This window comes from Pogoniulus pusillus, chromosome 14, assembly GCF_015220805.1.
Source record: "Pogoniulus pusillus isolate bPogPus1 chromosome 14, bPogPus1.pri, whole genome shotgun sequence".
Lineage (NCBI taxonomy): Eukaryota > Metazoa > Chordata > Aves > Piciformes > Lybiidae > Pogoniulus > Pogoniulus pusillus.
In genome coordinates, this window is record NC_087277.1 from 12,357,379 (window position 1) to 12,645,736 (window position 288,358).

The 288,358-nt window shown below is 40.4% G+C and overlaps 1 protein-coding gene, 1 long non-coding RNA gene and 1 pseudogene across 2 annotated transcripts; 1 reads left to right on the top strand and 2 right to left on the bottom strand.

Moving 5' to 3' along the window:
- Positions 1–17,559: 17,559 nt before the first annotated feature.
- On the bottom strand, positions 17,560–146,237 carry ADCY8 (adenylate cyclase 8). The gene is given in 19 exon segments (XM_064154291.1): positions 17,560–18,145; positions 19,886–20,000; positions 22,227–22,319; positions 29,132–29,278; positions 34,678–34,836; positions 40,188–40,226; positions 40,228–40,270; positions 42,749–42,921; positions 44,369–44,458; positions 47,438–47,639; positions 53,080–53,180; positions 58,002–58,199; positions 63,949–64,219; positions 68,608–68,766; positions 78,491–78,618; positions 89,276–89,387; positions 92,385–92,515; positions 107,169–107,318; positions 144,164–146,237. Coding segments are annotated over 19 exon segments (3,723 nt in total). The 5' UTR covers positions 145,088–146,237; the 3' UTR covers positions 17,560–17,657.
- Positions 146,238–194,836: 48,599 nt separating this feature from the next.
- On the bottom strand, positions 194,837–194,988 carry LOC135181501 (U1 spliceosomal RNA; annotated as a pseudogene).
- A 42,235-nt stretch (positions 194,989–237,223) lies between these two features.
- LOC135181048 (uncharacterized) lies at positions 237,224–283,100 on the top strand. The gene is made up of 3 exons (XR_010304678.1): positions 237,224–237,393; positions 280,282–280,401; positions 283,040–283,100. It is a non-coding gene; the product is annotated as an uncharacterized LOC135181048 (long non-coding RNA).
- The last annotated feature ends 5,258 nt before the right edge of the window (positions 283,101–288,358 follow it).

Genomic DNA, 288,358 nt, shown 5'->3' on the forward strand with positions numbered 1-288,358 from the left:
CTGCTTCTGCACAAACTATGTCTGATATATTTTCAGGACTGCACCCCTTTGCTAACATTTCCTGTGCAACAACAAAAGAATAAATTATAACTAGTCAAGAAAGCGAGAAGACACTTAGTTCACAAGCACTTCCTGAGATGTGAAATGGTCATTTAAATATCCTTTGCTTTAAATTCTGACCTGTAAACATATGTCTCAAGGCAGCGATTTCAATGCTGATTACACTCTCTCCTAATTAAAGCAGGTGGTAGAATTAAGGGTCTGTTACACATATAATTTCCTGGCCTAATACTGGTAAATGTATAATTGTGCTGCTGTTCTTCAAGTGATCTAACTGCAGTTTTGGACTGTTTTCCCCCGCTCTCAGAGATGGGCAGATATCTGTGCAGTCTCCTGTTCCCTGCTACTAGAAAATCTAAATCTCTCACATCTTAAATTTCCTTAAGCACCAAATAAATTTAAAGTATAGAAGAATATCTTCCAAAACTAATTAGCCCTTCTTAAGCCAAGCTTTTAAACTAATTCAGTTTGAAGTTAGTGAATCATCACAAGGCAAAGACATCTGTAGGTCCATGTAGTCATTAACGTATGACTTTCAAGCTCAGGTAATGCAGACATCAGCTAGAATGCAGCAGTCTTGAATCAGAGCTCACATGTTCATACTGAGTTGACACTGAGGTATCCTAGTCTCCTGCAACAGAAGGCAAAGTTCTTGGGAGAAACAAATCCCAGAGGCATCTGAGGCAAGTCCGCAGCTTGAATGCTTCAGCATGTGACTGGTCAGGTCCTCAGCTGTGCTGCAGTTTGAGAGATGTGGATTATCAACCACCCACCTAAAGGTCATGGGGTCTCCTACAGCAACGCAACAGTAGAAAAAGAGCCATAGTTTTATTTTGCTGGATAGTTCCTCTTGGATCCATGACTGCCTTTGGTTTCCACTGCACCATTGGGTGGACAGAAAACACTGACCTTAAACCAGGAAATGTGAACACCAGGCAGGAGAAAGTAATAACGACAAAAGGACACAAAGCTGTTAGCAAATAAAATGATATTTGCTTCAGATAAAAAAGAAGCAAAAGGATCCAGTGAAAATGATTTTTTATTTAGGCAGTAGGTAGAGGAATATTAAAAGTTAGTGGATCTGAATAAAATGTAGAAACAGAAATAAATCTATGGGAATGTTTTAGGTAGGTCTACAAAAAGATCTGGACTAACTGAACTGATGTGTTGAGGCCAATTGGATGAGGTTCTAAAAGGCTGAGTGCTGGCTCCTGTACTTCAATCACAACAACCCGAAGCAGTGCTGTAAGGGTGGGAAGGGGGTGGCTGGAAAGCTGTCAAGCAGAAAAAGGATCTGGGGGTGCTGGTTGATGGCCAGCTGAACATGAGCCAGCAGTGTGCTCAGGTAGCCAAGAAGACCAACAGCATTCTGGCCTGTGTGAAAAATACTGCTGCCAGCAGGACTAGGGAAATGATCAGCCCCTTATACCAGTGGCCCTTGTGAGACCACATCTGGAATACTGTGTTCAGTTTTTGGGCCCCTCAGTACAGAAAAGACATTGAGGTGCTGTAGTGGGCCAGAGAAGGCCAACAAAAGCAGTGAAGAGTCTAGAATGGAAGTCTTATGAGGAGCATCTGAAGGAACTGGCTTTGTTTAGTGTGGAGAAAAGACTCAGGAGAGACCTCTTCACTCTACAACTACCTGAAAGGATGTTTTATCAAGGTGGGTGTCAGTCTGTTCTCCTTAGAAACAAGTGGTAGCACAAGAAGCAATGACCTCAAATGATGCCAGAGGATATTTAGATTGGATGTTATGAAAAAAAGTCCTCACTAAAAGGAGTGTGGAATCCTGGAACAGGCTACACAGGAAAGTAGTTGAATCACTATCCCTGGAGGTATTTAAATGGTGTGTGGATCCAGTGCTCAGGGATGTGGTTTAGTGGTGGAATTATCAGAACTAGGTTAATGGTTTTATCTGATGATCATAAAGGTCATTTCCAACATAAATGACTCCATGATTCTAGGATTATTTTACATACACCCTCCCAGCTTATGATAGTCTTTTCCTTTTAATCTTAGAATTCTGGAACTGAGATTAGCCTGTATTGTTCCCCATGATTAACACATACGAGATACAGACCACAAATGTGTAGAGGTCAAAGGGTCTTGTTCTTTATTGATGCAATCCCAAGCAAATACACAGTCTGGGCAGTGAGTTTATGGAGAACAACCCTGAGGAGAGGGACTTGGGGATGCTGGTGAATGAGAAGCTCAACATGAGCCAGCAGTGTGCACTTGCAGTACAGAAAGACAACCAGACCTTGGGCTGGTGTGGCCAGCAGGTCGAGGGAGGTGATTACTTCCCTCTACTCTGCTCTGCTGAGGCCCCACCTGGAGTACTGCATGCAGCTCTGGAGCCCCTATTACAAGAGGGATATGGAGATGCTGGGGCGTGTCCAGAGAAGAGTAATGAGGATGCTCAGAGGGCTGGAGCACCTCTCCTGTGAGGACAGATGGAAAGAGTTGGGGCTGTTCAGGCTGCAGAAGAGGAGGCTCCCAGGTGACCTTCTTGTGGCCTTCCAGTATCTGAAGGGGGCCTACGAGTGAGCTGGGGAGGGACTTTCTAAGCTCTCAGGTAGTGACAGGACTAGGGGGAATGGAGCAAAGCTGGAGGAGGGGTGACTCAACCTGGACTTGAAGAGGAAGTTCTTCACTGTGAGAGCCTGGAATGGGTTGCCCAGGGAGGTGGTTGAGGCCCCATCCCTGAAGGTGTTTAAGGCCAGGCTGGATGAGGCTCTGGCCAACCTGGTCTAAGGTAGGGTGTCCTTGCCTATGTCAGGGGAGTTGGAACTAGAGGATCCTTGTGGTCCCTTCCAACCCTGACTGATTCTGTGATATGACAATAATGTATCCAACGAAAGAAAAATATTTGCTCCTCTATTTCTTTGAGGTACGCAAATGAGAAGATTTTGAAATCATAGTGACTCTTCCAGCCATAACATGGGATTTTGCAGTTCATCAGATATTGACAGATCCTGCTGTCAAAGGAAAAAAACAACAAGCAAAAAAACCCAGAAGCGAAGTAAAGAACTGAAAGTGAGATACATTATTCTCCCTAGTGAATAAGTGCATTGTTAGTGTTCCCGGACAAAGTAATGTGGTGAATGCACGAAGTATGAATAAGCAGGGCTGTTAGTAAAGCTTGGCAACTGGGACTCTTCCATGTGTCCCTGAATTGCTGCAGAAGTGAATGTGTTGCTCATTACTGAAAAGCAACAGGTCAGATACTAACTGGCATCACTTTGTTCTCTTGTTTCTGCTGTGTTGTGGGTGTTAAACGTTGCCGTGGGGCCAGTGAGTGTAAAGCTGTGATTTGACATCGAGTTCACCTGTTTTCCCAGCTTCTGTATGAGGACAAAAGAAAAATGATTGCAGAAAATTACAACCTGAAAGTGTTGCTGAATAGTTTTTGATGTCAGAGCATAAGGTAGGTTATGTTGTTCCACAAATTAGACATGAGGAAAATGATGATATATGGGCTACGATTTCTGCAGGTGTTAATTGATATCACATCAGTTGATGGAACAGAGCTGTGCCAATTTGCACTGGTCGGTAATGTACAGAAATAAGCATTGTCCTAGAACATCAGCTTCTCCCTGCATATCAATGCAATAGGTACTTTTTCTCCTCATGTTTGGGCTATTTGTTAATGACTTTTGTGACTGTACATGAGTTTATTGAACTGACACATTTAAACAACACAGCAATTGCTGTAGTAATTACTGATGATATTATTTGCCTGGCTCAATCATAAAGTAGTGCTGTCTCTTACTGTGTTATGTGGTCAGGGGAGGGAAAAAGAGCACCAATGAATTGCCAGACTAAATTGCATGCTGGAAAGTATTCACCGTCCTTAGAAAGGCACTCTCAGCTAGTTATGTTAGGCATTAAATGAACAAATAGAGCATTTTCTGGCCTCAGAGAATGAAAACATTGTGTAGTGTGGCCAAGTGGGCAAAGAAAGCACTGGTAAAGAATGGAGTTTTCTTGCCCACTGCATGACCTTGAATAAATTGATTTGCCTCTCTGAGCCTAAGTTTTCTCATCTGTAGAATTGTGGCTGTGTTGCTGATCTCCACTGGAAAATAATTTGAGATAAACTGTTGAAAAGGACATCCTACTGAAGCCTACTTCATTAGTTCTAACAAACCCTAGATAGAACACTTTAAATTTTAGTCCCAAGTGCATAGTAGAATAATCTATTCTGTTGCAATGAGTCACCCTCTTAAACTGAGGACCTGGCTCACAAGACTTAACGCTTGTGACAAGATGTTTTCCATTGTTCCCTGCAAAACTAAGAGGAAAATAGCTGCTCTGCATTGCTCCAGCATCATGAATAATTGCTCAGTGACTAGCTTTCCCACTCCATCTATGTGTCTCCTCTTTGAAACTTGTTTTAATAACTCAATGAATATACACAAAGAATGTTCTTTGATTCTCTCAATGATTAGGAAATCATGAGCACAAAGCATTTGTAGCTGAATTTTGGAGGCCACATATCTTGAAAACAGAAATGCAACGCAGTCCAGCAGGAAAACCTGTAGAGACACTCTCCTCTGGAAAACACAAGGTGTTTATGATCATCTTTGAGAAGATCCCCTCAGATGAACTCGCGATGTTTCAAAATGGCTACATTTTATATAACTGGAGAGGAAAAAAAAGGTAGAACTGATTCCAAGGTAACGTATTGACAGTGTCTCAGCTGATGCTGTTTTCAGAGCCTTCATGAAAGATCATGTTTCATGGTAAGTTTGCACCTACGGAGCTCTGCAGTTCCACAGGCTTTTAGAGCACTGTGTTTCTGGGATGACATAATGACCTTCAGGCCTCACAGGTTTATATTACATGCTCTGTGGATATTTTCCTTGACAGTAGAGTAAGCTGGAGGCAGATGATTGCATTATCTGCTCTGAGCCACCCTGCATTGGATAATAACATCTAGTTATTATCAATAGAGATTGCATGACACCGTTATTCATAAACTAAAGATGTTAATAAACAAAGTACTGTGAAAGGCAGCTTAGTATGGCTAGAAACCATTCAGACCAATTCTGATGATTTACCACCAGACAGTTATAGTGTATGTTCATAGAATCATAGAATCATAGAATCAACCAGGTTGGAAGAGAGATCCAAGATCATCCAGTCCAACCTAGCACCCAGCCCCATCCAGTCAACTAGACCATGGCACTAAGTGCCCCATCCAGTCCTCTCTTGAAGACCTCCAGGGATGGTGCCTCCACCACCTCCCTGGGCAGCCCATTCCAATGCCAATCACTCTCTCTGGCAACAACTTCCTCCTAACATCCAGCCTAGACTTTCCCCGGCATAACTTGAGACTGTGTCCCCTTGTTCTATTGCTGCTTGCCTGGGAGAAGAGAGCAACCCCCACCTGGATACAGCCTCCCTTCAGGTAGTTGTAGACAGCAATGAGGTCACTCCTGAGCCTCCTCTTCTCCAGGCTGCACACCCCCAGCTCCCTCAGTCTCTCCTCATAGGGTTTGTGTTCCATGCCCCTCACCAGCTTTGTCGCCCTTCTCATGATGACAGTGGGAGAAGCCCAGTGACTTGTCTGTGACTTCTGTCATGCCTACCAACTTGAGCAATCCTTATAGGATCTGCCTTACAACTATTTTTAATTAAAAAAAAAACCAAACCAAAACCCAAACCTGTTTTTTTTCCTTTCTATTTTGCGTAAGAAATCTGTCTGCACAGAGAAGCATACACTGCACTTTTTATTGTCATAATTTTATCTATGCAAGTAAAAAAAAAAGTGTTACCCTCATAATAAGCAAGAACTTGCATAATCTTCACCATTTATCAGTGTTCCAGTTATCCCCATGACCCATGAGATAAGAACGTGCCCTGCTCCCCGAGAGAAGTGAAGAGAAGAGAGGCAGGGAAGAGGAGGGGGAGAGATCAGTCAGGCATTATCTTTTAAGCTGTGATACTGGAAGACAGAATAGAGTAACAATATGACAATATCCTGGAATGGGCCTCTGTCCCTATGGTTTGTTAAGGGGGACCTAGGATCTCTCAAACTACCACAACCAGCTGAAGCAGTTCCATAAACAGATGAAGCCCAGAATAATTTTTGTTTCCAGCTCTTTGTTAAAGTTAAAGCTGAATTATGGCAAAGAATAGATCCCTTCTTGGAAAACTGTGCATAGTAATGTACTTGGAGAGGTGAGGTTCATCTGTAATGTGGGATAGATGCACAGCGATGGACTATAAACTTGTTCTGTGACCCAATTCCCAGAAAAACACATGGCTCTCACATCTTCACTGGGAACTTGTGAGCATTTAATGTAGCAATATATCATGGTATATTGGTTTTTCCTGTCAGCAGTTTTTTAAATGGAATGCAAAATTTGGCTGCTACTCTTGTCTGCTCTTTGTCTTCAAAATAGAGCGAGTCTCTCAAGAGCAAGATTGCCTTCATAGCTAATCCAAGAGCATTTTATTGGTCTGGTTTAGAAATCGTGGCACTGAGAATGAGAGTTTTGCTTGAGCTACCTGAAGGGACATTGTAGCCAGGTGAGGGGTGGCCTCTTCTCCCAGGCAACCAGCAATAGAACAAGGGGACACAGTCTCAAGTTGTGCCGGGGAAAGTCTAGGCTGGATGTTAGGAGGAAGTTGTTGCCAGAGAGAGTGATTGGCATTGGAATGGGCTGCCCAGGGAGGTGGTGGAGTCACCGTCCCTGGAGGTGTTCAAGAAAAGACTGGATGAGGCACTTAGTGCCATGGTCTGGTTGACTGGCTAGGGCTGGGTGCTAGGTTGGACTGGGTGATCTTGGAGGTCTCTTCCAACCTGGTTGATTCTATGATTCTATGATTCTAAGTGAACTTCTATGTATATTGTACTTAATATATACATATCTATGTATACATTTTCATGATACCTGTGCATACAATATATATATAAGTATATATTGTATAAGTCCATATATATATATATATGTGTGTGTGTGTGTGTGTGTGTGTATTCACACTCAGCTCATTCATGGAAAAAAAAAATGTTTCCTGCTGCTTTCACTTGGCCCAAACAATAATCTCTTGCAATCTGGGTATTTGCTATTTAATCTGTTTTGCCGTACACAGACTGGCACTAAAAGAAAATCTCCTCTTGTGAAGACACTCGATAAAATAAGCTGTGCTAGTTAGAAGCTAGCTAGAATGTTTTGGTGAGAAGAATTAGATCACAGGCTGTGAAAGGGAAACAAATGGTGATGTCTACTTCACTCATAGGCTTGCTGAGAGGTATAAGAGCAAGAACCCAAACATAGATAAGAGAGTTGCTCTTCGTCCAGGCTGTGGGTTGAATTTCTCTCTAACCTCACCCTACATCTCTCTGATTAATCCACTTGCTTTCTAACCCCCCCTGGCCAACCCTCCATTCTTCCTTGGGGCACAAGACAATGTCTGGGGTAAGACTGAGGGGTGGGAGAAAGTGAAAGGGCGATTGGGAGCCCCTCCTGGGGACTCAGGTTTCTGGGAGGGCTGTTGTGTTTCTGTATTACCTTTTACCTTGTATATTTCTGTATATATCTGTATATGCTGTAAATATCTGCTTGCATATTGTGCTAGCTGTAAATATCAGCTTCATTCAAATTTCCAGAGCCGGCTGAGTCTAGTCTGGGTGATTTCCAAAGCTCTGTGTGTGTGTGTGTGAACACCCAAACCACCACATAAACCCAGCTTCTTTCACAAAGACCTATCTCCACTTTAGGTGAATTTAGGTCAGAATATATTTCAGTGAATGAAGCATTTTATTTTTGCTCTGAGCGGACGATGTGTTTGTTGTCCCACAAGAGGGCAGCAAAGGAAAATGATTGCCAAGAGGAGACGCAAAATCATTCAAGGACATTTAAGCCTTTACGTTTCCTACAGTGTTTAACAAGATACTGAAAATCCCATCGTGTGGGAACTAGGAGAGCATGTAGAAAGCCACCCGCTGGGAGAAAGAGACACTTTTTTTTTTTTCCCCTCCTTTTTAAATGCTCTCCAAGCTTCCCAATCTATTGAGAGCTTAATGAAGTTACTCGCTATTACCTTCCAATATGCTCTCGGTCATGTGGTAACAGCACGGCAGCTAAGCAAGGTCTCCTGGGCTTCAGCGTTCTCATCTCTAGTGCTAATTGCACTGTACTTGCAGGATTTAAGTGCTATCCCCCAATTCCCCCTCCTCCTTTTCTAAACCACTCTTTGCCTGGGGAGACACTAACACAAACGGGAAGGGTGACACTTCAAGAGTAAACTGGTGACAACAAAACTAACTCACTTCTGACTGGCTTAGCCCAAGGTCCCAGCTAAGTAAGAAAAAGATCCTGATTTGTGTGTGGTTCTCCCTATTGCTCAGCAGCCTTACTTAGAGCTATTCATGCAGAAGCCAGAGTGTTCTAGCTGCTTTGAGTTGCCAGGGGAGTGGTTCTGCTGAATGCAAATACTGATTCAAAGAGATGGTTCTGTGCTGCATCCTGCATTTTCACGCATTCTGCTGTCCTGCAGGCAACCAAGTTACTGGTGTGTTAATTACCTTTAAAACACACAAGAGACTTTTCTCCATTTTGAACGTTTCCACGTCTAAATAAGTGACAAAGAGAAGGCAGAGAAAGAAAACTTCACAGGAAAGTGAAGGAAGCTTTCCAAGGGCTGTGTTAGAGCTTGGATGCAGACTCAAATCTCAGTCATTCTGTTGCCTTGGGGTAGTGGTGGTTTCTCCTACCACTATTGTATTGTACCTAAGACAAGGTGTGCTCTGGATAAGACTGACACACAAAAAGGGTCAGACAAGGACAGGTTTGCTTTGTGCAAAGGAGGATCCCACTCCGTGTTGCATACTTCCAAAGAAAGTGGTAGAATGAGATGTGAAATGCGGCATGTCACAAATGTAACTACAGGCAGTCCAGTTTAGATGAGGCTGAGGCCACAGATAAACTATCACTTTGAGTGATGCCCAAGAGCTACTGGGTATGAGCACAAGACCTGGGCATCTCTCTACCATGTGCCTGATTGCCAGAAATGAAACCTGAGCAGTGTCATCTACCACAAACAACAGTGAGGACACTGGTTCCGTGACAGACACACAGAGCCAGTATTTTAATAGGGACTGGGGCAACTTTGGCTGTTTGAAAGGTTATCCTAAAACATTGTTTCCTATGTGTGCCTTTGTCCCTTTCCCTCCCTTTTTTTCTGTTTTCTGCTGCAAACCAGTCCATTTTTGGCATCCAGTTGAAGCCATTCTCCTCAGACTCAAACTAGAAGTGCTAAGCACTGTGCCTGCTGCCACTCAGGACTGACAATCTCCAACATTCTCTGTGGAGCATCACACTTTATGAGCTGCTGTGAGCAGCAGACTAGACCCTGTCAGGGACCTGCTTGCAACTGTGCAAATGTTTTCACATCTGCCTGGCACAAGGACATCACATCTGACACTTGTGTTATGCTTCTACTACAGCTTGCTAGGATGGAGTGCATGGTCCTGTCCATCTAGAGTTGCAGGAATCAACACTAACTATTTTCTGAGGCAGGAAATACCCTGGCCAAGCCCTGGTTAAGACCAAAAGAAAAACAGATAAAGGATACAAGCATGTACTTGGTCTAACACTGTTAAGCAAGGGAAAACAAAATCTTTTCTGTGTTAGACTGAGCATCTGAAATAGTAGAGTACAGCACAGCTCTCTAGAGCTCTAGCAGATGGATGAACTGGGAGTGTTTTTTAAGCCAATGTGCATTTCTCCAGCAAAATGGCACTCTCTGTTATTCTGAGCTGAAAGAATAATGAAAGAATCGATCAAATCCTCTAACAATGACAGAAAACAGGCAAAAATCCATGTGAGTCTCCTTTGAGCCTCTAAGAGGATTAAACTCCTCAGGCAGGACTGCTGTAAGAGTTTGTTTATGGGGAGAAAGAAAACTTTGGCAGATATGTGCAGGCAGGTCAACAAAGCAGCCTGCACGAATCTTCTATTCTGTCTGAAGTGATACAACCTGGTTCTTTAGGTCTAGGTTGGGGTCAAGGACCTGAAATGCGATTTGTACTGATACAAACAAGCCAAGATTCATCAAAAAACCTCCCCCTAGTGCTTAGGGCTTGAAAATATCAGAAATGTTCTGTGACCTTCTTGGAAATGGATGTGATTTTTGAGCTAAGTCAGGTGATTTCCATGCACTGCCCTTTGTGCTCTAAACTTTTTGCTCAGATATAAACACAGTAACCTTAAATTTTCAGACATATCTGTCTTCTGTGTTCTAGGCAGAGGGTGCTGAGTGTAAGAAGAGCATCTGATGCTTGTTTGTCAGAGGCCTGCATGAGTTAAGAGATCCTTTTAAAGAATAATGTCCTGTAGAGAATTGAAAGGAGCTGACCTTTCTGCACATTGGCATTCTGTGCTGGGAAAAAAAGTGAGTGCTATTTAAGGGTGTCACAGGAAAGCAAGAAAGAGGGCATGTTATTTGTTATTCATAGCTAGCTAAACAATGATTACACAGTAGATGGATCTCTTGGAAAATACTGGAAGGTTTTCCAATGCTAGTGTTTTTTTACTCTGAAAGCAAAACTAGAGATTTTCAGATGAATTAGACTGCAGTAGTCAGCAGTTTTTCAGAGCCATTTTAAAGATGATTCTTCTGAAACTGTTCAATTTTCCCCCTAAGCTCTCTGCTTCCAAAAAAGAGCTTGTACTGTCTCTTTTTTCTTCTCCTTCTCCCTCCTCTCCCCATCCCTCCCCATTTTAGGTGTTTTGGCCTTTGTTGATTTAAAAATGAGATATGAGATGAAACTTATATGTGTCTTGCTTTCATGCAGCTTGTTTCACACTTGGAGGTCTAAGCCTATGCATGTTATGTTGTGCATGTGGGTTTACATCCTTTCTATCTCTGCACCTTTGGCTTTTTATAATTCCATAATTTTGAACATGGGATTGGCTCTCTTGCCAAAACCAGTGGAAGAATTTCCATTGAACTGTAAGTCCAGGTAATAGAACTTAAAAATACTGAAAGTTCAGGTAATGTCAAGTGTGGGAAGTTTCATCTGCTAAATTCATTTGATAAGATATGCATATTAGTGTTTCAGCACCAAACTTGGTGTGATGCAGCCAACTGCTACAGCAAAGGTCAGGAAATGTATCTGTTATATTCTTATCACTCTGGGAAAAAAGCTTTTCAACTTTAGCAGTCCCTAATATGCTTGAGTAATCATAGTAATGAACATCAGGCTCTTGAGGGCTCAAACCCAGCAAGAGTACAAGATTCAACACAAAGCGTGCCCACACTAATCCCTAGAGTGGACTTCAGATGCTGGTAGGATCATGATCCTGTTTGGCTTGGAAAGAGGATCTCAGTAAAACTTGGGCTCGTAGATTAAAAGCAGCGGAGGACAGAAATAAATGCTGATTTTGTGTTGGGTCACAAAACTTACCTATTTACATCATAGGATTATAGAATCCTTTCAGTTGAAAAGACCTTAAAGATAACTGAGCCTAACTATTATCTAACTTGGCCAAGTCTGGTGCTAAACCATGTCACCACCTTCTCTGTGTCTTTTAAACATTACCAGGGATTCTACTACCTCCCTGGGGATTCTATTGCAGTGTGTGGGGAATAAAAATTCCTTGTTTTAACTTGAGACAGTTTCTTCTCTTTATGTTGCTTGTTGCTAGGGAGAAGAAACTGACATCCATGCGTCTACAACCTCCTTACAGGTAATTGTGGAGAGCAATGTGGCCTCTCCTCAGCCTCATTTCTTTAGACTAAACAATCCTAGTTTCCTCGGACACTCCTCATAAGACTTGTTCTCCAGACCCTGCCCTAGGATTAGTGCCCTTCACTGGACCTGCTCCAGGACCTCAATGTCTTTCCTGTACTGTACTGAGAGGCCCAAAGCTGAACATGGTATTCACAGAATCACAGAATTAACCAGGTTGGAAAAGACCTTTGAGATCATTGAGTGAAGTGCTTTCAAGACACATACAGTAAGTGTCAGGAAAGTTGCCCTTCTGCTTCAGAAATACCATTCAAACTTGTTTACAGCATTAGGAAAAGACTAAACATGAGAACCGGTGGGGTAAGCTGCATAAAGACAAGCAGCAGAAGGGAATCACTGTGAATGGCCATTCAGACTCAATTATATCCTTACATATATATATATATGTATATATATATAAAAGTTATTTTAAAAGAACCTGAGGGGTTTAGGAACACTTAGCAGTTCTCCCTCCATTTAGATGCTGTTCAAAATTACTTCCCAAAATAACCTTTGACGTATGATGGAAACTATATTGCTTTCTCCTGAGGCACCAGAAAAGAGAGCAGTGTGATTGGTATGTGTGCTGTGGTGATACACTATTAATAATTCAAAGCAGCACAGGCTTTTATTCTGCCTTGTCATTGTTACTTTCCAGTGAAAACCTCTCGCCTCTGTCATTTGGTGGGAACTGCTAATCCAAGTGGGATATTAGGACTTGACTTGTCTTGGTGACAGAATGAGGGTAATAGGTGCAGTTTATGAAGGGAAGGGGGAAAGTGCTTCTTACCACCCTTTGTGAGAAGTTTGAGAAATGCATCCTGAATTGTGGACTGCATATAGGCAATTGGGTTATTTGGAAGACTCTTTGTGAACATTTAGCATGCCTCTTTGTCTTCCCTCCACAACTTCAGAGGAAGTTTTATTTCCATTCTTCTTTTACCGCATCCTGTGTTTTTAGTTCAAAAGAGGCTTTTCTTTTCGTGCACCAAAAGCCTCCAGAAGCCTTGTCAGGCTGGGTATCTTACATCCATAATACCATATATTTATATAAAATGACAGGGGTGCATCATGATAAAAAACACTTTTGTAGTGACCTTTTTATCAACTTAAATTCAGACAACATTTTTAGTTCTAAGCTAAAATACAAACACTCTCATTGTAGGGTCTCAAAACTCAGCTACCACAAACATCTCTCTAAATCCTTTGTGAGTGGAGTCCTGTTATGAAACAAATGCTTTTCCCCAGTTGATCTTACAGCCCTTACTTAAAGCAAATGCAATAGGGAGATATTGCCCTGAGCACCAAAATATGCAAGCAGAAACACCACAGTGAGTTGTGGGGAGGGTGGGGGTGGGAATGGTGGAATGCATTCAGGAAGTAATTAAATTTCTTTCTTGATGCTTGGCTACAGAATTTTTTTGCCAGCATCAATCAAGCAGTTATATCAATGATGGGAAAGCTGAGTAGCTAAGTGGCTATCAGTGAGCTACTGGTTTGCAACGCCTTTCACAAAGGGAAACACAAATTTTGTTTCTCCCAGGCTGTGATTCGATGCCTGAAATGGGAAATATTTGCCTACCTCATCTTCAGTCTGTAGTAGCAAGAGCTGTGAAACATCCCTGAAGATTTTGCACTCTTCTGCTTTGATTATTTCAGTGGTGAAGAGATAATGCCAAGTTCATGGATTTAGAAAGGAAAAGTCTTTAAATAGCCAGTCTGCCTGTCAGGAGTTCACATATTGTAGAAAGCTTCATTTTCCCCTGATTAGGGGACTCAGGCACGTGTATTCAAATAGTGCATAATTTCCACAAAGGTCTCTATAATCTTCCTTTGGCCTCTTTAGGACAGAATAAATGCAGAGTTTTGCACAGTGGTTTATTCAGTGGTTAATCATTTTCTGCCAAAACTATGTGCTTTGTTTCTAATTTGATCTTCTTTAACTTCCCATCATCATGAAAGCATTCCTTAAACACTAACTGAACTGCAGTAAGTTTCAAGTGCCCAGACATATGCATATTGAATTTCCACCCCTTCCCTTCTGTCTGCTGACTGTTACACTGTCATATTTCCCCCAACCCCCCTCCTCCAGCAAAGCACAAAGCTAGGGAAACCACAAATGCTTAATAGAGTCGCTGCCACTGAGCAACAGAAGAAAGATTGATGAGGAGGTTAATAAGTTGACCGTGTAATTATAATGCTTACCATGTACCACTGACGATAGTTAATGTGGTTATTTCCTGCTCCTGTGATCATTTCTCTGCATGTTCACCAAGTCAGCTCTGGAGCAGGCTCTATGCTCACTGCATGGCAGCTTGACAGTGATGGGATGTGTGGCTATTAGGCACCTTTGCTGTTCTGTGTATTTATATACACTCCTTGACTCCCACTGCACTTAGGAAAGGCAGCTGAAGTTCTGCTAATGGCAAAAGGATTAGATGAGATGGTTCTTTTGCTGTGCTTTTCAAAATGACTGTGAAGTAATCAGGAATGAATTAAAGCTGAGGACAGTGATATTTTCCCCCTGTGTGCAGGGGATATTTTATTTAATTGCCTTTTTTTCCCCCTCAACACATCACTAAATTTAGATATCACACCTGTCACACTGTTCTCAGCACAGGCAAACTGTTTTGTCTTGAGTCTCACTGTGAGGTAAGTGTAGATACCTTGACAGGTATCAGTGGAGTTCTGAATAGATATTACTGTAATGGGTGAATGGTATAAATAAATCAATACTAAAACCTTCTCACCATGCTGCAAGCAAGCACTCTTGCCACAGAAATGGTCTTTCCTAGAATATAAAACTGATGGCTGCAGATCTGCAGTTGGAATATTACAGAGTAATGATTTTGGTTCAGAGCTGTCATCCAGCTTGTCGATACTTCATCTGCTTGAATGACTAAGAATGAGCACTTCTTGATGTAGTTGATTTTCAGAAAAGAAAGCTGTGTATATCATTCTGTTTGTTTAGAAAACATTTAAATTAGCAGAGCTTATGGTATGGAGGTTGTTGGAGGGCCCAAGGTTTGTTTCTGTAACATACATTGATGGAAAAAAGAAGAGGTGAAAGGTGAAATCAGAGAGTATGGCCAGTTTCTGCCAAGGCTTTCTTCTCTTATGGGGGAAAGCCTAGAAAAGTTCTCAGTACTGGGTAGCTAGTTTGGCCAGAGTTCCAATATGGAGTCATTTTACCTTTATTAACCCTAGCATGCACGTGTCAAATGACATTAACCAGATGCTTTGGCTCTCTAGGTCCTCCCTATATGAGCAATTCTATTCTGTATGAGCAGGAGACCCTGAAGACAGACTTGTGAGGGAAAGCTGAATACTCTAATGGTGCCATGAGGTCGTGGAGTAAAACTAGAAAACTGAAAGCATAAATAATTGCTGCTCTGCTGAAAACAGGTGCCACCATGAGAGTCATCATTGTCAAACCTTTAAAGTCATCACACTTGGATAAAGAACAAGTGCAATTGCTGGGGTGATGAGTAGCCATATAGTGTAGACTAATAGTCCCAAGCAGGGATTTACAGGTGGCAGTCACAGGTGAGATTCTTCACTAAAGACAATTACTTGGTTTAGCAAACTCTTTATCTGGTCCACACAGACTCACACTTCATTAGCAGAAAATTTTGCTTGCAGTTATGCTAATGGAGAGGGATAACACAGAAAAACATCTGTGTCTGTGATAAGAAGCAGGAGATTTGTGCCTCTGCTATGGGACAATGAAGTTGCCCTCACAGCTCTAGTTGCCAACGCTGTTATCTAGTTAACACCTTCCACTCACTACTAATTGTCATCACAGAGGCTGGCAGCAGTGGTGAGAATTAGAAAACAGTTCAGCTGGGATTCTAGCAGGAATTAAATGTTTGGAGAACCAGAAATGAACCCATCCAGCATAAAAATAAGCTGCAAAGGAGAGGAGAGCTGTCAGTGAGCTATTTAAACCAGCCTTAACTTCCTTCTTCAGTGCCTCAAATACCACTGCAAGTGTAAAATTATTTTAATAACTTAACTGCTTCAGATGCTGGTCCTTCCCTGCCTTCATCCCTACAGCATCAACAGCAGCCTGGGTGAGTTGAAGGGATCAACTTGCCCTCAACAAATTGGTATTTGTGGAGATTCAAAGGAGTAATGCATTTGTAATTTCTTCAGTTAATGGCAACATCATCACTGAGTGTAACATTTCAGGCTCTGTGTTCAGTCCCATCATTCAGGTGATATTATTTTCTATTTCTGAAGATGGCACTCAGCTGATTAAATTTCACCCCACAAAGCCATTCATCAGGTTATTTTGCAATGAAAAGTGTCGTTTTTGCTTTACTACAAAGAAATACTTCCATATCTTGGTACTTCTTTTGTGAATAGACAGCAGTCTTGTAAACTGTAGGAATCAAGGTTTCCTAGCTGTATTAGCCTGGTGTGGCTGATCCAGTGGTGGTGCTCCCAAGAAACCCCAGTTTTCATTAAGGACTACATAGCATCCTGCCAAAAGCAAGGCCTGTATTTACAAAGAGCTCATTCATCACACTGTATTGGTGGTGCGAGATCTTTCATCTGGGGATTGCTGTGTGGTTTACTTTAAAGATAATATTTGCTGAGACAAAACCAGAGCCTTTGAGCATAGAGACTTGACTGTGCACTTTATAGCTCAGTATGAATCATGGCACCAATGCATATAGGAGCCTGTACTGTGTATTTACTCTTTCCAAGACAAAGCTGATTAGTTATTCCCCTAAAGTTATCCTCCTTTTCATGCAGGGATTGTAACACCTCGATGTGCCATTGTAGCATTCTGTCTGGACTGTCTCTGTGCTGGCACACAAGTAATTTTGGATATTCTCATTCCTGGCGTCTCCTCTTCATGGGTCAACTGAGCAGGAGTTTAGTGGTGAGTTGAATTTCAGCATACACTTATTTTACAGCCTCAGACAAACTTTTTTTTTTGGTGAGAAATCACACTGGTGATGAGGTTAAAAGCTAAGCTCTGCAAAGTGACTCCAGTAAATCTGATTAGTTCCTTGACTGGACAATAAACTCATCTGCATATTCCAGACATGTCATTCGAGGTGTAATTCTTCCATCTGTTCGTAAATGTCTTATGCTGCTCAAGATACCATAGTTAATTTGAGCCCTCCAAACAGGACTGACAGGTCTGACAGAGTGCCTGCAGGAGAGCCTCGACTTCCTGGCTTGGGTGCAAGGGGTTAGTCAGGTACCAATATACAATTAATTCATACAGCTACAGTGCAGTCCTCCACTTGTCATTAAGACACCTTAAGCTATTCACTCAATGGAATCAGTGGTTTAGGGCAAGATTTGTCTCTCCTATCTCTCCCAGATCCTCACATCTGGGCAGATAGCACATCTCAAAATGCTTTGGCTGTATTGATGGGCTTTCCCTGGGATGTTATGAAGACCAGACAGGTAGCTTTGATGTATATTACTATACAGGAAGGCAGCTAAAGGTAAGTAAAATCTACTCAATTTCCTTATGTTTTTGCTTTCACCTGTGAAGTGTTGACACTAGTCCCTCCTTTCCCCACCATTAACTCCCTACACGATTTTTGTTCCAAGTCCTTCCAGTCAGAGCTCTACTACTCTTGTCCCTTTCTCCACAGCAGAGCAGTGGCCTACAGCTACTATGTCTGGAGATTCAGAGGCTAATCACAGTTGCAGGGGAAGATGCTGGCACCATTTGTTGAAATGCAGAAATTTGAATCTTGTTGAAATGTCACACCAGAAAATAATCACACTTCTTCTAAAAAAAATTAAACCTTTTTTATTGGTATATTTATTTTTATATATAAAAGAAATAATAATAAAAAAAAAAAGAACACAAACAAAATGCTGATTATGGCAATTCAGTTTTGTCAGCCCCCTCTGCCTGGGCTGCTGCCTCAGATCCACCAGGAGTGAGCAAAGTCCTCCGGTTATAATGTCCTTTTATGATTCCAGAGTTATTGTTCTCATTAAGGATTTGCTTCTGTTTTTGCCTGTTAAGAGACTGTACAAGTCCTAATACAACAGCTGCTAATGAATACTGTCCAGTCAGTTTTCTTGGTTGCAAGATTAAAGGATTTGGTTGGACTCTTCCTAGAAGAAAATAGGTTTTGATTTTTCCTTCCTGTTCACTGATACCTTTGACATAAATCTCTCCTCGGTAGTCGAAGGCAAATCCCCGGTCCTTCAGGATCAGATACGTTTCTTCAGGCACTTGTATTCTGTCACTAACACCTGTGCTGTCCATTCGACTTGCTAAATTAACGGTTTTGCCCCAGATATCATATTGGGGTTTCTTAGCACCGATAACTCCTGCTACGACAGAGCCATGGCTAATCCCTATTAAATACAAAATCAGTTATAAAAAAAAAGAGAAGAGAAATATCCAGTTAGACAAGAATGGCTGAAAGTCGTATTGGCACTTAAGAACCCAAAGTAGGACTTCACAGACACATCACTAAGCTTAAGGTGGAGGTGTATGTACAAAAAAAGTAGGGGGAAAAAAGTCAGAAAAGCCTGTGCCCTATGAAGAGAGGCTGAGGGACATGGGGCTTTTTTGTTTGGTCAAGAGAAGACTTAGATGGAATCTAATCAATATTTATAAATATATGAGGGCTGGGGGTCAATAGAGAGGAGACAAACTCTTCTCAGTTGTGCCCTGTGATAGAATGAGGAGTAATGGGTATGAACTACACAACAGGAAGTTCCACCTCAACATATGGAAGAACGTCTTTACTGTAAGGGTCATGGAGCACTGGGACAGGCTCCCCAGAGAGGTTGTGGAGTCTCCTTCTCTGGAGAGAGAACACACCTGGATGTGTTCCTGTGTGACCTGCACTAGGTTATGGTCCTGCTCTGGCAGGGCAGCTGGACTCAATGATCTCTGAAGGTCCCTTCCAACCCCTAACATCCTATGATCCTTTGTATTGTGCACACTATTGCCAAGGCTCCTGCAAACTGATTCTTATGCAGTAGGAAAGATCTCTCTGGAAGGATCATTCTGAGTTTACACTTGAAGGCAACCGTATTAGTGCAATAAAGTCAAGAAATTATGTTCTTATGTTCCATGAAGTAAAAATAATAAAGTATTCTATGGAGCTATTGAAATACTCTATCTTGCAAGGTTGTTGCATAAATTCAAGACAAGCAGTAATATAGAAGAGACTATTTTTTCTACAGCATTGATTTAAGAACATGTTCAATGATAGTGAAAGGATAAAAAAAGGATCTTAGTTTTTAACTTTATTTTTTTTTTTAAATTGGTGATCAAAATGATTTCCAGATACTGTTGCAGTCAGGTTCTATGAAATTTTTGCAAGCGATCCATAGTTACTGAAAGTGGATATGTGTTCCCTGAGAAACCTTGGGAACTGAAAGTTTTCCGTTCAAAAATGTTAGGCAGTGCAGATCATGTGATGCTGCAGCCTTCCATACTGTGACTGGTGAATATACTTCACCTTTGTTATGGCAGGTCTGTCTGTAAAGGATGTATTTCTTGTAGGTAGTCTTTGGTTTTGGCCAGTGAGTAAGTCAAGGTGAGAAGCCCTCAGGTTTTCTCCTGCTATGTGCCATATAGTTAGGCCATTATTTTATGTTCCATCCTACTACCTATCCAGGGTATTCAATCCAGGATAATAGGTTCCCTACCCCAGGAATTCATGGCACCTGCCACTGGTCAGGTCCAAACTAGAATTCAATTTTTGTGCAAAACCAAAGCACTAGACACAACTACTATTACCTGATTACTGAAGAAGAATCTTAGACAAGAAGATTAATTAGAGATTAATTTGAGACTGTACAAGCCAGTATCAAGCCTGGGGTTAGGTCTCTACTGCCCAGTTTACTTATTCACAACTAATTAGAACTTAGAACTCCTGCAGTGCTCAAATCAAGGCTCATGTTTTGAAAATAGAGTACTTCTTATTTCTAATGTTGTCTTGAATTAAATCAGCTTGAAAACAGAAGATGCAGTATTTGGAGTCTCTTAAACTGCAGTACTCCTGGGACATGTTTATAGAGTTGGATCCTTGCAGACAACCTCCCATTTTAATTCCTTAATTCTGTTTGAATTATGCTTACCAATACGGAGTTCAAAGTTGTTAAAAGAATGCTTGTTGATCTCCTGTATGCTTTCATTCAAAGCTATGGAGAAGTCAGCCAGAGCACACAAATGTCCCCATTTGTCTTCACATTGCTGAGGAGTAAGTTACAAACCAGTACATGAGAATAGTTTTGCACCTTCCCAGCTCCCACCCATCTCTACCAAACGCCAGGTATCCGAATTTGGAATTTGTAAGAACAGGCTCAACACACTAGATTCAAGAGAGTCAGGATATTATCAATGGTAATACTTCCCATTTATATAACAACACTTGTGTACCTAGACACAGAGAAGCAGCATGAACTACCAACAAAAGTAACTCCCCGTCAATTGTCTGACAGGCAATCATAGGAATTAATAAGGCATGTGAAATCAAAGGTTGAGAAAGAAAGTATAGGGAGAATTGAGATAGCTCAGATGCAAGGACGTAGTTCTCCTTCGCTGAAACTGTTACCCAGCAAAAGCAGTATTTCAGTCCCCTGAGGGATAGAACAATGACAGGAGCAACAGGGCAAGACAGAAAACCTGAGACAACTTAAGTGGGAGAGGAAAGGCTGCTCTGTAGCTCATTAATTGCCGCTGCTTACAGCACTTAACTCTCTGCCCCTTTCCTTTCCGTTCCTATGAGCAGTCTACATACAGATGGGGACCAGGAGAGGGTTTTAGTCTTTCCACAACACCAACAGACTAGACAGTGGGGCAGAGGCTTTGAAGGGAGGACAGAGAACTCCTTAACTCATTCTCTGAATGTAGAGTAACGAAGAGCTTGTTGGTTTTGGCCCAATAAAGATATGATGTCATCTCAGCTATTCTGAAGCCAGGTAATTCTTTCATTAAACAAATTTCCAGTCCATAGGAAGAAAGTAATGCCAGCTCCCCTCCCTGGGTCATGCAATCCAGCCCTTTGCAATTTTCATCACACCAAGTATTTAGTATTGAATATAAGTATCTCCCTGCCATCACCCTATTCTCTTCACACCATGCTCAGTCATTGCCTTCAGTGTCATTCAGTTCACAGCACACCAACTTTCCTTAGCAACCCTATCTCTTAGGTACTAAAAAGGTGATCGATGTGTATATATGAAGATAAGTACATTTAAAATATACATAATAATTCCATTAGGCTATTATAGCTCAAGAAGAAGGATGAGTTATTAGTCTTCAAAATGAAGTGCAGATTTTCCTTCTGTGGATTTTTATCCATCTCAAGAGTCAAAAGAAGTGATTAGAAGCTGAATATTTATAACCAGCTACCTCCCTGACGTTCAGTCCTTCTTCGCTCATCTCTGCATAGAAACATCTTGAGTTGGAACAAACACAACTCTCATGCTTGTCTAGTTTTGCAGATCTCTAGCTGTCAGAATCACTTGTTACTCTGTAGGTGGGAGATGCTTGGCTAGTTACACTCCACATATTTTATTCTAAACATACAATGGAAATTTTCTCATTTACAAAGCTCACAATAATCTGATTCCTGCTTTTCTGTCAGTTGCAATCAATGCGGGCAAATCTGAATCTCACGCTGTTGTTGATCTGAGGCGGTGCTCTCCTTTGGGGAGAAGCGCTGGTTGCCACGCAAGACAAACTTCAGCAACAGTCAACTTCTTGCTGGATGTATTTTAGAGCCTTGTCTTATTCCTTTGGAGACCCCATTTCCAGGGACATTCTTAGGTATAATTATGAATTTCTCTCATCTGACTTATTCTGAGTTTTACAGCTGTGACTGCGTGTATCCTCCGTGGTTCATTTTCCCTCAGCTTGGTTTGCACTTTTGCAAGTGAGAGTAGCATGTAGGCTTCTGACTTTGTGATGTTCTTTGGTTGAACTGATGGGGCCTCATGCTATTTTTTGGATGTATAGTTTATTGCACTGTCAGTAGATATATAGCTACACCATAAAATGTAAAAATGCAACCTTACACTTGCATATGCATGCTTTCAGTTAACAGATTTTCTCTTTTCACAGATGTTAGAGGCTTTCAGCTGGATTCCAGTCTGAGTTACAGTGGTAATTTAGACTATGTCCGGTGGATACAGATGGACACAGATGGATCTAGTTTAGATTCACATCAATGTGACTGAAAGGAGATTTTTTTTCTCACTCCTATTAACGTAAATTCGAGGAAAGAATTCATATGGCTCCTGTTCCCAGTACAAGATGACATTTCAATTCATCAAGGAGTGCCAAAAGGCCCAAGTGCCTATTTTCTTTTGGGCGAATGAATTTTTATGAATGACATAAAGGTAACACTAATATTCTCTAACATGAATGGTTGGTCATGCCAAAAGCTTTGCTTCTTAAAGAACACATTTCCCTTACCTGTTTTTCAGGTGATAATCCTGACACGGCCATGTATGTGCTGCCAATTGTTTTAATTTTTTCAATATCTTGAAATCTCTCTTCACCCAGCAACTAATACACATGTAGAAAAATTCAAACAAACAAACAAACAACACACTGTTACTTCTGTAATTCTTAGCACAAAATCATTCTACAGATATCAAAATAAATCCACCCATGGTACCTTCCTGTTGGTCACAATGCACAGTTCCTTCTGGGTTCTGGATCACACTAAGCTGGGACACTGACACATCATCTGCTCACAGAATGCAGTCAAGCTAAATTCTGCTGTGCTCTGTCAAGCTGTCTGGTAAATCACATAATTGATAAAATAAGACATGCCTATTCCAGCCTAACTTAAATGCAGAGGAGTCTTGAATTTCTTGAGGTATAATCACTGAGAATTAGTGAAGACAAACTCTCTGAGTATGTATTTGTGAAGCTAAGAAGACTCGATCAATGAAAAGTGTCAAGTCTTGTTCGGAGGAACTCAGTTTGCAGATTAAGTGCTGCTATGGCAACAGTCCAGGTGATGAGACCAGTGTTAAAAGGAATTCAGTCCACTTAGAATAGCCATTTTAACCACCTTACAGAGTCTGTGAATGGAAAGAAATGCCTCCAAAGAACTCTGTCCATAGGTATGCCATACTGCTTACTGTCAGACCTAATGGTGGCTCAACTGGGTCACTGGATTGGGATTTTTGTTTTGCACTTGTCCCTTTTAGAAAAATACAGGGCACCAATGGGAAGAGGTAAGCACTGGTATCTAATTGGGATAGCTATAGGTACTAAGTAGGCATAAAGAACTTGTCAGATTGAGAATTTGCAAGAGGAAGACTTGAGTACTGAGTAAAGTGCTCAGTTTTGTCTCCACTCCAAGTCCACATTCACAGTTTAATTTAGGACTTTCTGTGGAATAGCAGCTGGAGCCTTGTATTTCTTGAGAGATCGAAGCAGAGTTCTACTAATTAACTCTCTCAATGACAGCAGAGTGTTACGTGGGATATGGGAATGTATCACCTCATCACAGCCTTTGAAAACTTGTATAGCTAATGTTAATACCAAAATGCTCATAAAAAAACTTCACAATAAGCACTATGCTATCTAATAAATGTGAGCACCAATACGGATGGGTTAACTTGGAAGAAAAAAGAAATCCCACAACAAAAACCAGTTCACAGAGAAAAGGAATTTCAAACTTTCTATTCTAAAGAGTCACTTTAGCTGGGATTTAAATGCAAAAAAAAGGAAAATCTCTTGCTGTGGCCAGGTACAATTTAACGAGGCATTTCCCCCCCACCCCCCTTTTTTTTATGTACTGGTGTGCATTCCTTTTCCATCTCGTGGGCTTGAATTTCCTGTCAATTAAAAACTAAAGGGATTATTTCATTCAAAGGGAGAACCATACCAAAGGCGTAACATGAAATAGCCGCTGCCATTGAACTAACCACAGCGTACGTCAGCCGGAGTGCTGGGGTCTTGGAAGCTTTGCTGTTCGCGTACAGATATTGCACCATCTGTCTCTAATGGGAGGCTGCACAGCATTGTGCACGGGGAATACAAAGCCATATGGTTAATGGCTCTCTTCCAAGTGAGGAAAGTCCAAAAACTTGACCTGCTTCTCATTTTTCTTCAAACTGCCAGAAAAGCCCATTATCTACGATTCCCTCCTACAAGGGCAGCTCTTCCAACTGCTCTCTTAAAGAAAAAGATCATTTCTTGGAGCTGTGCTTTTGTGAGCAGTCTGAGAGCACCAGGTGTGTGGGCAAGGGGAGAAAATGGTCTTGGGTAAAAATAGCCTAGAGTTTCATTTCCAGATGGTTGCTGGAAGCACAATAATTTAAAATGCATGATAAATATCTAAAATGACTCTTTAAAAGACAGAATGAACCTACTGGCTGCGAGGCAGTTTAGAATAAATAACATCACATTATGATTTTCCTTCCTATTCATTATCATTTTAAAATCCCTAATTTTTTTCCCTGCTTTATCCTGTCTGTTAGAGATTTTCTTTCCTTCCTCAAGTATTGGTTTATTTACCAATTACTTTCATCGCTGTGTGACAAGATGGTGGATTTTCATATTAGGAAAAGATATTCCAAATCAGTCCCACATCAACTGATATTTGTTATGACATTTTAAAAAGGCTTGCTAATTTACCAGACAGTCAAGGGAACGTTTTCAAACACTAGGATGTGGTTGCAAAGCAACTAATGGCTTAATGCCGCGATTCATGTACAGCCAAGATTATATGGAGGTCAGACTCTGAGACATACACATGCAATAACAGCAGTACAAAAGGGAGTGCTCCAGGACGTGGCACACAATTGCAAAGTAATAGTCAAAGTCTGAAAGCCAAATCCTGCATTCTTCTGCATCCTCTGTTTGCAGCAACTTAATATATCTCTGGAGTGTGTCCAGAGAAGGGCCACAAGGATGATCAGAGGGCCAGTGCACCTCTCCTATGGAGACAGACTGAGAATTGGGACTGTTTAGAAGGCTCTGAGGAGATTGTGTTGTGGCCTTTCAGTAGCTTAAGGAGGCTTACAAGAAAGCTGGTGAAGGACTTTGTAGGATGTCAGGTAGTGAAGGGACTAGAGGTAATGGAGCAAAACTAGAAGTGGGTAGAGCCAGATTGAATGTTAGGAAGAAGTTTTTCACCATGAGGGTGGTGAGACACTGGAACAGGTTGTCCAGGGAGGTGGTGGAAGCCCCATTCCTGGAAGTTTTAAGGCCAGGCTGGATAGGGCTCTGAGCAACCTGATCTAGTATGAAGTGTCCCTGCCCATGGCAGGGGGGGTTGGAGCTAGATGACCCTTGAGGTCTCTTCCAGCCCTGACAATTCTATGACTAAAATCTGTTGTTGTGGACACTGTTTAAATCACTTCAGGATAAAGAAAATAGGGAAAAAAAAGAGCCCATGAACTAAAGGGCTCTTATTAAAGCACAAACCCCAACTATAACATCACTAAGATAAATAAATGATAGATTAAAAAGGCTAGAAAGAATATTACATTATTTTTTTATAAATCCCCCAAGACTCATAATCTTCAGGAGAAATGTTGCAGTATTATTCTTTTGGTGCAACCCTTCTAAGACTATAGTCACATTAAAGAAATAGGTAATTATAAAAGTAGATTTGCAACATTTGTTTTTTGATGTATGAGCTGTTCCTGTCGGCACCTCCTGCTTGGGTACTAAATAGGAAATAATATTTAAATGTATTCTATAATGATGCTGCATGTCAACTGAAAAAAACAATCTTCAACTCTTCCCATTATGCCTCAGTCAACAGGAAGCTTGGAAATTCTGGAGAACATATTTGTGAGCCATCAAGAATCAAAAACCAAACAAACTGAGTAAAGCTGTGCTTTGAGAAGAGACAATCATCTACTCCCCAAGGCTAGCTTTTTAACTGGGTTACCCTGGCTCTGTAAGAAAGACCCAGTCATAGCCTGTCTCCTCTGTGGGCTCCTAGCCCATGCAGTTGCTGTTGGCAGGTTCTGTTTCCACCATTCACTCTTTTGTATTTGCCTGGCTTTGTCTCTCTAATATAGGTCTGCTACCTGCAGAACGAAATAACCAATCTGGATTGTAAACCTTCTATTTTGTAGTAACAAGGAAGCTTCTCTGAAAAGAAGAAAACAGTAACTCAGATATCCTTCCTGTGCACCATTCACATTTTCCACAGTGGCTCAGTTTTTACCATTGCTTTCATTTAGAAACATCTTCTGGGCCCTATGGGCAGAGCATGCCTACTACTGTTATCTATGCATGGAAAGGGGGGAACTTAGACTGTAGCATCTGATTTGAGATTAGGAACTCAAATCAGATATCTGAACATAGATGTATAGTGTCATCTAGAGGATGCTTCCCTGAAAAACCTCCAATGGCTTGCTCCAGAACAGTGTGAGTTTTCTAATGGGGCAGCGTGTGCAGATACCTCAAATGGCATCATGTCTTACACTCCTGTGGTAAAACTTCTACTTCTGGATAGCTCTACAGAGATGTTCAAGTGATGCTAAGAAGCACAGTTTTCCCATATCTAATATACCTGCTCTGCTCTCAAGATGCACATCTGCATTTTGCTTCCAAGGCTTTATTGAGACAGTAGGGCACTCTTGGCAAAAACCATCTTGAAAAACAAGTGACATCATGCAGTGTCAGTCAATAGTTACCTGGAAACATTACTGGCCCTGAAACACTGTACCTGCAAGGACTTCTGGTTCATTTTCCATGGGTAGGATTACTCACTGCAGTTGTCCTGTCTGGCATATCACCTTTCAGATTGCTTAGACAGAGTAAACTAATGGCATGACAAAGCTGGAAGTAGGTTAGCAGTCAGTGGGGAATAACATAATTTCATTTACAACTTGTATGAAGAACATATCTATTACTCAACTAAACACGTCTGAGACTTAATACAGTCCCTAATTAGGTCCTTTATTAATTAAAGAGCGGGTGTTAGGGGCCTGAACACAATATTGTGTTAGGGCTTTTGATGAAAACCCTGTCTTCAGTAGTTGCCACACAGCAGCAATGGAATTTTGTTGTGAAGTTTATATGAACATGCACAATGAAAAAGCTGAAATTAATTCATAGCAATAGGCTTTGCATTAAGTTTGAGCCACAGTCATATTGATCAGATCTGGGAAGAAAAGCAAAACTATTAATGAAGAAACATACTGACAGCTGTTCAAGGTCTCAGAGACAAGAAGAGGGTATTTATACCTATGGAGAAAGCACTGTAGGAACTTAGCAGGTGACTGTTCTTTTCATAGCAGAGTAGTTTTGATTGCTACTGAAATGCACAAGGATGCTTTGTGAATGCTTCTGTTTCCCACTGCTGATTTTAGTATCTGACCAATTACATGGAAAAACTCTACATTTCATTGACTCACGGAGTCTGGTAAGCTTAACCCTGGTCCATTTTTTTACAACAAAGAAATGGATTGAACATCTCCTTAGGATAAGGAGGATAAGGATAAGCAATTAAACAGAACAAGGGTTTATTAGTTAGGATTTTTTACTGTTCATCAATGATTTCTTGCTATCCATGTGCCCTCTCCCCTGCTGTCCAGTTTAGTGCTAACCTTAGCTTGTTCTGCAGAATTTTGTAATTTCTCTTTAAGAAAGTTCTCCAAAACTAGAACCACAGACCAATGGTACTAGCAGCATCTCCCCCTTTCTCCTCCCCTTTTCTATCTGGACCATTCCAGTCTGGCACACAAAGCCAATCTCACTCCTAAACAGAGATGACTTAAATTCCATTTCTACCATTTAGGGAGTTCAGATTAGTGACACACTCCTGTAAACTGCTTGCAGTTTATAGGTTGAATTTCCCCATGCTTGGGAATTTTTCCCTTGCTTTTGCACCCTTTCTAGTTGTAAATTTTTTCAAAGCTCTCTAGCCTTTGTCCCCTTAATTCCTCTTGGGCTAATTGCAGGACATGGTACCACATGTCTAAGCTTCCTTACTAACTAGCTGGCAGAGTATCCAATACCAGCTATGCAAATTGCTCCTGACCTCCACTTCACTTTCCTTGCTTCTACCTGGAAGAAGGCATATTGGAGATTTGACTTTTCTTCTCCTGTTTATCTTAACATCTTCTCAGCTCCCTTTCTGAATTTTTAACTGGACAGGATACTCACTCACATAAATTCTTTTATCTTCTCTCTATCCTTTTCAATTTTGGGGTTTTGTTTTTACTTGTTCGTGTGACATAGAATCAGAGAATGCTTTAGGTTGGAAGGGACCTCAAAGATCACCCAGTTCCAACCCCCCACCATAGGCAAGGACACCTCCTACTACAACAGGTTGCTCAAGGTCTCATCCACCCTGGCCTTGAATGTCTCCAGGGAGGGAGCATCCACAACCTCCCTGGGCAACCTGCACCAGTGTCTCACCACCCTCACTGTAAAGTACCCTTTCCTAACATCTAGATTTAATCTCCCCTCTTCCAGTTTCAACCCATTACTCCTCCAGCCCTCTGAGCTTCTTTGTGGCCCCCTCTGGACCTGCTCCAATAGTTTGATGTTCTTCTTGTGTTGGGGGCTCCAGAACTGCACACAGTACTCTGGGTGTGGTCTGAAGAGAGCAGAGTAGAGGGGAAAAATCCCCTCCCTTGCCCTGCTGGCCATGCTTCTCTTGATGTAGCCCAGGACACAATTGCTGTCTTGGCTGCATGTGCACATTTCTGCCTCATGTTGAGCTTTTCATCAATCCAGACCCCCATGTCCTTTTCTTCAAGGCTGCTCTCCAGCCATTCACCACCCAGCCTGTATTTGTGCTTGGGACATGGTTGATTATGGTTTGTTTGTTTTGCTGCGGGCTTTTTTTTTGTTGGTTGTTTTCGCCTTCCCCTCCCCCCCCCCCCCCAATTCCCCTTTATCTCTGAATTCCTCAGTAAAGCAAGAAAGCAAGTGGTTTTACATCATTTACCTCTGAATACCATATCTGACAAGTTCCCTGCATTAATACTTCACCACCTTTCACTGTCTACCCGATATTTGCTTCTGAACTTTGTGCTTCACGTTTAACTTGGGACTGTTTTATTGTAAGACTCATTGAACCCATTCAATCAATGTCTTCCAAACAACTTCTTTATCTATTTGGTTTTAGACACTACTTTCCAGAACTGTTGCAAATATCTTCATAGTTTATACTGAGTATTGATTTGAATCTCTCATTAGGTAATTCACACTGAAATTTGGTAAGAATAAGTACAGAAAAGCAAAGCAGGCAACTGTAATTGAAGTGAAAAAACCCAGACAATTATTGAAAGCAGAACAGTTACTAAATCTGGAAACTTAGGATGACATATTTGATATGTGGTAACTCATCATTTAAGCACTATCAGATTTTCTCTAGTAGCTAGTCTTACCTCATCAAAGTCTGCAATGATTTCATTCAGCAAGCGCAGACATTCTACTCCTTGGTTATTCATCTCTGTCTGGGAATAGAAGTCAGCAAATCCAGGAATAGAAGCAAACATCACACCAACAGCATCATAGGACTGAGAGTATAATTCCTAAATGAACAGCAAAGAAAAATGAGTGGTAATACAGAGAAGAGACCATAACTAGCTGCAATTAAAACAGGTTTTCTTATTTTCTTCATGCATAATACATTAATACCTGAGGTTAACATTAGTGTAATAAGTGTTGGCCAAGGTCAACAGCAGGAGGCTGACAGCACTCATGTTGTTATCATTGATTATATGCAGGCTTAGCCCTTTCTTTGACAGTCTGCACTTTCTCCTTCTGAGGTTAGGGGGCTACAGCAGTGAAAGTGAAATGGAAATTGTCATTTTGATTTATATGTGGAACCACTTGAAGAAATGAATGATTCATTTGCAAATGTGAATACCAAAGAATTGAGACTGTTAGGCAAGTAAAAGGAAGTTATTTATCATTATTTATTATTAAGTCTGACTCATAAATGTTAGTAGTTGACAGAATATTTCTGAATTTGTTGATTAACAGGGATCAGAAGGGACTATTTCAAAAGTCTAATAAGACATCTGCATTAGAGTCCTTCCAGTTTTCACATTTTCTGGTGCATAATTGATACTTCACTGCATCTCATTCTAAGTTTGCTTATTCACAGTTTTGCAGATAGCCCTTATTCTGTGGTATCTGTGGTTTTGCTGAGGTGACTGTGGAGCTGTCTGGTTCCCTAGATTTGAAAGAGTCTCCTGATATTAGGGTTTGAAAAGAGGGAGAAACAGGAGTGAAGGTGATAATGGAGTTACTAGAAAGAGAAAGCAGCTTACAAGGGAGCAGACAGAGGGGACCATTAGGATGAAGTAGCCCTAGGATAAGCTTCCACTTACGTTATTCATAAGTACCACTCTGGTACTGAATAACAGGTTTATTTCTGGATGGCTCTTTGTCATTATATATGTAAAAACATGTTCAGTTCTCTGAACTCATACAAATTTTTATGAAAAAAAAAATGATTTCAACTTTAAAATTGCCAAGGACAGAGACGCCTTCCCCATAGCCCTGGTGTGCTTTTCTAGTAGCAAGTATAGCACAACTATATGCGTTCCCTTTTGTGCAATTCTTTCCTAGCTTCCTCTCCTGCAGTTTTACCCAATGACAAGTATTTTCACTTCTGTTCTGAGGCAGGCTTGTTTTATGACGTTCTGACCTAGATTAGTTGCTTCGCAATGTTTCTGCGTGTGCTTTAGGAAATCTTAATGGTTTGGTCTCATGATAAAAGGGCTTAGTACTGAACTCCATGTATCTCATGTGAATACTTCAGGTTCCTCTTCTTTCTGCCTAGAAGAGCAACCTGAATCCCTTCCCTGCACTTTACTATAGTGGTAATGTTGCTACATATCTAGACTCTAACAACACATAGAATCATAGAATCAACCAGGTTGGAAGAGACCTCCAAGATCACCCAGTCCAACCTAGCACCCAGCCCTATCCAGTCAACTAGACCAGGGCACTGAGTGCCTCATCCAGGCTTTTCTTGAACACCTCCAGGGACGGTGCCTCCACCACCTCCCTGGGCAGCCCATTCCAATGCCAATCACTCTCTCTGTGAAGAACTTCCTCCTAACATCCAGCCTAGACCTACCCTGGCACAACTTGAGACTGTGTCCCCTTGTTCTATTGCTGGTTGCCTGGGAGAAGAGACCAACCCCCACCTGGCTACAATGCCCCTTCAGGTAGTTGTAGACAGTAATAAGATCACCCCTGAGCCTCTTCTTCTCCAGGCTGCACAAGCCCAGCTCCCTCAGCCTCTCCTCATAGGGTTTGTGTTCCAGGCCCTTCACCAGCTTTGTTGCCCTTCTCTGGACATGTTCCAGCACCTCAACATCTTTCTTGAATTGAGGGGCCCAGAACTGGACACAGTACTCAAGGTGTGGTCTGACCAGTGCTGAGTACAGGGGAAGAATAACCTCCCTTGTCCTACTGGCCACACTGTTCCTGATGCAGGCCAGGATGCCATTGGCTCTCTTAGCCACCTGGGCACACTGCTGGCTCATCTTCAGCTAACTATCTATCAGTACCCCCAGGTCCCTTTTCTCCTGGCTGCTCTCCAGCCACTCAGTCCCCAGCCTATAGCACTGCTTGGGGTTGTTGTGGCCAAAGTGCAGAACCCTGCACTTGGCCTTGTTCAATCTCATCCCATTGGCCTCTGCCCACCCATCCAGCCTGTCCAGGTTCCTCTGCAGGGCTCTCCTACCTTCCAACAGATCAACACCTACTCCCAGCTTGGTGTCATCTGCAAACTTACTGATGCTGGACTCAATCCCCTCATCCAGATCATCAATAAAGATATTGAACAGGACTGGGCCCAGCACTGATCCCTGGGGAACACCACTAGTGACTGGCTGCCAACTGGATGTGGCAGCATCCACCACCATCCTAAAGAAGTGGGGAAATCCTAGTAGTTTACAAAGACATTTTAAAGCAAATGTCAACCAAAAAATTGTCATTGATTCCCACCCTTAAACTTTCATTCCCTGAAGAACATCTGTCAGATCCTGGAAGCCGTAAGACAAGGATGCTCTTATTCCCTGTCTTAGGCACAGAAAATCTTATCCCCTGTCACAGGTACAGAGAGAAGCAATATGCACATTACACACGCATGGATGCTTATAGAAGACTGGACAATGCATGTTAGAAGATGCATATACATGTTCAGGCACACTCTTTCCCTGGACCAGGAAGACAGAAAACTATGGTCTAAACCTTCAGCTGCTTCATTTTTCTGTTTTTGGCAAGAAGCATCATGATAGAAATAACACATCCGTGAGAAAATATTTACAGTACACATCTGGGAATTCATTTTGTGAGAGCAGAAGAATTAACTTAATGGCCAGACATGAACTGCAGGATTGATTGTACTGAAGTCTGGTGGATGTTACAGACAGACAGCTCATGCATAAATCATCCCGAAGTATAGTCACTCTGGGAACTGCCTAACAAAAAGCAGGGGTGGTGGAATTGAATTCAGTAGCAAATTATTGAAGCATCAGCTGTGATCCACAGGGCATCTGTTTGCTTCTGAAGAGCATTATGCATGCGAGTGTATGTGAATGAATCCATAAGAGAGGACATGCATTCCTGAAAAATGCATAAAGCAGATATGCCAGGATACACTCACAGTTGGTGTCAGGGTCTACTCCATTTGTAATGAAGTATTTCAACACAGTTGCTTTCATACATTTTTTTTTTCCATATGCAAAGACATATTTTTATGTCAGTTTAATACCCACAGAGTGCAAAATTCCTCAAGAGGCTGATTTCTAAAGTCTTTTTCTTGTAGCTTCTCACCGTGTTGTCCACATAGAATCCACATAGAATCCTTCCCTTGGTGATGTTTGAAATTGCATCTTCAGAACAAAATGATTCTTCATTGTGCAGCCTAATCCACCTGGCTATATCTATTTCCAAAATGTACAATCAGAAAAGAGTAACCTTGGTTCCTTGTTGCTGTGCAATGAATAGATATGCCAGCTCTGGCAACGTGAATGTTGCAACATTTGTCACCTCTTCATTGTAAGAGAGACAATTCCAACACAGGAAAATTCCACTTTCATCATACAAGAGCTTTTATTCACAGTTAATTCTGCCATGTGCATTTGCCTTTTTTTCCAGATTAGAAGTGACTTCTGCTGCCTTCAGAAACACATTCTGGATTTTCCTTTATTGCTTCAGCAATCTCTCTTCAAACTCTGTCCTAGGAATATCCATTATCATATTTTTCTGTGTGTTGTAAACACTCTTTAAAACAGCCACAAATGATGTTACTCAAATGACATTGTTGTCAGCTGCCCCAAAGGGGAAATTCAGTGACAATTAGAAAGAGGGAAAATGTCTTCTTGGGTCTGAAGATGTGAGAGCCTGAGGTCTACTGCAACCTGTTGCGGATTCTTTTCACAATAATTACCAGGGCTGTAACACTGCAATCTTGGGCTGTCTTAAGGTTGCACTGGAATTCTGTTACATGCCTGTTAAATTTAGGAATACTAGATTTTCATAGACTTATAGGTTTGAAGGGACCTCTGAGGATCATTTAAAGCACTTTCCCTTGAAGCAGGGTTCCTTGTTCAGTTGAGCGTTGAATATCTCCAAGACTGGAGGTTTCACAGCATCTCTGTGCTCCGACACAACAAGCCCTTTATTTTGTTTAATTTTATGTTTCACCTTTGTATCTAACAGAATTTTCATCCTTAAAAATGTGCAATTGCCTCTTGTCCTTCCATGTGCACATTGAATCATAGAATCATAGAATCAACCAGGTTGGAAGAGACATCCAAGATCATCCAGGCCAACCTAGCACCCAGCCCTGTCCAATCAACTAGACCATGGCACTAAGTGCCTCATCCAGGCTTTTCTTCAACACCTCCAGGGACGGTGACTCCACCACCTCCCTGGGCAGCCCATTCCAATGGCAATCACTCTCTCTGGCAAGAACTTCCTCCTAACATCCAGCCTATACTTTCCCCGGCACAGCTTGAGACTGTGTCCCCTCGTTCTGTTGCTATAAACATCTATTGGGCAGGTGAAGACAATGATGAGATCCTCCTTCAGCCATTTCCTCTTGAATTTCAATGAGCATAGCTCTCTCAGCCTCTCCTCATCTGCCATGTGCCCCAATCCCTTCCTCCATTAACTAGACTTGCTCTACTAGGTTCAATGTGTCTCCTGCTGGTGAGCCTGCACCTGGAAATATCTCTCCAAATGTGGTCTTAGAAGTGCAGAATCTTGTACTTTAAAACACGAACTTTTGGTCATGTGGATCAGATACCAAATATTGGCAGTGTTTGTTTAATGAATCCCATCAATAACTGTCCCAGTCTGGGGCCATGAACATACCCAGGACTGGAGGAGAGAAATGACTCTTCCCCCTTTCCAGAAGTAATAATGAGGATATTGCACACTGATTGGAAGTTTGAAGAGCAATTCTATTTACAAGAGCATACATATGAAAGGCAATGGGGTAGAGCAAGTACAATACCCACTAGGCCCAAACTGGCCTTCTAGAATCCTCCATCCCTTCCACCCTCATTGGCCTGAGGGTAGCCTGAAACTGCCCTCCTCGGCTGGAGCCCACAGGGCCTCAGTGGGGCACACGATGCAGCTCAACTCCCTGCCAGCCATCTCCCCCACGACCCATGAGAGAGTGTTCCCAGAGAGAAGCAAAGGGAATACAGGCAGAGAAGAGAAGGGAGAGAGATCAGTCAGGCACTATCTTTTAAACTGTGACATCGGAAGATGGAATAGGATAACAATATGGCAATATCCTGAGACGAGCAGTGGGGTGGGCCTCTGTCCCTGCGGCTTTGTTAAGGGAAACCTAGGATCTCTCAGACTACCACAACAACTAGGTTCTAACAATTTCCTACGTGACCTGCTTTTCTTCTGTTGAGTAGAGAAAAACAGCATGCACGAAGCCAATACCTACCTCATTATCCCGATCCTTCTCCAGAAAATGGCGCGCCACGTGACTGGGTAAAATATTCCGCAGCATGTTCTCGTTGTGCTCTCTCAGCTCCTTCATTTCATTGATTTCTTCTTTTGCTTGAACACGCCACAGAAAATCCAGCCTTGCTGTGTATTCAAGCTGTAGTTTCAAGAGGAAAAAGAAAAAAGAAGACAAAAATAAAGGCCGACAAGATAAGAGGAGATATTGCATTGTCATCTTGGCAGGCTGCTCCTGCCATGTAGCAGACTTCAGTGATGCTGAAGAGCTTCAGCTCTGAAAGAATTTGATTTCATCTTCAGCTCTGAAAGAATTTGATTTCATTGCTAGGAAAAGATTATTACTTTGCTTTGTGTATGATGAATGTCTTAGGAGAATCTTGAGCGAAATAACATTTGTCATACTGCTGCTATGGTCATCAGCTAGATAATGTCACAGAATTATTTTCCTTTTAAACACTTCTTTATGATTTAGATGGTGAAGTCAAATAGGAGATTAAGGTATTGGAAGGCATTTGCATTGGTATGAAATAAGTACGCTCTCCTTTTCATATGTGTTTTCACATGAAACAGGTTACATGAAAAAAAGAGCATGCAAAACACTTTGCCCAGTCAGGTAGTTTACTTCTCAAGGACAAGCAGAGTTCAGCACAACTATATATAAAAGCCCAACACATGCTCAAAGAGGACTTGCAAATCTATGGCACAAAAATGAAGTACTGCTACTTTTGGTACGTGCAGTTATTTGCAACTTAAGTATTTTAAAAGGCACAGAAAGACGTGTTGATTCCCCCTCAAATACTTTGCTCCTGCAATCAAACCTGCAGAGCAGCAGTGCCTAATACCCTCAACTACAGACCAAAGAGAAATGTTTTTTGCAGGGCTGCATGTGGTGTGAACAGTCATATATAGAGAGAAATGGAAGCTATCTGATAGCTGAAGCAGGGAGTGTGCTGAGACATCACATTGCTTGCTTGAGAGCCACGTGTGTCAGTCAGCACATGGTCAAGACCAACACTGCAGAACATTTGGGTGTATTACACTGAAGGCAGTTTGAAGCAAATTTTAAGATATATGATACTGTAGCTTGCACAAGGAGTGAGTTATTGAGCTACACCCTGATTGAAAATGATAGAAATATCTCTGTGTGCAGTACTCTAAAAAGGGAAATATACCTGGGAGGTGATCTAATCAAAGAAAATAATCAAACACCCAGCAGAGAGATGAATTTTACAATTGCAAGAAACCATTGATCTGCCAAGTGGAGCTGGGATTAAGGAAGTGGTTGGGATACAATTTATGCACCAAGGTGAAACAAAGGACAAGCCTGCAGCGTGTGGGAGTGTCTAAGAGGGGATTTAGGCATTGTTTAGTGATTCATCTTGTTCACATTTTTCATTACCAGCAGTCACCAGTGGCAAATTGATCAGAAGAAAATGAAAAGCACTTTGGAAGGGAGCTTATAGGTTGATTGTACTCCAGGGAGCTTTCCTTCCTAAAAAGCTAAAAGTGACCCTGGCTTGATACATACTTCCAAAATTAGTATGCAATTTTATAGTGATTTCCTTGCCTTTTGGATGCTGTTGCCTTTATAAACAATTAAACTCTTTTCTAGTCCCAATATTTTGATCTTCCATTTTGTGATTATTAATTCCCATACCAGATCATAACTGATTTTTATCTGCACCAGCTGACTAAGAAGGCAACATTGACTGCAACTTCACAAGGACTTCTAAAGGAATTTCTAAAGGTTTTTGAACAGGAGCTGCTGGTGGGTTCAGAGTTCTTGAATGCTTCAGATATTTAATGCTACTACAATAAAAGCTTTGCAAAAATGTGTAGTAAAGTTTTTCACTGATGATTCTTTTTATGCTGCTGTACAGGAAAATTTGACATCTCTAAACCTATCTCAGAACAGCAGTAACTAGTCTTTGCATTTCAGATAATGTGATTCTGGTTATTTATCATCACATTGCATCATCAGCAGACATCCAAGATGACACTGTCAGATCAGAGATAAAAAAGCGCACTACATCAGAGGTTTGAAAGTAGAAAACATTAAGATGCTTTGCTTGTTAAAACTAACAAAACTATAGGGTTGAGTTTGGGGTTTATTTTCCCACTGTGTAACTAAATGCTCCTAAGCACAGTGGTGCCAAGAAAAAATAGTGTCTGCAAGAAAGATCTTGAAGTGCCCAAATTTTCTTGCCCTGATGTGCAGCTCTATAAAACACCCCTAATTTCAATGGTGAGTGAAGAATAGAGAAGATGTATAATGCTGAGAACCTTACATTACCTATGTTCTCAGAATGCTGTACAACCCAACCCACCTGCAGACAATTGCCACATACAAGAAAAGCATAGGTAAGGATCAGTGTTTGAGGAAGAGTATGTTCTTCTTTAGAGAATGAGAAAGGAGGATTTACATCCCCAAAGAACACTTTGAACCACTGAAAACAGTGATAAACCAAGCAAATATCCTTTCTTCATTGCATTAAAATCTGAATGCGGAAAGGATAACAAAGACATCTGAAGCATAATATCACGATTATGTGTATGTCTTTCTTATTTTTTCTCTTTCAGTTAGAACAATCTTGTCTTAACTTTTCTTCAGTCCTCTCCTTTTCTGCCAAATATGAATAAGGTTCAGAGGATCATACTTGTTGCAGATAAATTGTTGTGTACAGATGTTAGTCCTTCTTCCCTCACAAGCCTGAATAGAGCTAAGCTAGAGCCCTGATGCACAGAGGTTATTAGCTGTGTTTGCTCTGTCAAAGTGCAAGTCTTCCTTTGTACCAAAGAGCCCAGATACAAAGGTGTAAACCAGACAGTGAACATTTGTCTACATCAGAACATTTATATGGTATGGGCAAGATCTACACTGAGATCTAAAATTTAAAGGAAACCAGAAAGGATATTGTCCTCTCTTTTATAAGGCTTATTTTTTCAGGTCTAATTGAGTTGGAGGGATCAGAGGGACTGAGTTTGCTGTGGATAGTTTTATTTCCTCTCTGCAATCTTCAGAGTCTTCCCTTTTAAAGTCCTAGCAGAAGGTTTCATTCAGGGTTAAAGAGCTGTTTGCACTGTTTGTTTTCACTAGAGATGCATTTCTAGATAAGAACACTGTCTATAGTATCGTATTCTGATAAGTTATGTTCATATAAAATCTTCTACGTAAGACATTAAAAAGGTTAAGCACATTTTACAACAGAGTTAAGTCCAGCTCAGCATCCTCCACAACACTTTTTTTTTTTACTTTCTCTCAAGTTCAGTTTGCAGAAACAGTGCTCTAAAATATGTATTACCTGTGTTAGAAAAAGAGGTTGTTTTTTAGATGAAATTGAGTTTCTAGCAGGGAATTAGTCTGTTTAGCCTGATGTTGTGTAACAGCGGCCCAACTACTTTAAGTTACAGGTTTAGCACCAGAGACCCTTGCAATTTAATGCACGAAGTGCAGGTAAGATTTATTCTTCAACAAACTTCTGCAGTTTGTGAGAAGCAAAGCAGTGCTGCAGGGCAACTTTATTGGACTTATAGTGCTTCCCATCGATTCAGAGTGTTGATGTGAGTTCTTCTTCATGTGCTCTGGATATAACTTTTATATTCTTTTTTTTTTCAGTTGACATCTATGCAGACACCTTTAAGTTACCACTATAATAAGAAATTAAATGATACAACGAGACATTCTTGGGAACTGCTGTTAGGTATTGTTAAATTGACAGAGTGGCTGCATTAATCATTTGGAAGAACATCCAGCAGTTACTACATCTCAGAGGACCATTTCCCAAGGGTAGTTTGAGTGCAGCCACCCTGTTTTATGGAACAAGGAAGATTAAATAAGCCTGAGAAAGACTGTACTGTGCTGTGCTAACAGGTCCCTGGGATGGAAAATGCTCTTAAACACTTCAGACCAGGCTTTTGTGCGAGACAGACATTTACACTCAGAATTGTGATCTTGAAGGGTATTGCCTAGATTATGACTAATCCTTGCTCTACCTAAACTCCTTTGGTGCTTTCTTAGTACTTATTCTCACTTTAGATGATTCTATAACCTTAGATTTGTATCTTTGTATGTTAAGAACCATTGGGAATATGATAAAGCTCATCACAAATTTGTTTAGCTCTTATTTGTTGCATATTTTTCTTAAAAAACCATTGATAAAAGTCTTGATAAAGATATGCCAACGTAGAGTGTTCTCCAACAAACGTAAACCTGGGTACAAACTGTACTGCATCCGTTACTTCCCCTACTTACTCATTCCTCATTTTCACAAAAGGCAGATAGAAAGGAATAAATATTAGCATACTTATGTGTTGCTTTCTATTTGCTCTCCTAAGGAGGGAATGAAGCCTATAAGTATCCACACAACTTTTAAAGTTATTGTAATATAGTAATAAAATTTATAACATATCCTTATTCATCACAGTGACATTCCTCTCTTATTGCATCACTTAAATTAGGACTGAGAAAGTGCTGGTATTAATCAACACTAATGCTCCTTGAATGGAAAACCTTTAAGCAAGTTGAGCATGCAGGACAATATTCAAAGGTGGCGGTGGTCCTGTTTCCTTAATGCAGTGGTCCCACATTTATGTGACCAGAAGCACCTGAAGTGAGCATGCTTCACATTCAGCAGCTTAGAGGATGGCCAACCAGAAACACTGTGAAGAAACATCTATCTTTAGGTGCCTTTTACTCACAGCATTTCTTGTTTTAAATCTTAATTCGTCGTACTTTGCTCTCCCTGTGCACTATGCATGGCTCTTGAAACACCTAGTTTCTCCCTTCCCCTTTGAGGATATCAATCTTGAAGATAGGAGGCCCCTAAATCCTGGTTATGATCACAGAATCACAGAAACATTCAGGCTGGAAAAGACCCTCAGGATCACAAGTCCAACGTTATCCCTACTCTACAAGGATCACCCTAAATCATATCCTCAGGCACCACATCCAGGGTTGATGATTCCATCACCTCCCTGGGCAGGTGATCTAGGTCCATCTGAAAAAAAAATACTTGCCAGTAGCCTGTGCTGCAGAGAAGGTGGTGATGGTGCTTAACTACATTTTTTCCTCATTTCCTCATACCTGTTGTTTTCCCTCTAGGGACATACAAAGATATTTAATCTGAGTTTTGTTATTTACTGCTTGTTATTCTCTTGATTTTTATTTTATGTCTACCCAAATGCACTGAAGTTGCCAGATGCTACTGGAATTGTACCTCTACTTAAGACAAATGAAGTGCATTTGGTCTTTCAATTCTACCAGAAAATTGTATCTATTTTACATAATGTTAATATAATATTGCACATTCTCTAAGAATGCTAGGCAGTGGCACATGTGGGCTTTATTGAGTCAGATTATGAAGATGCTTTATTACCTTGTTAAAGGTCATATGCTGAATAAAAATGCAGTTGGCATTTTGAACGTAATTATTGTTGCATCCTGTAATTGCAAGTGATACAGGGAATGGTTAAAAGCAAATGTTTGCTTACCTGTTGGCCGTGATAAAAACAGCTAAAAGGAAAGATTGCCCATCAGTAGTAAAGATGCTTCCTTTGTACCCAGGAAGTCTGTGCTGAAAACAAAACAAAACAAAACAAAAAAGTCATTGATTTTGTCAGTATTGTAGCTGTTCAGAAGTTGAATTTCATAATACACCTTGCAACATGTTGTTGCTCTTTAAAATATGTCCCATATTCAGATATGTAACTTCTCAGTAATGAGCTGAAGAGAACAGGAGTGCTCACTGTTTGGAGACAAGCATATTAATTAACTAAATTGCAACCTACATAGGTACACAGAGGCTTCTCTTTCAAGTCTCATATGCAAGTTGTCTGTCAGACAGTCTTTTGTTTGGGGAGCTTGGTAAAAAAGACATGAACGCCACAGTCCCTGTAGAGTACAGGATACAGGATCTGTATGGAAAAAAAATGAGGCTGGAGCTGAAGAGGGAAACTTAGAGATTGTGAAAGTAAATGCACAGCAGATGGGCCTAGAGGTAAAAGATTAACCCTAAGGCAGATGCTGAAAGTGAAACATCCCTGTATTGTGAGAAAAGTTCAGAGAATATGATCGATGAGTTAAGGGAGGAGGTGTGGATGAAAGAGGGGGAAATGGCAGTTACTAGGACTGGTTTTACTGAGCCACAAATCAGAGCACAGGGAAGGAATGTCTGCCTATGTCACAGCAAGTAAAGGTAACTCTTGCAAACAGTAGGGAAGCAAAGAAGAGTCAAGAAGGTTCTGCCTACATAAAATCTGTATGGAGTTGCTGAGATGCTGTGCGTGGAGCGTGAAGAAAGTGTGACAAAACGTGGTGAAGGGGGTCTAGAGCAGTCAAAGTGGGTTTCCAGTACAAGGAGAAATTACAGTTATGTGTGAAGATGTCAAACTGAAGACAGTAAGTATATCTCTAATGTCAAGGAGGGTTAAAAAGGAGTTTCTCAGGGGAAAAGACAAATGAAAAAGCTGGGGAACTAGTAGGGCAAATCTTGCAGTAAACCAAAAGGGAGTAACAACTAAATTTGGAGGCAAATTGAATATGGACACTTGGCATTTATTATGTTGAGGGGAGATGAGGAAAGTTGAGGAAATAATTAAAACTACTTAAAGCTTGAAGTCATGAAAAAAAATTAGCAAACAAGTAAACAAGGAGTGGAAGTCGGAAGAAACTTTGGAACCCTCTTCTACTTTGAAACCTAAGAATAAAACAAATTCTAGACCTTGAATCCATTTTAAATTTTCTGAGATAGAACTTCACAAAAAAATTATTCTCAGAGGACTCTCTGTAGACTGGTTAAAGGCAACAGCCTCACAGGTCTTATCTATGAACCTGTCTGTGCACATTGTGATAATGTAGCTGCAGCCACAAATATATGAGTTTCATAGAGATCTGTAAAACCTTTTGTTCAACTGACTGTAAAGCTAAGAAAACAGATATGTTTCTTGGCACACAGCCTTGAACCTCAAGCTTACTGGTGTTAAAGCTGAAGTTCAGAACCCTGTGCCACTCTCAAGCATCTCAACTGAATTCCTTATGTCCTGGGATGCTGGCTATGCTAGAGGGTATTCTTGTCTCTCTTACAGTTCTAAGTCAATAAAGATTTCACTGACACAGGGAGTAGAAACTACTCTTTTTTCTCTCTGTATTTTGCGCTGTGATTGATTAGTGACAAAAATTAGAGACAATGATTATGACTTCTACTTCCTGTTACTTAGACACAGTATTATTTACTGCCACTTCTCCTATTTGCTGGGGACTGCTGTGAATATGCTATATGTCTTATCATTAGTCTGTAGGATGATAACTAGTATTAGGAAAAGGAATTGCATCCTAAAGTTTTAGTATCTTGCTACCATAGGAAACTGTTAAGGAAAGACACATGCAGAGACACACTATTTGTAAAGATGTGGCTGTTGTGAGAACTAATTGTACTGCAAATCCATGCTTTCCTGTTACTATGAGGATCTTTGTTTTGCACACACTTAAAGCAGAAGCAATTGCAATACTAAATTGATCAAGTTTAAAAGACTGAAAAAGGATTTTCCTGAATGAGCTAAATCCCTGATGCTTTGGAGTCAATTATTGCAACACTTAGTGCACCTCTGATCCTGTAAATTATTGTGGCTCTACTGTCCTTCTCTTCAAGTCCTCTTCCTGGGAAGGAAGCCAGGAAGGAGTAGCCTCTTAAAACTCTGCCCCTAAAAAATAAATTGTTCACTCCTGTTCTCTTAAACTGAGGTGAGAGTTTCAGTCAGTATCTCTGAAGTTTTCAAGGATAGAAGCAAAGAATGTAATGAATATTTTTAGCAACTTGGATAGAGTATGGGAGAGGCAGAAGACAAATGCTGCTCAACATTTAAATAGCCTCATGAAATGAACACTTTGATAAAAAAAGGCTGAGAAATAATTACACGATCAAACTTTCTGGATTAAGCACTGCCTTTTATCCATCACTCTGTACTTTACTATGATGCTATCCAATATATGTATACTATGGCAAGACATGACCTTATTAAAAAGCAGTTCCTAAAGAGGGCTGTAAAACACTTACTGTCCATTGTGGTTAAAGCTGTCATACTGCAGAAAAAGGGAAGCATAAATGGTCTCAGTCAGCAGAGAATAGATTGCAATCATGATGAGAAGCACTGCCAGCTTCAGGACAGAGTTGAGACGAAGAAAGACTGCACAAGTCACCATTGCCAGTACACCAGTGAAGACAAAATACTGAACAGAAGACAGCAGTGGTTATTTTTGGTGAGCAGTGACTACATTTTACCTCCATAAATATTTGCAAAAATGATCAAGTGATCAGAAAAAAAAAAAAAGCTCTGGACTTCAGTGCTCAGCTAAGCCTTCTGGAAGTACTAGGCACTTGGAAAATCAGGACTTTGCTAAAATAGAACATGAAATTACAAATTCTCTATATTGCATGGCACCTCTGTCTTAGCGGAAATCCTCCCCTGTGCCTTCACGGCATTTCTATTATACTGGAAGGGAATGTGCATCCCACATCCTACAAAGAGGAAAGAGTGAGATGCTGCACGTAGTCATTTTGTGATGAAAAGTCAATTGATAGAAAATAATAGATAGAGCTTCTTGAATTCTCAACTTTCACAAGACTCACATTAATCAGGTTGAGAGAATCATATTCCTGCTTTAATCATAGGATCACAAAATGGCTTAAGCTGGGAGGACACTAAAGATCACCTAGTTCCAACCCTTTTGCCATGAGCAGTAACATCTTCCACTAGATCAGCTTGCTCAAAGTCCTGTCCAATTTGCCCATGAACATTTAATTTTCCCATGCCAGCTAAAGAGAGGATAAAACAACATGTGGCTGGTTTTAGTTTAAAAAAAAACAGGTCTAGCTAAGTTACTCTCCTAACATATGATGCCTGAAAGTTTTACTCATATCTAATTTTTTGATCTCTTAATTGCCTCATTTTTCTCAATGATTAGTCATCTGCCAAATGCAATCCATGCAGCCGATACTGCATATAGAGAGACAATCATGGCCTTGAGCTGCTCAGATTTAAAATAGCAACATCAACACCCACAGTCCAAATGCAGTTTAAATTAACTCCTATCATAACAGCTTCAGGAGAGACAGCATTCATTTTTCTGAGTACAGCTTTTCTCTCATTTGCTTCCTCTGTAGCAACGTCTACAGCCCTGCGATTCACCACACACTGATGGCAGTATCATGATGCTACCATATGACTTTCTAAGCAGCCTATTTTTAGATACACATGACCAAACCATTGATTTTTTTTTTTGCCTGCTTGCTCATCATAGTGAGGATTTTTTTTTCTTTCAAATGCAAATTTTAAATAACCACAGCAGGTTTTGCTCTGTAAGAAGGATTAGTCTCCATTAACTTCATATGAACTAAGTAATGGTTAATTGCACTAGGTTCCTTGTATTATTGCTGGATGTGTTTCCAGTATAAAGGCTATGTATGAAGTTCAAAGGTTGAGACCATGAGATGAAGTTCTTTTGTAACCCGCCTCTGCTCTTTCTATCAGCATATGGATCAGCAAAGGCTCATCTTCACGGGGTTGGTGAGTCATCTGACTCAACTACCAGTACACAGGTCACAGATTTCAGGTAGTAGTTGCCATGTAACCTTTGTGGATCTATGCCTCGGGTTGAAAGATGCCCTCAGAAATACCTCAGGATAGGAACAGATGTCTGTAAAGGATGCAGATGAATTGAACGTCTGGTTCTTCAGGGCTACTGGTCTGTCAAAGTCACACCATAGCTGTAAAGAAAGAAAACAAAATAAAGGCTATATTATGCATTCATGACTAAGCAGTTATGCAGCTGGCTGGCTGGGTTCAGAGATGGAGCTGGCTGAGCTGCTACTCTCCATGCTAGCTCATTAACTGACACCAAGGACTAAATGGACAGCAACAAGGTAAACTGTGGATGTGAAACAGAAAAGGGGGAGCTATTCATGCTACAATAATTCAGCATCTCACTAGCCTTTCTATACTCTCTTGTTGCCAAAGTGGAAAGATGAGATCTGGGAGTCTCAGAGGGGTGATGTTAGAGTTTTGGGGGTATCTTTCACTATGAACTATACCGAAAATTAATAAACTGGGAGCACAAAATCAGGCTGCATGTGTGCACTTGTTTGCATGCAAGTTTTTTTCTGCTGTGTTGCTATGGACAAGATCTTTCTAGATGCAGGATAAATTTTCCATGGCATCATGAAGAGTTGGCTTGTGCCAAAATATTATGTGGCCCTAGGACTGCACATGTGATTCCTAGAATGGAAGGAAATAAAACAAGTCATTCATGCTGCAATGGTTTTGAGAACATATTACTTCCTTTGTCTGCTATGACTTGCTTTAATTTTAATGGTGTTTAAAGCCAAGTGCATTCAATACAAACAAAATAGCACTGTTGAGTTGCAATATATAATGGCCTTAGAACAGAAATAAAATGGCAATTAATGGTTTCATATTTTGACAGTTAAAGCAGATGGAACCTCCTGTTACACATATTAACTCAATCTGGATATTTATACTAGGTCATTTCATCAGCCTGGTATGTACAAACTAGTTCCCCTGTCCTTTCCAGCAGAGTTGAGAGTTTGTTTAATGAGGCCAAATTTCTTATAATTAAATTGTAATGGATTTTGAATTTGGAATTCTCTTGTTTGCTCTTTCAGCAATTCAGTCATCTCTGCAATGCAGCAACATTATGTAGGCTGTCTGTGCAGTCCTCCGTGACAACAGATAGTTAATGGCATCTTCTGTAAGTTTATGAGGTGTACAGCGAGTCTCTGCAGGACAGACTGCCATGAAAACCACTTTGGGTGCCTTTTTAAAAGGCCTTCAGAGTCAGAAGCTTTATCCTAACTGTCTAGCAGGATGAATGTCCTTGATGTAACGAACCACAAGACTCATTTATTCCCTTGGTGAAATCAAAACCTTATGGCTCTCATCAGAAAGTGTCTGAGTCTAAGTCACTTCCAACTGGGTGCATCTGAATTCAGTGGATGCAAGTCAGAACTGCATTGCCTGTTCTTAAATGCATGCAGGTCTCTCTTAAGCAACCTATTATTGTGGCAGAATTTTGACCTACAAAATGATGAGTTTATATGAAAGTTGTGACTCCCTGTACAGGTCAGGACACAGTGACTCAAGTCATTGCCACTTTATATTGCAATAAACATTTTCCTGCATTCTAGAAACCCACTAATATGACAGCAAAAAAAAAAAAAACCCAACATTTTTTGGAGTGTTTTAGGATTATCCACCTCATAAGATTGCAGTAGACACAATCTTTTAAAATAATCCTCAGGGAATCAGGAGAAAAATCTTGTCCTCATCATATCCACAGCACGGTATGGACAGTCTCTTAGAGATCACCTTGTTTTAAGAACAAGATTAGCTTTACCAAAATATTTCCTAAAAGATATTTCTCAAACACAATTTAAAACTTTAAGTTCTACAACACTCCTTAGTGGTCTGCACCATAAGGTACCTCAGTTCTTATCTGCAGGAAGTTTTCAGCCCTATGGAACTTTCTGTAGTTTACCATATTTATATTTTCTCTGTAAGGATAGCAATCAGTGGCTACATTTTTCTCCCTCTGACTAACTCTCTTATGAGTGATTGCATGTTATTACTGAAACCCAGATAGATGCTGAGCCCTTGCCTATTGGTGACCTGAATTTAATCATGGAAGAACAGCAACAGAACTCAGTACGATCTCATATCTGCTAGCAAAAATCTATCAGTGAAATGTTTCACATTTTTCTTGGTTAAGGCTTCAATACCTGCCAGGTTGTCTGACATGATAATTTGTCTACTTCAGGTAAAGCTGTCTGATATTTCTAGAGACACTGAGATAATCAAGGCTTTATGGTATTTGCATACCAGACCTCACTCTTACCCTGTGACGCTGTATAGAGCCAGGCCCACAGCATTTGATGATCAAAGTTTTCATCTAACCACAACTACTAAGCAAAGCTTGGTAAATATCTTCCCTCACAGATATATTGATAAACTGTCTAGGTTTGTCACAATTTAGAGTCTTAATGGAGAAGTGTAAGTCAGGAGCCAAATCAGACTACACTGCCTGTGTGGGGAGTAGAGAGAGAAAAATCTTGTTGCTACGAGATCAAAGGAAATCCTTGGGGATGCCTCTTTTTGTGCACTGACAAATAAAGCTGAGAGTCATGTCCACAGTTTGGTATTTCAACTGAGGTGAACCCAGCTTGAATGGGTTTGAGCAAGGTAAGGTAAGTTAGAATTTATACTTTCTAACTTTTTTGTGTGTGTGGTTATTGGCTCAGCTTGACCTGCTCACTCCTTTCTTTGAAGGTATTTTATTGATTTCTTGAAACTTCTCTCTTTCTTTCAGTAATCTAACCCATTGAAGATCTGTGAGAGGGGGAATTTAGTATCTATAAGCATTACTTGGATTTATAGTATTCCAGAAAATATATCAACATGTCAGAAAATTACATATGGCCCTCAAAGGGTAGATATATTAAACAGAAATTAGCAAAAGGGTTTTAAAAGTAGATGATACTCATGAGGGAGGAACAATTAGACTTTCTCCAAATACATAGGTTTCATTTACAGCCTGAATTTCCTTAAGATGCAGTACTTTGCTAAATGATAGCTGGCTTGTAAACAAGTTAGTCTGCAAGTCCTGTAGCAAGCTTAACAATTCATAAATCATCCTTTCCTGTATAATATTCCCTGGTTCCCTATGAGCTTACAATATTGATGATGGCTCCAAGAAAATTAATCAGAATGGATGCAAATATAATGACGTTCCTGGCTAGATAGGTCTCATTAATCCAGCAACAAGTTTTCCGGAGCATTAAGGGTAAACATTTGTAATCCTCTGCCGTAGTGATTAGCACGAGAGCGGAGTGCAGCATAATCAGAATAGAAAACTGAATGACCATTGGTATCACCCTGGGGGAAAGAAAGGAAAAAACAAGAGAACCCAGCATTAAACTTCAATGCAATAGAAATGCTAACAAAAATAAACGTGCAGACAGTTAAGACTATGAAAAACCAACTCTCATAAACATGAGACAATCAGCTATGAAAAAACCCAGAGAAAGCAAATAGTTATTCGTGTTCTGTAGGACTGCTAGTGCCTCACATGGATTCTTGTTGAGAATCTGCTGTTGAAGGAACAAGCCTGGAAAACCATTGCCATTGCATCTACCTGTCTATGTAGATTCTGAGCAGCATGAATGCCCCTTCTTTTAGGACTCAATTGTTGCTTAAGCTTCTGTCAGAGAAAATCTATTCAGCTTGCAGTACGCTGATACCACTTATGCATGAGGCGCTCTAGTAGACTGTCTTGGGATAGTTGCACAGGATCACACAATGCTAGGGGTTGGAAGAGACCTCAAAAGACCATCTAGTCCAACCCTAGGGGTTGGAAGTGACCTTAAAAGACCATCTAGTTCAACCCTCCTGCCAGAGCAGGATCACCTAGATTAAGTCACACAGGAATGCATCCAGGCAGGTTTTGAATGTCTCCAGTGAAAGAGACTACAGCTTCTCTGGACAGCCTGTTCCAGTGTTCTGTCACCCTCACAGTGAAAATGTTTTTCCTTATGTTCGCATGGAACCTCCAGTGCTCCAGCTTGCACCTATTTTCCCTTGTTCTGTCATTGGATATCACTGAGAAGAGCCTGGCTGCATCTTCTCAACACTTACCCTTCATGTAAGTTGGAGTATACATGGGGAAATGCTGGTCATGTGGAGGGAAAACACATAAATAGAATATGAGGTATAGGTGTCAAGCTGAAAGAGATTAAAGTACTGGACTCCTGTGTGCTTTACCCTACATAATTTAAGATAGTATCTTTTGCAAGAACGTTCTGATCTCTGATACCTTAATTCAGCTCTGATGATAGAAGTTCGTATATATTACATCTGATGCTGCTTTAAAGGCAACATTTTCATAAATGTTATTCCTTTCTGATCACTCAAAGAGACTTTCTGGGGCAATGACTCTAATTTATCAGGACAGATTAATAATAATGCAATTTACTTCAAACAGACTTGTCTCCAAGAACTAAAATTAATGAAGGTAACATACAAATATGGTTAAGGTTCAAGGTTTTAAAACCAGAATGCAAGCCTCAAGATAATACACAGTAATGCAGCTCTGGCTTATGAGTGATCTTAGACTTGTGTCAGCATTTCATTCCAAGATTTGTCATTTTTCTATGTGGCTTAAATATAGGATGTAGTGGATCTTCCCAAAAGAGTCCCATCCTCTCCAGCAACCTTAGCCAGAAATCAGCACTGCTTTTGAGGGGAGGAACGATGTAGCCAGCAAACAAAACCCCCCAAAGATGACTGACTGGAGCCGGAGACACACATTTCACCCTGTGTGGATAAAACTTCCCCAGAAAGTTTTAGGACTTTCTGAAAGAAAGAGAGACAGTGCAAAAATGCCTGGAGACCAGCTTCTGTTTGTGAACACATACAGAAAGCCAAGGGAGAGAGTCTATAAAGCTAGAGAAATGATGGATATGTTCATGAAGAACCAGTCAAGGTAGTCGAGTGGACTCATCAAGAGATATGGGTAGCTTAGGCTGCAGCTATCTCATTGCACAGCACTCTCTTAGATTTATTCAGATCCCCTGATCGACCTTTTTCCAGTCTCTATCCTATGAACCTGTGGTATAGACACTGACAGCTATGTGAGATGAATGCCATGTATTCTGCAACAGTGTTCTTGCTTTCCAGTAGTATCCAGTGTTCTGCAACAGTCTTGCTTTCCAAAGCTGAATGACTGAGATCCTCTTTGGAACTGATAGTTTCTATCTGTATCTCAGATATATATAGATAGTCTATGTATGGAGATGTAGGCCAATAATTCTGCAGACCTAACTTGCTGCAGCTTTAAGTGAAACTAAATTAAGCTTTTCAGAAAGATTAGGGTCACGCCTCAAGAGGTCAGGCATGAGGACACTAAACATGAGTTCTTATTTTAGACTGCCAAACTCTGCATGTAAGATCCAGTGCTATTGAATTAAGGTACTATAAAGGGAGCATCTAGGAATCTAAATCTGAGAAGTCAATCCAAAAGCGGCATAACCTGCTTAGGCACTTGAGATACTATGGCCTTGTATTTGCTCATCATAAAAATATAGGCAACAAAAAAATTCTTCCACTGCACTTGTTTTGTTGAATATTGATGTGTCTGCCCCTTGTCTAAGACTGCTTGAGGTGTAAAACAAATCTGGGCTAAAATTTTGTTGGCACCATGCTGATAGAATCCAGTACAGCAGAAAACATAGTCTAGGTTAGAGGAACAGGAACAAAAGGCCATAATACTCTTCTGTCCATGAACCTATCTTAGAACTAGGACAGGTGAGCTGTGTTCCTTCTTCATTCAAAAACAGAGATTCAAGACAAAAGGCTTTTCTTTCTAGGGATTCCCTTACTGTTTGAAATTGAGATTTTTGCCTTTCCTCTTCCTCACAATAATAAACTAATGAAAAACTGACAGAAATGAGAGCAGTTCAGCAGTCTACTCCAGTATGATCTATCGTCCATCTGAGCATATAGAAAGTTCATTGCAGGAAATTAATCTAACTCGCAGAGCTCTCCGATGGAAAAAGATGAATCACTCCAAGATTGGCAGTGAAACTTAATGGCTTCATAGAGGATAATTACAGCAGAAATATGGCATTAATTTATGTCACTTAAAGCAATTTCCCCATGTCAATATTTCAAAGAATGAAAACTATTGCAAAGACTTTAAAATTCAGTCATGTACCTGCTCTGTCAGGGGAACATACAAATGGGTCAAATATTTACCCTATGGGAGGCAGAGGTAAACTGAGGAAAAATTCTGAAACTCCTATACAATAATAGAAAGATTACCCTTCTTTAACACACAAACTAAGGTAAACTATGTGGGAAACTCCCTGATATGTTGTACAATGATTTAAATAATATTTTCCTTCACCAAATCCCCAGAATACTCAGCTCAGAAAAATGTTCAAACATGTACTTAAACAAATAGTGCCATGGTCTAGTTGATTGGATAGGGCTGGGTGCTAGGTTGGACTGAATGATCTTGGAGGTCTCTTCCAACCTGGTTGACTCTATGATTCTATGAAAATTCTGTTCTTGTTTGACAGAGCTCTGAAGAACTCACTGAAAGACACTTCAATGTGTTAAGAAAAGTGTTAAGTTACCACAAGGAGTATGAATCACAGCTTGCTATCTGTACCATGGAAATGATGCCCACACCCTTTCACTGTGGTAGTTTACTTCTTAAATATATACTAGAGATAAAACAGATGAGCATGCAGTTACATCCAAGAGTCTCTGAAACCAAATCCTGTCTAACTGTGTGATAGCTTGTTCATGTGCTTATAATCTCAATTGCTTTTGAACTGGAACTTAGAAGTTTGAACTTCCAGGTTATTTCCTCATTCAATATGTTTAAATATATTGACACATTCTCATCCAAACCTTCTCATCCTCTTATTTTAGAGTTGCTCATCTGTTGACCTCTGATCCTTTAAAAGGCACATTCTTTTTTACAGATTGAAATACATTTTTTAAGCAGAACATCAGAACCTGAAAAACAAGAACCTGAAAAAATAAAATTTGCCTTTTAAGCCTTGACAGTGATCTTCAGCTCCTGAAAAATATAAGCTGTCAGAAATCACCAACCTGAGTCCAAATCTTCTCCAACAAAAGTGACAGTGGTAAATATATTTTCCATAAATATAATCCTAAGTTCCAGCAATCAACTTTTATGGGTATTCTTGAGGCCAAGGTTGAATAATTTTGGTTTAAAACCTCTGCTGATCTTATCTTGCAGGAATCGATATAATCTTTACTTGAGCCTATTTATATTTACAGTCTCTTTAACATTCAGTGACAAAAAGATCCACAAAGCATATCTGAAGTGCAGGGAAAACCCAGGAGTTTACAGTGCAAGATGGAAAACATGAAAGCCAGACAGCTAAAGGCAATGTGACTATGTGACTCCTTCTCCACTAATTCCAGTGGCACTAGACACCCTCATGAGAATTAAGAGAGGTTAATTCATGCAGATAGAATTTTTTTTCCTGCTATAGCAGTGATTTATACATCAGTAAAAATCTTTTTGGAAAACAGAGTCCATTAATAAGATCTATAAATCTTCTTGCACATACTAAGGAAAACAGAAAATGACAGCTACCAGAACTGACTGCACATTGTGAGAAGAACTTTAAAAAGCAAACAAACTAGTGTTAGACCAAAACAGCAGATAAGGAAGAGCAGAAGGTCAGGGACTACTCAGGGTACTTTCCCAGCTAGAAACTATGAAATACATGGAACACCTCTGCTGCAAGAGTGCAGTTCTCTGTCTGTGGCTAACCATCATTTTGGTATTCTTAAGACATAAACATGGTGAATAATGTCTTTAAGAGACGACCCAATAAATATTGCTGCCTTGCTGCAACACAATAGTTATCAAATTTCTTATACAAATACTGTATTTTCAAGGTTATTCTTCATGCAGCTATAATGGGGGTTCATATGAGTGTTAGAAACCACCTGAGTATTATGGTTATCTGAACATCTCATTTTAGCATTTGCTCTGCCTAAACAGGCCCAGGGGCATGTTTCAGTGGCACAGCTTTGCTATGTTGCTAGAAAACTGATCTTAGACCTTGTGCACATTCTGGTGTTCTCACTACTAAACACTGAATAGACAAAGATGCCAACTGAATGTTTGACTGCCTGAAATATGTGGACTCAGAGGTTCCAGCAACAACATATTTTTGCCTCCTTGATAGGAAGTCATTCCTTGGTCAGGCCCAGACAAAACCATAGTGAGAAAAGAACCATCAGATCATCTCCTTGCTGCTTCTTAATGGCCCAAGATCACTTTGCCCAGCTGGGTAAGCCACATCATCATCAACAAAGCACAACAGTACAGTTTTCATATGTGGCATGTTAGAAACAAACCCAAAGCAGTTACTGATTCCCGAGGTGATTACCAGTCACTTATCAAAGGGACACTGTTACAAGTCTGGATCACATTTCATTCCACTGCTGGAAGCAGCAGGCCATACTGTGTAAAACTTCCATAATCCAACACTCCTACTTTAACTCAATGGAGATTCTGCTTAGCAGCTACAACATAGTCTCAGTACATGCTACTGCCCCCCATGAAAACATGTAGCTGCAGAAAACAGGAAAAGTATCAACCACAAAAGTAGCTGAAATTGGGGCAAAAAGCGAAAACAACTTTTTCGAACATTTTGGGGGGAGCAAGTAGATTTTATTGGTTCATTCCACATCAGTCTTAGAAACATTATCCTGCTGCTTCCCCAAGAGCCCCTTCAGAAAGAGAGAACTATATTTCTGTATTTACCTGGGAGAAGGAAGCAAGCTCTGGATAGCGGTGATAAATACAAGCACAATAAACGCACACACCAAGTTTGATTTGAATACTTCATCCCGCATTTGAGAGTACTAGAACAAAAACAAAACAAAACCAGATGACAAAAAAAACCCAACAACAGAAGAGTAAATTAGCTGTTAACCCATGCAGTAGTTTCATAAAGACTAAGGTGTACAGGGGACAATGGAAAATTAGCAGGACGAGCTAATAGATCAAGAAACTGGAATTTGCTGTTTAAAACTAAACACAACAAATAAATCATTAATAAGCTGTCAAAATACTTTGTCCAAGGGAGAAAAACTCCTCAGTTTGCAATGCATTTTTTTTTTTACTTTGTTGTTTCTTGGTCAAAATTATTTGCTTTAAAAATCCTCGGGTAGCCATTAGGGGCTTCTGCTGCTGAGAATACTAAATACTTAGGAACCAAAGGAACCATGGGTTTCCTCACCTGAAGACAAACTGAAGTCATCTGTGATGGGGATGTGTGATGTTATGGAGAAGTGACCATCTTGCCAAATGGAGGCCATTCTGTTTTCTTTTTTACTTAAGAAAAGCATGTTGTTTGGGACACCCTGCGACTGCAGCCCATGATTTCTAGATCCTAACTTATCCAGAGGCTTTGCAGAAACTTGACAATATGGACATTATCCAAAGAGAAAATGGAGGTATTATTATGTAAAAGATCACTTGAGGTGTATTATTTTAATGATACAAGTATTTTTCTCCAGCATATGAAGCCAATGACAGTGCTACCAGGTTCCATTTTTATGGGAGTTACCAAGAAAAGGTGCAATGGATACACTGGTGAATTGTGGTGCATTAGTTACAGTGGAAATGTTATCCAAGCCCTCAGCTGGAATTTACCACTTCTAATTCAGTTAAACTCCAATTGTTTACAGCAGACAAAGATTGGTCCATAGACATATTTCTGTAAAGTTCTCTATTCTATAGCAATGTCATCAGATTTTCTTCACCTAATAAAAATCCCAGAGGTGCCTGCTCCAGACATGTTTCTCCTCTGAACACTAACTCCATTTTATTTAACTTCTTTGCAGTTTTGAAGGAGCTAAGAGTTATGTGTTCAGAACAACAGGAAATCAGAGGCAAAAATATATCAGAATCCTTCTGCAGCAATTTGGAAATAAGGCAAACTGCATTTCAAATGTCCACAGAGTACTACAATCAAGAAGTAAAACTGATAAAGAACTGTATCAGGAACACAGCTTGAGAGAGTTTGTCTATGAACTGGATGTCTAACGTGATAGATGTTGGAAAGAAATTCTTCACAGTAGGGCTGGTGAGACATTGAATCCCAGGGATGGAGGTGTTTCAAAGCCAGGTTGGATGAGGCCTTGAGCAATCCAGTCTAGTGGAGGGCATTCCTGGCTATGGCAGGAGGTTGGAACTAGATGATCTTTAAGATCTGTTCCAACTCAAAGCATCCTACAAATCTATGAATCTATTAGGAGTATTAAAAGCACTCTCCTGTGATGAGTCATTTGCTCTACCTGCCTATATCCTATTTGTGAAAATCACCTCTACCAAAATTGAGAATGAATTAGTCTCTAAATGGGTTATCAAGTGCTAGAGTGGCATTACAGGTTAGTAATGAAAAGTCCATTTGGATAAAGAATCTATAAAATATACCAAGTAGGGATCCTGCACATATCCTCTAGAGAAAAAAGTACTATGAAATTTATGTAGAAATAAACATACTGCCTCACAGAGATAATCCATTTGCTGTTGCTGCTTGCTATGGAATCTACCATGAACAAGGACACAGAGCAATGAGATGAGAGGAGTGGGAAGATATGCCAATGGCTTAAACTGCTGTGCTATGCCACTTGTTTGAATAATTGTAAGCCAGGAGATGTGCTAGCTCCCATGGTAGTTTTGGGCATGCTGGTTCTAGAATTAGTTTGTTTTTTACCTTTGGAAACCTTAAAGGAAGCAAAATAGCACGTTGATAGCTAGCTTAAACCAAAACAGTTGCAGATGGTTTAAAGTCCAGCATGACATGTCAAATTGATGCAAGTCACTCTGAAAGTCATGTTATTGATGCAAGACAAAACATGATTTATTGTTCATATGATCAGTCACTTCTCTGTGATTTGAAGTACAGAGCATCAACACAATTCTCACTGAGCATGGTTAACGCAACACTTCTTGACTGGGCTCTCAGCTTTAGTACTGATTGTTCTGCCTACTGAGAACTGTCTGGGTTAAGAAGTGCTTAAAGAGAAAAGAAATGAACACTAGAGAGATGCCAGCGTGGCTTGAATTGTGATGGGTAGATGTGAGGGCACAAAATTTTACACAGAAGAAGATATTTTACTTTGGAGCTACCTTTGACTTGAAGCTGCCACTGGTTTGAATAGAAGATGAATGGCAGTAAATGAAAAAGGCAGTCTGAGATGGGAGGCTTGCAGACATGTACTGTCTATTTGCTCAATGACACTGCAGGAAGCAGCTCAAGATGCTGATTTGGAAGGTCATGTAAGCAGTTGTAAAATGTTACTGACTAGAGGGAAGCACAATTTTAGACTGAAAGGTTAGGGTTGGGCAAAGCAGAGGGAAAAGGCTTCTGAAATAGCTTTATTAGACTCCTATTTAAATCTGAGTCTGGTTTGGTTTATTTCCTAAATGGGCAGGAAGAAGGGAGAAAGTGCTAGTAATATAAGATAATGAGGAGGAAATATCTACTTTCTGTAGCAAAACAGCTTACACTTTTTTTTTATTGTGACTTTCTATAGTCTATGCTTCAACTCTAGAGGACAAGCCTGTAATTACTGAAAGGTAAACAAGATGTGAATGGACATTTCCCACATTGTACCACAAGACACTGGCCCTGCCTATAAAGAAGAGGAAACTGTGATTCAACTTTCTTTAATCCACATCATCTTTTTGCATCTTGATGCTATCCCCAGCCTTCTCTGAGGCACACCTATGGTGCCCCAAACACAAGCAGGGAGATTGCTGACCAGCACCTACCCAGCTGCTGGAGGTGGATGAACACCAGAACAAGTAAAACAGTGCTGACATTTTTTAAACTTTACTCATCTGTAATGCTGACAATCAGCCTGATGTAGAGGACAGAAAGAAGATTCAGTCCACTTTTCAGGGAAGATTTTATGTTTGTTTTATCCTGATTAGGATGAGAACCTAAGGAAATATTCAATGAAAGCATCAATTCTTTAACCACTGAAGCAAAGGTTTGCACTGGAAATGTCATACTGAGAAGAAAATGCATTAAAGAATGCTCAAAACATTGACTTCTAAATATGCTTTTTGTCATTCAGATGCAAATCAGAATATTATTAATATTTGAAATCTGACCTAAGTAGTGTAGTAGATTAAAGCATGGTTTTATTCTTAATTTTTTTGTTTGATTGTTTTTTTTTTCCTCCTCTTAAACTGCATCTAAATTAAAATCCACCTTTTCTGTACAGATTTTCCTTGTGGCTGCTAATGGTGAAGACTAAAATAACAAGAAAGTGTGTATTCTAAATACTAAATCTCATTCTGGGCAATGTCCTTTTACTCTAGCCTATGTTCAGGCTTCATTTTTATCAAGTAGTAATTTAAGACTAGGTGAACCACTGACTAGTTTGCTCTTTTGACAACCTGATTGTGGCCAGGCTGTTTCCTCTTTTGCACTAAAATTTCTAACACACCACCTGCCACCTTTTAGGTTAAATGCTATTTTTCCTAGACCTTTTCACCTTATCTTTTGACTTTGTGCCTTAAAAACCTGAAAATTACTCACGCACGGTGACTGCACAGAAGGAAGTATCTTGATACCTTCTGTTGCAGCAGTAATGGCTAATTCAGCTTGGGGGATTCTACCTTGTTTGTCAGTAGCATAAATATCCTCATGAGAAAATGGAATTGTTATTTTTTTAACGATGTGATTTTTTTTTCCCTTCTGCTGGGTTGCTTGTGAAATAAGGGCTTACATATACTTCAAGCAGAAGTTTTCTTTTCCAGTGGTTTGCATTAAGCTCTTACTACTGATACCACCTGAGGACTGATCTCTTAGAAGTAGAAAAAACTTCTGTTTTTTTTGGTGGAGACTAAAGTGATGATGGAGAATGTTTGCAGTTCCCCATTATTTTTTTCCTTTCATTCTAAGTGCACATCCTATAATGGATCCGCTGTTGCTGCACTGCAATAGCATACAAGCCAACAAAATCATTTGAGAACTGTGCAACCCCACCCCATGTCATTCATTTGCAAGGACAATTCTCCCATTGCAGACCTTTTTTAGCTTTTAACTGAAATTTGGATGCAGACTGAAGAATAAATTAGTGAGATCATACTGCTGTTGAGAAGCAGCAAAGACACGAACGACATTCACCTCTTGAAAAAGCAGATTAAAAAAGCACTAAAGATGTTTAAAACAGAGTTGACAAATTAGTTTTGACTTGAAATAAACATAGTAGCTGCCTAGAGGACATCAGATGGATGCTATGACTAAATGAAAGAAACGTATCTATATAAATATAGATATTTATTTTGAATAGAAGTGTCAGTTTATTAATATACTCAATCATCGTTTGTGCCAAAGCAACCTGTCATCTGATTGAAAACTGCTTGTACTAAACAGCAGACAAAACCTGGCAAATGGCTGCTGTTTTCAGAAGCAGAGTTTGCTCAGTGTAGGCATTTTCCAACAATAAAATGTGATCACTGCAGTATTATAACACCTCCATCATGACACTCTCTATTATGATCTCTAGCTCAGTGGCAACTTCTGAAAACTGAAACAAAATGAAAAAGGAAAACAAACCCAGAAAACAAATAATGTAACCAAGAACCTACAGCTTCTCTACTTCAGTAGACATTTATTACAATTTGAGTTGTGAATAAAGCAGCTACCAAGACCCAGCTACCTTATGCTCCAGGCTGGAGTCTTTAAACATCAGTGAAAAAGGCTTGATATGCTCTCTTCTCAATTTATCGCCACTCCGTAAGTCGATGGTGTGCTCTATTCGCTTGTTAATTTCCTCAGGCCCAGACTGGACATGCAAAGCTTGTGCAAGATGGTTTGGAAGCAGATTTATTGAATTTCTTGTTAGGGCAGCCAGAGTCTAGGGGAAAGCACATGCAAACAGAATAAACCTGCTGGTCCCCTTTGGTTAAAAATGCAATGTTTTAGATCATGTTGCATTGCAAACCATTACAGCATTCCATGCAATCCATTCAATGAAATCTACAGGAGTGTAAAATACTAAGTCTGTTCCACCAAACACATACAGTACACTAAAGGGCGTACTTTAATGCACTCATATACAGACTAAGAGGTTTGCTGCTGTATCGAACTCTAGCACTATGTTTTTCTTCTCCAGAGTCTGCTAATTAATTGTTACAGCACGCGTGAGGAGAGTCCATACCAAAATCACAGCACTCAATGGTGTGTTTTAACAACTTAAAGCAGAACTCACAAAACAGAAATAATGGTATTTCTCCAGATCTTAGAGCGACTGGATGTGTGTAGTTGAGGAACAGATCAGTCAGGCAGGAGTGAAGAAGGTGACATTTCTCATTACTTCAGCATGGTTTTTCAGCTAATTTGTCCTTCTTCACTACTGGTATATTTCAGCCAGTCTAAATTACAGTTAGGCTATGAGATTTAATTTAACTGTAATTATATTATCTCAAATGCATTATTCATCTGGTATTTCACTGACTAATGCAAAGAACAAAAAGAAAGTACTTTTGCATGGCTTTGCAAAAGAAAGGTAGCAGAAATAGTGTGAAGGGTGCTTCACTTTCACAAAGGAGGTTGGGTTTGCTTTCATAAAGAGAGTCAGTCAATCCAGTTTCATGGTATCAATTCATGACACAAACCACAGTGAAGCATCACTTTCCCAGACAAATGGGAAAGTAAACTCTATTACCTGTGATATTCCCATGGTTTAAGAAGTGTTAATGAATGGAGATGATATAAGTCTTCATACATCACAGCATAAGACATTTCTGAATTACAATGGACAAGAAGTACATTTCTGCTTGAGAAAAGTTATCCCATAGATCCTTGCTGGAAAAATCTACTGTAAGTCCTACCAAGCATTACTGGAAACAGGACTTTGAGAAGGTTTCTCTGGAAATGATACAGGCAGATTTCCCATGTTCATATTCAAAGGACAGTCAGGAATTATGTTCTAATGGATCTTGGATAGTACATTAAGACACAGCAAGGGTCTCAGTTACCTACTGTCAAACCTTAATTTACAATTTTCTTTGCAGTGCTAAAGTAATGCCAAGGACTCTTTAGTCACAGATAACACCTCTTTTTTTTTTTTTTCATACTCCATCATTTGATGAGCAACTGAAGACCCCAATATGTAGGCTGAAAGGGGTATGAGAACTGAAGTCTTCTGTCTATTGATGTGAAAAGCAATGTTGGCTTTAGCAGAGAAGGACTTTGGTAGGAAAAGTCTGGCAAACCACTCTACTCAAATCTCCCTACTTTCACTTCAGAAAACTGGTAACAGCAAGATTTAGAGAAAAAAAAATAAACCCCAAGGAAACTTTTCTCAAACTGAAGCTCCTCATCCTGACATTTTACAATGCCTGAATTTATATCTTAGCCTTGGAGTTAAGGTGGAAACTCTAAGGTTAGAGCCAAATAACAGGTAAACAATCCATTGAGTCAAATGGATATTTTACTAACACACACTAAGATACTACTTTAATTTATCTCTTTTGAACTGGGGCATGCACAAAAGTTATTATCAGTTTGTGGTGGCTGAAATCTTACAAGAGGATCTGAAGTCACTGTTAAGAGACAAGATCATGTCAATTGCTGTTGTGTGCATTAATTCCTTAGAATTTCTTCATATTGCTATTTCTCTCTGGAAGTAAGCATGGAGAAGGTCCCTCATGTTCTCTCTGGGCATTGTGTTTTATTTTCATCATTCTAGTAAGTGACTAAATTTTCCTTAAAATGATATTCTAAAATATCTTCTTGCTGAATGTATGAAGTTGTTTATGATTCACAGTAGATGAATGTGACATAATACCACCACCATGGCAATGGTACCAGTACTATCGGTGCAAAAATGGACTTGGAAGTTGCATTTACTTTCAGACAATAACAAGGAAATTAATTCAGTTTAATGGTCACATCTCCTTCACACCCATACACGTACTTAAGACAAAGGCTTTCCTGTAATTAGTAATAATAATGAAAAATATCATGCAGATTATTGTAATATCATGCAAATTATCCTCCTAAGAATATGCTGTAACAACATTTCGTCACTGCATCCCCCACTTCACTCTGCATGTCTTAAGACTGTGTTATGCTGACTTAAATATTGTTTGTCCTTATTATCTTGCCTTCCCTTTTGTGAAGGGCTGTACAGAAGATACAGTCATGAACTATAAGATACAATGGGCTTTTGAACTTTCCTGATGCTGTCAGGAATCATTCATCACACAGGAACACATGTAAGCTTCTGCAAGGGAAAAAGCTCAGCCAAACTTGCATCTGAGACTCAAAGACAGGATGAATTGAGACAAACAAACAATAAAGCTCAAACTTTAGGGATATTTTTACAGAGATTTTAAAAAGCTGGCTGGGATTAGATTTTGATTCTTTCCTGTAAACTTTTCATGTAACTAGTTCAAACATCCTGCCCTCAAGCAGAAGAGATAATTTTAATCAGTGCCATTTAGAAAAATCTAAATAGGCCTTAAACTATGTTTCTTATTCCAAGTACTTGGTCTTGGAGCAAGATAGGGAAATACCCAAACCAACATATTTAAAGAAACAGTATACAGATAGTATTTGGTTCAAGAGGAAGACACCTAAATGAAGGTGTTTAGGTGCTCAGTGTGGCACTATAAACTGGATATTTTCAGTTGGCCAATCATATGGTCAGTTGAGATGCCTTAGCATACCCTGAAGAGCCTGGAGCTAGGAGATACGGCACAAGACCCACAGGAACCCCATGTGCTGCTGCTTGGTGGCTGGAACCAGCTGGAGTGTGATAGGATACCCCAAGCTGCCATAGATGGTCAAGTTACGCCAAATCGAGCTTTCACTCGGCATGCTTTGGCATAGATGTTTAGCAGCATTTGAGACATCAGAGTCTCTTACCTCACTTCTAACTGACAGTCCAGATGATTATAGGTCTTTTATAGGCCCCTTGTCATATGGATGTCTCAGGCACAAGAAATTGCACTAGACCCTTATGTTTAGGAGCTGAGCTGCGTGGGAGATTGACATCTGAGACAGTAGACACACAAATGCAGATGTCTTGCTTTTGAACTGCATTCTGCTCTGTTTATACTTGTCTGCCATCTCAGCAGCCTTTAGGTATAATTTTTGTCACAACTGTTAAGAGTCATTGCAACCGCCACTAAAATCTGCTTATACAAGACAGAGAATTTAATACATATCCTTACAGGCTTGTCTAGTGTCTCCAGCACCACACACAGCAACCACATTATGCTTATGTAAGATCCAGTAAAGGGATTCCACTTCATCAGCTATTGATTTTAGAGGAGGCCTTTACTGTCTTAATTTCTGTACAACATTGGTTGCTTTAGGAGAGAAGCCCAGACACTTGCTTTAGGAACAGAGAACTCCATTCATATTGTGCATGGTCTGAATTTGAGAGCAGGCTCTCTCATCCTCATGTTACCAGTAGAGCTAAGGCACACATAGCTAAACGTGCTGTAGATAAACGTAGCTTCTGTTAATATCTGTGACAGCATATATAAAGAGTGGGTATTCTGTTCCTTACTCATATCAACACATCTTCAATTAGTGACCACAGAAAATGAGTTTGAGGTGTACAATATAGATTCTGATGAATCTTGAGTTTGGCAAGGGAACTCAGCAGAGACTTTGCCATTTCATAGTTTACCTAACAAAGCTACAGCTCTAAGTAAGACACCTGATCACAGTTACTCAAATTTTGTTGGAAGTCAAATTGAGTAAAGAAATCATTCAAATGCTGCAGGAAAATATTCAAACATATGGAGTGATTTATTATTGGCTTGCTGTAATGGATTCTCAACATCTGTTATGACCAGTGACCTTTAGGCTTCATAATTAATGATATTAAATGGTTATTCTGTTCAATATTGGCACATCTCTAGAAAAACCTACTATATTCTAGCATATTTTAATTTATCAGCTGATATTTGAGCTGAAATACATTGTTGATAAACAGTAATGACTATTGTTTGGACTTTAAAACTGAAAATTACATAATAATTGAATGGCACAGCAGATTTTTAAGATCTCATCTCCCCCAAAAAGCTTATTGGAAAGCTGTGTAATATAAAATTAGTTAATTCCATCATAGAAACAAGTTCTTAATGAAAAAAAAAACAGTGAAAAGCTATTCTAAAAATGGATTATTTATTGCCATAAGACAAAAAATTGCTTTGAAGTAACTGCTTGGTTATGTCTATTTCAATGACCTTCATGGGCCTTTTGCTAGGTTATGGTGGTGAGAGTCCAATACATGGATAGACACTAGTCTCTTATTTCATTGTTCATCTTTGTTAATGTCAGAGTTAGGTTTAGCTGAAACAATGATCCATGAAGTGATAGTCTAGTCCACATAGATTATTTGAACTGTAGAATTTGGAATGTCTTGAAGGGCAAGAAGAAGAAACAGACAGTGATCAGATGACGATTGCAGCAGCATGCAGCCATACCTCTATTCCCAGTGAATCGAGAGTATAGAGACAGGTGAACAAAATACAGAAATACTAGCAGGCCAAAAGGTAGTGCACATGCAGAGGTACAGGTGTACAGAACATATATTAAACAGGTGGTTTATATAGTAGCAAACTATGCCATGCTCCAGTTCAGTTTGAGGAGACAAAAACACTGACATGGGCTGATTGATTGTGAAGGTTTGTCACTTCGGAGAATATTTGTAAGTAGAAGAGGGTTGACAAAGCAAGACCTCCACACAACCACATCTGAAGTTCAACAGAGTGAAGACAAGTAGGACTAAGGATGTGCAGCAGAAGAAAGGATTTATCATATCATTACAGATCCCTCAGAAAAAAGGAGGAAAACTCCAGCGTTTCATAAAGACTCATCAATCTTTCAAGCACAGTGGTGTCTGAAGGCATTTTAACCTTTCCATCGTTAATTCCTCTAAGTATGAAGATTGCACAAAGCAGGTTTTTATGACTGTACAAGAATTGCTGCTTCCCAGTTGCTAGCAATTAGCCATGTAGTGTTTCAAAAAGATCTGTTCAGGAGCAGTTATATTTCTACTGAGCTACTAATGACCTTAGAGTCTAACTTGTGAAACTTAATTATATCTTAGACTCTTGGAGTGGATTTTTCTTTTTTAATGAAAAAAAAGTGAAGAATGGACAAACTGTTTTCACAAAGGGCTTTTTAAAGGTAGTTTCTCTTTTCTTTCAGTTGTGTCAATATGCTCTACTACGCTTTTTCCTCTGGCAAAACATCTGTTCCCTCATCCCTTTACTTTGATGTCAGCGCAGTGAAACTATGCAATGAGATACACAGGCTGGCCAGAATGTTTCAGTTAATTTAGTAACATTAGCTTTACTTTTAATTTACTTATTTGTGGACTGGTTCAATCAAAACTAAGCTGGGCAGTATTTAATTTCAGTTGGGGAAAAAAAAATGGAAATCTCTAGTCCACTGACATTTCCACAGTTCAGATATATGATTTACTTCTGCCCCGGAACAATTTGTTTAATCCTCTGCTGTTACAGTACATGTTAGAATAAAGGTTAAAGATGAATCTTTCTCCTCTGAGGCTTCCATTATTGAAATGCACTCAAGCATGTGTTCATGCTTGATGACATTAAAAAAGAAGTTTGACTTACGTTCTGTTTTCCCACTATGTTATCAAATGGAAGTTCAGGGCTCCAGGATCCTTCGGTAAACGTTGCTCCACTGTTTCTTCTGTCAGAGGAGCTGACAGCCTCTTTCACAATATCTTCAGGCAAAGTCAATAGACTCTCTTCAGGTTGTTTAATTAAATAAGTTTCAATGTTATGTTTCCTCAAGAATTCATTGCGTTCTTTACCGTGCCCTTCTTCAACTTTATAATCCCCATTCAGGCAGTCCAGAGTGGCTTTGGAGATGTGAATTCTCCTACGTAAGTGAATAACAGCAAATATTAATTGATCTATAAAATAGATAAGTTTATGAACTTCACCTCATCTTTAACATGATGAATAAATAGAAAGCTTTCTATTGTATATGATGATTTTTACAAAGAAAATTAAATTCAACAGACATGAGCTGCATTTGAGGACAAACACTCTCAAAATGTGTCCACACCAATAAGAACTCATGACAGCACAATGCCCTGTCACAGGAAAACTTTGATATTCACACCTGCCCTCTTTGCTCACAGTGACAGACTAATGGGAGACCTTCCCGAGGAAAATATGATTCAGAATGAATGAAAATTGTCATTTCAGGTAAGTGTGATAAGAAAATATATGGTATGCATTTCAGTAGTTTATGTGAAGCCATTTCCTTGAGTTACTCGAGGTAGCTTAGACAGTGGAAATTAGTGGTATGATTGCATCTGAAGTGAGGTGGTAATTCCTGCTAAGACTAAGTAATGAGTTCAAAAAGCTTTGCAAAAAGTGAAGATGAATTTAGGAGAGAACATACAATAAGCTCAACTTCTGCAAAAGCACAACAGGGCTTTGGGTGTTTTCCAACTTGGAGGTCCTAGGTATTTGGATTTTCTTAACCATAATTATAACTTCTTGAGAAGGACAGAAAGAAGTTCAGGTTTAAAAAAAAAAAATCTTTATCGTTTCTTTTTTTAAGACATTTTCACATCCCTACAGGTTGGGTAAATTAGAGACACTTCCAGAAGGCATTCACATGGTTACCTGTGCTGCACTTCATAATGGAGCATGATAATTGCAGTCAGAGCAGATGTTCATTAGACATTTATCTAACTCAAGAAAATAAACATCACTTCATTAAAACTGGCTTATTTTTCAAACTTTGGTTGCATGTGGTTTTCTGAGAGTCAGACTTACAGACAGATTCCTAAAATTCAGAGTGAGCTAAAGTTCTTAATCACATCTTGATGACACATGCCGAGACAGTTTTCTCAGACACCACAGACTGGCTTATTTCCACTGGAGGAAATGATCCTAGCATGCTGGTTGGGACCTTTCTTCTGGAATTTAAAGGATGCCACTACAAAGTGAAATTGCAAAACCACTGATGCAGTAAAAAGCTGTAAGTACATGTATGATGTGCATATATGGATAGAAAATAAGGTGCTGGTTGAGGCTCAGGGGTGACCTTATTGCTGTCTACAACTACCTGAGGGGTGGTTGTGGCCAGGAGGAGGTTGCTCTCTTCTCTCAGGTGGCCAGCACCAGAACGAGAGGACACAGCCTCAGGCTGCGCCAGGGGAAATTTAGGCTGGAGGTGAGGAGAAAGTTCTTCACTGAGAGAGTCATTGGACACTGGAATGGGCTGCCCGGGGAGGTGGTGGAGTCGCCGTCCCTGGAGCTGTTCAAGGCAGGGTTGGATGTGGCACTTGGTGCCATGGTCTAGCCTTGAGCTGTGTGGTAAAGGGTTGGACTTGATGATCTGTGAGGTCTCTTCTCTTCCAATCCTAATAATACTGTGATACTGTGAAATGCCCAGGTGTATCAGAATGGGGCAAAAAAATTGGTGTATGTGGAGTATTAAATATCAATATAGAATTAAAGTAAGAAAATTAATGCATCTATCTCAGCTATTTTTTAACCTGTCTCAGCTTCTCTCTGAGATCAACTCATAGTTTTTTTTTTTTACAACTTTCACTATCTGAAGTCATGCTATTGTGATGTCTTTAGAGATTACTACCGTTTTGCAGTCAAATGCCAGTAAAAGTGACAATAGAAAACAGTAAAAATGTTTCTTAGATGTCAGCAGCTTCTGGCCTGAATTTTAAAACCAGAGTATGTATTTCCTAGTTCTGAGAAATTCAAACAAGCTGAACTGATTTTAATAAAGTACTAAATTAAAAAAAAAAAAGGAAGGAAAAGAAAGTCATCTATTAGTTGCCAGGGTGACTATCTTTGTGCTGAGCTTCAACTAATATAATTTGGGAATATTGCATTATAAAGCCTTGAAATATGGATTTTATAATGGAAATGATAACAACTTTAGAGCATGGAGCTGGCTATTGATGTAATACTCTGAAATGGGGCAAATACTAATGAATATCTGGTTGACTGAAAATATTTTCCAGTTTCACCTTTTGTACAACTTGCTTAAAGAAAAAAACAAACTTCAAATGTCTAGTAGACATTCTAAATTCCCAGCAATACAGGAAATTGGTAATCTGAGTATTGAAGCAAAAAATTGTGACCAGCTCTACTGCTGAAAATGCATCAGACTCAAAGCTTTTGATAACAGCTGTCACTGACACATCCTGGAAAAATTAACCATTAGCTCAGTTTTATGCCAACTCAACACCATAGAATAGAATCATAGAATCTATGATTATACCTAGAAAGATGAAATAGATTAATATCCAAAAAGACTATTATTAGAACTGATTCTGGCAGAAAGGTGTCTGAAATAACATGGTAGGATCTTACATGATTTCATCACACACGTCATGGACACATTTTGTAACTCTCAGAAAACAAAAAATGATTTCTCTTTCCCAGTGCTCCTGAGTGCCTCCTTCCATGAGAGTTGGGCTGCCCACTTATGCTCCTGTAGTCAGGGGCGATCTGTTACTGCACAACCCATGCTCTCAGAGTGGTATGCAGCCAGCAAGGGGAAGACCTAAGCCCCTTCTCTTCTGCCCCTAGACTGGGTGGACGGAGAGTTGCCTCCTTCCACTGTGTACTCAGAAAAGGGCTATGATTCATCATTGCTCCTGTCTCACACCGGGGGAGCAGGAGCATTCGTAACCATGGGGCAGCCTTTATGATGAAACAGAGGAACGTTGTGCAGCTCTGGGAATGATCTCAGTATTGTGGCAAGCAGGGGGTTTTGAATGCTGTTGGCAGGGAGAAGTAAAGAGAGGCTGAAGTGAACTGCTCGACTAAATCTCCTCCAAGCTCTAGGAAAGCCTGACATAAATCACTGTTTTTAGGGACTTGGTGAACTGCCGTCACAACAGGCTTTATTCTGTTGGCAAACTAATATACAGGAGTGGAAATCACTTTGCTCCAGTAGACTGCAACCTAGCCAGGCATTTTATCAACAGCAAGGTGGTGTACTCACTGGGTTATTCATTAATAACTGTACTACTTGCACATATTAACAGCAATAAACTATACTTTTTACAGGTACGGATGGTGAAGCTTAGATGATTGATTTGTTCCTGTTAAAGCAGCATGTGACCTTTCTTAGTCATCTGGGGCTATCAGGTGGGGTAAGCAGCAGGGTAAGAACTTTCTTCTGCTAACATATGCAGAGTATAGAAGTTGTTCTCAGAGTATGTGGCCTCTCATTTTCTCATGATTCTAAGAATATATATTAGTATAAAGCTCTACTATGGGGAACACTGGAAGGGGCCTGCATTTGCAAATACAATATAAAGCAAATATTTTCTAACTTTCTGGAAGCATGACAGCTCTCACAGATCCTGAGGTGTGCAGGGACTACAGCACAGGACTCAGATTTCTCCATCAAGATGACAGAATCGCTTGCACTTTTGTGCATTGAGATGTCCATGGATATTTCTCCTGTGTTCCAGGGCCGAAAATGGAATTGTCATAGGGAATTTTTGCTAGATCTTTCATCAGTGGAAGGTGAGACCGAAAGTGAACACAGCATTCCTTCAACTACTACTGTTGCCTCAAATTTAGAATGTGTGACTTCCAAACTATTGTGAGATGTAGGCCATGTCAGGCAGAAATAGCATTTTACCCTCCTTGTGAATCAGCCATCTCAGACAAATTAAAACTGTGAAGTTTGATGGAAAATTGCATTTTTTATTCAATTCTAGACAGGCTGACATCAATGCTTCAAAACATCTAATGAAGCATCAAATTATTTAAAATACTTAGTAGAGAGCCTGCTGTCCATGTCTTGTTATTAGCATAATGACCAACGAGCAAATAATTTTTCTCCTGTTTTGTGCATTGTGAAATAAAACAAATCACAGCCTTGTGCCTCACAGCAGCACTTAAATGCAAAGGATGAGAGAATGATGCCCAGAAAAATTCAACAATATTCAATGCCTGTTTGGGAAATTTGGGCTACCTCTGAGTATTACATGGGCTGAATACAACCAATGACAATTTTGAGGGAATCATGGCTAGCAAAGAAAAAGAAATATTGTTGTCATTCCCAATGCCTCTGCTAGTTTATTACTTCTACCTTTTTTGATTGTAATCTCACAAATCCTTGTCAACCACGAAATGGGGGGGGAGGAGGGGAGGAATATAAGAGATCATAGTTGATGAAATCAGGTAAGACAGTTAAACTGTTGGCAAAGTTAGCAGTGCACTGCGCTGGCAATGTTTTCTGACTGTGGGAAATACATATTGCCTTACCCAGGGATTCCACCTGACTCAAGTTTGTTTGCGATATCCACATCCCAGGACCAGACATCAAACTGCCACTTCCGTAGGCCCAGCACTCCGCACAGAACTGATCCTGAATGTATCCCTATTCTCATGTCAATATCATGCTTTGTTCTTGACCTAACATACCTATTAAACAACAGAAAAGGAGAAAAGACCAGACTCATTAAAGTATATGCCATGGGTTTTTGTATCTTAAAAGAGCATGATTAAGGCACAATGTCAAAACCACTTATTCTGTAAAATGAAGAGATAACTTTCTAGGTAGCAGAGTACAGATAGTGATAAAATGACTCTGAAATAGAGATTATCATTAAGTGCTTAATTGCATGCATAGCTCAGTGGCACATGTTATTGTTCCTATCAGACAGAAAGAGAAAGATAGGGAGAGAAAAAGATGTCTGAGTGAGGTGTCTGGACTCAAGTAGTCCTTGAGTTTGGAAGGATAACAAAGCATCCAACAACATTACAAAAACTATTATCATCATCAAACCTACCTATACTTTTACATTCTATTGTATTTTTGGGAATAATTTTCAGTATTTCAAAGCCAGTAATCTATTCAGCAAAATTTTCCAAAGTTAGTCTCTGTCCAAAGGTGAATTATTTTCAGTAGATTTGGCAGAGCATCATTTCCTCTAACAACGATGTAACTCTAAAACCATTCTCCTCTGTTCTGTGAGATAGCAAAGACCATTTCATCTCCCAAAGGTAAACACAAAGAGGCAAGTTTGTTAATAGTCTCAGAAAAGGAAATTTGTCCTAGCACTTCCCCCCCCCAGTTAATATATCTATTTTTTTACTGGATTAAAATAGTATCTTCCTCTTTTGATACAAGACAACATAATATGACACAACATATATAATTAACAGCAACAGGCATCTTAGTAGTGTCTCAGACCTAGGACTGCCTCTTTCAAATGAATATCAAGATACTTCAGTACATCACTGTGAGAAGTTCACAACTGAAATAAAGAGAGCACTTTTCCTGGTCTGCCTGTGTGAAATTATTTGCACCAGAAATCCTATTAGGGCCAGTGTTTATTAATATTTGAATAGCATACTACAGAGAAGGAAAGCACAATGCTACTGCTGGTCTACCAGCAAGGCTGCTGTTTCTCTGTGAAGAGTCTCAGTTCTGTGGTCACTGAAGTTAACAGCAGCACAGCAAGATCACAAGCAGAGCAGGCAAAGAATAAACAGCTCTATTTCATAACTCTGATGCTAACCTGCATTGCCTCAGATGCCTCAGTCGTGACCTTTACAGACCCTCGCTAGAAGAGAAAAAATAAACTGGGTTCTGCATTCAGTTGATGGTCTTTCATTGTTACAACAGGGAATCAGTTCCTCTTTGGGAGATGAAGGGGAAAAGAGTTTTAAACAGAAGAGAAACTATTTGTATTAAAATGTAAGGAAATAAGCAATTAATCTTTATTTCCCTTTCCCTGATGTTCCAAAACCTTCAAGAAAAGCATGCATTTGATATGTTTCAGTGCAGTTGTTTGCCAGCTATGGAAGATCTGTCCATCCTATCAGGAAGCTAATATATTTCACATACCTAAAAAGAAAAGATTAAACAATTTTTTTTAAAGATTTAAGAAGGAATTTATAAGCATTCTGACACTCTTTTGCAATCAAGAGGGCTTGGGATATAAAAAAAAATCACCTGTCTGTAGAAGATGGGACATGGAAACAGCTCCTCTACACAGTAGTGTCTAAATGTTGTGAGAATAGCCAAGAGAAGTGAAAGCACTGTAATTTATAATGTTTTAAAGAATTTGTATAGGTATGCCACTAAAGTATCTAAACCTCCAAGATCATCCAGTCCAACCTATCACCCAGCCCTGTCCAATCAACTAGACCATGACACTAAATGCCTCATCCAGTCTTTTCTTCAACACCTCCAGGGACAGCACCTCCACCACCTCCCTGGACAGCCCATTCCAATGGCAAATCACTCTCTCTGGAAAGAACTTCCTCCTAACATCCAGCCTATACCTCCCCTGGCACAACTTGAGACTGTGTCCCCTTGTTCTGTTGCTGGCTGCCTGGCAGAAGAGACCAACCCCCACCTGGCTACAACCTCCCTTCAGGTAGTTGTAGACAGCAGTGAGGTCAATTTGTACCCTATATAGAAACCAAGCAATGAAGTCAATTTGTAGCCTGTATAGGAACCAAGACACACAAATCTCAGTGGGCAAACCAGGTTACAAATGATGGACAATACGTTCTTCTGTTTTCACAGTGTTCACGAGGGATTGCTGGAATTTAACTTTGGCAGACTTCATATAGCTGTGCTGCCATATTGTGCTCTGCATGATACTACAGACTCTAAACAAGGTCCTGTTGTCCCTTGCTTTATCTATTGTCTTTCGTACTCTCCCAGCTGCTTCTTCCTGTGTGCTGCTCAGGTGATACTTGATCCCAGCTCTTCATCTGCAGTCAGTTAAGGATTTGGCTGCCTGCCTGCATCCTTTGACTGTTCTGTTTTTCTTTCTGCTGCAGTGCTGGTGCACCTGCAGAGCGCTATCGTAACATCCTTCTCTTAGTCACCCTTTACAACACTGTGTTCTTATGCTGATAGGTAGGAAACTAATTACATGAGAGGACCTGACTGAATTGAGCCACAGGCAATATGAGATATATTTAACCAGGTCCTGTCCAGAACATGAATCAAAGCACTATATGATCTAGTCTCGCTCCTATTGCTTTAGAATTTACAACACAAAACTGAGAGAATCACTGTTGAGAATCTGTTTGTGGCAGCACTATTTTTCACTATGCTTTTGTTGTAAGGTTATAAATTGAATAAAGAATAAGTGGTCATATTTTAAAAGTGAGATGTTTGATTAGTGTGTAGAAAGCCATGAAAATATTCTTTTTCTTTAAAATTTCTAGTGAATTATGTAAAGAGAGTTTCATCCTGGTCAAATTCAGCTCCCTAATGGTCAGACTGCAACATAACTTATGAGGTCTTATTTGTGTATGTGCTAGTTTGAAGCTAGCTAGAATGTTTTGATGAGAAGAACTAGATTTCAGGCTGTGAAAAGGAAAACAGAATGATGTCTACTTCACTCATAGGTTTGATGAGAGGTATAAGAACAAGAATCCAAACACAGATAAGGCACTGCTTCTTCTTCTGGGGGAACTGGCTGAGCTGCATTTCTCTCTAGCCTCTCTGCCGTCTCTCTGGTTAATCCACTTTGCTTCCTAACCCACTGGCCAAACCTTCATTCTCCCTTGGGAGAAGGTGAAAGGGCAGTTGGGAGCCCCTCCTGGGGATTCAGGTTTCTGGGAGGATTGTTGTGTTTCTGTATTACCTTTTACCTTGTATGTTTCTGTATATAACTGTAAATATCTGCTTGTATATTGTTCTAGCTGTAAATATCAGCTTCATTCAAATCTCCAGAGCTGGCTGAGTCTAGTCTGGGTGATTTCCAAAGTGTGTGTGTGTGGGTAACAGCCAAACCATCACAGTGTACTACAATAGGAAAAAAATCAATGAAAAACGTTGAAACAGTGACCCTTGAACTACGTTCATCAGTAGGGTAGTTCTCATTTAGATAGAACAGTCTTCTACGGTACTACACACAAAAAACCAAAGAGTGTTCATTTTACATAAGCTCAGGTATTTCACATCTTATAATTCTTCTCTCTAAAATTTTTCAATTTTCAGTGAAACTGCTAATTTCAAAAAATTATTTGCCTCAACTGCTTTACAGGCTTTCTGCAAATACTTTGGCCAAGCACACGCATGAAACTGCACTGCTGATGATCTATAAAGCAGGCCTGTTTACCACACAAATTGTCTGATGGCTTATCTGGGATGAGGCAGATGTGACTGATGCTACTTGTGTCATTCATCTCATTTCATTGATTTTAACCAAATCTTGCCATTTCCTTCTGGACAGTGTTCTTTGATGGGTTATTTAGCTTTTGTGCTGTTTATCTACTTCTGTGTACAAGATGAGACAAAAGCCAGAAATCTTCTTTTCAACCTTTGCCGTAGCTGCCAAAAATCTAAATGCCCAGAACTCACACCTTGCAGGTTCAGACAGCAACACACTGGCTACATCTGTGCTTACCAGTTTAACTGTGAAAGGTTCCATCTATGCTTTGAAATACTTAAAACAGTCCCCAGATGCTTTTTTTTCCTCCTGGCCAGCTAGCTCTCTCACAGTCTGTTCCCAGGTTCAGCAGTTTGCATGCAATGACAACCATTTCCAGGAAGTAATTTGAATGCAACTGCCTGGCTTTGGAAACAGCTGAGAAGAATAGAGTTGGCCACTCTATGTCACATTTTCTTGGTGACAGCTAACAGTTCCCAGGGATGTTTAATTTACTCATCAAGACATAGGCATTATCATCTTCATGCAGACGTAACAGGAAAGCCTATGTGTTCTGCTTGAAGTAAATGAACGTCTTAGCTGAACCTGCTTTGAGCAGAAGGCTGGGCTAGTGACCTTCTGATGTCCCCTCCTAACTCAACTGTTCTGTGCTCCTGTGGTTCAATTACATAGAGAATTACTGGGCTGGGCTCAAAGAACTCGTGGAATTTTCCTAAACGAGCCCAACTGGTATTTGATGCTGACACAAGAGGCTAGTCAGTGAACTGAGGTAAAGTGCTCTTTTCAGCTCAACTCCGAGAACTGCGTCACGCTTGCAGAGGAGATATCCATTATTTTTAAAAGCTAGGTAATGGGATGCATTAAACTATTGAACAGTTTGAAGAACAAAGCTCAGGAATATTACTCACAGGATGCAAGACTTTGCAGATGGACTTTAGACAGCATTGAAATGATAATTTAAGGTAAATATTGTCCCAAGAAGCCAGTTTAAAATAGCTCCAGGGTGAGTTTACCTTGGAATTAGGGCTGGATTCCAATGTCAACAGAAATAATTATCTGGAGATGTTTCACATCATGAGACTTATCATCAATACAACTGACTTGCTCTGAGTTCAGATGGACACCATAGCAACATGGACACATGAAAATTGTTGCTGTATTCCTGCCTCAGATGTATCTGCTCTGTAAGGCAAGAAACTAATATGGAACAAGGGACAGAAAACTTCTCAGCTCTCATGAGACTTTACCTGGAATACCATTTCCAGCTCTGGAGACTACAATACAAGAAGGGCATGAAAGTGTAAGAACAGGCCGAGAGGAGAGCCATGATGATGATCAGAGGACTGGAGCACCTCTCCTATGAAAACAGAGTGAGAGAGTTGGGCTGGTTCAGCCTGGAGAAGAGGAGGCTCCAAAGAGACCTTATTGCAGCTGTCCAGTATTTGAAGGGAGCTTACAGGACAGCTGGAGAGGGACTTTTTACAGAGTGACAGGATCAGGTGTAATGGCTTCAGACTGGAAAAAGTTAGATTTAGATTAGATGCTAGGAGGAAGTTCTTCACCATGAGGGTGATGAGTCTCTGGGACAGGCTGCTCAGAGAAGCTGTGGAGGTTCCAACCCAGTAAGTGCTTACATGTTCTTCCCGATAAAGTGGCTCCTGCCACACACACAGGGCAGGAGGAGGAGGAAAGGAGAGCGAGCTGACCTTGTTGTGAGTCTATAAAGAGATATCAGAATTATGGGGTTGAAAAACAATCTTCTAGTCCCCAGAAAATTTTTTAACCCTATAGCCTCAACCTAGGACGCTTCTCTTGCTAGTCACAGAGATTTTAGAAGCAAGGACAGTGGAGGAAGTGGTAGTGAAAGTAGCAGTCTTTTACCCCTGGAAACAGCTCCTGTCACTTACGCTGCCACAGTATCCCAAACTGAAGAGCAGAAGTGACAGTTACATTATCCACCTCAGTACCCTGTGCTGCACAGGCTGGTGCACCTTACCTACTCATGCTTATTTGTGTCTGGTGCAAGTATTTAGGAAGAAATTCTGTTTTGATTTGAAAACACTGGGGGACATAAGAGCCATCACTTATTTTAGTAACACCACAGCTCATTTTTATGTGCTGCTGCCAGCAGCTAAACATAGCATTTCTGCTTCACAAGTTATTTTTTTGACTTTTCCTTGCACCCTTATAAAAATGTTTAACAAGCTTTTTAAAATGAGGCCACCACACCAAGATTCATTATTCACATCTCAGACTTGACAGTGACAGACTATGCTCTATAATTTATACTTTGGAAGTACTCTTTCATCTTCTTTAAGATTATTTCCTTTACTTCTGTTCACAGACTTTTTGTATTTCCACTTTCTCTCCTGTCTCCTTTATCTCTGAGCCTTCCTTACTATGCTTTATGTAGCTATTCTTCTCCTCACAGCTCAACTCAAAGAGTGGGAAACCAGAGTGAACAAGTGCACTGATCTTTCTGGAGCATAATGTGATACTTAGAAATTATCTCTGCCCAGAAGTACTGAGATACTTTGCTTCTCTAATTTACATCCATTTTAATATGTTTGAGGGAATGATTGTCTCACCAGATCTAACTTTGTTTCATTGTTAGTTCTTAAATTCATGGTCTGCATTTGACTGTCAGTGGAGATATCCATACCCCCATCCTGAATTTCATCTTATAGTCTATCCACAAACTCACCTTTCTGTCTCTCCAGCACAGCTTAGGAATTTCATTAACACACAGTGAAAATGATGATGACTGCTCCCTTCTTACAAAACTTGCCCTCCACACATAGACATAAATATAGAGATGGCTTCTCTTTCTTATAGGTAAAAGCAATTGCAAATTTAGCTTCTCAGTGTTATTTTTGACACCCATTTAGCTTGGGTGCTAATTGCTAAAATTAAACATTGTGATCTGATGATCAAACATTCCACTAATATCTCCTTTCTACCAGCTGCCATACAGATGGGCATTAATATAAAAAATTGAATTTATCCTATGTGAAAGATATGAGAATCAGCTAAACAAATCAATCCCTCTTGAAGAGTCTGATGTTTGTCTTTTAATTTGCATTTCCAACTAAGGCTGAAAAGAGTTCACAGGAGGTTGGGTTTTGCAGCACAGCTGGACTTAGGATTCTTGCTCATGCACAAAATGTGACGAGGCAGAGCTTCCTTGCTTTAAAGTAAGTATCAGATTACATGAAAGCTTCCTGTGGATGAAAGTTGTATTTCAAATTGTACTCAATGGATAAGTGAGCAAAGTACAAGAAGACAGACTGCAATAACAACAATAGCTTTTCTTTCACAAGATTTGTAACTAGACACAGTGACGTAAGCAACCATTGCAGAGAAAATAATGAACTTGGGTTGTTTTGCTGAGTTCTAACCAGTTCCTTATTTCAGCAAAGGCAGAAATGGAGCAGCAAGACTCAAGTCTAGATCCTTGCTACATGAGTTTTAGACCAAGTTGTTAGAGTCTCAATCAACTGTAAATCAACAGTCCTGTATGTCATACAAGATGTATGAAAACACTCAGAAATTCCTTGTATTTTATACAAGATGTATTCCCTGTATGTTATACAAGATGTATGAAAACACTCAGAAATTCCTTGTAAGTCAATCTATCCATGGAGAATTATTGCAGATTTGACATTCTTTGATTCCTGCTGACTATGTAGTCATCAAGAAGATTAAAAGGCAAATTGAATAATGGCACCCTAAGGTGGTAGATTTTTGTGCATGTTCTCACCAGAAGCTACCTGTTTTCAAGAAAGAGGATATGAATCTTAGACAACTTTCAGGAGAAAATCTAGTTTGCCTAATATAAAACTTCTACATTAATTGCATAAAGAATTTAAATGGATACAAGAATCAGGAGTTATAAAAGTACTTGGATTGCTCTCCACTTTTTAAGTGCCTAAATCCTAGAATTTAGGTGAGATGTTGTAGCACAAATTCTGGGGTTTGTTTTAATGTCTAATTCTTCAGTTAGGCTTAGTGCTTGAGCTAAAAATATAGCAAAGATTTAAAAAATAAGACATAATTCCACAAGAGGGAGAAGAAACAACTGTTCAAGTAGGCTTTATGAGAAGTGAAATCCTTGGAAATTTTCTGATTTGCAAGAAGGCCTTGAGTTGGTCTATACAACTTCAATGTAACTGTGAAGTCATCTTCCTCTTCTTTTGGACATAGCAAAATATAGGACATACTAAAATATATTTTGTGAAATCTTCAGATGAAGATAAAATAAACCATAGTCATCAAAATCTCATCTCTAGCAGGATTTATATCTGATCAGCTTCTGCAGTGACCAACACAGTAGAGACTCAGGTTTCTAGAGAAGGATGGGGATTTTTTTTTTCACTGTGTGAGAGATACATGCAAATTTAAGTTGTAACTAACAGTCTGTAGATAGTTTCAAGTTCTCTCAGAAACAAGGACTAATGCATCTGTAATATCCCATGGAAAGATTGCTCCTCCCTATGAACTACACAAGCATACATTAAGATAAATAACATAAGGTCCCTATATTCTGTACAGAAAAGCCTGGGAGAAAAATCATGCTTCCTGAATGGCCAGAAATTCAGATACTGGGATTATCAAACAGAATTGAGGCAATATGAACTGAATTAACTTGGAATGACCCAAATCTTAATGGACTTTGGTCAGTTCCTACTGAATGTATCTGTCCATTGAGATACTAAAAATACAGTATCATTTCTACTGGATTACTGCCTTGGAGATAGAGTTCATAAAAGGGCACCAATGTGTTAGAGACTTCCACATGAAGAAGATTCAGAGAAATTTACTATCTTAGAATAAAAATGACTTACAATGAATGTGCTGCAGGTGCAAGCAAATACAAAGGACTGGATGTGTGCCTCCAAGATTTTTTAACAGTGCTGGTAGATTTTTTCATCTCTGTGTTCTCTAATTCATGTTTCGCTTTCACTGCAGGGATTCCAGAAGCAAAACATTGCTTGCTTTGTGAAACATTTAGCCTGATATAATTGAATATAATCTTCTTAGAGAACATTGTTTCATATTCATTATTTGGTTACATTTTCCATTAATTAATTTTTATCAGATTCTTTCTCTATTAAGATCTCAGTAATGTAGCTGCAGTATGCATTAAGTATCTGATGCACTTAATGAGATACACTCAGATTAAGGTGTGAAGCATTCTGGAGGAAAAACAGAGAAAGAGATTGGACAGCAAAGCATCCATGGAAAGAGGAGAGTGGTCAGGGTAAACAACACTGTTTTAAGGAAGACAGCTACAGAAGAAAGTGTTGGCTGAGAGAAACTCAGTAACTTTGCTGCAGAGGATTAAAAAAAAAGAAAGGAAAAAAACCTTCTTGAGCATTACATGTTGGCCACTGTCATGGTCAATCATTGGACTAACTCTATACATGAATTGCTGAAATACTGTTATTATTAATCCTGATTTCATGAAAACAAACTATCAGCAACACAACTATATTTACATGATAGGAATGTATCCCTTAATTAAATCACTTCTAGCAGTTGTGGTCGTAAATACCAAACTTAATTTAACAAGTAAAATTTGCTAATATGGCAAAATTTTGTTCTTAATGGTTTTGTTTGTGAGCTAGTTCCCAAAGTACTACCACTAGTAGCATTTGTTTATTTCATTAAAGGGATTACAGGAAATATTTTAAGTCTCCTTCTCTTGAAAATGACAATGATACCAAGTCAGGACTGTTAAGAACTGTGAAACCTATTACTTGCAATGCACATAGGGCTATTATGTCACATAATCTGAAGCAGCATAGGTTAATAGAACACATTTTGTCTGCATTCCCATGCATACCATGGATCCAAAAAATCCAGTTCCTTTTGCAGAGATAATCCTGAGGTCTCTGAGCCACCATAGGAATTACTTGTCTAGTAATAGCATTCACAGAAAAAAAGCTCACAACACTGTCAGAAACAACAAAACAAGAAGAAGGGGTGAAAAACAAAAGCATTACCTGATAGTTTTGATCATGCTAAGCCCCATTTCAACGCAGCAATGGGCATGATCCTGCCGAGGTTCTGGAAGCCCTGACACACAGTAGTAGCAGTCTCCCAGGATCTTTATTCTGAGGCAGTGATGCTCCTATAATTAAATGCATTAAAGGGAAAGAAAAGATTAGCAGCTATTTCTTTTTCATAATTTTAAGATGAATGTGGAAGTGGTTGAAAAAAGTACCAAAAAACCCCAACCCAAATCTTGTTAGATGTTTGCCACTTGTGATTGGTGAAATCTTGATTTATTTCACTTTTGAAATAAAGTACCTGTAAATTTTCAGTAAGAGAGGATGAGATTTTTCTGTTATGATAGTCAGAGATGTCCTTGCTGATGGTAAGAAGAGTATCATCAAAGCTAGGCTAGAAAGCAGGCCCAGGATTCAGTAACACCAGCTGAGACAATGAACAACCCATTTCAGACTATATTCCTCCCAAGCATCTTTCATACCCCCTTTCTAGATTTATTTCTCTCACTGATAGTCCTTTCAAACCTACATTTTTCACAGTTACACTCAAGCATTCTCAACAGCTACAGGAGTTAATCAAGTACCTGCATTGCAAGGACATCAGAGATGTCTTGCATTTTGACTTGTACTGTGGACAAACTATGTTTACTTGGCAGCCTGCTAGAGACTTCCTTTACCCTATGAACAAATACTGAATTGAATTTCTTAAATACATATTAACAGTATCCTTATATAGTGAAACAGCACATTATGGTGTGAATAGATCATTATTTAGAGGTCCTTTTCTAGTGAGCAGAAAAACCTGGACTGATGAATCTGTTGCAGTTCCTAGACAAGCAAAATGAGTGAACCTGATGAGCTGTAAACTTGCCCAATGTTTTCTTCTCACTTGACACTCACAGAAGACAATCAGTGCACAGAGGACAGAACTGCAAGCCTCTAGAGACAGACAGTACTACAAGCTGAGTAAGGGAAGGTAAGGGTTTTTTTTTAATGCTGGATAATCACTGAAATAATAAGTGCAGTGTTAGCACTCAATCGGTAAAGGCTCAAATGACATAACATTAAAACACAGAACAGTAATTATTGGGCAGTAGGATAATGATTTATAAAGAAGGCAGCGGAATTTGATGTATTTTATTTCTTGTCTCCTTTTAGTACCTTGGAGCAGAGGCTGCATTAACCTAAGGACTGGAGATACACTAAATTCACTGGGGAAGAAACAACTTTATGTAGGCTATAGGAGCAAATTTGAATGTTGACTGTATCTTAGTGCCATGGTCTAGTTGACTGGCTAGGGCTGGGGGATAGGTTGGACTGGATGATCTTGGAGGTCTCTTCCAACCTGGTTGAGTCTATGATTCTATATGATTCTATCTCAGGAGCGGAGTATTGGCCAAATAAATAGAATTTCTGGTTATTATTTCAGATTTTGCATAGGAAGAATGAAGCCTTACAGTTAGCCTCAGACAACTTTTCACAACTCTTAGAGTGGCACACTTGTATCCACAGACTGCAGAAGTCAGCTGAAGCTTTAAGAATGCCAGCCAGGGTAAAATCTGCTGTATGCAGAGGGCCAAAGTAATCTGCTTCACTCCAAAATCTCCTTAAACCATCAACAGGAGCTGCTGCCCGAGACTTTGACTATGTCTCCAGGTAATACCATGTCTGGCTCTCAGAGGGCAATGCCTACCTACCCAAGATTTGCAAGGAAATTTGAGACTGAAATTTGGCTTCTGAAATGTCAAAGTTCATGTACAACTCTTGTCCTTCCTTAACGTTTTCCCTTCAACTGCTCTTTAGACCCACACAAGTGAACGCTGCATATTTTTCATCTGGTTGCAACTGAAACTGTCTCTTAAAATACACAACAACATCTGGGTTTTCCACATTTTCTCCTCAATGGACAGAATTAGAAATTTGATTTTACTGCACTTTTCACCTTTTTTTTTTTAAATATATATATAGAGTAAAGCTGTGAAATATTGGTCAACAAGAAATATAAATCAGCACAGCCCTTTAGTGGGCTTCCTTAAGCTTCTCTCTGTCTTCCCTGGCCAGAGAAAATGCAGAGATAAAGGGATTATAAAGCAGAGATGGTAAGGTTCTTTGGCTTTTCTAATAGAGTCATTGAATTGATTCATATTCTAATGACATCTGCTGTCACATCTACAAAGTAGAAGGAACATTTGTAACACAATGTTGGTTCAATGGAAGCAGAGCAAAAGGCAACACTTCAACTGCATTTAGACCCACTTCAAACACACTACAATAATAAGCTCACAGTGAAGTAGAGAATAGGGGAAAAAACAGTCAATTTCCAGGAAAGAAAGAAAGGCAAATGTGAAGCAGTATGATATTTTAGAATTATAAATACACTTTTACATGAGTATTTATCCTGCAGTCTTGCATCTACAGTACCTGCCTTTCCCATGGTGTGGGAATCCTCTATTAAGTGAGCATCTGATTCAACATAGTTAGAGAACAGCCTGCAATGTAAAAAGACCTCACCTGTTTGGTTCTTAATGACCACTTAAATTGGCTGAAATGAAGATTTCATTAAAGACAGATAAGAACTCTGTCACCTGGCTTCACGTGCACTCATTTGCTGAAAATCAGAACAAGCCTGGCCATTTATAAAGGATGTAGCTTTTGTAAGAATAGGAGAGAGGAATCTTACTGTGCAATGAGATGTACTAATGAAAGTTCAGTATATGGAAAAGTTTAGTGTACATGTCATGATTCATCACCTCTACTCTCACTGATAAAGCTCATGAAATCATCTGCTGAGTGAGGTATCAGAACAAGAATGACCATATATAGGTGGCCATGTGTCAGCCAGCAGTAAAGGCTGCAATTACAAGGGACAGACAGGTAATGCAGCCAGTGAGGCCTGGGGGTCTGTTCAGGTCACAACTAAAGCAGCTGGCCAGGCTTCAGTTGTCCACACATGAACCTATGGTGCATCATGAAGACCTCTGGGTATGTGAGGCACACACACATGGGACTAACAGGTATGACATAAAATGTATGTCCCTCTGGAGCAGTGCAAGGGTCAGGCAGGGTATCTGTATTGGCACAGGAACCAACAAGGAGCACTTAAATGATTTCTTATCTTCCTTACTTTTCCTATTAGTCAAATCATTCTCATTTAAATGTGAACTGTGTTACAGTCCCACTATATTATCCTTATGCCTTTTATTCTTCCCTTGTTATTTTTCCATACCTATTCCAAAGTCAACTGTGAATTTTTTATTAGTAGAAGTGTTTCAGATACAAGATAATTACCTGCCAGCAAGCACAGAGGGCCAATGGCATCTGCCTTTGGCAAAGGAAGCCTGTATAATTTCCCATGTTTCCCTCTGTTAGCTCTGTAGTTCAATCACATCTTCAGTTTAGACTCGATGCTTTGTGAGGCTGGTGCCATTAGCACTGTGAGATACATGGCTATTGTGTGTAGCCACGCTGTAGGTGTAAATGGGTGACTGAGGTTTGGAAGGGCCTACCTATTTTTGCTGGTATAAAATGATAATAATGCATCCAAGACTTTCCTCACACTCAATACCACTTCCTAAAACTATCTCAGCACAATGGCATCAAAGAGTTGCAGATATTACATCAAAATGAAGGCAAATACATAAACTTGTAAGAAGCAGCTGTAAACTGAGTTAGCTATTTAAATTAAAAAAAGTCAGTCATACAGGACCTTTGATGGAGCAGATACTATGCTACAGTGTTCAATCCTTACACTCCTGTGAGCCTGATATTGCTGTCTCTTTCATTCTCTTCCCCTCCCCTTCCCATCAGCAATTCCAGAAGCTGTCCTTGGCCACGTAAATGACAGCTGATATTATGCCTTCTCACCAGGATCACACCTTCACATCAGCTTCATACCCCTCCTCATGTTGACTTATTAATATCATTCACTGAAGGTAGCAGTTTGTCAGCATGTCACAAGTAGAAGCTTTTGCCCCTTTATTTGCAGCTTCTCATTTGATACAAGTGAAAGTTTAAGGGGCCTGATTCTGCCAAGAAGGGTTGAAATCAATAAATATTTTGCCTGGGGATATTGAGCAAGCTCAGACATTCCACTGCTTATAATTCTAGATTAATTCAGTGGCAGTTGCTAAGAAATCTTTTGCCAAAGCACCTTAATCCAGGACAAAAGAACATATGCAGATTTTTCATAAATAATTACCTCATATATGTGAATGATTTATGTTGAAGCTTATTAAATACACCCTTAGAGAGTGCAAACGAAGCAAAGCAAATTGGCACGAAGAGAAGCTGAAGAAATGAGTTGCTCAAATATCAAGTTACTGAAAGACACAGTCAGAAACTTCATTAATATTTCTGGTTTCCTTTGGCTAAATTTCTGATGAGGGGAAAGAACTTATTGCATTTTAATAATTATGTCTGATTATCAATCCTGCCTGTGGTGAATTAATCACTTTTCCTACTTTTGAAGGGAATTCTGTAGCCTAGCAAGCAGATCACAGAAAAGTCCATGTCTCAATTTCTATATCTTTAAGCTAAAAATTTAGAACACAGTGGATAAAAAATTGCTGAGGCTTTAACTGCAGGACAAAGAGATCATACAAATAAATGTCCTTTTAAAAGGTGCCCAGAGTGGAGGGAGGCAGGGACTTGGTCTCTGCATACGATAACTCCATCCTGAAATATTTTCCAGAGGTATAGAAAACATAGATAAGAGGCCATTCTCAGCATGAATGGGCTCGAAGCCAAAGCTTTTAATCTGCAGGCTGTTCTGAGGTGGGCTGGAAAGAGAGGTCCATCCAAATTCATCCTATTGCAGTTCTGTCACATTGGGAAGCAGAGCTGGGAACTTGACAGCGGCAGAGGGAAGGAAGCTCTTGAGTAGAGTGATGCAGGCAAAAAGGAAGCCCAAGTCTGGTTCACAGCTGAAATAGCTGTTTCTATTTTTTATACACATAAAGAGAAAAATATGACAATCTTTCATCCTCTGCCTGGGCCAGGGAATACTTACATATAGCCTTCTACTAAATTCTTGTAACATAGTTTAATGGATCATGTATTTGGTGTCTATGGTTCCACTGAATAAGAAGCGTGGTTACTCTGGTTTATCATATGAGCACTGATGAGATTGGAGAGATAAAGTGTCCATTTTATTTGTATAGGAAACTCATGGATTTTAATCTGTCAGGGCAAGATTTCTACTTGAGTATCAGTGCTTCATAAGAAGGATGGATCCAAACTCAAATCTCAGACTGCTTGTGTGTTCGTCTTCGTGCATGTGTCTAAACTAAAATGCAGCAGCTTGATTTTATCTTTAGGTCTCGGTGATGCTGGACTACATCTCAGCTGCTGCTGCACCAAAGCTTACAGATGTCTGATCCTTTATTTAGAGTTTTACTCTTCCCTCTTTGTCACATCTAAATCTACACGCAGTGTAGATACAGTTAGAAATATGACAAATTACAGTATCAGCTGACATCTAGCACTACAGAGAAGAGGATAAACATGTCAAAAATAGCAATTATTTCATCAAAGCAGGACTTTTTATTAGGTTTAACTATCTTACTGAATTTCAAATTATTTCCCTTCTCTCCTCAAAACTTCTGCCTAAGAAAACTATTAATTATGCATCTGTTTGGACTATTCAATAGATGAATATTTTCTTTCAGTTCTGTTTTATGCCAGTACATTTTTCTTTGTTTTTAACTGTATAGACATGAACTGTCAATAAATGTAACTATTTTACAGATATCACAGAGTGATGAGAAAGCTGCATGTGCCATAATATTACATTTCTTTCTTATAAGAAGTATTGAGCTGAGTTCTATTTTGTATTTAAAGTGTCCTGTGGTAAAGATACAGGTATTACAGAATTTGTTATTATCAGTAATGTGCATCAGCATGTGCCAGAATACTTGAAAATTAAAACAAAAAATATCTCAAATTTCTCATTGCTTCTTCCTTGCTCAGGAAAATGGAGGCTGAATAAGAGAAACAAAAATGAAGTTAAATTTACAAGAAGAAGTTCCTTGAGCTGTGAAATAGTGTCTTCTTTACTGTTGTATGATTTATGTAAGACAGAGCAGAGCAAAGAATCCTTTATATGGGATTATAAAATACTAGTTTTATTTAGAAATAAACAAGGATTTGTAAGGATTTTCCTTCACATCTAAAGAAAATGCCTCAAGCTTTCTGCAGCTGGCCTCTTTGATGCAAACACTTATCTAAACCCAAGAGTTTGAGTAAGAGTGGTCGTTTTAAAGAGTTATGCTAACTCTAGCTAAGCTGATTAACATTTGAAATCTAGATGCTCATGTGTAATTCTCATTAGTGGAATACCCTTCTAGGGAGGCCTTAAAATGACCACTTTCTAAAAGGCCTCTCAAGGATTTACAGTCATATATGAAACCATTGCTAATAACACTTTTGGTCAGGCCACACCTTAAGTACTGTGTCTAGGTCTGAGCTCCTCAATTCAAGAGAGATGTTGAGATACTGGAACGTGTCCAGAGAAGGGTGACCAAGCTGGTGAGGGGCCTGGAGCACAGCCCTGTGAGGAGAGGCTTAGGGAGCAGGGGTTGTTCAGCCTGCAGGAGGCTCAGGGGTGACCTCATTGCTGTCTACAACTGCCTGAAGGGAGGTTGTAGCCAGGTGGGGTCTCTTCTCTCAGGCAACCAGAACAAGGGGACACAGTTTCACGGTGTGCCAGGGGAGGTATAGGCTGGATGTTTGGAGGAAGTTCTTGCCAGAGAGAATGATTGGCATTGGAATGGGCTGCCCAGGAAGGTGGTGGAGTCACCATCCCTGGAGGTGTTCAAAAGAAGACTGGGTGAGGCACTTAGTGCCATGGTCTAATTGATTGGACAGGGCTAGGTTATAAGTTGGACTGGATGATCTTGGAGATTTCTTCCAACCTGGTTGGTATGAGAACATCTGCAGAAGGACTAAGACTAGCAGAACCATACAGACATGGTGGTCTAACAATACTGCAAGGCTAAAAGATGCCAAAACAATACATTTTAGTGCTGTAGTGTCATCATTGTTGATCAGAATCATGGTCATTGGACAGAACAAGGAAGCAGAGAATGGGAGTAACAGTGAAGATCTGCCTCCATCATACTACTGAAGGTTAGTCCAGAAACTGCTTTCAGTGCTCCTAGCTTTGCCTTCAGTGAGATTCTGAAAAATTGGAAGTTCAGAAAACTAGTCCAAAACATTACTTGTAGGAATAAATCTTACAGAAAGAAAAGAAAGAAACAAACTCTTGCAATGAGCTTGGTCTGTTTGTTTCACCAAAAAGAAACCTGAAAAGTGGCTAGATCAAAGCACACAATGTAGTCCTACGGGAAATGATTGGCTACAACATGGTTATTTTGCCTAGGGAAACCAGGTCACAGCAAGAATGAATGTATGCAGTTCAAAGTCAGGAAAAAATCAAATGAGAAATAACCAACGTTGAAACCACAGTAAGACTGTTACCAAAATGTAACAGACTCCCAAAATACACAAGGATTTCTCCATCTCCTGGGACATTCAGATGAAGATGAAGCATTTTCCCAGAAAATAAACCTTTTCCAGATGTGAAAGCTTTGTATGATATCTGTTGGATAGACTTGATAGGTCCATATAAATAACAAATCCTTAAAACATGGGTCATGGACCAGTCAGTGTGCGCTTCCAAAATTTTCCAAAGACTAAAGTTAAGTTCAATACAAGATTTATGCCCTTATGTTTTAGGCAACTGCTTCTCCATAAGATTGCAGAACACTGAGCAAAGAGTCTTGGTTTTCTACAAAGAGCAAAGGGAGAATTCATCTCTTCGGGTTGGACAGAAAAACCAAAATCCAGGTAGACCTTCTGTTCCTCCCTAGGGATGTAGAGCATCTCTATTGTCAGGACAGCAAGCAGCTACCATGACTTCCAGGTCTCAGAAGTCACAAACAAGGAACACAGTCAACATGTCTTTCTTTTGAATAAATTTTAAGAATTCATAATTAAATGATTCTAATCTTTGTAGTCAAATATGTTCAGTTTTTGCAGTGGCTCTTCCTTGTATCTTCTGCCTTTCAGAAGAATGATCTACACAGCTGTATTATTCTAGCCTAGTAATCTGTACCAGAAAAAAAAGCAAATCTAGAGGCTATAGAAGAAAACACATGGAGAAGCCTAGAGTCTTGAATTTCGTGGAACATTCACTTGAGACATGACTCTGTCAATGATGAAGATTTGCAGACAGAGCTGTTCTTTCACTCCAAGCTGCCTATTTCTGGGTAAGAAATTCTTGTCTGTGTTAGAAAAGCCAGTATATATATTACTGTTTCTTTTAAATAAACTCACCTACTTTTTTTGAGATATCTACTCCTGTGTGAGCACATTCATTGTTCTCCATGAAGATTTGTGAGTTTGGAACTGCAAAAGAATGATTTCTAGCAGATTTAAGTAGAAGAGCTATGACAGGCCACAGAGAAGGGGGAAAGCTCTGTGCACTTAAAGAAGGAAAAATTCCAGTTCAATTAAAATGTTAAAACCAGGCAGACAAATAATTTTAAGGTTAAGTGATTGCACTGTTAGGTGTAAAAGTCTTCCTTGTTCTTAACTCCTTCTTTGGAGCTAATCATTCTATACAAACTATCTAGTGGTTAAACATAGTTTACAGAATGATTAGAAGATATGGTTAACAAATATAAAAAAATAATCTGTTCTACCAAAAATGCTTGGCAAATCTGAAATGTAAAGCAAGGCAATTGTGTACATACTCTCTCTAAAATACTTCTGTGACATACATACGTTTAAATTGGTTTAAAATATGTATCTTCAGTTAGAGTAGCTATTTTTTGTCAAGCTGTACAGAAGGAGACATTACTCCTGTAAGTTTTCTAAAAGACAGACCTGAGGTAACTTCTTTCACCTTGTTTCCTATTTAATGTAGATAAGAGTCCATGAGCTTTTTTGTTTGCAAAATAAATATTGTACATTGTATTTACCAGTTTGCCCAGTGCCTAGGCAATGGGTTATGGCATCACTCTGTACACAAAAAGCACATTGCTGTTGCAGATAAAAATAGCTGACTCACAAGAACTTTGAGTAATTATAGAAGTCTTTCTTCTTTTGACTTCAATTTGCAAGCTAAGAGATAATACAAAGGCCTTACTGATACCTCTGCAATACATGCACAAATACTTCATATGCCTGTACCAGAAGTGTATAAAAATCAGTGAGGAATGCAGATAAGTATATCAGAACAAGCCACTATAGGCTTCATTTATAGCAAATAGCAGAGAGCATGGCCAATGATTTTCAGAAAGTAATTCCTATTTTCCCATCATAGATGCTTAAATATTGTTGGATAAATTTTAATTTAAACTCTATTAAATGTACTTAATTTCCCACACTAGCAGCCTTACTAGCCCGCTCAGATATTGAACCCTAAAATTAGTGAAATGAAACTTTAACCAAAGAAATGTGGAAAAAAACCCAAGTCTAGCATAACTGAGCATGTATTCTGCCTGCATTTTTGTGCTTCTACTTTTATTCTAATCAGTATTAATTAAGAAGCAACTAATTTTCCTAATGTAGTAAATTCTTCTACTTGTGTTAATTTCATGAGCTAGATGAAATCCAACCTGAAGATTGTGAAACCTTCTAGTAACTCACCATTGATATGACCTTTAAATTAATAAGTCTTTTAACTTTCATCAGTACTTGGAAGAAAAGTAAAAATAAAGCTGTGGTCCTTAAAAGAAAATTTATTTCCTAGCAAGGACTAGAACTATAAAGCTTCCTTAGAAACTAAGGTAGGTGATCTGCTTTTGTATCATACTTGGTCTAACACTACAGAAGTATGACATTTTATCTGAGCTTTTTCTTGCCATCATAACACATAACTTTTTGTTAAAGTGTCTTCCAACCTCAGTCATAGAATCACAGAATGGTAAGGGTTGCAAGTGACCTCTGGGGATCATTACCCCTTTGCTAAGCCAGCTTCACTTAGGTCAGGTTGCACAGCAACATGTTCAGGCAGGTTTTGAAAGTCTCCAGAGAAAATCTCTCTGGGCATCTTGTTCCAGTGCTCCACCAGCCTCCAAATGAATAAAATTTCCCATGTAGTTTGGTGGAACTTCCTGTGTTCTAGTTTGTGTCTCTTTCCTCTTGTCCTATCAGCACTTAAAAAATGTCTGGGTTCAATCCCTTGACACCCACCCTTAGGTATTTACAATCATTGATAAGAAGCCCTCTCAGTCTTCACTTCTCTAGGCTAAACAGCCCCAGGTCTCTCACCATCTCCTTGTAAGAGAGGTGCTTCAGTCCCTTGATAATCTTTGTGCAGTAGTTCCCTGTCTCCTTTGAGATGGAGAACTGAGAGCTGGACACAATATTCCAGACGTGGCCTAAACAGGGCAGAGCAGAGGGGGAAGACAACCACCCTTGATGTGCTGGTCACACTCTTCCACATACATCCCCAGATACCATTGGCCTTCCTGGCCACAAGAGCAGGTTGCTGGCTCACAGTTACCTTATCCACCCCGACTCTCAGGTCCTTCTCCAGGGTGCTGCTTTCCAATAGATCAGCCCCTAACTTGTACTGATGTTTGGGTTTTTTTCCTCTCTAAGTGCAGGACTCCACACTTGCCCTTGTGGAGTCCTGCACTACAACAGCCATATAAAATCCCAGTGGGGAAAATCTAGCTTAGTATCATTTGAAGTCATCAGAGAGTACTTCCCAAAATTGCCACATAAAGACATGAACTCAATCATTTTGCAAATGAGCTGTGTATAACTCACATGTGCTAGCCGATCAAATCTGGCAAAGAGTTCATTCAGCATTCGGACCAACTCTTGAGCTGACAGAGTTGTGGAGAGGTTGGTGAATCCTTTAACATCTGCAAAAAGAATACTAAAAGAAGAACATATGTTAATAGTGCAGTCTATATCCTTTGAAGAGGAAGAATCATTTTTAAAGCCATGATACCTTTGCTGTAGACATCTGGAGATTCTATTGTACTTCATATAAATATTGAAGGGGCTAAAGAATATGAGAAAGACTTTGGCCCCAGATGTGTGTTATGCAGTTTAGGATTTTCAAATAATTCAGGAAGAAATACTTAAGCCTTAATATGAACAGTTGTGCCCATTTGCCAGTGAGAATACTAAAGCATTGTGCGCCCATAATACAGAGGGTTGTATAATCAGATAGACCTGGCACCCTGCTGTCAGCATCTGACAGTGTTCTTTGAGGGTGAGTTTATATATAGCTGTTTTTTTTTATGGTGAGTTTGACTTCAGTGATTTAATTTTTTAGTGGTATTTTCTGACTTTAATTATTTATGTGGAATACAAGACTAAAATCCTAAGATAACAGGTTCACAACAGTTATGCAGGCCAGAGTCATGCCAGCTTTATTGCATCTAATTTTAGAGCCTTGACAGAAATATGGGACCCTCTATTTAAGGTATGGATCTTGATTTGGATGAGTCCTTGGGTTTTTTTTGCCACTGACTTCAAATGGAACCCAGAGTAATCATACTTTGAATTTGGCTGCATCAAATTATGTGCTTGAAGTTATGCAGAATTTTAGTCAACAAACTAGTTGAAAACAGAGCTCTAACCTACATTTTGGATTTCAGCAGCCAGTGAATTTTCTAGACATGTCAATTTGGTTATTTACTCTGTATAAACTGAGCATATGTGTCTAGTTCTGGACCCCTCAATTCAAGAGAGATGTTGAGGTGCTGGAACGTGTCCAGAGAAGGGCAACAAAGCTGGGGAGAGGCCTGGAATACAAACCCTGTGAGGAGAGACTGAGGGAGCTGGGGTTGGTTAGCCTGGAGAAGAGGAGGCTCAGGGGTGACCTCATTGCTGTCTACAACTACCTGAAGGGAGGTTGTAGCCAGGTGGGGGTTGGTCTCTTCTCCCAGGCAACCATCAATAGAACAGGGGGACACAGTCTCAAGTTGTGCTAGGGGAAGTATAGGCTGGATGTTAGGAGGAAGTTGTTGCCAGAGAGTGATTGGCATTGGAATGGGCTGCCCAGGGAGGTGGTGGAGTCACTGTCCCTGGAGGTGTTCAAAAACAGCCTGGGTGAGACACTTAGTGCCATGGTCTAGTTGACTGGATAGGGCTGGGTGCTAGGTTGGACTGGATGATCTTGGAGGTCTCTTCCAACCTGGTTGATTCTATGATTCTATGAATATAGATGAATGTGCACACATAAATTCTGTGGTGTGCAAGCTATCATTCAGACCAATGTAATAGGTCAGTATTTAGCAGTTATTTACTTCAAAAGTAGTAATGTTAAAAAAGGAGATAACATGCTGACAAAGACTGCAATTAGCTCAAATGAACCTTGTTACCACTTCAAAATCAACTAATTTGTGTTACAGTCTGCACAACTGAAAATACTTTGTGTTCAATACAATTGCATTTTAACAGTGTCTGAGATTCACTAATGTAGCCAATAAGAAACACATAGCACTGGTCAGGTGGACAATAGAATACAACTAATAATAATTCAACTAATTGAAAATGTACAGTCTGGTAAGAGTATGATTTTAAGAGTATGATTTTTACTGCTGAGAAAAAAAACCCCAAAATTAAAAGGTAAAGTGTCAAACTAACCAAAGAGGAATGAATATCAATAATAGCTTGAATTGATAAAAAAAAGATTTTCAAACAACTAATTTCTATATTTTTCATTATCAAAACAACAAAAAGTATTCTAAATGTATACTAATTTTGGGGATTTGCATAATTTAGGTAGTCTTCAGTGCTCAACAAGTAGGAAAAAAATATGGTGAAATCCAGCTTTGAAGAGATTTAGTCCCTGGTAGCATGCATAGGAACCAACAAGTTACATATTCTAAAGCACACAGAATCTTCATTTTAAATCTCTTTCAAAACTTAATTATGTTTTGACTTTTCACCCCTCACTAAAACTCTCTTCTATTCAAACAGAAGGGCTCTGGTCTCACTACTTTGATTCTTCTTCATCAACACTTATTTAGAGACTAGAAAATAGTGCAATTCAAACCTTTGGGAAGAGTCTTTGATGTATTCCACCAGATCTATTAAAATAATATATATGAGCTACTACAAGGCCACAGAAGAAGCAGATAATACATTTACTCTTTCACAGAAGCTCAAATTATGTTTGCCAGACTAAGTTATACTTGGGTTTCATCAAAAGGCAAAGTACATGTTTTCCTAGAAAATCATCCAAGGATGCTGACTTTTACATTTTCTTCAGTGATGGATACTGTTTCTTTGGCCTAACTAACTATTTTGATGGTCAAGAATCACAATAAAATCAAAGATTCTGTAGCATCATGGAGTGGAAGCTGATAGTTATGTTGTAAGTGTACAACTAGTGCTTATTATGTCTAGTAGTAGCTCACAGGATAGCTATCACCTTCCCACTAACTAATGTCAATAGAGATAAACTTTTGAGAGGGGAATTAAACAGGGGAATGAAATTAAGAAAATTATAATAGATGAAAATGACTCTGAAACAGAGGAGCCACTTAGCATGTCTGCATCTTTGAGACATCTCATTTCTCATCATGTGGGTTCAACCAGAAGGTTGTAGCAGAATAAGTATCCATGTGCAGGTAGGGCTCCCCTATCTGCACAAGCTGACCACTTAATTAACATGAAAACAAACAAACAAGCAAAATAGGTCAAGACCCAGTTCAAATGAGTCTTACAATGGCAAAGGCATCCAGGCATCCCAATGAGCAGAGATAAGGCACTAAAGCACTTCTCTGTCCAGGAATTAAACAAGGGTAGGCTAATTTGCTAATATATGAATGAATAAAGAAACAGAAGGAAAACTCCCAAACGAGACATTCAGCAGCATCTGAAACTTTAAAACTTAAAGAAAAGCTCCTCCACCCACCTAACGTTCTCATAACGATGAATGTAGATCTTATGGAATTGGTGTTGCAGATGTTCATCTTCTACGTTGGTCATATCATTTATCATTTCCAGGACTACAAACCGCGGTAAGACAGACAGCACCAACCTTTCCTACAACAAAGAGGAAACCAAAGTGTCAATATCAGTCTGATGTAGTGTTCCACTCGAAACTGCTTGAGCTGTGCCCCATTTAAAGAGCTGGATAACTGGCAATATAAGATGTGCCCCCCCTCTAAAAATTCCAGCTCAGGCCACTGGTAATAACTCACATTACCTACCTGCGTCCAGAATATGGACATTTCTCTCACCTTCCTTTCCTAGATATCCTTCCTTCTAATGTTCCAAGAGTACTGGCTGATTATATGAAGATCCATTCAAATTATTTCCTCCATTATAAGCTTTTCATTAAGCATCACTTACTAACATATCAAGCACAGCATTCCAGGCAGTGGTATCTTGATTAACAAATACAGGCCAATCCTCAGCAGAAAGCAGAATTAGATTTTTTTTTGTTGCTTGTGTATCAGAACATATTGAGTAGCATTTTATTAAACTATAATTAATAAAAAAGCTGGAGAATAAGGAAAGCAAAAATCATGTAGAGGAACTTGATTTCACTTAGTGAAAATGACAGCCTTTAAACAAAACTTAGATGTATCATTAGAGATTGAAGACAGGGATAATATAAACTAATTCACCACTAAAATGTTTTATGGGAAAGGTTTAGCTATAGAGTAGTTTTCTATGCTAATAGGGTTACAGTAGTGAACAGGAAATAAGTGTTAAAGTGACTTGGGAATCTCAGAGCCTTCTTAACAGTCTGTGACACTGAAGTGTGCTAATCCCATATTGGCAAAGGCAAAGTTGCTTGAATACTTGCTAAGTAGTCTGAGAAATAAACATTTATATATATGTGCCAGTGAATCATGTTTCCAGAATGACTTATTTGCTTGTGGCAAGATCCCAAGACAGATCGTGGCCTGTGATGTTCTGTTGGCCCTGAGCTGACCATCTTTTTTCCCTACTTATCTCCAAATTTCAGGTGACATTTTGGGGAAGGAGATAGGTCTAGAGAAAGCAAGATGTAAATGTGCAAATCAGGCATTTATGAAGACTGTAAAGGCAGCGAAGGCACCAATGAAGAAAACATACCAGGCAATGTCCATGAAGAAAATACAGTGTAGTGTGAAACTCTCACTGTACTTTCAAAACAGTTTAATGACAGTACTGTGGAGAAAGCACTTGTGTAGTACCAAGCCATATGGCGGGTGGAGGTGGTTTCCAGACCAAGTCTTCCCATTCATGCTTAGGAAATGCAGTTATTCCCACAAACTACTTCTGCATCCCACTCTGTTCCACTTTAAGACAAGTCTTTTGCAAGTTTGGGAACTGAGATTGCTGTTGGACCCAGACATGAAGTAGGAGCAAAAAGATATCAAGAAATTAGTTTCAGAAAAGAAAATATCCTAGGCTTTAGAAATGTCTTTACTGAAAATATGAATACGAAATAAAACAAATAACTCAAAATAATGCCATATAAACATTTGACCAAAAAAACCACGAGTTCTGGATATAGCCTTGTAAGTTTGACAATGTTCAGAAATCCTAAAGACTGCAGCTCTAAGAGCTAATCTTTATACCACCTTTTAAACTATAAGGAAACAAAGACTTCATCACCACACTTGTCAAGAAATTCTTAATCAAGAAGGAACTGTAAAGCAGGACATAAGCTCATTTACGGAGGAACCCTGGTACAGGACAGAGCCTGTGTTACAAAATGTAGTTATTGGCATGAAGCTAAGTAACATGGTAAATAGAGGAAGTTTATTTATGACAATTTCCAGGCAGCCTTGATCCAGATCTGAACATCTCTAGGTCAGCTAATCCATTCCAGCCTTGCTTTGTGTCTGTTCTACCCACTCAGGTGAAAATTCATTCTTGCTATCACTACTCGCAATGGCTATTCTCTTTCATTCCTATTCTCTTCATTTGTTTGCACCTTGCCTCTCAGACTTCAGAGGAGTTTTTGTTTCCTAAAGGTCTGTATCGGTCACACTAAAGAGAAATAAGAGGGAAAAAAAGCAATTTTAGTTTGGTTTGGAGGAATATTGCTAATTCTTGTACCAGCTTGTAAAGGGAGTGCCCATCCCTACCGAGTGCCATTGAGTAAATGTGAAGGAAAATGCACTCCACTGGCAATACAACACTTTTTGGCACTGAAACTGTAAGTCTTACAAAAGGAAAGACTTTTGACTCTGAATTTTCAGGTTGTCCTATCACCATAATGGTATCTTGACACTTAATTTGGCACTTTTTAGCTTTCTGGCTGCAGTTGCTTATCATTGTGGCTGTTTTAGCACTCTCCAGTGAGATGATATTTAAAGATGAAGACTGGGCCACTTTTCACAAGTACCAAGATATGTATCACCCAGGAGTCCTGGATTCATTCCATCTCAGTTTTCTTATAAAAGAATAAACATGTTATATAAACTTCCTGTTTTCTGCCAGATTGATGTTGGGGTTGTTGTGAGGCAACTTGATATAAAGAGGCTATTATAAAGACTAACATTATCCAAGCCGTGGGTTACAACCCTTTCTGAGGAACAAAAGTGGTTCAGAGAGAACAAGACAGGGCAAAGAGAGATGATAGGTGGAACGAGACAGAAAGGCAAAGCAATCATGAAAATGCTGGGTTTGATGCCATCAGGATGAGATGCTGTGCATGAAATATAGCTATGGATATAGCCATGGATTAAACATCAGAAAAAAATGAAAGAACTTCTACCCAGCATATTGTTTCTAAATCAAAACTGTTAACAGCTGAAGCTCATGAAGAATTCCCACAGGGAGCAGACTTAGTCAGCAGTTAGTAAACGATCCAGAGCTACAATGAAAACACATTGTGGATAAACACCTTAACCTGTCTAGATGGCAGCCCCAGATGAGGTGAACTGTAAGAAGGCAAAAAGCACTGCTAATAGCTTCTTCTAGAATGAAGGTATATAGTGCTCCACTCTAAATTGGCAGTTTTCTCCTGGGCTCCCACCTTCATAACATGCTAGCAGGAAAGATGAAAGAATCAAGAGAATTCTACTAATCTTTAACCCATCTGTCCTGCAAACATTTTCAAAATCTAGGGCTGCCTTCAAGGGGGAGACAAAAAAAGTATGTATGTCTGGGATAGCTGATATAAAGCAGGTAGTGAGCTAGCAAGCAGTGATCTCATCTTTTATTTTGGTAAAATGCCCAGCTCATACCTTTGATTTCTCCATAAAGGATGGTACTAATTTTAGTACATCTCCATTGTTTAGACTTTGTTTAAGGCTTTTCACCTACATGCCCTTGAAAATTCTGCTGCTTCTCCCTCTTTATAAAGACTGGGTCAGGTGTCTATGACAGTAAGAGGCAAGCCCAGGAGATCCTTTACACTCCTGCAAACTCAGGTTTTCATGAGATTATCTATTGCTAAGGTAGTTCCACTCTGAAGCGAATGTCCCATGGTATCTCTAAGATGGCACATTTGAGAACAGCTGTTAATCAATATCCCAAGAACCAGAAAAGGCATGTCCTTCAGCCTCCTATACACGAAGGTGCTTAGGCTATATATCCTCTTATTCCTTCACTACTAAGATACATTGCTTTACGTGGCCACATAATAAATAGATCCATCCTTCAAATAAATTACATCAGTTTTTCAAGGAGCCATTGGATTATAGTGTTTGATGAAGTGGTGTGAAGATCCTTCCACAACAGCACAAAATATTTTCACTGTGAAAAAGAAATGTGTTATTTCCTACCTCATCCTTTAGGAAGACAAATAAGAATACAAATTCAAAAACAAAACAAAACAAAACAAACAACCCAACAATAAATGAAGGAGAGAAAACAGAAGTCTTGGTTAACATTGAACTGCTTATGATTTCTGCAGTAAGAGAATATAAAGATTGGCCATTTCTTCACAAACATATGGCTAAAATGGAGAATGTACTTTTTCCACAACAGGAAAAGCTTGCACTCCCTGTTTGCATTCACTTAAGGTATCAAGCAATGGCTCTAGAGCATTTATTTAAAATAAAACATGGTTCACTTGGCACATGTTCACTTAGCCAAGAAAATGTGCTCGGCACATTTCGTATCTTAACCTTCATGCTGCTCATTAAAGTAAGGTAAATGTTCTTGGCTGCACGTAACATCTGGCAATGACCCATAAAAACAGGGGTTAATTAGTATGCCTCTCCTGTGGTCTTCCTCTACTAATACTCTGGCATGTGAAGAGTTTTTTTCAGCATCACAACTGAAAGTTCATATATAGCACATGTATTGCATATGCCATGCTATGCTGGAACACTAGAAGAAAAGTAGCATTCAAGTGTGTGTGTGTGTGTTTGAATGTGAATGTGTGTGTGCCTATAAATAGTTTTCAAGGGACTCCAGGCACTAATCAACTCTCTGGTATTGAAACATTCAAAGGACAGAAATTCATTCCCCTGTGGGCATCAGCTGTCCTTTGCTCTTCCAAGCTGCTCTTACACCATGCCAGAATGACAGGGTGGTGAAGTATGATGAACCAGGCTTTTTCCAGAAATCAGGCATTGAGAGATGGACTTTTGTGCTGATCATTTTCATCCTGTCTTTTTCTATAGATGATGCAAATGTTCTACGGTTCAGGATGTACCTGTCTTGACAGGCCTTTCACATCACTTTGCTTTAATCTAGCTATTAAGAAGTTTTTTAGTTACCCAAGACTGTCAGGTCACTGTCCCCTTTGTATCTGATTAAAGAGTTCTCATATTTCTAGTTGTTGTAATGTAGAAGGCATATTCAGAGAGAGTGGGAAAACATGTGAAAAAAAAATCTTTAATAAAGTAGTGCCAGAAACTCTATGGCGAGGGAAACAGCTTTGTTGAAAACTTTCTAGATGAGCAATTGCCTAAGTGGAGACGATTCAAAGGGGAGCAGCAGTAATAGTGGTTTGAAAAGGAACAGGTATATATAGAAGAAAGAAGATAGCATCAAAAGGAAGCATTCTTTTGAACTGGTGATCAATTCTCTGGTTAATAATTCATGATATGAATCAGCCCTAGTCTTTAGGATGGAGCAGAAAGAGTTTGGAGTAAATTAATAAATAAATCACAATCTTTAACCTAAAGAATAACCAAGAAAAAGAATAAAAATAACAAAAAAGAGCAGTAGAAATCACTAAAACTAACAAACAGATGGTAGAATTCAGTGCTGCCTATACTGCCTTGGGATTTTCCTCTTTCCCAACATCTTGATAAGATTTGGCTTTGGTAAGGGATGGAAAATTGCTCTGGAATGGAAGTTCAATTCACATTTTGCTCTTCCTCCTACACACTTCTTTTCAGATGAGAACCCTATGTATGTCTTTTTATGGGGGAACAATTTGCTTATGGCTGTTCCTAAGACACTTCTATAAAACTGGAGGGCCCATGTCGCAGAAATGTTTAACTTAACAGAGATTCTGGAGAATATGTTCCATACTTTTCATCTTTATTTTAAGAATCATTTTACCTGAGCCATTAATCTTGATTTTAAAAACATCTGCAATTAATATCATAGAGGTTTTATTGCCTTAAGGATCCAACTTAATAGCATAAAAAAAGATCTGCTCAGGATGATGTATTTTTGCCTTTCCAGAGCATATTAGCTGTTACTGCATATAAGAGAAGTACATACAAATGATGTTGTTTTCTACTGAAGAACTGATGATGTTCAGAATAAATGTAATTATTGCAGGTGATACTCTACAAAATGGGAATTAGCACCTCTCGTCATAACGAACAACTCTAAAGAGAAATTCCTTCACAATGGACAGTCTATTTGCTTCTGTTCTCTTTTTTTTTGTACACTATAGAGACAATGGCAAGTAATTGAAAAATACAGAAGAAACTGCAATATTTAATATGTTCAGACTCATGGGATTATGAGGTAGCTTGTTAACTTTTATTACTTACTAGTGCAATATGTGGAATGAGCTGTATCAAATTCCTTTTATTCGAATGCAAGCAATTACCATTCCTCCTCCTCCCAACCCTGGCTGCGTGTTCCATTTAGGCATCTGCTGTTCTCAGAAAGAAACAAGGCCAGATCACACAGGAGGTTTTGGAATGCCTCTTTGTTTGGCTGTTGGCTACGAAACATATCTAGTCTGGTCCAAACTGATATCCCAGTGTTTTTGAGAGTCGTGACTTTTTATAATGGTGACTAATTGGTTGTTAACTGAGAAGTGTTACGAAATTTGTGGGAATGCAAGAAAGAAAAAAACTTTTTCCTTTCATTTGTTGTAGGAAGGACATTTAGCCAATTGTTTCCTCAATACCATTGTCCTGAACAGCGTGACATAATATAAGTAGCACACGCTGAAGGGAAGAACCGCAAGATATTGATGGTCTTTTGCTCTGGTTGGAGGAACAAAGTACCCGAGGCCACATTACGAACTCTTGGCAGACCTTAGTGATTGACAGTCTAGTGCCAGGTGTCAAAGGAGGTGCCTTTCTCACCAGCCAGCTGGCCTTGTAAGAATACCACAATCTTAATGCCTACTGCCTTGTGCTCTCTGACTTCTAGAATGCTGATTCCAAGTCTGCCAGTTTGCATTTTCATGACTCCCCAGTATCACTTTGGCTCGTAAACACTTAGCTCATCCTGTTAGCATGGTGGGAAGTGGTGGAACAACCCTTTCAGTTGATTTTTCTGGTGTGGTATCTGTTACTACTACTGAGTGTACCTTTTAAGTGAAAAATGAAATTCCTCCATTAAAAAAATTACAGAAATAGTTTTAAAAATATTTAATTTTAAAGTAACATGATTAATCATGAAGGTAAGAGCAGCCAATAGTTATGCTGTACGGCACAGGCATAATGCATCGGCTCACTGTAAGGCCACATGAGCACCACCAGCTTGCACGGGAGTGGGTAGGAGTACATGATGGGAATAAGCGCTACGGAGAGCAGGGAGCTGTGTTCTCTGGCAGCAGTGGTTTAGCTGTTAGATCTCCTAGGGTACATCATGAAACAATCTCCTGACACTGCCTTGTCATTTGAGATGCCTTTTAGCTTAGGCAATAGGTTAACAAAGACACACAGGGAAAACTAGAAGTTACAAAACAGTTTGTATTACCACTCTATCTTGTTGACATGAACATTTATGCTTACAAGTGATACTCTGCAGACCCACAGTAATCTCTTAGCCAGATCTAATAGATGGAAATGTTTATTCCAAATCTTATGATTTTTAAAAAATATTCTTTACTAAACAATTGCAGAGAAGAAAAAATCCTAAAGAAAAAAAGACAAAGAAACATTTCCCTGTTTTGTAATATATTTGCTTTCAGTTAGTTTGGACAGGAAGGACAGAATCATACCTTAAGAACAGGAAAAAGACAGACACACCTACTGGAGGCTGGTTTCATAATGGCATAAATTTAAAATGTTTCTTATTTGTGTTTCTACTTTTGATTCATTTATATAATTCTTTTCTTCATGTTGTTAACTTTTGCCATTTCAGGAATTACTAGGCAACTTCTGCAAAAAAAAAAACCAACCTTCTGCAAAACAGATTTCTCAACAGTACTAGTTATTGCAGCTAATGACATGGAAAACACCAGAAAGCAAGCTGTGGCTGTTTGAGCTACATTTCCAGCTCAGACATGAAAAAATTCAGAGCAGAGAAACTTAGAAGTGGAAGCCCTGAGTGGAGAGGTGAACATTCTGGGGATGGGCCATACAATGGCAACAATGGGTAAGTTAATATAATTCCATTGGAGCATCAAGAGCTTTCTGTCTGGAAGCACAGCTTGTACCTTCCTCTTGCTGCTTTTTCTGTGCCTGCTGCTATCTTCCCCTGCCACCGTTTTAGCTGCTGTTGCTTTTGCTGCCTCACCACTGCTTGACCCCTTCCTCATCTTCCTTAAGTTTATTATATTTCCATAGTAGTTTATTCTCCTTATACTGCCATGTTTAAACTATAAGAAGTACAATATCATTCTTCCTGACCAAAAAAATCCGTGTTTCAGTGAGTTTACTCTACCCGGGGAGGGATCCACCCTAACCTAAGACACAAGCTCATGTGCCATTTTCAGCTTTCTATGGCTTAATCATTGCAGAACAAGAAGATGGAAAAGAGCTAGGAAGACATGTACTCCAGTCAAAACAAGAAATACATCTTGTCAAAGACTTACAAGACTTCACTACCAAAGACAGCTGTAACTTCTTCCATGAAGTTTCTATAGTTGGGAAAATGGTCAGTTCCTGACAAGAGTTTTGTAGATAGGTAGTTGAATACTGATGGAGTGAAAGACCTTTGGTGTATTCATGAACACCAACCTAAAATTGCTATCTTACTTTGAATTATCTCAGCAATGGCAACAGTGACTTGACTATGCCTATCTTAGAATTGGTACTGCTTGGGGTCAGATAATTTAAAAGCCATTACCTGAACCACAAGGTTCTGTAACGCTGTTAACTGTGAAGCTTGTAAAGAGTCCTCCTACATTTCAAGCTACTAGGGAAAGTTAGTATGAAGTAGTATCCTTAGTACCCTAGAAGTTGTTATCCCCAACAAGAAAAATGACCTTAAAGTGAGTAAGTACATCCAGAGGTCAGGAAAGGTACTAGCTTGATTAATCCAGAGCCTGGAGTTCTTTATGTCAGCAGCAATGACTGTACTGCTGACCAGCTGGCAGAAGTGTCTCATCACTACAGGGAGCTGAAACTATTTAATTCTCCTTACTCATTTCACCTTTGCCCACATCCCTGAGACAATCAGCAAGGGTTGCCAGTCAGTGGTAGTTGTGAAAATGGATTTTTTTTTTTTTATTAGACACATTTCTTGTTAACAAAGATCTGAGAACATGGGAGGTACAGGCCACCAAAATGTGATCAACAAGCTGTCAGTCCCATTCACTATTGACTCACACAGCATTTGAACAGACTAGTTTAGAGATGACAAAAAAAAATCACACATTTTTAGAAAGCAGTTTTATTACTAGTGAATCCAAAAGCCACCTACTAGGGAGGGGAAGGAGAGTTTTCCTTCTCAATGGTTTCTTCTAGGAGAAGATCCCATGACTGAAGTTCTGGTACTCTGGGGATTACTTTTCCCCTGTATAAACTGGACTTCAGGATGTGATTCCCATCTTGCTAGCACTGGCTGGAAACATAATTACTCTGTTTAAACCCATGTGCCTGTTTCAGATTTGCGAGGAATGGGAGAGAAAGCAGAGGATGACTTCGATCTTGATTTTACCTTAGTTGAAAGCAAAATGTGGGTGTTATGCTCTGGAGATCAAACAAACATCAACGGCACAGGTGAAGCAAAAGCATCTAATATCTGACGTGCAAAATGTTACATTTCCTAATGCAAGTGGTTTGATCAGATGGGGTGCTTTGAAACAAGCTGACACAGAAAATGTACAGGCTGATCCTGTGGTGTGTTCCTGGGTACCAACAAAAACATAAATGCATGTAAATATTGCTTCTGTGCACCCTAATAAGGAGGAAAAGTCTGCAAATTGACTTAGGAAATAGGTCACCTTCTGAATCATATTATAGATATAGTTTGGGAAGAATGATATAAAGGTTACAGATTTCTTACCTCATTGGATCAACCAACCTTGAGTTTGACATTCTAAGTACCAAAGGAGCATCAGGGAGACTACATTTCTATTTTTTTTTTTTAGAGAAAGGCATGAAGATGAAAGAAAGTCTGCTTAGCTAACCAACAAACATATCTGAGCATTTCACATTCAACTTTTTCCTGTAGAGAAAAAAAATCTAACTAAAAATCAATATCTAATCAAGGTTACACAGAATTTATAAATGTGGAGTTACTGCTTGCTATTTAGAAATACAACCTCAGTTATTCAAATATTGCAGTCACAACTTGTATTTCTGAAGCATTTAAAACTACTTTTACAATGAAAAAGGAAGGTCATATGGTCTCTAAAATTCAGATTACTCTTTTTTTGGAACCAATTCTGTACTTGATCCTCATACTAATTTAAGGGGGATTTTCAAATTCTTAGCACCAACATAAAAAAAGTAAAGATGACTTTACAGTGTTTAACCCTCTTAAAGCGTGCTTTCCAATCCCAGTGCAATTTGCTCTTGTTTCAGTGGTTGCAAAGTCCTCATGGTTGATTAAAATCTAGGTCTGTAAGAGCTTGATAAAACCTATACAACATGTAAGCTTCTTTAAAAAAAAAAAAAAAAGTCCAATAGAGTTCATCAGTCTGCACAGAGCTTCTTAAAGCTGTAGGAAATAGAGACTGTTGCAGAGGAAAGTGTGAAAATAATCCTCTGGAAGTAGAGACAGAAGGGTAACAAATGGTCAAATACAAGAGTTTTCTAATGGAAAAAAAGATTAAGGCAGGATTACATTTTTGGAGGTTTTGGTTGGTTTTTTTTCTCAACAGGTATCAGGCTGGAGAGACTAAATATGCCAACAGCAGACTGAACACTAAAGGGTGGCATCTTCTTCTTCAGCCCTCATCCCTTCTTCTCACTTGGAGACAAGATTCTTTAGGGTGATTGAGCTCAAATCCTTTTTGAAGGATCAGATTAAATAATATGAAAGCTGTTTTTTTCCTTTAAAGATAAGATTTAATTACATTTGTGCAAAACTCAATAAGAAAAAGGATACTTGGAAAGTGGGTGTCCAGTAAGCCAGCGATAAGATTTGCAGGAAGGAAATATCTGCTAGAGAACGCTTCTCTTTACACACGGAAGAAAAACCATCAAGTGCTCTAAATCTACCTAAAATAATGCAAATAAAATGCTGCAGAGATGCTTTATGTTTGTTTGTTTGTTTGTTTTTTCAATTTTTCTCACCATGAGTCTAATCCACAGGATATTCATGTTGTAAGGACACAGCTTTTCTTACTATGAATGCAGCCTCCCACTCATATTTCCCTATCGATTTCCCCAGGCTTCATTTGTTCACTGGTCAAGCAGATCATAGATGAAGAGTAGGAGTGTGGCCATGACACAGAAAAAAACCTCTTAATTATGACAAAAATTACTTTGGTATGAATAGAAGTCCTGCAAGGTTGCCATCTTATTACTAGGTAAGGTAAGTACTAGACTGATTTTTAAAGCCACTTCTCTGATGTTCCCTTTCTGGTTGTTTTAAACCTCCATTAAGCCAGAAGTTTTTTAAGTCAAACATTAATCCCTTTGCACAATAATTGTCTTAAAATATATATAAGTTGTCATATTCATACATAATGGATGAAAAGGAAGAGTGACAAAGCTTTCTGAAAGATTCCTTTTCATTAATTGGTAGCATTTGAAGTCTTAAAATGTATGAAAAAATTCAAGTAAAAGCAAATTGCTGGAGAAAAGAGCAGGAAAGGACACCAGAGAGATAATAGAAACTCAGTTCTTAATAAAGTCATAATTTCAATATGTGCCTGGACATAATATTATGATTCATTTAAAACTTAGGGATTTTGTATGAGAAACAGAAATGAAAATCAAATTGAATGTAGGTTTCTGCCCTTCACTAGTGCAATTTGAGAGCATTTTCACAATCAAGGTTTTGAAAGAATTGCAGTAGGCAATTAAGAAAGTGAGTTGCACTTTCTGTTTTCTTTCCCCAGATATGATGACAGCAGAATTATTTGCCATGAAAAAGAGTGTTGTGGAAGTTGTTACTAACAAAATGCAGCACTGAGTGTGGACCTCTTTGAAACACATAGATATCAAATCAAAATAATCAGATCAAATAGGTAGTAGAAAGTGATGACATTGTTGGAACAAAACGGACTTGAAATGTTTGAGAACTTCATATTTGCTGCTGATTTGTAATTGGAATGTGTTGAAAAAAAACCCTGGAGGTAACTTTATGGCTATCATTTTTGGTTTATTGCATATATTAAGCACAAGCAGCTAAATACATTTGATTAGAAAATGACAATTTGATTAAAATTACTAAACTGATTTTGCAACACATGATTTTGTCTGTGCTTTCTCTAGATTGCTTCTACGATATTTCTATCTTTCTACAATGTAATTTTTGAGTATTTAGTATGATTGGAATCTCACTTAACTAAGCCAAGCTCTGAAATGTTTCAGTTCTCCACGAAAATTCTAATTTTGCAAAGAAAATTGGGAAAGAATTAGAAAGAGATGTTCCTTCAGTTTTATAGAGTGCTGGGATTTTCATATAATGCCCTGGTAGTTAAGAGCATAAATTTCATTAGCAATGACTAGTGGAGCAATCATCCTTTGCATCCACAGTACTGCTGACTTTATTAACAGAGTTAATAGCAGTTGAAAGTGCTAATATGTACCTGTTAATAACCCCAGAGGCTCAAAAATAAGAATAAAAAAAAATTAAAAGTCAGATACCTCCCTAATGAATTAGTTACTTTGGAAAATACAACTAAAACTCCTGGCCTTGTGGAATACTTTAAAGATGTTTTACTCAAAAGTCTTGCTAGAGTAAGCGGTGATGGGGGAAGAGGGGTGAAGAAAGAGGTAGGAGCTTGACTGTGTAAAGTTTTGAAAACACAGGAACTGGAAATTAAGTCACATAAAAGCTTTGAAAGACTTTGGCCAGGCTTCTTCAAATCTATTCCATCACACAGCTCTCCCTTTCCTCCTTCTCCCTTTCTGCTCAGTAAGGGAAGGATTGCAATTAACATAAAAGTTTGAACTTGCACCCAAGGATATTTTCTGGAGGTAATGAACCAATGGAGCGAATTCAGATTTACAGAAACATGTTGCAAAGACATTTCTACAGAGCAAAATGGCTTGGATTGTCACAGCAATACCAAAACAGAGCAAGGAGACCTTAAACCCTGAAAACAGTGGTATGGGGAAAACAAATCATGGGCTTTGTCCCTTATAGAACTGAAAAGCTGAAAAATATATTACATGTCTTGTAGGTTTACATAATAACATAGGTTCAAAGTTTGAATGAAAGTAACTGGAAATATTTCAAACTGTTTTGCCTCCTTCATTTTTAATTAGTTTATCATTAAATTACATTTTAGAAGGTATTTTTTCATTTGGTGGCCTCATGCCTGTACTTTTCTCTTGTGGGTGTTTTTCTTGGCCCAAATACATTTTCCCTTATGCATTTCCAGTCATATGATGCCTATGACATAATGCTTTGCTTGCTTATAGGTGAGTGTCAGCTGTGATGAGGTAACCCTCCAGAAAGTTCTGCTTTCAGGGGACAGCACAAGCCTGAAGACTTGCAAGGAACTTGGCCAAGACAAAATGAACAGTTCAATACCAATTGACTAAAATCAAATATTTCAGATCCAAAGCCTACATCTCTCCTCACCAAAAATAATTAAAAAAAACAGATTTTTTTCTTTTGAAATCCACTCAAATGGAAATGATCTGCATTTATTTTCACAATAAGAAATAAAATTTTAGCAGATTAGGACATTAGAAAAAAAAAAGGCTTTGCATGCCTCTCATTTTCCTTGAGAAAATAAAATAGTTTTAATGGAAAATCCTCAGAATCATCTGGAATAGGGAACTCTTTTGCCAGTGTTTTATAAAGATTTTAACAATGAATTCCACAAAAAAAGGAAAAGATCCAATTAAAAGTTAAAAAGTGTTAGTTCATAAAGGATTAGACACGATTATAAAATGAAAAAACCCCAAATCCACAAAATCCCAAACCCCATAAAATTGTGGTCCTACAGTTAAAATGAGAATAAGGCATCCCACACATGGTCCCTCAAAGCCTATTCTGTAAACAGTAGCTGGAGAGATGTTCTGGCATATGTAACTTGTACTGCTCAGCACAGTCATGCATTCACACTGAGTCATTAGAAATCTAGAACATGACATCTTCCTGGATCTGTGTATAAAAGCATGGCTTTCAAGAAGGAAGTGAAATAAAAATCAAGAAGCAATAGAGGTATCCACACAACAGAACAAAATGAATGGCTAAGTTCATTCAAGAATAAAACAGCAGTGCAGCATATACATATATATCTCAGGATGCACAGCTTGTATTTTGATTTTAGTGCAAGTTTTTGAACAGCAGGTGAACTGTCTGATATTTCAGTGAGAAGGAAAAAAAGTGTACAGCATTGCTTCTCATTTGTGCTCCTTCAGAACAAAATAAGCAACAAATTTATTTTTATTCAATGCCTCTTATTGTCCACTGGGAAAGATTCTGTATGGAGGAAGTACCATATCTGCTTGAATTCAAAGGTCACCTAGCCCAGCACACTATTGCACACAGTGGCCAAAAGGAGATTTGTAGGCAAGAATATAAGATCAGAAAAAACTTTTGGTGATATTTCCCTACAGTAGCTTCCCAGTCCTAAAAGTTCAGCTCTAAAAGTTCATCCGTCAGACAGAAGTGATGTTTTAGTATTTTGTCTGCCTACATAGAGCTCGATTCCACGAACTTACTTAGTTTTCACTTGACTGATAGAAGTTTTGGCATTTACAACAGTCTGAAACATGAAGTTTCCCAGCTTGACCCCTCTCATGTAAAAAACCATTTTTAAACACCTGCCAGTTACTGATTCATCTGATGGCCTCTTCTGCTTGTGAGAGAAAGGAACATGAACAGCCATGTTGTCTATTCATCCTGATTCCCACTGTAAATCCTTAAGATTTCATATCAGATGAACACATACCAAGAAATGAAATTCACTTGACCTGCACAAATCAGGTGGCATTACATTGAAGTCAGCAAGCCTACAAAACCCAGCCTTGTCCAATTGCCAGTTTCAGTCAACACAAAAATAAGGTAGCTTTGCCAATACCTGTCGTTGATTTTCTGTCTCTAGTCTCAGTCTGGCTTCTACACATCTTCTGGTCTCCAGGAAGGCTTGACGCTGTGCTCGGTCTGATAGGTAGCTAATGAAGATTCCTGCAGTGTTCATACACATAAACAACACTGCCTGGGCTGCTATCTGCAATGAACAACAGATGGAATACGATCAGAAAAGAGAAGCAGCAAAGATCCCAGTCTACAATGGCAGAGGGAGAGAGAATGCCTGCTCTGCAGCCATGTAGACTGTAAAAATAACAGAAAAGTCTGTGTATAAGAATCTCTTTGATCTTAATTAGAGGCATCAAACGTGTAAAATTCTCTTAGCCTTGAGGAAGAACTACACAGTCTTTGGGGGCATTAAACTCTAGCTGAACCACAAATGATGTTTCCAAGAACTGATTCACAGGGCTTTAGTCAGGAATGATTACAAACATAATTAACAAATTGCTTTTGCACTGCCTGCTCTGTAAAATCAACTTCGTGGTTTGCTCCATGGCTTAGTTTGAGGAGAAAGCCGCATTAAGGAAAGCAAAGTCAGTTAGCTAAGAACTAATAGCAGTGATAACAGCTATTCTGTTATTATTGACCAAATGAAATACATTTGTTTCCAGCTGATGTCAAAGTGCAAGCTTGCACAATATGAATCCTGAAGCTGAAAGGATAAGCAGAAGCGTGCAAAGCCTGTGCCTGTGTACACAGGCCTTGCCTTCAGTGAGGCTTACGTGAGAGCTGTGATCTTTCTCCTTATAGAAGGTGCGTCACAGCTTCTTCCTTTGGAATGTGAACTGAAAAGAGCCAAATGGGAGTGGATCCTTGTGCAGTGTAAATTTCAGTGTCTTATTTGTCTTTCTTTGATATCTCTTTGTGCTCTGTACGTTTGGAAGGCAGGGCACATCGACACCATTGAAGTGAAGATTGGGAAATTGAGTAAGAAATTTGTAATGCTTGCACACACTGAAGACAGAACACAGAGCTGCAGTTTGGGCAGCTATATCCAATACCCATCCCAGTCATAGGCTTCAAATTCCTCTGACATCCTCTCAGTTTCCACTTCATCTTGCCTTTCTGTAACTTGTGAGATGGTCACAAGTTAAAAATAAGTCCATAAGTCATTAATATCTGTACAATGCAGCCAAACCACTTTGCTACCTGTCTTGGGTTCAAATGCAAGTTCCCAGAGACTCTTATAAATTTGGTAGACCCAATGACAATTTATAGAGTTTATAGAGTTTATAGAGTGCCCTCCCCTCCTCCCCCTCCTTTCCCCAAAAGACAGGGAGAGAGATAAAGGTAGGGACACCCCAATAAATCAATCTCACTCGATTTGGAAGTTAAAAAGGAAAAGTTTAACAATAACTTAGAAAAAGGGATTGGAGGTAGGGGAGTTTACAAAGGATAAGGAAGGGAAAACAGCAAAATACAAAACAGGGATGGATACAACCCGAGTAGTGTGATGGTGTCTCTGCCTCGTGGCTGGTATGCAGTATCAGTGTGTGTGTGCGATCATGAACGCAGGTAAAGGAGAAAAAGAGCAAGAGCGCGAGGAGCAGGAAGTGCTCCTCTTTTATACCGCAGGAGGTGGGGGGAGTGGGCTAACCATCACCTGGAGTGTGGCCCACCTCTGGGGAGGGGCCAAGACCCCTAGGGTCAGGTTCAGGGTCACTCCCCCAGGAGTGTTAACCCTATACACTACCTTAGCTAGAGAAGGCATTGGGGCACGGTGAACAAGTTTGCAAACTGCATTTCCCTATCTTCTTGTCAATGCCCAGGCCCAGCCACTGCGCTGATGAGGCCCCACTGGATGTACCATGTCTTACGAGATCACAACTCTCTCTCAGCATCAGAGCAGCCATGGGGCAGGAGTAGGCTACATTACTCTGCTGCCACATCACCTGTCTAGCAAAGCCACCCATACTCTGACAACTACGGACTGTAAACCTATGCATGTTACCCATATCATCAGAACAACAATGCCAAGAAAGATCAAGTGTTTATCATTTAGGATCCTGACACTCACAGCAGGCAACAGAGAATGCCCAGGTAGGAGTACAAGGATAAACCAGCAGAAACGAGCACAAGAATGAAGACTCAGTGATATTTTGTCCAAAGTCTTGAAGACTACAGCAACCTGTAGTTGTGAAACACTGGGGGCATTTTTGTAGCATTATCTGATGAACAGTCTCCCTAAAATCAGTGTTTGTTGTCCTAAGAGAAGGAAAAAAACTATTTAGCAAAATTCCCTCATGTCATTGTGATGCAGTGCCTTGGATCTGGAGGTCTTGCTCCTCACATCCATGTGGGTTTGAAAATGAGATTTGATATCAAACCAACTACATCTGGCAGAAACTTCAGCTTTATATATTCCCGTATTTCTCAATCTGGAGTATTGTTCTGTGATAGTACCAGGGAATTAACTTTCAATTTATATGCCATGATTAAATAAGAATTCTGGCTCCAGCTGAAGTTTTGTTTAACCTTTGCCAGTAAGAGACAACTAGGCAAAGCTTGTGGGAAATAGACCATAAGCATTACCCTTGCCTCTTCCTGGCTTCCAGCATCCTGTGGTTTACAGCACTTCTGAGCTGGATGTGGCATACTCCATTCATCTGCTTAACATTTTCTGATACCTTTCTGAAGTTAATTGTGCTTTTGGTCCCCAGGGCATTCAATGACAAAGATTTCTACAATTTAATTAGGCACTTTGTGATAAAAATGTTTCATTTTGTTTGGCTTAATTTGCAGTCTTATAATTTCTTTGAGTTTTGAGTATTATGCTTATAATATCAGAAACAGTGATTAATTATTCCTCATTCATCCTCCTCTCACCATTCCCGATTTTACCAACTTTTAGCATTGCCTCTTACTTTTATTTTTTTTAAAGGTAGGAAATTGAGACTATTTAGTCTCACTGCATGCACTATTACATCTCTACGCTTACTGCTTTTTTCCTTTTATCTACTTTGCCCTGCTTTATTGGATACAGGTCATCCCTGATCAGCCAGCTTTCCCCAGAAACTTTCTGCCTTTGCCCCAAGATAAAACAGAGAATGTGGTGGTTCAGCCCATGAGATAACAAAGAGGTGTATGGTATGATGAGTTGACATGAGTTAAGATCAGTTCAGGATTATGCTGTTCTGCAGGACAATTGAAACCAGCTGCAGGTGACTGGAGGAGCCAATGCTTCATACCTTTTTGACAGACTTGAAGTTAATCGATGCTCACACACTAGGAGAGTGAGTATAGGGTGAAAAAAAGAAAAGCTTTTTGCAACATTTTAAATGTACATTTCAACTGTGAAAGCAGTGGCAGGGTGCTCTCATTTTCTTGCAGATCCAATTGCAAGTTCCTCATGAGCCCAGTTCACTCACTTGCTGATATTCAGGAATAGTGGCACTCACTTCAGCGAATCTCCTTAGAGCAAATGCAGTAGAATTCAGCCTTTAATTAGATTTCATGAGTACATGATTTGATTTGGACAAAAGGAATTATGGAAAATATGTTACAGGTAAAAGAACTTCTTACTCAGAGGCAGAATCTGCTTTTCTTACACATAGTATTCTGATTGAAACCACTGTCAAGAGTAAAGCACCATGCCTGGCAAGGGTATCGCTCGGTGGCTCTTGTTAATAAAAGATTTTAAAAAGGCACATAAAACTTGAGTATCTTATTGCAAATCCTTTTTCTTACAGTTTACTGTGGCCAGTTTCAGAAGTCTTGAAGGATTTTCTGCTGCCTATAACAGCCACAAGCCAGCAGAGGATCTGATTTCATAAGACAAACATAGTTTCATATTTTTTTTACTGACCTGAAGATTATCAGTGCTGAGGTATAACATGAAAAAAATGTATTTTCACATTTATGAGATGTTAACCTGTTTGTACTTTGCACAACACCTAAATAAGGAACTACAGGAGAAACAGTACAGGACTTAAAAAATCCCATGATTTATAAGTTTTGATGTAAAACAAGGATCTGGGAAAGTCTGCCTTTAGAAGATGGGTCCACAAGAAGGTACCCATCATCATGCTGCTAGGCAATATCTGTGTTGCATCAGCACTGTCTCTGCTAAATCTGCAGTTGCACACCATCACATAACAGGATGAACAGATCTACAGAAACTTACTTGACAAGATGATAGAATTGTACAATGGTTTGGGTTGGAAGTGGCATTAAATATCATCTAGTTCCAACCCCACTCCCGCTAGGTCAGGTTGCTCAAAGCCACACCATGCAGGTAGTTAGGAGCAGACGCTAAAATTTTTACTCCAAAACTCTGCTTCCCATATTTCTCTCAGGAGGTGATTAAAAGCTTAGTTAACAGAGAAATGACTTGTCACATTTGTAAAATGTTCTCCACACAGGCATCTCAGAGCCCTTTGCAAATCAATATGAAAATTAGCTAGAAACAAAGACAACAAAGGCAGAGGATGAAGGTTAGACAAGAAAGATAAGTTTAAATTTGTGGATTCACATTGATTCAAATAATTCAAGTTTTATGTATGACTCTTTGCATAAAAACACCTCTACCAAGACAGCTGAAACCAAGATAACACTTTGAGTGGATTTGAGAACCACTAGATCACAAAGAAACCATGAAAACACACTGGACATGGCTGGTCAGGAAGAAGAACCAATGAAAGTAAGTACAGGATAGCAATGCAAGAGGACAGGAAATGGAAAAGTCACTGAAAATATGATAAAACAGCTCACAAATCTGTTGTGAAGTGGTAAGTGGAGCAACCACAGACACTTCTTCAAGAAAGGGTTGAACATAGTTCAGAAAACAGAAAGGTATAGTTGACTTACTGAGAACAGAGTTGGACCAAGCATAAAAACAATTTGTAGGGTTTTCTGCTTTTAAAAGAACCTAATTCAGCTTGGCTTGCTTAGGAGTTTACTCAGAATCTTGTGAGTTTATGAACAGCTGAGTTTACGAATGTGAGAAGATGCAAAACTTCAGAAATCATGTCTTAATTTAGCCACAAGATTCCTTTTTGTAAAGGTGCAGTTTTCCATCAGGAAACATAAAGACATAAGGTCAGCTGTAAAGCCTCCTAATTCAGTGCTTTCTGAATTTAAGTGCATTTATGAAGTGTATAGAGATTGACTGAGTTCAGCACTTCCAAGGAGCCCATAACCTGAGGAGAACGAAGTGCTTAGATTTAACAACCATTCTACAAACTGAAAAGGATGGAAATACATGGATTGATAAGTAGTCCTGAAAGATAGAAATTGCCACAGAAAATCTTTATCACGACTAGTTGAGCCAATGGTAGCACACGTTCACTTGAAACGCACAGTGGTGTTGGAGGAGAAAAAGATGAATGAGTTTAGAAACAGTTCTGAAGTCCAGAAGGATACTGAGCTTGCATGTCATTATCTCAAGTGCAGGAGGGAACCTTAGTGTGTTTTGCAGAAATAAACCTATTATTAACCTCTTCACCATAGAAATAGAGCAGTGCTAGGGCTAATCTTGCCAGAGCACATCTGAAAAGTAAAGAAATGGTTTTCAGTGTAATTTCTAGCTGGACAATCTCAAGGCAGGTCAGTCCTAGAGAGCAGGGAATTATTTTTAAATTCATTAAATGAGCCTGAGGGAAATTATTTTCCTGTTTTGCTTTCTAATTTTGAATTGGCTACAACAATGGATTAGAGTCGTCATTGTTGGTTTTGGGAAAACTGGGAAAGTAAAGCTGTTGTGCTGCTTTGGGAATGTATTCAGCATGTGCCACATAAAGAACTGGTTGCTATGGTAATTATTACTGGTTAATTAGGTTTGGAAAAGCATTTTGATTCATAATTAGTTGTTTAACTAAAAATAGCTCACCACAAGGTTGTTTTCTGTAACTCAAATCTCTCAGAAACCTCTTTGCAATCGCTCCCTTCTCCATCAGCTCCCTGCTTAGGTTATTTTGAGTTAAAAATAACTTCTGCTCTTACAAGAACTGATCACCAGGAATGAACTGAGGGTTGCATGAGAAGTGTGGAATTTGAGACCAAAATGCTCTACTTTGTATAGAACATGAACATCTGGCAGCATAGACTCTACATCTCCCTCACTGCTGGGCTGCAGTGAGATTCTATCTCCAGTTGAGACAATGATTTTATGAATCAAAGCTCCTGGCAGTGAAACTAACAAGTACTAGTATCTCTGTACGACTTCTTGCCCACCTTAATCCCTCAGCACAGCTCCCCTTTTGTTGTGCCAGATCAATTATTTGTGGGACCATGCCGTGAACTGTATCAGGGAACTTGGCCAACTTAAAAAAACAAACATTTGGTGTTGGCAGTGATTTTCCTATCTAGAGCAGTCGTCTGATTGAGTTCACAGCACAGCCTCCACAGGGAGACGAAGCACATGAACATTCATAGCTGGCACTGCTGGCAAACTCATTAAATCGAAATCACTGCTGCCTTATTTTGAAATCACCTTCTAAGGAGTGTTTTGTTTTTTGTTTTTTTTTTTGTTCCCCAGGTTCAGTCCTGAATTTCCTGGGTCTAACTGATAAATGCCAATAGTCACGATAGAGGTCCTTTAATTTTTTTTTTTTGTTTCATTTTAGATTGTAGGTGCTCCTTTACCAGCATTTATTGGAAACAAACCTGTTCCACAAACATACCCCAACTGTGACATGACTTTGCAGAAAGCTCATCTGTCTCTGATTCTCTGTATTGTCCAATGCACAAGTAAAACAGCTGTTTAACTCTGACTCCCTACTGGAATGAGTAGTAGCTCTTGTATTTGACCTACAAAAACATGGTTTTCTGAAAGTAGGAATGTACCATACACCTGAGAAGACAGAGGTAGAGAAAGGTATAGTATTTATGGTAAACCTCATCAAGCACAGACTAGGATAGTTAAAGGCTAATCTTTACTCCACCCACCTCTGATGTGCAAAATGTGAAAAGAGCCATTTATATCAGTGTCAGTTTCTAATTTTCTGTTTAAAACCAAGTTTTTTGTGGTTCAGTTGTGCACAGCTCCCATGGGAACACTGTTTGATTCATCAAAATCTTATTTATGCCTGTATGAGAGCTCTTTTAAGAAGCCTGATCTTGATGCTTCCACAGTAGGCATTAGAAGACTTTTGTATGTATTTAGGGACACACCTTTAATGTGCATGAGATCTGCATCCTGCAAGGCCAGTTGGGCCTATCAAAACACAGGATATACCTCAAGGAATTACTAGATTACCATCAATGAGAGCAGCCAGTCACAGACACGTTTTTTTCCACCCTAATGCAGAATATCCTAACAATCCTACTGCTCTCATTGTAAAGACCATTTTCCCTCTGAACAATGACATGTTTGCATAAAATCAGTTGTTCCATTTCAAGATAGAATCCATGGATATGTATTTTTAAGATTCAAAACAAGAGTTTAATTTGCAGTCAGAAAAATCATCTATTTCATTCTTGATCTTCCTCTCACTGAATCCATTAGAAAGGAAGGAAATCGAATGTCTGATTAAGTTGTTCACAGACAGCTTAAACCAGTAAAATATGTAATTGAGCTATCAACTGTGGAATTACTTTTGCAACATGGTGTAGTACAAGAGATGTTTCAGGAAAATCATGTCCTATCATATCATAGCCAACATGGCTGATACAACTTTCAGAGAGGCAGTCAACCCTGCTAGTGCCATTGAGCAGCCTCAAATGACATCTCCTTTAACTCCCCTTCAGTTTGTCTAAAATTTAGGATTAAGGCATAAACTTTATAACAAATTTATTAAAAAAAAAAAAAAAGCTGGGGCTTTGAATAATCTTTTTTTAGTACTTTTTATAGATGTTAATGTCACTGGGCATGTCTAGGAAAATGTCAGTAACAGGGTCATGGCCTGTGCATACAGAAGAATGGACAGAGATGGGTAAAAGATCTTCAGTTTTTAGTAACTGTTTTCTGTGCTTACAGGGTAGACTGCTGAACTCTGACCTTTATCTAGGAACTGATCCTGAACTATGCAATGAAATCTGGTGATCAGCTTCCTGTGCACTGGGCAGCACAGCATTCTTCTGTTACCATTTTGCACACAGAGTGCTATCACAGATAGCTGAAATGCTCCTACTTAGAAAGAACAGTCTTATCCTCTGACGCAAGCCACCCTCTCTATTCAGTGTTTTTTGTGTGCTGGTTGGGTACCTTCACCCTCTATTCTGAGACTGCTGCATTGCAGAGTAATTACAAGGAGAAATCTAAAGCCAAACCTTCCAGATGTCACCATTTTAGTATCCAAAAATGCCACCTCGTTTGGTGTGTTAAAATAAATGTAAAAGGCTCAAACAGGAATCTGTTTTCTTTTCCAAATATGTGTAAACTTGAAACCATAGTAGATGTACTGCAGAATTGCTTTAAATCACCTGTGCTGCCTAACCAGAAAACCCAGCAAAAAGCAAGGCACAGCACAAATGCCTGCATGACAGAAAACATGCTGGAATCAGCCCTTAGCAGTCAGGATAGGTTGGGTTACTGTTGAAGTGATGGTATTCCCTTCTCACTGCTCAGAAAGGAGTGCAAAGCAGTTGTGGTTTCCCTTTCTTCACTTTCATATCTCAGACTCAAGAAGCTCAGTTTGACATGAAATTTTCCCCTAAACTTTCTCTATGCAGAATCTGCACATTTACTATTCAAAACGAATACCAGAGGAATTGCATGCAATAGAAGCCACATTCCCTTTAAAGCTACTGGAGAGATAAATTGCTCCTAATAAAAGTTACAGCATTTAAGCAAAGTTTATAAAACCTCAATCTTAAATGGGGAAGCACACTCAAACCATCCTGTATATCCAGTATTACAAATAATCCCTGGTATTTTTTCTGAAGCAAACCTTTCAAACACTATTTTTTCCCTTTCATTACATACATGGATATGTGAATTTTAAATAACTTTTTTCCAGTTCAGATCACAGAATCACAGAATTGTAGAATTGTTTTCAGCTAGAAAAGACCTCTAAGATCATTGAGTCCAAATGTCAACCTAGATTTACCACCATGTGCAGACCAGACATTAGGCAGCACAGATAACTTCTTAATGACAAAAAAATTTGCAGATGATGCCCAGTCTGGAAATGTCTGAGAGCATCTTTGACTTTTAGGGTGAAACTGGGCAGCCTAAAACTAGTGACTCAAAAGTAAAAGCCACTTTTGGAAATTTTCTTCATCTTATGTCAGCAGTTCCATCCATCAATGGCAGATAGGCAAGGCAGAAGAACTCCCCAAATAGATCATACAATTGATCAGGAGTAATGATAAGAAAGGAAAAAAAAGGCACTGAAGCTGCTTTGCAGCATTGGAAAGAGATTAGCTACATCTTAAAGAAAACTGAATTAGGTTCTCTGTATTTCTGCTAAGTGAGTTTGGGATGGTGGTCTGCACAGCTGGTTTTGTTGCTCTAGATAATGGCTCTTATCTGAAGCAGGATGTCAAAACCAAGCAAGCAATAATTATGTTTGTAGGGCTGACAGCAGTTCATCTTCTCTGACATACTTCACGGCTGTTTCCATCTGATCAAATATATGCTTGTCCCCCCAATTACCTGCAGTACATTCTCCATGTCTCTTCCCAACAGAACTGGCAATCGTCACCTTTGTGTACAGATGTCCCTGCTTCAGTGCATTCTGCAGTTGTAACAGTGTGTTGCACAAGAAGTGCTTTTCAGGATAATTCTGAGCTATGTTAGGCCAGAGCATGTGGATTTGACTCTGAATTATCAAGCTGTGGCCACAGGGGGAAGAAAGAAGCAAGACAGTGCTAATAATTGTTCCTCTTTGGTATTGCAATGGAAAACAAAAACAATAACTAAACATAATGATCTTAAATTACTCTTGGACTATTTACCAAGAAATAGACAGCCTTATGAAAGCTTCTCCAGTCTCAGTGAGTGTGAGACTAATATCTATTAAAAAGTAGATTGTTTTATCTAATAGTACTGAAAATACTGGCAATGAAAAGTAAATGAGAGTTGAGTGCCCTTTTCCAAAAACACTTTGTCCTTGAAAGCCTGCTTCTTGTCTGATAGGAAACTGCTGATCAGCTGGTTGTAGGAATCAGTTACACCTGCTGACAAAAGGTATACAGCCTCCACACCTGTTCTTTTAAAAAACCATTCATCCTAAAAAAGTGTTGGAAAAATGCCTTTATTACAGGTATTTTTAACTAAAGGCCAATGGCAAGGCTAAATCTTTCCCACAGCTGCAGCTGTAAGTGGCTGTCGTTTTGCACATGTCATCAGAGAGAGACTTTTCCCATTGAATATACCCATGGCTGATGCATGAGATGACAGGAATAGACTTAAAGTTCTCAGACCAGGATGAGGCCCAGAAATTGTAAGGAAAGTGATCTGAAAACCCCAAAAAAGGAGTTCGATATTCCATGTGTTATTTTTTCCCCTCAGTATTCCCTTTTGTTGTTGACTGTAGTGATCCCTTGAAAACAGCAATGTCACTTATTGAGTCCCAGTTATTTGTCAGCTATCCCTGATGATAACATTGGCCTGAAATCATGGCAGACCATGGTGCTTGAGGTATGTCCTCACTATGGAGAAATCTTGGGTAGCATAAAGGTATTGGATTGTAGTCTGACTTCAATATACCTACAATTTCAAGTGTCCATAACCACAGAGAATCACTGCTGACACAACCTTCAGAAACTATGGGAAATGGGGAGCTTATGTAGATAGGGATGAACCTGCATGGAAAACTTGAGGTAAGGATGCATAACACAGCCCAGGAGCTTCGTCCTCCTGAGAGGAGCTGACCACAGATCAGGCACAGCACAAGACATGAATCACTCAAGGGTAAGTGGGAATTTTGCTGATAGCTATCTAGCATTACAGCATATTCTCTTTAAGACTGCTTTAAACCCAACTTTTTAACTCTTAATTTAACTTTTTAACTCTTAATTAGGAACTATTCTGGAGACAAAGTAGGGAAGAGATGTGGGAGCAAATGGAAATGTACCAGACAAAAGCCACAAGAGATCACAGCATTCCAGACCAGCTGGATTAAAGCTTTATCTCAGAGAGTTAGCCGAGGACAAACATTTTCCTTTGTGAAACCTGTGGGTGTTGTTTTGCTGTTAGTCACAGTGAATGCTTCATTGTGGTGTGCTAGAAGAAGTCAGACTCACATCAAAAGTACAGAGAGTGCTGTGGGAAAAGGTTGATTTAGTCCTTTGGCTGGCAGAATATGCCATGGACAAATAATGAAGGATTAGGCTTGTTCTGTCACTTTGCTAGCAGAGATGACATATAGCGCAAGATTCATTCTGCACTGATGCTGGTATGACCCAGGATTAATTCCTTTGAAGGCAGTGGCTTACTCTGGTATAAAACAAGGATGGGATTAACATCAAACCCTGATATTTACCGTGGGCCAAATTCTCCTTGCCTGACAATACAAGCCGTGCCCTTGTTTTCATTCCTTGTGTGAGCATGAGAAATAGAAACTGGACTGTTCATGGAGTATTAAATAAATGATACAAGACAAAACAACTGCTGCCTCAGATGTTGAATAATGAATCCTGCTGGTACCAGTGAAAGCTGTGGGAGACTATTAAATCTTGATGGACACAAACTAACAAAGAAGCCCCTGGATGGTTTACCTCAGAATCAGGTGCATATAAATTCATACAAGGCTTCATCCAATGCACAGCCACGAATGCTTTTCACATTTTTACAGTTTGGGTTATTTAAAGGCAGCCACTGAGAAGCAAGGTCAGTCTTAACCTGCTCACACAGAAGTTCACTGGTTTCAAATCTGCTTGGGCAAAACAGAGCTTAGTCTTGAGCTCATGAGTATTTAGCTCTTGCATCTACTATTCAGATCAACGTAGCAGCAGGCAGGATTACATAAGCATTGCTCTCTTAGGAGTACTCAGTAGCTGAGTGCTTGAAAATAGATTGTGTGTGGCCATGACAATGCTGTGTTTTCTGGCAAACCTCAGATTTTAAGTCAAGAATTAGCTGGCAAAGCTGATTTCTTACTGGAGTATCTTGCAGTGGAGAAAATGTGACTTCTGAGCCTTCAAACCAAAAAGCAAAGGAAATCAGTTTTATACACAGATCTTCCCAAATTCCTGGCTTTTTTGGAAGCCAGACAGTGCTAATTTATGAAAGCCAATTACAAGGTGAGACATTTTCCATGGTTTAACACTTGATCCAAAGCCTGTACTGTTTGATGGAGATACACCTGCTGGCTGCATTTTTCTCCAATAATCTTGTTTTTTTAGCTATCAGAACATAAGGGAAATAAAATATTTCAAGTATCCTAGACAATCACTTGTGTTTTCTTCTTGATAGCAATTTGAGTTTTTCCCCTAGAAGGAGTAAAAAATTTCTTATTGCAGAAGTTCTGTCACTAAACTAATCATCATTGACCAGATTTCTAAGGTATGTACAGAAGTTTCAAAGAGAAAAAAAAACAAAACCAAACAAATTGTTTTTAAAGAAAAATAAGGCCTCAGCCAGGCCTCACACTTCAAGTTCTTTTCTTTTTATTGAGATAGGATGGTGCCATGGTCTAGCCTTGAGCTCTGTGGTAAAGGGTTGGACTTGATGATCTATGAGGTCTCTTCCAACCTTGGTGATACTGTGATACTGTGAAAACAATTAAAGCCATGTCTACAGACAGCACTACCAATATGTTAGCTGTTGATATTAAGCTGATATCCAGAGAAAGGTGACGAAGCTGATGAGAGGCCTGAAACACAGCCCTGTGAGGAGAGGCTGAGAGAGCTGAGGTTGTTTAGCCTGGAGAAGAGGAGGCTCAGGGTGACCTCATTGCTGTCTACAACTACGTGAAGGGAGGCTATAACCAGCTGGGAGTTGGTCTCTTCTCCCAGGCAATCAGCAACAGAACAAGGGGACACAGTCTCAAGTTGTGCAAGGCTGGATGTTAGGAGGAAGTTCTTCCCAGAGAGAGTGATTGGAAAGGGCTGTCCAGGGAGGTGGTGGAGTTGCTGTCCCTGAAGGTGTTTAAGAAAAGCCTGGATGAGGCACTTAGTGCCATGGTCTACTTGATTGGACAGGGCTGGGTGCTAAGTTGGACTGGATGATCTCGGAGATCTCTTCCAACCTGGCTGATTCTATGATTCTATGTCTAATGGCCAACACTGTACAGTAACCAAGTGTGAAACCTATATTAAATTCTGGGTAAAAACAACAAGCTCAAATGACTTCTTAACGTTATGTGCCTCATGAACACCCACATCCATTTGTTAAATTCAAAGCAATTAATCATTATGTAAGCACAAGACTAACATATTCTTGCAATAAACACAAAAGGTAGCTGTATCATACATAACTTTTGCCATGCATTCTGGTCTTTTTTCTTGCCTTCTTCCATGTTCCTGGGTATTACACCAACAAAAAGCTTCTTAAAAAGATACAAACTCTAAGTCGTAAGAACAGTTTGATGTTTCTTCTTTTCTGATTTTATTTTTAAGGGGAAAAATTTTAATAACAAAGTAGAACCAGTCAGAGTAAACATCTCACAAGATGATACTTAAAACTAAATTTAAAAAAATCTGGAACAATGTCTGGAGACAGGCATCATAAATCTAGAGAAACAGAAAAGTTTAATAAGATGCTCTTTTAGAAAATGTCTGTAATGAAACCCAAAAAGTAAGTTTGTGTTTGTGCTTTGACATTTTCAGCTAACTCTCATATGTTTTCCTCTTTCTCTAGTAAGTAACACAGAGGTGCAACTTCTGCATTTCTGGGCAGTTCAGACCTGTAGGTGTGCAAATGCCTTTCTTAGAGTGATAAAACTGTGGTGACACTCAGAAGGGAATATATGGCTACCAAGATATATTTAAGATTCAGAAGACATCTATAGCACATGAACAGCGTATGGTAGCTCTCAGCTTTCAGATTTCACTGAGATCAAGTATAAATTGAAGATGTAAGAGTCATTGCCACTCGGAGTTGTGAAATCCCTCCTCTGGGTGATAGAGGGTTCTGTGGGATCACAAGGGCAAACTGTTGATCTGCAGCATCTGCAATTGTGAGATGTGGTAGCTCAGGAGCCAGTCCAGTCCGGGGCTTACTGGAACACAACAGCACCACTGGATGAGATCATCCAGTCATTCATGGGTAAATGCATTTTAATCCATAAATTGTCAATGTGCATATCTTTAAAAAGATCATAATGATAAAAAACTCTGGGATGACTTGCCTCTACCTACCCCCTTACTTTCAATGAGAACAAGAGTACCCATATTTCATGTGTGTGGTTTTTATGCCATCCTTTACCCTGCACAGAAAACCCAGCATGAATTTGTGAAGTATTCATCTTTCAAATAGATTCTTCAATCTGACATGAGTAGAAAGAGTTATCTAAAAAATTTTCATTAAAAGTTTCCATATGGTTACTCTGAACCACTGATACTGATTTTGTAGTCTAGAAATAAAAGACATTTTGCTGAAAGACTGCATTGCCCTTCACAGCAAGAAAAACGTGATCAAAATATTCTGGCAAGGTCAGAGTTTATTGCCCTTGAAGAGAACATTAGCCACCATGTTCCCTGAATTACAATTGTGTGCTGCTAAGGTCTTTCTCTTTACTGAAGAAGGTAGGAAACATTTCATATCTGTTCAGAAGTAAAAGCCAATTCCCTCTTTTCTAGCAGAGTGGGATGCTGGGCCCTAGGAAAAGAAGGTAACAGAAAATATCCTCAGATATAAAGGGTGAGTGTTACACTTGAAGAAACTTTGCACAAGAGAAACTATCCCACGAGGCTTCCAGTGTGTAGGGTGGAAGTAGATGCGAACAAAGGGGCAGGACTCTTCCTAAGAATGCTCCAGCTAATCATCAAGCATGAACTAATCTCTGCATGTACTCATGGCACTATGTGCCTATCTTGCTGTAATTATTTCCATATGTACCATATATCTAAAGTCAGATATAGTCCCAGAGATTTCAAAGATAATATCCATACCTTTATAGAGTACACAGGTACTTAAATACTTCGCTTAGAGAAACAGCAACCAGGAAAATTCGTATTCTTCGCAATGGAGTGGCATTTGCATCACAGATGTATATAATAAAGAGAATCTATAGTATATATAAAGAATCTACACTAAATATGAAGACTTGGATATATTTTTATATATTTATAGGAATATTTAATAGATGCTCCTATATATGTGGCCATTTGAGCTAGATTTCTAGCTCAGACATAAAAAATTGGGAACAGAGAAACTTAGAAGCCGAAGAGTATTGGAGTCTGAGTGGAGAGGTGAACATTCCAGGGGTAAGCCATAAAATGGCAACAATAGATAAGTTAATATAATTTCATTGGAGCATCAAAAGCTTTATGCCTGGAAGCACAGCTTATATCTTCCCCTTTGATGCTTCTGCTGCTTCTGCTGTGCCTGCTGCTATTTCCTCCCGCCTATGTTTTGGGTACTGCTTTGCTGCTGCTTGACCCATCTTATTTAAAGGTTCATAGAATCATAGAATCAACCAGGTTGGAAGAGACCTCCAAGATCATCCAGTCCAACCTAGCACCCAGCCCTATCCAGTCAACTAGACCATGGCACTAAGTGCCTTATCCAGTCTTTTCCTGAACACCTCCAGGGACGGTGCCTCCACCACCTCCCTGGGCAGCCCATTCCAATGGGAAATCACTCTCTCTGTGAAGAACTTCCTCCTAACATCCAGCCTATATCTACCCCAGCACAACTTGAGACTGTGTTAGTATATTCTGTAGTTTATTCTCTTTGTACTGTTTTATTTAGTTTAAATTGTAAAAAAAAAGAAAGAAAGGAAAAAGATACCATTTTCATTTTTCTGACTTTCCAGATTCAGAGTTGTAGTTAATTTCATCTACTGGGGGAGGGATCCACTCTAACCCACCACGATATATTTATAAACAAATCAGACTAGGTTTACAACCTAAGAAGAGGAAGATTGAAGATTGAAGGCCAAGTGAAATGAGCTGATGATGATGTGAAAATTACTTTTCACTCATTAAAAATGGCCCCTCCTTATTCAGTAGATTCAATTTTTGTTGTTTCTTTGCCCCAACCAGGACTTTATTGGCAAAACATTAATTTCACCAGTTGTCAGCCTTTTTGGAAGAGATTCTGACTTTTTTTGCATAATCATCAATATTACTGGATAACAGTTGATCAAACATGTGCTTAGCAAAACACAGATATGAATCCTTCAAACTCTGGCATTTTAGGTTACATAAACAAAGTTAGTTCAGACTACTCCATCAGCCTTAGTAATAATGAGAAACACAAAATGGCTTACTTCTTTGGAAACAGGGTCTGAAAAGACTTTGCGTCATAGCCAGTATTAGGAGTCCACATCATTTAATTACAGAAAGTAGGGCATAAGAGGACATTCACAGGTCATCAAAAACACTGCTCCAGATCCTGGATATTATCTAAATCACTCCTGATAAAAAAGCCTCCTTAAACTGCTTAATCATACCCCAGGTGAAAGCCTTCCAAGAAAAAAAAAAGAGTTTAAGTTATAATAACTGGGTTATTGTTGCAAAGTTTCTCCTACAATCTAACATAAATATTCCTTATAATCACTTAAGCCCATCATGTCTTGGTAAGTACAGATGAAACAAAGAACAATTGACTTCTTCAGCAATCAACCCTTTCTATACTTGAAGACTGCCAGTTTCCTTTCAGCTTCCTTTACACTAAGCAATTCTGTCCTACAGAAGTAGTGATAATGAGCAGTATCTATTGCAAATAAAGATCATCAATGCTTTGTTGGGAGAAGGTTAAGCTTCTTACTTTTTAAAAGAAGGATGGTATCAGTTGCTCAAAATACTATCCTGGCATTGGTAGACTGCCTAAGGGTAAATCTGCCTTTAGGTTTCTTTGACACCTAAGATATAATAAGACCACAGCTCACACACAGGTATATCGAACATCTCCTAATACTTATACAGCAACGTGATTATCTGAAGCTGAATGGTTGGTACTGATAAAGCAGCTCTTTTTGCTGGTGGAAAGAGAGGGCATGCATTACTGATATCCTTCAAACTCTCTCACCTCTGATATTGCACATATCAGGAGATCTAGCTGGTGGAGACAGAATTGTTCTGAAAAAGATGCACAGAGTATGTGTGTCCCCGATCTTTGCTGTCACTCTGTGCTCCAGTAATGCCTGCTGTCTCTAGGTGATGATGTGGAAAGCAAGGCTGCTGCTTTTGAGTTTTGGGATGCATAATGGTGATAAGCTTAGAGAAAAACTCTCAAAAGGAAGTGATGTGCCTCGTCATGTGGTGAACCTGGCAGTATTGGCTTTACAGTTGGAATCAGTGAAATGAAAGCCCTTTTCCTGCCTAAATGATTCTATGATTCCGTGACACAAACCTACAGGTAAGTCCCACAATAGCTCTAGAGGCTGGAATGGACTGGAGTGTTAAAGGCATAACACACATATTAATCCAGGTCTCATACTGTGATCACTGGAGATTTGCACTGCACTGGCCATGTGCTTGCTTCAGGCTGGATTTAGAGATGTTAGTTCTGTTCTCCAGATCCTCACTGGATCTTCAGACCTATCTACTTGAAACAATACCTGTACTGCTATCACAGAATGACAGAACAAATGAGTTTGGAAGGGACTTCTGGAGGTTGTGTAGTCAAACTTCCTTCCTCTAAGCAAGAATATCTAGAGCAAGGTGTTTGAGGTCTTGTCCAGTTAGATTTGGAATGTTCCCAAGAATAAAGACTCCACAACATCCTTGGGAAACCTGTTACAGTGTTCAATCACTCTTACAGTAAAAGTACTTTTAAGTTTAAGTTCTGTTTCATTTTGTACCCATTGATGCTCATCCTGTCACTGAGCACAGTAGAGAAGGCTTTGGCTTTGGCTTCTTTACTATGCTTAATAGGAGGAGCCCAGAGGGAGGCAGGGAGCGGCAAGCAGGCGCTAAGTGCTCGCAGGAAGGTGAGTCAGAGGGCGGTGCCTGGCGAGCGGCACATTTAAACGAGGAGCGGCAGAGGCGAAGCCACAGCCTGGTTCGGCAAGAGAGCAGGACCCAGGCTAGCTCAGCTGAAACGCGCTTTCTCGCAGCCTTTTTTCTCCTCTTTTCTTGAGGCTCTCTCGCTCTGAGGAGCCCAGAGGGAGGCAGGGAGCGGCAAGCAGGCGCTAAGTGCTCGCAGGAAGGTGAGTCAGAGGGCGGTGCCTGGCGAGCGGCACATTTAAACGAGGAGCGGCAGAGGCGAAGCCACAGCCTGGTTCGGCAAGAGAGCAGGACCCAGGCTAGCTCAGCTGAAACGCGCTTTCTCGCAGCCTTTTTTCTCCTCTTTTCTTGAGGCTCTCTCGCTCTGAGGAGCCCAGAGGGAGGCAGGGAGCGGCAAGCAGGCGCTAAGTGCTCGCAGGAAGGTGAGTCAGAGGGCGGTGCCTGGCGAGCGGCACATTTAAACGAGGAGCGGCAGAGGCGAAGCCACAGCCTGGTTCGGCAAGAGAGCAGGACCCAGGCTAGCTCAGCTGAAACGCGCTTTCTCGCAGCCTTTTTTCTCCTCTTTTCTTGAGGCTCTCTCGCTCTGAGGAGCCCAGAGGGAGGCAGGGAGCGGCAAGCAGGCGCTAAGTGCTCGCAGGAAGGTGAGTCAGAGGGCGGTGCCTGGCGAGCGGCACATTTAAACGAGGAGCGGCAGAGGCGAAGCCACAGCCTGGTTCGGCAAGAGAGCAGGACCCAGGCTAGCTCAGCTGAAACGCGCTTTCTCGCAGCCTTTTTTCTCCTCTTTTCTTGAGGCTCTCTCGCTCTGAGGAGCCCAGAGGGAGGCAGGGAGCGGCAAGCAGGCGCTAAGTGCTCGCAGGAAGGTGAGTCAGAGGGCGGTGCCTGGCGAGCGGCACATTTAAACGAGGAGCGGCAGAGGCGAAGCCACAGCCTGGTTCGGCAAGAGAGCAGGACCCAGGCTAGCTCAGCTGAAACGCGCTTTCTCGCAGCCTTTTTTCTCCTCTTTTCTTGAGGCTCTCTCGCTCTGAGGAGCCCAGAGGGAGGCAGGGAGCGGCAAGCAGGCGCTAAGTGCTCGCAGGAAGGTGAGTCAGAGGGCGGTGCCTGGCGAGCGGCACATTTAAACGAGGAGCGGCAGAGGCGAAGCCACAGCCTGGTTCGGCAAGAGAGCAGGACCCAGGCTAGCTCAGCTGAAACGCGCTTTCTCGCAGCCTTTTTTCTCCTCTTTTCTTGAGGCTCTCTCGCTCTGAGGAGCCCAGAGGGAGGCAGGGAGCGGCAAGCAGGCGCTAAGTGCTCGCAGGAAGGTGAGTCAGAGGGCGGTGCCTGGCGAGCGGCACATTTAAACGAGGAGCGGCAGAGGCGAAGCCACAGCCTGGTTCGGCAAGAGAGCAGGACCCAGGCTAGCTCAGCTGAAACGCGCTTTCTCGCAGCCTTTTTTCTCCTCTTTTCTTGAGGCTCTCTCGCTCTGAGGAGCCCAGAGGGAGGCAGGGAGCGGCAAGCAGGCGCTAAGTGCTCGCAGGAAGGTGAGTCAGAGGGCGGTGCCTGGCGAGCGGCACATTTAAACGAGGAGCGGCAGAGGCGAAGCCACAGCCAGGTTCGGCAAGAGAGCAGGACCCAGGCTAGCTCAGCTGAAACGCGCTTTCTCGCAGCCTTTTTTCTCCTCTTTTCTTGAGGCTCTCTCGCTCTGAGGAGCCCAGAGGGAGGCAGGGAGCGGCAAGCAGGCGCTAAGTGCTCGCAGGAAGGTGAGTCAGAGGGCGGTGCCTGGCGAGCGGCACATTTAAACGAGGAGCGGCAGAGGCGAAGCCACAGCCTGGTTCGGCAAGAGAGCAGGACCCAGGCTAGCTCAGCTGAAACGCGCTTTCTCGCAGCCTTTTTTCTCCTCTTTTCTTGAGGCTCTCTCGCTCTGAGGAGCCCAGAGGGAGGCAGGGAGCGGCAAGCAGGCGCTAAGTGCTCGCAGGAAGGTGAGTCAGAGGGCGGTGCCTGGCGAGCGGCACATTTAAACGAGGAGCGGCAGAGGCGAAGCTAGTTGTCTCTGCTGAGCCCAGCGCGCGCCGCTGGTAAAAAAAAAAAAAAAAAAAAAAAAAAAAAAAAAAAAAAAAAAAAAAACCCCACCACAGCTAACAACTCGCAGCGGACCTTCAGGATAGCAGACATGGTTCGAACTAGGTCCAAGCTGTATAATACTTGTAAAACTGTGGGCACCCAAACAGAGCCCACCTGTAGGAGTGCAGGCGTCCAGACGTCTGGATGTGAGGAGTGCTGGAGCCTGGCACTCGACACAGGCAATGGCTGCATTAGGTGTGAGCAGATTGATTGTCTGCTTACCCTGGTGGCTGAACTCAAGGGAGAGGTGGAACGACTGAAGGCTGAAAGGGAAGGTACAAAAGAGCAACATGCTCTGCAGTCCCCCTTGCCAGAGGGAGACGAACAGAGCAACCAAGAAGAATGGATGCAGGTGCCTGCCAGAAGGGGCAAGGGAAAACCCTTCCAGCCATCTTCACATCCCCAGCTGCCCTTACATAACAGATATAGGGCACTAGAGGTTGAGGATGAGGTGATCCTGGAGCAGGCAGAAGCATCACCAGCTGGGAGGGCAACTCAGTTGCCCCCTCGCATCAGAACAAGTACCCAGAAGAAAAAGAGGAGGGTAATTGTTATTGGTGATTCCCTTCTGCAGGGAACAGAGGGCCCCATATGCCGACCAGACCCCTTCCACAGGGAGGTCTGCTGCCTCCCTGGAGCCCAGGTCAGGGATGTTACCAGGAGGCTGCCTACTGTAGTGCAGCCCTCTGATTACTATCCCTTATTAGTTATACAGGCAGGGAATGATGAGATTAATAACAGAGGGCTAAAAGCTATCAAAAGGGACTTTAAGACACTGGGGAAAGCAGTTGAGGGAGCAGGGGCACAGGTAATCTTTTCATCTATACCCTTAGTCACAGGCTGGAATACAGAGAAGAATAAGAAAGCATATTTGATGAACAAGTGGCTCAGAGGTTGGTGCATCCAACATAACTTTGGATTCTTTGATATTGGGGAACTTCATCTTGCCACAGGTCTGCAATCAGCAGATGGGACACAACTATCACAGAAGGGGAGAAGGACCCTGGCACATGAGCTGGCTGGGCTTGTTGAGAGGGCTTTAAACTAGAATGGAAGGGGGAGGGGGTTAAACATGACAGCACCAGAGATAAATCAAAGGGAATTGAGGAAGGTAGGCTAGAGCTAGGAGTAAAAGCAGCAGCCCAGCTGAAGTGCATGTACACTAATGCACGCAGTATGGGTAACAAACAAGAGGAGCTGGAAGCTCTGGTGCTGGAGGGAAACTATGATATTGTCGCCATCACTGAAACATGGTGGGATGGCTCACATGATTGGTGTGCTGTAATCAATGGCTACAGACTCTTCAGGAGAGACAGGCAAGGGAGAAAGGGCGGGGGAGTGGCTCTGTATATTAGGGATGCTCTGGATGTCATGGAGGTAGAAATCAGGGATGATCAAGTTGAGTCATTATGGGTGAGACTTAAGGCGAAGGCCAACAAGGCTGATATCCTGGTTGGAGTCTGTTACAGACCACCCAACCAGGAAGAAGAGGTTGATTTATTACTCTTTAAGCAACTGGAGGCTGCCTCAAGATCACCTGCCCTTGTTCTGGTGGGCGACTTTAACCTACCAGACATCTGCTGGGACTTAAACACTGCAGAGAAGAAGCAGTCTAGAAGGTTTCTGCAATGTGTGGAAGACAACTTCCTATCCCAGCTGTTACGTGAGCCTACCAGGGGGGCAGCCCTGCTTGACCTGCTGCTCACAAATAGAGAGGGGCTGGTAGGGGATGTGGTGGTTGGAGGCTGCCTGGGGTCCAGTGACCATGAAATTATAGAGTTTTCAATACGTGAAGAAACCAGGAGGGGCATCAACAGAACCTCCACACTGGACTTCCGAAGGGCAGACTTCAGCCTATTTAAGGAACTAATTCAGAAAGTTCCTTGGGAAATAGCCCTTAGAAACAAAGGGGTCCAGGAAGGTTGGACCTGCTTCAAGAAAGAACTCCTGAAGGCACAGGAGCAGGCAGTGCCACTGAGCCGGAAGATGAGCCGACGAGGGAGGCAGCCAGGCTGGATGGGCAGGGAGCTGCTGAAGGAATTAAAGATTAAAAAGAGAGTGTATCACCTTTGGAAAAGAGGGGAGGTGTCCCAGGAGAAGTTCAAGGAGGTTGCTAGGTCTTGTAGAGGAAAAATTAGAGAGGCAAAAGCCCACTTGGAGCTCAGGCTGGCCACAGCTGCCAAGGAAAATAAAAAGTGTTTCTTTAAATATATGAATAGCAAGAGAAGGGCCAAGGACAACCTCCAGTCCTTGTTAGATAGAGAGGGGAATAGAGTGACAAAGGATGAGGAAAAGGCAGAGGTGCTTAACACCTTCTTTGCCTCAATCTTCACTAGTGGGACAGGTTGTCTCCAGGACAGCTGGACTCCTGAAGTGGTGGATGGAGTCAGGGACCAGTACAGTCCCTCTCTAATCCATGAGGAAGCAGTAAGGGATCTGCTAAGTCACTTGGATCCTCACAAGTCCATGGGACCGGATGGGATCCACCCTAGGGTGCTGAGAGAGCTGGCAGCTGAGCTGGCCAAGCCACTCTCCATCATTTATCAGCAGTCCTGGCTCACTGGAGAGGTCCCTGAAGACTGGAAGCTGGCCAATGTGATTCCCATACACAAGAAGGGTCATAAGGAGGAGCCAGAAAACTACAGACCTGTGAGCCTGACCTCAGTGCCAGGCAAGGTCATGGAACAGGTCATCTTGGGTGCCATCACAAAGCACCTACAGGATAGCCAAGGGATCAGGCCCAGCCAGCATGGGTTTAGGAAGGGCAGGTCCTGCCTCACCAACCTGATCTCCTTTTATGATCAGGTTACCCGCCTGGTGAATGTGGGGAAGGCTGTGGATGTAGTCTACTTGGACTTCAGCAAAGCCTTTGACACTGTCTGCCACAAGAAGCTCCTAGCCAAGCTGGCAGCTCATGGTTTGGACAGATTCACTCTGTGCTGGATCAAGAACTGGCTGGATGGCAGAGCTCAGAGAGTGGTGGTGAATGGTGCCACGTCCAGTTGGCAGCCAGTCACAAGTGGTGTTCCCCAAGGATCAGTGCTGGGCCCAGTCCTGTTCAATATCTTTATTGATGATCTGGACGAGGGCATTGAGTCCAGCATCAGTAAGTTTGCAGATGACACCAAGCTAGGAGCAGGTGTTGATCTGTTGGAAGGTAGGAGAGCCCTGCAGAGGGACCTGGACAGGCTGGATGGGTGGGCAGAGGCCAATGAGATGAGATTTAACAAGGCCAAGTGCAGGGTTCTGCACTTTGGCCACAATAACCCCAAGCAGCGCTATAGGCTGGGGACTGAGTGGCTGGAGAGCAGCCAGGAGGAAAGGGACCTGGGGGTACTGATAGATAGTAAGCTGAAGATGAGCCAGCAGTGTGCCCAGGTGGCCAAGAGAGCCAATGGCATCCTGGCCTGCATCAGGAACAGTGTGGCCAGCAGGACAAGGGAGGTTATTCTTCCCCTGTACTCAGCACTGGTCAGGCCACACCTTGAGTACTGTGTCCAGTTCTGGGCCCCTCAATTCAAGAAAGATGTTGAGGTACTGGAACATGTCCAGAGAAGGGCAACAAAGCTGGTGAGGGGCCTGGAACACAAATCCTATGAGGAGAGGTTGAGAGAACTGGGCCTGTTTAGCCTGGAGAAGAGGAGGCTCAGGGGTGATCTTATTACTGTCTACAACTACCTGAAGGGACATTGTAGCCAGGTGGGGGTTGGCCTCTTCTCCCAGTTAACCAGCAATAGAACAAGGGGACACAGTCTCAAGTTGTGCCAGGGTAGGTATAGGCTGGATGTTAGGAAGAAGTTTTTCACAGAGAGAGTGATTTCCCATTGGAATGGGCTGCCCAGGGAGGTGGTGGAGGCACCGTCCCTGGGGGTCTTCAAGAAAAGACTGGATGAGGCACTCAGTGCCATGGTCTAGTTGACTGGCTAGGGCTGGGTGATAGGTTGGACTGGATGATCTTTGAGGTCTCTTCCAACCTGGTTGATTCTATGATTCTATGATTTATACATACTAAACAGATTATCTCCACACAGACGCTTCACAAACCTTCTCACTTTCAAGTTGAACAGTCCTAGCTCTCCTAGCCTTTGCTCATCTGTTAGATGACCTTTCATAGCCATTCTCTGGACACATTTCAGTATGCCTGTGTCTCTCCTGTACTGGGAGACCCAACACTGGACACAACACTCCCGATGCGTTTCACTAGGGTTGTGCATAGGGGTAACATTACCTTCATCAATCTGATGAGAACGTTCTGCCCAATGTAGCCAAGGAGGACATTGACCTTCAGGTTGCTGGTTCATGGTCAATTTAGTGTCCATCAGGAGCCCTAAGGCCTTCTCAGCAGAGCTGATTTCCAAGTGGTCAGCTGCTAGCCTGTAGAGGTGCATGGGGAGTGCAAGTTTGCAGTTTCTTTCTGCAAAACTTCCCGATATTCCTGTCAGCCTACTTCTCCAGTTGACTGAGGTGTCTCTGAATGACACTGAAATCATTCAGTGTATCAGCCACTCCTCCCAGGTTTGCATTATCTGCATTGTTTAAGACTGCTTAAATTTATTGAGTTTAGCGAGAGTTAGTGGGAGTTAAGAAGTCCCATGAGATGCTTTCATAACCACTTAAGTGATTTCAGGAGTCCCTTAACTTGTGGAGTGCTGCAAATTTCACTTGCTGTCTCCCTGTACTTTCAGTTCCCCAGATCATATTGGAAAATGAGCTCTAGGCCAGATAACTATCTTGAGAATAATTGTCATGACCACCTGTCTTTCAAAGTTTTGTACACCACAATGTCCACACAAAGTCTGTAAAACATTTTGTCTGTGTGTCTATTTATGATTTGAAGCTGTGCTAGTTTGAAGCTAGCTAGAATGTTTTGATGAGAAGAACTAGATCACATGCTGTGAAAAACAAGGGTAATGTATACTTCACTCATAGGCTTGCTGAGATGTATAAGAACAAGAATTCAAAGATAGATAAGGCACTTCTTCTTCTTGAGGGCATTGCCTGAGCTGCACTTCTCTCTAGCTGTCTCTCTGATTAATCCACTTTGCTTCCTAACCCCCTGGCCGAACCTCCATTCTTCCTTGGGACTGGGGTAAGGTTGAGAGGGGTGAGAGAAGGTGGAAGGGTGGTTGGGAGCCCCTCCTGGGGACTCAGGTTTCTGGGAGGGCTGTTGTGTTTCTGTATTACCTTTTACCTTGTATATTTCTGTCAATAACTGTATATACTGTAAATAGCTGCTTGTATATTGGTGCTAGCTGTAAATACAAGCTTCATTCAACTTTCCAGAGCTGGCTGAGTCTAGTCTGGGTGATTTCCAAAGTGTGGGGGGGTGGGGAACACCCAAACCACCACAGAATTATTAATCCTTTCCTTATTTGTAGAATGCTGTGGATTTTATTTATTTAATCTGAAATTCCTTAAATTGCCATTCCAGAGTAAAGGGCACTAAACTCCAACTAAGCACCTTGCAAGTTCTCTACAGATCTGCAGCTGCTGAATCCATGCTGCTGTTAGCCAGAAGATGACAGTTATAGTTTGAGTCTTTAATGACAGTAATCAGAAAAAATGTTTCTTAATTAACGGTGTGCATATTTTCCATTTTTAAATTGCACCTATAAACTCCCTTTAGATATACACAAACTTTAGGAGCATAGTAAATATTATTTTGACTTGCAAATGTAATTACTGAACCTAAAAACAAGTTGCAAAAAAAGAGAGATTAAAACGCAAAATTCCACAGCTTTTACTATCGGTACCTATATAATACAAATATACATAAATCAATGAGGTGGTTTAAACCTTTAAAAGGTTAAATAGGGGTTACTAATCAGTTTTATTAGATAAATTGCTTGCTTAGGGAATTTAAAAACTCAACCAGTCAAGTTTAGTGACAGAAGTCCTGTGTTGCAGGGGGAAGACAGAAGTCATCTCAAATATTCCTCCTTCTTACACATCATCGAAAGAGCTCTTTAATAAATGACAATTGGATGGGCCATTTGTAAATTTGATAAGGAAGTTAGTATGTTCTGGTACCATGAAAAGCAATTTGGTCAGCAAAGGTTTTGTTAGATGCTTGAAAGGGAAGAAGAGCTACCTTAATATTTGTACTAAGTTTCAAGGCCTCATAAATGCACTTAAACTTATACCCATCTTTATTCAGGAGTGTTCTTCTTTACTGGAAAATAATTGTCATCATTAAGATGCGTCTCTTACACTCCTTTTCCCAAGTCAAATCACCTCAGAGAGTCCTTTCTTTAAAGCTTTTAAATTTTATTGTTTTGATCATTGATGGGATTTTGAGTATCTGAATGCTTCCATTAGATAGTCTGCTATGGAGGAACACCAAAGAAGGGTAGCTGCCACCAGATAATGTGCACTACTATCCTTTAAGAATAAGCAGAAATAAATACATTTTTAAAGGAAAAAAGGGATGTAATTGGAAAAATTGCTTCTGAGCAAGAAGAGCTATTAAAATCATACAAAGTTTATTGGAGGCCTTATCATTCTATACCATTATATAGAGAACATGAATACTTCATATGTTCTTCTATCATTTCTCGTAATCTCTTGGGTGGTTAATGAAACACAGCAGACAGAAGACATTACCTAAGCACATAAGAATTCTTCTTGTATTCCCATTATAGTCAACCAGCTGCTATTACTCCAGGGATCAAGGAGAACACAGAAACTATCATAACATCACTCAGAGTGGCATTTAGCTGCATTAGGGAAATATAAAAAAGAGAAAAAAACACAGTGATGTCCTTGGCCAAGATTTGTATGATTTAAGCTCTGCCCAAGCCTCAAAGAACACACTTCAACAGTTAATCTCAAGGACCTTAAAGTTTTGGACAAATACACTATTAACTTCCACATCCATTTTGGACACCTTTCACTAGAACAGATTGCCTAAAGCTCCATCCTAACTGGCCTTGAATGCTTCCAGGGAGAGAACATCCATGACTTCTCTGGGTAACTTGTTCTAGTACCTCATCTCCTTTACAGTAACTTCTTCCTCATATCTCATCGAAAACTACCCTGTTTCATTTTGGAACCACTATCATTGTCCCATCACTACACTCCCTGATAAGAGTCCCTCCACATCTTTCCTGTAAGTCTCCTTTAAGTACTAGAAGGCCAGAAGTTTCCCAGGCTTAGCAACCTTAACTCTCTCAGTCAGCCCTCACAAGGGAGGTGCTCCAGCATTCTGGTCATCTTTGTGGTTCCCTCCTGGACCCACTTGAGCAGGTCTTTCTTATACTCCGAGTGCGCCAAAACTGAACACAGCACTCCAGATGAGGTCTAATCAGAGTGGGGCAGAGGTTCAAGATCACTTTCCTCGACCTACTGACTAAGCTTTGTTTGATGAAACTTAGGGTGTGGCTGGCTCTCTAGGCTGCAAGTGCACATTACCAGCCCATATTCACTTTTTATTCTACCAATACCCTCAAAGCCTTCTCCATAATGCTGAACTTGATCCACTGATTGCCCAAACTGTATTTGTGCTTGAAATTGCTTTGATGCATCTGCAGGACCTTGCACTTGACAAATCTGTATGGCATCTACTTTAAAATCCTCTTAGCACAGACAGACTAATGTAAAGGGATCTTGGAGTCACTGATGACTGGGCTGAAGTAGAATAGAGAACAGAATAGAGCATTTCAGTTGGAAGGGACCTACAATAACCATCTACTTCAACTGTCTGACCAGTTCAGAGCTAACCAAATGCTAAAGCATTTTGCTAAAAACATTGTCCAAATGCCTCTTAAATTCTGACAAGATTGGGGCAGCAACTGCCTCTCTAGGAAGCCCATTCCAGTGTTTGACCACCCTCTTGGTAAAGAAATGCTGTTTAATATCCAGTTTAAACCTTCCCCAGCACAGTTTTACACCATTCCTACACATCCAATCACCAGATACCAGGGAGAAGAGATCAGCACCATCCTCTCCACTTTTCCTCCTCAGGAAGGTGTACAGAACAATGAGGTAGCAACTCAGCCTCCTTGTCACCAAACTAGACAAACTCAGAGTCCTTAGTCATTTCTCAGAGGACATGCCTTCCATCCCTTAAAGAGAATTCTGTGTAATCAACTCTTTTACAAAAGTTATCTGCAAACTTCCTTACTACACACAATGCATTCACTGTTCAACAGGAACTGTATGGTTCTGACAGCAGTCCCAATAGTATTCATCTTTAGATGCATCAAGGGGAATGATGGACATGTTTGCACAAAAAAAATCAAAACAACTGAATGTATCAATCATAAATTACAGCAACTGAGAAAAGTAAGTTTTCAAATCAAATGAAGCACAGAAATATAAAGTGATGTATGGGGATAAGCACGGGTCAATGATAAATCTAGTGATGAAATGGGAATGATTCTCATTCCCCATTCCTAGCTGAAATCTGTGGTGAATAACACTCCTTCCTCTAAAAGAATAACCATGTCTGGCACATTAAATTAAATCCATTTTGAGCACATGTAGGATTATTTCTATGCCAATTATAATACTATTTTGCATATGAAGATAATTAATAATAATAAGGATCAAAGATACTTTCATATGTGACAGAGAATCATAGGATGAAAGAATGTGTATATCTAGATCTTGCACAGTTAAGTAACTTCCATAAGATGTAAGTAATTTCTGTACCTAAGATCATTACTTCAGTTATAAAACACCTGGTACACAGTATAATATCATGTAGCTCTTCTGTGATCATTGATTTTCCTGGTTATTATTATTTCTTATTTGCATTGTGATGACACCTCTGGATGAAGCCCCTACTGTGGTAGAACTAAACCAAGCAGCACAGACTAAGTAACTCCACCCCTGAGTGGCTCTCAGGTAAACAAAGCAGCAGAGTTTGAACAAAGGAGAAATAAGAAAATGCCTGTAGATCAGATCCCTGCAAAGAAACAAACTGATTTTCCTAATTAGAATTCTGCCACTGTTGAATGCTTCCACTGATTTCAGAACGGAAAGGCTTCTGCAGTTTGTTTTTAAGTGATTGTGCTGTTAAAAAAAAAAAAAAAAAGAGACAATGCTGTAAAGTAATGATTAAATCAAATCTGAAAAAGAAGATTGAAGGAAAATAATTAAATCATTAATTTCATTACAATAGCATTCCATTTATACCAAGGGGCTACTCTTCTCTACATTAAAGCTAAGAACATCATGTAAAATTATAACACTGACATCAGACTGTTTAGAAGTAGAGTTATTTGTTGGGATTGTGAAAAAAAAAAAGATCAGCTTGGGTTAGTTTTGCTTTATTCTTAAAGACTTATAATGCTTCAGCTGTTTTTAAGACTGCAGCAATAATTAATTAATGAACTCGGCAGCTTTCCTTGCTCCTCCAGGGCTAACTGCTTGAAACCCTGCAGCAGAAGAAGCTGGCAAAGTAAACAGCAGCACTTCCTAAAATAGTTGCTAATAAACAAAACTCACATGATGAAATGTTACTCTGTTAGTCAATGGATGTCTGGCTTTGCAGTTTGTCCTGTGGATATTTCCTGATATTTTTTGTTCTAGATTAGACAGCATCATGGTGGTATCTGTCTGCAGAGCTGGGTGTTTGGGGAGATAAGAGTGACAGAGATCACTCCAAAAGCTTCCTGGAGGAGATGGATTTCCATGTTTGTGCTCTTTCAGAAGAAATTGTGGATCCAGAACAGTACTTTCCCTAAAGGTGGTCCTGAGAAGTGATCTTCTTGGTTCACCTAAAAATCCTAAAGCTCATGTGATTCTTTATATTGCATTCTGCAAGTTTTAAGTCAGGTCCCTAATTCAAACTGCTGGGAGTCTCTGAGTCAGTGAGACTTTAATAAGACCCTTAGTAACAGGACCTTTAGTAACAGGACCCTTAGTACAAGAAATGCTAAGTACAGAGCACTCTTTTTGCTTGATCCTTTCTGACCAGCCAGATCTTTTTTATTGATTTGATGAGTGAGACTGGTACCAAAATGCTCAAGATTCACTGCACCAGTACCTCAGATGATTTACATTCATCTCCTTCCTCAGACCAGGTTGGAACTCTACAGTCCCTTCTGCATCGGGGCTGGGTACAAGCTGCACTGCACCAAATAGAACAGAGTTTGTGTCTGAAGGAAGAGATAGATGAAAAAAAAGTTTTAGAAGCCACAAAGCAAGATCCTTGTGCACCTCATCTGCAGACACTTTACAAGAGTTCAAGCCAGAAATCCATGCTGAACGTCACCATGCTCTTACAATTCCTTACACAACATGCAAAAAGAATCTAATATCTTGGAGTGAATATAAAACAGCAGTGTGATGAAGAAGGACAGCTACTTAGGAGGGAACTATTAAAAGCTTGTAATAGGTCTTAAACTATGAGAGAGTTGCAGTGAAGTTTCCCCCCTATATTTGAACTTCTCAGCCACAAACCTCTTTCTCCTTCACCCTGAGAGCACGAACTCTAACCTTTTGTTCAAACATTGAACAGGAGCTACCACTGCCTTTTAAAATAGCTATATATCTCCTGTACAGCAACTCAATAACTGAAGGCTCACTCTTATTCAATGCCTCCTTAGGAAATGCCCTCCCTGTAGGCTGTATTTTCTTTTGAGGAGCTGAAGGGGAAGCAGATAAGGAGGGAAATAAATTCTCCGGGGAAGCTGCACCACACAGAAAAAGAGATTCAAGATTCACCAGGTCAGAGGGAAGGAAGCAGATCATATATTCTGCTGGTAGGGACACATGCCTGAGGGAATGATTTAATAGCATTATCTAAAACACTAAAATGTTCAGCAAGGACACCACCAGATATCAACTCCTTAACCATTTTTTAACAGTCAGAATTATTCTTTCTTTCCTGTTGTGGCTGACTATATCTTAACCTTTTATGTTTTCTGAAAAACAGCTGTGCTAGGAATGGGGGAAGGTTAGTCTTGGAAACACTCTGGTGAGGTAAGAGAGGTAGATTTCAATCCTATCTTGGAAAAAGGGGATTTAGACCTGGTCTGTAACATCCCAGTAACATTTTCATCACCACATTTGTTGCACAGTGAAAGAGCACAATCCCCTTCTCATCGTGCTTTGACATCAGGCAGACAGTGTGTGTGCAGTGCAACTGCAAAATGTGTTCCCACTAGAACATTGTTTTGATCCTGGCTAGGCTGCATGGTAACTTTGAGTCACTGAGGCACTTCACAGGATGCTTAGAAACAGAAATGCAGTTCGGTGCAAGAAGACTGCACTCAAAGAAATATGATGTTAGCAAAGTGCCTGCAAGGCTGCGATGCTAGGCAGGAGCTGAGTAAGGGGTTTCAGATTTGAAGTGTCCATTCACCTAAGCATAATTTTAAAAGCTTAATTCTTTTCTGTTTACTCCATTTCACCATTTACATGAAATGTTTGGTTTTTTGTTTGTTTGTTTTTTTTCTCTTTTGCTTAGCCAGACATCCTGGAAATAAGAAAAATAGAGGAAGGAATCCTTCCACCTCTCGTCCACTAAACTGTCCTAGTATTGCACTCTTCTCTCTTCTATTCAGATCATTTAGTTGACAGGGTTGAGAAGTGCAGTAAGAGGATGGAATGGAGGTGTTTATCCCCTTCAGTCTTATGTACAGGCTAATAAGGATCATTCCAGCATGATCTGCTGTTAACTGTCATTTCTAAGGGTGCTACTCTGGTGTGTGGTTATTTCACGTGAGATGCTGCTTTTTAGAGTGCATACCTCTTTCTAGGCCATAAGAAACAGTGAGCAAGCAATAAACACAACTTTAAAACAACACCGAGGTATCCTGACAGCAAGAAAAAAGTCTAATCAAATCTAGCAAAGGAATTTTCACTGAAAACAAGTGCACTAACTTTTGTAGTCTGAAACTCACTGATAAAAGCAGATTTCATTCAGATTTCTTCCTGAATTCCTCCATTTTGGAGGAACTCTCTGAAGGCAATTAATCATCAAATTGTAAATATAACTAATGCATCTGTCCTACTTAGCACAACAACATTGCAACTGCTTCAGAGAAAAGTGTATTCAATTCTAATTTAATTATACTGTGACCCACAGATGCTGGTCAGGATATTACAGGATATAAAAGAACACCAGATCATAATCCAGTCTAAAATCACACAATCAGGTTATAAGTCACCCACAATGGACTACTCTAGATAAAAGAATAGTAACTAATGCCATTAAAACAACCACAGGGATAGAGGTGGAGTGTTTTGATTCTGAGTCTCAAATGGAAGCCAAGTTTGAAATATCCTTATGCCTTATGGATTTAACAGATGCTCCACAAGCATTTGGCAGAAGTTTTGAAGAGATGAGTATGTTCTGTACATACACACATACTACATCTGTGTCATGGAGAGTAGAACTGCGTTCCACGACAATCTGCGATTAGGGTTTGGGAAATGTATAGCTGAAGTATGCACGTAAAAGCTGTCAGTTGCTGTTGTATAATTGTACAGATTTCTCTCTACAGGACTCCTTGTGGCTTTGCGAATTCTGCCTTTTCCTCTATTAATAACCCTAACAGAGAGCTTAGGAAAAAAAAAAATCAAGCAAATAAAAATTGTTGTATTGTTTCACAGAACTGATTTGACTTGGAAAGACAGATGCTAATAGACAAAAAGAATGTCATTATTGATATTACTCACTACACAGTATTGGCATTATACCCTTCAAGATTATTTCTAAATTTGTTTTTAAAGTCTTATTTTATAAGCATAAGTTAGGACTTGATCCTTCAAGGTATCCTTTATGCAAGTGACTTACAAGAGTAGGCTGACTGACTGGTGAAATTTACTCACATGAGAGGTCTAAAATCTAGAGTATGTTTGCAGCTTACATAATTCCAAGCCTGTCAAAATTAATATCTAAATTATCATTGGTCTATGTTACATAACACTAAGGAGCTCTGACTTGTTTGTTCATCCTCACATGCCAGAAACACATATGCAATCTTAGACATTTTGATTTGTATACTACATTATCACCAAGGAAAAAGCAAGCATGAATGCAATACAAATTAAAAATTCATTTTGGGGAATGTCAGGGGTAAACAATACCCTCAGCATGGCACTTCACCATGGAAAAAAATCAGTACAATTTATTTGTTTACCAGTACAGTGTGTTTCTCATTTGTTTCCTGACAGAATCTTTAGTCAAGTCATTACCAGTGTTGCCTTTACCTCAATTATGGTATCAGACTCTTTTTTTTTTTTTTCTGGCTTCCGTCTGGTTGAAGAGCAGCACATTGCTTAGCATTTCAGGTAGAGGTTAGTTTAGTTTAAGAGTGGTTATATCTCCCCAGAACCACTGAGACTTAAAACCTAGTGAGTCAATGGCTTGTTTGTTTTGTGGTGGTGGCGTGTTTTTATTGTTGGGTTTTCATTGTTTGTTTTTAAAGTCCTAATTTGAAGGCTGCCTTTCTTCTTCACCTTTGCCTAGCACACTGTTTCAAATTCATTTTGAGATGCAAGGGAAGAGAAAGCTGGTGACCTGCAAGAAAAAACGGGTGAATAGGGGCATTGTTTGTATTCCTGAGGATGCATAATTTATTAACTTCAACAGAAAGATGAATCAGTAGTGCTGTGTGCTTGTGTACAGCACTACTAGTGATTTAAACTGCTTGTGAACATATTATCAATGAAAACTAAAATCAATTACACAGCTAAGGGAGAACAGATCATGGCACTTGAATTTCCTCTTGAGTAAACTGTTGCAACTTTGTGCGTTTAGATAGGCTTATAACTGATTTATACTATGTGACTGAGAAGAGGACGAGAACCATGGTCCCCAGGGATACTACTGGATGTAGAAATAAACTGACTCCAGGGCAGACAATTCTCGCTGTTCGGAATTGAATTCAGTATTTTCCCTACATGATCTCTTGGCCTCATCAAAATTGGTGAAAAATCCATTATCTGTACCATGATCAGACTTCAATTCTCAGTTTTTGCCCAGTGTAAACAGCTGTCTGCATCCTGAGGCAAAGCAAGATGGTCACAGGTATGGCTACATAATCAAAGAGTTCATTTAGTCTTGCAATGCTTCTCTGAAGGGAAGATGCAGTATTTTACATAGGAAAATAAGAAAATAAACCCTGTGGAAAGAAGGAAAGAAAGAAAGAAAGAAAGAAAGAAAGAAAGAAAGAAAGAAAGAAAGAAAGAAAGAAAGAAAGAAAGAAAGAAAGAAAGAAAGAAAGAAAGAAAGAAAGAAAGAAAGAAAGAAAGAAAGAAAGAAAGAAGGAAAGAAAGAAGGAAAGAAGGAAAGAAAGAAAGAAAGAAGGAAAGAAGGAAAGAAAGAAAGAAAGAAGGAAAGAAAGAAAGAAAGAAAGAAAGAAAGAAAGAAAGAAAGAAAGAAAGAAAGAAAGAAAGAAAGAAAGAAAGAAAGAAAGAAAGAAAGAAAGAAAGAAAGAAAAAGAAAGGAAGGAAGGAAGGAAGGAAGGAAGGAAGGAAGGAGAGAGAAGGTGCTTTGTGTGCCAGATCAAGAAATCTGTTTTGTCTCAAAGATTCTCTGTATAACCTCGACGACACAGTCATTTAAATGCTCTATATTCACCTCTAAAGCAACAGTTCATGTGCCAGAAGATATTCATCCTCTGACACTGGAAAGTGCTCTGCAGTTCCCTAAAAAAAAAAAAATAAAGCCTGGCGCAATACCACGAAGTAACACAATAGGGCTGCACCCCATCCCTGGAGACAGGTCTGACTGCCCCAGAGCTCCCGTGCGGAAGGTTGAGGAGACACCGGGAGGCGCAGCGGCTGCGCAGCGCTGTGCGCGGGAGCGCAGGTAGGCGCTAAGGTGCAGGTAGCTCCCTCCGGAGCCGCTGGAGGGAGCCCCAAGGCCGCGCAGCGCCGAGCCGAGCCGAGCCGCGCGCCTCGGCGGCTTCAGCACCGCGATAGGGACAGCGCCCGGGTGGCCGCGCTCTGCGCTCCGCGCCTCTGCCGCAGCCAGGCCAGCGTAGAGGTGCGAGAAAGAGCGGCCCTGGCCCCCGTTGAGCATCGGGGTGGGCAGTCCCTGTTATCGGGGTGAACATCAGACCCTGCGGCGGGGAATGGCCCGACCTCTCCCAGAGCGGGTTGAAGGTACAGGTCCGAAGAGACGCATATAATCAGGAGACATTACGCGGGCTTTGAGAAGGCGGGAGCCGGTGTAACTCAGGACTGGCGTGTGGCAAGCTGTGAGGAGACCGTAAAGGAGATTTATAGATGCAGTTCATGAAGGTAATCGTCTGGCTGGTAATCTCTCATTGTGCACCACTCAGAGGCAGTTCATTCACACAACTGGCAAGGTAGCAGGCTGCAAATGAAGATATTAGCATCTCTCCTGAGAAATGCCTTTGGTGGGAAACGCGTGTGTGTGTGCGGACTGGCTAAACAGCCCTGACAACTGTGCATAATGAGAGAGCAGCGCCTTACTCATCACTCCCAGATAGGACACCGAAGTAAATGAAGAAATCAGCGTAACTCCCATAGCTTTAGACCCCTCACTAACAACACTAGCAGCACATGGGAGCGGGACATGACATGCAGCTGCAGTTCATTCATCAGCACATTATCAGAGCTGGGAAACAACTCCACACAGTCTAGCTGTCTCACATCCACAGGTTTTAGCCAAGCACTGGGGCAGATTTTATGAAACAGAGTAAACCTGGCCATTGGGAAGTGAGGTCAGCCAGCTCACAGATAACAAGCGTGTGGAGAAAGGAAATGGACAGCGGTAAGTAGGGGTATCAGGAGGGCCAGCGTCTGAGGGAAATAGATGTGTCTTAAGGATCATCTACATCATAAAAACTTACAGGTGCAAGATTGCCCACATCCCAGCTATGCATTCTGGCATTCATGTAAACAACGTGCCACCAGCAATACATTCCTCCGTATCCTCCCTTCTTTAGAGATAATCTGCTAGTACCTCCATCTCATTCTCGCCGACTCCCTGGAGCTAGCCAAATGGAGATAGTAATCTGCTGTGAAATATTGGTAGCACAGTGCTGTGGCAATCTGGAAAGGGGAGGGGGAAGAAAGAGAGCAGTAAGAATGTCCAGGATTAAGTTGCCCTAGGAAAGCAGCGTTTTCTTGCCTTGCAGCGATGTTGGGAGTTTGGCGCATTCTCCTCTTTTCTCTTTAGAAGAAGATAGGGGAGTGTGAAGTGAAGTTAGTCCTCGTTTTAACTCCTTAGACCTGTATTTGCCTGGTGCCCTCAATGGTTTGCATTGCACCAGTGAGTATCCTGTCCTAGACATCACATGTAAGGATGCAACACAACCTTAGCCCCAAGACCACCAGCAGAAAGATCTTCTTGGTGCCCTCCAAAGGCAGCTTAGGATCTCACACCACACCTTCAAAGGGAGCTTTTCTCTGATTTCACTGGGCCATTGCTTTGCTCTCCTTGTGAGAGAGTGGCATGCTTTTCTCCTGTTTTCCCACAGCCTAAATCAAATTGTGCTGCATACATGAAAGTTTCTATCCTACCAGCAGATCCAGAATTAAAAGGCACAGTCACAGAAACATTGAATCATTTAGGTTGGAAAGGACCCTTAAGATCATTGAGTTCAACCATGAAATAGAACCAAGTAAAATGAGAGATGAGCAGTGGGGCAGTTTGGCCAAGACAGTCATCTCATACCATGGACCACTATGGCAAGTAAAGGAAGGGCATGATAAATGAGCCATCATTCCCACATGTCCCGTGAGCTCTCTTCCTTGAAGTTACTTCAAGGGAAAACAGCAAAGTGAATGTACAAGGAGAGGGGATTGGTTGGTCATGAATTGCCCTCATCCCCAGATTGAGGTGAAACACTGGGATAGGTAGTGAGGGACTGAGGAGGGGGACAGGAGAAATTTGCATTTTGCCTATGGTCTCTGCTCCAGGTAATGAGTCTCTGAGGACTTCTTGAAACACCCTGCACCACCTCTCACTCAGAATAATGGAGAAAGAGGAGGGTTCCCACCCTTTCCTCACCACGGTACCTGGTTGAGGGAAGTCACAGCCAGCCTGGGGATAACCAACTGCATGACGAGCTGCAGGACAGAGGTGACCAGCCCAGCCAGGATGGCCCAGGTGAGTGGCAGTGGGAGCATGCTGTAAGTTGCAAAAAGCGTGAAGAGCACATAGCCAATGCTGTCCCCAAGGAGGCCAAAGCCCAAGCCAGCTGCCAGGATCTGTGTGGCCATGGCCACCCAAGTGACCACACCGCTGTACTGCAGGTAGGTGTACGAGGTTGTGTCCTTCCTGACCACCACTAAGGCACAGATCACCACCTCAATGCCGGTGAAGAAGCCCAGCAGGATGCCCTTAATGGGGTCCATGGGAGCAGAAGCCAGGGTCAGGTGGAGGAACAACAGGGTCAGCTTAGTCAGGACATCCAAGATGTTCACAACCACTTCAGATTTGCGCCGCTGGCCCAAAAAGTAGCGCTGGTAAAGGCGCTCCAAGTCCCGAGACTTGAAGGAGTTGCGGAGAGTGGGGAAGATCACCCCGCGGTAAGTATAGCCCCAGTTGAGGAAGAAGTCGGAGTTGCTGGGGGCACAGTCCAGAGGCAGAAAGCCCAGGTCCCCGCTGCTGCTCGTGCCCTCCGGGAAGACTTTAGTGCCTCCGTTGTTGTGGCGTTCGCCGCCTAAACTGCGGCCGGCCGACTGCCGCCGGAGGTGGTGGTGCGGCGGGTGGGGGAGGTGGTTGGGGTAGCAGGCCTCCTCGGAGCTGAAGCCCTTGCCCCCACCGCTGCTGCTCCCGCCGCTGCTGCTGCTGTGCTCCTGGATAAAGCGCTGCTCGGTGATGTGGCGCACGGCTGTCTGCCACAGCAGGCGCTGGGGTCTGCCACTGCCGGGAGGGGTCCTGTTGATGGTGTAAAGTTCATCGCTGTCGCTCAGGCACCGCACCTCTGAGAGCTCCATGACGGTGACTGGCGGGGGGCAGAGCACGGGCGGGAGGGGGGACGGGGGAGATACTGCCTGTGCGGAGGGGAGCAGGGGGAGGGATGGATCCGAGGGAGAGGAGGGAGGGGATGGAGAAGGGCGGGTGACGGCGGCGGGGTGGCGGTCTGGGGGATCACATTTATAGGCAGGTCGCTACGTCCGATAGTTTGGCTGGTGGCGGGTGGGTTTGCCGCTGGGGTGCGCGGGGCGGCCGCACTGGTTCAGTGCAAGCGGCCTGAGCCCCGCGCCCGCGGAGCCCCAGAGAGCCGCATCCCGCCGAGCCCGGCTGCAGAGCAGCCCCGGAGACCCGGCGGGCTGGGTGCGCGTCCTTTCGGGGCGGTGAACAGGGAGGGAGCCGAGTCGCGGGTCCAGAGAGGAGTAGGGAGGAGCGGAGCATCTACGGGAGCAGTCCAGCTGCCCGGCAGGCGAGCCGTGTCCCCATCGGGAGGCTGGTGGCGCGGGCGATTGGGGGCCGGCGCCTTGCGGAAAGCCGTTCACAACGAGCAACTCCTCTCTCCGCGGATCCTAGGGTCCCCGTGAGCTGCTGTAATCCCCGTGTCTGCGGCCGGCGGGAACCCAGCGAGCTCGAGCGGGAGGAAAGAGGCGGCCGGGTCACGGGCACCCTCGGTCACGGCGCCGCAGCCGCCGGGCGGGGGCTGCCCGCCCGCATTCCCCCGGCGGCGGGACATGCCCCGGTGGGCGCGCCGCCCGGACTCACAGGGCGCCTCTGCCCAGGGAGGGCTCGGGGCTGCCATCCATCGTGCTTGCTTGATATGGAGGAAAAAAGGAGGGAAAGAAGGAGAGGAAAAGAAATCCACCAAAAATCAAGCTGCAAAAAAAAAAAAAAAGGGGGGGGGCAAAAAAGCGCGGGGAACGAAATTCCCGCCCTAAACTCAGAGCTCTGGGAAGACGGCCGGGATCATCCTTAACTTCTCCGCGGGGCAGGGCAAGGAGGGCTCAGGGGCTTCGCCCGGCAGCAAGGAGGAGGAGGAAAGGGTGAAGGGCAGACGCGCGGGGAGCGTGGCGGTTGGAAGGCTGAGGGGAGCTGGCTGCGGGCGCTGCCCCAGAAGCCGGCGGGACCGGCACGGCAGAGCCGCCGCTGCCGGAGTGGTGCTGTGGGCGGCTGAGGAGGAGGCAGAACCAGACGCGGTCAGCTGATGCCCGCTACGTCGGCAGGGTTGCTCGCACCCCCCTGCCCGGTTTAAAGCAGCCGCAGCGGCGCCGGGAGGGGGCAGCGGGCTGGAATTCCAGAGATCGTTGTGGCAGGTTTCCTGGTCCGGGGAAGCCCTTCTATGTGCAGCTTCGTTTTCACCAAGATGCACTTCTGTAGGTGCCTCCGACTATCCTGCAGTGTCTAGCAGGTTTGTCCATCCTTACACTAAGTGAAAGCCGATGCTGAAGTTGTTCATCCCTCTTCCAAGGCAGAAGGCCTCAGGCCTTGCATGGGAGTTAGGGCTTTTGCCCAGAGTAGGGGAGCCTCACCTCTGCTTGGGCAAACTCAGGCCTCTGAGAAAGGTGCTGTCACTGCTGTGACCGTAACTCTAACTGCCCCGTGTCAAAGGAGTGTTTCTGTATTTGATGACCTGCTATCTTGTCAGCAGTTGGATTAAAGCCATTAGATAAAGGACAGAAACTGTCCATGCAGTCCAAGCTGCATCTTGCTCCCCCATCTTGGCAAAAGAAAGGGTCCCTGCTCCTCTTCTTGAGGGCTCTCTCTGTGCCAGCAAATCTGGGTGCTTCAGGCACCGTGGGACACCCTAAAGAAGAGGTGTGGGATGTATCTTGCTTTACCTTTCCCATCTTTCCTCTACCCAGAAAACCCAGAATAAACCTTGTTAAAATGGGAGAACTATACCCTGGAGGAAGGGCAGTTTGGATGCTGCCAACCATGCTGTTAGAAGCAGCCAAAACGTTAGACTACTGTAAATTAAGGGAGAGGTATTCTTCTTGTGTTTCAAAGGACAAGAGCAATGTCTGATGAATTATTTGAGATAAATGTGCAGCTGCCATCTGCTCCCAGTGAGGATATGTGTGGACAGAGCTGCTGACTGGAGAGGAGCTCTGTTACCTTTCTTGGACCTATGGCTTCTGCAGGAGTCAGGGTACTTGCACATAGCATGTGATGTTTGACTTTCCATGGGCCTAAACTTCCATGAGCACCCCTCTGACTGTCGTTACTCAATTCACCTTCTGTTAGCATTGTGAGGAAAGCACAAAGATTTAGGGAAGATTTCACTGATTGTTTCTGTATTTGCTCTAGAATGGATTTTGGGACTCCAGCCAAGTTTGTGTCCCATGTGTGAGGCAGTTTTCCTATAGATATAAGCAGAGGAAATCCTTGTGCTCCAGAGCCCAGATAAGGAATGAGTAGTGCTTTTGCGAACAGGACTAGGTTTTTCCTGTGGTTCAGCATAACCTTGCTAACCTGGAAAGGGTTAATACCAGTTTCACAATAATAAGAGACACACATCCTTACTGATAGGTAAATTACAAGGAAATTGCAGCACTACTGGAAGATGAAAATGTTGCTATAAGTGGGAAGTCTTGCAGAAAGACTTCTGTATTTCTTTTATAAAATAAATTATAATTGTTAGTTACCTTACCCCAGAGTACAGAAAGAAAAGCATCACCATCATTCAAATTGCTCAACACAAATCATACTAAATTAAAGGAAAAGGAGACAAATATATAATGCAGCTTAAGGAGATACCCATTCAAAAGAGATAAGATAGAAGCCAAGATAGGGAGCTCTCAGTTCTCTAACGTTGCTGTAATCACTGAAATACAGTGCTGGGAGGCTCCTTGGGTCTCATGTCAGCATGATCTCTACCCTCACCATTGTTCCCATGATGGAGGCTCTGTACTTCCTGAGGCAGTCTATTTCTGTGCTTCTCCATCCATATAATTTTCATATCTAACCTGAATTTTCCTTGCGGCATTCACTAACCACATCACTTCTTGTCCTGTCCACTATGAAGAGGAAGAACAGATTATCCTGGCAGTAGCCTATACATATTTAATGAATGTATCTACCATCCGTTCTCTCTTCCCCTTCTCATTTGTAGGTGAAGCAACATGATTTCTGTCATGTTTTTCCCCCATGGGTTACATTTTATGGGTCTCTCATTGTTCTTTTTTGTTTGTTCTGGATTCTGTTTGATGATTTAATTTTCTTTATTCTCCTCTGTGAGATGCACACAATTCAATTCAATTCTGCAGTGGAAAGATACCTAATGTCTAAGAACTGTGTCTTATGACCTGCACTCCTATTTATACATCCTCTGAGGTGCTGCCTTCCTCTCGTCACAAGCTTGTCCACAACTGATGACCTACTGAAAGTTCTTTGCTGTCCTCAAAGCCTGGGCAGGTCTTAACTTGCTCCATATGCACATAACAGCCTACATGAAGTATCCTGAATGCACCTTCACTAAAATACATTGTATTTTTTCCATCCTGCTTAGAACATGTTGAATACTAAACCTGCCCTCCTCCATGCCAGCAGTCCTCCCCAGCTCTGTGCCATCTGTGTGTTTAGTGAGCCTACTGTCTTCAGTGTCAATGACAAAGTAGTCTAGTGCACTTAACTAACAGTCAGTGTGCACGTTTCTTGCATGTGTTTCTGAATTTCTCAATCACCACAGAAATACTGGACACTTTTGTGCAGGGCTACCAACAGGGGACAAGATCTTTCTGAGCATGGAGACCCCCTACAGCAGTGCTCTGGACTTGGAACAGTAAAGAGAAAGGCTGGCCATCCTGGGGAGCTGAAGACTGGGGATGAGACTGACAAAGCCCTGGTTACTACTGAAAGGTGAATAAGCTCCAGCTCATCCAGCAAGGTAATTTCACACATACGTTCTGAGTCCTGTAAGTCCTGTTAGAGCTCAGTTGGTCCTAGATTAGTATCATGCATTATTAAATCTTTGTTCCTATTGGATTTTTTTTTTTAAAGTAAAGCTAAATGACTTGGCAAGGTCACAAAATCACTAAGAGCCAATTAAAAATAATACCGTCTCTAAAAGGCTTTTGAAAGATGAAATCAGGCAGAATTCATTCCTCTTCTGTCACCTGAAAGTTTATGTCACACTCTTTTCCTCCTTCCCCCTCTCTACCCACAGCAGTAACATTTATGTACAGCTTAATGTTGTGATATTTAATCATGCAAATAATGATCTCATTGACTTCAGTGGGACTATTTATGTCCTCAGGATGACAAGCCTGGCACTGTGCTCTGCAAAACACTCCAAGGTTCTCCAGTAAAGGTAACCTCAATATCTAACACATTACAAAGGAACACTTGTGTCACTATACATCTTCTTTATTTAAATACAGACTTTACAGAATAATTTTAGAAAGGACAAGCGAACAATTAATAATTTAAATGTGAAACTTCAGTAATGTTGGAAATGACAGAATGGGAGCAAATTGTCTTTAATTTTTTCCTTAACTGTTTACTGATTTTGGGGTGGGTTTATTTTGTTTGTTTGGTTGTTTTTTTGATTTTTTTGCTTGTTTTCTCATAGTAGTCTTTGGTTGGTTGGTTGTTGGTTTGTTTGTTATTTTCTGTTCTTCTTGACAATGATTTAGGCATTCTAGTAATGGAAAACCAAACCAACACAAAACTTCTTGTACTGATTGTCTCCTTTTTTATAACTTCTTTATAATTTTTCTCAAATGAATGCATATCTGAGTAAGATGTCTGTAGGAAAGCAATCAAAGGGCACAAGAGAATGAATTAAAAAGTAATACTAGGTCATAAAGCACTCTGATATAATGAGAGCTACAGTAAAAGAAAAACAAGGTTTCATGGACTGAAAGATCAGAGAAAAAGGGTGAAGACAGAGCTTAACAGATGATGGAAAAAATCAACATTTGCTGAGATTTACAGATGATATTTTTTACTACAATGGAAATACCAATTGAGTATTTTAAAGTTTGCAGGCACTGAAGCTAAATTGTTGCATACCTCAATGATATATATAGCCTGGAGAAGAGGAGGCTCAGGGGTGACCTTATTGCTGTCTACAACTACCTGAAGGGTGGTTGTGGCCAGGAGGAGGTTGCTCTCTTCTCTCAGGTGGCCAGCACCAGAACAAGAGGACACAGCCTCAGGCTGTGCCAGGGGAAATTTAGGCTCGAGGTGAGGAGAAAGTTCTTCACTGAGAGAGTCATTGGACACTGGAATGGGCTGCCCGGGGAGGTGGTGGAGTCGTCGTCCCTGGGGCTGTTCAGGGCAGGATTGGATGTGGCACTTGGTGCCATGGTCTAGCCTTGAGCTCTGTGGTAAAGGGTTGGATCTGTGAGGTCTCTTCCAACCCTGATGATACTGTGATACTGTGATATCACTTCAAGGGGAAAAAAAGGAAAAGAGAAAGGAAAGAAAAACAATTAGGTTAACCATAGTGTAGAGAAGTTGTAAAAAATGTCAATTTTAATATTGACATTTATTTTATATATATACACATATGTATAATACAAGTCAATACTATTAATACTGACATTTCTGTTTAAATGAATATTTTAGTTTTTATAAAGCTTTTTAAAAAAGTAGTTTTTCTTTTTCTGCACATGCATTTTTTGTTGTCACACAACCGTTCCCTCACACGCACATGAATTTCTTCTCTCTCCCATCCTTCACAGCTACCCATACCCACATACATGGGTCAGAAGGCAGTCTAAGCATGTGAATTTTATAGAGCAAGATAAAGGGATGGATATGAATTTAACTTTTTAGCCAAAGAGTGGAACCCTATTTCCCCAATCTCTTCCAGTTCTAGTCCTTCCTCATCCACTCCGTTATTACTCTGTCTTTTAAAATGAATTGGCAGCTTAGACCATTGCAAGTCTTATGACTGTGGGCACAGGTGCTGGTCAGGAATATATTCACAAGGCTGGTGTGTACTGTAAAACACTTGTCTGTTTATTCAGTTTCCCAGAAAATTCACCTTCAGAAAGGAATTAACATGATGGTAATATTCAGCTCTTAGGAAAACAAAACAAACCAAAACAAACAACAATAATAGACTCGTGGATTCCAGTTTTCCATTTTCAAATTATTCTTTCAGGTTTTTGTTGTGGGAGATAGATTTGGTTTTTTTCCAGAATCAGAGGTGAAGCATGGAGTCCTTCAATTGAGTAAGATTGATTAGAAAATAAGACCATTCTTTACTGGGAAATGAAAGCCTTTATCGTCATTTAGAATCAAGTACAGTTTCAACAATGTGAAAAAACAAAACAAAACACAACCTTCCCAAAACAGAACTGCTGTATTTGCATTGCTCCATGGGCCACCCAGAAGTCTCAGAGAATGGCTGTTTCTTCACTTGTCTCTCTCTTCTGCTCACTCCATCACCCTCCTGTAATGCTGTTAAGACTCATAAATCTCTGGAGCACCTGCACTGCTGAATGAATAACTCTTTTTTTCAAAGCAGTAGACAGTTCTTTGTGCTTTATGGGAGATTTTCTTTTAATACAAAATACCTGCATATTAATTGCAAGAGGGTTTAAAAGGAAATTAACTACTAAATACCATTCATAAGCATTTTATTCTTGATTTGCTATCTGAAGAAGCAAGTGGTAGGAGTGAAGCTACATTTGGAATCAATACTAGAAAGGAGACTTGAATTTCATTCAAAAGAAATGAAAAACCTAAAACCACCATCACCACAAAAAAATCCACATGTCAGGCTATTCTGTATAATCTTTTCACTAGGAGTAATGATTCTTAGCTGTGTAGAGGTTTTTAAAAGTAGATCTCAAAGTACTTTTCTTGTTACGGGAAGGAGATGTTTCCTGTGGATGTATACAATAAATCTAATTAAACTACAAATAGGGAGCTGTTTTATTGTATGAGATATTAAATTCATCCAGATCTGTATCCTGCAGTTACTGAAGTATAAAACATATCCTAAGAGGAAATCCCTCTGTCAGACAGATCAAAGTGGAGAAGGTCTGGTAGGATTGTATATGCATGTGCTTGTGTGTGTTAAACCTTGTTCATGTTTCCAAGGGAAAGGAAATGCGGTTTTGTTTCCTTTTTTTTTTCCTTTTTTTTTTTGTCTGGGGGAAAAAAATTCTGTTCAATTTTTAAATAAAATGTGAACCAACTTTTCAGCTCCTGGCATCTCTTTGCATCCCTTTTTCTTTCATGAACCAGGAAATATGGAAGACCTGGGACTGTGGCTTGCACTTCCAGGAATGTTGAGGTTGCAAGGATGATAAATGCTAGAGAAATCCTGGAAATCTGAGCTGAAAAAAAAGACTTGCAGTGTATAATCTTAGATGCACAGTCCCTTAGTTGAGTTCTCAAGCATCTCTTTATGGAGCTGACAGCATGCCAGGCAGGTTTTTGAAAGAACCTGGCTTATGTTTCTAAGGCACTGCTTCATCATATACTTTGCATATATGTCTGTGTAGGACTCTGTGTTTTGCTGGTCTGGCAGATAAGAACAAGTTTTACTTCATCTGGGTTCCTAGGCAGTACTGTATGTCAGCAAGAAAACTTGCTTCTAACTCCCTTATCTTCTATATGAAGGTTTCTTTCATTAGAAAATGGAGAGTCTGTAGAGATATCTTTTAAGTGACTTGCCACTGGTGCAGATGTGGTGATATTAACAGTGATTTTTTTCAAACTCAGTTCCCATCATAACTGAAGCATGTTAATCTGCTTATTGTCAGTAAAGCTGGGGATGGTAGGTGCTCTTAGACAAAATGTTTAGGAGGAATCGTTGACTCATGGCAATCTTTAGTCATTCTCTGATATGATACTATTAATGTGTACAGGATCATCAGAGTACCTGTTTCTCCATTCTATTATCTTGTTTTTACGTTCAGTGTCATTTTCCTTGGCATAAGGGAAGGATAGCAGATTGATGTTTGACTAATCTATTTGATATTCCATTTCTCTAAATCACCAAACCCTGTCATTTTCTAGTGTTGCAGTGTTTGCTGTAGAAGATTAAATCTGGTCTCTTTTTGATAGCAATGCCAGGTTGTTGGTGCTGCAGACAAAGATTTAAAATTGGCCTGTAGGTGGTCTGCCATATGCATGAGATTAATTTAATCTTCTCTTACATGACTAGAAAAGGCAATGTCAGCCTTGAAGGTTGCACCTACTCTGTTTTCAGCATTGGGAGGTTACTAAGAGCCAAAGGGAATATCATCTTGCTGCCTGGTGACACACTGATCTACAGAACATCTGAAAGCCTTTTCCAAGAAACAGGCATGAAGAATGCCTATGACACCTGTAGGGTTCTAAAATTAGGTTAGATAGCTTCACATGAGAATCAAACCACAGGTACTATTACTGTGATAAATATTATTTATAATAGCAATATCAATAATTTACACATAGGATGGTTGTGACTCCTTTCAGTTGTACTGGGAAGCAGACAAAGCTATTTGTTCTGGAATAATAGTGTGAGAAAAAATATCTTAAATTCCAGAACTTAGCATGGAGGAAGTTCCACTTTACACTCTGCTGTAAATTTTTTGGTAACTTTTTAATCAAGATATTTCCAGTGGATACTTCCAGTAGACATTTTCAGCATGCAGCAACTCAGACATTTTGTTTTAGCTGTAAAATAATGTTAGGCTGCTATTGCCTGTTGATCCCAAGTGTCACTATTATATGGTTCATGTCATAGTATATGAGAGATGCTTCCGTAATTAAAGCCCAGTGTGTTTTTTATTGTTCTAAGCTTGTGCATATATTTTGTTCTTTGAATTAGTCTTATCTTGTGACTGCCATTCCATTGTATAACTCTCTCTCTAAATGTATAACAACAAACAAATGTCTGGTTCCAATGGATTTGCAGCCCAGGAGAGGACACAGCACTTAAGTGTAGTGAAGGACTGTATGGAATTATAGCTAACAAAAGAAATATGTGTGTGAATAGTTGTGACTGCTGTGGTAAGCAATGATCTTCACATAGTAGTTGACCTATTTTGAGATTTCTGTAGGAATTATAGGATCATTCTGAAGGAATTAGACATAAAATATAATAATTTCCTTGGTACTCCATTTTTTTTTCCTGTTAGGTAATTTGATGTATATTTTTCAGACAGCACTTGGAATAATCTTAAAACATGATGTTTTCAAAATTTTAGTATCAAGAAGAGGTAAAGATGGGATTAAACAGCACAGCCTAATCAGTGGGAACCTAATTATGGCAAAAATACACACTTTAAAAAATACCCATGCAAGACTTTTGTTTGGTCTTCCCCTGATAAAAGTTTTTGTAGAGCAGAATTTGGTTTAGTTTCTTTTTGATAAAGTTTATTTGAGAAACAGGAAAAAAGAACAGTCTGGTTAAGAACTATGAAATATACCATAAAAAGATGATCTGTGGAGAAGATATCTGTACCAGTGAAGCCTTGAATTTTAGAATATCTCCTTGCTAAGCCTGAAAAGATAAACATGTATGAAAAAAGAATAGTAATCATCTCCAGTATTGAACTGGAAGCACATAATATAGCTTGTTGTTTTTTTCAGAACAACACTGGAAAACATCAAAAAGCAGTTATAAACAGTTGACAGCATTGGAGAAGGGATAAAAATTGATCACAGATTTTAAGGCTTGCTTTGATGAAGTTGTACTCCCAGCTTGTCATATCTCAAGGTACATAGGTACATACAAACAAACAAATTGCATATGTGCTCTACAATCTTTAAGCCATAAGCCATACACTAGCATAGCAATCAAAGTTTTACCAAAATATCTGTCAAAGGGCAGAGAAAACAGTTTTTAATTTTTGTATTGACATCTAATACAATATAGAAGCAGCTGTAGTCCAGCTCTTCTGTAATTCATTTTAATGGTCTCTTCAGTTAAGATGCAGCAGGAAAAAAATAAGTCTAGCAGAACCTCAGATATTTGCCTTGGAAATGCAAGGAATAATAGACTAATTGGATTGAAACAGCTACATAGCAAGATACAGCTGCTTTGATGTGATGTAGCTCCTTCCCATCACAGACCAGCCCCTAACATTCACAGCCGTGCCTCAGAACTGCCACTCCAGAGCTTGCTGCTCTCAACCTCCTGCACAGTCAATATCTGTGGCAAAGCACAAAGCTTGGAAACAGCATTGAAATCAGCTAATCTGGAAGTGGAGATGTGAGGTTTTTTCACTATTTCTTTTGCCTTCACTCTGGCCTATTAGGAGAAACACTTGTGGTTTTTTATTTCCTTATTCTTCTTATAAATGGACAGTAGATCTTATTAGCTTTGTACATGCCAGTTCCTTTCTTTTCAGGGTTTCTATTCTCAACCTCTCCAGTTGTAGAAAAAAAAGATCTCTCAAGCTCCTATTCACCTTTTACCATTCAGAAGTATGTCATGTTGTTTTCTACCATTAGTGCCCTAAAGCAAGTTGGAAACATTGCAATAAGGAGTAGTGACTTTTCTCTCAGAGGAGTTTAAAGGGAGTGGTGCTACATATGAACTAGATTTTAATTCATCACAGTTGAGCTGCTACCTGAGCCTGCAAGAGACAGTGAGCAGATGAGTTAAGCTTGTTCCTGAGGAATTTTCTTCCTGCCTCCATAAGGGGAATGGACTAGCTTTTTCAAAATCCTGCAGATGACTCCTAGCTGTTTTGAAGGCAAAACCTCTTCCATATGGCACTTTAATTGCACAATAAAAGTGACTTAATTGGAAATCATTACCTTGTTTTCAAAGTGCCATAATTATTTCAGCCGAGAGCCAGATTTTGGAATAGTATCTTATAAAAGAGTTCATAGATGATGGAGGCATTTGTTTCAACCTTAGCTATTGTCTACATCTTTCAATTTACCTACTTGCTATTGTTTATATTGCTACAAGGAACTAAAGACAAAGGACTGTTGGTAAGAGCAGTCAGAAATGAAACATGAGCAGAGATAAAATATCTTCAAAGAAAATATCAGAAGGTCTTAAAAGAACAGAGGAGGCTTAGGGGAAGTGCCTATTTATCTGGCTGCAGCCAAGTATGCACACATGGTGTTTTTTTTTTTTAAATGTTGGGGTCTAAGATAAAAAAATAAACAAGCTCTTACCATTTATGTAGATAGTTTGGGGGGAAACAGAAGCTAGCACAGGGGAGTAAGTAATTTTGAGGGAAATGTTTCAGGAGTGAAACCAAGAGAGGCAGAGAACCAGGAAGTTCCAGGCAATGAGCCTGAGTTACGCAGGGGCATCATGAATAGGAGGTAGTGTTTAAAAGGGACAAAAAGATTATGATGCAGAGTTTGCTTTGTGTATGGCAGAGATTTTTATTTGGATATAGCTTTAGTGCAAGAGTTACTCCAAAAAATAGCTCTGGCAAACAGTTTATACTTTTTAGACACAGTCATAGTCTAAAGTAAGCAATTCTGCTGATGAAATATGTACTCACACATCCTGTGGGATTACTTTAGTGATCCAAGTGTGACTCCACTTCATCAGCTCTACTGATGCACCTTTCACCTGTACATCAGTTTGCGGTGATGTCTTTGCATGTCTATTGTCACTCAGTACATCCAAGCTATGATTTTGTATCAGTTCAGAGGCATCATCTCATCCACTCAATTATCCCAATGTAACATGAATTGCTGAGGTCATTCTGTTGTTAATTAATTGTGCCACATTTTAAAAGTCTCCCTGAAGTCCTCTGCATTAAAGATTAATGTAAACTCCTCCATTGACCTAGCAATTTGAAGTGTCTCACTAGCAAGCTGAATGACACCGATTTGCTGGGTTGGTAGTTATTCTCTGTATTGCAGGAAGTTCAGTAACATTTCAGCTGTATTTGGATGTTATGGAGATACTGTCTCTGAGTTACCAAATGAAAGAGAATATGCAGAAAAGTGGAGATAATTTGGCTATCTCTGAAGAGCTATTGAAACCCTGCATCATTAGCAGACAGATGAGGAGAAGCAATAAAAGAATTGTTTTTTAAAAAATGGCTGAGAATTTAGAAACCACCTGTGGGGAACCTTTAAATGTTTGACCCCACTAAGCAAATGACCACATTGTTTTTAGTAATTTCCCAATGTAAACTTGGGGAAGTTTATTCACAAACATCATTGTAATTTCCCTGGGCAACTAACCATTGCTATTATTCTCATGCCCAGCTGCAGCTGGCTGCAGCTAAAAGTGGAATGTCGAGGGTTTTTTTTCCTTGTAGTTTGTTTCAGTAATTAAGATTCTGATAATCGGATCAGTATGGTGAGAGTGAGAAGCTTGAAAGTTTTGCAAAGCTCACCTGATGGCCAGGTTTTTAATCTGAAAAACTTGGCTCAGGGCCTACTGATGGGTAGAATTATTCCCTGAGTCCTCCACTGCTCTTACTCTTTTTTTCTGACAGTCATTTCAGGACCCCAGAGTGTTGATACAAATGACTCCTTCTCCCTGGAAAGTAGCATGTCCTCTCTGTGCCCCTTTTGCCTGATTTACCTGTTCAGTCCCTCCTCATGAACCCGACTTATTTTCCTGATAATTGGGGATTCTTTGTGCTTCAGTTATGATATAAAGAATGCAAAAGCACAAAATAAAAAAAAAATCATCATAAAAATATTTAACAATGGAAAAAGAGTCCGCAGAGATGGTAGAAGCTCCATCCTTGAGGATGTTGGGACCTTGACCGAACCTTAAATCAGGCTCTGCCTCACTCAGATCTGATGCTATCCTTGTGGTGAGCTCTTGAGTGGGAGTAGATATTTCCAGGAATCCTTTCTAACCAAAGATTTTATATATTATTTTGTTGCTAGCCTTTTTTCCCCATTTAGTAGGGAATTGCAGAAAAGGTCACTCAATCATTTAATGTGAATCCTTGCAGAGTTTTGTCTGTGAATTCTAGGAAGTCCTGTACTGAGGCCAAGAAGAAATTCAGGCTTTAAACACCAGTTTGTGTTTAGAGGCTGTCTTTTGAGACCTACATCCCTGTATATATGTGCAAAGATTTATAGAGTTGGTGGGAAATATTGCTAAACCAGATAGAGGCATGTCTTAAACTCATATCACCAAGAAGGATATGTAGCTCTTGGGCATGAACTTAATGCTGCTTCAGTGCAGCATAAATTCAAATCCATGTGGTTGGCAAAGAGCTTTTCTTTTTCTCAGGAGCCACCAAGGACCACTGCTGTGTCAGGTCTTGCATACATGCCATTGTAGCAATAGTAAGTAATTCTGTTGAATCAGACAAAACTGATCAATAAAAAGCAAAACAAGTGACATTTCTGGCTAAAAGTATATTCCCTAGTACTTTTTTGAAATCTCTAATCATGTTTTACAAGATAGTAAAAAAAGGACCTCTGAAGGTCATCCAGTCCAACCCCCTTTGCAGTCAGCAGGGATATCCTCAAATAGATCAGGTTGCCCAGAGCCCTTGAATATCTCCAAGGATAGGGCCCAGCCACCTCCCCAGGAAACCTGTTCCAGCGTTCCACACTACCCTCATGGTAAATAATTTGTTCCTAATATCTATGTTATTAGCCTATCAGTCTTGCTAAGTAAAGACATTCTCCCCATTCTTCCAGAAAGGGGCCTCTGGGCATTGGAAATAAAAGTCACACAAATGAGGATGTAATTGTGATATTGTGGTTACAGCACAGAACTGGGGAGAGGGAGAAACTTGGTTCTGCTCCTAATTCTTAAAAAAAATATTTCTGTGTAGCATTGCTTCAGTTCTGTAGTACCAATCATTAGGTAAAATACAGGAGAGTCTACTAGAATCATGGTCAATAGGACAGAGTCTAGCTGGGCCTGTAACTAGTGGAGTCCCTCAGGGGTCAGTACTGGGACCAGTATTATTCAGTGTATTCATTAATGACCTGGACGAGGGCATGCAGTGCAATCAGTAAATTTGCTAACGACATCAAGCTGGGTGGAGTGCCTGCTGCACTGGAGAGTTGTGTTGCCATTCAGAGAGACTTAGACAGGCTGGAGAGTTAGGCAGGGAGAACTTTAATGAAGTTCAACAGAGGCAAGCATAGAGTCTTGCACCTGGGAAAGAACAATCCCATGTATCAGTATAGGTTGGGGACTGACCTGCTGGAGAGCAGTGAAGGGGAGAAGGACTTGGGAGTCCTGGTGGATGGAAAGACGGCTATGAGTCAACAGTGTGCTTTTGTGGCCAGGAAGGCCAATGACATTCTGGGGTGTATTAGAAGGGCTGTGGTTAGTAGGTCGAGGGAGGTTCTCCTTCCCTTCTACTCTGCCTGATGAGGACTCATCTGGAGTATTGTGTCCAGTTCTGGGCCCCCCAGTTTAAGAAGGACAGGGAGCTGCTTGAGAGTCCAGTGCAGAGCCACGAAAATGATTAAGGAAGTTGAACATCTTTCTTATGAGGAGAGACTGAGAGAGCTGGGGCTTGTTAGCTTGGAGAGAAGGAGACTAAGGGGTGACCTCATTAATGTTTCTAAATACGTAAGGAGTGAGTGCCAGGAGGATGGAGCCAGCCTCTTCTCGGTGATGCCCAGTGACAGGACAAGGGGCAATGGGTGAAAGTTGAGACATAGGAGGTTCCATGTGAACCTGAGGAAGATTTTTTTCCCTGTGAGGGTGACAGAGCACTGGAACAGGCTACCCAGGGGGATTGTGGAGTCTTCCCCTCTGGAGATACTCAAAAGCCACCTGGATGTGTTCCAGTGTGATCTGGTATAGGTGATCTTGCTCTGGCAGGGGCCTGGACTAGATCTTTCTAGGTCCCTTCCAGCCCCTGACATTCTATGATTCTATGATTCTTCACTTAGTCTGTAGGCTACTGGAAAGGCAGAAATTAAAAGCTACATGAAGCCAAGAGGAGACATTAAGATTCTGCTTCAGTTCACCCCAAGATTTTTATTTTAAAATGACTTGAAATAAATTAAGATCAGACAAATCAATTTACATAAGAAATGAGGTTATCTTGGAATTCTCTGATACTTGAGTTGCCTATAATTCACTACAGAACCAAACCAAAACAAAGCAAAACAAAACAAAACCCAACAACAAACCAAATAGTAATAATAATAATATTAAACAAACAAGGTTTACAGAAAAAAAAAGAAGAATAAAGAGTATCTTTCTGTTATTTCAACTTGTACTCTTGGGAAAACTAAACAGTAAATAAGCATAAACAAAATCTTCTTCATAACCATAAACAGTTATGGATACGGGAGCATTATTCAAAGCAAAAATAATGAAATGGTTTCAGAGGTCCTTGGGACACCTGGTGTTCCTTTGATGAAGATGGGTTTGTAATGCTGTTCCCTGAAGAATATGCCAGAGAAGTTGTTATTTTTCTTCTCTGTATTTCAGATGGTTTTATAAGCATCAATCTCTGATTTCCAGTCCAGGCTTCCATTTGACTAAAATCAAATGGTTTTCTACATCAGGTTCATGTGGTTGAGAGCGACTTCATATGGCCAAGAAAGTAGGTCAGTTAAACTGTGACCCTTCCTCATCCTTGATATGTTTACATTGGCAAGGTCACAAAGAGAGATGTAAATTGTTTGGTTTGAATAAAAACAAGCAGAACTTTTAAATCACAGCAGATCATAACCCAGTGACATGGCAATGGAAATAGCTCAAAGTGCTGCCTGCATTTTTCAACTGTGATGCTGTTTTAGTAATGATTTATGGGCAGTGATATTTTAACAAAAGAGAAGCTTGAAAATAATTCACATCTGACATTAGTTAAGGGTGTCTGGAGGCAACTGGGCCTAATCCAAGCCCCAGCTACCTCTACTCTCATAAGGTACCTGCATCCAAAATAATCCTTTGGTGCTTAGGCTGATTGGCACAGATCAGCTCGTGTCTACACTGTTAACTCTTCTTGCTCTTTTAAGTGGTGACTATGTGCAGACTAGTTACTGAGAGTAACATCCAGGTGGCTACCTCCAGCTGACCCACTTCAAAGTGGATAATTCGGTGGTTTAGTACTATTAGAAGTACCTAGGTATTACTTGCATGTCATCAGCAACAGGAAATGACATACCTTTATTTCACTAGCCCATTAAAGCTCAGTAGTACCTTAAAGCCACAGTTTGTGCTTGGGCAAATAAATTTTGTCCTGTGCTTTGAATGAACAAAAAGGAGCATGGGGAGTTGGGGCTCTTTAGCCTGGAGTAAGGGGAAGCTGAGAAGTGACCTCATCAATGTTTATAAATATATAAATGGTGGGTGCCAGGAGGATGGAGCCAGCCTCTTCTTGGTGATGCCCAGCGACAGGACAAGGGCAAATGGTTGGAAGTTCAGGCATAGGAAGTTTCATATAAACATGAGGAGGAAATTTTTCCCAGTGAGGGTGACAGAGCACTGGAACAGGTGGCCCAGGGGGATTGTGGAGTCTCCCTCTCTGGTGATATTTGAAAGCCACCTGGATGCATTCCTGTGTGGTCTGGTATAGGAGAACCTGTCTTGGCAGGGGCATTGGACTGGATAATTTTTTGAGGTCCCTTCCAGCCCCTGACATTCTGTGATTCTGTGAAAGCTGAACTGAGGCTAACGATAACCTCTTGACTTTTGGTTTACTTTTCCTTGTTTTAGCAACAATTTTTTTTCTGCTAGTTCATGTGGTGGTTGTATTATAGAACCAAAAAGTGATGGAGGGAAGAGCTCTCTCTCTAATAGTCTGTCAGGAAAAGACTGACAGTAATAATACCAATAGAGTCACTGCTCATGCTGGAGTCTGCTGCTTTTGTCTAGGTAGGAGAAGACACACAGGGCAAGGTTAAGTGCCTTTTCCAGTGTGAAAAGGGTTTAGAATGTCAAGAGTTCCCTCAGCTACAGAGAGGAAAGAAGACTTAATCTCTGCAGTTCTCTGCTCTGAAAGAGATGTTACTTGAGAGGATGGGTAAGAGCAGAATTAAGTGGTGTCTGACGCTTTGCCTTGGAGGAGTGAAGTGGGGAGTAGGAGTAGGGCAAGCACTGAAGAAGCCTACTCCTATTTTAGTGCTCTGAAAACATCCCTTTCCTGCTGGCATCCAGGAGTCAGGAGATAGACAGTGGGAAAATACTGCTTTAAGCAGCAAGATGTTTTGAAACTGAAGGACAAATAATGGTATGGAATTTTAAAATAATCTTCTTAGAAATATACATCAAATATACGTCCCCCTTCTATATTCAGAAGGTCCCATTTATTAAAAAAAATCTAGGAATTAGGGCTTCAGAAAAGATATTTTGAAACTGGAAGATAAACATTGCAGGTTTTAACCCTGTGACCACACTGGAAGTTTGTTACCTGTCCTGTGTGAAGAAAACCACCTGCAGTTCAGCCACATTCACTAAAGCCAGATGCAAAGCCCATGAACTTGTATTTCTTTCTGATTTGTGGGGGAAAGGAACCTTTATTTTTTTTCTGCAGTGAGATCTGGGGATGAAGTCTGTGATACACATTAATCCTCCCATTGAATTGAAAGTCTTCTTGGATTTCAGACCTTGGTTTTCTTTAGTGAGTAATCAAACAGAACATCTCTCCATAAAGCCCAGCTGACATTGCTCTGGGTCTTCTGAAGCCTCCAAAATGAGATTCCCCATTTGCAGTATACTTCTGTAATTTTCTGTGTGGGTTTTGGCAAATCTCATCCTCTAATAATAAGTCAAGATGAAAACTCCAAGCGCTGAGGCTGGTTATTGTGAAATTATTGGTACAAACACAAGATTTTAGTCTATTACTGTTACCACTGGCTTGAAGAGAAATCACTGCTAAAAGGAATCCACTATCTGTACTTTCCAACCACATTGCATGTAGAGATCATTTCCATTTCATTTCAATATCAAATGTGGTATTGTCCCTGCTTTATCTCTTTAGTGTGTTTGGAAAAAATAATTTCTTCTTCTCACAGCCTTTCTTTCTCTCTTCCACCTGGGACCTTCTTTGTGCCAGAACTTTTCTCGAGCTTGAAACAAACTTCCCACTCCTCTGGCTGACACACTGCCTTAAACCTCACTTACACTTGCTTTGCATTTAGCTTTCCCATGCTGTTTGTTTTTGGTAAATGATTTGTTGCCAGAAAGACCAGGATGCTGGGCCTTCATCTAAAAGAAAGCAAACCAGAACAAAAGACAGCAGAACAAAACCAAGCTTACAATTTGCACATAACTGAAGTTTTATTCTATTTTCATTCTGTGTCCCCATCTGTTAATTTGAGAGGAGAGCTCTCTGAGAGAGAAAAACTGTCTCTGCAGGCACAGCTTCTACCATAGCTCTGGCAATCTCAGGAGGTCACTGTAGGAAATATCTCCAAGAGATGTTTAACGAGCCGTTGCTTGCAATGAGCTGGGTCTTCACCTCTGCTGAGTCTGAGTCTTTGCTGTGGGTTGCAGTGAAATAAGGGTCGAAGAGGCCACTTGGGCCATGAAAACCACACCCCGCATAAAGAACAGACAGCTGAGAATTGTGCCCCAAGCATTCCCTTTCCTGGAGTCAAAATTGTACACACTATCTTACAACAACAACAAAAATGTGAGAGAGAAAAAATGAAAATTATAAGAATATGCAAGTGGTTGCATCTTTGAGTCTCTAATCAGGCCAACATAATAATTAAAAAGATTGCCTGGATACTTACTCATTTTTGTTTGTTTTTGGGTTTGGTTTTGTTTGTTGGTTGGTTGCTTGGTTGGTGGTTTTTTGGGTTTTGGGGTTTTTTTTTGTTTGTTTGTCTCAATCCCATGTAAAACCAGGTCCATTTAAGTCTATGGTGTCTTGAAATGCCACTGCTAAATGCAAATTATCAAACTCTGTCTGTGGAAAGTCAGCATCAACAGTTGATTTTTGTTTGTTGTCATTGATTCCCCCTCTTAAGATTACTTGGTAGAGTTTAGGTTACATTTATAAATAATTTCCTTCATCTCAATCCTGGTGATGGTTTTGTTCCCAAATAGTGCATCCAGTTATGCCATTTTGTCTGTCTCTGAGTAGAAGGAAGACGAGTTTCACCATCATATGGCCAAGTGGCTGATGGATGGGCTGACCTTTCCTACAGACCAGGAAAACTGAAAAGCCATACCTCATGGCCTCAGGGATGTATCAAATAAAGCTTGTTTAGAGATGCACCTGGGTCATCTTTAAAAGAGCAGTGGAGGTTGGCTGGCCCCTATGGTTTTAACTCAGCTCCTAATTTGTGCTGGACCCCGGGTAAGATGGCTTGCCTTTAGCTGTTGCTACAGAGCAAATATCTCTTGGCTTTAAAACTATGCTGGGTGCTCCACGAGCAACTTTTCTCTTTCAGTACATTACTGACATCCCTGGAAGGAGACTGAGCATAGATGACCCCTTCCTATGTGCCAGCATCTATCCTGCTCTGAAGTCTCTGAGGACTAATTCTGGTTTGGGAACATTTTGTTGCTTTTTAATGTCATTCTTGATAGCAAAGTGGTAGGAAAGTGTCTTTTTGTTGTTAGTCTATTTTTTCTCACTACTTGAATTTATTTGAAATGATAATTAATTAAACTACTCTTCCCAAGTTGAGTCTATTTTGACCATGATAGTCTGTGGCAAAAGATCTCCCTGTCTTTATCTTAATCAGTGAGCTTTTCTATCTTATTTTCTCTGCTGTCTTTCTGTGGCTAAGATCTACCCACCACAGTTGCAGCCCCTGTCTTGTAACATGAAGCTAATTGTGATTTCACTTGAGAGATTCATTATATATAGGCTCTAATTTAGGTCTTAACCAGCTATCTATTTGAAAGTCAGAGTGTAGCCATTATGGTTTATAGACATGAACATGGGAAGAAAACCATTTGTATACCTTTTAATAGATTAAATAGTAAAGGTAGAAAAACAAACAAAAAAGAACCCCAGCATGTTTGTGGCTCTGCCAATGTTCCTTCAGGTCAAGAGCTTCTGTGTCTATAAGCTTGTTCTCTTTTTCTAACGGTATTCAATGCTTGAATACAAGAAAATCAAGATCTAAAATGTCTGACTCATTGTCTAAGATCAACATCTCGCCTCCTCCTCTCTTGTTGGAGACAACTGCCTGTGGTGCATGACACAGACCATCTTAAGACTGAGGTGCTTTAGCAGGGGCGAATTGCTTTTTTGAATTGTTTTGTTGTTGTTTTTATTTGTTTCTCTGTTTTGTTTTTCTATTGCTGCAGAGGAAAGTTAGACAAGGTTAAAAAGGAAACTTAGCTTTTTTTTTTTTTGTCTGAAGTTAGCTGTGATGTACCCTACCCTTAGCTCCTGCCATAATCCATAAGGATAACAGGGTAGACATTTGGGCTGGGACAGAGAGCAATTTTCACACCATCTGGCTGTTTTAGATACACTGCAGGGGATTAGTATGAGGTGTTACATATAGCAAGTATGCAAATGGCTACAAAGAGCACTGCTAAAGCCCTAAGTTAGCTGCCAGACATTCATACAGGAAATACACCCTGTGGGTATAGAATCATCACATCATAGAATGCATTGAGTTGGAAGGGACCTTAAAGGCCATCTAGTCTACCTTCCCAAATAGATTAGGTTGCTCAGAGCCCCATCAAGCCTGACCTTGAATGTCTTCAGTGGTGAGACCTCCACAACCTCCATGGGAACCTGTCCCTGTGTTCTACCACTCTCATAATAAAGAAATCCTTCCTTACGTTCAGTCTAAATCCCTTGTTTATAACCGTTGCCCCTTGTCCTATTGCTACAAGCCCTTGTAAACAGTGTCTCCCTGGCTTTCTTGTAGGCCCCCTGCAGGTACTGGAAGGCTGCTAGAAGGTCTCCCCAGAGCCTTCCCTTTTCTGGCCTGAACAATCTCAACTCTCTCAGCTTGTCTTTGTAGGAGAGGTGCTCCAGCCCACTGACGATTTTTGTGGCCCTTGTCTGGACCCTCTCCATCAGGTCCATGTCTCTCATGGACCTCCATGACCCTTCAGGACTTCTGAAAGAGAAGTGACTCACTGTTATGCACAAGGCCTGGACACTGCATCTCATTTTCAAATGGGACCTTTCTGCAGAACTCTGGAGCCTTTAAGTGCCTTAAAATGTCTGGATGATTTGCAAAAAATGTACATTCAAACAAGTAAAGTAAAGGGGAAACTCATTTGAATGTTATAATAGCCCTCCCTTGATACCTCTTTATCTTTTGAGTTCCAGATACCACTGTAAATCTTGTCTGAAGTCTTACAGCCATGCAGGAAGTTAGGTGCAATAGTGCTTCATGAGCAGCTAAAAATAGAGTGCATTGTTATTTTCTCAGCCTTCTCCAAATTGCTTTTTTGTCTCATCCATTTGAATTTGAGGGAAATTTGCCATTTGCCTTGTCATAGAATCATAGAATCACTCAGGGTTGGAAGGGACCACAAAGATCATCTAGTTCCACCCCCCTGGCATGGGCATGGACATCCTACCCTAGATCAGGCTGGCCACAGCCTCATCCAGCCTGGCCTTAAACATCTCCAGGGATGGGGCCTCAACCGCCTCCCTGGGCAACCCATTCCAGGTTCTCACCACTCTCATGGTGAAGAACTTTCTCCTCCAGTTCTGAACCTATCCATCTCCAGCTTTGCCCCATCCCCCCAGTCCTGTCACTCCCTGATATCCTAAAAAGTTTCTTCCCAGCTTCTTTATAGGCCCCCTTCAGATACTGAAAGGCCACAATAAGGTCACCTGGGAGCCTCCTCTTCTCCAGATTGAACAGCCCCAACTCTCTCATCTGTCCTCATAGCAGAGGTGCTCCAGCCCTCTGATCATCCCCTTGACCCTTCTCTGGACACGCTCCAGCACATCCACATCCTTGTAATGGGGGCTCCAGAACTGGATGAAGTATTCCACCTGGGGTCTCACCAGAGCAGAGTAGAGAGGGAGAGCCACCTCCCTCGACCTGCTGGCCACACTTCTCCTGATGCAGCCCAGGATCTGGTTGGCCCCCTGGGCTGCAAGTGCACACTGCTGGCTGATGTTGAGCTTCTTGTCCATCAACACCTTCAAGTCTCTCTCCTCGGGGCTGCTCTCCAGCCACTCACTGCCCAGCCTGTATTTGTGCTTGGGATTGCCCCAACCCAAATGCAGGACCTTGCATTTGTCTTGTTGAACTTCATGACGTTGGCTTGTGCCCACCTCTGCAGCCTGTCCAGGTCCCTCTGGATGGCATCCCTGCCCTCCAGCCTGTCTGCTGCACCACACAGCTTGGTGTGGTCAGCAAACTTGCTGAGGGTGCACTCAGTGCCACTGCCCATGTCACCAACAAAGATGTTGAACAAGACTGGTCCCACGACTGATCCCTGAGGGACTCCACTTGTCATTGGTCTCCACTTGGACATAGACTCATTGACAGCCACCCTTTGAGTGTGGCCATCAAGCCAGTTCTTTATCCATCTAGTGGTCCACCCATCAAACCCATGTGTCACCAGCATGGAGACCAGGATGTGGTGTGGAACAGTGTCAAAGGCCTTGCTCAGGTCCAGGTAAATGACATCAGTTGCTCACCCCTCATCTATTAATGTTGTGACCTGTTCCAGAGAAGGCCACCAGGTTTGTCAGGCAGGATTTGCCCTTGTTCTTGTACCGGTTTAACACGAAAACTGTTCCTGAAAGTTGATGCCTCCATAGCAAGTGGCAGCCTGAGCCTTGATAGCTAGGCAAGTCTGAAGTGTGTCCATTTCCTGCATCCAGTGGCATGGAAGAGAGTAATAAACATATTGGTCTCCCAGGCTGAATGAGCAGATGCCCGTTTACAGCTGAGAAAATCCAGGATAAATGAGCATATCTGCCGTTGCCAATATTCATTGCTTTGTTCCTCATATGTGAATGTGCCAAGACTATCAACAGCACCATCAAGAAGTTAATTCATGGCTACAGACAACAGATGCTGAGGCATCCTTCATTCCTCTGAAACCTGCTTTTTTCTCACTAATGACAAAGCCTGTGCTATGCAAAGGGTGAGACTCCTGAGCTAGAAGCTCTCAGCAGGCATGGTTTAAGTGAAAGCTCCTGGTTCAGAGAGCACTCAGCTCCTGCAAACATAGCATTGCTCCTCCAGATGTTTCCATGCTTTCTCTCATGGTGGGCATAATTTGAAGACCTGTGTACTCAGAATCAGAAGGTGTTTTGGTAAACTTTAATGAATATAGCTTCATGACAACCCACTAAGCTAAGTAGCAGTCCATTCTATAAAGAGAAAAGCAAAGGTTTGGAGCAGGACTACGAGGAAAGACATATTCAACTCCAAGATGAACACATACAGTCTGCATCTGGAAAGGAAATGCAGGAGGGAGGCTTATATCCTAGTAGTGATGAGTTTTAGCTTGATCTCTCTGATTCTCTGGGGTGGGGAGGAAACCACCATGTTGCAGACTATACCTCAGTGCAGCACAAGGAAAGCACTGAGAGGACCCCATCCTCTACCTGCGCTGCCAAAAGCACCTTCCAGCTTCACTGGCTGAAGGCATGTGTGTGCTGCCTTCTCACCCTTGACAGTCGTTTTGTCCTAAGAGGATTGTCTTTGTTCAAATTCAGGAGCTTTGTTTATAGCTCATAGCCTAATAAACCCATTAATAATACACATCTCTACATTTGAGTGTTCTTTCAAGCAGCCATGGTCACTGACTCCTTTATCAAACTCTTCTGCAAGAATTGCTACTCTTGATTGCGATTGGGAGAAAGAGAAGATACCCAAAAGGAATTGTAATTTCAATGCCCCATGTGAGCTACAGCTGTTTGATACATTAGCAGCTCAGGGATGTGGCAAGGGATATTAAAAACTGCAAAACTTTCCCATGAGACTTTTTTTGACAGTAGCTTTTGGCAGGATACACTTTGCCTATACCAAATCTGATACACTTCCATGCATTTTGTGTTTCTTAATTAGAATGATATAAGCAAGAGTCACTGAATTAGAATTTATGAATTCTTTTTCTACCTCTATGACTTACCTATCTCATATGCTAGAAACAAATTTTGCCTTTTTCAAGCTGCTCTTTATTATTGTCTTCCTGATTTGGGTCCTGGAAGTAGGATAGGTTTTTTTTCACTGTAGGTAAGGTAATGCAAAATGAAGGAATTGTAAATTCTTTTTTTCCTCTTAGGAAATCAAGTGAATGCTTGTATGTGTGTGTGGCCAAGGCACATGTTGCAATCAGTGTTTTATTACAGTACCTGCCATTCATTAAGCTGTTATACCAGTAGCTATTCATACAAGATAGTAAGTTATTCATTCACTCAGCTCACACAGTTACCCAATTGGAGCAGCAGCTGAGAAACAATCCCAGCTGCTCACTCGAACAGTAAGTATTGAAGTCCCTCAGAAGGTCCTTTGCTTCACCAGGCATATACAATCTGCAGTCTTCATGTGCATATGGCTGCCACCCCCTCTTGGATGTGGCCTGAATTACACAATTTGTGGTTGGCTGAATTATGTGCTCATGTCCATGTACAGATCCAGCAGATTTTTGGTGCAGTGAGTTCATCAGATCTTGCAAATTCAACAAAAGATCCTAGTGTACAGAGCCAGTAAGTCCATTTCAAATGTTCATACATAAATCTTCTAAGTACATTGTTTTCCTCTTTCTGGTAACTATTTCTCCATCCACACTTACAGACAGTTACATTTGTTCACTCATAAAGAGCCTTCACACCCTCTCTTCCCCTGTCTGTGAAATATTTCCCTCTTTGTGCCATTGCACTGAATGCCATTTCGTGTTGTGCTACACCTAATCTAAATTCCAGTTGCTGACAAAAGATCAGATCTGTCACCTCCTGCCCTGCATTAGACCTAATGTTTCTCTCCAGGGAGACCTTCATCCCCTTGTTGATCTGAAGAAAATACACATTTTTGATTTTATGTTTAAAAATAGTTTTCTTGTAATAAATGAGAAGGCAAAATCAACAAGCACTATGGAAATTAACTTTTGAGATGCAGGGGGGAAAGGAGTGCCACAGTGTGCTGACAGAGATGGATCACATTAAATTTAACCTAAACTTCTCCCTAGAACCTAGAAGACAAACCTTTGAGCTGTTTCACATCACTGTGCTGTAATGGTCATCAAATACTTTCACCTGATGCAATTTCATGCAAAATCTGATGCAAAGAATCATTTTTGTGCATATGTTATGCTATACATTCATGGATTCATAAGGCTATGTAAATGTGATTGAGCACCTCAAGACAGTGGATTCTTTCATAGATGGTCAATTCAGATAGCAAAGCCAAAAGAAGGTTACTTCACTATTAATGAGATAATAGTGGCATGGCTTTACTAATTTCTGGGAAGAACAATTGGATTTTTACATTTGAAAGGAAGAGGTGAGGCAACCTGCAAAGAAGCAAATGTCAAACACCAAAGATAAGGATAAAAATCAAAATACCATAACTCTACTGTCTGACAGTTCTCATAATGTCAGAGAGGATGCAAATACTTCCTGAGTTTTAATGAGTTATTTTACAATTAACCACTCAGATGAGCCTATTAAATTCCAAATAATATGCCTCAATCTGATGGAAAATTAGAAAGTGGAGAAAATAAGATATGTAGAAATTACTCTTTCTTTACTCTTTACCAACAGGGCTTTAAGCAGAATCCTACTGGAGAGATAATTTTTGAGCAAGAAGATAAAGTTTTACTGTTTCCAGGCATTTATTCTAACCCTGAGTACCCTCTTGCTCACAATCTGATTTAAATCTATCCCCAGCACAGCAGAGTGCTTCACTGCTCTGGAGTTTTCAAGTACCTCCCGGCAATCTTTGACTACTGCTTCTGGAGCCTACATTGCAATGCTGGCAGAGTTCAGATGACCTCAGAGAGATGTAGTAGCTCTCATAAAGATTTATTTCCTAATCCTGATGCAAGAGGGTCAGCATGCACATCTGAAGCTTGACTTGCACATCTGAAGCTTGGCTTGGTACTACCTAGTATCAAGTAGCCATCAATTATTATAATCTCAAAGAAGGATGTTATGGGAAGAGGAGGGACCCACGTAAGACTCCTTACTGGCTCTGATGAAGCACTTTTGCAGATCACAGGTCATCTGAAATGCCTAGATCCCAGACACCTCTCTATTGTGTTTTGGACAAGTATTTATAGTTCAAAGAAAATGGAATACCACTGTCTTGACTCATCTAAATTCTGACATCAGCCCGAAGGAGACATTTAATATCTTGTCTGGGATTTTTAGATTACTTTGTTTCTTTACTAAAATAATAGCTGAAAGTGATTTTGGTAACATTTGTGACCATTTCAGTAAATAAGACCCTGGGGTCTGCTGTTTGACACCTTCCCAGTAAAAGAGGAATGCAGGAACAATGGCTTCTGAGGTGGTCTTTTTCAACACCACTAAATTTTAGAGCAGAGGGAAAAGGAAGATCTGATTGTTCAGTTTAGCCTCTCATCCTATTTAGACTGTCTATATATTGCAACAAGAAAATGGAATTCTTGCAATAAGCCAAACAAATTCCTGTTTGAGTTTGATTTAATCCAAAGGTGAGAAAAGAAAATAATACACTATTGGCTATTTATATATAGTATTGTGATGATGATTATACATGATTGGCCATTTTCAGGATTATACTGACTGTGATGCTTCCTCATTTCTGCGTGCCTTGCTTAGAATCATAGAATCGATCAGTTTGGAAGGGACCTCAAGATCATCCAGTCCAACCTATCACCCAGCCCTATCCAATCAACCAGACCATGGCACTAAGTGCCTCATCCAGTCTTTTCTTGAACACCTCCAGGGACGGTGCCTCCACCACCTCCCTGGGCAGCCCATTCCAATGGGAAATCACTCTCTCTGTGAAGAACTTCTTCCTAAATATCCAGCCTATACCTACCCTGGCTACATCCTCCCTTTAGGTAGCTGTAGACAGCAATGAGGTCATCCCTGAGCCTCCTCTTCTCCAGGCTAAACAACCCCAGCTCCCTCAGCCTGTCTTCATAGGCCTTGTGTTCCAGGCCTTTCAGCAGCGTACTTTGTACTCTCAAGCACTAATCAGTCTGCATAGGAGTTATATTTGTACAGCAGGGAGGGGAGTATGTTATCCTAGTTTAATTGCTTCTTCCTTAAGAATTGATGAGTATGAACTACATCAAGGGAAGAAAAAGTCTAGAAGTAGTTCTTGAGCTTAGTGCTTCAATGTTTCATGTAACCTGTAGGCTTTAAAGTTCAAGCAGAATGAGCATCAGCTGTATAGAAAGTTGCATAGACATAGATAAGAAATTATTCTGTTTTCATTCTTAATTTAGAAGCATGAATTGCTAAGGACCATCGTGTTTGTTTTCCAGTTTTATTTTTCTATCTGTTTGCCCCACAGACTCGAGTTTCTGTCAATAGACAGTGTTATGTACCTTTGAGAGGATGCTAACTATATAAAAATGGATCTTTAAAAATGTATATAGGGTGCAACTCAATGTACAAAGGAGTAAAAATAGCACAGCTGTTCTACACTGTGGGGCTAAATTTCAGGAAGTTTCAGAGAGATGATTTAACCACACCATTATCTATAGAAAATGCCAATAAATACTGCAACAGCTCTTTGAAAGTGCCCTTTCATCCTGGTTTGAAGATAGACACAATTAAGTGATGTCTTCCTGATCTCATGTGCATGATGCCAAAGAAGACACTAAATAGCTAACAGAACCATGCAACATGTCATCTGACAGCACTATTAGTTAGGCTGTCTCAAGTCCAGCCTCTCAGTGCCATGGTGCAATGCACATTCTCAGGTCAGCATTAGGAGCCTGTTCCTGCCCAAGGTTCTGAAGATCCTGAAGAAGGGGGATCTGAAATGCTCACAGCTGCTACATTCATGGCCAACAAGATGGATGAGAAATTAATAGGGCATGGCAGGTATAGTTACCTCTATGAACTATAGCTCTCCTTCATGGGAGCAATCTCCTTACACAGGATTTTGTTTCTCCTCATATGATCTTCGTTCTTTCACACTTCCTTTCTTCATGCACTGAGGAAGAGAATTTACGAAACCAAAACTTTCTCAGACAGTTATTTATAGGAACAAAAGGAGAAAAGCCATTTGCAGGTTGCTTTGAATCACAGGATAACAGAATAAATTAGGTTAGAAAGGACTTTCTGTCCGTCCCTACATGTCAGGTGTTTCAGCCTCCTGACCATCTTGATGACCTTCTGTTCAACTTGCTGCTTTTTGTCAATATCTGGGGATGCCCAAACTGGGTTTTCTTCAGTTTAGTGCCATCCATCAGATTGCAGGGAATTCATTCCAACTCCCTAGCTCGTTATTTTAAGAAGAGGAAAAATAGCATTGGCCCCAGTATCAAACCCTGAGGACCACTTATTATGACTAGAGATTTGCTGAAACTGGACCTGTTTTACTGTGGTGTCCATCCCCCAGACAGACTGCCAAGAATGGGAGCTATCTGGCATCGCTGATTATCCAAGTTCCCTCTTTAGGGGAACAAGTTACACTTTCCAAAGTGAAATTTCCAAAGTATCCCTGGAGACTCCAGTGAGCAGATCATCTGAATCCTTCATGTTTATATTATTACATATTTAATGAAAACTGTAATGAAATCTGTGAAATCTAATAGTAGTGTATAAAAAGGATGAAAATTCCAATTTGGCAGAAAGCAGCCCCATTTTAATCCTGCCAGCAAATGTTTCAAATGGAATTAAATACGAAAGTCAAAAAAAGTGATTATGGATGTACACAGCAGACCTAGAATCCATATAACAGCCCTAACTGCTTTTTTGTTGTGCTTCTCCAGTGAAGAGCACATGAAGCTGGTAGTGTTCTTCACAAACCCCTTGACCAAAGTGCATATTTTATGGTTTTTTTTTGGTTTTGTATTTGTTTTCTTGCCAAAATGCTACTTGCAGGGTAAGAACTTAAGCAATGACAAACATGGCTGCAAAAAAATTGGAATCAATATATATAGTTGCTTATTGCAGATATAAGCTTTGTCTTTGGAGAGACAAAGTGAATTTGTTAGACCTGTGGCAGAGTCCTTAGAAAATAAAGCTGTCCAGAGAAGGTTTACTTTGCTTTATCCAAAACTTGTTGTTTTATATTAAATGAGAACTTAGACCTAAGCCATACAAATTAATTCCCTGAACTTCCTCATGTCTATACCTACTGCTTATAACTTTACTGCAGAGAACCACTCGCCACTTCAGTGTTTTAAATGACTTTTTCCAGCAGAGGCAATACTATACAACATTCAGACTTGTGTTCCAGTGATTTAACAAGGACATGAACAGCAATGGCCAGTGGCAGTGTGAGACCTAAGCAGATGAGATTGTCAGAACAAAACAAATGAGATTTGTAGTGGGCTTGGGTTTTTCTTTATAAATGACTATATATTTTCTACTGCAGGTAAGAAAACCACAAGACAGGAAATGTACTTTGGAAACAATTACTGCTGCAGGCAAAAAAATATCAGTGCAATGTGCATGTACTGCAGAATTTTCCCAATATAAGTTTCTAAGTTTTCATTTGCTTGTTTCCAGTGTTGGTTTCATATTCCTTCAAATCACACGTTAGAAAAGGGGGGAAAATGTTTTGGATAAGGCACAACCACAGAGCTAACAGCACTAAAGACTCCATGCATACATTATTATTGTTTTTAAGTTCTGCTTTACTTCATAATCCCTAAAACTAACTATGTTGAAATATTTTGTAAGCATCTGGATCTAATATCCCAGCAAAGTTTCAGCTAGTATTTAGTATTAAAAAAAATAAATAATGAGGTGACATCTACCTATAGGTGGAAAAATAAGACATGATCCTTGCTCTTACATTTTCACCTCTGGAAGTAGTCCCATCGTTCCGTTGTAGGCATCTGACTCTAGTGCTGGTAAATACCTATGCTTTATACTTTAGCTCTGCATCACCTGTGGGAACAGATGACTTTTCTCTGTTTGTGTGTAGAGACTGAAAGTAGGGGGATTTGCTTCCTGGGATAGATCACTGAGTTTGATGTCTAACTTGGAGCAGAGTGAGTACATTTATTTGTATGGATGAGGCTCATCTGACCTACTGTAAACACCTACGCATGGCCTGGGCATCTCTACGGCTAGCACAATCAATGAGGGAAGTATAGCAACACACATCTCACCTTAAAAGGAGTCTGAAAGTGAACACAGAAATTTTGCTCCAAAAGCACTACATCTCTCCACTGACTAAATCAAGAATTGAAGTTACTTTAAACTCAGATAAATTTTTCATAGTGGACACAGCTGAAGTTGAATGAGATGAAGTCCATTGTACATACCTGGCATTAAGTTTCTCATCTGATCTTATCAAGCCTTTATTAGCTGCTTTACAGACAGGATCCCATGCAGTTATTTTCAGCTGCCATCTTTTCAATGTTGAACCAGATTTTTGCTAAATGACATGGGTTAAACTTTTCTATGTCCACTGATGGAACAAGATTTAGGAACTTCAAATCCATCAGCTCAGTGATTAATATATAACAGCTTTTTAAAAAAGATTATTCAGATAATCTAAAATTTTCAGATTTCAATACCTAAATGAAGGTATAATATCCATATTCAGGCATCAAAATGATTTAGTGACGTGCTTAGTAAATGAAGCTTTTTAAATTTGCATGAAACATGATTCAGATGCTTAAACATAGACATGTAGTACCATTTAGACATGCTGTCAAGAAATCAGCATGACCCAGCTCTTATGCTACAAAATCAATGAGAAACTCTGCTGATGCAGCTAGATTCTGGAAACCAATCTCCTTAGTCCCAGGATGGGAAACTGATCCTGGCCCATGGAGGCAACGCAGAATAGACAAGAATTTTCAGAGAGGATTGGAAATCATGTCCCTCTCTGTACATGCCATGCTGTAAACAACTAAGTCAGACAACTTTAGTCTCACTTATGGGAGTAATGCACTTAATGCCTCAATGCAAGGCACTTGAAACTCTGTGTGGTCTCATGTGCTAATGGAGATTGCTGGTAACATTTAATATCTTTAGTAAAACATCCAGGCTCGGTGGGATTGCAATTATGCATAAAGAGGCTAGAGAGTGAGCACAGCACATAACTGCAGTCAAGTGAAATCAATTTCAGTTTGTTAGAGGTAATGGAAGAAAAGGCTGCAGGTAGAGCAATGCACTGGACTTTACTTCCAGGAGTATTATACTTTTGCTATCTCTCATCACACAGGGAGGGTCTTAAGGCACTTTACCAAAAGAGGAAACTCTATTTGGAATTAGTGCTACTGCTGTTACTACAGTATAGAGCAAGAATTATTTCACAGCACCCATCATTTAGATATGGGTATTAGAAAGAATAGATGATCTTTGCAGTCATTTGTGTGGTCAGTACTTGCTAGCTAAATACCACAGATGGTAAAGACCATGCACCATTTTTTAGCCATTCCTTGGTAACTACTTTTTATGTATCTTAAGCCTCATGGGGATTTGCCCATTGTAGTAAAGTTGGTAATCCAGTTTACATGCAAAATGGAAGTAAAATCTCCCTCATTTTTGAGGTTACTCAGATATTGCACCCTTTCCTCCCAATCCACTTCTCCCACTGTCTGATGTTTTACATTTTCAGGTTTCTTGTCCTGTATTCATCCTTCTCCTCCTCTTCAGCAATGACACCATGTTATTACATAGCATCATCCCTGAGTCCCAGTGGATTATCTCTTTTCTCTCACCATTCTTGTGAGATTCCTCAGTGCCTTTATCCACATTTCTTTCCTTTAGCTTCAGTTTGACTCTTCTGCTATCAGGCTCTTGAGCAATGCTACTTTGGTATTAGATACTAGTGTTGTCCCAAGCCAACCTGCATTTTCTCAGACAATGTCTGAGTGACTTGTGCAGGCCAGGGACCATTCACAGTCAGCAATGTGATTGTAAAACCTTATTCAGGGTCTATAGGTTTAACTGTATGGATGCAAACCAAAATGTGTTGGATGTGTTGGCACCAAAGAACAACCCTAATCCTTTTAATAGTACGGAGTTGATTCTACACCCTAAAGAATAAACAGGTCTGTGCTTCCCTATGGGGGTCCTTCAATACACAGTGAAACTGGAGAGAAAGTTTAATATAAGCTGGACATTGCACTCTGAGATGATAAGTCTCTGATGAAATCTTCAGAGTTCTCTGGATAAGTTTCTTCCCTATGACTTAGATGGAGGCATCATGGCTTGGTTGCTAAAGGAGACTGATGAATGGATTTCAAGAATCTTTGAAAGTGTCCCTATGACAGCATCTCAGAAGTGCAGTCCAGTTGTTGCCCTTGCTTATATTTCAGCTGGTTTTAATTATAACTTTTTCACTTGTTTCCATGTCAGTTTTGTCAGAAGGAAATGGATAATCTTCAGTTAATTATCCCAAATATTTGTACTTCTCCCCAGCATTTCAGCTGTCTGAAAACAAAGCAGAATGTGTTAGCTTCAAAAAACTTTGGAACTTGCCTGCAGTGTGGAGAAAGAAGAGCAAGCCTGACAAACTCTTAGTAATTTACCATTAGTCTGCCCAAATAAACCAGATAACAAACTCATGCCTGGCCACTGGCGACTATGAAAGCTTCTTTTGCACTTCGCTTTACTTGTTCTTGATTCAAGAAGATTGTATTACCATATCCTGTGACAATTTCTGCAGATTCCAAAAAGCTTTGAAAAGTCTTGGTTTTTTTTTTTTTTTTTTTTTTTTTTTTTACAGCTAAGACATCCACTTGCATTGCTTAGTCTAATATTAAACTTATATTTATATTGGTCTCTAGAAAAAAATCTCTGAATTCCATGCAAACTGTGTAAGATACAATCAAGAATCAAGCTCACATTTAGGCTGCTCAATCACTGTCCAGCTTTGAATATATTGGGCCATGAAACTTTTTGGAAGTCTTAGAACTGCCATTCATGGTGATCTGCTAGTATTTCACCTGACTACCTTGCTTAGGAAAATCACAGAGTCGTTTAGGTTGATTAAAAATTGCTTAAAATTAGTTCTTGAACCTGTTACACATAAATAGTCATAGGACATTACTGCCTCATCAGTATGCGTCCTTTCAGGAAATTAATTTAGGTTTTTGGTTGTTTGTTTTGTTTTCCCATTTACACTATTTTTGTTTCTGTTTGCCACCCATTTCTCAGTCCCTCGCAATTCTCAGCAATGTTGCTTCATCTGATGAACATCACTTAGGAGAATTAATATACTCAATGTGATTAAAGATTCTGTAACCTCTCCATTAGCAACATTCAGTTAAGTACCCAGAGCCTGCAGATCTCAATATCTGCCAGTCAGAGAAGTGACTTTGCTGGTTCCTAGGAGTATTTAGATTCTTGAAGAGAAATGTTGAATAAGCCCAGAGAGTGGAACGTGTTCTGGACACACCTGTCTTAATATCACTACAATAGTTCTAGTACAGGTGTGACATTTATGTATGTAGAGATTTCACCAACAGAAATGAGGGAACTCAAAATACCCACTCTGACATTAGTCATTCACAGCCATGGCACTGAATAGCACCCAACCCTATTCTTTCCCCATGGATTATGGTGTTTATCCTGTTTCTGCTCTCCAAATATTTATCAAAGACCTTTCAAAATGTTGTGTTAGTCTTTATACATATGTTGCCATAGTAATATTCCCTTTATCCACTACCCTAATAACATATGGAAAAATCCAAGGGAATAGAGTGATGCAATTTTCTTCTGGAAGGGGCAGGATTGCTGTTCTCTCTCTTGAGATACCCTCCAGGCACTGGTTATTCTGGCTGTAAGTGTTTACATGTGACATTTACCACCACCTTCTGCTTTGGAAGACTGGATATTTTGAAGACAAACTAAGTATTTTTGTAGTTTTTTTTCCTTCTCTACTTATACTCTCTTAGAACTCCCAGATTTGTCATTCAGGTCTGAGGAATTTTATCACTCTGTAAGTTATTATTTGTTTTCCTGACATTTGGATATCAAAAAGAAAATTTCTTTCCCATACAGAAAAGAGCAAGTGCAAGGTAAGTATTTCCCCATCAGTCTCCTTCATGAAAGTTACACAAAAAGGCCACTAACCCTATCATCAATGCGCTTTAGCTGTTGATGATTCAGTGGAATTATTGATCTCTTGCAGACTTCCTGATTTTCATTTGTTTTCACACCATTAGCCGTTTATTCTCTGAAATCCATCTCAGGCTTCCTATTTTTCTTCTTACTTAATAGCTGTTTACTTAATTTATCTTCTTGTTTATTGGTTTCACTAGAGTCAGATCATAAAGGATTTTCATTTGAGTCATTTTGCTATTTGGGAGCTGCCATTTAATCATGTCAGATATCTTCCTGCCTCCTTTCTGTTCTTCTTTTCCCCTTTTGTTTGTGTCTTCTAATTCTATTCCAGACTTGATTTGTAGAATGCTTTTTTTTTTTTGTAACTGGCCTTGCAGGTTGCTTTGTCTTTAGGTAGTTTGTCTAGTTCTCTGGAGGGGTTTAAATCTTCCTTCTAAATCTTTTACCATGTCGTTACTTTTGAGGCTCCTCCTGTGTTCTTGAGAGGAAAGAAAGTAGGCTTTCTTGGCAGTTTAGAAGCTCAAGACTCCAACTCATGCTAAGGCAGTGTCTCCCATGAGTGAATCCCCTCAAGCACCTTGCCTATCTGAGGAAGGACATCATGCAACCTCAAATTCGGAGGAGTTCAGAGAATGCCTAAATTCCAGACACTGCAGTTCACTATCTTAGTTTCAGCAAAAATTCACTTTCTTTGGCGATTTAAACCATGTCTTTTGCCTGCTGAACTGTGAATTGAGATAATTTAGTAAGCATTATTCTTCTATAGAGATAAGGCAGATAGGCAAGAGATAACATAAAGGTGATCTCTTAAAATCTTCTTATACTCACACTTCTTGAATTATTTTTGATATACTAAGTCAGGCAAAGACAGAAACCTAGAATAATGAAGATGCCACTTGCAGATCTGCATATTCCACATCCTCTCTTGTGTCAAATAGACTTCACTTGCTGCCCCCACAACTTGCAGTTGTAATGTGGACATCGTGCACACTAAGAGTGCACTGACACAGTCTGTGCATTTCACTGAACAAATCTGTGTCTCCATTTTGAGCCACAGTTAGGTTTGGTGGAAACTAGAAATTACACTTCCTGACACAAATTAAAAAAACAGGCTCTGACCTCATGAGTCACTTAAGCAATGCACTGCTCACCAAGGAGTTTGTGGATAGTCCAATATGATGGCATTGCTGTTTTCATTCACTGAAACCTTAAAACTATGCTTTTCCTTCCTTGGGCTTGAAAAAGTTAATGGTCTTTTTGTCTCCTGCTTTGAAAAAGAAAACTAAGTGGTGACAGATTCTCCTAATGGTCATTCAGGATGACATGTTTACTTACAGTAATTTGTGCAAATTTGAAATCCACTTTCCTCCCTGAGAAATGAAATTATTCCCAGTGTTGACACATTTCCCTGGACAGCAGAAATAAATGGGCAGCTGAAATAAATAGTTCATGTTTCTTGGAACCATGGTGCAGGCTGCCTGCAAACTTATCTGTTACTACTTAGAGGTAGTCAGTCAGTTGTGAGCCTGTGCCACACAAGGTGAAGACTTTGGAATGCAGTAGCTGTGTATCTGCCTGTGCCCTTAGAAAGCTAATGGGGATAGCTGCACAGAAGGCTAACCTTGAACTAGTGGAGCAATTCCCTTTCACCTTAGGTGTAGAAGCAGAACGTGTCTAGCCTCATGTCCATCACTGTGCATTTGCCTTATGCAGTAATTATACCTGGTGTGTGCAGAATTTTGGTTCATTTCACTATTACACATTTCCTGTCTCATCTGCTCCTCCCTTTCAGTTTAATTTTATTTTTCAGTCTCAGTGCTTCTCCTAAGGTACATTTCATTACCACAAGCAGAAAATAGTCTTAGTTGATTATACCTTATGTAAAATAGAAGACAAAAGGTAGTCATGCATGGAACTTTACCATTATAAACTCAACATGTGTCTCGAGAGTTGATAGCTTTCAGTCCTTGATTTCATATTATTTTTACACAAACTACATGGGAAGTTTCCAAATGCAGTGGTAATCTGTCAGATACTGCAAGCAGGAAGGTTTTGTATGAAAAAACCAATTTTATTTTACTCAACTTTCTGTGTATATGGCAAATGTATCCTGAACTTAGCAACTTCTTAACATACTTTTATGCACATTCTTTTTCTAAAGAAGAACAATAAGAAGAAGGGGCTGTGAAATGTGTGAATTCAGCATACTTTAGGAACATTACCATTTTTTGCATTGCATATCATTAGCTTGAATGACAATCTTTTTGATGTTCAGAAAAAACAAGAAACAATTTTGTTGCATGCTAATTCTAATAATGAAATATACAATTATAATTGTGTTCATACTTTCCATGAGGAAGCATCAATAATGCTAACTGAATATATTCACTGTCTTAGAAAATTATGTCACAAATTATGCATAGCACAAGGATAATTAAAACATTACCCAAAGACTTTTTGCTGTTACTTTCAGATTCATTTCTTTACTCTTTTCCACGTCGTTTCATATCTACACACATCAACAGGCTGCTTGGACTTCTGCTAGGATTTCTGTAGCTATTCAGCACTGCCTTCATTCTCAAGACTCTTAATCAAGTACCACAGATGATTTTGACACTGACATGTAGATAGACAATGGATTCTGAGTAAAGACTGTAGGCAAAACAAGGAAGATCCTAAATCCTGATTTTGGCTGTGATCAGATAAAAGAAATATCATGCTTTGGTTTGGGTTACGTTTTTAAGTGAGATTATCTTTTAAAGCATGGTATCTTTGCTGTGTTACAGCTCAATCGATCTTAACGCTGGTTCCGAGATCACAAGGATGTCATCAGTCCATCTGTGGAGATGTGAGCACACCACAGTGTGTGCTTTGTGCAGCTCCTTTTGTGGCCCAGAAAAGCCAATGAGATTAGTCTCCCCTGCTTTCCTCATGTAGAAGCTTAAGCATCTGCACAGGAGCCTCTAGTTGAAGGCCTATGGCTGGTACTACACAGCTATTCAGTGTAATTCTTTCAATGGCCTTTTAAAGGAACAAAGAATAGATTGGTACCATTTGTATTCCTCAACACATAGACAGATTAAAGGCATTTGTGCATATGATTAAGACATGTATCCATCCTTTAGGAATTTATCACTCCCACACCTTATGAACTGCTGCTTGTTATATTAAAAATCACATTTATCTTTATCTTGTTCAGAGGAACAGATAGGAAAGGAAAATGAGAAAGACCTTCCTGTGTATCTGATCCAGTAAGGCTTACCGTTTTTACCTGTTGCCCTCCTGGTCAACACCACCTATAATTAATGAGTAGGAAAACACAGCCTACTCTTTAAAAATCAGTGCACGTTGCACCAAGGACATCATGACAGGCAGGTTCACTGTGGAGGGCTAAATAGAGTTGTGAAAGTGGTTCATCAATATCATAGATGTATGAATTTGCACACACCTCTGTCCACAGCCGACCAGGTTTAAAGAGGATAATCTGTTACGTCAACTGTAGTATATCTTTGTGCCTACTAGAGGAATATAATTAGGATTTGTCATGAGACAAAATGTCTTTTCCAGGGATTATTTTAGAATGAGTCAAGACCCTACTGTTTTGTGCCTAAAGCCTCAGGTTAGTGCTATAAAAATATTTATATATATATATATATATATATATATACATATATATATACACACACATTCTGAAAGTATGCATTAGTCTTTTCCACATTTTATTTTCACTCAATTTAATTTCCATGTGAATGAAAAAAAAAACACATGAGGACAATCTATACACTCCAAGTTGAATTTAAAAAAAAAAAAGGGAGAAGAAATTATTACTTGGGGAAAGGTATTCTACTTGTCCTGGTACTTCTACTGTGGCATGTTTTTTGATTAGTGATGGAATCAGTATCATACATAGATTGCACTCAGAATGAAGTTATATTTGAACATGAAAAAAACAAACAGAACAAAAAATAAACCTTGCATTTTCAAGTAGCCTTTTTTTTTTCATTGTCTGTTTCTTTAACCTCTGTGAAATTCACATTATTATTTAAAAAATTCATTTTAAAAGAGAAATAGTGCAGCTATTATTCCAAGACAAATTAAAATAAGAAAATAAGAAAAGATTAAACCCTGTACATCTTGAGAAATCCAGGGAAATTGCATTTTTTCTTTCCAGCTCTTGAATAATAAGCTCAATAGTAATGTCCAATTTCCATAGTGGCAATATTTCACTTACTTGACAGAACTGTTTTAATAATATCTACAAATCAGCAAAGATATTTACTTCTCCCAGTGTTTTCCTCCATCTGCAAATGTTCCTGCAGAATGCTTTTTGCTTACTTATTTTTCAATGTCTAAGCAAAGAAGTGAAGGAGACTGATCTAAGGCCAAAAGAAGTAAATACTGCCAGTATATTTTAGTTAACTTCCTTCCTTCCTTCCTTCCTTCCTTCCTTCCTTCCTTCCTTCCTTCCTTCCTTCCTTCCTTCCTTCCTTCCTTCCTTCCTTCCTTCCTTCCTTCCTTCCTTCCTTCCTTCCTTCCTTCCTTCCTTCCTTCCTTCCTTCCTTCCTTCCCTCCTTCCCTCCTTCCCTCCTTCCCTCCTTCTTTCTTTCCTTCCCATTCATCACTGCATATTCTCAACACTCAGTAAATATCAAGTACAACAAAATTTGAAAGGCTGTATCAGTAATGAGAGTAGTTTCTAGTCTAAGAATAAAACAGAAAGAATCTCAAAGAATGAAATCATAGCTGGACTACAGAGTGACTTAGCTGCTCACAAATCATGTGTCTGAGCACATTACACTATAGCAATTAAATGTGAACCAAGACCACCATGTCTAGATCTCCCTTTCCTATTCCCACTTCTGGGAATGCTGCAAATACTGAAACTTTTAATACTGAATTCAGCAGTTTCTTTTCCAGGTTGTTCTGTGATGATAATTCATCTGTCTTGGACTTGGGTTAAAAAGAGGGGGTCATTTAGTTGGAACTCTAGAGAAAAATACACAAATGTAACTAAGTTTTGCTTTAATTGCTCTAAAGTCCTTCCAACTTTGAACTGAAAGAGGGGGATGCTTAGAGTAACACAGAACTTTGAGAACACACACTGAATTCAAAGCACTGTTTCTCATTCCTTGATTTTGCTTTAAATACCATAGCTCTACAGATCTTATTGGAAAAGAGTAATTAGGAGGGAAAGCCAATGTACACAAGTCAGCCAACTAGCCCAAGGCCACATGGTGAAAGAAGAAAGCAAGATAAGCAAGCAAAAAAGAAGTTCAGGTCTCATCTCCCCATTCTTTGCTGTAGCCATTAGAAAATGAGCACATATCCTACATTTCCTCTTGTATGTCTATACTCTACAGCAAAGGGCATGAAAATTTTAATTCTCCTCTGGCTATTTTCCAAAGTTGTTTTTAACTATATTTTTTTAAATGCTTATAAGCCCTTGGTTCTGTCTGAAATTATTTTGTGCCATCTGAGAAGTTTTATTCACATAGAAATTGATAGCAGGAGGGAACATTCCTTCAGAACAAAAGAGGCTCTCCACACACTCACGTGTCCTTTGCTGCTCCTGGCACGACAGTACTGAGTAGTGTGTTTGCAATGCAACCTTTCCCATTAGTAACTGACCTTTCTTTTTGATCAGACCCTCTGCTTTTAAAATTTTACAGGAAGTGTTGAAGAGAAGAAGAATCTTCAAATGTCATTTTAAGCAGAGATTTGGAAACTAGCAAAGGATTGTGAGAAGATGAGGAAAATCTAAAAATACGTAATGTGAAAGAAAGCTGGCATACTATAAAGTAGCTTAAGGGAGGAAATCCAGTGTGGGAAGAGTAGAAAAATGGTAAAGAGACAAGAAAAATAGAAGTTTGGAAAACAAAACAAAGAAGAGAAAGGGCTTCAGTTATGAAAAATGACAGGCAGAAGCCCAAATATAGAAAGCAAATGAGCTGAAATAAGATTAAAAAAAAAAAAAAGGCCAGAAAACTGCTCAGAATTTATTGAAAGATTACTTAGTGCAGGTGCTACTCTTTGTCATTCATCTTGCCTATGTCTTTGAAAGTCTGCCCCAGAAGGGACAGAATGCTGAGATTAAAGATTTGAGCTAAGTGTTCCACTGTGTTTTCAGTCAAGAAATCTGCTTCATAGCCTGGACCAGGCCCATGCTCAATTTAATCATGATTCATTGGAGTTCAGTATGCTGTCCTCTGGGAAGAAAAAAACATTTCAAGAAGCTTGGCATAACAGTTCAAGAAGCTTGGCATAACAGTAGAGGTGTGATATGGCAATACTTTAGAGTACAGCCTCTTTGCAGTAATTTCTGTGAATAAAGTCTAATCCAGCAGACTGCCTCAAATCCTGCCAGCTGCCCTGCTTGTGAACCATAAAATTTACCACAATGTCAGAAATAACATTTGTCAACTCAATTATCCACTCATGGACTAAGGCCAGCATCAAATACTTCAGAATAAGATGAAATAGCCATCACAGGCGACAGCTATATGATAATCTGCCTCAGTAATGCTCTTATCCTAAATCTTAGCAGTTACTGTTTGTCTTGAGGTTTCTATCATGAGAATTCATCCACCTTTCTACACCTTAGCCATTTTCTTTCCCTTAACTATCCTGTGCCTTATTTTTAAATATATACACTCCCTCCTTACTTCTGGCCTCTTGATCTTAAATGTTTCCAGTGGAAACATGGGGCGTGCTGTATTGTGAGAGGAGAAAAGGGAAATCAGAGTTGTAGAATGGTTTGGGTTGGGAGAGACCTAAATGATCAAGTTCTGACCTGACTGCATGGCCAGGGACACCTGGATCATAGAACCATAGAATAGAACCATAGAATTGTTTTGGTTGGAAAAGACCTCTAAGGTCATCAAGTCCAACCATCAACCCAACACTACCCTGGCCATTAAACCAAGGTGTTTCTAAAAGATGCTGCAGTGGAGAAATATGTATTATTAGCATTGTGTATATATAATTAGTATTATGTACATCTAGTTAGTATTAAGTATATATAATGAGTATTGAGTAGATATATAAGTAGTATTAAGCCTATATAATTAGTATTACATTACCAAGGCTTTCATCTACACTTTTTTTTTTTTTGGCTAAGAAAAAGCTTTAAAGTGTTTTTAGCAGAGCAAGTGCTTTGAAGAAAACTTTACCCTATTAGCTTAACTTTGATAGATCTTAAACAATTATGAATGAACAAGTTTCTCTGATTCTGAACATGGAAACCTCTGACTTCATCCTCCTCTTGGATCTTCCCAGAGCCCAAAGCCCCATCCACCAAGGCCTTGAACAGTTTGAGGGAAGGAGCATCCATGACTTCTCTGGGCAATTTGTACCAGTGTCTCACTATCCTCACAGTGAAGAATTTCTTCCTAATATCTAATCTAAATCTAATCTCAGTTTAAAACTGTTACCCCTCATACTATCACTACAATCCCTGATAAATCATCCCTTCCCATCTTTCTGATTGTTCCCTGTAAATACTTGTAGACTGATTATAAGGTCTCCCTGGAGCCTTTTCTTCTCCAGGCTGAACAACCCCATACGATTGGATTTCCTTTTACCCTGCTGCCTTCAAAAGGAGACATTTGAGAGCTTCGTGTTGACTTCCAAAATGTCATCTTTTCTCACAATGTAAAAGACACTGCTGGGGTTTGCTGTTGTGTGGAGTGTCCTGTGACTGTGGCTGGTCCCTGAGCCAAGACAGATATTTTTCGTAAAGACTATTGAAATTTAAGGTCTCAGCTAAACTTTGTAGCTTAGCAACTCCATTCATGTAAAGATCTGCATCTGAGGCTCCAAGCCAAACCTCGGTTTTTATACAAACAAGAGAGAGCCTTTTTTTACTGGGGGTTTATTAACTAGCTGGGAGAGATGAAAATAGAGCTGAGAAAAGCAAGCCAATGATAAACATTATGATCTGAGAGAAATCTGGCAAAACACCTTGTTTGCATCACAGATGACCTTTTATCTTATCATTTGACTGTCATTTTTAACATTTAGGGCAGGGTTTTGTTGGAGCAGGAGTAAGTGGCATAAAAATAAAGTAGATGTAGATGTTAAAGATGGAGTGACAGAAAAGGGTACGGTGTAAGCAATGTAGCATTACAGTGAAGTGGGAAGAAAATCAAACATCAGACAGAGAGCAATGTCCACAGTTAAGGTGAAGTTGACATTGCTGAGTCTTTGGAGTCGTTCTCTCTCTGTTGTTCTTGTGTTCCCATTGACCTGTATGTTCCCCAGCTTATTTGGCTGGGAAAGTAAAATATCTTACTCTTCCCTGCTAATTCTTGGTTTGCTCACCCTGGAAGCAGGTGGAGGGACATAGGAGAGAGGGGAGGAAATTACACTGGCTGAATCACAATTGCTCTTTCTTTTCTGTAGTCTGATTACTTTTCTGTGCCAGCTTTGCTACAGGAAGTATTTTTATTAATATAAACTTTACACTTTTTTTTTCCCCCAAGGATCATAATGATACTCTAATTTTAACATTAATCTCTCTTCAACACCATGAACTAAATAGTTGCATGGTGGAGGTTTTTTTTAATTTTCTCACTATGGCTTGCTGCCACAAACTCCTCTAACGTTCTCTGCAATGACAGCTGATCTCTGATTCTCTTTCCTAAGTGACTGCAGGCTCACAGAGGAAGACACTGCTGATTTCCTTTTTTTATTTCCCAGGAAAAAGACTAAGGTTGATCCATGAGCTGAAATGTACAGTTAGAATCATAGAATCAGTCAGGGTTGGAAGGGACCACAAGGATCATCTAGTTCCAACCTCCCTGCCATGGGCAAGGACACCCTACCCTAGATCACGCTGGCCAGAGCATCCTCCAGCCTGCCCTTAAACGCCACCAGCGATGGGGCCTCAACCACCTCCCTGGGCAACCCATTCCAGGCTCTCACCACTCTCATGGTGAAGAACTTCCTCCTCATGTCCAGTCTGATGTTACCTATATATATATATATATAAGTGAAGAAAATAGACTTAATTCACTTCTTGAAGACATTGGTGCCATTCTTTAATTTTGATGGTTTCATGAAGGTATAAAAGAGCTGAAAATGAGGCCAATGTATTTAGCTTGGTGTAACAACACACATGGGAATTGTTTAGGCATAAACTGATGATAAGACTAGTGTTCCATCCTGACTGCCTGCTCTGGTGCCTCCTTTGACTCTTCTTCCAGTCCTAGCACTTGTGAAACACAACAGTATGCTAGACAGCGAACAGTTTCTGAAAATAAACTCAGTCTCTGGGGCACATCCCTTCACTTTTCTGCAGTTAATTTGTTTGTTTGTTTTGACTCTGTAATTTTTCAAAATTTTGATTTTTAGAGTTCTGAAATAACAGAATCACACAATCATGTAGGCTGGAAAGAGTATTTAAAATTATCAAGTCTAATAGTTAAGTTAGCACTGCCAAGTCCATCAGTTTGGAAACATCTCCTGCATCTTTCACAGCTTTGATCTATGTGCATCTCTGTACATTAGCAGGCTATTTTGCATCTTGTCTGATGGATCATATGGTCTTTATCACAAAAAAAAAAAAAAAAGACACCTTATTCTGGGTGTTCTCAGATACAGTGAATCATGGAAGATGTGGTTTGGCAGCAGAGTGTGGAACGGTGCAACTGAATGGCAGTTATCATGAAGTACTCTGGCACAATTTCAAAATCGAGATGTTTCAACTGTTGCATCCTTTGGCATTTTTTTGTGCTTCCATGTTAAAGTTTCATTACACAATAGATATCACCCTCCAAAAAAGGCTTGTTGAAAATCTCAATTTCCAGCAGTCCTTCTGATCAGTTCAGTTTAACACTTTCAGCCAGTGCTCCTTCCTATTCCTTCTCACAGTGACTAGGTGTCCGGTCTCAGCAACTGCTCTATAAATAACCACACAGCCACAATAAGAAAGAGAGGATTACAGAAGTGCAACACGTGGAGGCAGCCAAGCTTACTGCTTATTCCTTGTGGTTTGAGGGGTCCAGCTGCCTTGTCTGTACAAAGCTCTAATCTCAAGATAGTGGATTTGCAAATTCGGTTGTATTTGTCTCTAAAAGTATTTGCTTCAGAGAAGAGCCCGAGACTCTAAAGCTCATATCCACATAGCTGGGTCGGTAGATTACATTTTCAGAAGGCAGGAGGAGCTAGGCAGTTATGGAAAGCATTTTGAGTGTTTATTTTATATGCCTAATCATTTTAGATATGGAAAGAGCCTGTCCATCCAGGTGGATCAGATTCTCCAGGGTCAGGGGACAGACTGTGGACACAGATTTGACGAGGAGGTTCTCTGGCAACGTCCATCTCTCAGAGCTAGTCAGGTTAAGGCATAAATCATGTGTTCATTCAGTGTCCACCAGATTTTCTTCCTACCACCCTACTGTGTCTGTGTTTCATTCCCATTTTGCAGCATTTTTTGCCCTTCCTACAAATCATCCTAATATATAAAAACAGTAGAACAAAAGCTTCTTCAGGCAATGCACAGGAAGCCTCGCCTGCTCACAGAGAGGCTGCTTCTGCTATTTACAGAAACAGCAGAGCTCAGTATGTGTCTCTTAAGTTTGCCACTCACACTAATCTTCAGTAATAAAAAATAAAAGTAAAATATATTCTTTTATCAGTCATTTACATGCCATGATCTATTTCTTTAATAAAGAATAAACTAAAAGGCTTTGTGTTTGGAGCAGTGTCAAATGAGAACTTTCTTCCTCTCTTTGAAATGAAGGCTTTTGAATGAACAGCTAGCGTGTTTCTGTGTCATACTGTCACTTGCATGAATGACAGAGCTTAGGAAACTGAAATATCTGTGTCTGTGAACTAAGGATTGGCTGCTGTGATGAGACTAGTGGTTTCAGTGATAGTACAGGCTCTAGAAGGTCATGTCTGTGGCTCTGAAACCATGGAAAGTTTTCCAATAAAGATGGACATTGCAAGCATAGGACCAAAGCTACAGACAGTGTACATAATGAAGCAAGAAACTGTATCTAATTCCAGTGCCTATTACCTGTTCTGACATGAGGTTCAGTGTGAATGAGGGGATAGGCACCTCTCCCAGGAAAGTGTCTGTCTGTGTACTACTGGTCAAAAGATGAGGTGTCAGCAGAAAAAAAAAACAAGTCTGTTTTGTTCTTTGTACTGTATTATAATAAAACCTCATATTGCTTGTTACTTATTTTCCTCTGTGAATCTTTTTGTTTGATAAACTTAATAGGTTGGGTTATTTTAAAAAATCTCACTGTTTTTTTTTGGGGGGAAGAGCTGTTTGTTTTTCACTGAACAGATGTTTTGTTTTCTCTGCAGCATTGTCTTGTCACTTCTCAACTCTGTCAGGGTGCTCTTCTGGGCAGAGGGTTTTTTTTTATGCCAGGCCAGTCAGTCAAAGGAAACATAAGCTGAATAATAGTTTTTCTTTTAAATATTGATGCTTGATATGTACTAGTATATTGCTGGAGCTGCATGATTGTGTGCATTCAAAGCATGGTTCTAATTTTTCCTTTTCTATTTTAGAGGCATACATCAAATATTGCATAGTCTGTGATAAAAGGCAAAAGTGCACTTTTAATATAAAGCTAAAAGCAATGAGTAGGGAAATTCTTTTTATTTCAGTCATAGTCTTTCCTCTAGCTATCTCTTCACTGAGTCTAGGTAGGTGTCTAGCACTAATGTTTCTTTCAAAAAGGCAGCCAAAATTGATCTGAAGATCTCAAAACATGGCATCATGTCTGGATCTGTACTATGAAGGAGAAAGGTCTGATGGTGAACAAAGGTAAAGAAAAAAATCATGGATATGAATTTTGTCTGCCTGTTACATATGAAAGTATAGTTGTGAATGGAAAGAGGGTTGACTTTGTTATTTGGAATCTGGTAACCTGTAACTGCTCTTCATTGTGCCAGTTATAGACCCTGAGATGATAACTGCCTTCAGAATTTCATAGACATTAGACTTAGTTTATAGTTTCTCTGGGTGACAAACACATAGAAGGTCAAATCAGGCTTTGTTTGCATGTGGTTGCCCACCATGTAGTTGCTCATTCTTTCAAGCTGAGACCCTTCTTGTCATGAGCAAAGCCTTCCTTCTATTGCATTGCAAGTATCATAGGACACTTGAGAGTGGCCTACTGCAGCTGAGTGCTAGTTGGTCTAAGCTCATATCAGCAGTGTCTTCTGCAGCTGATTTTCATCTCATGTCATTCCAAGAAGCCTGTATGTGCCTGATGCTTTGAGATCAGTGGGGTTGCAGTGCCACTCTGGATACCTGGCAGTTCTTCCTCCCACAGGCCTGTTGCTTTACCTCACATTACTGTGGCTTGTTCAGAGATGACCTCATATTGCATTAGACCCTCTCAAGCCTCAGCAACTGTGTCATGGAGGTAGAGTCCTCAGTGCTGGAGCCAAAACTGACCCCAGCTTCCTTATTGCACTCTTATTTGCATATTGTGTTCTGCACAATAATTGCAAGATGGGTAGCAGATGGCAACAGGATGGTTCTGGGAAAACCCAGTAGAAATGTCTGCACCTTCTCATCGGCTGCAGCTCATTTACTTACAGGAGCAATCTGGATACTAGCAGAGGTATCCCTAGCTGTTCTTTTCTGGGATTTTGATGTTGTTTTCTGTAACTTGAATTTGTACATCTGCAGGATTCAAAAAACAAAGCTTATCTTTTCTGGATGTAGTTCAGTGTTTTCCTCTACAGTCCCTTTTGGCTTGGACCTTCAGTTCCTTGAAATTTCATTTGCAGAAATTATGATGCTTTTAATGACAACTTCATCATTTCATAGGCAAGTCTACCAGTTACTAAATTTTGTCCAATTTTTTATTATGTCAGGTGAAATTTAGTAATTATGTACCATCACAGTTACAGAAAATCTGTGAATCCATGCGAAATGCTGAGTTCTCAGACATGAACGCATAAAACCTTAGCATTTGGGGACTTGCTTGGTAATGCAGCATTGGTATTCAGTACCTTATTTTGTTTCTTAGCCTTCCCATCCTAGTTAAGGATGGCAAGATACATCAGATCTGACTGACTGACCAGAAATATGTAAGAGCTGACAAGAGACTGGAAAAAAACATAACTCAAAACAGCATCATCATCATCTATACTGTTCATGTCACTGTGGTCCTCATGGGCAATAAATCTTGTAATATTTTTTGGTGGCCATCTGTTCCATGGAAATCTAGATGATGTTCCTTTCTTGTAAGAAAGTGGCCTCAGAAAACATATTGGGATGTTCAGTTTCAGTACCTTTTTTTCCCATTTAGAATGCACTCACTGTACTGACTGTCCCTGCAGCACCATGGTGCCCATTAGCAACCTTGTGTTTCTTGCAGACTGTCTTTGCAGCAACAGTCATAGGCATGGTTTGTTTCTAGTCCTTCTGGTGTTTAGAACATAGCACAGATGGTTATACATATGCTGTTAAATGTGTCCACTCTGGGAAATAATCTCTGGCTGCCAGGTCAAGTACTAGAGAGTGGTTGCAGCTCACAGATTGGAGCTGGACTCTCTACTGTGAAATTTTCATATCTTCATTCCACAATTCTTGGAACACCTCCATAGATCCCCATGGTCCTAAGGCACAATTTTAACTTGTTATGTATCCTTTCAATGCAAAACCAGTGCTGTGTCCTGTGAGAATGGTGCATTTATAAGATAAAACCAAAGGTAGTATTTTTTTTTTCTTTTCTCTGGAGTGTGGGCATGAGAATATGTAGTGATGCTGGAGCAGAGGAAACCTGCTGGGATTAGGGAACAGTGTGTTCTGTGATGTTCAGGTTTCCTTGGAGAATAGCTATGCACCACACCAATATGTTTTATTTCAGAGGAATTTTGTTGGTTCACTCTAAAGGGGAGCCTACCACCATTCTTGTTGCATTGATGCTCAAGGAAACAAGATTTGGGATTGAATCTTATATGGTATTTGACAGTGAACTTCAAAATCTCTGGCATAGTACACTCCTTATTGCGCACACTGCCTATGTGTGTTCACCAACAAATACAAAACAGGCCCAACCCACAGCAAAACCACTCACAGCAGTATTTGACTCTTGTATTTACAGCAGAATTTTATTCAAAACAAGCAAGGTCACAAGCCTGAATCTAATTTTCTCACCCCACTTGGAGAATGTAATGCTCCAGTGCCTCCATTTTGAGGAAAACAAATCTGAGATGTTCTCTAGAATAGATCAACAGCAGATTAGCTGTAAATTAGGATATAATAAGCTTTATGAACAGAGAGTAGGGTCCCAGATGTGCATTCACAAATACAAATTATTTCCTATTGTTATGAAGGGGTAATTAATTAATGCAAGATGATTTTTTCAAAAAATACTATTATTTATTAATGCTGATATTCAGAACTCTTGCCACCCCTGACCACTAGTTTTAATGATAATCAGCTTTTTGCATGGTCATGGCAATGTTATACAGAAATAACTAGATCTAGAAATAACTTGCAAAAATACATAAACATTGATTGAACTCCATTGAACTGGAACAGGAGGTTCCTGCAGTCAATATACTGCTTGTCCACTAGATAGACTCAAGGAGCTCCTTTCTACTTATGGCAGAAGGCTACGGTGAATTACAAGAGGCTCAAAGTATTTTCTCACAACTCACAACATATTATTTCCCAACTCGTGGGGCTAGCTACAGATTCAGGCAGTACCCAAACACTTTCAGGGAATTCTGTTATTGTCTTGTCAGCAGCTGAGACTTCTGATTCTTCCCAGGCTTCTGGAGAAAGGAAGCAGACTATCTCTGAGATTGTTCTGGCTTCTCTGGTTGATCTGTGTATTTCCAGGACTTCCTGTCTTGGCAGGAGACTTTCAGGTGTAGTCAGGATGTCTTGCAATGTGCAGCCCCAGCATGGATGTCATGCTGGCTATACAGGCCAACTGTGTGGAGACATTTGGAGCCTGTTCCTGGTAAATTCGAGGCAGTGGAGTTTCCAGGCAGTTCAGGATACAATACGGCAGAACACTGCCAGAAGCAGAAAGCAATAGCAGCAGGTAGCAGCAGGCAAGCAAGCACAAATACAAGGGCAGGTGTCCCAGGTTGAGAATTATAGGGTGAAAATAATCTTCGGAGACAAGAAGATTGTTATTTGATCCCATAATTCTGTTGTCTCTTCATAAACTCACAACAAGACCAGCTCATTTTCCTTTCCTCCTCCTCCTGCCCTGTGTCTGGTGGAGCCACTTTATCAGGAAGAACATGCAAGCAGTAGGCCTGTTTTAGGGCCTCCAGAGGCTTGTTTAGGCGTCTTGGATGGCAGAGGGATGGGGGGGGGGGGGGGGGGGGGGGGGAAAGGGGGGAGGAGAGGAATGAGATAGTTGCTGGTTTGCATAGTTTGAATTGGGGAAAACACAGAATTAAAGCTGAGGGGGAAAAATGGTGCCTCTTAGTGAAGTTGGCATGGGGAATTGGAAGGCTTGGAGAAGCGAGCTGCTTCCCTCTTGGGTGGTGGAGGGGGTAGAAGGAAGTGGCAGGAAGTGACTTGAAAGGTTTGAGGTGGTTGAAGATGATATGGGCCCCCCGACCCTGAAGCAGCCACAGCCTGAGCTGATCCACAGCAGGGTGCTGAGTGGCACTGCATGGGGCAAGCCGGAGGAATGGGATAGAGAGGAGCAGGCAAACCCATTGTGTTTTCCCCTCCTGATGGGAATCTGCGGGCTGTGGAAACACAGGCGGCTCCGGCCATGCCAGCACCCTCCCCTGGTCCCTCAGCCGCGGGCAGCGTTCTAAAGGCAGCACTACATGGAAGCAGGGGGCCGATTGCCCTCGTTGGCAGGCTGATTGCTGTGGCGGCCACCCTCTTGCTGGGCACAACCACTCCCAATTCAGGGCAGAGCACGAACGCAGTCCCCCACTACCACAGACCATGCAGTCGAGTTTCCTGCTTTTGGGGAAATGGCAGGGGCCAGCACACCCAGAGTGCAAAGGATGGGAAAACCACCTGCCTGACCATGGTGTCTCCCCTGCCAGGTAACTTACCTGCTTGACTCTTTTTACCAAAACAGCCCAAGACTAACAGAGCTTTGGACACAGAATAGCCAATCAGAGTGGCAGTTAACCAAGCTTCACCATAGTAGGTGAGGCCATAGGCTTGCTTTACCCACATTTGGGGAAAGCATAGGCCTTGCATGAGGCATGCAGAAGCTAAGCCTGTGTACCTTGTTTATCACAGGATGTAGACAAGTCTGGGCAGGCCAGAGTCTTTAGACTCAGTGGCTCCAGGTCCTTTGTCATCTTTCCCATGGTTGGTTCTCCCCAAAACAGAAGGAGAGAGAGCAGAAAAACATTCCTGGACAAGGCAGAACATGTATAAGCCTATTTTGGCCTATCAGGCCTACCACAACATCTATGTGGACCAAATTTTGTGTACATAGATTTATGGCAGATTTTAAATGTTTCTCTAGGATCCTTTGATTTAAAAGGAGAGGAAAGAGGCAGAGAAACAAAGTCTTTTTAGTGCTCCTATTTCCTCTTTGCAAGCACATCCACACCTTTTTTTGATTGTTTGTTTCTGCTTGTCTGGGTTTTTAGTTACCTGTGTTACTTACATTCGCTCCAGCTGGTCCCAGAGTACTAAGAGCAAAATAATTCTGTCTATTGACTTCCTGCCCTCACCAGGTTGAAGCAGGCAGTACAATGCCAATAATTAACCTTGGCTGTGTAATATCCCTAGGGAATTTGACTGTGACAACACTGCTGTGATGACATGGAAGTTACTGACTAAACTGAAGAGTTGACACAGAAAAGGGCTGTGGGCTTAACAGTTTGGGTTTTTTTCCACACGTACTAGCCAGCAGAATAAAAGATACCACATCTTCCTGCAGACATTGGCCCTTTTATATCCACCGTTAGATGAAAGAACAGCACAAGCTGTAATCAATAATCACTCTCTAGTGAATTTGCTCCATCGTTGGAACATCTCTGATTGTTGCCAGGTTTTCATCTATGTTTCATGAGAGAACTGCTCTTTGTTACACTCATTCCACAAAAGTTACAGGATACTTTTGAAAGGTGTAGCTCACTGAAGGTTATAATAATACATTTTTTACAAGATGTATTTTGTGTGGACCAGTGAGCTTGTGCAGAATTGCATGAGCTAGCTAACAGTGTCCTTGAAAACATGTCTAATTAGCTTTAATGCTGTTAGGATTCTCCTTAATTTTCCCTAGTTTTCTGCTTCCAGTAAAAGTTTTCTTGTTACTATGAAGCAAAAGGTGGATTTTGTCTGTTTGCATCTAGCATAGAAAGGAAATACAAATAAGCAGAATGGATGCTACTTCTTATTCTTAAGACCTAATTCTTGTGTTTGTGGAATAACTTGAGCTGCTGACTTGGAGATTTGAAGTAAGTCAAGAAGAGATGCCTGTTTTTTTTTTTTGTTCAGAGCTTGAAAGGGAATTAAAAATTAGTTTTGAATTAAATCTTTGATTTTGCTTCACACATCCTGTGTGACCTTGGAAAACTGCAAGAGGTGAATGGGTGATGACAGCTTTAACTTGCAATAATATCAGAGAGGCTGACCTCCATCTTCCTGGACAGCATGCCACAAGGGAACTCAGCTGAGGTCCTTGACCTCTGCAGAGCTTGTAGAAGGAATCACAGAATCACAGAACGTTAGGGGGTGGAAGGGAACTCCAGCCAACTTGCTTGCCAAAGCAGGATCACCTAGGGCAGGCCACATAGGAAGGCATCCAGGTGGGTTTTGAAAGTCTCCAGAGAAGATCATGACCTTGTGAAAAATCATAAAGAAAAATAGTCAGTAGCTAAAGAAAAGTCTTAATGTCCCATATCTGGAGACATTTATAAATGAGGAATATCTACTTAATTCTATTAGGGATTATCACATACTTTCAGTGTGAGTAAAGCACAGGCTGCTTTTTTGGTGTTAGATCACTCAGATCATGTTCAAGGCACAAGCTGTCTGTAAATAACATTCACCCTTTAACAAATATCTAACACTGTGGAATAAATATTCATGGTTAAATTTGCATACCTTCAGCTGCCACATGCTGCAAGGTCCTTGAAACACTCAAAGTGCCTAGTCAGATGACATACCATGTATGCTACTTCCTACAGTATTACTAATGATAGTAACAATACTCACACTTCTAGACTGAGTTCTTACTGTTGGACACTGCTCATGTCATTAGTGGTTGCTCAGGAATGTCTTACTGATCCCAGTTAGCTCATCATTCTACTTTCTTTCTCACCACTGTATCATAGTGTTTAAGCATGACTTCAGTGGATGACTGGAGAGCTAATTCAAGATGATTCTGATTTTTTTTGCTTGAGCCATAATGATTCTACTAACATAAGCATCCTTCAGATTCAAGACGTTTGTCATCCTTGCATTATGAGTGTGGCCAGAATGAACAAGTGAAACAAAAATAATTACACCTCTTATAGAGATGTATTTTTATCTGCAAGTGTAAGACTTTGTGTATAGCCTCTGACATTTCAAAAAGCAATTGTTTTCTGCTCGTGAGAGAACATTTTGTGCTGCACAGTAAAGGGTATTGTGCCCTTCCTGTTCATCACCCTGAGTCTCTAATTGAATTTAATTCACCTATTCCAAAATTCTGTTAAGTTTTGAAGGGTATTTTCAGAGGCATCTTGTTGTTGCCCATTTTTCCTCATAAACTATATGGAATTTGTTTCAAATAAGTACTTGCAACAAGTACTGATTTCCAAGGAATATGAAAGAATGATTAACAGTCAGGTTAATCACTAGACAGTCACTAGATGTCATCTACTCCTCTTTCCAGAAATGTTTATGTGCTTAACTATTTCCTGCCTAGTGCCTACCTTTGTGATTAAATCTTCCTCATTCATTAGGGAGGAAAAAAACATAGAAGAGAATTCCCTTAAAAACAGAGCAAAAGCACATATTGCCTTGCCCAACTCTGAGCCTCATTGCCAGTAATGAGATATTTGTTGTAAAACAGCAATAGCTCTTCTGCAAAGACAGACTTAGTCTTAATCTTCTGATTAGATTAGATATTTTTATCTTCATGTAAATACCAGATCAAAACACAAGCAAAAGGTAGGGAAGTTGGCAGCCACCTCAAAATTGTAGCCAGAAAGCACAGCTTTCTCTAATGGACTGTGTCTGTGAAAGTTTATTCAGAGTGGAACACAAAATGAAGAAAGAATTGAAATGAACTTGGATAAGTTGTAAAAACAGAGGGTAAGAGTCAAGCTTTGAAACATGCATGTATCAAGGGAAAACCAGAATCTGGGAAATTCTGTCATCTGGGGTGAAATACTCCTCCTACTCTCCTACAGAATCTCATCAGTAACTGAATTGTCTAGAACCCTTACCTGCTGGCTGTGTGGGAGCACTGGCCACTCACACCGGTGAGCAGCCAGTGGCAAGTATATAACATGCACTTTGTGTGAAACAGCCCAAAAGTTCAATGTGTTCACTCATGTAACCTACAAGCCACATAACACTACTCATCTCAGCGAAGCAGATTGGTAGAAAAAAATGGCCTAAAGCCTTCAAAATGTTAAAGGGCAAAAGAGAGAGCTGGCACAGGGCATGACTGCGTTTACTGAAGCGTGATTCTACAGAAACTATTCTTTCCCCCGTCTTTCCATGTCACTACATGGCTTCATTTCTTTTGCCTCCTACTGTCTTCTATCTTTCTCAGACCATAAATGCATAAGAACAGTTATGGCTCTTGCAGCCTGAAACTACTGAGATTTCCTGGGGTTGACATGATTTTGGAATACCTTATAGATGTCTTAACCAGCCTTTTCTGGCCTCTCATTTTTGGCAAGGAGTTCCATAAATCTATTACCTGTAAATTAAATAACCTTTCTGTTTCTTTCCAACCTGAGTCATTTTAATTTAATTTGGAATTTAATCAGTTTTAAATTACTCTTCTTCATCTGTTTGTTGTCCCATTCAAAATGCTGTTAGAAACACTTATGTTCTGCTACTCTAATTTTCTAATGTGAGCTTCTACAGAACAGCTTCCATTGATTACAGGTTGACTTTAGAACCTGAAACAACATGTTTTGTAGTGGAATCTGTCACTTATATCACTTTAGACCCAAACAGTGCAGCTTAGCAAGTTTTCTGAATCTCGGAGTAGCTAGTTATGGAAAATCTGTGCAGAAGAGCATAATCTGAACACTTTCACAACTTTTTTTCCACCTTCATGCACAACAGGGTGTAGAAATGCAGCCCTCTCAAAGACACACATGTGCTGAGTTTTGTATTCATTGCTGCACTCTTTTTGTTTCAGGCACTGGCCGCATGCCAGAGGATGCACAGGGCTATCACTATGCTTCTCACACATCTCTGAGTCATATCATATCATATCATATCATATCATAGAATCATATCATAGAATCAACCAGGTTGGAAGAGACCTCCAAGATCATCCAGTCCAACCTATCACCCACACCTATCCAGTCAACTAGACCATGGCACTAAGTGCTTTATCCAGTCTTTTCTTGAACACTTCCAGGGACGGTGCCTCCACCACCTCCCTGGGCAGCCCATTCCAATGGGAAATCAGCATCTCTTGAACTTTGACCAGGGAGGAAGGAGAAACCTGGGAGAGCTGGGCTTGTTAAGCCTGCCTTGGACTTGGTTAATGCCACCTGGACTGGGATGAGAAGCAGGTGGCAACTGCTGCTGTGAATTCACCTACCACAGATAACAAGTGCAAGCATAAGAGCAGAAACTTCCAGGCTGGCTGTACAGGCGGCAGACATAGGGCGCTTGAGTAACACAGGTCCTTGTATGTGTACTGCATGTGGGGCTGCAAGTACCCTTTTCCAAGGCTGCTTCTCTCTCCACAGTTTGTTGCCCATGTCATCTCCCTGCTTAGTTTGAAGCCAGACTTTCTGTTTATATTTAGTTTTGGAGCAGACACTGATCTTTTTGATACCGATAAACAGTCAAAATGTTTTGTTAACAAGTTGAACTAATGTAATGTGATGGAAAAATGCTTACAGATTTCTGACACACAGCGGTTTGAAGAGTTCCTTTCTTAAAAATGAAAAAAAAAAAAAGTTAAAGTCAGCAGAACTCATCATTGGACTTCATAGCAAAACCATAAGTTGGTATCAGGTGATGAAAACAGATCAGTTATTCTACCAACTGCACTGCCTTTCTTACTAGATTTACAGAGAAAGGTGGATTTTTGGGACTCCTCTAAAAAGCCTTGTAGCATTTCAAGGTTAGAAGTGGGTGACTGCTGAGAAAGCCTGACCATTAGGATAGTTACACACTGAGCAACCTTTATTTATGATGAACTGTAATTATATAACTGATTACTTAGATGTCAGCTGCAACCGGGGGATATTGCAGAGATAAGACTGCCATCATGCCAGGCACTCTGCTGGCAGCGGTGTGTGCCATGCCAAAGTAAATGAAGAATCAAGAGGAGAAATAAAGACATCCCAAAGTGACATAGTTTCCTCACAGTCACAGAAAACATTGCTGGAAGCACTGTGCTCCTAATCCTTCCTAATATTGTCTTCACTTTGAATTAATTGACTTTGTACTTGCTTTCAGATTTTGCCTGCCAGCTTTATTATTTTTTTTCACATTTATATATTATTAATATATATTAATTATTTATGATTATTAATTTATTAATTGTGTTTTCTCAGTGAAAACCTATGGTAGATCAACATCCAGCTGGAACACATGGCAAAAAGCTTTTGTGAATGGAGCAGTAAGCTCAAAGAAGTCAATATTAGGAAACAACTATTAAAAAGGTTTTTAGCATGAAATCAGAAACTCCTCAGGTTATTCATTTGTTATGGAATTCACTCACATAACAATTCTTTGATTAAAGTTTTACTTTGATTGTGTTCACGTAACAGTCCCAATACATTTCATACAGTAATCCAACACAGGTCAAAGATCCAATACTACAATGAGCTGCTCATGAACAATTTATTAACTGGTTACTTTGCAAGATTATACACATCCTTTCAAGGAAAGAAAAAAACAAAACCACAAAAAAACTAAACAAGCAAGCAAGAAAACCTACCCAAAATCAAACCAAAAAACCCCTACCAAACTCCAAACAACCTACCAAATAAACAAACAAAAAATAATCCCTGTTTCTTACTTCTTTTTTTTTCCCTCCTGGTTTTGTTCTGAAACAGAAGCCATACTGGTACTTGCACTTTTCCTTTCACATTTTCTTTTGTTTCTGTTGCACACTGCTGTCAATTTCATTCCTTAAATTCTGGAGTTGTACTGCTATTATGCCTGCATCAGTCCCAGACACTGACAGAGCAGTTTCCATGTGAATATAGGGCTCCCTGAGAGGATATTTCCCTGACAGCCTGGTAAAACAAACTTCCTCTTTATACATATGGCTGAATGCAGCATGGAAGCAATGCTACAAGCTCCCTGAATAGTCCAGCAAGATATGACCAGACATATTCTATTTTCAGTGTCTTTCCCTAAGTATTTCAGACATGGAATTTTCAGACAGTCTAATACTTGACATGAGAGTGTTTTGTGTTATAGTCACTGACAGGTGAGTCAACACTATGTTCTTTCATTCCTAAATGCCTTTTACTCTCTGCTGATGTGGACTGAATCAGATTCATGGATATTGGTTCTTGAACTGTTGGTAAATGTTTTAAGTAGATGAGGTGGGATGCTTTCAGAGATTTCTTCTATGAGAGGCAAATACTTGGCCCACTTTGACAAATTATTGAAGCACCAAAATATTTGGCATGTTTATGAGTTTAGAAGCTGGTAGACCTGAAGTCAACATCCCAATAACAGTCTTATTTATTCTCTTCTGTAGGCAACATTTAAAATAAGATAAAAGGTTGACTCAGTCTTAAGTCATAGGCACAGATATCCTCTCTCCTCCTCCCCAGTGACTTTACTTGTTAAACTAGGATAAACTGCAAGCCACAAGGATCTGTCTTTAAAATGAAAGGGAGGTGAAAAAAAGCTAGGAAACAAGTCAAGGCAACCTCAAGCAACCTGAATTGGGATATCTGAGCAAGAGAAAAGACTTGGCCATTTGGGACTTCAGTCTTTGGAGCTGTGACCCCATGCCATTCCTATGCCTTTCAATCATGTGCATTTTCTCTTAATTCCTGGCATGTACTCCTTTTTCCTCTCTTACACCTTTTCCTAAAACAAAGCCCCACAATTGATTTTATATGACCACCTCAAATGCAATCAATAGTTCCTGAAATTTAATGCAGCACTTTGTTAAGCTTGCAAATGGAATAACGATTATGTGGGGGTAAATGCTGGGCTCAGGGCTGGTTATCTCCTTTCAAGTATGGGTAGAGAAGGTTTCCCTCGCATGCTAATACATTGTGTTTCAACTGGGGTCAATAGCTTCAGGCTTGATTTTGATTAGTATTTAAAAGCATATTGTTGGAAAGTGTTAGCTGAGGCATTTTAACCCTACAGACAAGTGAGGAAACTAAACCATGTATTTGCTGGACAGATTTCATTACACCTGTAAAAGCACATAATTTCTAATCTTTGTAGTGCTTTAAAATGCATTCCCTAATGTAGTCTATTTTGCATTTAATTCTAGAAAACAATTATGTTGTTCCACTGGCCCATTGCAACAGCTGTATGAGGTAGATTGAGGTGTCATCACCTCTCTTGCTCTTGAGAAGCATACCTCAAAATGTAGCGCATTGCAAAGCAGTCTCCCCTCTGCAAGGTGCTGCAGGACCAGTCATAACAGGAATCCTGAGCCTGCTGAAGACAGGTAGCTGGGGTAAAGAGGCCCTAGCAAGCCTAGACATAGGGCAAAAGTTGGAGAGGAGACTGAATCACAAAAGCAAAAGTGGCACACCTTAAGCAAGCTTATGCATGACTGTTACTCAAGGTGTCTCTCACTGTGAAGGATCCAGCTGCACTTCATGAATGTGCCATGCTCTTCTCTTGCACACTCTGTTTAGCAATGAAACCACTGACCTTTTTGGTGTCCTTCCAAAGTTTGACTGTAGATTGTTTTCATCTTCCCAAATGCTGTCAGCCTTCTGCTTGTTATTAACCACCCTGAGTTTATAGCAATTTAATAAGTCCAATTATCACAGTATCACAGTATCACAGTATTATTAGGATTGGAAGAGACCTCACAGATCATCAAGTCCAACCCTTTACCACAGAGCTCAAGGCTAGACCATGGCACCAAGTGCCACGTCCAATCTTGCCTTGAACAGCCTTGAACAGCCCCAGGGAATGTGTCTGCAGCTGTGCAGAGGAGAAAAATGTGCCTGTTTGCAGGCTTCCAGTGCAAAGCAGTTGTTGTTTGCCCAAAAGATGAAGACTACAAGCAAAGAACACAAAAGAAGGCAGAGGTGGAGGGAAAAGATCTTCCAGAGCATGCAGTTCTCAAAACGAAGGGGAACTTCACACTGCCAGAGGTAGCAGAATTATAGAGGCAAGGATTCAGTATAAGAGGATGAAAGGTATTGGAAGTTAGTATTAGGAGGTTACTGTGAAATAAAATGGACTGGAAACCTTGATTTCTGCACAGAAAGGAAAGCCACACAGGAAATGTCCTTCCTAAGGCCAGAAGAAGCTTTATCCATGCTACTGGCTAATGCTTTTCTGACATCTAATTATTTATTCTTCAAGATTCTGCCACGTTGGAATTCCTGATTGAGACATTGTGCATAAGAACAGCTTTAGGAGTTCCCAGATCCTCCTGGGATTTTCCTGGTTTCTAGATGTTGATTTGTATATGGAGAGGCATAAAAGGACAGAGAATGGATTTGTCAGCTGTTTTAAAGCAGACGTTAAGGAAAGGAGGGTTTAGAATATATTGTCCTCATGAATTGGGGGGAGAAGAAATAAGAAGCTCTACACAAGCTCCAGAACTGTCATGCAAAGGTAAAAGAAAGCTATTTACATTGTGTAAGCTAGAGCTCGAAAAAATGTCCGGGGAACGGACATCGCAGTGAAAAAGCAAATGTGTTTTCCGAGTGCTTCTTCACCAGGAGATGGGGCTGTTAAGCGCTGAATTTGTTCGGTGCCGCACCGAAACCTTAGGCAAATCAAAACCTGTCTTTCTCTTCCTTCTCTCCCTGAGACTCATTGTGAAAATGTGAAGGGAAAACACGAACCTTCTTGATATTTTAGGCATTGATTTTGTATTCCCATGCAAAAAGTGGAAACAGCTTTAAAATGATTTTGCAACGGTTTAAATGAACTGCCTCTAGGAATGAATTAAGTACCAACAGCTAATGAAAACCTTCATTAGTTTGAGAAACTGGAATGCTCAGGAGGTTTGTAATTATTACTATTCCCACGTTGCTATTGAGTCTATTTCTATGATAACTCTGCCATACAGTGGAAAGGATTAAGTCAGAAAAAGAAATCACAGGACCCTGCAATGTGGCTAATTGCATAATAGAAAGATAAACACATTTAAGGTCACTTGATTCTAATTCTGACAAGCTGCCACAAGGGATAAAAGCAGCTTTTCTAAAGTAAAGAGCCTGGGCTGACAGAAGTGCTTGTTTCTAGTGCTTTCATGACTTCTGCATTTTCCACATCCGAAGGAGATGTTGCAGACCCCTTGGCATAGTAGGATGCAGCCCAAAGAAGAAAATGTGGGAGAGCAGGAAAACAGATGCAGGCCTAAGCCCTAAACTCATTCCCTGGACATTGAGCCAAGATGTCTCTATGGCAGGTCCACTTGCCTCTCTTCAGTGGCAGAATTGCCATGCAAATCTTGCAGATGCACTTCTCCATTTCATAAGATACATGTGATGAGCATATAATGACTGGGATAGACTCACAGCTGGGATGATTTAAAGAGATTTTTGTCCCCATTGTTCTATGTTGCAAGCTCTCACCTAAAACGATAGGAAAAGTGTTTATTACACTGTGCTGATTGGCTTCTGCACCTGCAGAGAAAATATTTCTTGAAGTCCTTTCCATGTCCTCATAAACACACTGGGTACTGCCATCCTGAAAGAGAACCAAAGAAAAAACATGAAGTCCATACAGTGACCTTAACAGACATCCACTTAGCCATTTGAAACATTCTTGCCAGGTCACACTTAGGTGGATTCCCTAACAACTGCCACATTTGACATGACCCTAACTCCTTCACAGTCTGAAGTTTCAGTCAGGACATAACTAGCTCTGAGAAGACCACTAGGATACTCAAGTTTATCAGGGATGGCCCAGTCATCAAGCAAGGGAAGCAAAGAATTATTTCCAGCCACTGATGCTATTGAGATCAGGAGTAATGACTGATCATTGTATCCTGCGGCAGTCACAGCTTCTGCCAGCTCATCCAAATGCTTCCTCCCACTCAAAACACAGCACTTCCCTCTCCTCCAAGATGACTCATGCTGTGTTCACTCGCATCCACGGCCCAGTGCCTGCCAGGCACTAGGAATAAAGCACAGCCAAAATATGGCCTTGGGTGTCGTGGTGAGCTCTATCTGTAGCATATGGAGGGCAATAAAGTCCCAGCTGTTCAGTCTCTGAGATGGCTCCATATAGATAGTGAGCAAGATGGAAACTCATGAACAAGAGGTATTTTGTGATAGTCAGCTGCCTCTTGTTGTGTCCTACAAGAAAACATCAAAGATTTCAAACCTGAAAGAGTTCGAAGGCTGCTTAGTATGTATTTGTGGTCAATAGGTTCAAAGGTTAATAATGAATTCATTTAGATGAGAGTGGCCACCTTCTTCTTGTTTATAAGTAGATAGAGAACATTAACTATACAGTAAGAGTCTGATTTTTATATCTGTATAAAAATAGATATTAGGAGCAGGCCCTTAAAAATTCCAGAAGACTCAACAAAGGGATATAACAGATAAAGCAACTTGCTCTGTTCAGTGATTTTAATATTAGTAAGGGTTAGGAATGAAAGGACTGCAGCATTCAAGTTTTGCCTCTTGGGCTGACAAATCATAGATTGAGGTTTTTAGTGGGCAAAGATTTTCTGTATGATCTCAGATTTGTCACTTCACACCGTTTCTAAATACACCATCTGAATCCAGCTGGGGAGCTGAGGTTGTTTAACCTGGACAAGAGGAGGCTCAGGGGTGATCTCATTGCTGTCTATAACTACTTGAAGGGAGGATGTAGCCAGGTGGAGGTTGGTTTCTTCTCCTAGGCAACCAGCAACAGAACAAGGGGACACAGCCTCAATTTGTGCCAGGGGAGGTATAGGCTGGATGTTAGGAGGAAGTTCTTCACAGAAAGGGTGGAATGGGCTGCCCAGGGAGGTGGTGGAGTCACTGCCCCTGGAGGTGTTCAAGGAAAGCCTGTCTGAGGCACTTAGTGCCATGGTCTAGTTGACTGGATAGGGCTGGGTGCTAGGTTGGACTGGATGATCTTGGAGGTCTCTTCCAACCTGGTTGATTCTATGATTCTATATCTATCTGCTATGATGTACTAGTGGTGTGGAGTTATAGAGGTGTTTGCAAATATTTAATGCTAATATTTTGGAAGAATTAACACTACAGAATCCTGATAGACCTGTGTGACTTTCCATTTCCTATGGCCAAGGCAAAAAGTGCATTCTGCAAGGGTATAAGAGAACAAGATCAGGACACATTGCTGGAAAACAGATTATTTGGGTTCCTTCCCTTGTTCTAATGAATATTCAAATATTATACATAAACTGCATCAGATATTAAAGGAAGAAGTGAGAGGTTAAAAAGTCCTAAATCAGAGTTCCCTGTCAAGTTTATGGCACTCTCTTGGAGAGGTGGAGCATGAATTCAAGCTGTTTCAAGCAGAGGATATCCAATATAAGTGCTCTAAACACTGTTTCATTGTTCAGTAGAGAAAATACCTAACCTATTTCCAATTACCCTTTTCTAGTTATATTTTGAAATTATTCAACCTTCCAGGAGCTTTTTAAATGACAGCAGCTGTTTAGGTGAATTTTTTTTGTATTATTCCTTTGTTTGAAACCTGCATATGATATTAAAGTGCCAGCACCAGACAGATGTACAGGAGTATCTTGGAAGACCTTGACAAGAAAATGTAGAGTTATGTGTTCAGAGATAGTAAATTCCTATTATAAAACACTCACACTGAACATGTAGGAGGGCAAAGCAATAAGCTATTCTGAGGAGCAGAGATATTGCAGTGTGATATAAGTGCTATAGATGGGAATTTTACTATGGATTCAATTAAGCTGCACCATTGAATTCTTAAGTTAGAAACCTTGTGCATTGCACATAGTCAAGTGGCCATTGTGGTTCTGTGCTGCTGACCTGAAATGGGGCAAAATAACTGACCTGATAATTTTTTGATTATCACCATTCATACATATTTTCTTTGGGCCTGTGTGTGTGTTCCTTTTTTCTCTTTGTGTTTTTGGGTTTGGTTTGGGTTTTGTTTTGTTTGTGTGTTCCTTTCTTTTTTTGACTCATAGTCAAAATACAAATGTTCAATACAGAACTTATTTTAGTTTCCTTTTTTCTTTTCTTTTTATTTTTTCCTTAATTTTCTCTCTCTTTTTGTTAGCAGCAGCTTTCTAAACTTTGAAGTCCTGAAACTCTGACTCAAATTTCACACTCATTTAATATTAAAGTGTGACAAACTGAAAATATTACAGCTGAATTATCAAGTAGTTTGAGGCTACAATTAAAGCAGACCTATTCCAGAAGAGAATGTCTTGTGGTAGCTTTACTGTCTGTGTTTAAATAAACTCTTTTGTTTCTTAGAAGTTACTTACAGCTTAACAATTAACAACAGTTTATATGTGACATTGCAGTATTGGTATTCTTTGAATACAGACATGACTCACCATGAGAGTTATTTCTTCTGTCTTACACATGACTGAGGAAACTAACATGTAAAAGCACTTATATAATACATCTGATTCAGACAAGAGAAACAGTATAAGATAAAACCAAATATTTCTGTGCTCCAATTCTGATTTGGATCCATCTTACATTTCAGTGTTGTCTCACTAATGAAATATGATAGTAGACATCCTTAAATTCCCAACTCCATTCATCATGCTGCAGTTTCCTGTAAGGGTCTTTCAACAACCAACAGTTCCAAAACCAGATCATTAATGGGATGGGGGGGAGGGAGGGGATGCAAGATTTGATAAGGATGCTGTTATCTTCCTTGTGCCAAACCCCACAGTTTTCTTTCAAGCAAATCCCGTCTCCAGCTTGCCAGTGTTCATGAAAAAGCAAACAAACAGCCTGACCACAATGAGTTATGCTGTGCACAAAGTGCAACTGAAAAGGTGACAACCTCAGCTAAAGATAAAAGAAGAGGACAAAAAGTGTAGCAGATTTATTGTTGACATCCTGACAGGGTACTAGTAATGAAGAAAAAATGATGTACACTATAAAAGTTGCAGGAAATATGCTTGTAACCGGAAGTCAGAGATGCTTGCTTTTCATATACCAGACTGCTCTTGCAGAACTGCTTCTTTTATGAGGATATTTTGTTATTTCAAAATTATTTAAAGTGTTCTCAGTGTGGGAAATGCCAAAATGCAGCAAAACCTGACACAAGGGCACATTCAGATCCTGATCCCAGTTTCTCAGTTTTCAAATTAGTTCAGACATGAGATTTCATTTGGAGCTCCTCTCTGAAGACAGCACATCTCTGCTTATAACACCGATGTATAGCATGGACTATTTGCAGTGATAGCTTGCTTTAACATTTTAATCTATGCTGCAGTACAATTCAGAGAGCTTCTCTTCCATAACAACTACTGAACCAACCACAGTTAAAACCAATCCCAAATAAAATGAATGCAAGCTCTCCCTATAGATTGAATTCTTTCACCAATTATTTATAAAATCAGCCAAACACAGATAATACCTTTCTAATCTCTAAATTTCAGCATTTTCATACAACTGGAATTTCTTTTATTTCTTGTGAAAAATAGTTGAGAATATCTCTCTAGAGACGGGGAAACTGCTGGCTTCTTTAACCATGAGAAGTCTGTCATTGAATCACAGAATCACAGAATGTTAGGGGCTGGAAGGGACCTCAAAAGATCATCCAGTCCAACGCTCTCTGCCAGAGCAGGATCACCTATACCAGATCACGCAGGAATGTGTCCAGGCAGGTTTGGAATATCACCAGAGAGGGAGACCCCACAACTCCCCTGTTCCAGGTTCCAGTTCTGTCACCCTCACAGTAAAAAAATGTCCTCCTCATGTTTAAATGAAACTTCCTGTGCCTCAGCTTCCACTCATTGCCCCTTATCCTGTCATTGGGCATCCCTGAGAAGAGGCTGGCTCCATGCTCCTGGCACCCACTCTTTACATATTTATAAACATTGATGAGGTCACCTCTCAGTCTCATCTTCTCCAAGATAAAACTTGGAGCTGAAACATTCATTGAAACAGGGCTTGCTTTGCTATGTGAAGAAAGGAAAAAAAGGCTTTCCCTTTTTACAGGTGTTGCATGACTGGTGCATGTGTCATTCATATGTCATGCAGATATGACACATGCACATGTGCAAATGCATGTGCTGCTGTGACCTGTGAGAAATATGTATAAAGGAATCTGAATATGAAGTGAAAAGAAAAATTCCTGAGAGGAAAATTACTAACTTCAGTGCAGAAATCATACCCAATTTACCTAAGTTGAACTAAGATTTAAGAAGTCTATGAATATCTTAGATGGGAAACTTTATAGTTCCATTCTTCAAGGACAGAAACTATTTTGGGAACCAGAACCACCTTCTATTACTTCAATCAATATCACTTGGCAATTAAGTGGTTTCTTCTAACTTTTTTTTCTGCCTCTTTAAATCTTGACTCAGCTCTTTCTCATGTATCTAAAACTGTCTGATCCTGGAAAGTTCATTTAATCTAACTGGTTGTCCTGTGCTGCATATGTTAACCTGAAACTCTGACCCACTCTGTTTGCAATGCTATACGGTCTCCCATACTATTTTGTATATAATACTCTTATTTAAAGCTAAGATTTAGGATTATAGATACACTTGGGACCTATGTGCATTGCTGTTTCAGTGAGCACTTTCCTCAGACCTATACTAGAATAACTAATTCTGCAGAACTTTTCATCTAAGTCAAAATCTTCTAATTTGCCCTATTCAGGGCTGAATTAGCCTGCTCAGTCTAGCCAGGACTTAACAAACTACAAAAACATAACGAGTTTACTAAACTTAACACATCACTTTAGCTTTAGAAATGAACTGAAAAATTACTCTGCCAGAGTGCCAAAGAGTCTTCCAAGGCATCAGATATTTTTGGATCATGACTGTCCTAAATGTGTGGCTGCTCAGAGGCTGGGTTTGGTAGAGATGGTCAAATGAAAAAGATACAGAGAGGGAGTAAGAAGAGGCAAGAAGTAAGCAGTCCTAATTTATACAGTTGTGAGATAAATACTGAAGTTTTTCTAATTTAGATATTAGACTGTTTCCACCTAAGGCTAAACCAACTTTGTGAATGTCCATTTTCTGTCAAAGTCAGGATTATGAGTATACATCATCTATGCACTGGAACTGGCAGTTATTGGTGTAGCTTACTTTGCTGATGAAGGTGCTTTGTGCTATTGGCCCAAAGCGCAACACTGCTAGCAAAACTGTGTGCAATCCAGGAAACATGGTTGCTGTAGCATACAGTTATGCTTGGGCCACTAAAGCATTTGAAAGCTACATGAACTCACAAGTTCTTTCTGCTGTTGACTGATTTGTTTGTGTCTGTGTTGCTCTTGAAAATGCCCAGAGATTTCCTTGCTTTTAATCTGTGAGATAAACAACATAGCCTGGTGGAAACCTACTTTAAATCTAACCAATAATGTTGTGTGGCATGAAGAAGGATTTTTTTTCCTTCTGTTTACATCATTTGTAGACCTTTATATTTTTTAAAGCATAGATCATAGAGGAGATAAGATCTTTGATACTGCAAATCTGTGTATTAACTGTCCTCAGAAGCTATTACATTATCTGCAGTGAAAGAAATGGATAAGTCGCAGTCACTCCACAGCTCTTCACCAGTTGTTGATAGTCCTCTTGACAATCATAAAGGAGAGCTACACTTGGTTCTGAAGGTACTAATACCTCTCCTAAGGAAAAATTAAATTAACTGAGAGCATCTAAGTGGGGAAACCACTGCTACTTACAGTCACAGTGTTCTAGCCCATATATCTTTACAGTGAATTAGTTTTCAAGAATATTCTTTTGCTTTTGAATTTGCTTTACTGTGAAAAATCAGAACATACATTTTCAACACAGCTTAGAGAAAAGTTTAATAAAGAAGTCTATTTCCTCACTAAATCACTACTGTTCCTTGTTGAACATTAATGCTGTTCTAATATATGTAGTTAGAGGTTAGTACTAGAGTCCTAAAGTCCCTCTGGAAGTTGCCTTCCAGGGGTCTCTGTCCCTGATATTTACTCTTTCATTTGGAGAGGTTTGATGTCCCCAGAAGAGCTTGTAGTCTGCATGGCCTTTGTATCCAGGGACAGCATTTTTTTTCAGGACATGATATGTGATATAGCTCAAGTGCAAAGTTCCTCTGAGCCATGCTATTAATCTGTGAATCCCAAAGCAGACTCACAACAGCAAGGATCTCACCTAGAACATCTGGCATACTCAGAGAAAGTGAAATTCAGTTTGTTTAAGGGAAATAATTTGGCAGCATATTTAGTCAAAGTGCAGAAGTACCAATGGGAGTGTATATTTCTGAGGCCACAATTCTCCTTTATCTATCAGAGCACAGTTAACAAGAATCAGTGGTTAAAATCAATACCAGACAATATAATTTTAGATCCAGGCCCTACATTTTATGCCTGAGCAGGCAGTGATTTGGGGAAAAAAAAAACCAATCCATTTTATTAAGTCTCTAGACTCATTGATTGTTTGGAAAATGGTGGTCCAGATACCAGAATTCCATGGTGAAAAGCTATAGTGTTTGTTGGCCAGGAGCTCAGGTTTTGTCCTTAAAATGCATAGTTCTGTGAAATTAAGCTTAGATCCTTTTGTATACACTCAGAAAAAGGGGGGAAAAAAGAGAAGCCCAACTCAGGAGGTGTAGGCCAAGTATGGAAGTGGAAATGGAGAGGAGAGTGATGTACCCCAAGTCAAACTGTGGGTGCAAAGATAAAAAAGCAAAAGCAGACTTCCTGATTCTTAGCGTGTTTCTATATTTGCTTGGCCATGGCAGTCACTCTTATAGCAACTAGGGCTTGTCAGAAAAATGTTTCTCCTTTTTAAAAACTATTGATTTTTTCTTAAAACAACAGCAAGCAAACATCTGAAGGCAATTTCAAAACTGGCTGAAATTCAGACAGTACTTCTGGGATTTGCAGTCTGCAGTCATAGCTCTTAGCAATTTGTTGTTTTTTTTTCCTCATGACCAGGATGCCCACTTTGCCCACTGTCCTTTTGTTCTATTCTTGTTAAGCTACTTCAGCATGTCAGCAAAGTCCCACAGCCAGTGGTACAATATGGAAAATGGGTAAGGCTCAGTAAGCCTGAATCTCAAAGGAGAATCAAGGAAAGGGAGGAAACAAATTGTGACGCCAGGGAGCAACTTGGCAAAGTATTCATCAAAATTATGGCTTCTGCCCGCCAATACTCAGATTTCTCCTGAATAGGTTCATGGTTTAATTCTCATTTAAAAAACAAACAACACAAAATGGGTTTTTTTTCCATGCAGAATAGTTGTCTTTAAAATATGCAAAAAACCTCCTCCTTTCTTTAATTTCGACAGAAAACAACTTAATCATCCATTCTAATGACAGCCAGTGGTAACAAAGGATCAGCTTCAATTTGTTATCATTCAAAAGCCCAGATGCTTAGCTGACAGGTGTCAGAATATTTTTGATGGACATATTTTCATTACACAAATACTCATTAGCAGCTACACGCTTGCTTTGAAAATATTGCTTCTTTTCCTATAATTTTTGTGAGGAAGAAGGTAGTCAAGGTCAAAATGAAGAGAAATAGGTAATTAAAAGACTCATTAAAATTTTCAGTGCAATTCAGTTTAAGAAGGATGGAGAATACGTCTTGTTTTTTGTAAGTTGCCTGAGATTTCAAGTCAAAGTGTCACTGTGAGCAAATTCTTTCAATTTCCAGTTATTTTTTATATAATTTAAGAAGCATATATCATGTTACTATGTATTACAGCACATATATAGTATAGATTGTGTTCTATATTTCTAAAGGTTAGTAAATAGATATAAATACATCTTAAACTTAATATTTTATGTATTAGTTTCATATTTCCACATTTGATGAATTGTATTTAAATGACAGAGGAGACCATTAGTGATGCACATCTTCAGAAATGTATCATTTGATGTTATTGTTAAATAGGTAACCTGTAACATTATTAGATCTACAAAAGTATTGCACGTGAAGGAAATTATTAATGATTAGATTGATTCAGGTTTCCATGGCAATATATTGCTGTGCAGGATCAGGGGTAATTTTACAATGGTAAGTTGTTTCAAGAATTGTTGAGTTGTTTAAGAATTGATTTCAGCATGAAATGGGACCAACGTACTGATAGGAAGTAGCTTGCATAGGAATTAAAAGGCAAGGTGCAGTCCTTTGGCTTCATGAGGCCATGCACAAACAGCTTTTCTTACAGGGCACAGATGCTGTGCATCCATTCCCTTTTCCATTTGGGATAACTCTGAGGCAGGGACCTGGCCTTAGCTTGCTTGGAGACATCCTGTAATAAAAGATGTTTGAGTGGAGGTTTGTGCTGGGATAGTTTCAAACTGGAAGTGAAATTCTCCTGGAGAGACAACTCAAACACCTTTTTCCCATAGTGTATTAGTTAGCATCTTCCTGCGGTGGATCCTTCCACAGGGTGGATCCTTCCAACAGCTGCGATCAGTCTCTCATTTTAGCCAGTAGCTACTTTTGCATCCCAGTCTGTCCAGCTGCTAACACTTGGGCATAGGAGGTAGCAGCGCTGCTGCCTCACTCCAGTTGCTTGTGCATGTGGATAGAAGTACATGCAGGTACACACATGATGGTAACAGCAGTTAACAGGTGTTAGACACTCAGTCTACCTAGTAACTGGCCCTTGAATCCTCACATCTCCAGCTTCCTTCTGTGCAGAGATGCACACTTGTGGATGGGTCTCTCAGTTGATCCCCAGGTCATACAGTGTCTCCAGTTGGATTTGATTTCCTAGTCTGTTTGGTAGACAACTGGTAGACTTTCTGGTATCTCAAGTCTGTCCCAGACTTATAGCCACTGCAATACCTGCCTTGTACTTATCTACTTGCCATCAAATCTTGCTTAACACTGTCAGTATTATTGCCACACACATTGACAGATGTGTCTACACTATGCTCATATGCTTTGGTTTCTCCTGTTGCTGGTGTGCAGAAACACAGGCCTGTGATGGCTTCATTCCAGTTGTTTGCCGTTGCGCTTCTGGGCTTCTTTGAGTGTATGCAGATGACCCTTCTGTCATATAACCAGATTACATACATCCTAATTGCTCTCCCTAGTGTTTTACAGATGCTATATAAACCAAACAATTTCTCAATAAGAAATAACTTTCTGGCACAAAACATGGTACCTATTCAACAGAGCATGGCTCCTTCTGTAGCCAAAATCCATAATACAAGACTGTTGATTAGCTACCAAAGAGCAAATCTGGCACAGAAAACATGGGTAAGATTACTTATGAAAATGTTCTGTGATGAAGGTGGCTTTAAGTATGCTTCACTTTAATGTCACGTCTTTCTAAAATAATCATCTTCCTCATCAAGTGTTGCCCAAGACATAATCTGATTTGATTTTTAAAATCACATCCAGTGTAGTGATTTCCTCAAATCTTCACAGTGATCATAGTATTGGTAGCATTGATAGTAACTCCATATTTGTAAAAGCATTAAATGGCATTAAAACCCAATATAAGCTGATCAAGTGCAAAACTGTTACCTTGGGAAAGTCCTGATCTTCAAAAGCATAACGTACTTCAGTTCTGAAAAGACTAATTTGTTCACCTGAATGTGAGCAATGCTATCATTGTCACATTTTTTTGGTGCTGCTTCCCAACGGGAGTACAATGCCAGCAGGTACTCAATGAAGCACTGATTTCATAAGTTTAAATAATATAGGCCTTGGCCAATTGTGAAGCCATTTATTTTCTAAGTGTATTATGTACTAATATACTGGATGAAGATAATGTTCCAGTAATCAAATTAAAACGTGTTTGAATTTCTATTTTGCTGTGCCAACTTTTTTGCAGTTCCACAGTTAATTTTATTCACATGTTCCATTGTAATTTTTTTTCTCTATGATTAAGAGAGAGTGTTAAGCACTGAGCAGTGAATGGCAGGAGAAAGCACTAGTTTATGCTAATTGATTTTTAAAGTAGACTATTAGCTAGAAAGAATTCAGAAATACTGAGAATAAAGTCTCACAGAGATTACATTCTTGGAGATTTTAATGTGATAGATAAATTGTGGATATTATTTTTACTCGCTGAAGTACTGCAATTACTGTAAAAGTGAAGAAATAAACACAATCTAATGGTTGATCCTATCTTGTATAGTCTTTTCATAACAAAAGTATAACCTGCATTTTTATGTATAAGACTGATGTGATAATTATAAAGCAAATTGCATAAGCTAGATGTGATCAATGTACTTGAGGTGCGAAGGCTCCAGAGAACTGGAAGATGGTTAATGCACCATGAGGGTGGTGGAACACTGCAACGTGTTGCCCAGGAAGGTGGTTGGGTGCCCATGCCTAGAGATATTCCAGATGAGGCTGGAGAGGGCTCTGGGCAACCCAATCTAGTGGAGGATGTCCCTGCTGACTGCAGAGGCAGTTGGACTGGATCACCTTTGGAGGTCCCTTCCAACCCAAACTGTTCTGTGATTCTGTAATGTGAAGCCAGCAGATCTCTGAAGGGAGACTCCAGTAGCTGTAGTGTGATGTCCAGCAGAACCTCTAATGAACCACAACAATTATTCCATAAAAAGTCACAGAAATATATTGAGGAAACTTATCAAACACTCTTATCAAAATCAAGCTGTTTTGGTATAAAATGGAAATTCCTTGTATGGCTGAATAATTTGTTAATTGCTAGGAAATGAGGGCTAGCAGTAAGCAATCAGAGTCAGGTATCAGCATAGGTAGATTAGCAGTGGAGTTCCCCAGAGTCTGTCCTGGAAAAGGAGTATGAATAATGAGTCAACAAGTTTTCCTGATGATACTAAATAATTTATGGTAGGAAAGACAGGGCAACTGATGCCTTCTGGAAGACATTATAACACTGACTAGCCAAGCAATAAAGTGACAGATGACATTCAATGTAGATAAATTTAATGTGATGCTTATCCACTAATATAGTCCAAATTTTACACTGGAAATTATTTGGCTTGAGTGGACTGCTATCACTGGGGAGCTAGACCTGGGGTTGCAGTACATAATACTGTGGAAATATTAACTTAATGATAAGCAGTGTCAACACAGCAAACTGAACACTCAGAACTGTAAAAAATAAGAAAGAACGTAGTAATGCCACTGTAGAGGCCCACATTGTAGCCACACTTTCTGTAAGGCATGATATTCTCATCCCTTCCCAGTTTTTATCTTGAAAAAAAAAAGAAGTAACTGAAATAGCAGAAATAGAGAGCTTCCAAAGAGTGAAAAGGATGAAACAAGTTCTGCACTCCCATATAGGGTAGGCTCTTTCAACCTCCAAACAGAAATTCCAGGATTATATTAATGAGGCCTAAAAACCATAGTTGTTACTTGTTTTTTTTTCCAGTACAAAACCGAGCCACCTAATGGAAATGAATCTACAGGAAACTAACAAGTGGTAAATTGAAAACAAATGAAAATGTGCAGCTTTAATACAGGATGAAGAATCTGCTGCGGCTACTGTTTACACGGACAGCTGTCTGTTTCTGGAAGTCACTGAGTCATAAACTGCCGAAGGCAAGGAGAATATTTTTGGGAAATATTAGGATTTTCTGCTTGATATCACCTCCCATTTTCATTGTTGGTCACTGTTAGAGATAGAAGAGTGGAAAAACTGCGTCTCAGTTATGACACAATATGCCTATTTTTATAGGATTATCATCACATCGATTCTCTGCTTGATGCAGTTAAGTCTAGAGCATAAAGAAGTCTTTTTTAATTTGGAGAACAATGCTTTAGATTGATTGTAAAACAGGTGAAGTTTCCAAGGACCTTACTTGAAAAGACTTTAGAATATACTGAGAAGCTTCAAAAATTATCAGCGGGTGTCATTATTTTGAGTGTGATAAATCACTATGTTTTCTTTGCAGTGTTTTCTTATCATTAAAAAAAATGATCAAAGCAAAAAAAAAGCATAAGTATTGAAAATAATAAATTCATAGAGATGAAACAATGCTCTCTGAAATTAATGAAGTGTATGAAGTTACTGCTTCTGCACTTGTTTGTAAGGACTCAATTCAGTCAACTGAATTTAAGTTCTTGGAGTCATGGCTCATATTATTTCAGACATACATGGCTCAGGTTGTTTGAGACACCCTCAAGGGTCTGGCAGATGCAACTCAAAAGTTAACCTGGACCCTCCTGGAGTAGGAGTTCGAAATCACTAGTCACTGAGGTTTAAATGCAAAGAAACTGTGTCTATACCTGCACCTAAGTCATCCCTTGACAGGTGATGTAAGTTAGGCTAAAACATCAGTGAAACAATGTTTTGTCCCTCTTTGCTTCATGAATTAAGACCATGCAAATGGACAGTCACTTATATTGTCTTTTCTCTATTTCTTCTAAGCTGCCACATTTGTCATATTTACTAATAACCAAAGTTAGGTCCAGGCTTATTTGCTTATTACCAATTAACATTGCCATTTCTCCTTTCTCGTTTTTTGAAATGTTATCTATTTCTATAACATGATAAAATGTGCACAACTGATTTGGCAGGCAAACGGGTTTACAATTACATATTAGCTATTTAATGAAGCATACAGTCACAAATGTTAATTGTTTATTTGCTAGTGTGTCAGAATAACAGCTACAACAAATCAAGTAATAATGAGAACTTGCTTTTAATTAAACATTTCACCAAATTGAACAGTAGGGAGAAGAATCTTAGGGAGCCATAATTAAATTTAATGAGACCGAGCATCTGAAACCTGCTCCACCCAGGCAGTAGCAGCAGCAAGATGCAACTGTGTCACTGCCAACAATGAAGGTGCAAAAATAGAGCAGAGTCATCATTCTTCTGAAATGAACCAAATGTTATTGCCTTCTTTCTTTTCCCTCCCCCCAACCACCTCTACCAATAAGGTGTTGCTGGGTTACATGCTAACAGCATATAACTATATTGCAGGCCCAGGCATTGGGATGACACTTTTGTCCATCCAAGAATGAACCTTCTGAAAAAATGTATTTAGGAGTGAAAAATTGGAGAGGAACCACTTGATGGATATCTTACCTTTCTGCCTTACATATATCACATGCTTTAATTGGTCCAGTGGAGATATGATGGAAATCTGCCTTGACTACATTACCAGTTCAAGGGAAATTCTTTTTCCCTAAAACTGTGATTTGCCACACAGTAGGGCTACCAGCCATTCCAGAAGGCACATTGTTTCTTCTGCCAACATAACATCTGCAGGTGCAGGGGATCAGCATCTTCTCAATGAGAAATGATGTGAAAAACAGAACCACTGTTTACATTGACAATTGCAACTCTAGCCACGTTATCCTGACCCCACGCTTATATGGCATCTGATGACTGTGACTCACCTGAGGACAGATCTGAGAAGAGTAATGTGGGTAGGAATGCAAAAAAATTCCTTCTTGGTTCTTACATGTTCCTTCACTTCCCTCTGTAAAAGATGAATAGCAAAATTTGCAAGCCATTTCCTGTTGCTGCCAAGGACTGTGCAAGGACAAAATAGCATCCATAGTGAGACATTTAAATCTGACTTGGAGAGCATACTTTGGAGTAGGTTGAGGTTAGATAAAACACTGTATTGTCCTCCAACAACTTCCATATGCATCAGAGTACAGTGATAGTAATGCATTCACTGTCCTATTTTCTTAATCCTCTTGCTTGTGGAGCTCTGGTGTGGGTGGAAATCAAGATTAAAAGATAGGATTCTAGATAACTGCGTATAGCTAAGCCTTGAAAATATTAATTTTTGTCTTTGAACTGTGCTAGTCATGGTGGGGAGAAAATTAGTGCAGGATTAGAAACATTATTTTATACAAGATGCGATACAAGGCCAAGCTGAAGAACTCCATTCCCTGTTAATTAAACCATACAGTTCATATTACACAAAATTACTGATTTTAGAAGTAGAACTGCAAAGTGAAAAAATATTTTGCTCTGTTTATGTTTAATTTTAATTAACTGGAGACACACTAATTTGACAAGTGTTTCATAACACAGAACTTGTAAAGGGGAGTTGAAGGTTAGGTTTCATTTTTTTGCACAGAACTTCATTTAAAGAAATCTTGCACTCCAGCCTTACAACTTAAGGCATTTAACAGACTTTAGTGTGGGCTTCTATCAAACAAATATTTTTGCTTTTTTGTTGTTCAGCAACAATATTTTGAGAGTAGTGGTTCAATGTTGTATTGTCTTGGCAGTATTTTCATTCTTGCTCAGCAGATAGAATGTAAAATACCTAAATTAGTGACAGTTGAAATGACTAAACATTTGGGGCAAAACCCCAGATATTTTTACAATGACTGCACTTTAAAAGCTAATGACTTCTTGCACTATTTGAAATACATAGGATCTTTTAAAAATGGTTTTATGAGTGTGTTTCTTAATCTGAGTAGTTGGCATACCAGGTTCCTAGTGAAGCCATTGATAAGTTTGTCACCAGACTTCCTTGACTGGAGTCATGACAAGTGACTGTGAGACTCACGGAGTGGCAATCAAAAATGACAGAGTAAATGGCAACTCTGACAAGTGATTGTCAAATGCACCATATTATATTTTGCTGTGAGAAATGACCTAAACCTTACTGTTAATTCTACATATCCCTTAGCAGCATGTGCTCCTCCACAGTGTGTTATTATATTATCAAAAGGTTAGCAGAAAGTGAAGTTACTTTCATTACATTACTGAATTGCTCCTTGTGTCTACCATGTCCAAGGAACAGAGTTGAGGCATGATGGTCACTGTTCAAAGCATAAACACCAGCCAGATTTCTGCCTTCTGTTCAGGCAGCATTGAACTCTTCCTCTACATTGCTGAGTTTTCCTCTGAAGTCAGGATCAAAAAAGTCTTTCTTTTGTGTTCTCTGCGTGAATGATCTCAGGCAGAAAAACTGCACATCAATGAGCAATAAAAAAGAAAGCCTCACATGTGAGGAAGGAGCGCAGACATAAAGAAAGATAAATAATAACTCTAACGCAAGCAGAAAGTGCCTTTTTAAGAGTCTCTTATTTTTCTCTGTTTTTGGATCTAAAACAAGCTTATGTAAGACTGTAGGGGTGTTTGTTTGTGTGTGGAGGTGTATTTAACTTTGTGCTCGGCTCTTTCCAAAGAAATCACCTAAATTTGATATCTGGAACCTTTGATTTGATGGTCTTCATATCTGCTTTCCACAGTCTTTCCACAGGGATGTTTTCACTGGCATCACTAAGCTTTGATTTAGGCTATTAAATTATATTTTTGCTCTCCAATCTATCTACCAACATTTTATTCTTTCTATAGAGATAAAACATCTATTATTATGAAGAGGATATGACAGCATTTTCTGCCTTGAGTTGTTTTCCTGTTACACAAAGAAATGGAAAGAAGTGAAGATGCTTTTATGGGCACAGGCATTTGATCTGTTAAAGAATGTAACTAAACACATGAGCTATAAGAACTTCTTTCACAAGATATCATTAGCACTAGTTAAATGTTTGGCCAACACAGGACTCTGTTTTGCACCTAAGGGGAAAAGAAGTCTGGCTTGAGGTCTGCTTTTAAGATGAGGCTGAAATGTTAGTCCAAAAGGAGCTACCATGCTGGGAGCTACCTGTACAGAGAATGGTTGGCACAAAGGTGTCAGGAAGCTGAAGTAGATCTGAATGAGGGAGGAATCAGCCCCAAGTAATGCAAGTGTTGCACTAGCAGCACTAGACAAAAGGTCTGCATTAGTGCATTCTGGTTTAAAGCTGTCACAGTCACACCATATGTAACAGTAACAAAAATACTAAAACGCTTAAGTAAAGCATATTTTTAGGTCTGCACTGGTTTTTTTGTTTGTTTGTTTTCTGATATGCTGGTGTTGGTAAAAAGTCCAGTTTTCACTTATATAGGCTTTCCTGGGCTCTTTTTTTTGGCTGCAGAAATATAAAACTACAAATTAATTGACATCGCAGCCTCCCTTGAAAGCAATGGTTAAGGTGGGCTACCCATTATCTTGCTGGATGTCAGAATAGTCTCCTGGTTATCAATGTTCACTGGAAGAAACTCCCCAAAGCCACTGAATTTCCATTTCCCAAAATAGCTTGTGAAGTCTAACTGTATCCCTCTGGATATGCATCAGTGACAGATAGAGGAACTAATCCTAATCCCTAAATACCATGCCTGGAGATATGAGGCACCCTGACTGTAGCCATTTACAGTCACCCTGAAAATCACATTTAATTCAGGGCAGAATAGGGTGAAAAAAAGACACACTGAGTAAGCCCTAGGTGGATGTATCTGATGTGAAAAGAAGAAAAAGTACATCCACCTGCCTAGGTATAGCTTCTAACAATTTCTCTGGCCCTATATGCCTTGGCTGACACATTGACAGACTCTCTTCCTATTTGTTCAGCTCTCACCAACAACTAAGATCACCTGAACAAAACTAGTCCAAACATTTTTTGCACACCCTTTTCTATGGTTCTGATTCTTCTCTTTGGATCATTCACAGTCTCTGTGTACCACGTACGAGATGCAAACAGAAACAGGACTGGACATTCTCATCTTGTTGAAGATGCTGACATCTTGGAGCCTGGCACAAAGAATTTTACTTGCATTCCCTGCTGATATCTTGGAGCCTGGCACAAAGAATTTTACCTGCGTTCCCAGAGTGTTAATAACAATCTTCATTCTTGCCTAAATTTCAATGAGCCATGAAACATGATGCCCTTTCCTAGTGAGTGAGGAAATTTCACACCTCAGACTGATGGCTTTTCAGATTCAGCTCTAGTATTTCACATAAAACTCTACATCAACAGTTTTTATGGAGGCAGACACATGAGCTAAAAGCAGATCATTACTGATGGTTGCCTGAGTCTAGATATTAAGGTCATCAAGGACTTTGTGTGTTTAAAGTTTTGGCCGTTTTGGAAATAGAACATGACAGTCTGCCAGAGGGAAAGAAAGATGGCAAGAGAGTGCACTGATGACTGGCATGTAACAGCAGCAGCCCTTGCTGGATTTGCACTCCTTTTGAAGCTACATTTGGAACCATAAGGACACTAGAGCTGCAGACAGAAGGTAATAATAAATTATTTCCAAGAGCAATTGAGATTGAACAGGTTTTGCTGCCAGGCTGGTGGTTAGAGCCCAACATGTTGTGTTACCACAGTGATCACAACATTTGCCTTCTCCACAGCATCTGTTCAGGGTGACGTTTTCCTAGGCTGTACATACTATTAATATATTATTTAACAAACATTTGAAGGGCTGTGATGGTGTCAGAAACATTTCAGATAACAACTCATTCCTCCCACTCTACTGTCACTTCATTTGTTTTCTGCAAGGGGACTTCTCAACTTTGAATTTGATCCTAGATATCTATGAAATGAAGAAAAAGTATGAAAAAGGCATATATATTTTTTTCCTTGTTTGTTATAAATTAAGGATAAGCAAATGGCTCAAACTCAGAAAACATGAAAATATAGGTGGAAGCAACTGTGACCACAGCACTTGGGGTTTTTATTGTGTGGAATTTTGTTGTTGTTGTTGCTTTTTGGGTTTTTTTTGTTTAGGGTTTTCTTTTGATTGGTTGTTTGGTTTTTTTTGTGGTTGGGTTTTTGTTTGTTTGTTTGTTTTGTTTATAATATTCATAGTGCTTCAAACCTCGAGTACTGCGTTCAGTTCTGGGCCCCCCAGTTTAGTAAGGACACTGAGATGCTCGAGCGTGTCCAGAGAAGGGCGACGAGGCTGGTGAGAGGCCTTGAGCACAGCCCTACGAGGAGAGGCTGAGGGAGCTGGGGTTGTTTAGCCTGGAGAAGAGGAGGCTCAGGGGTGACCTTATTGCTGTCTACAACTACCTGAAGGGTGGTTGTGGCCAGGGGGAGGTTGCTCTCTTCTCTCAGGTGGCCAGCACCAGAACAAGAGGACACAGCCTCAGGCTGCGCCAGGGGAGATTTCAGCTCGAGGTGAGGAGAAAGTTCTTCACTGAGAGAGTCATTGGACACTGGAATGGGCTGCCCGGGGAGGTGGTGGAGTCGTCGTCCCTGGGGCAGTTCAAGGCAAGGTTGGATGTGGCACTTGGTGCCATGGTCTAGCCTTGGGCACTGTGGTAAAGGGTTGGACTTGATGATCTGTAAGGTCTCTTCCAACCTTGGTGATACTGTGATACTGTGATACTGTAACTTATCTACAGTACTGCATTCCCTCCTTTTGCCAGGTAACATTCCTAAAAGGAGGTACAGTCTCTGTTGTAGGGAGTTCTCACATTAACTGCAGATTTCTAGCAGAATGTGAAAAAATACATTTCTTATTGGGAAGGTACAAATGAAGAAGAAGGTTGATAGAAATGGTTTGAAGCCTACAGACATCTCCAGATGGACAAGGTGACCAAGAACGTTAGGGATGTCAAAGGTGGGATATTGGGAGAATTTATGAATACCCTGCAAGTTTCTAGAGGCACAGATTTCTTACAGCCTCAGAATCACAGAATTAACCATGTTGGAAAAGACCTCTGAGATCAAGTCCAACCTATCACCTAACCCTTAATTAACTAAGCCATAGCACTAAGAGTCTCACCCAGCCTCCTTCTAAACACCTCTAGGGATGGTGACTCCATCACTTCACCAGGCAGCCTGTTCCAATGAGCAATCACTTTCTCTGAAGAGCATCTTCCTAACGTTCAGCCTAAACCTTTCCTGGTGCATTTTGAGACTACGCCCTCTTGTTCTACAACTGGGTGCCTAGGAGAAGAGACCAACCCTCGCCTAGCTACAATCTCTTTTCAGGTAGTTGTAGAGAGCAATATAGTCTCCTCTGAGACTCCTCTTCTCCAGGCTGAACAACCCCAACTCCCTCAGCCACTCCTCATAGGGAGAAAGATGGGATAAGAAACTATCAAGGTAAAAGAAGAAACCCCAGGGAAAGGTGGGGACTGAAGGACATAAAATTCTGCTTCTCCAGCATTGGAGAGAATTTGTTTTGCAGGAGAAAAGTAGCAGGCCCATAGGTATGTCACCTTTTTCATGCTTCATTTCATTCTGATCTCAGATGAAATATAGCTATGACAGCTTATTTACTACTACTGCACTTGAGACCTTGTAACTTTTCCTAAGTTTTCCCTTCAGAGACTTTTAAGTTGTGGAAGAATAATACAAAAAAGGACATTGTGTAAAAATGTTCTTGTCCTTTTTCTGCTGTAAAGAACATAAAATTCCTTTGCTTTATCTATAGTTTTATTGTCCTACTGTTGTCATTAGTTTATTGAGTTTTCCTGAATGTGCTTCCTCCTGTTAGTTTGTCTTGTTGGATTTTGGTTTTGGTTGGTTTAGTTTTTTTTCCCTTTATTTCTTTTGTTTCTTTTATTTTTCTGTTTTCCCGTTATGGAGAACATCTCAGTGTGATTATTATCATTGACACTTTTCTGAGCTTCCCTTGGCTTTCCTTATTTCTGGTTTACACCAGACCTGACATCTGTCTTATTTGGACAAGATCTGTCTTATATTGCTCTGTTTACACAAAATTCCCATATGTTTTTTTAGGAAGGCTTCTTCAGCCTCAAGAAATATGCTCATTTTACTGTTTAATGATATGGGCTTCCTTTTCCACTCTTGTTATTCATTGTTTCTGGAACTGCTCCTTACATACTTCCTCTGTTAAATTTGTAGAGTGTAGTGTGTTCCTTTTGTATTATATTCTTTAAAATGTCATTAACCTTTTCTATTAGCATTTCGAGTTTGCCCTTTCACAGTTCATTGTCACAACATTTGCCTTCTGAGAGATACTCTTAGCCATAATATCAAATCCAATTTTGTCCTTATGCCCAGTGGAACCCATGTAACCTTTGTAGATCAGTATAATAAATGCAATTTTGCCAGGACTGAATGAAGAGAATTGAACTCTACATTTTACAGCCATTGTCATTACTGACAAATGCTCTTTCCAGTCTGGTTTCTCCTTGGCAAGGTGTTTATTTGCAGGGCTTTGATCCTACCTAGGAGTTGTGGGCCCCTCAATTCAAGAGAGATGTTGAGGTACTGGAATGTGTCTAGAAAAAGGTGATGAAGCTGCTGAGGAACCTGGAACATAGCCCTGTGAGGAGAGGTTGAGGGAGCTGGGGTTGGTTAGCTTGGAGAAGAGGAGGCTCAGGGGGGACCTGATTACTGTCTATAACTACTTGAAGGGAATATGTAGCCAGGTGGGGGTTGGTCTCTTCTCTCAGGCAACCAGCAATAGAACAAGGGGACACAGTCTCAAGTTGTGCTGGTGGAAGTACAGGCTGGATGTTAGGAGGAAGTTGTTCCCAGAGAGAGTGATTGGCATTGGAATGGGCTGCCCAGGGAGGTGGTGGAGTCACCGTTCCTGGAGGTGTTCAAGAAAAGCCTGGCTGAGGCACTTAGTGCCATGGTCTAGTTGACTGGATAGGGCTGGGTGCTAGGTTGGACTGGATGATCTTGGAGGTCTCTTCCAGCCTGGTTGATTTGATGATTCTATGAATTCATATAATACAATGACTTTTGTTATTGCTTAATATTTCTCTCTCTCTTTTTTTTTTTTTTTTTTTTTTTTTTTTTGGGGGGGGTGGGGGTGTGTGTGGACTGAAGCAACTCAAATTGAAGATGTATAAGAACATTGGTGAATGCATATGCCATTATAGATAAAAATGCAGAGACCAAGGGAAATATCAAATAGATGCATTAGTAGAGCTGAAGATAACTGAAGACACAGAGATTTCTTATCAAGTAAATCAAAGTAGGGCATAGATGAAATTTCCTTTTTTATACCAGCATTTATACATTAAAGAACTTAGGGAGATAAGAAGTACTAGCATAGAGAGAAAGCAACATGCATGCATACCTGCTGCAGATGTTTTAGCCCAACATGCAAGGCATATAAAGCTTTGTTAGGTGCATTGATATTTTTTTCTTTCTGAGCCACACATCAGTAGTGAAATAGCCTTGTAGACATTTATACATATTTTTAACAACTCATTTTTCATCTGTGAAAGTATTTGTATTGAAAATGTTGGGGAATTAAGTCATTAAGCCCAGCATTGGCTCTAGTGGTGGTGGGAGGGAAGAGTTGATAGGAAAATATGATCGCTGAGTCACAGGAATTGAAATTTGAAGCTCGTGGCAGAAATATGTGCAGGAGTGGTAAAGAGGATGGATTTTCCACACTTGTCATTACTCCAAATGGATGCAATGGGAAAAAATGAAAAACAAACCATGAGAAATTACACAAATATTCATCACCTGCTATTTGATTGTCTTCTAAATGACAGACAAAGTTTTTGAGAAGAGGAAAAGCTCCAAGTATGAATGTGTCATACTGCCATCAAGGGGCTTAATCTTCAGATAAAATGAGAAAAGAGGTAGATAAACCAAGGTGCCGGAATAATAGGCTTCAAATCAAAGCTTTGAGGTCTCTCTACTGGAGTGTTTCAGGTTTGCTGTGTCTGGTCTTGTCTAGGCTGTACCTAGAGTTTTGGATTAGATTACTGCAATTGCTAGTGAGCGGGTCACAATTATCTAACTTGTTTTGCTTTGTGTTCAATAACTATGCAGTGAAAAGCCTGTTGCTAAAATAATTTGGATATATTATCTGTAAGTGACAGGGAGTGTTAACAATTACTTAATCTCTTTAGAACAAACTGCCTATGACTCTAGAATAATGATGTGGTACACAGTACAAGTATGAAGAGATAAAACAGGATTTGACTGTGTAAGATAGGGAATGTACCAGAGGCTCTACAGCTATAAAAAAACTCAGCAATGTTCAATTGCAGACTGAAAGGAATGCAACTTTAGGAACTGAGTAAGAAATGTTTTTAGGGATTATGAAAATTCTAAGAATCAAATATCCAATATATTTAAAATATGTAATATAAAGTAAGTGCAGACATAATGTGGAACTGTAAATCAATAAAAGAAGATAGTATGTAGAGCATATTAGAAGTATGAGAATTGCCTTAATTGAATCAAAAATGAGAATAATTTCCCAACATTTGCATTGCAGTCCTTTGGCAAAAAGGCTTTTGGTGCTGAGGATTTCGTACAACCCACTCTACTTAGCACTTTCTCTTGAAAAACTGCTTGCATTGACTTCAGGAAGCAAAAGAACAATGAAAGTTTGAGCTAAACATCACAGAAAAAGGTGCTAGGAAAATATATCTAATCATTTTAATGGCACTTAGTTAAAACTTCCCTGGATTAATTAGATAATTTGGTCTGTGACTCAGTATCATTATACCAATATCAAGTGTTTGCTCAATTTTTATTAGCTTGTTAAGATTTTAATTAGGCCATCAATGAATTCTCAGATTTTTATATGTTTGGGTTTTTTTAACAAGCTTTCTAGAATAACAACAGAAGCTTACACAGGATGAACTGCTGTGAACCACTGCAAAAGCATGTAGCCTCATTAAAGACAGAAAACATTTTGCCTCTCCACCAAGCATTCAAATGATGAATGTCAAACTCATGAAAACCATAAACCACAAGGAAACAGGGGCTGGGTATGAAAACTGAAAGGCAGCCATTGAGAACATATTGATTGCTGTTTCTTCTGGCTGGGAACTGTGAGTTTCATAAACTTAGATGTCATCAGTGGAAACTAATAATTAAAAAAAATTGACATCTTTCTTTTAACAAAACAAAGGTACAACAAAAGAGTGTTTAGACTTGGATAGGACAAAAAATCCTTGAAATGACAAGTCATGGCTTGAAAGTACAGCTTTTTTGGGGGGTAGGTAATGCTTTTTTCCACTAATTCTCTGAAATTTCACATGAATTCTGGAGTAAAGCTATGTAATATACTTGTTCTGCAAGTTCTCTGCAGCTAGGATGCTCAGAGGGCTGGAGCATCTCTCCTATGAGGACATACTGAAAGAGTTGGGGCTGTTCAGTCTGGAGAAGAGGAGGCTCCCAGGTGACCTTCTTGTGGCCTTCCAGGATCTGAAGGGGGTCTACAAAAAACCTGAGGAGGGACTTTTTAGGATATCAGGGAGTGACAGGACTAGGGGCAATGGAGCAAAGCTGGAGGTGGGGAGATTCAGACTGGAAGTGAGGAGGAAGTTGTTCAGCATGACAGTGGCGAGAGCCTAGAATGGGTTGTCCAGGGAGGTGGTTGAGGCTCCATCCCTGGAGATGTTTAAGGACAGGCTGAATGAAGCTGTGGCCAGCCTGATGTAGGGTAGGGTGTCCCTGCCCATGTCAGGGAGGTTGGAACTAAATGATCCATGTGGTCCCTTCCAACCCTGACTGATTCTGTGATTCTATGATTCTAAATACACACTTCAGTCTGTCACGAGTTTAGTAGTTGCTCTACATATAGTAGCTACACACGTTTCTTCGCAACAGAAAACCTCACACATTATTTCCACTGTTGGTTAATGAGGAAGGTCAGGGAAATGATTCTGTCAATGTCTTGTGAGAACCACAGATATTTAAAATTTTCTTTTGCTTTTTATGCCTTGTGTTACCTGTAAAGGGTCAACTTAAGCCTAATTTCTTTGTGCACTTTTTCCTCATAGCTGTGAAATTCAATGAATACTGCCTTTGCTAACACTGAATGAGACCCAGAATCAAAAGAATTTTCAAAGGCACAAGAAATTTGCCTTCTTTATATTTCTATTCAAGCTATTGAGTCTTGAGATAATTTCCAAGCTTTTTTCATCAGCAAGAAGCTAGAATTTATTTTATTTTTAATGATGTGAGATCTGTTTCAAATTACTAAAAATATCCCCATCAAATATTGTAACTATAGCAATAAAATATCAGGAGTTGGCAAAATAATTCTCTTTTCTTCTCTTTATCCTTATTATCTGTCAGTTGAGGATGTATGATATATAGCCCTGCATCAAGTCCTGCAGTCTTAAGTGTTTGTATCCAGTCTAATAAGGTTTTATACCTTTCCCCATGAAAGGTATAAAACAGGACTTCAGAATTCAGGCCTTCACTTCTGTGTACAAATACAACCCCCCTGATTTAAGATTATCTGGGATAAAAGCACAGTAAGCTTTCACTTCACATCCCCTAAAAAGACTCCCCAGGGCAGGAGCAGGGCTGTGTTCTATTAATTCTTTTCAGCAGCCAAAACCCAGACCTGCCAAGAGAATCCATGACTGTCTTTTGGTGTCAGTGCATTTGGACTAGCTGCGTGGAGTACAAATGGAGCCTACCAATGCACAGACTCTCAAAGCCTTAAATGGCTATAGGCTATAGCTCAGTTACTTTTTCAGACTGCTACAGCACAGGCCCACAAGACAAAGTTGAAATTCTTCTGATAACTTTTTTTCATCCTTGATTTCTTTTAAGTGGTATGAATGGTGGGGCTTTTTTTTCCTGCTCCCATGTGCTTTCCGACTGCTGACAATGAGAAAGTTATGCAAATACTGCAAAATCCCTTCTGAATTGTACATTTCTGGACAGCAAAAAAAATAATTACTATATTTGCTTGGAAAGTAACTTTTGGCTTTGAAGAAAACATAAAATGAACAGAAATTCTATGAGGACCCACGCTTGTTAACAATTTCATGATGAAATACTTTCAATCACTGGAATGGGCTGCCCAGGGATGTGGTGGAGTCGCCGTCCCTGGGGCACTTCAAGGCAAGGTTGGACGTGGCACTTGGTGCCATGGTCTAGCCTTGAGCTGTGTGGTAAAGGGTTGGACTTGATGATCTGTGAGGTCTCTTCCAACCCTGATGATACTGTGATACTGTGATACAATCTATGATAAATTTGGTTTTCATTAGCATTATTTTTCTGAAACTCAGATAGAAATATTGAGTCTGGATTTTAAGAGTTGTGTTGCAGTGTTTCTTTTTTTTCAACTCACCATAATCATAGAGTCAACCAGGTTGGAAGAGACCTCGGCAACTCATTTATGCCTTCAGTGATTTTCTTCTTAATCTTCAGCAGCATTTAACTAATTGGAAAACAGACACGTGTTCTGTTGTTCTTTTCAATACATTGAATAACTTTTTGTGAGCAGAATATTAAAGTGATGCCATAATCTCTTTGATGTGCTTAAAAAGCCAATATTTTGTGGAAAAAAAGACTGTTTTGAACAGTTTGTTTTTTTTTTAATTCAGTTGCTTCTAGATGCAGCAACAATGAAATTAAAATAGATGTTATTCTGATTTGCTCCTGTCTCTCTGCATTATCATTTACTATAACCTGTCCATATTGTCTTCTAATTACAGCATTATAATTATAGTTGAGGAAGCTGTAGACAAACTCATCTAAATTTCAATCCCATTTAAGATTTACAAGTTGAAGTAAGAATTTGATCAGACACAAATCCAGCTGGCATTTTGAAATTCATGAACAGTCACATCTTCAAATTAAAAGGAGATTTTTTTTTTAATCAGTCAGCACCTGAAACTTGATCTCTTTATCTTTAACTTATAGTGGAAGCTGTGAAACATCTGTTATTTTAGGACAACCACAGGAAAATCCAGCATATCACAAAGTCCCAGGCATAGGAGTGTTGTAGTTAAAACTTGGAAACAAAAAGAAATTCCACATTTACAAGTATCTGAAATCCCTCTGCTAATTTGGCTAAATGGTAAATTTCTGCATGTCTTTGATGCCTTTATTTTAAATACAGTGACTTAAATGGGCTGCCCAGGGAGGTGGTGGAGTGGTCGTCCCTGGAGGTGTTCAAGCAAAGACTGGATGAAGCACTTAGTGCCATGGTCTAGTTGACTGGATAGGGCTGGGTGCTAGGTTGGACTGGATGATCTTGGAGGTCTCTTCCCACCTGGTTAGTTCTATGATTCTCCAATTCTATTAAATGAAGCAGGTTGCCATATGCTCTCTTTTGTGAATGGAGAAAAGGAGACCTGGTTTGAAACTAGGATAATGTGATCACAAACTAAGCAAAAATAAATGCAGAATGAAGGTATACAACTCATTCTCCAGTCCTAAACTTCTTACACAGTTATTTTATAAGAAATACAATTTCATTTTCAGTGGACACCTTCCATTTTACATTAAATTGTCATTCTTCAGATTTGTTCTATTTCTGCTGCAGTCTAAAGCATGTTTCAGGACCATCAACATTTCTGCTGTCAACCTTTCTTGGCTCCAATATTTGCTCTTTAGCCTTTTTTTTTTTTTTTCCTTCTCTGCAGAAATGTATTCTCACCTGCTGAGGCAGCACTCCCAGGTTACTGATGAAACTTTCAAGATAAATATTTGCTCTGTCATCAAGCACTCAGTGTTGGATGTACTGATATGGAGTAACTAATCTGTTGTTTGGAGTTTTTGGATTGTATCTACACCTTGTTGCTCATGCCTGTCCCACTCACCTCTCTGCATAACTGAATGAATTCTTCTCATTTAAAAAAAATCTCCATCTTGCAATCTTTGAAAGCACAATCAACCACAATATCTCTTTTCCTTCAGCTGGCCACCAGATGTTATTGTTCATTTTTTCCTTTTTATTTTCCCCCACCCACCTTCATCTCCATTTCTTGGACAAAACTTTCTCTTCTCTGCTCTTCTCTTCTCTTTTCTTGAAGAGCCTAGCATCCTTTCAGCAAAATTTCTTAGCATAGTATCTATGGTTGCGTAGCATACCTGCTGCTCTGTCAGCCTTTTCTCTTTATGCATCATCCTCTAGATTTTTTTGCTCCTCAAAGCCTTCATTTAAACTTACTTCTTCCATAAGACTGGCAGGTTTTAACTGGTCACAGAAATAAATTCATCCCTTGGGGAAAAAACAGACAAGGTGCTGGATTTGGATGATATGTCTGGTTTATGTGAACTGTAGTGCAATTAATCCATCATGGCCTTATGGAAAGAAGGGAATGTTACCAACCTGGGGGCTGGGGTTTGGCCTGAGGGTTGGTCTCTTCTCCTAAGCAACCAGCAACAGAACAAGGGAACACAGTCTCAAGTTGTGCCAGGGGAGGTGTAGGCTGGGTCTTAGGAGGAAGTTCTTCCCACAGAGAGCAGTTTGCTATTGGAAAGGGCTGCCCAGGGAGGTGATGGAGTTGCCATCCCTGGAGATGTTAAGAAAAGGCTGGATGGGGCACTTAGTGTCATGATCTAATTGATTGAGTAGGGCTGGGTTATAGGTTGGACTGGATGATCTTAGAGGTTTCTTCCAACCTGGTTGATTCTGTGAACCTGAAGATATGGCTACAATGGAATAAGGAGCTTATAACAATGTCATGTAGTGCCTTGGATGCGTCTGTGATGCCGGTGTGATCCCACTTTTCTAGGTAGAAATAAATCCAGAAGTATCTGAGCCTCTGGTTGGTGAAAACTATGGACCTACAAATTGTGTATAGTATCAGTTTGCTTGAAATAGTATGCAACATTTTGATTCTAGTAGCTTCAGGCGATATTTTTTAGAGGCAAACATACTGATAAAACAACCTAGGATAGTGCTAGAGCAGGTTTATCAGGCATCTCAAAATATTTATAAGTGTTTTACATTGCACACTCCTGCAGAGGCAAGATGGAAATGCTGGAACAGATTAATAGCCAGATGACAGACTATGCTATTTGCTTTCAAGACTTCTGAATTGAGAGTTATAATTCACTGCCCTCTTTAAAACTGCAGGCCTCAAGATTGGATGAGCTTCCTCCCATAACTGATCTCCACAATAAATTCAGAACATGCCTTTCATGGCTGGCTACTCAAGAGCATTCTTCAGTACACTCTGTGCTGCAGGTCTTGCACAGATATTGCCCAGCTTGTGCACATGCAGGACCTGCAAGAACTTCTTTCTAGCCCAGCTGATAAGTGGGTCTTTTACCCTTTCCGTGGCTAGTTATTACAGAGAGCTATGTCTAGTAGTGCTTAAATAGACAGGGTGGGTTACTGCAGCTGACCAGTGTGAATGTATTAGCACTGCTCTGCATCAGTTAGGTCTTTCTCAGCATGCAGAGGAACTCAAGGTAACAGCAGGCAGGATTATCTGCACACAAATGCTGAAGGCAGGGCTGTTTCCTTGTTTTTAACATCACTACAAAACTACCAGAAAAGGCTGCAGAGCCCAACCTGCTGTGTATACTTGCAATGAGGACCAGGCTTTCTGATTAGCTAATAGTCTAGCTTGCATGTGTTTCCACTTGAGCAGGAAGATTTCTATTATGCTGGCAAAGTATTATTTTTACAAAACATTCCCTTCTGGTTTTAATTGGTCTTCTTCATCATGCACATACTCATCAGCTTCGGCTGCTTGCATTCCAACTACTGTTACATGAAATTATTTCATAGATGGAGTGAATTCCCAACAAAATATGCATGAAATTAGCTGCCCTCTTTCTCTCATTAACAGTAACAGCACTCACAACCAAGAGCTCTCCATCCAGCAAGATTTATTTGTAATTAATAAATACCCAACCTGATTTTATTAGGAGCCACCATTTCCTCTGCAATTTGTGTAAAATTGGCATATGAGTGTATGAATAAATGACTTGCTGTCTGTGCACTCATTCATATGCCTGGCATGCTGATTTTGGGTTTGGATTACTAACTGCAGTTATTTTACTGTTTCTTTTCCACAATAAAGTGTCCTTCAGAAAGAAACAGCCCGTTGCATCTTTTGTGGTTCTTTCAATTAGCAATGGTAATGTGGTAGCCAAACCTGGACAATCTGTAGAGAAACATTTTCTCACTCTACTTTTCTCCAAATTGATTTTAACATATTTGAAAGAGGTCATTAGATGAAAATATTGTCTCAAGCTTTGTGCAGGATAATTTTTACATTCAGACTACAAAGTGGGTGGAAGTTTGAGGAAATTCAGGCAACCCAGATGGTGAATGCTAGCCAGAGTGACAGCATGTAAAGGTGGTCACAGTGGCTTCTGAAGAGGAGTGACTATAGAAGCCCTGCTCTTTTGGTGATGTCCATACCCCATAAAAATCAGGCAACATATCTCCATTGGAATGTTCAAGCACATCAAGCATGTTCACATCATGTCAGGCATGATTTGAACTGTGGCTATTCCCTGGCAGTGCCTTTATATCAAATTCGCCTCTTGGTAGGCAAGAAGTATATAGGAGATGATGTCCTCCTGCTAGGATCCTGATGGAACCACAACACATACTTCAGTTCCTGGCTCTGTGCTTAGCATTATTAAATGTACTGTCCTGAAGCCTAGGAAATGGGTTTTGCTCTGAAGTCTCTTGCCCAATGCATTGCACAGGCAGAAATCACAAATACACCATTCCCAAGAAATGTGTAATGTAAATGGAAGAATGGATGAGCAGAACTTGAGAATGGGGATCACAAGTGAGCATCCTCTGGTTGGCACATTTTACCATTTGTCAGTGGCTTGAAACAGAAGTTTTTACTGTGGAGCAGCAGCTATGTCATACATTTGAGCATATGGGACTTAGCAGGCATTGCTGTCATACGATGATCCGTTCAGAATTTAAATAGGTGGCACTAGAAAGACTGACAAAAAAGAAAGTGCTTATTAACTGAACTCAAGTGAAGATATTCATTCTATGAAATGTTCACTACTGTCAAGCTTTAAAAGTTTCCCCAATGTTTTTAGGGCTACAAATGTTCTAGAGATATGCCAATGATACGGTGTAGAACAAAAAGCTTTACACCTCACAGAAATTCATTACCACAGACTTTCTTTGGAAGCTGACACTACGTTTTCACAAATAATATCAGACTTGTTAGAGAGAAAAATGTTAGCAGTTTGTATTGATTTCTATGGGAAGAACACAGCACGGAGTTTCATTTGCCAGAACTTGTTCTATCAGAACAGGCAGTCTGTCCTTTGCTCCTAGAGCTGCTCAGTGTCATGATACAGCATCAGATATTTCTATTGAGATTGTTGTGTACTTTCTGTGGAAGAAAAAAAAACAACCTTTATTGGAAATGATCAAATCCTGTATGGTGCTGAGTGCTACTTTATAGAAGCTTACCCCTGTCATGTAAGGTTAAAGTCAATGGGAGGTGAAAGCAGTAAAGCATATGTGTTTTGAGGAGCAATCATGAAATCTTGAGCCTGAAACAGTTAAGTCAAACTTCCAGCTTTGATACTGATTCAGCCTTTGCACAATGGTGAACAGATTTCACTGCTGTGTTGCATCCTACCCTGGCTGAGTCAGGTGGTTAAACTGAATGGAGTTTAAGACAGAATTCAGACCATGACTCAACATTTTGATTTTTATTCCCTTCTACAAAAAGTACCAAACAGCACCTGCTTCAGCAGATGCTACTGAGTTGTTAATTAGTGTGTGTATTCAAAGTGCTGAGGAAAAGCAGAGGTTTTATGCTTGATATTAATCTTATGTTATTACAGAAAAATATTCAAATAATAATCCTGCATATTAAGTGGAAATTGAACACAGTGCTACAGTAAGCAGCAAATAGCCCAGTTTCCAAATTCTTATCTTAGCCTGTGAGCCAAAAATTCACCCACTAGAGTTCCTCATAGCTGGGTTAAAGTGATAATTTGTAGCTGCCTGAGGCTTAGTGCGTGCACCTTTGGTGCAGAAGTTCTAAAAGCAGCATCAGAGATCTCTTTCCTTTTTCAGTCTTAGGTTCAAAGCCCTGAAACAGAATTTTCCTTCAGCAATAAGGTGTCTGCATTGCATTGAGGACTGTGGGAAAAGGGACTGCCCTGCCTTTGTCTGTGTGCCATGATGGCTGGATTGGTGTATGTGTCCGTTAGAATATGCTGTGACACTGGTACACCACTTTGGCTTTACTGGTCAGCCAACTGGTAATCTTAATGCTTCAGTTTTTGTAAGGAGGAGTTAAAGTAAGACACTTGACCTGAAAGAACAGTCAGTAAACCCTGCATCACTAGCATTATGTAAGAAACCGTGAAAATGAGATGTCTGGTAAAGCCTTGAACGTGCAAGGAGGTGTTAAGTCCACAGATGATGTGATTTTGTGTCTTCTTACTGATGTCAGTACCCATTGTTATTTTGGGTAATTAATGTTAGGCACGGATGTTACTTTTAAATTATCTGTTCTCACCTATATTCTGTGAAGCCTTATTGCACATTTTGGTCTTGTCCATTTGGCATCTTTACAGACGTGCTAGCACTTCTATTTCTGTATGTAACATTACAGTGTAACATTTGCTGCTGAAGTGAACCTGTTGATAAAAAAATGGTTTAAGAAATTATTAATTAATTAATTATTAGCACGGACAGCAAAATAAAATAAATTGGCTGCAGGAAGTGCTCTGTGTGAAAATTAGTTTGGTGCCTCTCCATTAACTGTTCTCACAGCCAGTGGACGGCTAAGAGCCCATTTGTCCTTGGAAATGAGTGTGACAAAAGAGGTTAGAACACAGCAGTTCTTCGAGGAAGTTTTTGTCTAATCAAAATGCCTAATGAGAAAAAAAGTCAGCAAATCAATCCATTTGAGATGGAGCAAAGAGAAGCAACATGGCACTTTACAAAAATGTGCTAGGGAAAAAACCTCAAGTTCATGAAAATATTTGCTCATGACTTTTCTAGATCAATGAAAAGATTTAGCTCTCACAGCCTCACTTGCTCCCTTTTTCTTTTACAGTAAGTTTGCCTTATAAAAAACATAGCCTAAACCAGGAACTTTTATACAGTTTATAAACAGATGAATTGTGAAACTGTGAAACTTGCATCACATATGAAAATGTACAGGTTTGTTGAATGAAAATAGGGTTGTAAATGACAAAAAAAAATGAGAAAGTTCATATTGGTGTTTTTTTTCTCTCATTGTATAAATCTGGCTGAGTTCTGTGGGATAAAGTCAAGTCTATACATACACAAATAGGAAATGTGCATATTAGAAAGACACATCAAAAGGCTTCTGCTTCACAGAAATTCTAGTAGGAGATCTGATTAGTTGCTTGATTATTCCCCAATTCACAGACATGAGTATTCCTGTCACAGAACTTCAATCAACATCTCCTTATGAATCTGTTGTTGCATCTTCAAGTGAACAAAGGAAGGAAGATAAACACATCAGCTGAAAGGAGTAAAAGTACATGACTGATTTATGGAAAGTGCAAGATGAAAACATGAAAGAAAGCAATGCACAGAAGGGGTTGCACAATTTGACAAAGTGCTTCCAGCTACCAGCAGCTACACAGGAACCACTGTGTTGTATTGCTCCATGTCAGGTATCTTTTACTTTCCCTTTTCAGTAATTCTAGTTAATTCTCTTTTGCTTCCTTGTTTACTTTGTTTTCTGATCTAACTGGGTTTGCCTCGTTTTTTAAGTCCTGATATAGATTCCAATATTTCTTTCACTTTTCCCATCTATTATTCCCTCTTTTATGAGGTTTTCAATAAAGCTAAGATTTATTTCTTCAGGTTGAGTATTTTTCAGAGAGGAAAAAGTAGCTTTTAAAAATGCCTTTTAAATGGCCATCTCATAGAATGGTTTAGGTTGGAAGGGACCTCAAAGATCATCCAGTTCCAACCCCCCCACCTTCCACTAGAACAGGTTGCTCAAGGCCTCATCTAACCTAGCTTTGAACACCTCCAGGGAGGGAGCAGCCACAACCTCCCTGGGCAACCCGTTCTGGTGTTTCACCACCCTCACTGTAAAGAATTTCTTTTTAACATATAGGCTAAATCTCCTCTCTGCCAGTTTAAACCCATTACCCCTCATCCTGTCATTACAATACATAATGAGGGCAAGACTTGATCTCAGCCATGTCTCTAGGCAAGCATTTAATAGAATTTCATAGAATCAGCCAGGTTGGAAGAGACCTCCAAGATCATCCAGTCCAACCTAGCACCCAGCCTCAGCCAGTCAATGAGACCATAGCACTAAATGCCTCAGCCAGGCTTTTTTTGAACACCTCCAGGGACAGTTGACTCCACCACCCCCTTGGGCAGCCCATTCCAATGGCAAATCACTCTTTCTGTGAAGAACTTCCTCCTAACATCCAGCCTATACCTCCCCCCAGCACAACTGGAGACTGTGTCCCCTTGTTCTGTTGCTGGTTGCCTGGCAGAAGAGACCAACCCCCACCTGGCTACAACTTCCTTTCAGGTAGTTGTAGACAGCAATGAGGTCTGACCCAGTGCATCCTGCTTCATTTAAACCCTGTGTCTGTAGATGAACAAGTAGAGATTTGAATATAAGACATCACTAGAACAGAAGTGGTGTATCAATTCTCGAAAACAAAAGAAAATATTTGCAAATCAAGTGTGTTTTAAATGTTCTAACAGAGTTACATTTTTTATGATCCAGGGAATTTGTTTACAAAAATGTGAGACCTACATGAATGACAGACCAATAAATCATGATCTGCCATTCTGCCTACATTAATTTCAGTACATTTGTTGTGCACAGGCACAGGATCAGACAGCTTCATGAAGAAATCAGTCTACTTTTTTTTTGGCATACTGAATATATTAATTAATATTAACTATTGCTTCTAATTATGGAATGTGAACTCTTTGGGGTAAATCACTGACTTGTAGAAATTGCTTCAACTGAAAAGTAGCTATGCAAGATAAACTTAGAAAAGAAGCTAGAAACATGCAAAAGATCTGGATGTGCTTTTATATCATACTTTTGTGCAAGATTATAACTTCAGTGGCAAGAAGTGTGACATGTCATCTGATTTCTTCAGACAGGTAACAGATGCAATGTTAGTTGATGGTTACCTTAAGTGTATAAACTGTCATTCTTTTAATTTCTGTGAAATGCAAAAAAAAGAGAGAGAGAAGCAGTGGATGTGAGGTGCAGTAAGGGAAAATTTGCATCAAAGCTAAAAACTCACCCCAGTCACGGTGCTGGACACTGGAACAACAACTCAGAGAAACTGTGAAACTCCACTCACTATGGATTTTATCTCACATTCTCTTTTAACCATTTCTAGCTGGAGAGGAGGCTGGGGCATGTGATTAGACTTTCTTTGTTTCTGCATCTTTCCTTCCTTCATTTTCCACTTCATGCTGTTTGTGGAAAGAGTGCCATGAGAAACCAATACACTCTGATGAGAAAAAGACTTGGAGCCATTCAGGTGCCCGTTGGTGGATGTTCTATGGTGCCAAGTTCAATACAGAGCTGTACATGAAGCTATCTTTTCTGTTAATAAAAACAGTCAAGATTATAGGGCCATAGAAAACCTCAGCATATCAGTATCACGCTGTCCCTATCTACACTGCTGGAAAAGACAGTTCTGCTCACACTGTGAAGAAAATTTCTTTCTTTTCTTCCTACTCTGTTCCACCTTTGAATAATGCACCAAATTTTCAAGTTCTCTTATTTCATAGTATGAATTACTGCCCCAGTAGGAAGTGAATTACAAATCCCAGCTCTGAGTTTCAAATTGCTTCCCAATAATGACAATCACAGAGAGATAAAGATAAAAACTATAAAGCTCTTTATGTAATTCCAAAGGTGTTCCATTCTATAGAATGATTTAAACAAATTGCTTGCATGGCTTACTCATTATTTAGCTTTGCTTTTGTCCTCCAAATACTCTAAACATGTCTTACTTCTTCCATTTATATATATATATATATATTTACAGTCTTGTAGGCTGCTTAACACAGAAGAAATAACCATGAAGAAAGACGTTGAGAGATTTACCAACAACACATAAATATTTATATGTACTTCACACTGGAAACTTTCCATTGAGTCCAAATACATGTATAATGCAGGCATTTACATATAGTTTTCATATGAAAGGCCCAACCTAGATGAGACAGTTCATTCTGACTTTCATTTAATATTCTGGGCTTTTCTTGTGTTGCCTTTGAAGATCTGGATTTGTCTTGGCCTTTTGTCTTTGCATATAGGGCTCAATCATAAAGATGCTTTAGAGCATCAACCTTCTACTTCAGGAGACCTGGTTCCATTCTTAATGTAGATCAAACACAGAGAGGTTAGTGATCTCATCATGCTCTCTAGTGGCTGCTTCTCTGCTGAGCAGCTACCATGCTTCAGGGAGGGCCAGCTCTGGAACAACAGTGATGCCACAAACCTTCGTGGCCTGAAACACAAAAGGGAGAACTGGAGGGTTATTCTGACTGGAATCCAATTATTCCTAAACCATGGCTTAATCTTTCCTCTCAAAGAACAAGAAAATATGACAAAGTAACCTGCTTAGCTGATGCAGAGTGAGTGGAGGACATCATCTAACTGGATTTATCAAAGGCTTTTGATACAGTTCCCCAGAGACTCCTCCCAGAGAAACTGATATGTTATGATCTATACCAGTGGTCTTCGTGGTAGGTGGGGAACTGGCTGACAGGCTGCACACAAAAAATGTCAACTTGTCACAAGTTGGGTCCCCCAGAGACTGATATTTGGCCCAATGCTATTTAATATCTTTATAAGTGATCTGGATGAGTGGATCAAGTGTCCTCTAATGAAGTTAGCTGATTACACCAAACTGAGTAAGTGGATGCTTGAAAGGGAGAGCCACCCAGCAGAAAGAGGTGGATAGACAAACCTAAGCTGAAAGAGTGAGATGCCAAAAGCTGATTTAATCAACAAATGTATCACCAGCAGAGGGAAATAAGTCATGATCTCAATCTGCTCAAGTCCTAGCTGGAATACCAGGTTTAACTTTGCTCCTCACTATATGAAAAGCTATGGACAGGCTGAAGAGTGTCCAGAGAATGGCTACAAAGATGTTCAAAGGTCTGGGAAACTGTCATATAAGGAAAAGCTGAGAGAAATGGGTTGGGTTTGCATTAAGACCTGAGTGGCAATGCAGATCAGAATTATTTTATAAATAAGAAAAAAATGCAGTGGAATCAAACTGAAATTCAGCAAAAACAAATTAATCACTCCTCTGATCATACCTCTAGCACAGTGCAAGTTAACTCCCATCATGAGGAAATGATAGTTTTACTTTCAGGGTTACCTCAGTGTAATGTTAAAATATCATGCCAACCACATGGAGTGACATCTTGGCAGAGCAATGTGTTTATGACTCTAGTCCTGGACAATGGCATGACCACATTTCTCCTACCTGCTGTAGCTGTCTATGCACACACTTTTAATTCTCAGACATGGATGCCCTTCAGCTCTCTACTCTTTACCATTTCCACTGCATGTGGCTGCTGTACTTCTTCAGTCAAATGCATCTGTTGACTTTCTTAACCCCACGGTGGGGGTAATACTGTGTGGGCTTAAGAGAGAAAAAAAAAGCAGTGTTTTCCATTTGTAGGATGTAGGTGGTCAAGAGAAACAAAAGCCCTTGTAGAAGTTTACACGAGATACACAGATGGCTTTGGGGGTGTGGCAGACTGTTGATGTTAAAAGGACGAAGGAAGCCAAAAAAGACTTGTGACAGATGCTTTCAAGCTATGGAGTATTTAAGGAAGGCTGCATTCACTTTATAAATGTTGGAAATGTTTCCTAACTAACTGCAAGTTTTTCTCCGTAGCTCTCTTCCCAAATAAATAAGACATGAGATGTTCCCTTCAAGGTGAAAAAGACATAGAGAAGCAATTACCAGTTTTAACTTTGAAACAACTTCAGGTGAAAGACACTTGAAGCTCATTCTCCAAGAGATCTAACACACAGACTGCTAAGGCCTAAAGGCAAAGCAGGGGAAGCTTCAACCACTTATAAAAATACCAATCCTGACTGGGGACAGAGATGTCTTCTAAAAATTCACTATGACTGACAAGAACAAATGCTTCAGAGGCCTAAAAGTGCATGAAATCTGAACTGATGGATGAAGATGGCTGACCACCAAGTAGGCTCGTTGGGTGGCTGTAGTTTTGAGACATGTTTCCTATGAAATGATTTTGTTCTGCATGAGCAGTTTAATAGGAAGAGCAGCTACTCATTTTCAGTTAGACTTAATGATAGTTGCAGAAGGGTTATCAAAGACCCAATTAAGAGCAGCTGCACTATGGGATCCTGCCTCAAGGTAGCTGATAAGATGGGATCCTATAAGGCAGCTGGAAATTTTGTTACCTTAGAAACTGGAATAAGGGCTTCATTAAACTATTAACGTGTCTGAAATTTAAGAAAAGACAATATTTCTGGCTATTAGCAAATGAGAATGAAGCTTCTCTTTTCTGAAACAGAGACAGTTTTAGTATTAAGTTGAGATTTTTTTTCCATATTCTCTCCCACAAATAGGGAAGGGCACCAAGGAAAAGACAAAAAAACAGACATTTTTTCTCTTTTAACTGACACAAACTAAATGTATTTTCTTCCATTCTCTCTCTTTGTATATACACACACACACACACACACATTTTTTCTGACTTCTGGCTTTTGCCTCTTTAGCCATCTTCCCTCTGTTCAGTTTGTCTGGTATAGACTCTTAGAACCTTGGCCACAGTGAGATTTTTCAGTCTCGCTGAAACTGCAGTCCTTTTTGGCTTTTGGCTGGGGTGATTCTTCTCCAGCAAAGCTTGAGAAGCAATTCTGCCTTGCAGAGTACTACATGCTGTGAAAAAAAGTAAACAATTTAAACCTTTGAACTCGTAAAAGAGCTTTGTTAAATCTGTGCTTAAGACTCTAGAAGGGAAGAAATGCTATAATAGACTCTCAAATACCTCCCTGAGCACAAGGGTATTCTTGGAGATAGCTTGGAACTGGATTTCTTGTTTGTTACTACAACTAAAATAACTCATCAGATTTTCCATTGTTGAAATTTAAATTCCCATAAATGAAGAGTTATCTGCAACTTTTCCTTTAAGGATCAGGTACTCAAAAACTTGGGCAAGTGAACTGTCTCTATCTGAAGACCCACTGACAAATCTAAAAGAGCTAAGAGTGACATAACAATATTAGTGTGCCAGATACACAAGAGTGAAATCTGCATTGAAAATAAAAATGGACAGAGAAGCATTTTTCTTCCTGAGAAACACTGGGCTGATCATCGACATAGAAGCCCAAGTATTTGCTTGGAAATATTTTCACAGCTTGATAGTGTCTTGCTTAAAACAGAGCCTGGGCTCTGTTTCTCTACCTAAGAGCAGACTTGGTGCATGAGTGTGCTGCCAGTGAGTCACCTGAAGATTTGTCATTCAGTTAGAGCACTGAGGAAAGGGACAATTCCAGTTTAGACTGTGCAGGATTACTGTTATGTTATCACTTGGGCAAACACCTCAAAATATTGTGCCTGAACCACTGGATTGCTGCATTGCTCACTGGTTATTTCTATTGCTTGCTTGCCTGCTGGATGCATGTTGACAAAAGCTAATTAGAGTGAACTATGTTATTTACACTGCTAGACTTTAAAAAGAGAAAGCTTACTGTATAATCTCTCCACCTCAAGTGTATTTGAGCAGAGATTACTTTAGGGGACCCGAAAGGATCCACCAGGACCAAACTCAGCAATTATTTCAACTTAGTCAAACACTCCTATCCCCTAAATGGCAGTCTGAAGTATTCCCATGCTGGTTACCTTATACTGATTTCTTTCTATATGGACCATACAAGTCTGGGCTACAGTTTGTTTAAGACCACTGAGTTTCACCTTAAATTTCAGTATGAGTAACATCTCTATCATCAATCAGATCTAGAAAAGGCCACAGATTTTCCTTTTTGTCCTTTCTAGCCCCTTCCATTTAAAGTTTAGAAACCATTTTCTCTCTCAGATCAACTTTTTGCTTCTGTTTTTGTGGTGTCTAATGATCTCTGCCAACATTAGTAAGAAGTGAATCAAGTCTGAGAAAGTTAAAATCTGTGCCATTTTTACACTGCAAAGGCAAAATGCTGCAATTCATATAATTTCTCTGATAAAAAAGAATCCCCAAAGAACATAATGATCTCTTTAGTCTTCACCAGGAGAAAGTTATGGTTAGCAACCCTAAGGTTTCGCTGAGGAAATTCTTGTGAGTGAAGGGAGTCAAGAAATATGAGAAGCTGATTCAGCCCCGCTTTGCAGACAGATCAAGTAGTGCTTCATGTCATGAAGTTCTATAACTTCAGCTGTGTCTCTTCAGTATATACCAGCAGGTGATATCAAACCCTACTGAAGATGATGGAGAGCTTTATTTTTTCCAGAAAGGTCTTTAATCAAATAATAGCACACATTTTTCAACAGGACCTTCACAAGGAGGCACAGAAACAAATGAAAGAGTCTGGAAAGATTTGGCAACTCTGGTGACACTACTTCTGTAGCCTCGGTGGAAAACCAGTTGGACACAAATAGCAAAGAACTGAAATCATATAAAGCAGTTTGGGATATTCCCATTCTCAGCCCACAGGTTCAGTCCCATATTCAAATGCCATAGATTGCACTCAGCACAAGGAATAGAGTCTGAGCAGGGAGGTAGGGACAAAACAATAATTTCCCTTCTTCATGCCTTCATTTTGCCAATCCAGATTTCTGTTCTAAATTTACTCTTTGCTGCGGAGGTTGTAACACAGAGTGACATATCCAAGGGAGGGAAAAAATCTGCCACCAAAAGTGTTCACGAGAGGGAAGCTAGGCTGATGAATAGGAATTTGCTCACATTTATGCTTTTGGCACTTTACTCTGGTGAGCTCAGTGTCACAGGAGCCTGTTTTAGCAGGTTCTCATATTCTGCATGATGCTATTAGGTGTGTGTAGGTGAGCAATTAGAACATTTTGGAAGCTTTTCCTATTGAGCTGTTGTAGAATCTGGTTTGCCACTTTTGTTGACTAACATTCAGATTATTTTTCTGAAGAAGGATTTGGTTTGCTTTAGTTGTTTGCTTATATATTAACATATTTGTCAGATTATGCAACCAATTCTGCAGCAGCTTTCAATGCACTGAGCACTGATTTGCATCAACAAGGTTAATAATTTAGTAGTGTTCATTTAGTTGTCCCAGAATGTTTGGTAGGTTTGATAAAGAAAATATTTTTGAGATATCTTGCTTGCCTTCTGCAGTCCTGGAGAGCTTCCTTTTAACCATGGACTGTGGCAGCTGACTGCAGAAAAGGATTGGGTAAGGCAAGAATCATGTGCAAAGTTGTGGAAACACTCCCTTTAACAAGTATATTATCTAAGTAGATAATATAAATTTTTAGATAGGTTTTGGAAACAGTCTAACAGATGCTTTATGCAACATGCTGTACCCTGAACCTTTGTATGATTGAAAAGGCACCTTTCCAGATGCATTAAAAAATGATTGGGTGGTACCATCCATTTGCTTCTTAAACTGTTAAGCTACAAACATTGTAGTAATATTTTCCTTCAAGTGTCTTCTGAGTGTGGATCCAGTTTAAGAAAGAAGTAACTTTAAAAAGTGTTTCCCTAACCAACACACACCAAAGACAGGGACAAAGCAAAAAGGCTGAATCAGGATCAGTTGTTATCTGGCTGCACCTGGAGGTGCAATGTGATTTTCAATCTGCTTGAACCATGCAAGAGTTTGAAGATAAGTCCACACACTTCCAGTTGTTGCACTCTGAACACTTGTATGTTCCTTGTATGTTCCTCTGCCTTGCTTGAGCATTTAGGCAAGTGCAATTTCCTATAGCCCCAAGAATTGGTCAGCATATTTATGTGTTTCGTTGTTGTTGTTTGGTTATTTGTTTTGTTTGGTTGATTGGTTTGGTATTTTTTCCTCAGTAGTTGTCCAGCTCTGACACAGCTGTGGAGTGAGATACATATTGTTGTTGGCAGCAGTGCAAGTTAGTGCTCCAGTGGCAGCCACTCCAAGAGAGAAACACCTTTGCAAGTTACGATGTTCAAGAAGCCAGAAGCCTGGAGAAAGTACTGCCTGGTGAGAGGGAAATGCAGCAAGCTGGGAGATGTGAGGACAACTGGAAAACTTAAAAAGAAACATCAATAGAGAAACATGAAGCTGATATTTGGAAAGCAAATTTCAAAGCTGTTTCCATCTGACTGATTGCACTGGAGCAAAGCAAATCGAGAGCAAGATGTTTCCAAAAGGTAATGAGACTTGCAAAGGCACAAAGCAGACCAGGGACACTGCCAGTTTGTTGGGAGTGCAAAGCTCTATCTGAAATGCCTGCCCAGGAGGAAGCAAGATAAGGAGACAGGGGTAATAAGAGGGTTAAATACACACATGCATAATTCCACTGTCAACTAGCAGTCATTGTCTTTCCAGAACTTCAATGCTAAAGGTACACAGATGTAGATTCCCCTGCTGACTAGACTCAGCCGGCTGGAAGTTAAAGAATGAAGCTATATTTACAGCTTAGCACAATTTACAAGCATATATACACACAAATATTTACAGTTATATACAAATTTAAAGTAATACAGAAACACAATGCCCCTCTCAGAAATCAGATTGCCAGAAGGCTCTCGACCCAAACCTCCTCCCTCCCCCTCCCTAGGAAGGTTAGGATTAAAAAAGGTTAGGTCACTTTAAAGAGTTAAGGCAAATAGAGCCACACAGACTGCTAGAGAGAAGGAGCAGAAGTGAGAGTTGAGAAGTGTGTGAGATGTGAGTGTCTTATCTATATTTTGACTAGTTGCATTTCTCAGCAGAAGAATGAGTGACATAGAGCACTGTTGTTTTTATTTTTCTTTTTCTCCCCACAGTTAAGGATTTAATTTCTCTCAGTAAAATATTCCAATTAGCCTCAAGCCAACATACCTGCCCAACAGCAGAGAAGGTAAATCTACATCTTTAGAGTGCAGGCTGTGCCTCAGAGTAGGGGATTGGACCCTCTGCTTCTCTGTATGTGAGATGTGAACCTACCTTTTCAAAAGATGTGAACTTAAGTCTATCCTGACTCAGAGCCACTTTGGAAATTGCAGCCTTTGTGTCTAAGCCCTTACCGAGCTTGACATTTGAACAGAAAGTTTCCCTTCGTATTTACAGCACAATGTGTCTGGTGCTGACTTCAAAGGCAGCAACAATGCAATGCTGATTTTGGAATTTGGGGTCCTTTGGAAGAGGAACTTCCATAGCAATTATGTTTCTATAGAAAAGAGTATGTTTGCCAGGCTATTTATCTCTGCTGACTGATGAAGAGCTTTGTATCAAACCTCTAAGTGTGGGAGGCAGGAAACTTAAAAATTGGTGAAAAGAATCCAAAATGCTACAAAACCTGATTTTGCTCTTATCTGGCATTTTGTTTGATGAATTTCTAAAGGAAAAAATCTAGGTATGCATAGATGTTTGGACAATGCCTATCATATTGAGGGTACTGTGAGGAGAGGGAAGGTAGGTAACAGATGGGGATAAGTGAAGCTTACACACACAAAAGAGAAATTGAATAGGGAATCATTGAAAGATAGGAGCTAACAAATGAAAAGGCATCACCAGGAGCTGCAGTGAAAACTGAGCTGTCAGTGACTTAGCATCTCAGTGCTATTGGGAAAGCTGCAAGTTTAGTTTATAATCTCAGGACTATAACTCAGACACTTTTCTTATGAGTATATAGAGAAAATCAGGAGGGATGCAAAGGGACCATGATATTATATTTCCTTTCCTTTCCTTTCCTTTCCTTTCCTTTCCTTTCCTTTCCTTTCCTTTCCTTTCCTTTCCTTTCCTTTCCTTTCCTTTCCTTTCCTTTCCTTTCCTTTCCTTTCCTTTCCTTTCCTTTCCTTTCCTTTCCTTTCCTTTCCTTTCCTTTCCTTTCCTTTCCTTTCCTTTCCTTTCCTTTCCTTTCCTTTCCTTTCCTTTCCTTTCCTTTCCTTTCCTTTCCTTTCCTTTCCTTTCCTTTCCTTTCCTTTCCTTTCCTTTCCTTTCCTTTCCTTTCCTTTCCTTTCCTTTCCTTTCCTTTCCTTTCCTGGAGGGCATTTTAAACTCATCATCAGGAACTCCACACATTGGCCCACTTCTCAGCCACCTGGCTTTGATCTGTATGTCTGTACCAAACTGGCACTTTTCCCCAGTAGAGGGCTATTGGGAAAATTTTGAAGGCATCTAATTTTCTGCCTAGTTGTCCCATCTCCTGGCTCTGATCATAGAATCACAGAATCATAGAATAAACCAGGTTGGAAGAGACCTCCAAGATCATCCAGTCCAACCTACCCCCAGCCCTATCCAGTCAACTAGACCATGGCACTAAATGCCTCATCCAGTCTTTTCTTGAACAACTCCAGGGACGGTGACTATGAACTCCTTTGTGCAGGGACTGGTCTTCTACATGCCAAAATAATCCTAAATCAAAAAAATACCTTCTAAATAGTCCTAAATCCCAGACTCAGGTCAGAGTCTACTACCATTCTTCACTTTCTGCATAGACCAGAGGAAGGACTTGTATAAAATGGGATAAAGGTTCCTTTAAATATATCTAAAAGCACAGTTCCCTGAAACCCTAAGTATTAGAAGCCAAAGAAGCAGAAGGGTATTTGTCCTCACAATGTGTCAGAGGCTGCTTTTGATTTATGATTGCACATCAAAACCATTTTTAAACAAAATTTGTCTCTGTGGTTTATGAGACTTTCTGTATTCCTCCACAGCACTAAAACTGCAGTAAATATACAAGTCCTTCTGTAGTCAGTAATACTGTTTTTGTGATGCTTGCCACATTTTACCAAGCACCATGAGAAATGAGTGCTCTGTGTTCAGCTGGTTTCCTACGTAGTGCCATTCTGGATTCCCTTCATTTAGCCCTTGTCCCTACTGAATTAAGGCAGTGATTCAGATACAGCTTCCCCAAAAGCCATCAGTTCACTGAGCCTCAAAAATTGCTGCAAGTCTACTGACCTTTAGAAACTACAAGGCAGAACAACAGTACTTGCCCCCTCCCTCAGCAGTGTGCACCAGGGATGAATCTGATGGGAAGTTTATGTTTTTTGGGTGGTTGTGGATCTTTTGTTTCTGTTTTTTTTTTTTTGGGGGGGGGGGGAGTGGGGATGGAGGGGGTTGAGATTTTGGTGTTTTTTTGTTTTGTTTTGTTTTGTTTTGTTTTGTTTTTTAATGTAGCAGTGTTCATAAATGTGAAGATTCATGTTTGTTGACTGGTGAAAAAAAATCAGTGTTAGCTCTGCAATTGACAGAGTAGCTGAGGATAAAACCTCTATTTTTAACTGCTTCTCCTTTTGCTGAAGTTTGGTGGTTTGTATTTTTGTCACTCAGTTTTCACTGAATAAGAGGTCAGCACATTCTGTTGACTCACTGTATCAGTGGCAAGAAGCAAGACTTACATTGCCCTTAAATTTTGCTGACTTACTGGAGTTGGGGAGGAGGACAGTGCTCATCCAGAAGGTACCCATGGAGACAGCCAAGCTTAGGGCAGAGAGGTTAGTTGAATGTTTTTATTTTGTTGTAATTTTTTCCCCAGTATTTCCAACCACATGGAGGGGATGTGTTTTGAAACCACCATGGTTAGACTGCAGTAAGGTTAGAGTGCAATAAGGTTAGACTCTTTGCAAAGCTGACATTGATTATAGAAAGTCATCATACGTCTCGCACCTGTGATGTGTTTTCAACTGAGCTTCTTCCTTGATATCCAGATTCTAACCTAGCATTAACTGTTCAGTTTTTGGTGTTTTAGATCTTGAGCCTGGGCCAGGTTACCCAGGAGGAGACACAGCATTTGGATGGGGACAGAGGCTCTATAATTTCCTGCCTTTTGGTCTCTGCAGGCTCCTTAGTTGGCATTTCCACTTCAGGATACAATTTTCTTAGTGGAATTGGCCTCCTTAGAAATAATACTGTGTTGTTCCGTGGCTTTCTTGACCTCATACAAAAATATTTGTGGTCTGTTGTCTTGACTGCTGTGCCTGCCTGAGGGAAAAGTTCTGGCTTTGAAAATTCAGCATTATGACAGCAAATGGGAAACCTAGCCAGGCTGTGAGAAGCAAATGCTCCAGACATAACCATATAGATGAATTTGTATCTGCAGAAACACACACTTGTCTGTTGCATGCCTATAGGTACAAATTGTATACACATTTCATTCATAATTTATGTATTGATATTCCTTTATATTGTACATGAATATGACTATCATTACATCTAAAAGGTTATAACCAGACGTGTAAATTATTTATGTATCTTACATATATATAAAATATAGCAAAAATAGGTTTCCATATAGCATGTATGTGCATCCCAGATCCCTCTTTTGGCCAGCCTAGACACCAACACAAGGAGCAATATACTTTTAACATGTACAACTGTAACTCTGCTAGCAACACAACAGGCTAGAGCATCGTGTCAGGAATGTGCCAGGAATATTCATTCATGCATCTTTAAGAAATGAAAGCACTCAGGTAGGGCTGATCTCACAAGAATTTCACCATCACAGTTGTGATGCTGGGAGTAGAACTGTTAAAAATGAATGCAGGAAAACACAGGTGTGTAATGGACAAGCTAGGTAGAAAGTAATTGGTTCTGAGATGGATGCCCACAGCTGCCTTCATAGTTACCACAAAGTAATGTGACTTCCCTATAACTTGGACCATGCTGTTTCTCCTGGTAGTAGCTTTGTTCAGTGTCACACTGCAGATGATGGCCTCTTTACCAGTAGTCTTGTTTATAGAGAAGTAAATGTGGGAAGTTAGTTATCCCCAGTCTGCAGGTAAAGCAGGACTTCCCATGCTTTTCTGTAGCTTAGAAACAAGAGGAAATACATGTTCCTGTGCTCACAAACAGGCACTGTCTCCTCTGCATCTGAGGCATGGACTGAGCTGACAGAAACAAGATGCTTTTGTATAGCTTTGTGAAGAGAGAAGAGTTTATGAATTATAACCTTTCAAAGAAGGAGATGACCCTCTAACTATAATATACTTTCTTCTATCCTCCCCCTCCATAGCATAGGGGTGCACAAATATTAAAGGTATTATGCAATTAGCAGCTCACAACACCCTTCTTCAAGTACTCCTCTCATATTTTGCTTAGGCATTAGTCTAAGTATCAATCTTTTGATTTATTTCATGTGACATCAAATATCATTTGAAGGAAGAGAGTTTGTGCAGTATTAATATCTAGGTTCTGACTGACTAGTAATTTCAAAGAGCTTTTAGAGTATCCACCTGAAGGCAGAAATGAACTCTCAGTTTCTAAAACTTATTCCCACTAAGTCAATCAGAGTTCAGAGCTCTCAGCTTGCTGCAGGCTGGCCCCTAATTCTGCAGTTTATCATTATCTGGCAATAGAAGGAGAGTTGAACAAGAAGTTCTCAGAAATTCTACTTTTGAATAAAACATTAGAAGTTATTCTTCTACACATTAAATAAATCAGATTTTTATTTCCTTCATCTGTGTAAAATTTTTCTGTTAACATCTGGCTTTGTATTTTTCTGCCAGACTATTTCAGTGCACCTATTATAAATATTTATGTGATAAGAAAAAAATGTTGGAACTCCTTCAAGGAAATTAGATGAGAATGTGTCCACACACTTCAAAAATAAATGCATAAAGTAAGTGTTCAAACTATGCTATTATTAAATCTCAGTACCCAGTGAGCTCAGTGAAAGATCGTTGTGGTGAGAATGGATTAATGTATCGTTACCTGGATGTGAATCCAAAATTAGATTCCATCAACAAAATAGGAGGTGTAAGAGATAAAGCAACACTCAAAGCAGGCTCTTGGGTGCATTTATAAATCTATTAGTAACCCACTTCACACATAATCTAGTTAATTTAAAAGACTAGACCTTGCATTTCATAAAATATAATCTCCAGAAGAAAAACCAAAAATCAGCCAAACAAAAAACCCCAAACATGATAATTTCTCAACTCAAACTGCCGCTTTAAAAAATTGTTTTGCATAACAAATTGCACACAGAAATTAATGGAATTGCTTAAAAGAACAGAACAAAGACAGTTCCAAAAAACAATCCCAAAAAACACCTCGTCCCAAAAATGCAGGTATGTGTGGACTGTTTTATGTAAATATCCTTAATCTTATGTACAATTCCACCTGTCTTAAAAAAAAACTTGGGAGTTGTCTCAGCAGAAAATAATGTAGCCCATAAATCATGTCTTTAATTATTTTTCTCTACCTACACTCTGTTCTCTGTAAATAAAACAAAGACAAATTTGGATTCAAAGAGCCAAAGTCGCCTTCAGATGTGGGGGTGCATCTCACTTAAATGTCAGGTAGAGTCAGGTGCTCTGATCAGAGGAAAGAATTTAGCACCATGATGAGAGAATCACTGGGGAGAGGAGGCTTGCGGGGGAAAAGGTCTGTGGGTATTTTTAAGGGAGTAATTTTTAAACCAGATTTGAAACTGAAAAACAATGAGAAGATCCTTCCATTTCAAAGAATTCTTCAGTGCTTACTTTTTTCTTGGTTTGGTTTGTTTGTTTGCATTAAACAAAAAAAATCTCATCAAGCTGAAGTGCCCCAGAAACACTTCAAGAAAGTCAAACCAGCATCAGTGAGGTCACTGGTGTTTCTATTCAGAAAGTAGATGATCCCTTCTCGATTGCTTGATTTCCTACTTACCTCTAAGATTATTTCTCTTGCCTCCAGCTTTGAACCCTATGGACATGTCATTTGATTTACATTTGACTCTGATACAAGCAGTAACACATTCTGTTTGGTTTAGCCTTCAGTATTCAAAATGAGGCTATCAAATGTCCAGCAAAGTGCACTGGAATTTGGTGTTTCTTGTATGCAGATATTCAATCCTGATTTAAAGAAATTCAGAAAGGTGAAGAGCTCACCTTTTCCCTGAATAAACAGTTCCAAAGGTTAATTATGAAAAACAAGCAAACATAAATCCAAAGCAAAACACAACAATCTGCATATCTTATTTCTGCCCTCATTGCATCTCACTTCAGCTTCTGTCCTTGGGATTTCCTTTTGCTACTCTTGAATGCCAGAGCTGTGTAGCATCAGAGATCTCTTTGCTCTGTGAGGTACTTGAGCACAGTGCTCAGGTGACTTCTTAATTGACTCCTCAAAGAAATAGTGGATAGAATTGCTTGGGTTACTCAAAACCCCAACATTTCCATAGCTATAGTCATTATAATTTATCCTCAACAGTGTTTTCTGAAGTATTTACACACTTTGCTTTTCCCATGGGTCTTCTTAAAGACAAAGTCTAGATCTGTCTATCTTAGTTTATGTAACACCACTATTTGGAAGTGAAATAATTCCTTCTTTCCTTCTTTCTGTATAAATCAGGAGACTTGCAGAAGAGTGTCAATTTCTTGTAGTCCCAGTGTCTCAAATTGGCAGAACATGTGAACATAACCCCTTACATAAGATGACAGCCAAGCAAGCATGAGGTTGATTTGTTGCAAATATAAAATGCCAGGGACATCCTCCATGTCAGAACACATTTTATGTAGAACACTGCAGAGAAGAATCAAAGAAAGCAAACCAATAGCATTACATAAAGCAAAGGTAAGGCTTGACTTTCAGATGCTTTAAAAAGAAGCTCACTGTATTGTTGTAGAAGAAAGTCTGTTTCTTTCTAGCTGTAACTTTGTTCCTTCTTCTGATGTGCACTTCAGACAGTGCTTTAGAGTTTCTTGTAAATAGATGTCTGCAGTGAGATGCTTGATGTGAGATTCATTTTGGCTGATTTTAAGTGTAATTAATGCAGGTCCATCTGAGCTTGTCACATAGGGACCACTTTGTAGTCAGTGGAAGAAATTAACATTCTTAGGGCACACCTAACCCCTTCTAGTCTGTTTACTGCAGGATAAGTGTCAATATCTCTCCACTTTACATTTTTGAATGTGGTCAGATGCTGTTGCTGGTTATTAGAGATTTGTGCTATAGTACATGGAGGTCATAGCCTCCCTGCATTGCCATTTAGCTTCTTACAATCTCATAAATAACAAACTCAGGTGAACAGCTACCTCATTCTCCTAGAGTGCTCCATCACTGAAGGCATCACACTTCCACATTAGTTCCCTGATTTGAGGATTCCAGATCAGAGTTGCTCTGGTATGACATTTTCTGACATTTATTGAGGAGCCTGAGGAAATGCCTATGTGGACATTTACTATTGTCACAGCAGCCTGTCTCCCTTGCCACCTGTGTCTATGTATGGTGAACAAATCAGTCAAGGCTGTTTCTCTCCTACATCTGTGGCCAAGGTCACTTTCTCAAGGTAGAGGTGTGGAAGACAAAATGCTACTCTTCACAACCATTGAAAGTTGGTCAAAACTATGAAGACATAATAATATGTGATCCTGGATTCTCCTGAAATAGCTTTAGGATCTACAGCTGGTTTTCATCATGTCAGATTATCCTGTAGAGCTGAATTTTGCATCCGTGCCATAGGACTTTGAAGTCTTTGCTCATTAGGAAAATAACCTGGGATTAAATTTGGTTTCTTCAAAATGCCAGAAGCTGGTTCTTTCTTGGTCTATGTGGACATTTGTTCTCCCCTTTACTACCTAAATAATACAGACCATATGTGATAGCCAAGCAAGTCACCTCCCTAAGTGTCCTTGCTCTGGATAGTAGTAATGGCTGGCTAATAAATCCTAAAAATAAAACTGGTTTTCATCCAGTATAGACTAATTATAAAGGTCACTAAATGTTTCCTTGCTGGAGTGTGAAATCAATGAAAAGCATAATCTGATATGACCTGGCAATTTGTCAGGTTTAGAAGAGCTTATGTGGGATAAGGACATAGCAATGTGGTGAGCAATGAAAATCCACAGGCTAAGAAACAAAGAGACACTATCTCCATGCCTGAAACAAAGAAAGGTGAGGTTGAAGAACATGTATAGTTACAAAATAGCTATTAGAGTTTTTCCTCCACTATCATGTTCTTTTTTATGTCTTATGACTCATGTTATAAGAGTAGTTAGAAGTGATGGACTAGGATCACTGAGACGGGTACTTTGCTTCTTGTCTGCTTTCCTCTGGATAATGGGTAGCTGGAGATTTACAAGCCAAAGAGATTTACCAGGAGGCTTCACAAATCCAAAGACTGTGAGAAGCTCTGGAAAAAAAAAACCTTAAAAATAGAGGAAATTCTTTGTCCTCCAGTGGTATGTACTCCAGCTGACTCATGAAAGCAAAGACACTGGTGAAACAATAGAAAAGTTACTCTTCCAAAGCTGACACCACACATTGGAATGGAGGTGTTCAGTTGGTAGCTGGGTTATGTGAACCAGAATTAAGTACTGCTTTTCACATAGTGGTCACCTATTGAAATTTGATGTAAACTATGAAACTGGTATGTTGACAACTTATTAAACTACCAGCCTGATCCACAGAGGTGTGTACACAGAGCAGGAATGCAAAATCTTTGCCACACAGTGATATTTAATGTATTTGTTGTCATTCATAGAGGACACAGGAAATCCAAGGCCTTGTCCTGGATGGGTGGTTAAATAACTGACTTTTTGGATGTTGGGAAAGAAACTAAGACACTTGATGAATTGAGTTTGGGGTAAGTTTTCTTCTTACCTAAATGTATCTTTCTCTAACACTATACATTTCAATTACAGGTTCATACTCTGCTTGACACTAGTTTTAGAAGTACCATACCATTCTGTTTACTGTGGCATAAAATAACATTTTGTAGAAGATTCATTTACATTTGACATTTCTGTTAATGCTCTAATTTCACCACTACAAAGCTAAGGAGATTAGTTTTGTGCTAAGGGGGTTTATTTAGAAGTGGGGTGACAACTGATAGACTGAGATTCTGTGGATTTGCTAATATGTTCTCTGTGAAATCTAACACAAAGCTTCTTGTTATCTTTGTTGGCCTTGGGCCCTCAGATGATGGGATACACAACATGCATCTGCTTTTTGTCTGGGTATTTTTAGGAGCAGAGCCAAGATGAATGTTTTGCAGGCTCCCAGACTGAAAGATCAGACATCATAAATTGTTTACATATTCATTTTCAAATACATCGAAAATGTCCCAGTAGAACTGTCCAACCACTTCCTGACCTCTTAGTGTGAAAAAGAAACCCAACAAACAGCAAACCAAACAACAAAAAGCACCATAAACCCCATGCCTTAGTCGAGCTCATGCATTTTCAATAGCAGCTTTAAAAAAGACAGTTCAGTGTACCAGCTCTCATGGCATTCCTCCAACACCATCTTTGTATTGTATGAAACGGGCAACTTCTGGTAAATTGGATGTAACACTGTGCAGCAACAGCCAGCACACAATGATTTTGAATAATAATACCAAGATATTACCTTGACAATATATGTTCCCTGACAGCTATCTACATTTCTTTTCAGGACTCTAATTCAGCATCATGTAACTGGGTTTGGTAATAAAACCGCAGAGAGATGATTAACGTTTAGAAGTTATTGTTTGAATATGAAAGAGACATGAACCTCCTTTTCAATTCCAGATTTAATTTGCATATTTAAATGCTTTTCTAGAATCACAGAAATGCAAATGACCTTCCATTGGGCCAAGAATAAAATAGAAGTAAATATATTAGTGAGGAATGCTGCTAAAACTAGAAACACTTACTGGAAATAAAAATGTGTAAGTTTTGTTAAATGAATCATTCTGAGATCCTTCCACTAATATTTTGTTTGCTAAAGTTAATTCACCATGATTGCATAATGCCACCTACCAGACAGAAGCCATTACATACCCCATCAAATTATTTATCTTTTATTTTACCATGTTTTGTAAATATGCCCAAGCACTTCACTGGAAGTGAGCATACTGGAAAAGAACTGTGGTGTGTGGCCATTACTGGTGTATGCAAATCTTGCTTTATGGAACGCTTCAAAAACCTTAACTGCACCCATAGGACACAAAGCCTCACTGGGAACAAACTTCTCTAAGAAACTGTGTTTGCATTCAAAAATACACTGCACTTTATGTTATCAATAAAGAGCTGTCTTTTGGAAAAGAATTAGTCTTATTTGACTGTAAACATACAGTACAGTTAAAGAGCATAAGTTACTTAGTACTGAATAATGGAAATAATTAATAGATAAAGGCTTAGTGCTTTTCTCATTACAGAAGTTTAATGAGAACTCTAATTTGCTTACACAGACAGATGCAATACAGTTGGAAGCCCAAGCTAGAACAATAAAAAATTGGTTTTTATCTGCCCAAAAAGAAGGGAAATGCTGATATTTTTCAGTGCAGTTCTATAATCAGTTGTTTTTGTGGCATTTTATCAGTTAATGATGTGGCAGGCATGTCAAATTGTACTGTATTTTAATGACTGAATGTGCTGATGGTCTTTTAAGAATAAAAAGTAGTTAAGCAAGAGGATCTGGCTATCTTTATCCTCTCTACAAAAACTGGGCCAATCACAGCATGAATGTCTCTACCTCAAAGCCCAGAGAAGAAGGAAAACCTGAGAACTTGTATTTATTTGTACTAAAAATTATGTAACAGTAATTCATATATAATTCCCATCCTGTTGCTACAGCTGGAAGAATATAAAGAGGCTTTACTGTAAATGAGAAATGGGGGTCTCATAGTGTAAGAAGAGATGGTTTAAGAAAGGTAATGTGTTCTTTTCTTTCATTGTTTAAAGCATCTCATAATGTGTATATCATTGAATTTTCTATTACAGCCCAGACTGTAAAAGCAAATCATGAAGTTAACAATAGATTCTTAAAGTGAAATTACATCAATTATACAGCAAGGAAAGCTTGAGTCTAAACCACAGAGACTTAATTCAATCAAGGTTTTCCAGAATTTATTTTATTTTTTTCTTTCTGAGTATGAGATCATGAAAACAATTTGTAGTGAATTGGCACTTCTAGAACAGCAGCATGAAGATGGAGGATAGGCAGATCGAGAACTAGCAATTAACTGGTCAGAGCCTCTGTTTGCATAGGACCCATACTCTTTGCATGAAACCAGTAGAAACAGGCCAACATACTTCCACTAGAAAGCCTGAACACTTCTAGAAGCTGCAGAAACACTTTATGGTATGTGGGACTTTCCAAGCTATATTTAATATATACAGATGTAATGTGTCATTCCAGTGTCATTCTGATAGGCCATTTCTGTCGTAAGGGAAAGTGCTAAAACACAAAGGAAAATACCTTCAGAGGATGCTAATTGTATCTTTGAAAGAGATCTTGTAAAAGCAAAGAGCTCAAAGTCTCAATTTACATTGTGACAGCAATAGACATTACACAGGGCAGGGCGCACAACTGGTTTCAAAGCAGCCAGAGGGAAGAAGTGGCTCCCTCAGCAAACAGCCCTTCCAATGCCAAATGTGAAACCTAGATATCATGGAGCACAAATGAGGAATGCAGAAAGATGCTGGCCCAGAATGAACTTCATCACAAGGACTTGTTCCAATCAAAACCAGGGAGCCATAGGGGCTGAATGACCACTGTGCAGACCTGAATGTTTATCTTTTCCTTGCCACTGATACTTCTTCATTTCAGACATCACAGGATCAAATGCAGCATTTATCCTCAGCTGCAGATGACCCAAATTTTTACTTTGGCCAGAGGAGAAGGCAATGCTGTGCTTTATTAGAACTTTCATTTTGAGACTTCAAAGTCCCTTAGAAACACCAATGAATTTAGTCTCATATTCTTTTCTGAGAGTGAAATTTACTCCTAACACGATTTGCTGATAGTTATTCAGGCAATAGCAACAATGAGGGTGAGAGGAGAGTGGTATTCACTGCAAAATGAAACACAAACAGCAGACAAATACTTCTCATGCCTAAGCAGTCACAAGAAGTGAAGCCTTGCATCTCTTTTTTATTTTCTGATTGTTTGGTTTGGTTGATTGGTGTTTTGTGTGTGTGTGAGGTTTTGTTTTGTCTCTAGACTTCAGAAAGCAGATCCCCATTCTCTGAAGCAGCCAGGGAGGCTGGGCTTTGCAGTTTCTCTCTCAGGATGAATGGGAAACAACACACTAAGAGTCAGTGTTATTGTGTGCTTTTCTCTGGTGCAGTGCCTTTTGCCTTTTTCTTTACATTACCTCCTAAAAGGATCTAAATCCATATCCATCCCTGCTCTGCAAACACAGACCTGTCAGCTGCCAGCTAAATGTGCTACTTCTTGGTAGGCATGGGGATCCCTCTGACCACTGCAGCTGTTACTGCCTGAGATTCTGCCAATACACAGAGGCTTCAAGTGATAGCCATCAAAAAAGACCAAGGTCACAACTTCATTCCATCCCTGAGTCTACTTTCTACCCGTGTCCATGTGAGGCTCACAAACAGAGCATGAATGAGCACAGATGAGTATCCAAAGCTGCACCCACTGCAGATGCTAATATCAAACTTTTACATGAAAGGAGACCTTATAGCAGCCTTCCAGTAGCTGAAGGGGGCCTACAAAAAGTCTGGGGACTATTTGCAAGGGCGTACAGAAAAAGGATAAGGGGCAGTCATTTTAAACTACAGAAGGGTAGATTTAAACTGGACATTAAGAAGCAATCCTTTGCTATGAGGGTGCTGGAACTCTGGAACAGGTTATGCAGGGCAGGGGGGGTCCTATCCCTAGAGACATTCAAGGTCAGACTTAATGGCACTCTGATCTAGTTGGAGATGTCCCTGCTTACTGAAGGGCTGCTGGACTAAATAACCTTTAGAGGTCCCATCCAAGTAGTGCATTCTATGTTTCTAAATTCCCCTTGAATCCCAATGACAAAATAAATCCTTTGACCTTGTCTGAAAACAAATGAACAGCAGCACATCTCTCAAATGGCTTCTCTGTATACGAGAAACAATGCTTAATTGTTTTCAGTGCAAACCAGAGCAATTTATTTTTATATACATTTTATATTTTTGAGGATCTGTGTGTGGCAGTAGTACTTGATATGAGTAGCTGCTGGTCTGAGTGGAGAGACTCCCTTGCTCCCAATAGTCTCTCCATCAGACCCATGAAAACACACTTAACAATTTATTCAGAGTAATGTGAATGTTATCTCTGAGTACAGCTGTTGCATTTGACCATGTACTATCAATCATGGAGATATAAAGTATGAAAAAGACTGACACCTACAATGCCTTTCATGTTCTTTGTAAAGCCTGTCATTCCTCTAAAGACTTCACCACTCAGGTAGCCTGAGTGGCACAGGCTCAGCATCAGCTCTTGGTCTGAAATCATTGCTGCCACTCCCAACTGGGCACAGATGAAAAGCAGTAATTAACTTGATTAGCCACACAACTGAGAAATAAGGCCATTTATGTCAGGGTACCTAAGTAATCATAAAAGACTTTGTGTCCCTGTCATCTAAGAAATTTATCTATGTTCAGATGAGATGGAGTTTTCAAATTATGTAGCATCATGAGTTATGATGGCTCTGCCCAGCTGTGATAGGAGTCTTTTTCTCTCCTTCTCTTCCTTGCCACTGCTTTCTATCACACAGAATTTATCATTGGTTACTCCCCCATTACATCCCATATTGAGCATACTGCTCTGACCTGTCTTAATGCACACAAAATAACAAGATGCTGTTTGATTTGCTGTGTTTTAGAGCAGCTGCTGGGCAGAGATCCACCATGATGCTAAGCAGCAGTTAAAATGAGACTGACGACTACATAGTCAGAAAAACCCTCCCAAAGAAGCACACAAAAAGTGTACCAAAAATGAGGGTGTAAACGTGGGGCCAAGCATGGAGAGTATTTCTTTTAACTTTATTTTTACTCAGGCAAACTCATTCATTGAGCTATTTGGAGTAGCAGCTTTTAGCCTCTCATCAAATGTCATGTTTCCTTCTTCAGATGATTTCATATTAAAAAAAAAAAAAACTATGAGCTTTCATAACAGAGATTTATTTCTTGACAACAGGAAGCAGCCCCCGAATACCACCTGCAACATTCAGATTTTTGCAATTAAAAAACCTATCCCTAGATAAAAAAAAAATAGCAAATCACAGATCTGCTAATCTGCATCATTTAACTCCTGTCTGTACAAGAGCTCTGATCAATAATTTGCAATAAATTTGTGAAGGAATGCTCTGGGAATGCTTTCTATTCTTAGAATCAACCAGGTTGGAAGAGACTTCCAAGATCATCCAGTCCAACCTAGCACCCAGCCCTATCCAGTCAACTAGACCATGGCACTGAGTGCCTCATCCAGGCTTTTCTTGAACACCTCCAGGGATGGTGACTCCACCACCTCCCTGGGCAGCCCATTCCAATGCCAATCACTCTCTCTGCCAACAACTTCCTCCTAACATCCAGCCTAGACTTCCCCCAGCACAACTTGAGACTGTGTCCCCTTGTTCCATTGATGGTTGCCTGGGAGAAGAGGCCACCCCCACCTGGCTACAACCTCCTTTCAGGTAGTTGTAGACAGCAATGAGGTCACTCCTGAGCCTCCTCTTCTGCAGGCTGCACACCCCCAGCTCCCTCAGCCTCTCCTCATAGGATTTGTGCTCCAGGCCTCTCACCAGCTTTGTTGCCCTTCTCTGGACACGTTCCAGCACCTGAACATCTCTCTTCAATTGAGAAGCCCAGAACTGGACACAGTACTCAAGGTGTGACCTGAGCAGTGCTGAGTACATGGGCAGAATAACTTCCCTTGGTCACCCTTATTTTAGCTAATTTTTGATGCACAGAGTATTCCCGTGCAGTTTGTGCTGAGGAAATCTCTTCTTTCTTTTATTTTGGGTATTCATTCCCCTCCTTCCAAAGTGAAAGGTAACCTCTGGGCTTGTGGCATTTTCAGGAATAAATGGAAAACTGTCTGTCTTTACTGTCAGCTTCAGACTTCCAGGGAGAGGGATTCTATGGCCCTTTCTTTACTCATGGGTAGAGAATCACTTTCTGTTCTGCACAGGTGAAGCAGCATAATAGCAGAATAATTTGTTAAGAACTGCATGGAACAACTGTACAAAGCTGTTACTACTACAATAGATTTCTTTAGGAGACATTTTAACTTTCTTGAGCAAAGATGCTCAGACTAGCTTCCTGTACATCAGAGGTACACCACATTGCTGCCATTCATACTAGCACACAGAAAATGGAGTGTGAATTGGAAATGTTTAGAAGTACTTAGCTTCACTGCCCTCAGCAAATGTGTAGAAGTAGAGGACCAGGCATTTTTCCTTAATGTGGCTGCCTCATTACCATGCACCATCCTCACTGTTTTTGTTAATGCAACTGTTAGTGGTATGAAGGAGAGCATAAGATCCAGCAGGTAGGGAGTACCAGCACTGTCTTCTGTATTTTTGTGGCTTTGACCAAAATAAAAAAGCCTATTCACTTCTGAGCTGTATTCTCTAAAAGTATTTTGCTAACACAGGCCTCTAAACAGGATAAGGTGAATTGTGTGAAACACAGATAAACCTTTTTTAAATGCTTGCTCGATGTCACTACAAACTATTTGTCAAGATTGTGGGGAAAATTCATAGGTACAGAGAACAGAGAAGACAATTTCAAAATGCACAGAAAAGAAAATAAGCCTGTGGAAAACTCTTCTTGTTGAAGCCAGTGCATAGTGGCTTCAGTACAGAATCACCAGGTGAGCTGTAATATGTTTCATTCAGTGATGGATTTGTCTAGCAACCACACTCCTGGGTTTGATACATTGAGTTAATAGGAGACTTGATACTGCCTCCATGTCTTCCTGTTGGAATGGGTAACTTGCATTTGGAATGGCAAACTTTCCTCCTGTCTAGCTCATATTAATTTGTAATGATTTAGCTGATTAGCAGATGGCAGATATCTTTGAAATCTGTTGCAACAAGGAGTCAAAGCACCAGTTCTTAAACTCCCTTTTCATCTAGAGTGCCTCAAAACACTGAACACATTAGACTTGACGTTACTTATGCTGTAGAATATGTTCAGAAGTTGTAAATGTAAAGATGCACATCGGCAGCTGCAACTAAATCCCTCTTGTTTTTCAGGGACTAACAAAAGCAGAAGTAGCTTAATGGCAAAAGTATCTAAAAGTGATAAACAGCAGAAGCTTCAGCTCTTACATCATAATCCACAGTGACCAAATGAGAGGGTGTCTGACACCTAGCACAACCATACAGCCTTGTGGGATGTCACTGTAGTTTACTGTCAGAATCCATCAATATTTCTGTCTCCTTAGAATGTGTTTTCTAGCAGAAAATCTTCAAAGTCTTGCTGAAATAATTCTTCTCTAGAGGTTCACAGATAGCACAGGCCATAACACCCTGAAGTTCAAATCTACCTGAACCCATCAACTTTCATTTGTTCTGACCTCATGTGTATCACTAAGCTGTCAGCCCGCGGCTTGGATGGTAACACTCTGTGCTGGGTTAGGAACTGGCTGGAGGGCCGGACCCAGAGAGTGGTGGTGAATGGTGCCACATCCAGCTGGCGGCCAGTCACTAGTGGTGTCCCTCAGGGATCAGTGCTGGGCCCCATCCTCTTTAACATCTTCATAGATGATCTGGATGAGGGCATCGAGTCAGTCATCAGCAAGTTTGCAGATGACACTAAGCTGGGGGCAGATGTGACTGAGCTGGAGGGCAGAAGGGCTCTGCAGCGGGACCTTGACCGCCTGGACAGATGGGCAGAGGCCAATGGGATGGGGTTCAATAGCTCCAAGTGCAGGGTGCTGCACTTTGGCCACAACAACCCCATGCAGAGATACAGGCTGGGGTCGGAGTGGCTGGAGAGCAGCCAGACAGAGAGGGATCTGGGGGTACTGATTGATACCCGCCTGAACATGAGCCAGCAGCGTGCCCAGGTGGCCAAGAGAGCCAGTGGCATCCTGGCCTGCATCAGGAGTGGTGTGGTCAGCAGGAGCAGGGAGGTCATTCTGCCCCTGTACTCTGCACTGGTCAGACCACACCTCGAGTACTGCGTTCAGTTCTGGGCCCCCCAGTTTAGAAAGGACACTGAGATGCTTGAGCGTGTCCAGAGAAGGGCGACGAGGCTGGTGAGAGGCCTCGAGCATAAGCCCTACGAGGAGAGGCTTAGGGAGCTGGGGTTGTTTAGCCTGGAGAAGAGGAGGCTCAGGGGTGACCTTATTGCTGTCTACAACTACCTGAAGGGTGGTTGTGGCCAGGAGGAGGTTGCTCTCTTCTCTCAGGTGGCCAGCTCCAGAACAAGAGGACACAGCCTCGGGCTGCGCCAGGGGAAATTTTGGCTCGAGGTGAGGAGAAAGTTCTTCACTGAGAGAGTCATTGGACACTGGAATGGGCTGCCTGGGGAGGTGGTGGAGTCGTCGTCCCTGGGGCAGTTCAAGGCAAGGTTGGATGTGGCACTTGGTGCCATGGTCTAGCCTTGGGCACTGTGGTAAAGGGTTGGACTTGATCTGTGAGGTCTCTTCCAACCTTGGTGATACTGTGATACTGTGATACATCTGTCACCCAGGGTTAAATCAAAAATTCCATAAATTAAGTTTGCCTAAAGTTTATTTATTGTTTTTTTTTAAGATATGTTTTGTTCACCTATAGTAAAGAGAAATTAACAAGTTGAACAATGATGGATAGTTGGGAAAATAGAGAATTTATTTCAAAATAGATTAAAAAAAGTCAGCTTGGGAAACCTGAGAAAATGAGGACTGAGAGGAAATGTTTATATTTGAGGCTGACCTGGGAATAAATCTTTTTAAACTAAAAATAAGAAGGATTGTAATAGAAAGGGAAGTTCTGTAAGGAGGTCCCAGACTGTCATGGAGATGAAGCACTTTAATTACTGCAGTGGAAGTGATTAGATCATGGAAACTTGAAGTGAGTTGTTCAAGAGGAGATTGTAGGATAGAAAAAGGATGAGACAGAAGCTTGAAATTAAACTGTGTGATGACAGGATAAGAGAATTTGTTTGGCTTCACAAAAAGAGGATGAAAGGATGCAGATCATGGTGAGTTTGTTATGCACTGTTCATAACAATACTTAATTAGATTACTGCACAATTCCTGGGATCTTGATGTCTAACTTTTCTTTTGGGATACAGAGAAAACTGGTTTTCTTCTGAAATATTAGAGAATATAATCCCTGGGCATGGTATTTTGGTGTGTCAGTGACAGCAAGAAGCATTTCAATGCCCTATTAGTGGTGTCTCACTAGCATGTTCCTTCCTAAACTATCTCTCAGCCTCCAGTTGGAAAAAAAAGTTCTGTAGCCAGAATTACAAAAACTTTTATTTTTGCTTGTGCTTTCATCCATGCTCAGGGCATGATCAACCTCTTGATATTATCTTCTATTTGCAGCTGTCATGCACTGTTCTTTCCCTAGAGATTTGGGGATCAGGTTTGCTGTGGGGACAGAGAAACTATCTGTGATTTATGGCAGCCAGAGGTTGGGAACCTGCCCCACCAGAGCAGGCTCACCTAGAGCAGGTTGCACATGGACACTCCATCACTTCTCTGGGCAGGCTGCTTCAGATCTCTACCACCCTCAAAGTAAAAACATCTCTCCTCAAGTTTAAATGAAACTATGTTCAAGTTTATGCCTGTTATCTCTTGTCCTGTCACTGGGCACCACTGAACAAAGACTGGCTCCGCTCTCCTGGCACTCATCCTTGAAGTATTCACAATCATTGTGAAGATCCTCTCTCAGGTCTTATCTTCTCCATGCTAAAAGAGCCCCAAGTCCCTTGATCTTTCTTCACAAGAGAGATGTTCTAGTCTCTTAATCATCTTTGTAGCTCTTTGCTATAACATCTCAAACAGTTCCCTCTTCTTCTTGAACCGGAGAGCCTATGACTGAACATAGTACTCCAGATGAGGAGTTACCAGGACAGAGAAGAGGGGAATGAGAATCTCTCTTGCCTTGACCTGCTTGCCACACTCGATTTGATGTATTCCAGGATACCTTTGGTTTTCTTGGTCAGAGGACATATTTCTGACTTGCAGTCACCCTGCTGTCCACCAGGACTTTCAAGTGTTTTTCCCCAGAAGTGCTTTTTCATCAGGTCAGCCCCCACCTTTTCCTGATATGTGGTGTTATTCCTCCCTCAATTCAGTACCCTGCACTTATCCTTGTCAAATTTAATGAGGTTGTTCTCTGCCCAACTCTCCAGCCCATCCAGATGGATGCCACTGGATGGCAGCACAGCTTTCTGGTGTGTCAACCCCCCCCAGTTTTGTCACTGGCAAACCTGCTGAGGGTACATTCTTTGCCTTCATCCAAGACACTGGTCAATATGTTGAACAGTACAGACCCAGTACAGATTCTTGTGGGACACTGCTTGCTACAGGCCTTAAACTAGACTCTGTGCCACTGACCACAACTCTCTGAGCTCTATCTTTCAGTCAGATTTCTGTCCACCCCATTGTCCATTCAACAGTTTTGGTGATCTCTTGGAAGTTACTGGCCATTGCATGGTAACTTGTAGCTATATTCATGGGCATCTGGTTTCACTCAGATCTGTGGTCCAAAGTTACTCACCTTCACAGATTCATTCAGGATGAGCATTCAGGACCAGAACTTAGGTAACATACAACTTTAGAATAGTGATGCATTCAATCATGCACAGATCCTGCAAAGATGTGTATTTGCATGTTTGACCAAAAAAAAAAAGCCTGATCTACTTTTTCTATGGTAGTAAATGGGACCTTGATCAAACACGTACAGGACAAAAGGCTTCTTGATCATCTGATGAGGAAAGGTGGTAGATTTGTGGGTGTTTGGAGTTTTTCAATTTTCCCCTCTGCACTTTTTTAGGCAAACGTTTCTCCAAACTCACAGCTATAACATTTTCTCCTTTTCATACCAAAAAAAAACCCCCAAACATTATCCTCTCTTTGATGAATCTAATAATAACAAGCAAATCATAGAGGAAGTGGATGTCTCTGCCTTTCCAGCTGGTTACCAATGCCAAATATAAATTCTCTTGCACAAGAAGAATATTTGGGTTCATCTCCCTTTTTAAGTATGACATTAAATTTGCAGGGACCAAGTACTTTCAGTTTACTTTTGCATTCTTCATGTGAAATTAAAGCAAAACAGAATGTGTGAATAATTTGCTAGGTGCAAAATCATTTCTCTCTAATAACTTACCAGAAAGAGTCTGTTTGTCTCACAACAAGGAAACAAAAAAGTGCTGATGCATTTTCAGCTTAAGATAGGCAGTTCTGCATTGCCATCTTCTCTCCACTATGTGGGGAATGAAAGATGACTATTCCTTGTTGAGTGCCCAAAGTCTGAACCTTTGGCTGTCAGCCTTCATCAGCTCCTTACGTCTTCTACCTATATCTTATAAATTGTTCAGCATTGGAAACCCAGTCACCTCTTCAAAATCCCCAGTGTGATTTGTTCCATGATGCCAGGAATTAGAATCATAGAATTGACCAGGTTGGAAGAGACCTCCAAGATCATCCAGGCCAACCTAGCACACAGCCCTAGTGTGATGGTTTGGGGGTTACCCCGCCCCTGCCACACTTTGTATTTGCCCCAGCTAACTCAGACGGACCCTGGGAATATAGATGAAGCAATTTATTTACAGCTAGCAGAATTTACAAGCAGCTATTTACAATATATACAGTTATATACAATTATATACAGAAATATACAAAGGATAAACAATACAAAAGCACAGCTCCCCTCCCAGAAACCAAGGTCCCCAGGAGGGGCTCTCAAAACCACCCCAACACCTCCCCCCGGCCCTCTTAACCTTACCCCAGTTCTCAGGAAGAAAAGAGGTGCAGCCAAGAGGTTAGGGAGCAAGGTTAGTAGGAGCAGGGTTAATGAGATGTGACCAGGTCCAAGGCAAAAGCAAGAGTGAGAGACAAAATGGAGAAAAAGTTTTTCTTCTTCCCAGAGCTCTCAGCGAGACTATGAGAGAAGTTGACATCAATTGTTTTTCATTTCACTGCCTGTTATCTAGTTCTGTTACCAAAACATCCTAGCTTGCTTCAAACTAGCACAATCCACCCCTTGTCTACTTCGCTCAGAGTATCGCTGAGAATTATCCAATCTAATCTAAACCAATATTTACACTAAAACAATATATACAAGTTCTGTTCACACTTCAATCAGATGTAGGTGATTCAAAAGCTCAGAACAGGGACTCCCAGGTGATGTTGGGTTCGTGCTCATGTACTGTAGATTCTATCGTAGATTCTTTCAGTGTTGGGCGCCGATGTTACCTAGAACAGAAAACTCCTAACAGCTTGAATTTAAACTCTCTCAGCTAAGGTTAAATTTCTCTGTGGAATACACTGGATTTCACCATTCTCCTGCATTACCCAGTATGTATGACCAGGACCTTCAGCAGAAACCACCCCTCGGACAGGTTTCCTTTCGCCCGAAGGAGAAAATACCCAAACAGTTTTCCCTAACAGATTCTTCTCATGTACAACAGGAACTTTATCACCGTCTACTGTTTGGACCAAATCTGATTGTGCAGGTCCTGCTCTGTTTACTGAACCTCTACTATTTACCAACCAGGTAGCTTCTGCTAAATGTTTGTCCCAGTTTTTCAGAGTTCCACCCCCCATGGCTTTTAGGGTGGTTTTCAGCAAACCGTTGTAGCGCTCAATCTTCCCTGAAGCTGGTGCATAGTAGGGTATGTGATAGATCCATTCAATACCATGCTCTTTGGCCCAGTTTTTCACAAGATTGTTCTTGAAATGAGTACCATTGTCTGACTCAATTCTCTCTGGAGTTCCATGTCTCCACAAGATCTGTCTCTCCAAACCAACAATGGTGTTACGTGCAGTAGCATGTGGAACTGGATAGGTTTCCAACCATCCAGTGCTGGCTTCTACCATCGTTAGCACATACTGCTTGCCAGAACGAGATCGAGGTAAAGTGATGTAGTCAATCTGCCAGGCTTCACCATACTTGTACTTTGACCATCTATCACCATACCATAAGGGCTTGATTCGCTTAGCCTGCTTAATAGCAGCACAAATGTCGCAGTCATAGATGACTTGGGTGATAGCGTCCATGGACAAGTCAATCGACCTATCACGAGCCCATCGGTATGTTCCATCTCTGCCTTGATGTCCAGATGAGTCATGGGCCCACCGAGCTAAGAACAGCTCACCTCGGTGTTTCCAATCAAGGTCAATGTCAAGTTCAGAGTTGGTATCAACTTGAGCAATCTTAGCAGCTTGGTCTGCCTTCTGGTTATGTTGATGTTCCTCAGTGGCTCTGCTCTTAGGCATGTGTGCGTCTACGTGCCGCACCTTCACTGGAATGCTCTCCAGCCGTGCATCAATGTCCTGCCATAGATCAGCACACCAAATAGGCTTTCCTTTCCTCTGCCAACCATTCTTCTTCCAGTCCTTCAGCCAACCCCATAGAGCATTGGCTACCATCCATGAGTCGGTGTAGAGGTAAAGGATAGGCCAATTCTCACGTTCAGCCACATCAAGAGCAAGTTGAACAGCTTTTACCTCAGCGAACTGACTGGATTCTCCTTCGCCATCTTTCGTTTCGGTAACTCTCCTGGTTGGACTCCAAACTGCTGACTTCCATATTCGCTTGTTCCCAACAAGACGACAGGAACCATCTGTGAACAAAGCATAGTTCTTTTCCTGATCAGAGAGATCACCATAGGGAGGAGCTTCCTCAGCACGAGTTATTTTCTCCTCCGGAGGTTTGGAACAGTCTGTGCCTTCCGGCCAGTTGTTGATCACCTCCACCAGACCAGGTCGGTCAAGATTACCCATTCGTGCTCGTTGGGTTATCAAAGCCATCCATTTAGACCAGGTTGCATCTGTGGCATGATGTGGTGATGAACCTTTGCCTTTGAACATCCAGTTAAGAACTGGCAGTCTAGGAGCTAAAAGCAATTGTGACTCAGTTCCAATCACTTCAGAAGCTGCTTTCACTCCCTCATAGGCTGCTAGAATCTCTTTCTCAGTTGCAGTGTAATTTGTCTCTGAACCTCTGTAACAACGTCCCCAGAAACCAAGTGGACGACCACGTGTCTCATTTGGAGCTCTCTGCCAAAGACTCCAAGTTGGACCATTGTCACTGGCAGCCGTGTACAGAATGTTTTTAATGTTCGGACCAGATCTCACAGGTCCCAAGCCCACTGCGTGGACTACTTCTCGCTTGATCTGATCAAAGGCTGCTTGTTGTTCAGGTCCCCACTCGAAATTGTTTCTCTTACGAGTCACATCATGCAGAGGTTTGACAATCTGACTGAAACCAGGAATGTGTAGTCTCCAAAATCCCACCACACCAAGAAAAGAAAGTGTGTCCTTCTTACTGGTGGGAACAGCCATGGTAGAGACTTTGTTGATCACATCCTGAGGAATGTAACGGCGACCATCCTGCCACCGCACTCCCAGAAACTGAATTTCTCTGGCAGGTCCTTTGACCTTGTCTCTCTTAATGGCAAAACCTGCTTGCAACAGAATGTCAATGATTTTGTTACCTTTCTCGAAGACTTCCTCAGCAGTTTGGCCCCACACAATGATGTCGTCGATGTACTGGATGTGCTCTGGAGCTTTACCTTTCTCCAGTGCATTGTGGATGACTGAGTGACAGATGGTTGAGCTGTGTTTCCACCCCTGAGGCAAACGGTTGAACTGGTACTGGATTCCTCTCCAGGTGAATGCAAACTGAGGCCTGCACTCCTTTGCTATGGGAATAGAGAAGAAAGCATTAGCAATGTCTATGGTTGCATACCATTTAGCCTCCTTCGATTCCAGCTCGTACTGGAGTTCCAGCATGTCTGGCACAGCTGCACTCATGGGTGGCGTCACCTCGTTGAGGGCACGAAAGTCAACTGTCAGTCTCCAGTCGCCCGTAGGTTTGCGCACAGGCCAGATGGGACTGTTGAAAGGTGAATGAGCTTTCTCAATGACAGCCTGACTCTCCAGTTGACGAATCAGCTGATGAATGGGCAACAAAGAGTCACGGTTAGTTCTGTACTGCCTATGATGAACAGTTTGAGTTGCAATTGGCACTTCCAGGTCCTCTATGTCATGATGTCCCACAACTGCAGATTCATCAGAAAGTTCAGGTCTAATAGACAATTTCAATTTATCATCCTCAATCTCTACAGATGCTATTCCAAAAGCCCATTTATGACCCTTAGGATCTTTGAAACAACCTTGTCTCAAAAAGTCAATTCCCAGAATGCAAGGCGCATCAGGACCAGTTACAATAGTATGTGTCTTCCACTCTTTACCAGTTAAACTGATCTCAGCCTGTATCTTAGTTAACTCTTGAGATCCACCAGTGATTCCAAAGATAGAAATGGACTCTGTCCCTTTGCAATTTGATGGCAATAAAGTACACTGAGCACCTGTGTCAACTAAAGCCCTGTATTTCCGAACTCTTGAACTGCCAGGCCACCTAATGAATACATTCCAATAGATTCGGGTCTCTCCACTATCCCTTTCCTCCTCCTGGCTGGAGGCAGGGCACCCCTAATGCTGAACATGGCATGTAGGGTGTACACAGTGATTGGTGTTGTTGTGAGAGGAATTGCAACTGTTGGAACAATTGCAGTTGCTCTCAGGAGCTGAAGAAGTGACAGCTACTTTCCTGGCATTATTGCCTCTGTTTCTGCCGCTCTGCAGATCCCTGACTCTCTTTGAAAGAGCTGAAGTAGGTTTACCATCCCATTTGTTCATGTTCTCCCCATATGTGTCACGCAGAAGTATCCACAGTGACGCACGTGATTGCTGCTGTCTAGGTGGAATTTGTCTCCTCCTGGGCTGGAATTGCCTTGCAGGAGGTGGGCGTCTGTTCCTGACTGCAGAAACATGCACCCATTCAGATGATGCAGGAATGGTATCCTTTACCAGATTGGTAATGTTTTTGAGATCCTCCTTCAGTTCTTTCATGGTATCTTTAATTTCTGTGGTCATAGTTTGTATGGCAGAGACTAGGCCAGAATGTGACAAGCTATCCTCTATCTGCCTGAGCTGGTCAGTGAATTCACCAACAGTGAAAGATCTTCCATTATCACTCCTTGCTAGGAATTTACTGGCCAAGATGTTAGCATAGGATGAAGGAGCAAGCTTAATCAGCTTCTTCATGAGACCTGTTCCCAAAGGAATATCATCAGGCTCATGAGTGCCATGATCTCCATAAAGCACTTCCTTCACAGCAAACTCTTTCAGAAGCTTAATTCCCTGCTCAACAGTGTTCCACTTCTTGGCAGCCCATGGTAAATCATCTCGGGAAGGATATCTCATAGCCACAGCCAACAAAAGGCGTGTCCACAAGCTAACCCTACCAAGAGGACTTGCTAGGTGTTTGTCCACTCCACTCTCCTTAGTGAGTGGTCCCAGCTGCTTGGCAGACTTGTCTCCTACCTGCAGAGCATTAGCACCAATGCCACGGCATCTCACTAGCCAGCTTAAGATTGGCTCACCTGATTCCCTTGTGTATTCCTTCCTAACTTCCCTGACCTCTCTGAGTGGATCCTTGGAGCCTTGGATGTCATCTTCCTCCTCTTCCTCCTGTTGTTCTGGTGGTGCCGGGCCTAACACAATCTTCCTCATAGCATTCCTAAACTCATTGGAACCATCCTCTCTCTTGGCAGCTAACCTCACAGCGCTCCTCTCACTTGAGTATTGTTGTCTCAGCACATGTACAAGGTCTCGCAGACTAACTGCCTCCTCTTCCTCCTCTTGCTGCTGATCACCAGAGGTCCCCTGTCTTACATCCTCCTGTGAACCACTCTTTGTCTTAGCTTTTGCCTTAGCAGGTGCCAGAAGGGCCTGAGCAGCAACAGACTTGGATGTGTCTGCTGGAGGGTTTGAATCTTTAGGAGTCTGACTTGGAGCATTTGAATCTTTAGGAGGTCTGACTTGGAGCATTTGTATCCTTAGGGGTCTGACCTGGAGCTTGTGAGTTCAAATCTGCCTTGCTTTTAACAGGAGGATTTTGGTTCTGGTCTGCTGGCTGGGGGTTTGAATTAGCTGAGCTGGTGTCATTAGGATTTGGACTGACTGGGCTAGTGTTACCAGCACTAGTAGGATTGTTTGCCTGTCCTCCTGGGATGCCTGCCAACCCTGAGGTGTTTTCATTTTTGCTAGGAACATTCTGATTTTGGGTACCTGCCTGTGCTCCTGAGGCTCCTACCGAACTCTGCGGATTGTTGTTGTTTTTGTTATCAGTGTTTATGTTAGTGGTGGGAACACTGGCTGTGTTCCCAGAACCTATAGAGGAGGGTGGAGAGGCTGGCAAGGGGGAAGCCGATAACTGTGTTCCCTTGTTTTGCTGTGAAAGAGACTGCTTCTGAGACACAGAATTTTTCCTAGTCCTTACAGAAACTGGTTTTGAATTTTTCACCAATAATGCCAAAATTAATATGAATATCAAAATCATGAGGCAAATATTAAAAATTGTGAGAAGAAAAACAGTTTTACATGAGCATGTGCCTATACAAACAGTTGGAATTCCTGTCTTAGGCTGAATAACTCTCATTAGAGCCATATTTAAAGCAGAATTTCCATTGATTGTCACATTATTGACCAGAGCTCCTGTAATGTCCTTGGTAATATTCTCAGAGATATTAAAACCAGCATAACCAAGAATAAAATCACCCCAGCTCCAGAACATATCTGAAACCTTAGCTTTAGCCTTATTATAAGCCAGATCAATGAAATAAGCAACAATCTGAGCTTTTATCCAATTAAATGCCAAGTAAACAAAACCAGACCAGAGCAATGCACCAACCAAATACAATAGCTGCTTGATTAGCTTCATCTTAATTCCCAGAGCTAATTTCCACTCACTGAAATATCTAGCCCCACGTTGGGAAAGCCAATAAAAAATGTGATGGTTTGGGGGTTACCCCGCCCCTGCCACACTTTGTATTTGCCCCAGCTAACTCAGACGGACCCTGGGAATATAGATGAAGCAATTTATTTACAGCTAGCAGAATTTACAAGCAGCTATTTACAATATATACAGTTATATACAATTATATACAGAAATATACAAAGGATAAACAATACAAAAGCACAGCTCCCCTCCCAGAAACCAAGGTCCCCAGGAGGGGCTCTCAAAACCACCCCAACACCTCCCCCCGGCCCTCTTAACCTTACCCCAGTTCTCAGGAAGAAAAGAGGTGCAGCCAAGAGGTTAGGGAGCAAGGTTAGTAGGAGCAGGGTTAATGAGATGTGACCAGGTCCAAGGCAAAAGCAAGAGTGAGAGACAAAATGGAGAAAAAGTTTTTCTTCTTCCCAGAGCTCTCAGCGAGACTATGAGAGAAGTTGACATCAATTGTTTTTCATTTCACTGCCTGTTATCTAGTTCTGTTACCAAAACATCCTAGCTTGCTTCAAACTAGCACACCTAGCCAATCAACTAGATCATGGCACTAAGTGCCCCATCCAGTCTTTGCTTGAACACCTCCAGGGACGGCGACTCCACCACCTCCCTGGGCAGCCCATTCCCATGGCAAATCACTCTCTCTGCCAACAACTTCCTCCTAACATCCAGAATGATCATGATCATAATGTTCTGCTTCCCCTTGGGCCAGAGCACAAATGCTATTCAGATCAAAATTCAAACCATTCATGGGTGGTGGCTAGATTCTCTCTTTAGCTTTACCTCACACATCTTTTCTCAGTAGGACAATAAAAAGACAGATCTGTGCATACTTGTAGACCCTAGAAGGTCTTGGCACTCAAAAATGCAGCAGTCTAACTGTATTTTCTACAGTGGCCTGCAGCTGAGAGAAACTCACAGTGATCTAACAATTTTTTCAGATACCAGTTATAATTAACTCTTATTTTAAATATAACCAGTATGACATTTTCACTCAAATAAATCTCTCATGACAGAATGTGCTATATTGAATTAACACCTTTACAGGCTCTGTACTTTTTAAAGCAATTCCACAAATTAACAATATACTAAAAAGACTGAATTCTGCCTCTCACACACAACCTGAAACCTTGTTTTCCACATTTTTCCATTTATTTTCCTCCCCCCCACCCCCCAGTCTAAGTGAGGGTAATTTTCCTGTCTATTGTCTATGAGGAGAAAAACCCTCAGTCATTCCAACTTCTGTGTCTGTCTTTGCAGACTTTTCTTTTTGATTATGTCCATTGTCACTATTGTAAGCACCCTCCAAGAGTCAGGCTCTGTAGCTGCTAGGCTGCAAGCCCACTGGTGACTTTGTCAAGAGTAAGATGGGAATAATATCTGTTCATACGACTGTCATATTTGTTATCTCTAGGTCTTGGGGTGGTGTATTCTAGTGCCTAGGCATATGAGGGTGGATATGACAAACAGGCTCATAAGGCAAGGGAGGGATGGCTTAACAGACAGAAAAAAACCTCATTTGTGGTTACCATGGAGACACAACTCTCTTGGGATTTCTGCATACCAATGCTAAGTTTCTTTCTGAAATATTTGTAGGTCTGATCTCCTTTTCCTGCTGCTGTAAGGCAGGAGGGATTTCATTCATAGTATGTAACAATTTAGGTGACACCAGTAAATATATTTTCCATAGTTTATCTTCTGTTGCTATTGTTAATCCATGCTGTGTGCAACCTGAGCGATGCTGATTTCAAGGAGGTGTATGTAAGTTTTAGAGAGTGTAACCAATCAGACAAAAAACTCATATGGTTCATGGGTATGTCAGGAATATGCCAGCAGTGTGCTCAGGTGTTCAAGGCCAGATGCTTGAGCATGTCCAGAGAAGGGTGACGAGGCTGGGGAGAGGCCTTGAGCACAGCCCTACGAGGAGAGGCTGAGGGAGCTGGGATTGGTTAGCCTGGAGAAGAGGAGGCTCAGGGGTGACCTTATTGCTGTCTACAACTACCTGAGGGGTGGTTGTGGCCAGGAGGAGGTTGCTCTCTTCTCTCAGGTGGCCAGCACCAGAACGAGAGGACACAGCCTCAGGCTGCACCAGGGGAAATTTAGGCTGGAGGTGAGGAGAAAGTTCTTCACTGAGAGAGTCATTGGACACTGGAATGGGCTGCCTGGGGAGATGGTGGAGTCGCCGTCCCTGGGGCTGTTCAAGGCAGGATTGGACGTGGCACTTGGTGCCATGGTCTAGCCTTGAGCTGTGTGGTAAAGGGTTGGACTTGATGATCTGTGAGGTCTCTTCCAACCCTGATGATACTGTGATACTGTGATACTGTATCAGGAATGCTGTATCAGCCAGCTGGAGGAAGGAAGTGATTGTGCCTCTGTACTTGGCATGGGGGAGGCTGCAACTCAAGTTCTGTGTTTAGTTTGAGGCCTCCTGCTACAAAAAAAAAAAAAAACACCCAAAAACAAAAAAAACACCAAACCAAAAACATTGAGGAGCTGGAGTGTGTGTGAAGAGCAACCAAGCTGGGGAAGGGCAGTAGAGCCATTAGACACAAGTGATGAATGATGAAGGAAAGGGCAGTTGTCTAGTCTTTGGAAGAGGAGGTGTTGTGGAGGCAGGGAATTGATGTGGCCGAGTCAGGAATATATACAAAAATAGAACTGTTTTATTTTCCTGCAGATCTGCCCCCAAAACTACATACAGAAATTAATTGAGTTTTAATCAGCAGATTCAGTTTGATTGAGAAGATCTTAGAAGGATACCATAGGTAAATTTGACTATTTTGGAAGTGAGGAGCTGGAAAAGGCTAAGCTACTGTTTCCCACTATTAATCAGGCTGAGCCCAAAGTTTGCTCACAGGTGAGTCAGGCTGGCTGAGAGAAAGTGTGCTCTGGATGCTTGTCCGCTCGCTCTCTGTCCAAAGACCTCTGAGGCTCACGAAGGCCTATCAAGCCTGCATAAAGGGGGTGCTTATGGCGGGAAGCCTGACAAAGCAAGGGCGCTCCTGTCTCTCAGGAGCTTGTCCTTTGGAGCGCCAGGGGACTCTTTCTGTAGGAACTACCCAGGCCGGGGAGAACTCTAAGGCGGGAACCCCGAGGCAGGAAGCCCCCCAGTATTTATACTCTTCTTAGACAGAGTCGAGTTACCACTGCCTAGCTGCACAGACCACAGCCAATCCCCAGCCCGATACCAGCGCAGGCACTGCACAGGGCACCGCTCCTGCCGGAAGGGCCCTTTGCTCCCCCCCTTCATGCCTGCAGGGCAGGGGGGGGAAACAGCTTTCTTCCGCCTTTTCCTCTCCCATTCAAACCACAGAAGGAGCGGAATATGGGATTCCAGGACAGGAGGTTGAGGAAACAGCCTCAGCTCATGTCAGGGGAGGCTCAGGTTGATTATTAGGAACAAAAATCTTTACAGAAAGGGTTACCAAGCATTGGAACCATCTGTCCAGGGAGGTGGTGTGGTCACCATTTCTGGAGGCATTTAGTAGATACCTGGGTGCGGCACCTGGGGATATGGCTTAGAGACAGTGGATTAGCAGTAGTGATGAGATTGTGAACTTAAGGTCAGTGGCTGGACTTCATGATCTGAAAGGTGTCTTCCATCCTCAATAGTTCTGTGGTTCTATGAAATACGTGAAACTGGCTGTTTACACTAGTTTATGGATTATGATTCTGTTTCCTTGACAATCATTTGCAGTCTTAAAGGTCAACCTGAGGTCTTCAAGAAAAGACTGGATGAGGCACTTGGTGCCATGGTCTAGTTGACTGGATAGGGCTGGGTGCTAGGTTGGACTGGATGATCTTGGAGGTCTCTTCCAACCTGGTTGATTCTATGATTCTATGATTCTAACTACACAGAAAGAAACAAGAAATCTTCCACTATTTTGTTATTTTATTCATTACCAAATAAATTGGAACCAGCACTTTGCTCTGAGATTTAGAAGTCTGTTATATTCTCTCAGCCATTCTCTGTCATCTTTTCTTCTTTTGATGTTAATCACAAGCAGCTAGAACCAGATGATAATGAAGCATTAGAAGATTAACTGTATGGAAAGCTTACAGATTAAAAACAAAGTCAAAGAGCAAAGAAGTCATAATGACTGAGATAATGAGAGTAAGGAGCATAATTCCTTTTCAACCAGTGAGATAGAAAAATATCCCCATGGCACTTCCACACAGGAGAGAGCAGTGTTTACCTCTGGATATACAAAAATAGCATCTGAGCTGTACTGAAGACTTAAGAAATTAAGCCAAACCATTTTGTGCAGAATTTGGTGATCTTCTCCAGCTTCCTGCAGAGTGATTTTTACTGAGAAGGAAAAGAGGCTTAACAGTCCTGAAACAAGTGACAGACTAGCGCACAGTATTCCCCCTGGACCTTTAGCTGCACTAGAGCAAATAGATGTAAAAGGTATGCCTGTAAATAGATGAACCATGAATAAAACAGAGGAGTTGAGGGTAACTTTTTCAGATGTGGGCAACCAAAGAGCAACTAATGTGCTAAAATATTTGTTTCTACTTATTTTTTTTAGAAGCTCTGTGGCATTCCATGTGGCTTTCCAACATCCCCAGAAAGGCACTGGTCTTCTATGCATTTGGCATCATAGCTGCTATCCATGCCCATGTCTCATCTACTTTAGAGCATCCACAGCAACACCAGATACTTAGAGAAAGATTCAAAGGATCAAAACATTTGGTGCCCTGAATACCATTGTGGAGCAAAATAATCCATTGTCATTGAGGTAAAAGCATTTCCCTGGCCCTAGAGGCTCATCTTTCTTCCATGTGGGTTGCTAATACTTGGCATCTCAGTGAGAAGCTTTCTGCACTTCAGGCACAATGCTAGCATGGGAGGGTTTAACAAAGCTTTGCCTCAGCATCTGTAAACACAAGTACGAAGGTAAGGATCATTGCCTGTGTTGAACTGTCAAAGAGCATAAACATGTCTGAAACACACTTTGGTTCACTTCTGGAGTGTTTTTTTAGTAGCTGTATAAACTAGTAAAAGCTCAATAAAATGGGCAAAATATAGGCTGGATATTAGGAAGAAGTTTTTCACAGAGAGAGTGATTTCCCATTGGAATGGGCTGCCCAGGGAGGTGGTGGAGGCACCGTCCCTGGGGACTTCAAGAACAGCCTGGATGAGGCACTTAGTGCCATGGTCTAGTTGATTGGATAGGGCTGGGTGATAGGTTGGACTGGATGATCTTGGAGGTCTCTTCCAACCTGGTTGATTCTATGATTCTATTAATTGTCTGAGAGTGACTCTTAAAATATGTTTTGAGTAAGGCCTTTTGAGCAATGTGGTTTTTAATCTCCCTCTTTCGTATCTCAACATTTTTTCATGCAGAGAGCTTGATGAGCAAATAGTCCTGTAGAGCCTTTTTTTCAGGCTTGTTCATATGGAGTGGTAATAAATCATATCAAATCAAAGTCGGAAATGTGCCTCTTCATAACAACTGTTATCACTGGGAAAAACAAAAGCAGACAAAAAGAATGTGGCCATCTTGTTCTTCCTGAGGGAAGCACTAAGAAAGTGACAGGTATGTTGGTCAGTCATGAAGCTGACAGTTTTGTGACCAGTGAGCATACCTGTTCCCTCACTGTTTAGAAAAGAGCAGTAATTCCAGTAGTGAAGTGTGTCTCTTCTGTGTAGGAGGATACATACTTTTGAGTCTGATAAAATCTGGAAAAAATGTGTGGAACAAACTTTAAAAGACATCAACTTGCTGTCACTGCTCTTTCTGCCTGGCAATTTTCCACTTCATAAACACACAAGTCTTTCCAAACGAATAGCTATTGAAAATAGCTGCATTGTTTTTCATTGCCACCACATACAATGCAGTGATCTTACTGTGAAAGTCTGTGTGCTGTAGTCCACTATCAATCATCTGTACCATCCAGACTATGCAATAACTTCTGTTGTTGCTGCTGCTGAGTGACAGTTTTAATCTCAGTTTCGAGACAGAAATAACAGTTTGGGAGCCTCTTGAGTGCATAAAGGGTTTCTGGTACAAGTGTCAGAGAAAATAGACTTAATCAGCAGAAATTATTTGCAGAGGTCTGTCAGTCTATAAAATAATGAAAATTTTATTGCAGTCATTGTTCAAACTTTGGAAACACAAAGCTGGCCTGCCAATAATAGTCAACATTTAATCCACCTATAAAGATTTGACTCTTTCACCGACATGTAAGAGGTTTCATTAACCTTCTGTGTTTCCTTCATTTAGCAAGCAGGACTCTTGCCACAGTACTAATGAACATGCATTTTGACGTCACCTTGATTAAACTGGAATCCAGGGTATTATGAATGTTTTGGAACCGAATTATTACCAGTCTATTTTGAGAATTTAAAGTACTTTCCAAGAGGATGGCAGTCCTTACTGCAGCCATTTGTTTTCAAAGAACTATATCTGTCAAACAAACAATAAACTAGAAAAAAAACACAACTAAACTTCCAGACGAAAACAACAAAAACGAAAGACAAGAACTCCCAAAGCACTCAAACAAAACATCCACCAAGAAAAAAAAATCTCTAAACGACTCCCCCCTCCAGAAAAGAGCCCAAACCACAAGAACAACTACAACCAAAAATCACACACATTGACATATGACCTCAGAAAAGCCAGAGGCCCAGAATATACTTCAGACATAGTCCAACCATGGTGATGTCCATCACCAGTGCATATTAACACACTTATATTTGCATATTTGCAGGGGCTTAATCAGTGAATGGTACAAGGACACATGAAGGCTTATCAATAAAGGAATGGCATTTCTCAATTAGTACAAACTGGATGCATCCTATATCCTCTTTTTCTATACACAGGACATAAGGTGAGTACAGTTACTGTGGTGTTTTCCTGTCACTGAAAGAAAAATCATAAACAGCCATTTCTTATGATGAAATGTTTGTAGGGTTTTCTTCTGTCTGATAGAAGCAGGTCTTTTAGATCTGATTCAAAGACAAGACATCCCAGTGAGGGCACCAATTAGACTACATGCTTTGTAATGTTTTGTGTGTGTGTTCCTGAATCCACTGAAATTGCCATTAGCAGCTCTAAGCAAGGGATGGAGACTGCATGTGTCAAATTACATTCAAATGGCTTTTATTCAGAAGAACTATTTTTAATGTTATTATTTTTTAATCATGTGAGTATGACAGGAACATGCATCCAATTTTAGAAAGAGATGTTTACAGTAAGGATCACATTCTCACATTAAGTGTTTACCTCAATCCATCACATCAAATCAGAATAGCTCACCAGTTCCACTTCTGCAAATGAAGTGCAGTGTCTATTATGAATGTCTTGTTATGTTTAAGTCCGGTCCTCAAAAGCTCAAACTCTTTTGAACTTCAGTGAAAAAGCCTTGTTTGGAAAGGTGCTCAAAGGTCTCCTTCGTATTAGCATAGAGAGCAACACTTGGACAGCCAATCTTTCTCATTGTCTTTAGAGAGTCTGAAGTTTATCAGTGCTCCCAAACTCTTGAATGGTTTACACAGACTATATTTTTAAATCAAATGGGCCCATAATCTACAGGATCTTTTTTTTTTTCCCCACAAAGTATATATTCCCTTCAGAGGAAAATCAGCTTTTGCTGAAGAGTAACTAGGAGGCAGGGAGATGAGTATTGAAAATGCACAGAAAAAGTTTTAATGAGATTCAATAGCAGATACACATTTATAAAGCAGTAATTACTTACATTTATGTGCAAAGACAAACATGGAAGAGATATAATGACCTTGACGGGCCTGTAGTGGCAGTTCCTAGAAATAATAGAGTCATAAACACAACCTACAAGCAGCCTTCTTTATCCATCTGACAATTTGCAAACTCACAGGGGGTTTCTGATGATAGAGTATGCCTCAAGCTATTGATCATTATCATGAAATCAGATCAACTCCTTACAAAGGGCCCATAATCCAGGAGGGACACCCAAAAAATGTAAGATATGAGCAGTAATTTTGACAGAAATACAGAATTTATGTGCATGTTGTTATGACGATGTCAATAAAACCTTTTACCATCTGAATCAAGGGAGCAGAAGTGAAGAAGATAATTTCATTTTTTTCATCAAGAACAGCATATTTGCTGAAAAAAAGCACTTTTATAACCACAGAGAATAAATAGGGATTCTATTCAAATTCGACAGAAAATTAGGTTGGACTGGATGATCTTGGAGGTCTCTTCCAACCTGGTTGATTCTATGATTCTATGATTCTATGACCAAAATAAAACTCCTTGGGTTTTTGGGTTTTGTTTGGTTTGGTTTATATTTCATTTCTACATTTTGGCAGGAACAGTCTGGTTTCTCATTTTGAAATGGCATCTGGACTTTATTTTCTTTTAATATATTTTTAAAAGCTTAAAATTTAAGGCAACTTCTAAATTTGTCCACAGTTGTCTACCTCTTTTCAGGAGAGTAGTGTGCATATGGACTAAGTCAGCTAAAGGCAAGCCTAGTGCTTTTAGCAGATTATTCCTGATTTACAACAGTTCATAGAGAGGGAATGGTCATATTTTGTTCTGGATTGATTTGTTTTAATACAGTTAAATTAGGTAAAATTAACAGTTACTATTATGGATAAAAATGGGAGAGACACTGCAAATCACTAGCCTTGAATCCATAGCCCTGAATCGTAAGCTAAAATTTCTAATCATAGGTTATGACTGATGTTTAGTATTTATAGAATTAAATGAAATTTAGGTGCCAAACAGCTATTCTTTTCTTGCTCCTGGCTTAATAGACTCTATTTTTCTCTCACGGGAGCAGAAAGAGGAACTGATAACATGTCAGTGGTTAATGAAAAGGTCTTGATAATGAATAATTTACTATTCTTGGAGGTGTTTATGAAAATTAAATCTCACCAAGGGTATAACTGTAGAGCAGCTTGAGTGAATCAGAAAATACACTGCTCTAAGTAGTTTGAAAATTTGGGTCAGAGCAATGAGAATTTTCTTTCTGGATGACTGTTTTCACATAGCTAAAGGCTGTGATTCCTGTTTGTACTCAGTATAATTGTGTCAAAAAGCACTAACACGACAGAAAAACAGACAAGACAGCACCTCTGTCACTGGGAAGGTAGAACATGCTTAGGAATTCACTGATCCACTCTAAATATTTTCAAAAATACTAAGTGGCCTTGCTTACTGTGCACTACACTTCCAGCAAAAGCAGTCATTGAAAAAGTCAAGTTACCCTTCAGTTTTCAGAATCCTAGAAGATCAGGCAGTGCTGTCATCAAGCCCTGAAGTCTGAGAGTCAATTCAGTGTTCAGGGATTTGCTGTGGGTGTGTGGTGGTTTGAAGTGGTCCCATTTCCCCTTAAGAAGACCACAGAGACAAGTCCTCCCCAGGGGATGAACTTGGGCATCTCCAAATGTCGAAACTTTGTTATTCATTCCCATAATCCTGCTGACACTTTGTAAGAGAGGAGCAAAGTCAGCTCTCTCTATTTGCTCCCTTTCTTTCAGATCGCCAGAGGGATTCACAGTATCGCAGTATCACAGTATCATCAGGGTTGGAAGAGACCTCACAGATCATCAAGTCCAACTAGGTAGCTATGAAGGAGGAAACCCTGCTTGCAACCTTCAAAGCCACAGCTGCAATTCCAGCTGTGCAATTCAGGCCTACTTGGACCTAATTGGGAGACAATGTTGGGGAGGGTACGGGGTTAGAAAATGAGCACTGGGGTTTTGGTGGTTTAGCTTGGTTGGGGGGAAGGTTCTGAGGGAATTCTCATGTATCCTGTATCTGTATTAGGTGTTAAGGATTCATGCATGATCCATCTTTCCCTGCACAACTTTTCTGTATTCCTCTCCAATTCAGCAAGAACATTATTAGTTTCCTGCCTTCTTTTAAAAGTAAAATAATATACATCTGTTGTGCTCTTAAACAAAAAACAAACAAACAAAAAAACCACAAAACACCAATGGAAGGATGTTGGAGCAATCATCTGCTCTGTGAAACAAGTGTTGCATCACTTAAGAGCCTCTTAAGAGAACCAACTGGACTCTTCACAGACATTCCTCTCTTTTCCATTGTCTACAACTCGAATTTGTACAACTTGATATTTGCTCCACAGGCATCTAACCTTTCTCTTCTTAAAGAAGATCTAATGTAACCACGACTGCAGGCAACCTGCTGTGTTCATTCTCACTAGCTTCTGTATTGCAATCATTTGGGTTTTTTTCTGTACTGAAAGAGCAGTTGTCATCCATTTGACATTAGGTCTTTGTCAATAGCCCTCCAACTACCTATTTTTGTCCTTAAGATCCCTTCCATTGTATGACTGTATTGACAGTTGGGGATGCAGGGGTCCAGGAGGTGAATGAATGTCATTGTGTAAAACTGACAGCTCCAAGGGTTTTCTGATGTTGTGCAGTTGTATGTGCCACCTAAAGTGAGAAGAATAGGAATAATCTCTCAAAGTGATGGCATGGAAACTCACTATGAAGCTGAAACTGTCCGATTCATGCCTCCTAATCCACATGCAACAGCATTCACTTACAGCAATTTACAGTCTCCTTCCTATTTCACTAAAACACATTGCTGTACTATAAACTGGAATTACTTACAACTATTACTGTTCCTGCCAAAAAAAAACCCCACAAACCTCCACCCAGATTTATTAATGTCATATGAAGGCAGCATCATAGATACTCTCAAATTAACTGCATTTCCTTACCATGCTTGAATCATAACTACTTTGAAATGCTTTAACTTCATTCTTTTAAATTGCATTCATTTCCCTTTCTTTAGAATAAAAAGTCTCAGATCTGATTCACTTTCCTTTTGTAGGAATTAAAATTCAGGACATGACCTTAAGGGACTCTGAAAATTGCTTCCTGATTTCATCTTGAAGCTAGCATTCAGGGTTTTTTTAATCTTCTGGGGATAGTTACTACTGTGACTGTTGAAAATACGTGAGTAATGTGGGTGTCACTTTCATACTCTTTGGCTTGGAACAGAGAAGGTTTCGTTTTTTAACACAGAAGAGCCCAGTATGTTGCAACTATAACAGTTACAAGAAGCAGGGGAAAAAGGCTCCCTGGAGTGTAAGTAGAGGAGAGCCTTTTCTTCTGTCTCACATAGCAAGAAAGCTGTTGTCTAGTTAACTGAGCAGGTCTTCAGTCAAGAAAGAGAAGATGTTAGGTCTGAAATTAAGAGAACTGTTTCATCCCAGATGAACACATGGCATCTGCTCCAAGTGGAAAAGCCTGAGAGATCAGTAACAACAGTTTTCCCCTTCTTCTCATGTGTGCTAACACAAGCTCTGAACAATGTCTCAAAAGGCAGACTAAGACCTTTGAGAACATTGGATGTAGCGTGGATGATGCACTAGCTCCAGTGAAAAATGAATGTATCTGATGGTTAGGGGTTACAAATTCTGCCTAAGGTTCACTCGTGCCACTTGGCTGTTGGAAATGGTAGGACTTTTAGTGCTGTACAGCTGCTTGACCTTGACACACTGGAACATAAGCCATGGGTTCAGAATGTATAAGTGGAAAAGTACTGAGTTAAGTAAAATAGAAGGTCGAAATGACCTTAGAGGATGTTGCAACAGATGAAACAATGCAAAGCATGAACTTGCATTTTTTTGTTAATCCGTACTTATCTAGTGGCTAAGGTACGAGGTCTGCCTTGATGCCTGTACTGAGGTCTGTCTTAATGACCAGTTAGGATCTGGCACGATCTTTCAGCTTGTATGTTAGGGTATATAGCCAAGTGCTGAAAGTACAATGAACGGAGCTGCTCCCCATCTTTTCATCACAGCACTTGGCAACATCAGATCCCTTTGCAGGTCCTGGAGCGACCCAGTTTTCTCAGGAGAATGCAAGAGAGTAGTTAAAATAGGCCTAGAACTTCTGAGATAGCCTGGCAGGGAATGTTAAGTGAGAGCATAAACTCTGAGCTCCGAGTGTTGCTGCGAAGACAACCAGCTTAGGACTTTTATTCTTCCAATAGCCATAATATATCCACAAGATCTTCTCAGCAGAGGTACGAGCAGTACCATAGCCACTGGTAGTTTAATCCTCACAAAGTCAAAGAGAGCATTGTTATCTCAACAGTTACCTGGCTCTGGCGACTTGCAGTGAGTCTGCTGGCTCTTTGGCCAGCAGACAGAGGTACCTTTTCTTTCCCTCCAGCAGCTAGAGAAGTCAGCTGCAAGACTGACTATTTCTGTTTGCTTTCCAGATAATTAGGAGGAAATGACTGAAGATCCAAAGGTAAATGTTAATTTGGGAGAAGATGACTGTGAAGAATAACATTCACTACTCTAGTGAATGAGTAAAAAAGGATCAATAGTGTAAGGCTAGGAAGGAACTTGTTCACTTGCGTGGTAGTTTAAGGGGTCCAAAGTTCCCCCTTAAACAAAACCATAGGGGCAGAGGCGCATCCCAGAGGGAGGGACCTGCTCATTCCAGGACATTGTAACATTGCTATTCTATTCCTTTTCTGGTATTTCCCATTGGAATGGGCTGCCCAGGGAGGTGGTGGAGGCACTGTCCCTGGAGGTGTTCAAGCAAAGCCTGGCTGAGGCACTTAGTGCCATGGTCTGGTTGACTGGATAGGGCTGGGGGATAGGTTGGACTGGATGATCTTGGGGGTCTCTTCCAACCTGGTTGATTCTATGATTCTATTCTATGATTCTATGATCACAGCTTAAAAGATAATGCCTGACTCACTTCTCCCCCTTCTCCTCCCTCCTTTCCTTGCCTTCAGCTGAAATTCAGTTTGCATTACTTACAGTAGTAGCTGTAGTAGTCAAAACATCATTTGTTAGTATCTTTGATACCATCTGACAGATGGGTGGTAGAGAGACCTGAAGAGTGGCAAAGACCTGATCCATCTTTAAAAAGTAAGAAGATTCTCACAGAGAACTTCAGGTGCCTCAGCATCACCCAGGCTGTTAGAATGAGACTCAAATGCATTGCTATTACACAAGCACTAATAACAGTAAAGTGATAAGAAACAGCCAGCACAGAGTTTTCAAAACAAATCAGATCAAACTATTTTAATTTGGCTTTGTGGGAGGAAAGGGAAGGAGGTGTAGATAATCTAGATATTTTGCATTACAGATAACTTTTAAACTTGAGTTTTTAAGCATTTGACAATATTTCCCTTTGTATTAGTGTTAACCAGCCAGGGGAAAAAAAGTGTTCTCGATGAAAACATTGTATTTGTGCAAGTAAGTGGTGAAAAACACTTGTAAAGTACTTGACTTGGAGGTTGCAGCAAAATTAAATGGTTCTTTACTCCATTTGGTTTCTCTGTGTGGTGTTTTTTAATAAGTGCTGAAATCAAGCACATAGTGAAGAAATATTGGGATGACCTCCCAGTGAAAGGGAAGTTAAACTGTGCACAACACCATAGGTTGTAAATGTGACATGAGCCATCAGTTAATGCCGGTGCAGAAGGGGCAAGTATATTTCTGGGTGACATTAATACCTGTGTGGCATATGAAAAGAGAAAAGATGTCAATACTCTCTCCCTGAACCACTGTTTATGAGGCGCCCACTGTAGCCCTGGGAAACCTCAGTACAGAAAGGAGAAGTATGATTTTTGAGGATATATGAATGAACCAGGGCCTGTCAGTCAAGGGAAGGGGAAAAGGAGTGTCCCAGGTTGAGACAATAGGGTTAAAAATCTTCTGGGGACTGGAAGATTGTTATTCAATCCCATAATTCTGCTATCCTGTTATAAGGTCAGTTCACTCTCCTTTCCTCCTCCTCTCTTGCCCTGTGTGTGGTGGGAGCAACTTTATTGGGAATAACATGTAAGCAGTAGGCCTCTTTGGATGGCAGAGGGGAGGATTGGAGCACTGGGGAATGTAGATTTAAGGTTTTTTGGGATGGGGAAAAATTCAGTGGGGTTTGCCATAGATGGGGTAATTGCTTTATAATGTCTATCTCTGTATTTTCTCTCTCCAAATATAATCCTGTATTTTCTCTCCAATTTGATTTGAGAGTTTAATTTCTGTCGGCTCTCTTTAAAAAACCCACAACAAAGAGACAGACACAAGCTGCAGAGCTGAATCCACCTTTCTTGCTTTGCCTAAAGCAGACTACGTCTATCCTTGTTACTTAAATGTAAAACTTGATAAAGATACCACTGATCTCCCAAGACATTAATTCCATCTCTCCACTACTTTTAACATTGTGCTTTCTCTTAGCCTTTTTATCTCGGGGTTAAACCCTATTTTTCTCTCTTCTCTTCTAGGATTTTTTATGATCTTTGATCATTCCTTTTGCTCTTCTCTGAATACTTTGCAACTTCTCTTTAACACTTTGTATGAAGAATGGCCTTGCATAAGCCCTAATCTGTCAATTTTCTGAATATATCAAAGTCTTCTTTCTTGTACTCTATTGTTTTAGCTGCTTTTATTGTTATTTTTCTTATACAGTCTGAGGCTTGTGAAACTTGTCACTTCACTGACTCCTTTAATCTTTCCATTCTTCAACTCTTGTTTCTTTATTAGAACTAGATCTGGATAGAGCCTTTAACCATTTGCTATTTTAGGTACCTGTGCTGGAAGACAAACCAAAACAAAATCAAACCAAACCAAACCAACTTCCAAGTGAATTCCAAGGATTCAAGGACTAAGTTGTCTTCCTGATGTCTCCTAGAGAGTGATAGGTCATGGTTATTAATCATATCAGGCCCTGTTTTCTCCAGGTTTTAGCAAGCCAGAACCTGCCCTTCTTTTCTTTCTGTCTTTCATCCACATGACATACTTCATTTTAATAGAAAGGCTAATTTGGAGCATGGAGAACCAGGAGTGCCAGTTG